The sequence below is a fragment of the Pogona vitticeps genome, chromosome 8, assembly GCF_051106095.1.
Source record: "Pogona vitticeps strain Pit_001003342236 chromosome 8, PviZW2.1, whole genome shotgun sequence".
Classification (NCBI taxonomy): domain Eukaryota; kingdom Metazoa; phylum Chordata; class Lepidosauria; order Squamata; family Agamidae; genus Pogona; species Pogona vitticeps.
In genome coordinates this window covers 5,464,334-5,749,633 of record NC_135790.1, presented here as the reverse complement: position 1 = coordinate 5,749,633, position 285,300 = coordinate 5,464,334, and the positions used below count along the sequence as shown (strand labels likewise).

At 45.0% G+C, this 285,300-nt stretch overlaps 7 protein-coding genes, 1 long non-coding RNA gene and 1 other non-coding gene across 18 annotated transcripts; 5 read left to right on the top strand and 4 right to left on the bottom strand.

Annotated features, from left to right (window-relative positions):
- The first annotated feature begins 4,563 nt into the window (after positions 1-4,563).
- On the top strand, positions 4,564-4,635 carry TRNAC-GCA (transfer RNA cysteine (anticodon GCA)). Its single transcript has one exon. It is a non-coding gene; the product is annotated as a tRNA-Cys (tRNA).
- Positions 4,636-6,560: 1,925 nt separating this feature from the next.
- Positions 6,561-21,776, top strand: ENTPD4 (ectonucleoside triphosphate diphosphohydrolase 4). 5 transcript variants are annotated; one of them, XM_072978812.2, is made up of 14 exons: positions 6,561-6,676; positions 7,670-7,778; positions 8,872-8,996; positions 10,439-10,618; positions 11,010-11,215; positions 12,469-12,619; positions 12,715-12,818; positions 14,066-14,125; positions 15,069-15,223; positions 17,143-17,309; positions 18,108-18,432; positions 18,985-19,070; positions 19,886-20,047; positions 21,178-21,776. In XM_072978812.2, the coding sequence occupies exons 5-14, from the start codon at positions 11,077-11,079 to the stop codon at positions 21,404-21,406; spliced, it is 1,578 nt and encodes a 525-aa protein (XP_072834913.2). In that variant the 5' UTR covers positions 6,561-6,676; positions 7,670-7,778; positions 8,872-8,996; positions 10,439-10,618; positions 11,010-11,076; the 3' UTR covers positions 21,407-21,776. The 5 variants fall into 5 exon arrangements, with proteins under 5 accessions (XP_072834913.2, XP_078235797.1, XP_020636004.3 ...); XM_078379671.1 differs by having other exon boundaries at positions 8,872-9,000; positions 15,072-15,199; XM_020780345.3 differs by having other exon boundaries at positions 8,872-9,000; positions 15,072-15,223.
- Positions 21,777-43,906: 22,130 nt separating this feature from the next.
- LOXL2 (lysyl oxidase like 2) lies at positions 43,907-141,058 on the top strand. Its single transcript, XM_020780342.3, has 14 exons — positions 43,907-44,042; positions 79,570-80,020; positions 81,322-81,497; positions 99,700-99,911; positions 106,025-106,244; positions 113,767-113,950; positions 116,187-116,338; positions 118,809-118,976; positions 128,855-129,017; positions 130,588-130,831; positions 136,842-136,957; positions 138,605-138,741; positions 139,981-140,092; positions 140,870-141,058. Exons 2-14 carry the CDS (start codon positions 79,669-79,671, stop codon positions 140,941-140,943), a joined length of 2,310 nt encoding a protein of 769 aa, XP_020636001.3. The 5' UTR covers positions 43,907-44,042; positions 79,570-79,668; the 3' UTR covers positions 140,944-141,058.
- Positions 141,059-144,705: 3,647 nt separating this feature from the next.
- On the bottom strand, positions 144,706-158,011 carry R3HCC1 (R3H domain and coiled-coil containing 1). Its single transcript, XM_078379669.1, has 8 exons — positions 157,798-158,011; positions 156,217-156,346; positions 154,493-154,630; positions 152,170-153,571; positions 150,168-150,340; positions 148,639-148,709; positions 147,228-147,323; positions 144,706-145,941 (listed from the first exon to the last, which is right to left on the bottom strand). Exons 1-8 carry the CDS (start codon positions 157,994-157,996, stop codon positions 145,793-145,795), a joined length of 2,358 nt encoding a protein of 785 aa, XP_078235795.1. The 5' UTR covers positions 157,997-158,011; the 3' UTR covers positions 144,706-145,792.
- A 12,062-nt stretch (positions 158,012-170,073) lies between these two features.
- On the bottom strand, positions 170,074-176,025 carry LOC110072233 (D(1) dopamine receptor-like). Its single transcript, XM_020780390.3, has one exon. It carries the CDS (start codon positions 174,525-174,527, stop codon positions 173,145-173,147), a length of 1,383 nt encoding a protein of 460 aa, XP_020636049.3. The 5' UTR covers positions 174,528-176,025; the 3' UTR covers positions 170,074-173,144.
- Positions 176,026-185,106: 9,081 nt separating this feature from the next.
- Positions 185,107-197,220, bottom strand: CHMP7 (charged multivesicular body protein 7). Its single transcript, XM_020780341.3, has 10 exons — positions 196,819-197,220; positions 194,796-194,970; positions 192,006-192,191; positions 191,322-191,455; positions 190,949-190,997; positions 189,645-189,764; positions 189,199-189,297; positions 188,777-188,837; positions 188,068-188,247; positions 185,107-186,880 (listed from the first exon to the last, which is right to left on the bottom strand). The coding sequence occupies exons 1-10, from the start codon at positions 197,106-197,108 to the stop codon at positions 186,816-186,818; spliced, it is 1,359 nt and encodes a 452-aa protein (XP_020636000.3). The 5' UTR covers positions 197,109-197,220; the 3' UTR covers positions 185,107-186,815.
- Positions 197,221-208,978: 11,758 nt separating this feature from the next.
- On the top strand, positions 208,979-238,440 carry LOC110072186 (tumor necrosis factor receptor superfamily member 10A). Of its 2 annotated transcripts, none has more exons than XM_072979074.2 (10): positions 208,979-209,253; positions 227,173-227,320; positions 228,635-228,763; positions 229,703-229,817; positions 231,458-231,552; positions 233,631-233,735; positions 234,897-234,934; positions 236,372-236,530; positions 236,942-237,011; positions 237,981-238,440. In XM_072979074.2, the coding sequence occupies exons 1-10, from the start codon at positions 209,194-209,196 to the stop codon at positions 238,268-238,270; spliced, it is 1,209 nt and encodes a 402-aa protein (XP_072835175.2). In that variant the 5' UTR covers positions 208,979-209,193; the 3' UTR covers positions 238,271-238,440. The 2 variants fall into 2 exon arrangements, with proteins under 2 accessions (XP_072835175.2, XP_078235798.1); XM_078379672.1 differs by lacking the exon at positions 208,979-209,253 and adding an exon at positions 212,475-212,590.
- A 5,223-nt stretch (positions 238,441-243,663) lies between these two features.
- RHOBTB2 (Rho related BTB domain containing 2) lies at positions 243,664-280,252 on the bottom strand. Of its 5 annotated transcripts, XM_072979070.2 has the most exons (11): positions 280,129-280,252; positions 274,589-274,664; positions 257,303-257,504; positions 256,226-256,329; positions 255,285-255,470; positions 253,327-254,336; positions 250,411-250,529; positions 248,709-248,859; positions 247,497-247,585; positions 246,095-246,200; positions 243,664-245,192 (listed from the first exon to the last, which is right to left on the bottom strand). In XM_072979070.2, exons 2-11 carry the CDS (start codon positions 274,642-274,644, stop codon positions 244,948-244,950), a joined length of 2,268 nt encoding a protein of 755 aa, XP_072835171.1. In that variant the 5' UTR covers positions 274,645-274,664; positions 280,129-280,252; the 3' UTR covers positions 243,664-244,947. The 5 variants fall into 5 exon arrangements, with proteins under 5 accessions (XP_072835171.1, XP_078235794.1, XP_072835173.2 ...); XM_078379668.1 differs by lacking the exon at positions 280,129-280,252 and having other exon boundaries at positions 274,589-274,693; XM_072979072.2 differs by lacking the exons at positions 274,589-274,664; positions 280,129-280,252 and adding an exon at positions 269,281-269,348.
- On the top strand, positions 274,686-278,858 carry LOC144584159 (uncharacterized). Its single transcript, XR_013538247.1, has 2 exons — positions 274,686-274,806; positions 278,753-278,858. It is a non-coding gene; the product is annotated as an uncharacterized LOC144584159 (long non-coding RNA).
- Positions 280,253-285,300: the final 5,048 nt, after the last annotated feature.

The following is a 285,300-nucleotide window of genomic DNA, read 5'->3' as shown; positions in this document are numbered from 1 at the left end:
GGGGGCTGCATATGGTCTGCAGAATGCCCACCCCCTGATCAAAGATGTCAAAAGAATATTTGTTGGTTTTGCTGCAGCAGTCTCCCATAACTACATGTTGCAAAACTGTTTGAAGCAGAGATTTTTCTCGTTTCATTGCACAGCAAGTACAAAACTCACTTTTGACTGCATGTTAACAATCAGCATTTTGCCTGGACAGCCAGAAAAGAACCATCCGATTTGGAATGCAGGCTACAGACATGCCACCAATCAATCAAAGACCTCCTTCCATGTGATCTGATCATCATGACTCAGCACCAGCAGTACATGCGGATATGTCAAGGTTTTCACTGCCTCCTTGCGGCAGAAAGAAGCCTGGCTTTTGGTGGCAAGGTTAAATCTGGTTAGCTCACATGTCATACGATGCAAGACACACGCAAATAGATGTGTGTGTGTTGCATTGTATGACATGTGACATTGTATGACAAACACAACACAGACACACACCCTGGATCTTGAAATATTCCCTTTTTTGCACAATCACACCCAATATTCTATAATTCTATAATATTCTGGATTCGAGCAGTTGTAGTCCGAAATAATGAACTTTTCCAAGCTCTGCTCAGTCCATTACTTTTTAAAGCAGGGATAGATTACAAATCCCAGCATCCGTCACAGCTGCTTTTGTTGCCTGGGGTTGATGGGAGATGCAGGACAACATCTGGGGCATCACACTTTGCCTGGCCTATAGTAAAATATACGGGTTACTTTCCTATATTACTAACTATGAATGGTACTGTTTTCCAGATCAACCTATCCCATAACTGAAACCAACATTAGGCAGTATGTGGCATATGATGGTGCTACCTTGATGTTCAGATTGCACTGTGCCATTTTACACACATTCCTTCTGGAGCAACTACAGCTTGGAAAACAGCTGGTACTTCACTCTCAGAAGGAGGTTTAGGAGGCATTGCCTTCAGGTGCTGCACAGGAGAGCCCCAAAATCAGAGAGGGATAACTCATCCTTTCCCAACCTGGCGTCCTCCGCCAGTTAATTGCTAAGGGCCATTTTGGTTTGGGCACTCATTGGATGCAACCAAGCTGGAGACGGATGTGCCAGCAAATCTCTGGCAGACCAAAATGTGGCACCTTGTTATTAACAGGAGTCTTTCCTGTGGTGTCTTTTTTACCCCTGGGGTCCCTTAGCCATGGCTTTCCTCAGCCTGGAACTCAATGCCCTAGCCCTCCAGTTCTGCAATTCAAAAAAAACATTATTTTTAAAAATTGCATTTCTTTAGAACAAACTAGGAAACCTCTGGCCTTGGGGCTGATCCCAGGTCCCTGGGGGCCAAATCTGCTCCTCTGGGCATGAGCACACAGTCCCTTCACCAACCAGAGGGTGTCCCTAAAAAGCGTTGTCAACATTCCTGCAGAAAAACGGAACCAATGTATAGCGACCCTAAACAGGACATGTTGGTTCTACAGATGCACTTTGGTCTCACGGGAGGTATGCAGAAAAGAGACCTTATAATCCAGTTTCTATGCCTGATCAAGACATTGCACCCTGCACTTTTTTGCAATTTAGGTAAAAAACCAATTTATTTTATTTTATTTTATTTTTTGTCCAAGCCAATTTAACAGTTTGGGTGCTTTTTAAAAAAATGTCGTGTGCCATTTTGGGGGGGTAAACTAGGATGCAGCCAAGCAGGAGTAACATACTCTGTTTGTTAGCAGGATGGCCCCATTTGGGGGAAATGGAAATTTCACTTCTTTGGGAGAACAGTGCAGTTAATTCTGGCAGGAAATACCCTAGAATACAGACAAGGCAGTTTTGATTTAATTTTTATTCCAACTTGTATTTTCTAGTTCTGAGTGTTTGGATGGAAAAGGAACATACACTGCTTGGAATGGGGCATTTTTATACTCCAGTATTCCAGTTCTCATTGGGGTAAGGGAAAATAATTCCAGAACTCAATTAAGTTAAAAAAAAACAATCTTAGTGCTTTAAAAAAATCATTGATGCTTCTACTCATCTTTTCAAACATGTGTTAGAAGAATTCTTTGCCACCAGTTCCCACACCGTGTGCATGTCATAAGTGCGTGCCCTCATAGGTATGATCCTGTCACTCAGAGGGTTCTGCTCTTCCTGTTGTGAATGCCTGCCTGGGATCTGTGTATTCAGCTGCAGTTCCCACTTTTCCCTGGACTAGCGCTTGACATGATGACCTCCCTCTTGTTTTTCCTGCCGTGCCTCTAAACACGACACGCTGGTACCGCCACCCCCTCTGAAACACTTTAGCAAATCCCTCCCGCATAGGCCGGATCATGTCAACAAGTCCATTTCCTGTTACTGAGCATATAAGAATATTATTTGGAAGCAGCTGCTATCTCCGGCAGATGCCACCTTGGTTTCTGCATTGAAGTGGGGGGGACACAACATCCAACACAATATTGTGGTGTCCCCTCACCTCTTTCCAACTACTCATCCATGCCCCTTTTAAAAAAACATCTTCCAAGCAAAGTTTTTATAGTGTGATTTCCTTGCTTCCTTCACAGAATTTTAGGTGGAGTAGGTTCCATTCCAGACATCTTTTCTAACTCTGTAACCACATGTTTTCCTATTCCTCTTCCATCACCTACACGCAGCTTAGAAAGTTAGTTTTTAAAAACACTTTGTTGTGTACATGTATTACAAAGCCTCACAGTACAAAATGGCTACTATCAGAGCTTGATGTTACTTTGTTACTTAGGGCTGAAAAATTCCACTTTAAACATCCTTTTGAAAAACAAACTTAAAACTCCAAAATGCTACATTTTACGCCCCAACCTGTAACAAAACAGCAACATTGTTCTCTGCAAATTAAACTGCTTTTAGAATCAGGCTCATCTTTTAGAATCAGGTTTTGCTGCCCGGGGCAAAGAATAAGATGCGTAAAAGCCAAATAGTCTGGCATCTGCTTAATTTCTGAGTGTTAGTAATGGAATCATGCCCTCCACAACAGCTGAAGGCAGGAGATAGCTTAGGGGGCTCAGGGCAAGACCCACAGTGCACGGATCTAACAGCCGGGTGACACTAGAGGCCACCGCCTCACTCTGCCTTACAGTAGGGCTGGCCCTATTTGAAAGGTGGCTTTCTTACATCTCTCTAGCGAGGAGTAACATATTAAAAGAAAGGTGGCCACTTAAGCATCACTCAAATCGAGGATATACATCAAGGACACTGATATGCAGAAGACTATACCTTCTGATTTATATGTACAGCCCTTACTTTGAAACTAATGATGCACTGCTATATTTTGCTTACATTGAAGCTATTTGATCTGTTGTGTATGGGGTATATATTCCCCCATCTATCTGAGGACTGCCATTTGCTGTATGTTTTAATGCCATAAAAGTGATGGATGGGTGGATGGATGGATGGATGGATGGATGCACAGCTGTAGAATTAGAAATGCTTCTTTACAATTGAAAAGAAACCCAGTGCATCTCACTTAAGTGGGAAGAACTAGGATCTTGCTGCTGAGTCCCCAGCCCAGATGGTCCATGCAGACAGGCAACTTTGTGGTCCCTGATCCTTTGATTCTTTGCTGCTACATCAGATGTGGACTGGAGAGCTCTTCAAAAGGGGGAGGGAGAGTACTATCCCCACTACCCCCCCATAGAACATCAAACACAGAACTATCCTTTCTCTATGTAGAAGACAACACAGAGCCACCCTAGTGAAAAGTACAGTACTATGTCACTTCCAAACTTTGTGTATCCTGGAGAGAGTTAGGTGGATCTACTAAGGAGAAAATAACCCACCTTCACGCCTACTAAGGTTGCTCAGTCCTCACTGGGCTGTTTTGGTGGATTTTTTGCTTTTATAAGGTGGTGGGAGAGGATTGCTTATATTTGGTACTTCTGCAAGCAACAGGGGCTTTCCTCAACATACAGCTCACTTTTCTTTCTGAGCAACCCCATTTTGGTTCAGTTTCCGTCAACACCAGAGGCTGGGAAAAGTAACTTTTCTCGGGAACTACAACTCCAAGAATCCCCAGCCCTGCCAGATGGAGGGTCTGGAAGTATAGCCCCAAAGAGTCATTTTTTCTGATCCAGGGTCAGCACTCACCACTTGAGGTTGCTGAGAAAGAAAACGATGGCTAAGAAGGCTTCCACTCTACCCGTGGGTGAAACAACAAACCAAAAGAATTTTCACTTTGAATTTTCAATGCAAACAGATCGAGACCAAGGTGGGCATCCACCTTTCCCTCTTTGATAGGAACATGCATAGCCCTGTCAAAAGGAGATAATGGGGGAAACTCTTCTCTCCAAACTCCTCCCACAGGGAGGCATCATCCAGAATTCTCTTGAGATGCAGTTAAATAATAATCTTAGACCTGCTGCTGTATCAGAGCTATTTCCCGGTCACTATAAACACAACAGTTACCTATCATTAGAGAGAATGATCATTTCTCCATGTAGTAAATGTGATCTGCACAGCAATGTATGCTCAGCGTAGCAAGCTGTTGCAAAGGAAGTGATGATGAAAGAAGGAACTGTCATGACTAGTCTTCTTAGTTCTTCCCCTTTCAGCCAGCTGGGGGTATAGCTCAGTGGTAGAGCATTTGACTGCAGATCAAGAGGTCCCTGGTTCAAATCCAGGTGCCCCCTTCTTTTATTTTTATTTTTTTTAAAGGAGAAATTCTATATCTTTAACTTGCTATCCTTAAAGGAGAGGCAAATAGATATGTCACCAAACCATTCAGGTGAACATAAACGAAATACCAAAGAGCTGTGTGTTTATTCTGAGCACATGCATTTTGATGTATCAGTCTTACTTCATTTACTCACTTTCCTGTTAACTTAAATCACAGTGACTTAAAAGCCCAGCACTTTGAATAGTACTCAGAGGATTAATGGGAGTCAAGCAGGAGTGATGTAAGATGCTTCTGGTGAACTAACCTGTTTGGACATGCCCTTATATCTGAAAAATCCTTAAGCATGCAGTCTTACGCCAGCTTATGCAGGAGTAGAAGTAGGTTAAATATAAGCAGCCTCAGACGTTCTACATCCTGCTCCCCTCTGAAGATTCATTGGTGGGCATCAAGGACATGGCTACCCAATCTCCCCGCTACTGTATAGCCATTTCATTGTAGAGATGCCTTCAATCACCTTCCCCCAAGCCAAACTGGGCATAGCATAGTAAGACTGGTCAGTTGAGGAATAAGAATGCGCTCCTGCATTTCAAACACGTAACTCTATGAAAGTGGGCACTCCAGCCAGTGTTGCTTTCAATGACCTCTTCCATGTCACTGTTCACAGTCCAGAAGTTCGGTCCTCTTTATCTAAGTGGCTGCCCTCCTGGCTGTTCTTCTGCAACATGGAGATTACATGAACAGCTTCTCTGGTTGCACACACAAACTATCAGCTTGGAAGCAGGATCCGAAAGCAGAGTGAAAAACACAGACAAGGAGAAGCACCATTAAAGTAGACCAGGAAGAGGAGCCAGTTGAAGAACAAGGCAAGATGAATTGCACGGGAGTTTAAAATGGCCAGAACTGAGCATTTCAGTAACCTTATCCTTCGGAGCTCACCCAAAACCAGCTGCTAACACTTGGACCAACATTTCTGCTCTTGGGAAAAACTGTCTTATTCCTAAGGAGGCTGACATGCTTCATGCAGGGGGCATCTCCTGTGCCTGCGCTTTGTGGCCCTCTCTTGGACTGGGAGGTTCCCCCAGGACACACACCCCCTCCGAAAAGACAGGTTCTCCAGAGGCCTCCCCCAAGGCTGATTTCAATGCCCCTGTGGCTGAATGGCTTACTCTGTCCAAGAGTTTGGGGGCTTGTGAAGCATGCAGAATTAGAAACTTCACTTGGAGGTGATATTTCTGTCCCCGAGTCAGTCGTTACACCATTTTGGACCAGTCGTCCTACCTGCACTTCTGCCGCTTAGCAGACCAATCCAAGTTCCATTTGCACATGGCACCATGCACAAATCACACCATGCACAGATGTCCCGTTTGTGCATGGTGTGATTTGTGCAAAAACCATGCACAAATCACACCCTTGGCCATACCCTACGAAACCCCGCCCCCTTCGATCAGCTGCTCTCCTTCTGGGTCCTCAGCCTAAGACAGACTCCAAGGAGGACAAGTTAAATCAAGTGGAGAGACATTTAACGCCCTCTAGAGGTGGTCAAAATTGGACTACAGCCCCCATGTTCCCCAATAATTGGCCTTGGGGGCTGGGGCTAGTGATAGGCAGGGACCCATCATCATTTGGATGGGCGCTCCAAAGGTCCCATAGCTCACCCTGATCATTGTTTTATTCGTTTAAACTATTTTTAAGCCGTCTTTCTCCTTAAAAAGGCGCCCAAGACGGCTTACGCAAACATGCACAGAAGGAACTGCGCTTGCGCACCGCCCTCGTCCTTCCTTATGTCGGATGAAGAACTCCGCCCGATCCTCCGCAAAAGAGTCTCTCCATCGTCGCGCACGTGCGCGACTCTCCCTGCGTATCTCTATGGCCCTCCTCCCGCTTTCCTTCCACGGCCCGCCCTTCAGAACGCGGCGTGTTTGTGGCGTCACTTCCGGCGCGGGCCTCCTTCCGCCTTTGCCGGCCGGGACCCGGAAGTGGCGGGTGGCTGAGGTGTCGGGATGGCCCCGCCGGCCGGCGAGCGGTCCGGGGAAGCCGCGAAGGGGAAGCGTGAGGTAACGGGAAGGGAGGCCGAGCGGGGGCCGGGAGTTCGGGGCGGGCTGCTTGCTCGGACGCCTGGGTTCCCCGGGGCGCCTTCACAGAGGAGGCGGCGGCTTCTGAGGCGACCACCCCACCTTCGGAGCTTCGGCTGCTCTCCGGCGGGGGGCGTCTTCCTTCCCACCTCCGGGAGCGATAAGGAGAGGCGGGAGGGAGGGAAGGAACGAGGGAGGCAAGGCTGCTGTTCCCTGGGCCTTCCCTGTGAGTAGGAGGAGGGAGGGAGGGAGGGAAGAAGTAACGTTTCCACAGTCCGGAAACGTTACTTTTGGGGTTGAGGGGGAACTACAGTTCTCAGAATGCCGGAGCCAAGCTTTTTGGAACACGCGGGCTTGTGGGGGTGTGTGTGTCTTGTGGAGTGAATGCAACTCCTAGAATTCCTCACCAATTCATATTTATGTGTGTGTATGTGTGTGTTTATGGGGAAGGGCCTGATGGGAGTTGTAGTCCAAAAGCATTCGGAGGCTGCCCTTGGCCTCCGCTGGGCTAGGAGCGCTTCTCCAACTGGGGGTCCCCAACTGGTATTCTTGGGCTGCCACTCCCTGAAGCTGTCACCACTCGTTTTGCTGGCCAGGATGGCTGGGAGTTGTAGTCCAAGAACCTCTGGGGAGCCCAGTTTGGGAACCGCTAGATTCTAAACGGGCCCCAAACAGTCGAGGCAGGTCTTGTCATCTTAAAATGCAGGAGCTCTTGTTTTATCCCAGCAGGCAGAAGTCACATAGGGACATGGTTGGGCTCTCATTCTGAGCTTACCACCTCCTGTCTGAACCAATGAGTCGTCTTAAGCCTGGGGTCTGCCGGTTTTATTATTATGTCCTTAAGTATAATGTAGGCTAGTAACTGGGTGTATATATACAATTTTTCTGAAAGGGTTTCAAGTTTAGCAAATGTATATTTTGATCATTGCTCTTATAAATAAAGCCTTCCCTCCCGCCCCTCTTCTTCCAATTTAGCTCCCATATAATATGGGTTCTTTAAGCTTGCTTTGCATGGAACTGTTAAGGAGTACATTGTGCATCAAGCAGCTGAAATATTCCTCCCAAAAATCATTATGTCTCCAAGGTAAGTATCCCTAACTTATTTTATATTGGGATGTTATAATCTGGGACACAAATGCCCAAAGTCGTTTAGACGGTTATTGTGGAAGTTCCAAAATCCCCAGTTCATGTAAGCTGCTTCTGTTGATTACTACCAAAACATTTGCCTCTCTGAAAATATTATGGTGGTAGCTCAGAAAGCCATACATTGAATCCATTGTAGTTTACATTGTATTATACATGGTAGTTTACATTCCATTATCTAAAGCCAGTCTGAGTAGCCAAAAGAAAAAAAGCTAGATAACCATCCAGAAATCCATCCAGATGTCATGGATGGACCAATATTTTTTTTAAACCTGCCGATTTATGAGTGTTGTCCACCCACACAACTGGTCTGTTATATCAGTGCAGTCCGTAATTAAATCAGCCAGGGTCTCAACAAACAAGGTATGCTGGCTCTCCCCCCCCCCCCGACAAACCATAGTAAAAAAATTAGGGTTTGCTGTTACAACTGATTCTTAGAAGAGGAAAAAATTAGAGTTCCTGGTGCAAAATTTAAAAAAGCATTTCAGGATGCTAGCAGGATGAGAGCAAAACACTCCCGAAGTGTTACGGATAAGAAGTGAGGTAAGATCCTGTTGTAATCTTATTCTGATTAAGTCCCTCCAGAGTACAACCAAACATTCTCATTTCTCCTGAATGGCTGCATATAAGCACACAACATACTGGTATACTGCCTTCAGTGGGACTAGCATATACTAGTGCTATCTGTTTGTGACTATAACACTATTTTTGACTGTGACAGTATACACCACTGTACTTTCTTCTGATAGGAATTTGCAGTTCATATGATTCCCTTCAAGAGGCACGATATACAGTATTATGGTGTGTTAGTTAGAGTTGTTTCTGAGTGGCCTTGAAGTCACTGCCTCAGTCTCTCTGACCTCACAGGATTGCTTTGTTGAGAAAAGATAGCACTATATTCTTTAGAAGACATGTGATGTATAAATCAGTTGTTTGCTAATAATTTTTGCTGTGTTTGTGTTATTTCTGTGCATGTTGGGTACGAGTGGGAGAATTCCTTTGTAATGTATGTAACTGCAGGATTTCTTTTTCAGTTCCTATTTGCACCATTGGTTAAGGGGAAGATACTTGTGCCTTGTGAATTTGTGGCATCTGGCTGATAGCAGAAGTTCTGGGTCTTCCTCTGTCTCCTTATCCTGATTAAACTGTCCCAAAATGGGTAGGTAAGTATCTGAATTATGTCTGGGTAAATGCAAAAGCTGTGCATCTCATGGGTATAAAGTCACCATCTGTTTGATGTTGTGTGTCTTCTGTTTGAAGTCTGATGGTTCCTTTGCTCCTTTTCTCAATGCTTGCAAAAGTAGGAAAATGAATGGCTCACTTTGCTACCCAGTTAATAGCTATGCACCGCTGCTATGTGGCTGTACAAGAATAGGTGGCAGAGAATATGTGAAAAAGGTGGTAAAATTAGACTACTGATTGTTTGAGAACAGAACAGATTGTATCACGAAGAAACGGCCCATGGTGAGGTGTAGCTGGAGTGTGGTGTGTAGTTCATTTTCTGAATTAAAATCAGCACGCAGTTCAGAAAATGGGTAAATGGAATTGGAAAATATGCCACTTATCTCTACACAGGTCACTGAATTTTAAATATTAACAAAGAGGATGCTATTTCTAATATAACATTTCCTGTCACAATTTTATATTTTTAATCATGGGCATACTTTTAGTCAATCAAAACTATTTTAATTGATTTATTCTAATTAATTGGCTAACTCTTCTATCCCTAATTACCTCAGTCATCCTTAAACAACCCTGTAAAATAGGTTACCATGATCATCCCTGAAGGTGCAGACCTGAGGCTTGAGGCTAAGAAGACCGTGACTTACATAGACCTAATGAGCTCATGTCTTGAGATTACATTTGAAATGGGAGTTTTCTGGCTCATAGCATGTCCTCTTAGGAATTACAGAGCAACAACTCTTGAACATGCCAGTGCTTTAAAAGGTAAAATTGGCAGAGCTTAAATATCAAAGCCCGGATTCATGGTTCTTTGTCATACCGCTTCTCCCACCCAAAAGTTCTTAGCCTTGCTGCTTTCATGTCCTGTCCGCCGGTTGGCAACTTCAGCTAGTGAGCTCCCTGAGTCTGTGCTGTACTTTTTTTACTGCCCCACTGAAATGTGGTGAGCAGCAGGAAGAAAAGCTGCTTGCCTGATTTAAAACAATGCCCCATTGGTCTGTTGGGCCCCCATACTTGTTGTTTTAAAGTAAAAAAAAAAAAAAAGCTTCCCACCTGCTCCTGTTCTTCATCCACTCCCTAAGCAACTTGTGCTCCTTGACTCCCAACATCTGGTTTTCTAATCAGCAATTTCTGTTCGGTGAAATATTTTAGGTAGTTAAAACAATGTAAAGTGGTGTCTACTTTGTAGGTATTTGTGGAAAAGCATATCGCAAGATAAGAGCAAATTTTAATATTTGGAATCTGAGAAGTGCAGAATCCTCCATTTGTAGAGTTTATCACCTGTCCAAATTGATGGTGAAATATTTTGTGGCTTAGAACATCTGGATTCCGGCAACAGTACCATTGGTAAAGTAATACTGTAGTGGGATCGCATTTCAGGCTATCTGATTTTTTTTCTTCCTTTTTTTTAACTTGCAGGATCAGTATCTCTTGCTTGTTTCCTGCTTCTTGGCACTTTAGCCTTTCACCCATTGGATGCCCTCGGGTATTGAACACCACATTACGGCAGATTATTGTCATTGGGCTACTGACTGCGGCATTTTTCTTGCTGTACTATTCTGTTCTGAAATATGGTTATCGGGACAAAAAACTGCACAGGTAAGAATAGCCCGAAGGGGGAAAAGAGTGCTCGTTCAAAGCTGAAAACAGTGACAAAAGTCCAATTTTACTTCCAGCTGGATTAGACCCTTTGAAATGAATGAGACGCATCAGTCCTCACTAGTGATGGGCGCAAAGCACCATTTGGTGAATTGCCGAACCAGTAGTTTGTCCCCATCTCTCATCCCCACTAATCTTAATCCCCATTGATTAGAAAATGATAATTAGCCCAACTTAAGTCATAGCTTGTTAAGTATACGCTTGAAATCTGCTTCTGCATTACTATAAATTCATTGAGCTTTGTAGTTTGATCTTATGTTTGCATATTGAATTGTCCTACTGTGTTCAGTCTAAATTGTTCCCCAGGCAATGCAACTGCTTTCTCTTCTAGATATCTTGCTCGAGTGACAGACACAGAGGCCACAGATACCAGCAACCCTAAACTGAATTACGGCATCATGGTGGACTGCGGGAGCAGTGGGTCTAGGATCTTTGTCTATTGGTGGCCAAGACATAACGGCAATCCTCATGATTTACTGGACATCAAACAAATGAGGGACAAAAACAGAAAACCGGTAGTCATGAAGATTAAACCAGGTATCAGAGAGAAGTGCTCTCTCTCACTCTCTCTCTCTCCCTCCCTCCCTCTCTCTCTCTCTCTCTCTCTCTCTCTCTCTCTCTCTCTCTCTCTCTCTCTCTCTCTCTTAAGACTTTACCACTAGGAGGCACAACAGTGATAGATTTTTAAAATGCAACATTTGTGTTAGAGGTGAGAAGCTTCTGGATTTCCAGACATTACTGGATTGCAGCTCCCATCATCTCTGACCATTGGACATGCTGGATGGTGCTGGCAGTAGTTAGAGAGATTCTTTGGTTCCCCACCTGTCTCCTGTTATTTAAAAAAAATCATATTTTGACAGATGGGCAGTGCACTTCTATTTGTAGTTTTTACTGTTTTTAACCAAGAAATTTGTTTGTTTATTAAGTGCTATCAAGTCATATCTGACCAATGGTGATCCTAATGAGATTTTCAAGATGTTTAAGAAATAGTTTTGTCAGTGCCATCTCCCAGTTAGGTCCCATGGCCAAGCAGGGATTTGAACCCAGGACTTCTGAGCTGTTATCCATCACTCTTATCCACTACACCACATTGACATCAAAGAGAAGTTTCTTACCTACTCAAAAATTATGATCACACAAGTTTTGGAAGTTATTACATACTTTAATTGAGGTAGTGTTTTGTCTTGTATTGTATTGTCATGTTGTAGAAGTGTTAAGGTCACCAGGAGACACTTTTCTCTCAGGCCCACCAGTTTCACAGGTATTTTGGTTGGTAGGTACACAGGAGAGAGGCCTTCTCTGTGGTTGTTCCTAGACTTTGGAACTCTCTCCCACAGGAGGCCAGGCTGGCCCCATCTTGGCTGTCCTTCTGCAAGCAGGCAAAGACCTTTTTCTTCAGGCAAGCTTCCCCTTAGTGACTGGCTGCCTGAGTGGGGCTTTTAAATGGATTATTGTGCCTTACTACTTTGAAAGTGTTTTTGGTGTTGCTTTTTTAAACTGTCTTTTAGTGTGGGATCGGCTTGATCCTTCTAAGTATTTGCATACTTATAGTTTTTAGTTTTAAATGTTGTCTTTTAATGACATAAGCCATCTTGGGTCCTTCTTAAGGAGAAAGCTGGGGTAAAACCATTTTAAATAATAATAATATCCACAATCATTTATCATATTGTGCTGGTTTTAACACTTTAAAATAACCAAACTCTTCCAAAAGAGAGAGAGAGAGAGAACATATGTTTAACTGACACACTTTGTGAGTTTATGTTTGCTTCTGTTTATTCCTTTCTCTCCAGGCATTTCAGAATTTGCTACCTCTCCTGAAAAAGTCAGTGATTATATTTTCCCACTTCTGAACTTTGCTGCAGAACATGTGCCCCGTGCAAAACACAAAGAAACACCTCTGTATATACTCTGTACGGCAGGAATGAGGATTTTGCCAGAGAGGTGACTTGAGTATCTTATTTCTACTGAGATTCAGTGTGAAGAATTGAATGCAAATGGTATATTTATTTACCTTTCAACTCTTTGGAATTTTGCAGCCAGCAAAAGGCAATATTGGAAGACCTGCTAACAGATATCCCGGTGCATTTCGATTTTCTCTTTTCAGACTCTCATGCGGAAGTTATTTCAGGAAAACAGGAAGGTAAGAAAACATTTGACAAGCTGAAACTATAATTGTGAGATTGATGGAGAGATTGTCCTAAATAACAGACAGATGGTACAAGGAAAGTAATACCAGACAATGTGATGGCCCCTAACCCCAAGAGGGAAGAGCATGGAAAAGGGATGCAATCCTCTCTAGGGTTCCTGCGTGGTTAGTTAATCCTCACTGTTTTGCACCCCCTACGTAGGGGACTGCAATTTGCACCTTATTTTGTTGTCAGTTATTTGAGGGAAGGGTGTGTTGCAGAGCTATATTTCCTCTGCTGCCCATTAGCTGCCTAGAGTGGTTGTATAGACCAGCTAGGCGGGATACAAATCAAATAAATAAATAAATAAAATATTATTGGATTTGTAATTTAGAGAAACTGAGCAAGGCCAGTAAGAATGAGTCTCTCCCCCCCCCCAAAAAAAAATACAGTTTATAGAAGAAGAGATAGGGTAAGGAGGGACTAATTCTGCAGGTAGTAGTGGCTAGTTAGTTAAAATCTATTTGGGACTGGAGCATGCTGAGGCTGAGATCCCTTGCCCATGCAAGATGCAAGTCGAAGCGCTCAGCATAAAGTAGCTGGAAAGAGCATATAGGGAGAGGATACTTTTAGGGGAACTGCCTAAACCTCAGATGTGTGCCATCAAATCTAGAGCTTATGTGAATGGTACAGAAAAGCTGTCAACCATCAGCTTGCATTACCTTTCTAAAATGATTCGCAACAAGTAATTAAACCGCATGAAACACACTTCTTGCAGCCAATTCATGTTCCTTCTTATAACATTATTTGATTCCTTGTTTTGCTCAGCTGCCCACTTTTAATATTCTGCATACATGCACGCATCCTTGTTTTTTGTCTTGTGCATATGTCTGTACATATGAAGGCTACCTGAGTCTTGACTACTAGTAATGCATTACACAGTAGTCTTGGCACATGCAGCTGTATGCACGATGGCATCATTCCTGCAGATGTTTATGTTGTATGAATGGATGGCAGGCGGCGGGTCTAATTGTGTGTCACTGTGTGGGAGGCTTGTAAATCCTGTCCCATTCATGCTATAATAGAATGCATGAGCTGTTTTGATTACAGAAGTATTTTCTTTCATTTTCATATTCAGAGGAAGTATTGTTTGAAATTTTTGCCGGGCAACTAGGTTGTAATATAATTGGGTTTCATTTTGCAGAATCTACCGCCCAGCAATATTAAAATACTTAGAATTATCCCATTAATTTTTATCTAGGAGTCTATGCGTGGATTGGCATCAACTTTGTCCTTGGAAGATTTGAGCATACAGAGGATGGTAAGTGCCTTAAGTTACACCTGGATAAAAAAATACTAGTAATGTTAAGTTTCAAGAAGTGTGTGTGGAACATGTAACAAGGTTTTCTTCCCCCCCCCTTTTTTTTTTCTTGTTACGACTGTAATTTAAGACCCGAGGTGTTTTTTTTTCTGGATCAGACCTAAAAATCAAGCATTTTTACTCTAATGGCATCCATCCAGGTATCTCTTGTCTGCTCAGAACAAGACATCAAAGGAGTGACTCCTCTATCCCCAAAATCTGGGTGCAGAAATACATTCCTGTTCGATATAGAGGCTCTCTTTTAGATGTCATGATTCAAAGATGTTGATATTCATACACTTTGGGGGTGGGGGCTGTTTGCTATCGCCATGTTTGCAAGCTGGTAATCTTTTAAGTGATACATACTACTTTTTTGTTGTTCTAATTCATTAGATAGTTCTCTTCTTTTGGACTGTTTGATAACACCTATAGTGGAAATGAATCATGTCTGCGTCTTGGCTGGCTTAACGTATAATGCTAAGCCGTGGTTTAGTATTTGGTACTATACTCCACGAAAGCTCATACTATAACAGTTTTGTTAATCTTTGGGGTAGGGCAGCAGTTTTATTATTAGCTAAATTTTAAATTTGGTAAACTGGGAAACACGCATTATGATGAAGGCGAGTTCAGTTTATGTATCCTGAGATGCCAATGAGATCGAAATTTCGTGACTGCTCTTGGGTAGACTAAACCACTGATCCACTGGGATTTACATAAGTTTTGATTTACCCTTCACCTTTGCCTAGTTGAGGCTAGTCATTGGTCTTGTACTTTGCTAGTATTGCAGGCCTGTCCTTGCTGCTTTGTGGCTGTCTGTGGCAACTCAGAGTTGGATGCTTCCAAGTATTCAAAAGGGTTCTCTTCTGCCTCTCAGCCATGCTGCCTTTCATTTCTTGCCTTTCAGAAGATGATGCTTTAGTGGAAGTCCATATACCTGGCAGTGAAAACAAGGAAGCCATTGTTCGCAAGCGGACTGTGGGTATACTTGACATGGGTGGTGTGTCAACTCAAATAGCGTACGAAGTCCCTAAAACTGTAAGCTTTGCCTCTTCACAGCAGGTTATTATCTGTACAACTTTTCTTCTTTTCCTTTTGTTTTTTTCCTTGTGTTTTAACCCATATCCATTGATTCTTTTTCTTTTGCGCATTATGAGTCCTGTGCTTCATTGTGTGAAACCTTCACTGCCGGGCAAGAGCGGAGGTTGAATGTGGATGTCCCACCAGCTGAGCAATCCAATATGTATATCTTTCATTTCATCAACTTGATCCAAATATTCCATGACATTTTTTTAAATTGTGGTATAGAATTTTCATTTCTCCTGATATTTAGCTTTCAGTTTGTGTTTTGCTAATTACATTGTGATCAAATTGTTCGGTGTTGCATAAATGGTCAATACTATGCAGGGTGCATATTACTTTATAATTGACTCATAAAAAGCTAGTCTTAAGTAGAGAAGTGGTTGTAATTCCTCAGTAGAAGTATGGCAAATGCAGTGTGAGCATAACATGGAATGATTCTGTGAAACATAGAACACCAAGTAATGATTGCATTTAACAGAAACCTTTCTAAGGCCCACGGAAATGAAGAGGGGGCTGATTTGGCTGTATATTGATTAATTCGATTCAACCTTTATAATGAGGCATGGGGAATATATGGCTCTCCAGATATTGAACTGTATCTCCCATGAATCTTAGACTCCGTAGCCAGTATTGAGGGGAGGAGGAGATGCACTCAAGCAACATCTGCATCACATTTTTCTGTTTTATAGGAAAATGAATTTGTGAAATAGCAAATGTTTCTTGCTCTGAATGGCCTTTTCTGAAATAATCCAGTATTTTTACAGATTTCATCAGCGGTTTCCTATGACTACATCCTTTTTTTTTTTTTTTTTTTTTTTTTTGACATTTTGTGCACCACTCTTGTCTTTAAGATCCAGCCCAAACATGGTGTTTTACCATCTGCTGGATAGCTCAATGGTTTAGGTCAGTGGTTCTTAACCTTTGTTACTCGGATGTTTTTGAACTGCAACTCCCAGAAACCCCAGCCAGCACAGTTGGTGGTGAAGGCTTCTGGGAGTTGCAGCCCAAAACTCCTGAGTAACCCAAGGTTAAGAACCAGTGGTTTAGGTATCTGGCTATGGAGCCAAAGGTTGGGAATTTGATTCCCCACTGTCCTTTCTTGAGAGGGGCTGGATGATGATCCATAGAGTCCCTTAGAGCTCTACAGTTCCAAGATTATGTTATATATCGTATATGGTAAGCACTAGGCATTATTTTCTCCCTTCAGCTGGTTTGGATTTTAGTCCCCAAAAGCCATGGTTTAGCTTTGCTGCTGGAGCATGCATGTAAGCAAACACTGGGCGGCATGCTTATTGTGCAAGTATAGACTTCTGGGTGACTAACTGAGGACAAAAGGAGATGTATAGATTAATTGGTAATAAATTAAAAGTGGGATGGTGGGCTTGTGAAAGAAAATTACTGGGATAAATATTGAGGCATGTTTAGTCGCCCCATGTCTGGCAGGTCAAAATCAGTTTTGTGAGTCATAAACTGCCTCTGCCAGGTCTGCCAGCAGGGTGTTTAGTGTTGTGGTGTTTCCTTTCACACTTCAGTATCATTCCTAAGAATTCTTCTAGAATCAGCCAGCTTGGATAGCTCAGTGAATTGGGTATCTGGCTTCAGAGCCAAGTGTTGGGAGTTTGATTGCCCGCTCTGTATCTCAGAAGGGCCAGCCTATGTAGCACTGGGCAAACAGCATATATCCAGGGTACCTTCAGAAGAAGGGACTGGTGAGCCACATGTGAATACCCTATACCTAGGAAATCCCAGAAAGGGTTACCAGAAGTCAGAATTGACCTGATGGCACTTAACTATTTATATTATAATTTGAGAGCTACAGAGCTGAATTTACTCCAGTCTTCAAACTTTTGAGATCTATAGGGAGCATTTGATTATACCTCCCGTTTGCTGACTTGTAGGAAGAGGTTGCCAAGAACCTGCTTGCTGAATTTAATTTGGGATGCGATGCTCACCAGACTGAACACGTGTACCGAGTCTACGTGGCAACTTTTCTTGGATTTGGTGGGAACGCTGCCCGACAGAGATACGTAGACAGCATATTCACCAATACAGTTTTTAGAAACAGGTAATATGCAATGACTGAATTGATTTGCTGTTCCAAATAATTGCCCTCCTTATTCAGTAATGCCTTATTAGCACTCGGGATGTGTTCCAATAAAATGGAGCACTCTGTGAATCAGTACTAAAAGGGGCAGCTTAACATTGCAGCTTATGGCAGAGTTTTTAGAGACCCAGTTGTTGTTCTGGTGGACAGGGCCCCAGATCTTCTGGAAGCCCAGTATCCTTCCTTTGGGTAGGCTGGGCCTCAGTCAAGCGCCACAAATTGGTATCATTGGAACCCTATAGAAGCAAATGGGATCATAAAATCATAGAATAATGGAGTTGAAAGGGGCCTCTGAGGCCATCAAGCCCAACCCCCTCTGCACAATGTAGGAATCTAAATTAAAGTATATCTGACAGATGATTATTTTCCCCTTCCATTGCAGTGATCATGTATCCCAGAGGTCTGGGGAAATGCTCTGTAATTAGTTTTTCAGAAGCTGTGAGGGCTTCAAGGGGAAAGAATGAAATTCCTGCAAGCCACTTTGGATGTAGGCCATGGTTACACAAATCACTATAACTCAAATTAGTTTTTGTATGGACGGTGGAGTTTGAGAAAACACACCTACTGTATATCACACATATATTTCAGAGAACTGAGGAGGTAAAATTTCTGCAGTTAAGATTGTGAGAAATTTCTGATGCAGCAAGATCTCAACCCCTGTCGTTGTGAGAGAGGAGCTCCCCATGCGACACAACCTTTAGACTGAATTTTTTAAAGTTATATTTATTTTGGAATAATATTGCTTAATCTTGCCTGCAGGCTTCTAGGCAAACAGACTGGCATGACTTCTGACAGCCCTTATCTAGACCCTTGCCTGCCTTTAGATGTTGAGGATGAGATCCAGCAGAATGGTCAGATGATGTATCTGCGAGGGACAGGGGACTTTAACTTGTGTCGTGACATTATCCAGCCTTTCATGAATAAGACAAATGAAACCCAGACCTCCCTCAATGGGGTTTATCAGCCTCCCGTGCACTTTGAGAACAGCGAGTTCTATGGCTTCTCTGAGTTCTATTACTGCACCGAGGATGTATTAAGGATGGGTGGAGATTATAATGCTACTAAATTCATCAAAGCTGCAAAGGTAATGGAGTTCTTTACTTTTGCATATCATAGTGTTAGAGTGCTAGGCTTGGGCCTAATGGTGCCCTTGTCCATGAAACTTGCCAGTAGGTTTACCCCATCTCATATAGTGGTTAAGAAGCTAAACTAGGTTGATGGCCTGGGTGGAAGAAGATCCTTGTATAGGAGTCTAGGTTCCTTGCAGAAAGAATGGGACAAAAATGTCATCAGACAAAGTTGCGTTGGTGGAGGGGAAAAAAGCAGACTCCAGTTGCTTGCTGTTAACTCAAAAAAACTCATTGGCTGGAATTCTGTTGCACCATTACTGAAAAGGCATTAACATTTGAAGGTGAGTTGCTTCAAGGTGTGAAATCTCCATAGACATTATCTGTTGCATGCTGAGTTGTTCAGCTTGGCACAACAGGATTTCAGCCACTGAATCGGCGGAATTTAGTTTGGACTTGCATTCTGCAGTTGATTAATTGGGTCTAGAAGATACTTTCTCCAGTCTGTAAAATAGGATTGTGGAAACACATGCAAACGTGCCTTTGCATTTTGTGTGCTTCTTTCTCAGGATTATTGTGCAACAAAGTGGCCTGTTCTGCGGGAACGTTTTGACCGTGGTCTTTATGCCTCTCATGCGGACCTTCATCGGTTAAAGTGAGTGGCACTCTTCTGAGATTGAATGTCCTTGGTTATCTTCAACCGAGTGAGAAGAAGCTTTACCCATGGATTTTCAGAAAACATTTGATCTTGTTGTTAGGATGCTCAGGTTTTCACAATTTGTTGAGAAAGAAATAGTAATAATCTGAAAACTGCAGAACTGGAAGGAATCCTCTGGATCTGTCCAGGAGGCACTGGAGGGGAATCAAACTTCCAACCTCCAGCTTTGCAGAGGTTCAACCAGTGAACTCTCTAGCAGTTCAAGGATGATGTAAATTTAATCATTAGACCCCTTTACCTATGGCGAACATTCTACAAATCATGTCCAAGAGTCCCAGATTATCATTGGCTGTTACTAGTTTTGGCAAAAGACACGACATTAGCAGCACAGTGTACCTGATATGTTGAAATTCTTCAATTTCTGTTTTAGTTTCATACACATACACACATGGGAAGTGCCACTTAAGAAAATGTGCAACATCTTCACCTGTCTCTCTCTCTCTGTGTCTGTGTGTCCGGTTTATTTGTTTGACATTCAGGCTCACAACCATGAGGCACTCCTTGCCATCAGAGATCTTAATAAACTCTTCCAAATAAGCACCAAATTGCTTTGGACTTAATCCAGATAATATCTGTGCAAGTCCTGGTAAAACAGTGGGAATCTGAATGTGCAATTAAGTGCTCCAGACCAGTGGAATTTAGTGTGTACTTAACTTCCTTTGAATTGCCTGTTGCGTCTTAAAGTTTTGTTGCTGTTCAAATAAAAAGCCCCATTTGGGCGACTTGTTATTTATGGTTTTTTTCCTCTGCAGGTATCAGTGCTTTAAATCAGCCTGGATGTATGAAGTATTCCATAGTGGCTTCTCTTTTCCTGTAAACTATGGCAATTTAAAAACTGCATTGCAAGTCTATGATAAAGAGGTGCAGTGGACACTCGGGGCCATCCTCTATCGCACACGATTTTTGCCTTTGAGGTACGACTTGGCTTTTCACCCCAGTAAGGATGACATTCAAAAATAGCTGGTCAGTAGCATCTACCTGCTGGTGGATAATTTCCTCCAGAAAGCTTTGCATCACTTATACTTCCTGAACTTTAAGTGGGCCTAGCAAAAGGCCCACCAAAAGATGGACATGGGGGCTGAAACTGAGTTAGCTGCAATTCCTGCCTCTTGCTTGCTTCTCTGTACCCGCATTTGTTTTTGAACCTTTGTTTCCAAACCTGTCAAGTTTGCCAATTTTTATTCTTTCACAGGGTTGTTGGGACATTATTTGTTTGTTTGTTTGTTTGTTGTTGTTGTTGTTGTTGTTGTTGTTGTTGTTGTTATTATTATTATTATTATTATTATTATTATTATTATTATTGCACTCCATGGTACTAGAGCACTCTCTGGGTGGTTTACAACATAATTATGTACTTGTGCCCCAGTAAGTTGAGTACTTATTTTACCAACGTTGGCAGGATAGAAGGCTGAACCAACCTCGACCTGGCTACCAGAATATGTCGGCATCAAACTCCGGTTATGAGCAGAGACTTGACTGCAGCACTCCAGTTTAACCACTGTACCATGGGGCGCAGTAAAGTGGAGGGAGGAGCAAGAACAAGAAGTGATACAGTGGACCCTCGACTTACAGAATTAATCTGTATTGGAACGGTGGCTGCAGGTCAAAAAGTTTGTAGGTCGAGGCTCCATTGACCTACAATGCATTGAAAACCGATTAATCTGTAACTGGCCGTTTTTGTTCCATTTTGTGTTTTTTTTTCCCCAGTGTAAGTCGATTCTCTGGCTGCAAGTCAAACCTAAATTTTGCAGACAGAGAAGTCTGTAACTCGAAAAGTCTGTAAGTGGATCCATCTGTAAGTGGAGGGTCCACTGTACCATCTTGAGCTCATTGAAGAAAAGGCAGGAACTAAATGTAGCAAATAAATAAATGGCTATCAGGAGACTAGAAAAAGAAAAAAAAATCCCAAGTAAAAAGCTTGCAGCTTCCCTGAGATAGGGAGGAGGAGAAAATGCGCGGACACACTTGCAAGCGTTGGCGAGTATAGGGCTACTCAGTTGATAACTTTGGGAGGTTCATCACCCCGTTGTTCCTCTCTTCACAGAGACATCCAGCAGGAGAACTTCCGAGGCAGCCACTCTCATTGGCGCAGCTTCTCCTTTGTTTACAATCATTATTTATTCTTTGCCTGCTTCTTCGTCGTCCTGCTCTCCATCCTCCTGTACCTGCTGCGGTTACGGCGAATCCACCGGCGAAGGCTGCACAGTGGCTCTTCCCCTTCCCTCTGGATCGAGGAGGGTCTCCCCCCACAGAAGATCCCGGGAGCCCTGTAGCGTGACCGAAGACCCACCACCGAAGACTTGCTCAAGAAAAAGCCATTGTTTTGCCTCAGGGTTCTTCTCTCGCCCCTAAGAACCGTTGCCGGAGCCTCTCTCTCTTACTGCAAGGGCCAGAATCACAAGAAAGAATACAAAAACCGCCTCTATAGAAGACTTGAGATATAATATTAAAAAAAAAGCAGGGTCAAGCTCAAGACTGGCTAGACTGGGGGACTATCAGCCAAAATTATTTTCAAACGGTTACCTTAAAAATACATGCACTTTGATGTGGGTGGAGTGGGTGTCGGGGAGGGGGGGGAAATGGGAGGGGAGCTATAGTGAAGACTTGATGCCAGTAAATGAATAAAGGGGAAAGTAGCAAACAGCTCCAGACACTTTTAGACCCAGTTCTTCTCTCGGCCTCTTTCTCAGAATTATGGTGGGTGTGAGCGTAAGCTAACAGACCATCTTGCTTCTAAGGTCCAGGGTGGCCAGCTCATGGCCCTCCAGGCATTCTTGAATTGCAACTGTCTTCAGGCCTAGCCAGCGTTGCCCATGATGAGGACAGATGGGAACTGTAGTCTCTAAACCATCCGGAGAGCCGATCATTCTTTGCTCTAGGAAAGGGGTTCCCCACCGTAGGTAACTCGGGTGTTCTTGGACTGCAGTTCCCAGAATTGCTCTCCTTCCTGCACACAAACCTGCCTCATTCATTGCAGCCCTTTTTAATGGCTAACTTTCCCCTTTTACCTCTAATGCTCAGACATCTCCCCCCCCAAACCATTCACAACTATCCCCCTCATTTGGTTCACTAGTCTTCCCGAGCTGAATCACAACTTGGTCTTCTGCATATGGAAGTTAAGAAATCTGAATAAAAGTCATCACCGAGCGTAAAACTTTTACTGGATTAAGTGCTACTGTGAGCAGAAAGCAAAAATCCCTTAAGTTCCGGAATTGCAGGTCTCAAGTCCCTAGATCCATTTAGTAGCTGCTTGGGGGTTAAATTTCCAAAATCCCCGAGACCTAATTTCTGATGACCCCCCCCCAACAAAGCGCAAAGGATGTTTTTATTATGGTTCAGTCATGCTGGTTGCAAAACACACTTTCCCTATAACAATGTAAGGTAAAGGTAAAGGTTCCCCTTGACAATTTTTTTTTTGTCCAGTCGTGTTCGACTAGGGGGCGGTGCTCATCCCCGTTTCCAAGCCATAGAGCCAGCGTTTTTGTCTGAAGACAATCTTCCATGGTCACATGGCCAGTGTGACTTAGACACGGAACGCTGTTACCTTCCCACCGAGGTGGTCCCTATTTATCTACTCGCATTTGCATGCTTTCGAACCGCTAGGTTGGCGGGAGCTGGGACAAGCGACGGGAGCTCACTCTGTCACGTGGATTCGATCTTACGACTGCTTGGTCTTCTGACCCTGCAGCAGAGGCTTCTGCGGTTTAGCCCGCAGCACCACCACGTCCCCATTAATAGATAATGCTATTGCATTTATTTAATTTCTGTCCTCCCTTTGGCCAAAACAATGGCGCTTAAGGTAGCTAATGCCAGTAAAGTTCCATTAAAATCAACACAATGAAAACCTATGGGAGTTGAAAACATTTAGAAACTAAGCAATATATTAACTCAGCAAATAAATGTTGCAAGCTTCGTGAGTCTTCCACAGAGTAAGTACACTTGACTGTAGCAGCTGCTGTGTTCTACCTTTTGCAAAGGGTGTCTACCAATATCCTGTTCAACTCCCCCCTCGCTTCCATCATGGCCTGGGTTCTCATCCAAGGTTGCCTATGTTCACAATGCGCTACCTGACCCCAACGGATTATCCAAACCTTTGTCTCTTTCGAATGCAACTTGTTATCTAGGCTTCAGAAATACAAACCAAAAGCAAATCACGTTGCGGTTTTACTAGTTATAACAACCTGACAAGCTTTTATCTGCTGTCAGGTTGACTTAGTCGTAAGCTCTTTCTAATCCAGAGCATTCTGCTGTGCAGCTCCATCTGGAGAGTGAAACATGACACTCTTGAGCAGCTTCTATATGACAGCTTCCGTCTCGATTCTTGGGCCTTGAGGATCATTTTTCTTCATCCCGAAAGGTCATGTTTATATGTTTGTATGGGCTTCTCTGCTTAACAAGCTTAGCTTTTCTTCTCTTGCCTTTCTTTTCTCCTGATGCATTAAAGAACAGCAAAGGCATGTAGGGAAGAATGCAGAGAAATGACCAAGGCGGTGGCCTCTGGCCTTGAGCAGTGACCTTGCCAGCTCAGTGAGTGACACAGGCCTCTTGCTTAGCACGGTTACTTGGACATATCCATCATCACTCCTGCTGCTGCTGCTGTGTTACAAAAACAGTATCTGCCTGATCATCGCAGAGCTATCTCTCAAACAGATCCAAGAGTGGGAGTGTTTTTAAGAGAAAAAAAGATCAAGTTGCTTCTGTTTGGTCTGGAATGTTACCCCTGTGGATGTGCAGAAAACAGTTTTTCCCGTATTTTTCTTCTCCAGCTCGGTGTCCGTTTGCTTTTAAGGTTGTTGGGACAAGAGGACTCGGTTAGTGAAGCCCTTTCAGAAAGGGCATAACAAAGAGGACAGCCATAAAGTCTTAATAAGCTTGATGACACATTTGATCTAGGGCATGTTGTCCTCGATGCTGCTTCATCTGGGCCATTGTTGCTACTTAATGATGCATGGACCTCAGCAAATGCCACGTATGCAGTAGTAATAATTCATACAGCCTCACTTTGGAGAAGTCTTTTTTGGGGGTGGATGGGGGAAGCATGCTATTCTGCAAGTTCCCAGTAGAACAAGTGGTAAATCAAAGCGGAGAAATGTCTGACCCTCCAGATGTTCTTGCATTAAAATTTGCATTACCCTGAGGCAGCATAGCTTCTGTTGGGAGATGATGGGAGTTGTGACCCAACACTAGTGAGAAGGGAACTCGTCCACCATCTCTGAGCGAAACGGAAACTGCATTTCGGCTTCCGGTATTTCTATTTTCAAAGAGTAAAACTGTGTTTTGTTGTGTGAGAGGGAATCCTTCTCTTACATAGGTTTGTCTTCTTTGGTTCATTGAATTTCCACCCAGCCTTTCTTCTGTGGAACTCAAAAGAGTGAATGCAGGATTTTTGCCTGCCTAGAAGAGGTCAGATTCAGACCCACCTCACTTCAATTAAGCTATTGCATCATGCGCTGCACAGCTGCACGGCTATCTAGGCTTATGAACTTTGCTTTTGGGTGTAAATGTGACGTAGGGTTTAGTAGAACAGAAGGAAATTGGAAACCTTCAAGTAAATCCAATGCAAGCAAACAAAGAAGTCCAAGCATTTGGTGAGTATATATATTTTAAGTGTTGTGATGAATAAAACAGCCCATGCATTTCTACTGGCAAATATATATATATATATATATTGTGGCCTGCTGAGGGACAATAAAATATCAGTGCCTACAATGATCTCAAACTGTTTCCAGCCTTCACTAAATAGTGGCCACTGGCCAATTCAGGAAACTCAGAAGCAGATGATCTGAATTTTTTTTTAGCCTCTGATGCATTTAATATTGCTGAGGAAGGCCTCAGAGCAGCCTACTGGCTGAAGCATATTGGCCATTTTTAATGAATAAAACATATCTTTTTTTACATCTTGAGATCCCATTTCTCCTTGCACACTGGCCTTCCTGAACACTGCGGCACGTGTTTTGGGTTTTGACTCCTAATAGCCTTGATAACAGGGTTGTCTGGCCCAGATGGAGGCCCCTGAGTTGTGGATGGATTACAAGAAGATACGCAAAGCACACTTGAAACGGAAAATAAAATTGGCATTTGTGATCAGTTCCATAATCAAGGAAGAGAAGTATTCTCACACCTTGGTGAGGAGTTGAAAGCTCATCCAGACTCAGCTGCTCCTTCATTACCCCTGCAGCTAGCCTGGGCAAAAACATATGATGAGGCCAACTGCAGAAATGTCTGAAGACAGGATGGTGTGACCTGGAGGGAGGATAATGGAAACCAGTCCACTGCCATGAATCCATTGCAAGGTGGGGGCTCTTCGACCCCAATGATTCATTTAGGCTCCACCTATATGTACCAATGGTATCTACCACCCAGAAGAGTGGCTTTTCCAAGCTACGTATCATGCCTGAGAGTTGAGATTGTGAAGGGGATGAAGGGCAGGCCCATGGCTTCCATGACTGTGTCCTCAAATGACTTTCTGTTTCTGACCACTCACCCCCACCCCAAAAGCACCCGTTGCTGGCCCATCTCCTGACAGACGTCTGGATGATTTCCGGGAAGCAGCATTGGAAAACCTGCGTGCCAGTGGCTTAACAAGAGCACCGACAGGAGAAAGGAAGGGAAAGTTTGGTGCAATTAGTAGTAGCTTATTGTGTGAAAGGGTTGTGGGCTGTGCTGTTGAAGGGAAGAAACTTGTAGACTTAGAATGCGCTCAGAGCCAACCTGTTTTAAGTGCATTCTTTTGCACCCAGCTCTGGCAGATGGATTTTGCTTTTTCCATTGTAAAAAAGCAAGCCAACCAACAACCAACCTCAAAAAAAAAAAAATTAACATTGCACAGGGCCTACTTTGCTTGATCCCATTTTGGTACAGGAAAAGAGAAAGGACTGGACATTGCCCTCCTTGGATGCAATCTGATCAGGGCTGATTCTCAAGACTTTTTGTCACCCGAGACCAAGAATGAGATGGCACCGTTGTGCCCGTTCCATGGGCAGACACTGACTAGGCTAGAAGCCAAGTCTGATTTGAACACCCGTGACTTTGAGTTCATGGAAGAGCACCTGGTTCTAGTTCTCCGATCGACCCCTGCACAGCTGAAATAACGTGCATAGCTCTAAAAAGAGGCCACATGGGAAAGCAGGACAGGGAAAGAAAGGTGTAACTGAAGAGGGATGTGGGTGGTGCTAAATGAACCAGAAAATTTGGAGGTAACATTCATCAAGCACCCCGGGTCATTAGAGCAGAGCAGAGTGTGCTGCTCATATACTGTCCCATAGTAATTAACACACTTTTTCGGTGGCTTATGATTTTAATTATACAAGGTACAGGACTGTGTGCCAGATTCTGTGCATCTTATACCTGCCAGGTGAAAATAGATGCACCAGGTGAAAAGTGTGAACTCCGTTCAGATTAGAGCCACTAGCACAGGGGGCTTCATTACATTTGGAGTTTGTAGTCATTTAGGTGGGAAAGGGTTTCCACCTAGCGGCCAAATGCATCTTCCAGTTAGTTATTTAGCTCTTTAGTGAGAAAGTAGAGCTTGGAATTTTTACCTTTTTTTTAAACAACAGCTGCTAGAATCCCCAGCCAACACAGTTTCTTCTCCAACTGACTAAAGGTGTTGAGCATCCAGAGGGTACGTTTCCCTGAACGTGTTTGTTCCCAAGCTCCAAATTAACACAACATTCCTGCTCTTGAACATAGGTTCTCAAACCTTCCCAAATTTAGAGAGAGAGAGAGATTGGGTGGGGGTCGTTTGATACAGTGGGGTTGTCTCAAAGCTTTGGCCCTCCAGATGTTTGCTAATTTGTTACTTATTTAAAACATTTCCACCCCGCCTTTCACCTTAAGAAGGGCCTGAGGTGGTTTACATCATTCAAAAAACTAATGACTGTACAAATAATATTGTTGGGATGGAACTCTCATTAGCCCTAGTCTCCGCAGGAGAAGCAAAGCAGGATTCTTATCACATCTGCTGGACATGGCTCTATGTAGCATTTAAGGAGAAGACCCCCCCCCATTAAATACGTGGGTGCAGCCCACTCCCTGACATCAGAGGAATGGTCACCCCTAATGTGACAGGAGGTGGTTTGCTCACCCAAAACTAGCTTCCCACCCCAGATAGGCTTCCTACGCTGTTACTCACTAGTCGCTCTCATTTATTTCAGGCAGGCTTACTTTAAAGAAATGAGTGTGGACTCGCAACCGATGAACCAAAGGATGCATCACAGATCACCTGTCGCCAGGTATAGCTCCCGACGGCTGCCCAACAATCGAGAAAGCCCATTTGCAAATCCTGTGGGGTGGGAAATGCTCCTGTTGTGCCATTCAGAGAAGTCCTTCTCCCTGTTCTGATGAGGGGTGATCAGATTATTGTAATGGGTGGCGTGGTCTCCCTGCTAGCGTTTTCTGAAAGAACTGGGCAAGGTTTCCCAGAAGATCTCTTTTTTGATCCTATTCACACAAGCCTAAATTGAGATGTCTGCTGGAGTGAATGTGGACTGAGTTTTGCCACTCCTGACTGTGCAAGATTTGAGATGGAAAAAGAGGTCGACAAAATAGGTATCTCCTAGGCTGTACATCCTCATATCTTTGTGACTGCACTCATGAAAGTGCATCATTCAATACTGGGCATAGAGTTTGCCATCCTAACTATTTCCAATGGCACTTCAAAACACCATTAAAAAAAATCTTGTCCTTATGTGAACAGAATAAATTTTAAGGTGCTCTCAAGTCCCTAGAGCCCAAGATGAGACTTGTCAGGCCTTTCCAAACTCAGAGGCAGGGCTTCAGAGCAGCGCCGAGATTTTCCTACCTCATCCATAACAACAGAACCATAACAGTAATAATAACACCAGCTTTAAGATCACAGTATGTTGTTTTCTTGGCGTAGAATCAATCAGGTTGGCACCGAATCTGGAAAACAAATGTGCATATTAGCACAAAGTGCGCAAAGCACCACCTATAACAATGTGTCGACGGAGGACAGTGTGTAAACGCAAAGGTCATTCCCTTCCTGGGTTAATTGCTTTGATGTCTCATTGTGTTGAGAATCTGAAGTCCGGCAATGTGTTGTTGCTCTTGTTTTGGCCCCTGTGTATTGTGTCTAGAAACATCCATGCTTTAACCAGTCCACACAGCTTCAGCCAAACTCAAAATCCACATCTTTCAGGTTATCTTGACAGAGAACACGGTACCCTTGCAGGTAATGCTTCAAAGCCATCCTTGCTTTCTTGCTGCGGCAAAGCCAGTCCATACCACTGTACAGAACTGCAGCGTTTAAGGCTACATCAACATCTTAAGATATATATATTTTAAACCCAACTGTCAGCCATCAGATATATCACATTACAACTTCCATTGTCCCCTAGCCACTGCAGCAGGATGAAGCAGGATAGTGGGCATTGTAGTCACAATACATTGCAGGGCAAGAGGCTGGGTGAAGCACTAAACCAACATTAATGAAGTATAGCAGCTGGTAATTAAGAATACAGAATGCACAGAATAAAGAAAGAGAATGCCTGTCAGCATATGATCGTTAAATTCTGGATAATTGGCCTCTGCAGTTGGTTGTAAAAATATGAAAGAGCTGAGAGACCCAGCAGAAATGTTTCTTTTTAAGAGAACTGGCAGACTTTTGCTTGAGTTCCCCAAATCCTCGGCTTCTTTTAAATCTGGCCATTGATTTGAGGATTTTTCAAATATATTATCTGAAAACATCCGCTCTTGGCCACCGGCAGCCAGAGGGCTACAAAATCACAGTCCTGGAAACGTTTCTCATAAAATTTCAGGAGGAATGTAGTGTTAGGAAGCAAAGGTTATGGAATTTTCTTGAACAGCCTGCACAGACACCAGAGAGGCGGTACAGACTAAGAACTGCTACCCTTTCTTTCTTTATTGTGAGAGCATCACACAGTTTAAAATGGGTGTCTATGAGAACCAGATAAAATTAAAAACAAATTAAAATTAAAACAATTAGATTATTTTTGATGAGAAGCAGGCTACTTCAATAGTGTTATCTCAGCCATTTGCTAGATCTTCTTTTGTAGACATGGAGGGGCATAAACTGCATGCGGCACAAATGCTGAATTTCTCCACAGTCACAGAAAAAATATGTCCTGTATCCAAGCAGCCCGATTTTACTTGACTGTTCTTCGATCTTCCTACTTCGCTTTAGAGGCTGTTGACTTCCAGATAGTCCAGCCGCAAGGCGTGTTGTTTTTGATCTCCATAGATTTATCTTAACCTTTTCTGGTTTAGTATTTAGAGCTAGAGATGGGTGCCGAAAACTCTTCTTCCATTTTAGCCTGTATTTTAAGTGGAAGGCCCAGATCTGTGTTTTTAAAAGGGTTCGGTTTCAGCTTGTTCCTCAAACTAAATGATCATCCAGACCTTGGCACACACATGCTTTGGCAGAATGTCTAGAGCTTTGAAAAACTGGAGGAAGGGTGGATGCTGACTATTAAAAAGAATATCTTGCTGGAGAAGGCAGTTTAATAGCAATAGAACCAGTTTTCTAGAGAGTGGTGGACCGGATGTCCTCTAGCAGAAGTTAGAGAGAGTCATTGATTTAAAAGACCTGCTGATCTGCATCTACTAGGCATCAAACAAAGGGTTTGACTAGATCAAGGGTGGGCCACATGCAACCTTCCCACGTTGCTCCTTTAATTCCCAAAACATATCAAAGAAAATAAATTATGGTGGTGGTTAGAGATGGGCACGAACCGCCAGTTCGGGGTTTCATGCCAGTTTGGATGACGACCTGCCCCACCTCCTCCTGCAGGCACCCACTTGAAAGCAGCAACCCAGCTCCCCTGCCCTGCCTCCTCCAGGCACTGCCCCCGAGTGGGCACCCGCTGGCTGCAGCATGCCACTGAACAACGGAACACTTATTCGGCAGTCTTCCAAACCAGCACAAACTGCTAAAACAGCAGGTTGTGTCCCATCTCTAGTGGTGGGAGTGGCGATGGGAGGTGGAGGAGGAGAATTTTAGCTCCCAGAATCTTAGCTGAACAGCAAATCTCCTTCCAAACAAGGTGCAGGCACTGGCTGTGCTTTATTATGCCCCAAACAGCAAAAAATTGGATTTCTGACCACTTCTATTTTCAATTATGGGGGCTTGATGTGGCTCCCAGTGAGATGGACTTGTACAAAAACTCTGGGCCATTCAAAGTTGCCCACTGCTGATTAGACTGCATTTAGTGTATTTTTGTTTGTTATATTTGCATCACACCTTTGCTCCAACGAGTTCAAAGCAGTCCACACAAGTCACTTCCTCACAACATCTGGGTGAGGCAGGTCAGGTGGAACACATGGGACTCACCCAGCGACATTCATAAAGTAAGGAAATCTGAACTCAGCTTTCATGATTTAAAGTCTAATGCTATGAATTGCTATACTACACTAGCTCTGTTTTGGAGGTTATACAACAAAGTCCCCACCACAACCTTGATTTTATGTTCCTGATATGCTTCCCCACCCCTTCCTTAGGAAGGAATGATTTTCAATAAGGAGTCATTGGGTATTCTATTTAAAATACAGAGGCCTATAATTTAACAAACCAATGGGGTGGAATGAATAGAAAGAGGGATTATGACAGGAGGCTGGGGTTCAAGTCTGCACTCAGATATGGGAATTCATTGGGGGCGTGGAACTGGTAAAGGTAAAGGTTCCCCTTGACATTTAGTCCAGTCGTGTCCAACTCTAGGGCACGGTGCTCATCCCCGTCTCCAAGCTGTACAGCCAGCGTTTGTTTGTAGACAATTTCCGTGGTCAGATGGCCAGCGCGACTAGACACGGAACACCGTTACCTTCCCACCAAGGTGGTACCTATTTATCTACTTGCATTTTTACATGCTTTCGAACCACTAGGTTGGTGGGAGTTGGACAAGCGATGAGAGCTCCCTCTGTCACGTGGATTTGATCTTACGACCGCTGGTCTTCTGACCTTGCAGCACAGAGGCTTCTGCGGTTTAACCCACAGCGCCACCACATCCTGAAACTGGCAAAACTACTCCTTAAATATCTTACTCTGAAAGTCTTATTAAGGGCACTTTGAATCAATTCTGACTTGATGGCACATAACATAATTTCAGAACAAAACTACAGGAGAGAATGTGTCAGTTGTAGCATCTTGTGTGTGTGTGTGTGTGTGTGTGTGTGTGTGTGTGTGTGTGTGTGTGTGTGTGTGTGTGTGTGTGTGTGTAAGAGGGAGAGAGAGAGGAGCTTTGACAGTGGTGTGAAAATAACTATAATATAATTTTTCCCTTAGCAACCAAGCAATTTTAATCCAGAAACAGCAGCAGGATATCTGAACCAGTGGGTTTAAATATCAAGCTCTCTATAGAGTGGCAAGCATGACTGGATACTATCAACTTTTAAAGAGACAGCAAAGTTGAATAGGGCTCCCATTGGCTTTGTCTAATTTGGCGCTCAGTCTGTTCCACTCGTCTGACACTGGGAAGGGCTACTATCAGCCTCTTGCCGACGGTGGTCCTCAGCTTTTCTAAGGGAAGCGATGACTGAGAGCAGAGGGGTGTGTGGACTGCTGATGCACCTTTGCACTAAACTCGATTTTGTTCTTCTTAGGGTATCGCCTAAAGTCATCTCTCCCGGCTGATCCATTCATGTGCTTCAATTATTGTGAAGGACTGAAATGACCCAGGTGAAGCTCAGCCCTGTGGCTCCAGGCTGTCTAGATGATTCAGATAAAGGGCAGAGGAATCTAAAACCACTCCTCCCCAATGCTCGGAGAACGCTAACAACTTTGAGAAGAAAGAATACATGACCGGTTAGCAAGGGCCAAACGAGTGGCCGATGCATTGGCTCCGCAGGCAGGGGATGTCCAACTGCTGTTCACCGTTGCCGCTTTGAATCCAGTTGAGTAGCGAGTGCTTTCATGGCATATTTGGAAATCCAGAAACTTCGCATTTTCTTTCGTTTTTCAAAAGACAAGCATGCTTTTAAACCTTGGGGGTGCAAGAGAAACATAGCAGTAGCTGCTAGTGGCTCAGAAATCAGAATCTACCGGGATCCTTTCGATTACAAGAATGTCCCATCTATCCATATAGCTGTGTAGTTCATCCAGATTCCCAAGTTCTAAGGTGTTAACTGTCCTCATTACTCATAGGCCTCCTTCAGTCTCGAGAGACTATGATAACATGCTCTGTATGGAGGACTTGGAACAGCGTCTAGTGTTTTGACGCTGTACGCGAAGCTGGAGTGTCCTCTCCAGGGCACGAAGCCTGGGTAAAATAATGTGGAGGATAGGCTGTTACCCAACCAGCAAATCCCCCCTCTCCACTTCACTGAAATAGTCCAATGGAAAAGCAAGAGCCAATACAGTACAACTGGTTTCAGCAACGTCACAGGAGTTGACAGAACGACACGAACTGCCTCCGGGACTCCGGCTCCTCATTACTAAAACGGTTTGAATGATTCTAAGCACAGAGTCTGATGAAAGGCTCCCCCTGTACCTACCACAAGTCTTGTGGTTGGCCCTGATCTTCCTAGAACTCTCATCCAGGCATCAGAACGCTTGGGCAGTATCGCTCTACAAAATTACAGCCCTCCAATATCAGTTGAATGGCCTGTAAAATCTTGAGATTTGCAGTTTGGGAAGACATTTCCAATTCTCTGCAGTAGTTCTGTGGAGTGTAAGATGTGGACAGGGCGGCTCAAAGGTTAATGGAATTGTTATAACTGTGCAGTGAAAGTTCTGGTAGTAATGACTTTGAGCTCCCCAAATTCCTCAATGGGCCATACTGGGTTGGGCGTATTTCAGGAGCTGTACTTCGGTATAGTATTACACTCAAGCCTACTTAGTGAAATGGTTGTAGAGCCAGAGGTCAGGAGTTTAATTCTGCACTGTGCCTCCCAGAAGAAAAGCCAGCCTCTGTAGCCTAGGGAAATCTGCACAGTCTCAAGGTACCCCCAGAAGAAGGGAATAGTAAACCACTTCTAAGTATTCCCTGCCTAGAAAACCCTGAAAAGGGTTTCCATAAATTTGAATCAGTTTGAATCAGTGTTTAATTATTGTGATAATTGAAACTTCTCCACTTCTAATCCAAGTTCTAGAATTTGGACACGGAAGCCCTAAACACCTGGCCACCTTGTAGAGTACTTTGCCCAGTATAGACCAGTATGATCATGCAAGGAATTGGAGAAAACCTTCAAAGTTGTACTGCCATATCCCATAATTCTCTGTGCCATTCCTCTAAACAATTTAGTTTAGAGGAATGGTACAGAGAATTGTGGGATATGGCAATCAATTATAAACTGACAGGTGATATGAAAATAAGAAGAGGCCAATTGAAAAATAATGATTTTAAGAAAACAAGGAGTGTATTTTTGGAATATGTATTTCGGAGAGGGAAGGGGTATACGCCGAGGGAAGAAACAATGAACTTTTGGAGAGAAAATGGATTGAATGCACTTTAATGCTAGTCCTGAGGGTGATGGGGGCACTTGTGAAATTGTATTTTATTGTTTTTATTATTTTTATAGTTCTTTGTGTGGTAGTAGGTTCATGTTGTATTAATTAAAGAAAATTAAAGAGTTGTACTGCATCCTGCTGAAACTACAACACAAGCCTTCTCGGCGGTGGCCCCCACTTTTTGAATGCCCTCCCATCCGTGATTTGGAAGGTGTCAAATATGGCCTCTTCAGGGTGGTTCTTGAAAAGGCTTTTCTTGACTGCCCAGATGCTTCCTCTGTTTTTGTCCTTTCATGTTTGCTTTCGGCTTGTTTTGCTTTGTTCCTGTTCTTTTCTGTTTAGTTTTAAACTGCTTTTATCTCTTGTTTTGTACTAAGATTTCCAGGTCTCAGGGCATCCGATGACATTTCAGGGATTTGCTGCGCTTCGCTTTGTCTCCAGGAAAGGAAGTCAAAATCAGGGGTGGGCAGTGCTAGAAAGGCAGAAATTGCGGGCGGGGGGGGGGAGGAGATCAAGAGTGTCTATCACCCAGCTGGTACCAAGATGCATTTGGTCACCTACCTTGCAGAAATGGCTTTTTCACCTGTCTTCACCTAGTTTAGCATATGTTGAATACCCTGTTCAGAGCATAAAGTGATGAACAGGGTACTCAACATAGGCCAAACTAGGCTTTTCCTTAGCAGGAAATCAAGTTGGCTAACAAGAAGGCCTGCCTACCTTGACTGAGGGTGCTTTCCAGCATCTCTGAAAGAAAGACCTCATCCGTCACGCTCTACCTGACCTTTTCAGCTGGATAAGTGGGGGATCAAACCTGAGACTTTCTGCTTGCAATGCAGGTGCTTTTCCATCGAGCGATGGCCCCACCCTCTCTAGATGGCACATATAAAACCAGTGCAAAATTTTTCAAGCTTTCTGGTTCCTGGACCTCTTTCTGCTTTCAGAGCAGGGTGCAAGGGAAAACGTAGGTCTTCGCTGGTAGATTTTTTGTGAGTTATCTTGCTTTGTTTTGGTTTTTTTATCCACCTGTTGGAAATGAGGAACACTAAAGAAGACGGCCTCTCCTAAATGGGCTCAGCCCAGCCCAGCCCTCCCCAACCAGGTGCTTGCCAGGTGTGATGGGCTCTGCTTCCCGTTATGCCCAGCCAGTCTGGTTGTGTCAGACTACGATTCCCAGGGTAGCGTGGTCATGCTGGCTGAGGATGATGGAAGCCAAAGCCCAACAACTCTCTAAGGTGCCAGCAAGGAGATGAGAGCCAGGCAAAGTTTGAGCTGTGTGCAGAATCTTTCCCCTGGACGTGGCACTGTTTGCATCTGCTGTGGTTGCCATGGCCATCACAAAGGTACACAGACCAAGACAGCTCACAAGTTATGGCAAGATCAACGCATTCCCCTGCAGGGCTCCAGTAAAAAAAAAAAAAGTCTATGTGAATTGCTCCTTTTGCTAGTGGAGGGCCAGGTATTCCATTGGCAGGGTGCTGGATGCCTTATCCTTACCTGACCTCTTCCAATTTGGGCCTGCTGCAAGCATTCTTGCCCTGGGCTGTCACTCACCCTTCTCTGCCCAGACTAGTGGCAAAGCCCACATTCCATTCTGTGCCCGGTCCAAGAGGCAGGCGGTTTGTGGCTTTCCAGCAGCTGATGTGCAGCTAACCCAGAAGCCATCTGATGGGTTCCTGACAGCTGAGACAGACAGCTGACCTTTTTAAGGGATGCACCACAAGATGGCGCCCTCAATGTATGGAATTTGCATATGATTACCATTGCCTTCATTTGCACAGGCTGTGATTCGCATGCAGCTGTCATGATCATCTGCACATGAAAGCATGCGGGCGGGGGGTTGCAACCAAAACGTTGCAGCGTGAAGTGCTCCTGTTCTGGATTCCAGTCAACCACATGTGCCCCCCCCCAAAAAAAAACACCAACATCATCTATTCCATTCCCTTCACCCAGGTTTCATGATTTTCATCCTCACAAAAAGAATTCTATGGGTAGAGAGCATGATGTGCCCTTATCAGGTTGTTTGATGGGCGAAGCCTTGTTTTTCTTCTTCTTTGGGTTTTTGCAGAGGTTTGGAAAGGAGGGTGCTTTGGGTTTTTTTTTAATGTGCTGTGCATGTGTGTGTTGTGTACAATCAAATCAGAACTGAATTATAGTGATTCTAATAGAACTTTCAGGGTAATTGAGATATTTAAGGAGTGGTTTTACAAGTTCCTCATTAAGTTTCCATGGCCAAGCTGGGATTCGAACACAGGTCTGTCAAATCTGAGTCCATCACTGTTTCCACTATGTCACACTGGGTATCCTTTCTTGGATTACAACACCAAAATCCACTGGCCAAAACTGTCATGCCCATGTTGGGGATTCTGGGAAATGCAGTCCAGACACACACAACACTTTCCCCAAGTGCTGAATTTGGTCCTCTGATCCTCTGTTACCTCCAGATGCACTTGTTCTTTGTTCTTTTCTACATCAAACAGAAGCTTTTGGGTGACACTCCACACCGTTACATCCAGCCCAGCTCTGAGAGGTCCTCCTTGAGGGCTAGGATCAGGGTTAGGGTGTCCAGGGATCCATCTCCACTTTCCTTCTTTACATGCTCAGAGACAGTGTATGAACAGGCAACAAGGTTGGGGGAGGAGTCAGGCCTGGAGCAGAGCAAGAAGGCTGTGGGAGTCAGCAATGGGACCACGAATGAGACCTTCTCTCAAAGTCAAACCTGCCAAGACATTTTTCATGATGAGCCTGCTTGGCAAGTTTTATTCTGAACTCACAATAACTGCATGAAGAACAATAGTGTTTTTCTAGCATATCTTCTTAATCTAATTATTCTAGATTCTTTTTTTTTTAAACCCAGTAATTAGCTTCATTGACATTTAGGTAACTGAACAACAGGATGCAGTAGTGTAGAATAAACAGATATAAAAAGGAGATGGGAACCTTCAGTAAAGTATAATGACTTGGGACAGGGAGATTCTTTGGCAATGACTTTACGCCATGCGTTATGAGCTTCATCTGTAAAATGCTGGAGACTATCCTCCTCATCATCTTAGAACTGCAGAGTTGGAAGGGACAAAATGGATCATCGAGTCCAGCTGTTATTATTGTGCATATTATATAAGCTGCCTTATGCAGGGCCAGCCCTTCTTTAAGGCAGAGCGAGGCAACTGATTCAGGTGGCAGATCCTAGGGGGTCGTAGCCCCCATATTGGTAGTCTTCTGTTAGAGGACAGAGCCATGCGCCCTGTTCCATATTTAGGGTGCACTTACACGGCTGATAAGGGACGTGGTGGCACTGCGGGTTAAACCACTGAAGCCTCTGTGCTGCAAGGTCAGAAGACCTGCAGTCATAAGAGTGCATCCACGCAACAGAGTGAGGTCCCGTCGCTTTGTCCCAACTCCTGCCAACCTAGCAGTTCGAAAGCATGCAAAATGCGAGTAGATAAATAGGTACCACCTTGGTGGGAAGGTAACAGCATTCTGTGTCTAGTCGCGCTGGCCACATGACCATGGAAGATTGTCTATGGACAAACGCTAGCTCTATGGGTTGGAAGCGGAGATGAGCATCACACCCTAGAGTCAGACACGACTAGACAAATTGTCAAGGGGAACCTTTACCTTACACTGCTGATACCGGGTACAATGGAGAGCAAAGCTTCATTTCCGGTATAGAAGCAAAATTCAATTGCCAATCTAGGTCATCCTTCTGTTTGAAATTGCAGATGAAGGACATATTTGCCTCAGGTGGCATATGTCTTCTGAGGCCTTGATTTTTATGTGCTGTGAAAACTAAGAGGTAACTAGGATGTTGGGTTTTGGTTTTTTCCCCCCCAGAAACCAAGTCCTATAAGGAATGGTTGAAAAAGCTCAGTATGTTCAGCCTGGGAAGGAGAATGATTAAGGGGAGAGACATGATGACGGTCTTGAAAATATCTGAAGGTCTATCATGCAGAAGGTGGAGCAGACGTGTTTATTTTTGCTCCAGAAGACAAGACTAGAACAAATGGGTGGGAAACACAAGGAACGAGATTTTGGCTGAACATCAGAAGCAAATTCCTATCAGCATTAGCTGATCAACCATGGAACAGATCGCCTCAGGAGGTGTTGCCCATGCTTAGCGAGTAGCTGAAAAAAGCTTAGTAAGATGGAGCACAGAAGTTTGATTTTTTTTTTCACGCTACCTAGTAGGAGAGGATCCAGCCTGTGTGGTCTTGGACAAGCTACACAGCCCTGAAGCGGCTTCCTCAGAAGGGAAAGGTAAACCGCTTCTGAGCACTCTCTACTTAGAAAACCCTAGGAAGGGTTGCCATAAGTCAGAATAGACTTGATGGCATGTAATTATTATTATTATTTATAAACAGGGGTTGAAGGTCAATCACATATGGTTGCTGTCATCACAAATTCCTGAACTGAGTTGGAGACAAGGTTAGACTTGATGACTCCCAAGCTAAAGTTGAAAAAGTTAATTTTTCAGAAACAGCTTTTCAATCTCATCAGTAAACATGGCGATGGATAGACTGGGATAGTATATGCCTCGGCTGCTCCCTCGGTGTGATTGTGGTTTCTTCTCAATACAACAACAATAATAATGTGCTGTCCAGTCAATTCCGACTTAACGGCAAATCTTCCCAGGCTTTTCAAGATATAAAATACTCAAAGGGGTTTCCCACTCTCTTCTTCTGGGGCCACCCTGGGACTGTACAGCTGGCCCAAGCACCTAAGAAACCGCTCTGCCTATTTTTATGGGGCTGAAGCCCAAACTCAGCCTTATTCTTTCTAAAGACTGGAGCTTCCATTTTGGATGGAGACTCCTGGGATTCACACTCCAAAAGAAAGTAACGTTTCCCAGCCTTGCTTCAGTGTCTTTTCCAATTTTAGAACATGATGGGCTTTGCAACCCCATCGGTAGCAAATAAAATATCGAGTTGAAATTAAGAGAAGCAGGCATGTGCCAGAAAGCAAAGCAATAAGGGAGAACTGGTTGATGGTGGGAATGGTTGATGGTAGGGGGAATGAATATACATCTTGGAATTTTTTATTTTTCCAAATTACAATTGCCAAAGAACCCAGCCAGTGCGGCCATGGAGGATTCCGGGATTTGTAATTTTAAAAAAAACTATCCCAAATTCTTTATCAGAGACGAGAAGGAATTCCAACTTGGGCCAGCCACTCTTTACATAATACAGTTAAGGAATTTAACTGATTCTGAGCATATGTGTCCCACTCATTATTGCATAACAAGAACAAAAATTAAAATGTTGTGACATTTTGAAGGCTGGATCGATTTGTTTCAGCGTGAGGTTTTATGCATCGACTGTTGATTTCCTCAGGAAATGGGGCGTAATCCAGAAAAGCTACAGTGAAACAAATCAGTCGGTCTTGAAGATGCCAAGAAGTCCTTGTTTGTATTTTTGTTCTGCTTTTGCTAAACAACTTGACACAGAATAACACATCTCTCTCTCTTTGGGAACTGTTTCTTACTGTTTCTCTCCTTCCAGCAATCAGATCGGCTCTCAGCCCGCCACCGGATTTCAGAATTTAGCATAAACTTGGATTGCAGAGAGAGAGAGAGAGAGAGAGAGAGAGAGGATGCATTTTTCCATCAGGAAAAAAAAAATACCAAATATCAGGAGATGTCCGTTTTCTTTTCCATTGGAAGGCCTGCCTGTCCTCAGCTGAAAAGCTTTTTCCACCCCTTGTTTGTTCTGTTGCTAGCAGAACTGACGGTTGCTTTAGCGTCCTTGCTGAGGAATGAGCTGGCACCTTCTGATCTGTCTGGGCTGCATCACAGTCCATCATTCAGTCTGGTCCATGTGGGCAAGCTTGTGAGTACAGGAGAGGTGCCCATGCATGCCACCAAAATTCAGGCATGTCCTTTAAGATCCTTCCAGCCACAGCAGGATTAAAGAAGAAAAAAGTTCAAACTAAGCTTCAGGATAGACAAGAGGATCCTCATTGTGAGGGCACCAAATCATGCTCAGGATCCGCTAAAATTCCTTAACTGTATTATGTCAACAGTAAGTCAGAAGCCGTTCTAGTCTATGAGAAAAGGTTTGGATTTTGTTTGTTTGTTTGTTTTGGACTACGTGTCCGCAAATCCTCCATTAACATGCTGACTGGGACTTTTGGCAATTGTAATTTAAACAAATAAACATTTCCAAGTTCTCTATTAATCCCCATTCCATTCACCCAAATTAAGTGAATAAAACTTAATTTGACATAAATCAACACTCCAGATGCAATCCCAGTAGTTTTCAGTCTCACCCCTACCTCGCATTTACTTGGATCGTACGTCCAACAGAGAATCTCACAATGGGCAAAGAGGGTTGTTAAATTCTCCCTGTAATGTTCCAGATCAGGCAGCTGTGTTACTGTATAATGCAACTTTGGGCCTGTCCACGCTGGCAGATAGATATAATAGACAGATCGCTTCTGGCACAGTTTGAATCAGGGGCAGGGGGGAAAGACCTTGTCCACAAGTGTTTCTACTGAGAATGAGCCATCCTTCCCCTTTAAGAGCTGTTGTGCATCTTTCTCGCCCAGTGGTAGGACATGCATTCTTGTTGGCATGCTCATGGCTTAGCCTGTTTAGCCGTGAGATAGCAGCCTCCTGCAGCTGCAGATTCCGAGGGAGAGTTTCAGAGAAAAAGTGGGGGGAGAACAAGGTAAGGGAAGCAGAGAGGGAGAAAACAGAATGGCACTGGTAAAGGAAGAGATGAGTAATATATACTGTATATATTTTAAAAAATCACTACTCCTGACCCCTCCACAGATGATCAGGGAAATCACTTAAGTGACAGTTGATCAGGCTTCAAGGGGTCGTTTGCTGTATGGATGGGGCGAGCATGCCAAACCGCACATCACTCTTCCCTCCCTCCGAACCTCAACAGCCCCTTTGAAGACTGATCCTCCCCACACCCAAAATGACCAGTCTGGATGAGCCCTAAGGCAACCTCTCTTTTTTTGGTCCTTTATTACTAGAAATATAGATTTAAAAGTTTGAGAAGTATTATGTCAGTGGCACTTGACACTACTATTCTAATCATCGTCGTCGTCATGTGCTATCAAGTTAATTATGACTTATGGTGATCCTTTTTCAGGCAGACAAAACTCAGAAATGGTTTCCCCTTCCCTTCTTCTGTGGAGTGTCCTGGGACTGTGCAGCTGGCCCAAGGCTACCCAGGCTGGCTCTTCTCCCTGGAGGCACAGTGGGGGGAATCAAACTCCCAACCTCTGGCTCTGCAGCCACATAACTAAACCACTGAGCTATCCAGCCAGCTTATATTACTCAAAAAAAGAGGTTAGAAATGAGAGATGCTGGATAAATGCCCAAGCTAAAGTTAATGCCGGGTGAGGCAAGATCTTAAATACTGATTGGCAAAGATTAGAAACTTTGGCAGCAGGATTGTTTTTAATATAATACATTTAAATATAGTATCCGATTACTGACTGTCAAAAGCAGAAGAGTTTGGCATGCCAGATGCAAAACTTCTGCAGGTCACATCTGGCCTGGCGATGGAGATCCCCCAACCCAGGTTAATGTAGTGAAGGTATTATGGACTACCCACACACACACATACACACACACTGCTTAAACTCACTGATGATTTTGGAATGAATCATGAACTGGTTGGAAGTCTGTCTGTGGCGGTGAGAATGGGATGGCGAAGAAATGATGTGAATCTGCAGGCTAGTCAACATGTGGAGGTTGACTGAAATGACACAGGAAATTGAGTATATTCATCTGAGAGGCAGTAGACAACGAAGAAATACAGGGAGTGGCCTCCTTTCCTTAACTTAACAAAAACTATTTCATTAACAGTTACACTGAATGAATTTTCTCATTCTTCCTCAGTATTGTGGGTATTCTTTCTTTCTCTTTCTCTCTCCCCCCTCTCCCTTCTTCCTACCCTTAAACAGGACCCATGGTTTCAGAAGGCTCTTTTCCTACTTACTTGTGTGAATAATAGGCAGACAAGGCCATGAGGCTACATTGGGTGAAGGTGGACACAGTTGGTTGCCCACCCCTCTATGGCCTACATCCAACTTGCCCAACCTGGTGCCCTCTGGATGTGTTGATCTTTACCAACCAACATGATAGCAATGGCCCATGCTGGCAAAGAGTGGGGAGAGCTTTCATAGTCTGGCACATCTGGAAGACCCCGGGGTTGAGCAAGGTGGAACAAAATGATTCCTCCATGAACATTAGAGTCCATCAAGTTTTGACACCTGCTGGTACCAACTACTGGTTTCAGCTGACTTTACTTCTGGGATGACGTGTTCTGATTGCTTCTATCTATGTCTCATTCTTCTTCTCCTCCATCCTAGTGGAGAAGAGATATACAGGTACACATAGACATAGAAATGTAGCTGGAGAGATTCTCTCTCCACTCCACTGGAACACATCTGCTAATGCGTGAATTACTTCATGGATATTTGAAAGATGGAGGTTGGTGTTAATTAATATCCCTTCTAAAGTTTGGGAGTGAGCTTTTTATCTTTGGTTTGTCCTCTTCCTGAAGTAATCATTGTCACAATTTAACAATGCCATCAAGTCAACATAGTGGCCCTGTCCACAGTTGCTTTGGTATAGGAAACGTGGTTTGCCATTCCCTTCCACTAGACTGTGCAGCTTGCCCAAGGCTATACAGACTCTTTCCCTGAGAGGCAGTCTAGAATCGAGCTCTCAACTTCTGGCTCTGTAGCCAAGGACCCAACCCATGGAGCTATCCAGCCAGCTCCTGTAATCACACCCACCACCATAAAAGCCTTGGGATGATGGCACGAGAAAGACTGGCAAGAATCTTATTCAGAATAAACACCTAATGTGATTGCCCTTCCGTGTCACATTTTCTCAACAGGATTCTGGCCTGTGTATATCCAGATGGACACAGCCAGAGCTTGAATGAAATGCTTTTGCAATTGCTTTTTTTTTGTAATTACTTTTGTAAACTATATTTCCCAGGAATCCCACAGCCTGACCAGTGTCTGAGAGGTGGCAGTTCTGGGAGCTGTGATCCAAAGCTGGGAGTTCTTTCAATTGTGGCTCATCCGTATACTAGGATCCAGGTAGACCTAATGTTGGGGGCAGAGTGGGAAATAATCTAGGTGGACAAATATTCTGGACACCTCTCCTCCTCTAAGCTTGGTGGATGTTGGCAGAGAAAGGAGACATGGTGGTGATGACAAGGGGCAGTTCAAGGCATTTTCCTGCCTGAGGCAAAGAAGAAAATGGCGCCACCTCCCATTCCATGCGCCGAAGTTGACTGGACAGGCAGTAGAATCTTTATTCAATGTTGGTGAAGGGACAACATCTTCTACTACACCTGAAGGCAGTGAATGTGCAGGTAGGCAGGCAGGCAGAACAGGCTGCATGGCACACAGCTCTTTTCATAAAATATTGCTGTTACTTCCCAGCCCCTGATGTCTAAGGGGCCTCCCTCCCTTTTCTTGATGGTAGAGCTGGACCATCAGCACCCCATTGAAGGAACGCCCTTCCCAGGGAAGTTTGTCTGTGGTTTATTTTGAGATCACTAGACAACGACCTTTCTTCCTTTCTGCAGATGATTAAAACTGATCCTTGCAGATCTCTTTATATTTTTCAGGAATGGGGGGGGGGGGACATGAGCCACGGGACTCCCCGTCAAGTTGGACTTCAGTCCTACCGGTGACTCAATTGAGTTTCCCTTTTTTTAATGACTTGGATTCGACTTCCGACTTAGAACCCTCCCACCCCTCCCTTTTTCCCTGGGGAGGAAAGCTTGTTTTTAATAGGGACTTGGGACCAAAGACTCGGACTTGAGACTCTTACCCAAAGACTTGGCCAACGTCCCTGGTGGTTTTGCGCCCTCATTTTTTGTTTGCTGGTTTGTTTTGCTCTTGCAAGCTGTCCTCATGTCGGGGCTTTAAACTGGCACCATTTCCTGCTGCCTTTCCTTTCATTCCATTCCTCTTTTCATGTTGATCTTTCGTAAGTGGGTGCAGCAAAGGGCAGTGCATACATCTTTGGAAGCGGGTGAAAATAAAGTAGCCCATTATGGTCCTCTGCACGTGTTCTCTGTTTAATTGCATCCTTCCTCCCCAATACAATAAGTAGATTCCAGTCGACGTCACCCAAGGTTAGAGGGCTCACTGTCTGTCCTGTTTTTATTATAAGCTTCCTAGAAAGCAATCAGGCCCCCCTTTTCTTCCTCTCTCTCTCTCTCCTCTCTCTCTCTCCCTATTACTTCCTAGCAGGAGTACTCCAGGAATGCCACAAGCCAGTCTCAGATTACAGGGGAAAAAACCCAGCATGATATCACCCTGCCGAGCCTCGGCTGCTGTTGGCTGAGGGTGGAGGGGGTGGGCACTGGGAGGGGTTTTTGGAAGCGAAATTTGGTGAAATGTGCTAGGACAAGAAGCCCTGTCCAAGGGCTTCAAGGATCAGTCTGGTAGAGACGCTGAGTGCACGAGGATCGTCTCCCACAGCCCATCCTGCCCAGGTCTGCTAGGTAAGGACAACCATCAGAGATGTTTGTATTGCAAGATGTGTGTTTATAGGTGAAGCTACAGAAATAGTTGCAATCCAGTAAGAAGGAATGTGGGATGGTGGTGCATTTGTCTGGTTTACGTTCTGGGTCTTCTTTTCTTTTTCCTTTTCCTGAGAATTTTGTTAGTTGACTGATGCAGAACTAGGGGGGACATTTGTCCCAGCCTACAACTTCTGGAATCCCCAATTTTTATTTTTTTAGGTTTTAGTTTCAGTTTAAAGAAAGAAACAGTCCCCAGCTTGGGGTTACTGGCATCCAGATGGGAGAGGTATGAAATAGATAAGGTGCTCCTGCCTTCCGGTGAGTTTGGGATATAGCTCGACCGAAAAGCGCATGCTTCGAGTTCAAAAGATGCCAGTTTGGATTTTCAGCCTCTCCAGGTGCAACGGAGAAGGAACTTTGCAGACCTGCCAGCAGTTCACAGTAGATCAGCTTCCCCGATCTGGTAACCTTCCACAGTTGCCAGATTACACCTCCCATCATTCCCCCTTATAGGCAGGCGTTGTAGTCCACAACAGTAGTGAGGGGCCAGGTTGGGAAAAGATGATGTAGCCAAGAAAGAGATGGGCAGAGATATGGTGGGAGGCAGCTTGCTGTCTTCCTGATTCTCCCGGCAGGACCCCTTCCCACTTCAGAAAGTAATCCCACCAGATCTTCTCTGAACTTCCTCAGTGACTGGATGCGCTTTGACCGCCACTTCAGACGGAGCGGCTTGAGATCTGAGGATGCCGTTTGGTCGTCTTCCTAACCTTTTTGTGAACTTAATGAGTCGTTCCATGTGGGGGAGCAGGGTAGGAATTAAACTAAACACGGTGGGATGATCCTGACTTAAAATCCTATTAGGGTAAAAAATAATCTATCCTGCCCCATGCTTATCAGGAGGAAACCACCTGCCCAGCCCAGTCGACGGTCTTCGAGAGGGGCTAGACAATGAATCCTGGAGAAAGTCTGTGGTCCAACACAGTGTATTTCAATGTTGCATTCCTCATTCTGGGGGGAAAGCTTATATGGTGGGTTAAAAGATGAAATGCTACATTTGCACTGATGAGAAGTGGATTCGAATCTCACATCCACCATTAAGGTCTTTGGATACTCACTCTCTTTCAACATAATCTACCTTACAAGGCTGTTGTAAGGAAAGGAAAGGAAAGGAAAGGAAAGGAAAGGAAAGGAAAGGAAAGGAAAGGAAAGGAAAGGAAAGGAAAGGAAAGGAAAGGAAAGGAACTGCTCCAATGTTGCCTTGGATTCTTTTGGAAGATGGTTGGAACATAAACTGCAAGAGAAATGCCTGAATCCAGGAGTGGAAAATCTAGGAACACCTTAAAGATGCTCCTTGTTTTACCGGGATAATGTGTCACCAAGTCAATTCTGACTTGTGGTGAGCCTTCTCAGGTTTTTTCCTCAGAAGGGGTTGACCATTCCCTTCTTCTGGGGGTGCCCTGGGACTGTGCAGCTTGCCCAAGGCTACACAGGCTGGCTCTTCTTCGTTGAACTCCCAACCTTTGAGACCTAAACCACTGAGCTATCCAGCCAGTCTGTTCATGGCAGAGGTATGTTTAGAACAAAAATAGCAACCTATAGTTTGTCAAGCAGACTTGCAGTTCCCTGAATTAACGAGGCAGAAAGAGATGGCTTGCTAATTGTTGGCAAGTTGGGGCAGTAAACATTCCAAGATGTTGCTTTTTTCCCCTTAGAAAGCCCGGGTTCAGAATCTGTCTGGCTCCTTTGATTCCATCTGCTCCAGTGCTTTTTTATATTGTGTTTAGACAGCTCTCGATGAAGGGAATCAAGTCCTGTACTGTTTCAGAATGTCTGTCTGATCCTTCAAGTCCATGATGAGACCAGTAGGAACACTTAGACTTTGCAGGGTTCTTGTGACTTCAATGTTTAGCAAATTAAAAAGGCAGGGTGGCCGAAAATGACACGTGATTGCCAAGGCTGAAACTCTCTGAATACTTCCTTGGGGTATAAGCTTCCAAGAAAAAAAAAAAACCCAGTAAGACTTACTTTGGAGCAGATACATAGAGACGACTGCATGGCATTTGCTTCAAATAAAGGGAGCTCACTGTATTGTGACATGGGTATGGAATGTCAAATACATTTTTGGAATGTCAAATAACATTTTTTTTCCTCTGGTATTTTTGGGATATATTTTTCATCAGCGGCGAGAAGTGGTTGCTCATAGTATGCTGTGGTTTTCGACATGGACACATAAGAAATGCTGGGCTGGATCAGACTCAATAGTCCAGAGGCCGGTACAGACTCTGAGGCTTCAACAGAAGGGAATTGCCCCTTCTGGTTTTTATGGTTTTGAGTTTACACCAGAGTGCCTTTCTCAGTTGCTAATTTTGTTTTTTAAATTTAGGTTGGAGTAAAACATGCTAGCTGGGGGATGGGCACTAACATTTGCAGGTTTTTATTTTTAAATAACTTTCTCAGCTTCAAACTAGCTGAGCATTCTGTTCTCAACAGCACCTCAACATATGCTGAAATGGGGAAGAAGCTCAAAACCTGAATACATCATCTGCAAACTGCTGGGTAGCTCAGTGGTTTAAGTTCGGGGGTCAAGGGTTGGGAGTTCGAATTCCCCGCTGTGCCTCCTTGACAGAGGCTGGACTCCATGCCCGGTAAGGTCCCTTCCAGCTCTGGAGTTCTAAGATTGACATCTAAGATTAATTTATCTGAAGAAAATAAGCAGTCTGTTTCAATTGGGACAGGGCAAATAGCCCTGTGACTTGGCTTGTATTTTTCTAAAACCTGAGACAGAGAGAGACCCTTAAGTCTGAAGTTGTTTTCTGGAAAGGAAAATGCACACTGCACATCTTTCTGGCAACGACTGTCTCTTTGATCTTAAAACCTTCCCCTTCATCCAGCTGTATAGGTGCTCACTGGAATTTCTCTGCAGCTTCCCAAGGACAGGACAGTTTATTCTGGCTTCACACAGTCCATAGTTACGCCCTGCTATGGAAAGCAGGTGAGCCTTGCTGCAATTCAAGTTCTCCCTAGTTTTCATGAGGGTGGCACTTGCAGTTGTTAATTGGGATTCAAATCTGGGTACAGCTTCTTCAAGAAACATGATCAGGGCACAACAAAACAAAACAAAATTAGTAAGAGAGTGAGTCACTTCAATGAAACCTGGAGAGGCAGGAGTAACAATTCACTACCATGGAAGTCACACGAAATCACAAAGTTGGAGGGTGCCGTTGAAGGCCAACTTAGTCCACTTCATTGCTAATGCAAGAAATCCAGAGCTGACCATAAGATGGCCTTTGCTTGGAGATCCTCAAAAAAGGGAAAGCTTATCACCCAATGACAATTAAATTCTGTTGCTGAATTGGTCTTAAGAAGCTTTTTTTTTTTTTTTGCGATCAGAATCTACCCTCAATAGAATCAAGGACTTGCTTTCATATTGATTCATTGCCTGGGAAAGGGACAGATGGATGAACCTTCGAGAGAGTGGGTGCTGAAGTCTTGGTGCTACAACCCAAAAGGCCCTGTTTCATGACCCCTGTTTCTAAAGCCAGCAGAAGGCTTCCCCAGCAACCTCGGTGGGTCAACTGGCTCATGGAAACGAAGGCAACTCTTTCACCTCCAGCCCCATGTGGTGTGTTCAAAGGAGGGCAAGCCAGTAGCTTTGTGATTGTTGCCAAACCCGTCAAAGAGTTTATTAGGGCCTTCTTTATAAGATAATCTATTGTGGTGATGAAAGTTTCTAAAATGATGGCTGCCATTATTTTACTCCATTAGATGTGATGGAAGGCGCATGTGAGGTTTGATGAAGACATATTTTTCATTCACCTGGGACACTGTGATACAGTTCAGGCTGAGAGTGTGCGAATGGCTTGGGGTCATCCAATACATTTCAGAGCTCAGTAGCAACTTCAGTTCTGGATTTTGTATGGCCAACCACTTTCTAACTGCAACACCACATTGCCTAGATTTCCTGAACTCCAGTAATTGGGATTCATGACTGTTCATTCACATTTATTCAATCCTTCCTTCAAGGAGCTCAAAGATGTCTTTGTGGTTCTCTTTCTTGCCCCTGACGTCTCCTTTTATTGATACAAAAATCTTGTGAGGGAGATTATTCTGAAGGATGCTGGGCAGTGACTAGCCCCGTGTCATCTACAGAATCTCACAGTGGAGTGGAATCCCAGATGTGAGTTTCGCAACCTAACCTGGGCACCTCGTTGGCACTGATGGGGTCGGTGGTAATTGGGAAAAGATTCCCCAGAAAGAGGAAGCCTGAGAACGGCTAGGTGGTCGTATGGGTCTGGTCTCAAGTGAGACGCAACAGGATCTGGGAGGGGTTTCAGATGGTGAAGGCTGTCATTCAGAAATGTGTGTGTCTTTGTGGTTTCCCCAAAGTGGTCCCAGATGTGTTGCTACCGCTTACAGCAAAACTCATTTGATGGGTTCCTTCTGGAAATGAATGCAGCTCTTATGCAAACTCTTGATTCAAGACTACAAGGAACAGGGGTGGGAAACAAGAGCCCTCCAGAAATTTTTCACACTGGAGCTCCTGTCCTTCGTTGCTATTAGCAAGGCAACCTCGAGATAATGTAAGCCCTGCAATATTTGGAGGCCCATAGTTGGCCAACCTAATAGGGGATCCTGAGATTTGTATTCCCGTAAGTGGACCTTTCCCAAACTTTGCTTGGATTTCTCCATATAGAGACACGGGCCACAATCCTACTGAAATACCTGCACCCGCAATGTTAACCATGCAAGTAGTTTGCAACATTTGGAAGGGTGGACATTGTGCAATCTCCTGGCCACACATGATTGCCAAAAAGTGCAAACCTAACATTCTACACCCTGGCCATCTTTTCTTAAAACAGTGCTATGCAAAAGTATGTCCAAATATAGGTAGTGGAACTCCCTTCCAAATACCTGCATAGGACTGCAATCTTAAAAAAAATAAAAGTCCAGGGATGAAACCTAAAATATCCTAGAGGGACCAATTTCAATGGCTCAAACAGACCCACAATGCCTTTGTAATCTGTGGTCAGGTTGTATTTCCATGCACCTGCTCTGTCAGATAAAAGCTGTTGCATTTGTTGGTGGTGTGGATGTTTGCAGAAATATTCTACCACACACAGAGTGCCCTTGTGCTTGGCAGCCACACGAGGCTGTCACGAAGCATTCCTTGAAAGTCTGAGGGCAGCTTAATGCGATTGTAGGAAACCACAGCCATGTCTGTGCTAGTGATTCTTGCCAAATGGGTACTCCCAGCTGGGCAGGCTCAAGCATGGTGCCAGCTCAAAGCGCGGGTGTGTAGGGCAACTTGGTTTGATTTTTCAATGTGCCATGAGTTAAGTTGACTGTTCAGACACAGTTTCCCTAAGCCATGGAAGTGTGTCTAGCATGCACACTGTTTGATATGTCAAGTGTTATATAACTTTCAGCATTTAATGCATAAAGGATGTCCCTGTATTTATAGCAAGCAGTATTATGAAATCTGTCCATGCGCACTAGGATGCCCACAAGACAAGAGGAAGAAAGGGCTCCTGCACTTTAAGAGTGATGTAGAAGAGGAAATTTCAACACATGTAGCTTTCATGTTGAGCTACACCTGCTGAAATTCCCCTTTTTCACTTTTTGAAGGAACAAGAACCCAGTGCTATTTCATATGCCCCATATAGCATATATGTGCCTGCACACACCCAGCCAGAGTTTGAAAGAAGTTAGGTCCTGGTTTCTGAACAGATATCTAGGTAACTTGCTGTTAATCAGCCAAGACAACTGACTCCCAGTTGCTAAAAGATAGCCAGAAAATGGTTCTTGACTGAGGGAGCCACATACAAAAGAGGACAGGGGCTCCCACCTCTTTATTAGGGCACGACAACACTAGTGACTTAAATCAGCAGCTGGTTCACATTTTTACAAATCGAGTGGTTTTTCGTGTCGGTGTGTGGGCTCACAGGGAATGTTTAGTCCAATGGCAAGCTATGTGGTACATTGGTACCTTGCCATTCCAGGTCCCCATTTTCCTGGGTTTTGCTTTATACCGGGAACTTAATTCTTCGCCCCATTGTTAAGGCAGGGCTTGCCTCCTTTGAGACAACTGACACTGGACTCAGCAGCTTTTATTCAGGAAGGCCAGCCTCAGCACCTACAACACAGTCCACAACTACTCTAACACCTTTCCCCTCTGTCCTTTAATAATAGTCATATTTGGTAAATCATGTTTTTAATATTTAATTGTTTATATTAAGTTCTGAACTGGCATAGCGCTAAATCGATGTAGTGCTAAAACAGAAGCAGATAAGGTGGGAAAAGGAAGAGTCTGGACCGCATGGTATCCAGCAATCCAAAGTCTACAGGACTCTCCAAACCCTGCAGACCCCCCAAAGGCACTATTGATTTTGGCAGAGATGATTACACATGCCAGAACAAGTGAAATAAAAATACAATGTCAGAATCAATTTAAAATAAACAAGCCCCATTTGGGCATTAAGGGAAAAAAAAACTGCTTCCCAGCTGGGGAAAAAGTGTGCTTATCTGTATGTTGTGTAGTTGGAGATTTTTTTTTTATTCTATTTCAGTTGTGCCAAACCTGGTACAAAACCAGGAGTATTTCAAACTGCAGTTCCACCCATACTGTATTTAGGTATATGATGAAAAGTAGACAGGTTAGACCTGTTGAAATTCTTGCTTCTGTTCTATGTGCAGAAGCCCTGGCTTCTTTTGCACTCGGTGACTAGATTTTGTCTGCCATCCCATGTTGATTTATGCTTGTGAAATCAGGCATGAGTTGGCAACAGGATTCAGGCCAATATTTCACTTATCAAAATAAGAATTTGTCTGCAACATCTACATTTTTATGTCAAGAAATCCCACATCAGCTGGTTACTGGAAAAAGAATTGATTCAATAAAGAAAGCCATGGCCTTTAATTTATAAGACTTGAGCAGGGCGGTTAAGGAGAGGATCTTTTGGGGATCATTAATTCCTACAGTTGCCACAAGTCAAAAGCAACTTGACAGCATTAAAGAGCAACAGCCCCATAAGATGTGATGCCGAGTGTAGATTGGAACTTGGATCTAAAGGTCCAAAGGAGATCTGACATGAAAGGCATCTTTGCGTTTGGAATATGTGCAGGATGCCTTTTTTAAAAACAAAGAAAGAAAAGAAAGAATATTGGGAGCACTATGAGAATCACAGCTTAGATTACACACACACACACACACATTTGCTCCTGACTAGAGCTGGCATGAACTGGAAAAACTGGTGGTTGATGATGGTTCGTGGTTAACCACAAACCACCACGAATCACCAGAAAAATGAACTAGTTCGCAGTTCTCTCTCTTTTTTTTTTTTTTCAGTTCATGCCTGGAAAACTGTGGGCACATGTTCAGAGGCAGTGGCTGGCTCCTGCCAGGGAAGCCAGACCTGCTCCCTCTGAGGATCACACCCACAGTGTTGGTGGAAGCAGGAGCACGTAGGCAGAAGCCATGGGAGCAGAGGGAAGGAGGCGGGCGGGCATCCCTTTTCGTTGAAGCAAATGAAGCGCCAAAGGGAGAAAAGTTCAGTGTTTCGTTTTGCTTCAGCAAAACGAGATCCCCGAACTCTGTCGTGAAACGAACCACAAACCAGTGTGGTCCATCAGGTTTTTAAGCTTTTGGTTCATTTCATGCCTATCTCTACTCTTAACAAAGAATGTTACTTTGACACTTCTGTTTGCATAGGCTGGAGATCCACCAAGAGAGCCAAGAAAAGCTTCCAATACAATAGACAAGGATCAGTAGAATGGACAGAGAACAGCCCAGCAAGAGAATAGACAGCCCGCAGGCGGTTTCCTTCCAGTGGAAAGACCATAGAATGGTTTTTCTTAAAATCTACCCCACCACCCTGCTCTAGAATCCTGATAATCATCAGACCAATGGCTTGCATTTTAGAAACATGTGCCTTAAATGCAAACATATGTAAAATAATGTACCTCAGACTGCTTAGACTCAGTCATTTCCCCTGCAATAGCCACCCAACCAAAAGAAAAAGTGTTGTTTGTACTTTAGAATTTATTTGGGGGCTGGTGGTGCCTGTATTTATATGCAAAGCAATTAGTTCTGAGAACTCTTTAGCAACTGGGTCCTGCCCTTACCCAAGTGGGGCAGTGGCTTCAGGTGGCAGATGCTGATGGGGAGGGACAACTACCTGGTTCTGCATCAGTTCTTTGGACTGGAGAGTAAGTTACACAGTCTGTTCTGGGTCTCCTTTATTGCCTTCATGTGTCAGGTGTCATGGAGGACACCTGTTGGTGAAGAAACTTTCAACCACCAGTCCAGTCAACTGATGGGATAGCTCAGTAGTTTAGATATCTGGCTTCAAAGCCAGAGGTTGAGCCTTTGATCCACCTCTCCTTGTGAGTAGAGTCAGTCTGCGCAGCCTTGGGCAAGCTGCACAGTCCCAGGATGTCCCCAGAAGAAGAGAACATTACATCACTTCCAAGTATTTTCTACCTGAATAAAGGGGTCGCCGTCAGTAGGGAAAGCGTGTCCATCTAAAGCTAAAGGGTGAGAGTGGAGAACTTGAAGAAGTTACTTTATTGGCCTGTAACTCTCAAGGTCCTCTGCAAGTCACAGCATGGCCAGTCAGGAAACTGATGGGGGGGGGGGGAAGAGCTGCCATAGGTGCCAAACTTCTTCAAGCTCCGCGTAGATGAGTCCTTTTGGTCTGGCTTCTCTTTTGCCTCAGAGTTATGGACAGCTAACAGAAAAACGAGCTCACTATCTGAAAGAGGTGGATTTTAGCGATCCTCAAGCTCCTTGACCACAGGGCGCGACGTAAGCCAGCTCTGGCTATTTCAGGCACGCAGGATAGCTAGGCGTACATTCCCACCCTATCCTGTCTCTCTAAGGTCATATCCTTTGTTGTATTCCTCTGCTTATTTTTAGTTATAAGAATTTGGCTCTAGGTCCATCCCTGTTAGAAAAGTTACATTGCAATTGTTTTTTCTGATAGTGCCTGTTATCGTTTTATCTTTGTGAGCTGCACTGGACTATTTCAGCGATGCGAAGAGGGGGGATTTGCTACTTCGGTGACAGCCTATCCTCCATATTATTTTACCCAGGCTTTGGGCTCTGGAGAGGACACTCCAGCTCCCCCATACAGAGCACATTACCATAGTCTCTCGAGACTGAAGGGTGCCTAAAGATGCTCAGCAGAAACTGTGCTATTGGGGGGCCAACATAAATACTGTAAATGAATAAACCCGTACATACAGTGATTACCTAACAAACAGGTTAGGTGATATCCTCTGAAAACTATTCCTTTTCTCTCCTTAAAAGCTGAGCTAACAGTCCTATTTCAGCTGCTGTCAAGATGATGAGGGAAAGGTAAAGGTTCCCCTTGACAATTTTTGTCCGGTCGTGTTCGACTCTAGGGGGCGGTGCTCATCCCCATTTCCAAGCCATAGAGCCAGCGTTTATCCGAAGACAATCTTCTGTGGTCACATGGCCAGTGTGACTTAGACACGGAACGCTGTTACCTTCCCACCGAGGTGGTCCCTATTTATCTACTTGCATTTGCATGCTTTCGAACTGCTAGGTTGGCAGGAGTTGGGACAAGCAACGGGCGCTCACTCTGTCGCGTGGATTCGATCTTACGACTGCTTGGTCTTCTGACCCTGCAGCACACAAAGGCTTCTGTGGTTTAGCCCGCTGCGCCACCACGTCCCTTATGATGAGGAAACTTCTAGGTATTTAGGAAATTCATCCACTGACTTCCGTTAGTTTGGCAAAGGAAGCCAGGAGTAGATCCAAGGCAGAGGACATGCTTCTCATGTAGAAAGTCCCAGGTTCAACTCCTTGCACGACCAGCTGGAAAGGTTGTCGTTCTTGTGTGTTACCTGATTGTCTCAGACTTATGGTGAATCTATGTATGAGTAACTTTCAACATGTTCGTTTCTCAACAGCCTGCTCCATTCTTGTAAACTCAAGGCCATGGTTCCTTTATGGAGTCAATCCATGTCATAATGGGTCTTCCTGTTTTCCTGCTGCCTTCAACTTTTCCTAGCATCATTGTCTTCCCCAGCACGTCTTGCCTTCTCATAGCGTTTCCCAAACCTCAGCTTCATCATGCAATGAAAGGCTGCAGCTTCGTTTATGGGAGTCAGTTCATCTCATGTTTCATCTTCCAGTATTATGTTATATTATCCAGCTGTGTCCAAGGTCAAGATCCTTTCTAGTGTTCATTAAATGTTCCCTGTTTCTACATCTTGCTCTTTAGATGGCTCCAAGTTTAAGCTGGTAGGGAAATTAATGATGGGTTTTGTCCTTGGATGACCTCTTCAAATGTCTTTTCCCATAACAGTGGATGAAGAGTTTAATTGCTCATTTCCTGGTATCCATTTTTGTTCCTCCCTTTATGCAGCACTGTTTTGCTACACAAATGAATAATAATAATAATAAGACAACAATAAGGTCATTAAAGACCTCCCTTGCATAAATGCTAGTCTTTCTGCAAGTAGGAGCTGGCTGCTATCTGAGCACACCCCGCTCCTGAGGGCTGACTTTCATTAAAGTCCGGCAAAGGGTCTACTGCATATAAAACCCTGAGCCCCCCCCCAACCAGGCTGTACAGATGATGAGCACCAGAACTATGGCATATGTTTGTACCCTATGAGCAAGAGGGGCTCTCTGTCCTGAAGAGAAATGAATGTCGGGGTAATTTAAAATGGCTGCTCAAGTCACTTGAGTAGGAAACCATAAAGCAGGCAAGTTCTGCAAATAGAGAAATTCTGAAGCCCTAGGAAAAACTCAGTTGTGCTCCAAGCACGCTGTAATCAAGTTGGTGCTGTACAGTCTGTTAAAATAATAATAATAAAATAATAATAAAATAATAATTAAAAAGAAAGAATAGCACAAACCAGGTCTAAAGATACACAGACAGAAAACACATGGGACATCGATTAACAACATTGTGTGTATTATCTTCAAAGGGTGGGTGACCAAAAGGCCGTTCCAGACAAACCTCTATGGTGGAGGGTTACCTGCATACCAGGAGTTTCATATTGTCTCCCCTGCCTTATACATAGGCGCTAGAACAGTATTTGATTCTTACTAGATTAGGATTCTTTAAAGTAATAAAACATGGGGAAGTAAACCTCTTTTTTTTCAGTCAACACCACGTTGAAAAGCTATTAAGCCTGATTAATCATCTCCAGAAATGGGGAGAGGATAACTGTTGTAATAGCTTTTCAGTATATGCTGGTTTTAATGTTCCTAGTCTTGAGATAATCCTGAGAATCCTGATTTTACTGGAGCCTGCGTCCATTTTCCTTAACGGTTTTGGCTGGGAAGGAGGCGAAAGGTAGGCTTTTTGTGGAGAAGTCTGTTTTTTTCCTGTCTCTTTGTTCTGGCTCATCACATGGTCTAGTGGGAGGGCCTAGTAGTTTGAATCCTGATTTTACTGGAGCCTGTGTCCATTTTCCTTAAGGGTTTTGGCTGGGAAGGAGGCGAAAGGTAGGCTTTTTGTGGAGAAGTCTGTTTTTTCCTGTCTCCTTGTTCTGGCTCATCACATGGTCTAGTGGGAGGGCCTAGTAGTTTGAATCCTGATTTTACTGGAGCCTGTGTCCATTTTCCTTAAGGGTTTTGGCTGGGAAGGAGGCGAAAGGTAGGCTTTTTGTGGAGAAGTCTGTTTTTTCCTGTCTCTTTGTTCTGGCTCATCACATGGTCTAGTGGGAGGGCCTAGTAGTTTGAATCCTGATTTTACTGGAGCCTGTGTCCATTTTCCTTAAGGGTTTTGGCTGGGAAGGAGGCGAAAGGTAGGCTTTTTGTGGAGAAGTCTGTTTTTTCCTGTCTCTTTGTTCTGGCTCATCACATGGTCTAGTGGGAGGGCCTAGTAGTTTGAATCCTGATTTTACTGGAGCCTGTGTCCATTTTCCTTAAGGGTTTTGGCTGGGAAGGAGGCGAAAGGTAGGCTTTTTGTGGAGAAGTCTGTTTTTTCCTGTCTCTTTGTTCTGGCTCATCACATGGTCTAGTGGGAGGGCCTAGTAGTTTGAATCCTGATTTTACTGGAGCCTGTGTCCATTTTCCTTAAGGGTTTTGGCTGGGAAGGAGGCGAAAGGTAGGCTTTTTGTGGAGAAGTCTGTTTTTTCCTGTCTCTTTGTTCTGGCTCATCACATGGTCTAGTGGGAGGGCCTAGTAGTTTGAATCCTGATTTTACTGGAGCCTGTGTCCATTTTCCTTAAGGGTTTTGGCTGGGAAGGAGGCGAAAGGTAGGCTTTTTGTGGAGAAGTCTGTTTTTTCCTGTCTCTTTGTTCTGGCTCATCACATGGTCTAGTGGGAGGGCCTAGTAGTTTGAATCCTGATTTTACTGGAGCCTGTGTCCATTTTCCTTAAGGGTTTTGGCTGGGAAGGAGGCGAAAGGTAGGCTTTTTGTGGAGAAGTCTGTTTTTTCCTGTCTCTTTGTTCTGGCTCATCACATGGTCTAGTGGGAGGGCCTAGTAGTTTGAATCCTGATTTTACTGGAGCCTGTGTCCATTTTCCTTAAGGGTTTTGGCTGGGAAGGAGGCGAAAGGTAGGCTTTTTGTGGAGAAGTCTGTTTTTTCCTGTCTCTTTGTTCTGGCTCATCACATGGTCTAGTGGGAGGGCCTAGTAGTTTGAATCCTGATTTTACTGGAGCCTGTGTCCATTTTCCTTAAGGGTTTTGGCTGGGAAGGAGGCGAAAGGTAGGCTTTTTGTGGAGAAGTCTGTTTTTTCCTGTCTCTTTGTTCTGGCTCATCACATGGTCTAGTGGGAGGGCCTAGTAGTTTGAATCCTGATTTTACTGGAGCCTGTGTCCATTTTCCTTAAGGGTTTTGGCTGGGAAGGAGGCGAAAGGTAGGCTTTTTGTGGAGAAGTCTGTTTTTTCCTGTCTCTTTGTTCTGGCTCATCACATGGTCTAGTGGGAGGGCCTAGTAGTTTGAATCCTGATTTTACTGGAGCCTGTGTCCATTTTCCTTAAGGGTTTTGGCTGGGAAGGAGGCGAAAGGTAGGCTTTTTGTGGAGAAGTCTGTTTTTTCCTGTCTCTTTGTTCTGGCTCATCACATGGTCTAGTGGGAGGGCCTAGTAGTTTGAATCCTGATTTTACTGGAGCCTGTGTCCATTTTCCTTAAGGGTTTTGGCTGGGAAGGAGGCGAAAGGTAGGCTTTTTGTGGAGAAGTCTGTTTTTTCCTGTCTCTTTGTTCTGGCTCATCACATGGTCTAGTGGGAGGGCCTAGTAGTTTGAATCCTGATTTTACTGGAGCCTGTGTCCATTTTCCTTAAGGGTTTTGGCTGGGAAGGAGGCGAAAGGTAGGCTTTTTGTGGAGAAGTCTGTTTTTTCCTGTCTCTTTGTTCTGGCTCATCACATGGTCTAGTGGGAGGGCCTAGTAGTTTGAATCCTGATTTTACTGGAGCCTGTGTCCATTTTCCTTAAGGGTTTTGGCTGGGAAGGAGGCGAAAGGTAGGCTTTTTGTGGAGAAGTCTGTTTTTTCCTGTCTCTTTGTTCTGGCTCATCACATGGTCTAGTGGGAGGGCCTAGTAGTTTGAATCCTGATTTTACTGGAGCCTGTGTCCATTTTCCTTAAGGGTTTTGGCTGGGAAGGAGGCGAAAGGTAGGCTTTTTGTGGAGAAGTCTGTTTTTTCCTGTCTCTTTGTTCTGGCTCATCACATGGTCTAGTGGGAGGGCCTAGTAGTTTGAATCCTGATTTTACTGGAGCCTGTGTCCATTTTCCTTAAGGGTTTTGGCTGGGAAGGAGGCGAAAGGTAGGCTTTTTGTGGAGAAGTCTGTTTTTTCCTGTCTCTTTGTTCTGGCTCATCACATGGTCTAGTGGGAGGGCCTAGTAGTTTGAATCCTGATTTTACTGGAGCCTGTGTCCATTTTCCTTAAGGGTTTTGGCTGGGAAGGAGGCGAAAGGTAGGCTTTTTGTGGAGAAGTCTGTTTTTTCCTGTCTCTTTGTTCTGGCTCATCACATGGTCTAGTGGGAGGGCCTAGTAGTTTGAATCCTGATTTTACTGGAGCCTGTGTCCATTTTCCTTAAGGGTTTTGGCTGGGAAGGAGGCGAAAGGTAGGCTTTTTGTGGAGAAGTCTGTTTTTTCCTGTCTCTTTGTTCTGGCTCATCACATGGTCTAGTGGGAGGGCCTAGTAGTTTGAATCCTGATTTTACTGGAGCCTGTGTCCATTTTCCTTAAGGGTTTTGGCTGGGAAGGAGGCGAAAGGTAGGCTTTTTGTGGAGAAGTCTGTTTTTTCCTGTCTCTTTGTTCTGGCTCATCACATGGTCTAGTGGGAGGGCCTAGTAGTTTGAATCCTGATTTTACTGGAGCCTGTGTCCATTTTCCTTAAGGGTTTTGGCTGGGAAGGAGGCGAAAGGTAGGCTTTTTGTGGAGAAGTCTGTTTTTTCCTGTCTCTTTGTTCTGGCTCATCACATGGTCTAGTGGGAGGGCCTAGTAGTTTGAATCCTGATTTTACTGGAGCCTGTGTCCATTTTCCTTAAGGGTTTTGGCTGGGAAGGAGGCGAAAGGTAGGCTTTTTGTGGAGAAGTCTGTTTTTTCCTGTCTCTTTGTTCTGGCTCATCACATGGTCTAGTGGGAGGGCCTAGTAGTTTGAATCCTGATTTTACTGGAGCCTGTGTCCATTTTCCTTAAGGGTTTTGGCTGGGAAGGAGGCGAAAGGTAGGCTTTTTGTGGAGAAGTCTGTTTTTTCCTGTCTCTTTGTTCTGGCTCATCACATGGTCTAGTGGGAGGGCCTAGTAGTTTGAATCCTGATTTTACTGGAGCCTGTGTCCATTTTCCTTAAGGGTTTTGGCTGGGAAGGAGGCGAAAGGTAGGCTTTTTGTGGAGAAGTCTGTTTTTTCCTGTCTCTTTGTTCTGGCTCATCACATGGTCTAGTGGGAGGGCCTAGTAGTTTGAATCCTGATTTTACTGGAGCCTGTGTCCATTTTCCTTAAGGGTTTTGGCTGGGAAGGAGGCGAAAGGTAGGCTTTTTGTGGAGAAGTCTGTTTTTTCCTGTCTCTTTGTTCTGGCTCATCACATGGTCTAGTGGGAGGGCCTAGTAGTTTGAATCCTGATTTTACTGGAGCCTGTGTCCATTTTCCTTAAGGGTTTTGGCTGGGAAGGAGGCGAAAGGTAGGCTTTTTGTGGAGAAGTCTGTTTTTTCCTGTCTCTTTGTTCTGGCTCATCACATGGTCTAGTGGGAGGGCCTAGTAGTTTGAATCCTGATTTTACTGGAGCCTGTGTCCATTTTCCTTAAGGGTTTTGGCTGGGAAGGAGGCGAAAGGTAGGCTTTTTGTGGAGAAGTCTGTTTTTTCCTGTCTCTTTGTTCTGGCTCATCACATGGTCTAGTGGGAGGGCCTAGTAGTTTGAATCCTGATTTTACTGGAGCCTGTGTCCATTTTCCTTAAGGGTTTTGGCTGGGAAGGAGGCGAAAGGTAGGCTTTTTGTGGAGAAGTCTGTTTTTTCCTGTCTCTTTGTTCTGGCTCATCACATGGTCTAGTGGGAGGGCCTAGTAGTTTGAATCCTGATTTTACTGGAGCCTGTGTCCATTTTCCTTAAGGGTTTTGGCTGGGAAGGAGGCGAAAGGTAGGCTTTTTGTGGAGAAGTCTGTTTTTTCCTGTCTCTTTGTTCTGGCTCATCACATGGTCTAGTGGGAGGGCCTAGTAGTTTGAATCCTGATTTTACTGGAGCCTGTGTCCATTTTCCTTAAGGGTTTTGGCTGGGAAGGAGGCGAAAGGTAGGCTTTTTGTGGAGAAGTCTGTTTTTTCCTGTCTCTTTGTTCTGGCTCATCACATGGTCTAGTGGGAGGGCCTAGTAGTTTGAATCCTGATTTTACTGGAGCCTGTGTCCATTTTCCTTAAGGGTTTTGGCTGGGAAGGAGGCGAAAGGTAGGCTTTTTGTGGAGAAGTCTGTTTTTTCCTGTCTCTTTGTTCTGGCTCATCACATGGTCTAGTGGGAGGGCCTAGTAGTTTGAATCCTGATTTTACTGGAGCCTGTGTCCATTTTCCTTAAGGGTTTTGGCTGGGAAGGAGGCGAAAGGTAGGCTTTTTGTGGAGAAGTCTGTTTTTTCCTGTCTCTTTGTTCTGGCTCATCACATGGTCTAGTGGGAGGGCCTAGTAGTTTGAATCCTGATTTTACTGGAGCCTGTGTCCATTTTCCTTAAGGGTTTTGGCTGGGAAGGAGGCGAAAGGTAGGCTTTTTGTGGAGAAGTCTGTTTTTTCCTGTCTCTTTGTTCTGGCTCATCACATGGTCTAGTGGGAGGGCCTAGTAGTTTGAATCCTGATTTTACTGGAGCCTGTGTCCATTTTCCTTAAGGGTTTTGGCTGGGAAGGAGGCGAAAGGTAGGCTTTTTGTGGAGAAGTCTGTTTTTTCCTGTCTCTTTGTTCTGGCTCATCACATGGTCTAGTGGGAGGGTCCTAGTAGTTTGAATCCTGATTTTACTGGAGCCTGTGTCCATTTTCCTTAAGGGTTTTGGCTGGGAAGGAGGCGAAAGGTAGGCTTTTTGTGGAGAAGTCTGTTTTTTCCTGTCTCTTTGTTCTGGCTCATCACATGGTCTAGTGGGAGGGCCTAGTAGTTTGAATCCTGATTTTACTGGAGCCTGTGTCCATTTTCCTTAAGGGTTTTGGCTGGGAAGGAGGCGAAAGGTAGGCTTTTTGTGGAGAAGTCTGTTTTTTCCTGTCTCTTTGTTCTGGCTCATCACATGGTCTAGTGGGAGGGCCTAGTAGTTTGAATCCTGATTTTACTGGAGCCTGTGTCCATTTTCCTTAAGGGTTTTGGCTGGGAAGGAGGCGAAAGGTAGGCTTTTTGTGGAGAAGTCTGTTTTTTCCTGTCTCTTTGTTCTGGCTCATCACATGGTCTAGTGGGAGGGCCTAGTAGTTTGAATCCTGATTTTACTGGAGCCTGTGTCCATTTTCCTTAAGGGTTTTGGCTGGGAAGGAGGCGAAAGGTAGGCTTTTTGTGGAGAAGTCTGTTTTTTCCTGTCTCTTTGTTCTGGCTCATCACATGGTCTAGTGGGAGGGCCTAGTAGTTTGAATCCTGATTTTACTGGAGCCTGTGTCCATTTTCCTTAAGGGTTTTGGCTGGGAAGGAGGCGAAAGGTAGGCTTTTTGTGGAGAAGTCTGTTTTTTCCTGTCTCTTTGTTCTGGCTCATCACATGGTCTAGTGGGAGGGCCTAGTAGTTTGAATCCTGATTTTACTGGAGCCTGTGTCCATTTTCCTTAAGGGTTTTGGCTGGGAAGGAGGCGAAAGGTAGGCTTTTTGTGGAGAAGTCTGTTTTTTCCTGTCTCTTTGTTCTGGCTCATCACATGGTCTAGTGGGAGGGCCTAGTAGTTTGAATCCTGATTTTACTGGAGCCTGTGTCCATTTTCCTTAAGGGTTTTGGCTGGGAAGGAGGCGAAAGGTAGGCTTTTTGTGGAGAAGTCTGTTTTTTCCTGTCTCTTTGTTCTGGCTCATCACATGGTCTAGTGGGAGGGCCTAGTAGTTTGAATCCTGATTTTACTGGAGCCTGTGTCCATTTTCCTTAAGGGTTTTGGCTGGGAAGGAGGCGAAAGGTAGGCTTTTTGTGGAGAAGTCTGTTTTTTCCTGTCTCTTTGTTCTGGCTCATCACATGGTCTAGTGGGAGGGCCTAGTAGTTTGAATCCTGATTTTACTGGAGCCTGTGTCCATTTTCCTTAAGGGTTTTGGCTGGGAAGGAGGCGAAAGGTAGGCTTTTTGTGGAGAAGTCTGTTTTTTCCTGTCTCTTTGTTCTGGCTCATCACATGGTCTAGTGGGAGGGCCTAGTAGTTTGAATCCTGATTTTACTGGAGCCTGTGTCCATTTTCCTTAAGGGTTTTGGCTGGGAAGGAGGCGAAAGGTAGGCTTTTTGTGGAGAAGTCTGTTTTTTCCTGTCTCTTTGACATGAAAGGTAGGCTTTTTGTGGAGAAGTCCATTTTTCCCTGTCTTTTGTTTGCTCCATCACACATTTAGTGAGAGGGCCTTACAGTTTGAATCCTGATTTTACTGGAGCCTGTGTCCATTTTCCTTAAGGGTTTTGGCTGGGAAGGGAGGCGAAAGGTAGGCTTTTTGTGGAGAAGTCTGTTTTTCCTTGCCCTTTGTTCTTTGGCTCATCACATGGTCTAGTGGGAGGGCCTAGTAGTTTGAATCCTGATTTTACTGGAGCCTGTGTCCATTTTCTCTTAAGGGTTTTGGCTGGGAAGGAGGCGAAAGGTAGGGCTTTTGCAGAAGTCTGTTTTTTCCTGTCTCTTTGCTCGCTCATCACATGGTCTAGTGGGAGGGCCTAGTAGTTTGAATCCTGATTTTACTGAGCCTGTGTCCATTTTCCTTAAGGGTTTTGGCTGGGAAGGAGGCGAAAGGTAGGCTTTTTGTGGAGAAGTCTGTTTTTTCCTGTCTCTTTGTTCTGGCTCATCACATGGTTCAGTGGGAGGGCCTAGTAGTTTGAATCCTGATTTCACTGGAGCCTGTGTCCATTTTCCTTAAGGGTTTTGGCTGGGAAGGAGGCGAAAGGTAGGCTTTTTGTGGAGAAGTCTGTTTTTTCCTGTCTCTTTGTTCTGGCTCATCACATGGTCTAGTGGGGAGGGCCTAGTAGTTTGAATCCTGATTTTACTGGAGCCTGTGTCCATTTTCCTTAAGGGTTTTGGCTGGGAAGGAGGCGAAAAAGGTAGGCTTTTTGTGGAGAAGTCTGTTTTTCCTGTCTCTTTGTTCTGGCTCTTTGTTCTGGCTCATCACATGGTCTAGTGGGAGGGCCTAGTAGTTTGAATCCTGATTTTACTGAGCCTGTGTCCATTTTCCTTAAGGGTTTTGGCTGGGAAGGAGGCGAAAGGTAGGCTTTTTGTGGAGAAGTCTGTTTTTTCCTGTCTCTTTGTTCTGGCTCATCACATGGTCTAGTGGGAGGGCCTAGTAGTTTGAATCCTGATTTTACTGGAGCCTGTGTCCATTTTCCTTAAGGGTTTTGGCTGGGAAGGAGGCGAAAGGTAGGCTTTTTGTGGAGAAGTCTGTTTTTTCCTGTCTCTTTGTTCTGGCTCATCACATGGTCTAGTGGGAGGGCCTAGTAGTTTGAATCCTGATTTTACTGGAGCCTGTGTCCATTTTCCTTAAGGGTTTTGGCTGGGAAGGAGGCGAAAGGTAGGCTTTTTGTGGAGAAGTCTGTTTTTTCCTGTCTCTTGTTCTGGCTCATCACATGGTCTAGTGGGAGGGCCTAGTAGTTTGAATCCTGATTTTACTGGAGCCTGTGTCCATTTTCCTTAAGGGTTTTGGCTGGGAAGGAGGCGAAAGGTAGGCTTTTGTGGAGAAGTCTGTTTTTTCCTGTCTCTTTGTTCTGGCTCATCACATGGTCTAGTGGAGGGCCTAGTAGTTTGAATCCTGATTTTACTGGAGCCTGTGTCCATTTTCCTTAAGGGTTTTGGCTGGGAAGGAGGCGAAAGGTAGGCTTTTTGTGGAGAAGTCTGTTTTTTCCTGTCTCTTTGTTCTGGCTCATCACATGGTCTAGTGGGAGGGCCTAGTAGTTTGAATCCTGATTTTACTGGAGCCTGTGTCCATTTTCCTTAAGGGTTTTGGCTGGGAAGGAGGCGAAAGGTAGGCTTTTTGTGGAGAAGTCTGTTTTTTCCTGTCTCTTTGTTCTGGCTCATCACATGGTCTAGTGGGAGGGCCTAGTAGTTTGAATCCTGATTTTACTGGAGCCTGTGTCCATTTTCCTTAAGGGTTTTGGCTGGGAAGGAGGCGAAAGGTAGGCTTTTTGTGGAGAAGTCTGTTTTTTCCTGTCTCTTTGTTCTGGCTCATCACATGGTCTAGTGGGAGGGCCTAGTAGTTTGAATCCTGATTTTACTGGAGCCTGTGTCCATTTTCCTTAAGGGTTTTGGCTGGGAAGGAGGCGAAAGGTAGGCTTTTTGTGGAGAAGTCTGTTTTTTCCTGTCTCTTTGTTCTGGCTCATCACATGGTCTAGTGGGAGGGCCTAGTAGTTTGAATCCTGATTTTACTGGAGCCTGTGTCCATTTTCCTTAAGGGTTTTGGCTGGGAAGGAGGCGAAAGGTAGGCTTTTTGTGGAGAAGTCTGTTTTTTCCTGTCTCTTTGTTCTGGCTCATCACATGGTCTAGTGGGAGGGCCTAGTAGTTTGAATCCTGATTTTACTGGAGCCTGTGTCCATTTTCCTTAAGGGTTTTGGCTGGGAAGGAGGCGAAAGGTAGGCTTTTTGTGGAGAAGTCTGTTTTTTCCTGTCTCTTTGTTCTGGCTCATCACATGGTCTAGTGGGAGGGCCTAGTAGTTTGAATCCTGATTTTACTGGAGCCTGTGTCCATTTTCCTTAAGGGTTTTGGCTGGGAAGGAGGCGAAAGGTAGGCTTTTTGTGGAGAAGTCTGTTTTTTCCTGTCTCTTTGTTCTGGCTCATCACATGGTCTAGTGGGAGGGCCTAGTAGTTTGAATCCTGATTTTACTGGAGCCTGTGTCCATTTTCCTTAAGGGTTTTGGCTGGGAAGGAGGCGAAAGGTAGGCTTTTTGTGGAGAAGTCTGTTTTTTCCTGTCTCTTTGTTCTGGCTCATCACATGGTCTAGTGGGAGGGCCTAGTAGTTTGAATCCTGATTTTACTGGAGCCTGTGTCCATTTTCCTTAAGGGTTTTGGCTGGGAAGGAGGCGAAAGGTAGGCTTTTTGTGGAGAAGTCTGTTTTTTCCTGTCTCTTTGTTCTGGCTCATCACATGGTCTAGTGGGAGGGCCTAGTAGTTTGAATCCTGATTTTACTGGAGCCTGTGTCCATTTTCCTTAAGGGTTTTGGCTGGGAAGGAGGCGAAAGGTAGGCTTTTTGTGGAGAAGTCTGTTTTTTCCTGTCTCTTTGTTCTGGCTCATCACATGGTCTAGTGGGAGGGCCTAGTAGTTTGAATCCTGATTTTACTGGAGCCTGTGTCCATTTTCCTTAAGGGTTTTGGCTGGGAAGGAGGCGAAAGGTAGGCTTTTTGTGGAGAAGTCTGTTTTTTCCTGTCTCTTTGTTCTGGCTCATCACATGGTCTAGTGGGAGGGCCTAGTAGTTTGAATCCTGATTTTACTGGAGCCTGTGTCCATTTTCCTTAAGGGTTTTGGCTGGGAAGGAGGCGAAAGGTAGGCTTTTTGTGGAGAAGTCTGTTTTTTCCTGTCTCTTTGTTCTGGCTCATCACATGGTCTAGTGGGAGGGCCTAGTAGTTTGAATCCTGATTTTACTGGAGCCTGTGTCCATTTTCCTTAAGGGTTTTGGCTGGGAAGGAGGCGAAAGGTAGGCTTTTTGTGGAGAAGTCTGTTTTTTCCTGTCTCTTTGTTCTGGCTCATCACATGGTCTAGTGGGAGGGCCTAGTAGTTTGAATCCTGATTTTACTGGAGCCTGTGTCCATTTTCCTTAAGGGTTTTGGCTGGGAAGGAGGCGAAAGGTAGGCTTTTTGTGGAGAAGTCTGTTTTTTCCTGTCTCTTTGTTCTGGCTCATCACATGGTCTAGTGGGAGGGCCTAGTAGTTTGAATCCTGATTTTACTGGAGCCTGTGTCCATTTTCCTTAAGGGTTTTGGCTGGGAAGGAGGCGAAAGGTAGGCTTTTTGTGGAGAAGTCTGTTTTTTCCTGTCTCTTTGTTCTGGCTCATCACATGGTCTAGTGGGAGGGCCTAGTAGTTTGAATCCTGATTTTACTGGAGCCTGTGTCCATTTTCCTTAAGGGTTTTGGCTGGGAAGGAGGCGAAAGGTAGGCTTTTTGTGGAGAAGTCTGTTTTTTCCTGTCTCTTTGTTCTGGCTCATCACATGGTCTAGTGGGAGGGCCTAGTAGTTTGAATCCTGATTTTACTGGAGCCTGTGTCCATTTTCCTTAAGGGTTTTGGCTGGGAAGGAGGCGAAAGGTAGGCTTTTTGTGGAGAAGTCTGTTTTTTCCTGTCTCTTTGTTCTGGCTCATCACATGGTCTAGTGGGAGGGCCTAGTAGTTTGAATCCTGATTTTACTGGAGCCTGTGTCCATTTTCCTTAAGGGTTTTGGCTGGGAAGGAGGCGAAAGGTAGGCTTTTTGTGGAGAAGTCTGTTTTTTCCTGTCTCTTTGTTCTGGCTCATCACATGGTCTAGTGGGAGGGCCTAGTAGTTTGAATCCTGATTTTACTGGAGCCTGTGTCCATTTTCCTTAAGGGTTTTGGCTGGGAAGGAGGCGAAAGGTAGGCTTTTTGTGGAGAAGTCTGTTTTTTCCTGTCTCTTTGTTCTGGCTCATCACATGGTCTAGTGGGAGGGCCTAGTAGTTTGAATCCTGATTTTACTGGAGCCTGTGTCCATTTTCCTTAAGGGTTTTGGCTGGGAAGGAGGCGAAAGGTAGGCTTTTTGTGGAGAAGTCTGTTTTTTCCTGTCTCTTTGTTCTGGCTCATCACATGGTCTAGTGGGAGGGCCTAGTAGTTTGAATCCTGATTTTACTGGAGCCTGTGTCCATTTTCCTTAAGGGTTTTGGCTGGGAAGGAGGCGAAAGGTAGGCTTTTTGTGGAGAAGTCTGTTTTTTCCTGTCTCTTTGTTCTGGCTCATCACATGGTCTAGTGGGAGGGCCTAGTAGTTTGAATCCTGATTTTACTGGAGCCTGTGTCCATTTTCCTTAAGGGTTTTGGCTGGGAAGGAGGCGAAAGGTAGGCTTTTTGTGGAGAAGTCTGTTTTTTCCTGTCTCTTTGTTCTGGCTCATCACATGGTCTAGTGGGAGGGCCTAGTAGTTTGAATCCTGATTTTACTGGAGCCTGTGTCCATTTTCCTTAAGGGTTTTGGCTGGGAAGGAGGCGAAAGGTAGGCTTTTTGTGGAGAAGTCTGTTTTTTCCTGTCTCTTTGTTCTGGCTCATCACATGGTCTAGTGGGAGGGCCTAGTAGTTTGAATCCTGATTTTACTGGAGCCTGTGTCCATTTTCCTTAAGGGTTTTGGCTGGGAAGGAGGCGAAAGGTAGGCTTTTTGTGGAGAAGTCTGTTTTTTCCTGTCTCTTTGTTCTGGCTCATCACATGGTCTAGTGGGAGGGCCTAGTAGTTTGAATCCTGATTTTACTGGAGCCTGTGTCCATTTTCCTTAAGGGTTTTGGCTGGGAAGGAGGCGAAAGGTAGGCTTTTTGTGGAGAAGTCTGTTTTTTCCTGTCTCTTTGTTCTGGCTCATCACATGGTCTAGTGGGAGGGCCTAGTAGTTTGAATCCTGATTTTACTGGAGCCTGTGTCCATTTTCCTTAAGGGTTTTGGCTGGGAAGGAGGCGAAAGGTAGGCTTTTTGTGGAGAAGTCTGTTTTTTCCTGTCTCTTTGTTCTGGCTCATCACATGGTCTAGTGGGAGGGCCTAGTAGTTTGAATCCTGATTTTACTGGAGCCTGTGTCCATTTTCCTTAAGGGTTTTGGCTGGGAAGGAGGCGAAAGGTAGGCTTTTTGTGGAGAAGTCTGTTTTTTCCTGTCTCTTTGTTCTGGCTCATCACATGGTCTAGTGGGAGGGCCTAGTAGTTTGAATCCTGATTTTACTGGAGCCTGTGTCCATTTTCCTTAAGGGTTTTGGCTGGGAAGGAGGCGAAAGGTAGGCTTTTTGTGGAGAAGTCTGTTTTTTCCTGTCTCTTTGTTCTGGCTCATCACATGGTCTAGTGGGAGGGCCTAGTAGTTTGAATCCTGATTTTACTGGAGCCTGTGTCCATTTTCCTTAAGGGTTTTGGCTGGGAAGGAGGCGAAAGGTAGGCTTTTTGTGGAGAAGTCTGTTTTTTCCTGTCTCTTTGTTCTGGCTCATCACATGGTCTAGTGGGAGGGCCTAGTAGTTTGAATCCTGATTTTACTGGAGCCTGTGTCCATTTTCCTTAAGGGTTTTGGCTGGGAAGGAGGCGAAAGGTAGGCTTTTTGTGGAGAAGTCTGTTTTTTCCTGTCTCTTTGTTCTGGCTCATCACATGGTCTAGTGGGAGGGCCTAGTAGTTTGAATCCTGATTTTACTGGAGCCTGTGTCCATTTTCCTTAAGGGTTTTGGCTGGGAAGGAGGCGAAAGGTAGGCTTTTTGTGGAGAAGTCTGTTTTTTCCTGTCTCTTTGTTCTGGCTCATCACATGGTCTAGTGGGAGGGCCTAGTAGTTTGAATCCTGATTTTACTGGAGCCTGTGTCCATTTTCCTTAAGGGTTTTGGCTGGGAAGGAGGCGAAAGGTAGGCTTTTTGTGGAGAAGTCTGTTTTTTCCTGTCTCTTTGTTCTGGCTCATCACATGGTCTAGTGGGAGGGCCTAGTAGTTTGAATCCTGATTTTACTGGAGCCTGTGTCCATTTTCCTTAAGGGTTTTGGCTGGGAAGGAGGCGAAAGGTAGGCTTTTTGTGGAGAAGTCTGTTTTTTCCTGTCTCTTTGTTCTGGCTCATCACATGGTCTAGTGGGAGGGCCTAGTAGTTTGAATCCTGATTTTACTGGAGCCTGTGTCCATTTTCCTTAAGGGTTTTGGCTGGGAAGGAGGCGAAAGGTAGGCTTTTTGTGGAGAAGTCTGTTTTTTCCTGTCTCTTTGTTCTGGCTCATCACATGGTCTAGTGGGAGGGCCTAGTAGTTTGAATCCTGATTTTACTGGAGCCTGTGTCCATTTTCCTTAAGGGTTTTGGCTGGGAAGGAGGCGAAAGGTAGGCTTTTTGTGGAGAAGTCTGTTTTTTCCTGTCTCTTTGTTCTGGCTCATCACATGGTCTAGTGGGAGGGCCTAGTAGTTTGAATCCTGATTTTACTGGAGCCTGTGTCCATTTTCCTTAAGGGTTTTGGCTGGGAAGGAGGCGAAAGGTAGGCTTTTTGTGGAGAAGTCTGTTTTTTCCTGTCTCTTTGTTCTGGCTCATCACATGGTCTAGTGGGAGGGCCTAGTAGTTTGAATCCTGATTTTACTGGAGCCTGTGTCCATTTTCCTTAAGGGTTTTGGCTGGGAAGGAGGCGAAAGGTAGGCTTTTTGTGGAGAAGTCTGTTTTTTCCTGTCTCTTTGTTCTGGCTCATCACATGGTCTAGTGGGAGGGCCTAGTAGTTTGAATCCTGATTTTACTGGAGCCTGTGTCCATTTTCCTTAAGGGTTTTGGCTGGGAAGGAGGCGAAAGGTAGGCTTTTTGTGGAGAAGTCTGTTTTTTCCTGTCTCTTTGTTCTGGCTCATCACATGGTCTAGTGGGAGGGCCTAGTAGTTTGAATCCTGATTTTACTGGAGCCTGTGTCCATTTTCCTTAAGGGTTTTGGCTGGGAAGGAGGCGAAAGGTAGGCTTTTTGTGGAGAAGTCTGTTTTTTCCTGTCTCTTTGTTCTGGCTCATCACATGGTCTAGTGGGAGGGCCTAGTAGTTTGAATCCTGATTTTACTGGAGCCTGTGTCCATTTTCCTTAAGGGTTTTGGCTGGGAAGGAGGCGAAAGGTAGGCTTTTTGTGGAGAAGTCTGTTTTTTCCTGTCTCTTTGTTCTGGCTCATCACATGGTCTAGTGGGAGGGCCTAGTAGTTTGAATCCTGATTTTACTGGAGCCTGTGTCCATTTTCCTTAAGGGTTTTGGCTGGGAAGGAGGCGAAAGGTAGGCTTTTTGTGGAGAAGTCTGTTTTTTCCTGTCTCTTTGTTCTGGCTCATCACATGGTCTAGTGGGAGGGCCTAGTAGTTTGAATCCTGATTTTACTGGAGCCTGTGTCCATTTTCCTTAAGGGTTTTGGCTGGGAAGGAGGCGAAAGGTAGGCTTTTTGTGGAGAAGTCTGTTTTTTCCTGTCTCTTTGTTCTGGCTCATCACATGGTCTAGTGGGAGGGCCTAGTAGTTTGAATCCTGATTTTACTGGAGCCTGTGTCCATTTTCCTTAAGGGTTTTGGCTGGGAAGGAGGCGAAAGGTAGGCTTTTTGTGGAGAAGTCTGTTTTTTCCTGTCTCTTTGTTCTGGCTCATCACATGGTCTAGTGGGAGGGCCTAGTAGTTTGAATCCTGATTTTACTGGAGCCTGTGTCCATTTTCCTTAAGGGTTTTGGCTGGGAAGGAGGCGAAAGGTAGGCTTTTTGTGGAGAAGTCTGTTTTTTCCTGTCTCTTTGTTCTGGCTCATCACATGGTCTAGTGGGAGGGCCTAGTAGTTTGAATCCTGATTTTACTGGAGCCTGTGTCCATTTTCCTTAAGGGTTTTGGCTGGGAAGGAGGCGAAAGGTAGGCTTTTTGTGGAGAAGTCTGTTTTTTCCTGTCTCTTTGTTCTGGCTCATCACATGGTCTAGTGGGAGGGCCTAGTAGTTTGAATCCTGATTTTACTGGAGCCTGTGTCCATTTTCCTTAAGGGTTTTGGCTGGGAAGGAGGCGAAAGGTAGGCTTTTTGTGGAGAAGTCTGTTTTTTCCTGTCTCTTTGTTCTGGCTCATCACATGGTCTAGTGGGAGGGCCTAGTAGTTTGAATCCTGATTTTACTGGAGCCTGTGTCCATTTTCCTTAAGGGTTTTGGCTGGGAAGGAGGCGAAAGGTAGGCTTTTTGTGGAGAAGTCTGTTTTTTCCTGTCTCTTTGTTCTGGCTCATCACATGGTCTAGTGGGAGGGCCTAGTAGTTTGAATCCTGATTTTACTGGAGCCTGTGTCCATTTTCCTTAAGGGTTTTGGCTGGGAAGGAGGCGAAAGGTAGGCTTTTTGTGGAGAAGTCTGTTTTTTCCTGTCTCTTTGTTCTGGCTCATCACATGGTCTAGTGGGAGGGCCTAGTAGTTTGAATCCTGATTTTACTGGAGCCTGTGTCCATTTTCCTTAAGGGTTTTGGCTGGGAAGGAGGCGAAAGGTAGGCTTTTTGTGGAGAAGTCTGTTTTTTCCTGTCTCTTTGTTCTGGCTCATCACATGGTCTAGTGGGAGGGCCTAGTAGTTTGAATCCTGATTTTACTGGAGCCTGTGTCCATTTTCCTTAAGGGTTTTGGCTGGGAAGGAGGCGAAAGGTAGGCTTTTTGTGGAGAAGTCTGTTTTTTCCTGTCTCTTTGTTCTGGCTCATCACATGGTCTAGTGGGAGGGCCTAGTAGTTTGAATCCTGATTTTACTGGAGCCTGTGTCCATTTTCCTTAAGGGTTTTGGCTGGGAAGGAGGCGAAAGGTAGGCTTTTTGTGGAGAAGTCTGTTTTTTCCTGTCTCTTTGTTCTGGCTCATCACATGGTCTAGTGGGAGGGCCTAGTAGTTTGAATCCTGATTTTACTGGAGCCTGTGTCCATTTTCCTTAAGGGTTTTGGCTGGGAAGGAGGCGAAAGGTAGGCTTTTTGTGGAGAAGTCTGTTTTTTCCTGTCTCTTTGTTCTGGCTCATCACATGGTCTAGTGGGAGGGCCTAGTAGTTTGAATCCTGATTTTACTGGAGCCTGTGTCCATTTTCCTTAAGGGTTTTGGCTGGGAAGGAGGCGAAAGGTAGGCTTTTTGTGGAGAAGTCTGTTTTTTCCTGTCTCTTTGTTCTGGCTCATCACATGGTCTAGTGGGAGGGCCTAGTAGTTTGAATCCTGATTTTACTGGAGCCTGTGTCCATTTTCCTTAAGGGTTTTGGCTGGGAAGGAGGCGAAAGGTAGGCTTTTTGTGGAGAAGTCTGTTTTTTCCTGTCTCTTTGTTCTGGCTCATCACATGGTCTAGTGGGAGGGCCTAGTAGTTTGAATCCTGATTTTACTGGAGCCTGTGTCCATTTTCCTTAAGGGTTTTGGCTGGGAAGGAGGCGAAAGGTAGGCTTTTTGTGGAGAAGTCTGTTTTTTCCTGTCTCTTTGTTCTGGCTCATCACATGGTCTAGTGGGAGGGCCTAGTAGTTTGAATCCTGATTTTACTGGAGCCTGTGTCCATTTTCCTTAAGGGTTTTGGCTGGGAAGGAGGCGAAAGGTAGGCTTTTTGTGGAGAAGTCTGTTTTTTCCTGTCTCTTTGTTCTGGCTCATCACATGGTCTAGTGGGAGGGCCTAGTAGTTTGAATCCTGATTTTACTGGAGCCTGTGTCCATTTTCCTTAAGGGTTTTGGCTGGGAAGGAGGCGAAAGGTAGGCTTTTTGTGGAGAAGTCTGTTTTTTCCTGTCTCTTTGTTCTGGCTCATCACATGGTCTAGTGGGAGGGCCTAGTAGTTTGAATCCTGATTTTACTGGAGCCTGTGTCCATTTTCCTTAAGGGTTTTGGCTGGGAAGGAGGCGAAAGGTAGGCTTTTTGTGGAGAAGTCTGTTTTTTCCTGTCTCTTTGTTCTGGCTCATCACATGGTCTAGTGGGAGGGCCTAGTAGTTTGAATCCTGATTTTACTGGACCGCGCGCCTAACGGCGCGCGAAATACTCTAAGTCTATCTCCAACCCCAATATGCTGAATATGGATGTCCTGAAGGAGGGCAGAATTTCAGCTTTAAAAAGAGAATGAGGAGGAGAGTGTGTCACATGAAATTCCCTAATCCTATCTCTTACTTAATTTGGTAAAAGAGAGCAGGCCGGGTAGGTGGGACTCGTCAGCCCTGGAAGGCAGCCCATCTAGGAGAAGGAAAACTCCAAATTTTAACCTCCACTGCCTTGTGGCTATATCCACTTATGGAAAGGGCTTCAGGAGATAACCTCGAGGCAAAATCCGGAGCCGGAGTCCCGGAGGCACTTTCTTTCACTCTGCCAACTCCTGCGACGTTGCTGGAACCAGTTGTATTGGCTCTTGCCTTTCCACTGGACCATTTCAGCGATGTGGAGAGGGGGGATTTGCTGCTTGGGTAACAGCCTATCCTCCATACTATTTTACCCAGGCTTCGTGCTCTGGAGAGGACACTCCAGCTTCGCATACAGCGTCGAAACAACACGGGAAGTAGCAGTTACCGGTTATAAGTCTCTGCTGAATTGGCGTAGAGCAGGACGCCAGGGGCTACTTCTGACGGTGGGAGAGGTCATTGCACCTCACTAAGTAGATACCGCCCGCCTTAAGCTGGGCAGCCCCCAGCCAGTAAGGTGCTACCTCGCCACGGTCTGTTAACCTCACGGGGTGCGTGGGGTTTAGGGTGAAACCCGACAAGCAGATCGACAACCGTGCACCATGCAACAATCATAAGAAAACTTCTGCCCTAAAGCTGGGCACCTGGAATGTACGGACAATGACCCCTGGCTTTCCTGACTACGGCTTTCCTAACGACCTGCAAGAAATAGACGATGTGCGCAAGACAGCTGTCATTGACATGGAACTGAGTAGACTGCAGATGGACATTGTTGCCCTGCAAGAGACAAGACTGCCAGACTCGGGATCTGTCAAAGAAAAAAACTTCTCATTCTTCTGGCAGGGAAAACCATCGAATGAGACCAGGGAATATGGTGTTGGCTTTGCAGTCAGAAACACTCTCCTGAGATGCATTGTTCCACCCACTGTGGGGAGTGAAAGAATCCTGTCTCTGCAGCTCCACTCATCAGCAGGACCAGTAACCCTCATTAGTGCATATGCACCAACACTGTCATCCACTCCAGAAGTGAAAGACAAATTCTACGACGATCTGGCAGCTACTATCAAAAAAGTCCCTGAAAGAGAGTCACTGTTCATTCTTGGAGACTTTAATGCTAGAGTTGGTGCTGATCACAATTCTTGGCCCACTTGTCTAGGCCGTTTTGGCATTGGAAAGATGAACGAAAATGGCCAACGCTTACTGGAGTTTTGCTGTTACTATGGTCTCTGTGTCAGCAACACATTCTTTAATACGAAGCTGCAACACAGAGTTTCCTGGAGACATCCAAGATCCAAGCATTGGCATCAGCTCGATTTGATCCTCACTAGACGTTCTAGCCTTCCTAGTGTTACGATCACACGCAGCTACCAGAGTGCTGATTGCGATACTGATCACTCCCTGGTGTGTAGTAGAGTAAAACTGCGAACAAAGAAATTGTATCACATGAAAAAGGAAGGAAGACCACGTATTGACATCAACAAGACTCGCGATCAAAGAAAAGTGAAGGAATTTGCCCAAGCACTCGAGGAAACCCTTCCAGGTCCAGCTAATGTAAATGCACCTGAACGATGGGAATACTTCAAGAACACTGTCTACAACACCGCCTTGTCCACCTTCGGCAAGAAGACCAGAAAGATGGCTGACTGGTTCGAAGCCCATTCGGAGGAGTTAATGCCAGCCATTGAGGATAAGAGAAGAGCTCTAGCAGCATACAAAGCCTGTCCTAGCGAGTACAACCTGCAAGCTCTTCGAGCCGCTCGTAGCCAAGTCCAACAGGCTGCCAGGAGATGCTCCAATGACTATTGGCTTCAGCTTTGCTCTCAGATACAGATAGCAGCGGACACAGGTAACATCAAAGGAATGTATGATGGTATCAAGCAGGCCTTAGGTCCATTACAGAAGAAATCTGCTCCCTTAAAGTCTACTACAGGTGTGATCATCCAGGACCGAGCACAGCAGATGGAACGCTGGGTGCAGCACTACTCCGAGCTATATTCCAGAAAGAATGTAGTAACCGAAGAAGCATTAAATAACATTGAGTGCCTGCCTGTCTTGGAAGAGCTGGACAGCGAACCAACCCTAGCAGAAATAAATGCGGCCTTGGATTCCCTCACCTCTGGCAAGGCACCTGGAAGGGACAACATCCCTGTTGAAGTGCTGAAATGCGGTAAGGAGATCATCATCACCGAACTGTATGAAATCTTTTGTCTCTGCTGGAGGGAAGGTGGAGTACCACAGGACATGAAGGACGCAAACATTGTCACGTTGTACAAGAACAAAGGTGACAGGGGTGACTGCAATAACTACCGTGGTATCTCTCTTCTTAGCGTTGTAGGGAAGCTGCTTGCCCGTGTTGTGCTGAAGAGGCTCCAGGTGCTTGCAGACAGAGTCTATCCGGAATCACAGTGTGGATTTCGAGCAAATAGATCCACCACTGACATGGTATTCTCCCTCCGACAGTTGCAGGAGAAATGCAGGGAACAACAACAGCCACTCTTAGTGGCCTTCATAGACCTTACAAAAGCATTTGACTTGGTTAGCAGGGATGGCCTTTTCAAAATACTTCCCAAGATTGGATGTCCACCTCGTCTCCTTAACATCATCAGGTCCTTCCACGATGGAATGAAAGGCACTGTAGTTTTTGACGGCTCAACATCAGATCCCTTTGACATCCGAAGCGGAGTGAAACAGGGCTGTGTCCTCGCACCAACACTTTTTGGGATCTTTTTTGCTGTCATGCTGAAGCATGCCTTTGGAACTGCAACAGAAGGTGTCTATCTCCGGACTAGATCAGATGGAAAGCTCTTTAATCTCTCTAGATTGAGAGCGAAGACCAAAGTCCAACTGAAATGCATGAGGGACTTCCTCTTTGCAGACGATGCAGCCATTGTTGCCCACTCTGCTGAAGACCTCCAACAACTCATGAACCGTTTCAGCAAGGCCTGCCAAGACTTTGGACTAACAATCAGCCTGAAGAAAACACAAGTCATGGGCCAGGGCGTGGACTCGCCTCCCTCTATTACCATCTCCACACAAGAATTGGAGGTTGTTCATGACTTTGTGTACCTTGGCTCAACCATCTCTGACACCCTCTCTCTAGATGTCGAGCTGGATAAACGCATTGGGAAAGCAGCCACCATGTTCTCTAGACTCACAAAGAGAGTATGGCTCAATAAGAAACTGACAACACATACCAAGATCCAGGTCTATAGAGCCTGTGTCCTGAGCACACTCCTGTACTGCAGCGAGTCCTGGACACTTTGTGCCCGGCAGGAGAGGAAGCTGAACACCTTCCATATGCGTTGCCTACGACGGATTTTTGGTATCACCTGGCAGGACAGAGTTCCAAATAGAGTAGTCCTAGAACGAACTGGAATTTTCAGCATGCATACATTACTGAAACAGCGACGTCTACGCTGGCTTGGGCACGTTGTGAGAATGGCTGATGGTCGGATTCCAAAGGATCTCCTATATGGAGAATTAGTGCAGGGAAATCGCCCCAGAGGGAGACCACAGCTGCGATACAAGGACATCTGCAAGCGGGATCTGAAGGCCTTAGGAATAGACCTCAACAGATGGGAAACTCTGACATCTGATCGTTCAGCCTGGAGGCAGGCAGTACATCACGGCCTCTCCCAATTTGAAGAGACCCTTGTCCAGCAGGCTGAGGCAAAGAGGAAGTCACAAAGGAAGCAAAACCAGGGAGCTGGACAGGGGACAGATTGGATTTGTCTCCAGTGTGGAAGGGATTGTCACTCTCGAATTGGCCTCCTCAGCCACACTAGACGCTGTTCCAAGTCCTCCATACAGAGCACGATACCATAGTCTTTCGAGACTGAAGGATGCCTACTACTACTAGTCTTGAGATGGAAATCAGAAGACAATCCATCGCAGGCAGCATGGAAGGTGCATGTGTAGATGGATCCCCCACTGCTGTTATGTGTCATCAGGTGTGATTTATGACAAGCCATATATAAGTGGTCTCCGAAATGTCCTGCAATCAATAGAGTCTTACAAATTCAAGGTTGTGACTTCCTTCATTGAATTTGTCAATCTCATATTTGGTCTTCCTTTCTCCCTGCTACCATCAATATTTCCTAACATTATTGTCTTTTCCAGTGAATCTTGTCTTCTCATGATGTTGCCAAAGTAACATCAAGAGAAGTTTTGACTTCAGACAAAGTTCAGGCTTGATTCAATCTAGGACCCTTTCATTTAGCCTTCTGGGAATCCAGAGTATCTGTAAAGCTTTTCTCCAACACCACATTTCTAATGGAACAATTTTTTTCCTGTCAACTTTCTTCGCTTTCCACTTAACACACCTGTACACAGTAGCTGGAAATACAACTTTACTGATGATGATCTTGACTTTGGTCTCCAGTGACACATCCTTAGGCTAAATCCCACTCTGCCCTGTTTAAATAATGCTCTCAATGCTGCAAAGTTTTGCTCCATTTTGCTTACTTTTCTTGGTATCAACCAGAAACTTCTAGCTCTTTATTTAACCCACCAATAATCTCTTACCATTGGCCCAACTGGCCTTCTGGGCATTGAAACCAATGCAACAACAGGCATACCACATGAAATTTGTTGAAGCACAAGGGATATTTATTAAATTCATTCCAGAACTGGGTAATAAGATACTAGCTTCACTGTTTTTCGTGGTCAGATTTTCTACACGGTAGTAAAAAGACCAACCTTTTTTCCTAGATGTATATCTATGAGCTAATCCTTTCCTGTGTTTGAGTGACTGCCAGGGAATAATAATCGTGGTTTGGAAAGCTCATGCCACATCTTGGTTTTGCTTCACGTGGAAACTATTCCCTACACGTGGCCCTCCCAACCACTTCACGTGCTGTAACGTGGATGACAAAAGGAGTAACTCTGCAGAAATTGGCAACCAGTGAATGTCACCGCTCAGCAAAAGGCCAAGAAGCCAGGTTTACATTTCCCGTTGCCTTAATCCCCCTCCCTATTGAATCCAAGAGGCTCCAGACACTTCAAACCGATCTGGTTGAACAACAGACCTTCACAATAAATACACTTTTTGGCTGAACTTTGGGGAGCTTTAACGATCCCCAGACAGGGAATACCAAACCACTCTCCATAAAAGTGGAAAGGGGAATCATCTGTCTGTTGAGTCTTTTGGATGTAACTTGACTATATGGTACTTAAATCCAGACATTCGCTAATGGAAATGTACATTGTGACATCACAGTAGGCCAAGTTTGAGGGAAAGAGGAAATTTCTCTGAAATGTGTAGGTTACGTTTCTGAAAGTCAAGATAAGGCATTTTGGGTTTTTTTATCTTCTGTTGATGGTGTGTCTTCTGGATAAAACAGTAACAAGCAGAGGACAACAGAAGGAGAAAGCCCAATAATATTCCCATTTAAAGGAGTTGCTTGAACAACTGCAGCCCTTTCTCATGAGTTGCTCTTTAGAACAGGGAGCAAATCACTCCAGGTTGGGAATTAATCCATTATTTCCTCTCACATTCCGGCAAGCTGACAAACTTTTTTTTCCTGGATTGGTTCTTCCAGGCCCAAATGCGTTTGGGGTGATGGGGAGGTGCTGCACACTCGTCATCTCTCCTGTTCTTTCCTGGCCCTTGAGTCAGCATTTGTGCTCTGGTTTATAGAAGATGTGGACGTGGTGGCGCTGCGGGTTAAACTGCAGAAGCCTTTGTGCTGCAAGGTCAGAAGACCAGCAGTCGTAAGATCGAATCCACCCAACGGAGGAAGCTCCCATCGCTCGTCTCAGCTCCCGCCAATCTAGCATTTCGAAAGCAGGCACAATGCAAAATGCGAGTAGATAAATAGGTACCACCACGGTGGGAAGGTAATGGCGTTCCATGTCTAGTCGCACTGACCACGTGACCACGGAAGATTGTCTTTGGACAAATGCTAGCTCTGTGGGTTGGAAATGGAGATGAGCACTGCCCCCTAGAGTTGGACATGACCGGACAAATTGCCAAGGAGGACCTTTACCTTTACCTTATAGAAGAATATGATTGTCTTTAGCTGGCTGGGTGGCTCTGTACCTGGATGCACAGCCAGAGTTTGGAAGTTCAATTTTTCTGTGTTGCATCGTGGGAGAAGAGCCAGCCTGGGTAGCCTTGGAGAGCTGTGCAGTCCAAGGGCGCCCCCAGTGGAAGGGAAAGGTAAACCACTTGAGCATTCCCCTAGCTGAAAAGGGTCACCATAAGTCAGAACTGACTCGGAATCCACAGGAAGGATATTTTGCATTTTGATTAGATTTAGTTGTAATAATGATGTGCTGCCGGTTAAGTTCTGACTTAGGGCAACCATCCCAGAGTCCAGAAGTGATTTACCAGTCCTTCCTGCTGCTGACACTGCGGCACAATGAAGCCTGCCCAAGATCACATAAACCCGTCAGCTACAAACATTCAGAGTGATCTTGGCTGAGCCCCATCCTGGAATACACCAGGTGGACTCCAAATCTCATCCCCTTGCTCTCCAGCGTCTACTCTACTCTAACACATTTACCATTTATCGATTGATTGATTGGAATTCTATACCACCATTCTTCTCTAAACAAATAGCTCACATACGTCCACCCAAAGAGCCCCCTGTTTTTGTAATTGCCCCATGACCCAATCATCTGAATTCACCCTTGGCCTCAGGCATCTTGGGCCACTTCATTCATGGTGTTTATATTTGCATATTCCTGTCACACAGATCCCCATTCGTTGCTGCAGCTCTCCAGTGAGGACGATGCACTGGTGAACCAGCCGAAAGTTAGAGGTGTAAAACCAACATATCTGCACATGCCTCAGACGACCTTCTCATTCCTACCTGTTGGAGTGTCTTTCCCCCATGTCATCTGCCCAACCCACCAGATCCTCTCAGGCCAAGCTCCTCCATGCAGCCACCCCGAGGGAGGCCCCAAAGTCATGTATTAGAGGCAGGGCCTTCTCAGGGGTGGCATCACCTCCCTGTACTCATTTAGGAGGCAATTAAAAACACAACTTTTCAGAGAGACCTTGCATGCCGACCCTGGTTGAAGACCTTGCCTTCTGCTTTGCTTCAGTCTGAGAACTAATTTGCGCCATTGGTTTTTAAATTTTTAGACTATGCTTTTGTTTTGTGTAGTAATTTTGTGCTTACTGCTCTGTTGCAGTTTGTTTTAATGACTTGTAAACCACTGAGAGTAATGGGGCAGTATATAAATCAAAGTAATAAATAAAATAAATTAATTAATATTAATTTTTTTTCTTTCTCTTCCAGCAAGCCAGCCCAGCTGTCTCCTCTCAACCTTCCTCTCCGAATTCAACAAAAATTCAATAAAAGACTTGTTTTCTAAGGGGACTGACTATTTTTCCCAAAATGGAGAGTTTCCTTGATTTTAGGCTTAACCACTGCCTAGTTATATTGTTCCTCTCGACGTACCTGAGCCCCCTGACCCTTGCTCAGGGTGGCCAGTGGCAATATAATTTCCCTCAGGACCAGCCTCAGCAGCAGGATCCAGCACCCGCCAGCACCCCCAAGATCCAGGTGCGATTGGCAGGGGAAAAGAGGAAGCACAATGAAGGGCGGGTGGAAATCTTCTACAACTCTCAGTGGGGGACAGTGTGTGATGACGACTTCTCCATCCATAATGCGCACGTAGTCTGCAAGGAGCTGGGCTACATGGAGGCAATATCCTGGCTCCCTGGTTCTAAATACGGCAAGGGAGAAGGTAAGCCTTTTCCTTTCCCTTATGGCATGGAGGGTTGGGCATATTTGGTGTTTCTGCTAACGAAGTGCACCAGGCGAGTGCACGGCTTATACCTATTGAAGAGGAGCTACTGATAGAATGAAAGGAGTCCCATGATTGTAGGGAATGATAGATGTTTCCCCCTCCTATGCCCCACCACAGCTGCCTCACACAGGGACATGGTAGGGTCGGCACTGGCAGAGTGTCCAAGAACTTTTGCATGTTCCTACTTACAGCACACTCCAGGGCATGTCTGGGTGGAAGGGGTCACCCCTAAGGTCAGTGGGATGTACTTCCAGGTAAGTGTGTGCACATGCCTTGACTTCTGAAAAGGTCATTGCAATAATATTTTTAAAGCTTCTGGGGCATTTCAAAACCCTGTGGGATCCAGATGGTAACTTGTGTGGAACTACCGTATTTTTCTGTGTACAAGACGCACCCATCTATAAGACACCCCCCACTTTTCTAATACAAAATTAAGAAATCTAAGTGGGGCTTAGCAAGTGTAGGGGGAAAGAGATAAAAGCGCTGCAGAATCGCGTTGAACCCTGCTTTCCCCTCCTCTTGTTTTTGTTCTCTCCTCAGCTTATTTCCATGTATAAGACGACCCTCAATTTTAGTCTAAAGGTTTTAGACAAAAGTATAGTCTTATACAAGGAAAAATATGGTAATATGTGAGAGGGAGTGGGGAGTTTGAAGAGCATAAGCATGGCAGCCCTGCCCAGTGCTCTCTATGCATTCAGCACATGTGAGAAATGGGATAGGTGCCTACTAGGACACTCAAAAAAGTGCTACATGGATGTGTTTTATACATGGAAGTAAGCTGAGGAGAGAACAAAAACAAGTGGAGAGGAAAGCAGGGATCAAAGCGATCCTGCAGCGCTTTGATCCCTTTACCCCTACACTTGCTAAGTCCCACTTAGATTTCTTAATTTTGGATTAGAAAAGTGGGGGTGTCTTATACATGGGGGAGTCTTATACATGGAAAAAATATGGTATTTTTGAAGCAGCTGGCTCTTGGATGGGCAACCAAGATTCATTAGCTTTACAAAATGCCTGTTCCTCTTATAGATGAAAACAGGTACTGCAGGTTTGTTGACATGGGAAAGAAACTCCACCTGCATTTCTGAACTCTCCTGGAGGGCTACGTTCTGGGGGTTGTCATGATGGACTTTAGAAAATGTCACCATGCCATTGGTTAACTCGTGGTGATTGCAATGGCTCCCCAAGGAAGACCTTCTCAGGTTCCTATTTCCATCTTTTCTGACTTCTGTGCTCTATAGGTCCCATCTGGATGGACAATGTCTACTGTACTGGCAGAGAATCTACACTGGCTGCGTGCTCCTCCAACGGTTGGGGTGTGTCAGACTGTAAGCATACCGAAGATGTGAGTGTTGTCTGCAGCGAAAAGAGAATCCCCGGCTTCAAATTTGATGATTCCTTGCTCAACCAAATAGAGGTAAGTGTAATTCAGAATCTTGATCCTTGTGCCTTGGTAGCTTGCCTCCAATTCCTTTAACAAATTCATGTTCCATTTAGAAGAAAAACTGATACATGGACAATCAAATACAGTATATGAATCAAGGTGCGATGCATCTGTAGGCCATGTCAGAGCTTGGAAAAGTTGCTTTTTGGACTATAGCTCCCTGATTTCCTTAGCCAGGATGGCCAGCAGCTGGATGGCCAAAAATAACACCACCATATTCTTTACTTCTGCAGGACTAATTTGCTCCAAGCTGGCTGGACAGCTCAGTGGTTGAGGTACCTGGCAGCAGAGCCAGAGGTTGGGAGTTTGATTCCCCACTTGTGCCTCCAGGGAAAACAGCCAGCCTGGGTAGCCTTGGGCAAGCTGCACAGTCCCAGGGATGCCCCTAGAGGAAGGGAAGGGTAATGCACTTTTGAGTACTCTCTATCCAGAAAACACTGAAAAGGGTCAACTGAAGACACATGATTATTATTATTATTATTAATTTGCTCCAACATGGCCAGGCAACTTTACTTAACAGAGCTGAGGTGGGCTACCTACCCTATCAATGCAGAGGACTAAATCCTGAAGCAAAATAGATGATTTGAACTCTGCCAATTAGTTGAAGATAGAAGTTAGCACTTACTTGACATCTGGTTCTCCCTCACCCCACACCCGCCCACATTTTAACCTCAGAACAACCCTGTGAGGTAGTCTGGCTTAAGAGAATGGCAACTGGCCCAAAGTCACCTCATGAGCTTCATGGATCAACGGGAGATATTAACCTCTGTCAGCTCCTGTCATGGCCAAATGTGAGCTTTCCTTCTGTGGTCCAAGCACTGCAAGGCAAACTCTCACTCCTTTAAGGATGTGAAGATGCTGACAGCCAGGTGCTTGCAAGAGGATTAGCCAGTCTACACTCTGTACAGATGGCTAGGGAAGAGAGGAGGCGCCCTTCTGTGATTGCCACAAGGCAATCAGCACTCTGCCCAGCCAGCTTTTCCTGGAAAGCAGAAGAAGCTCATTGCTCCCGGGTTTACCTCCTATCATTGGAAAAAGGAATTCAGTGAGTGCTGGTTGTGTGTGATTGTCACAGCAGCAATTTGGTCAGCCGACAAAGCCAGCAGGGACGGCTGAGGGGCCTTACACCGAGAGAGGCCCGGAAAGAAAGAACAAGAAACTGGGCCTTCTCGGCAGTGGCCCCTCGGCTGTGGAATAATCTACCAACGGAAATCCACCTGGCTCCCTCACTGGGTGTTTTTAAAAGCCATTTAAAAACTTGGCTCTTTAGGCAGGCCTTCCCTCCAATCAATTAACTGTTTCGTTTCTTTAATTTCCCATCTTGATAATGTATATATATCCACTAGTTAGTTACTTGTATTATTAAGTTTTAATAACTATATTATTCTATTGTATTTTATCATTTTTTGTAAGCCGCCCCGAGCAGACTTTGTCTAGAGGGGTGGGGTATAAATCTAAATAAAGTAAAGTAAAGCAGCAATTCGGTTCACTTCCCACGATTTGCTCTGGTTTGTGACCAGGAAAGAAAGCATGTTCATGGTTTGCCCCTTGGATTTCCCAGGCATGACCCTCTGCTTGAACCGCATCTCTGGAACAGTAACATTATGTCAGCTCTGAGGATGGGTTATCTCTGACTCATAATCTAGCTCTAGGTCACTGCAAAAAGCAGCACAGCTGGGCCCACTGCAAGCTCACTGCTCAAAACGAGAAACTCGTGGCTCAGCTAACTCTCTTCATTTGCCCGTATTCTTTTATGAAAGAAGAACCAAGTATGGTAAACTATCTTTTCCCCTCTTCCCTTAAGGAGTGGAAGTGTATTTTGACTCCAGTAGGGTTCCCTTGGGGATGACTCAGTGTAAGAGGGGAGGTGACCAAATATCTGGGATGGCTTTATCAGTCACTGGCTTCCCCAGAGCCACGTTTTGAATTCTCAGAGCAGAGACTGGGGGCGGTGAGGTCGGGGGGGGGGGGAATGACAGGGAACACAGTCTAGACAGAGGTCATCTCTCCCTGGGATGCTTGACATATTAATCATGCAAGCCCAGCTTCTCTGCCTCGTTTGTTCCATTTGCTAAGGACTGAAATGCCTGGAGGTTAATTAAAGGCTGTTTCTGGAGAATCAGTTTTACACTGTCCTAGGTTTTCCTAAAAAGTTGCAAAGTCCTCTCCCTTCTCTGGCCAGAGAGAGGAAATGAAGTATAAGTTCAATTATCCATGTAGGAGGAAGCAAGAGAGCAAAGAACGTAGCTTGTTCATCTGCCAGTTTCTCTGCTGGCTCTAATGATCCCTGTGCTTACCCTACCAAAAAATGGTAGGAAAATACCTCAAATTTCGCCTTCCTGAAACTGATGCTTTCGAGGTAGGACCGTCTGCCATTCCCATTATCCCTAGCCAACCATGTTGTGGGGTATTATGGGACTTGTGGCCCAACCCATTGGGAGGGTTGTGGATTGGAACAGCTACCATAGACCATGATGCACATCAGGGGTTGAAGCAAGGTCTTGATTTTTCATTATGACAATGGGAAGCAGCCATTGCTGACTGATAAAGTTCTGATTGATACAGAAGTGGGGAGAGAAACATGTTCTAGAGCTATGGAGGACACGGACACGGACCAATACGGATCAGTATTGTTGCACACAGATTCTTCAGTGGCCATAGTTTTGCCTTAAAGGTCATGCCAGAATGTGTGTTTGGGTCTCTGCTTCTCTTATCCATCCATCCATCCATCCATCCATCCATCCATCCATCCATCCATCCATCCATCCATCCATCCATCCATCCATCCATCCATCCATCCATCCATCCATCCATCCATCCATCCATCCATCCATTCATTCATTCATTTAAACCTGAAAAAAATTTTACCAGTGAAAGAGGAAGCGGGGAGCCCAGCCTCCTTCTATATGAACCAACCATCCAGTGCCCAGTTCTCCACTCCTGCTTTGGGAGAAGAATCGTGTCCTCTGTGCTGAAGGGCCTGTGATGCCCAACACCTCAGAGGCCTTTTTCCAGCACGTGGGGGCATGCAGACCGAGAGCCTGCAGTTGTCCTCCATGCATGCGGATGAGAAAGCTCCAGACTTCCCATAGCACCACAGAGTGGAAAAACGGATACAGTTAACAGGCAAAGCCTGGCTGCACAGCTGTTTGAGCTATTATCACTCACGGTACCCCTAAGGCTAAAATACAATCCAGCCTTCTACAGTGAAGTTTCTTTTGTCTCTTTAACACAAAAGCCCCTTCTCTCTTTGAAGGAATCAAGAGAAAGGCATAACAGCAGGCAGCTAAGGTCTCGGACTAGAGGTGGGGATATTCGTATTCGTAAACAAATACGAATTTCCCCATCCCAGCTGGACTTAATGAGGGTCTGGTCCCCAGGACCAGAGCGTCCATTCTCTTCCCACCAAGAGCACCAGGAGCTTTGCTGTCTCCCTGCTCTGCTGACCAGTCCAGGCAAGGGGCGGGAGGACGAGTCTCTCTGCGTGGATGCTAATTGGCCAGCTGAGCAGGGAGACAGTAGACCTCCTGGAGCCATTGGCAGGAAGAGCGGGACCTTCATGGCCCTGGGATGCATGAGTGGGACGGTCCTGTCCTGGGGGCCGGACCCTCAGTAGGTCCAGCTGGGATGGCGATATTTGTATTCATTTACAAATACAAATATTTGTATTTGTTTACGAATACAAATATTTGTATTTGTTTACGAATACAAATTCGTAATATTTGTTGACGAATACAAATATCCCCATCTGGGTCTGAGACTACAACTCGCAAATGCCCCAACCAGCATACTTGTTAGTAATGGATTGTGGGAGTTACAGTCTACAGCATCTGAAGAGTTCCAGGTTGCTTTGCCCCTCTGACCAATAAAGTCTTGCAGAATTTTGAATTTCTGGTTAAATTCCTCTAGCTGCACAGCAGAAATGCAGGGATTCCCAGAGCAGAATTAACTTCAAGTTCCTCAGAGCAGGCCACCCCCTTTTTCTTATCAGCTGGATATTTCAGTTTCAATGGTTCACTCTGAGAGATTATTAGGAGAAATAAGAAGATTCATTACTCACCATAGAACAGATCAAACAGCAAACTGACAAATATGGCTGACTGACTTCCAGCGATAGGTCTCAACAAAATCACTGCCAGCTTTCAACAGACTACTGAGAGAGATAAAGAAGCAGAGAGGCGGGCCTCTCTTTGGATCAAAGGTAGAGGTGGAACTATTGGTTAGTGCTGGATAGATTGACAGTCACCCCAGGCCAGAAAGATCCCTCCCAGCCACACCTACTAAAGGTTGCATGCAATATTGTAGAAACTCCAAAACAGTACAGTGCTTCCATCAGACCTGGGATTAACATCTTAACTTGGGGGAGCAGGGCAGAGGATTTTGAAGGGGAGAATGGTAGGGGCTTGACACTCTCCCTCCAGTGTCTGCTGACTGAGGAAACAAGTTGCTACTAGGGAGTCAATAAAGACAGCAGGTGTGACTGCAGCATTCCTTCACAGTCCACACTATCCTCACTTCTGTAAAGAAAGTTGAAGGAAAGAACAATCCATGCACGTCGATCCCTATCATCATTCCATGGTAAGGATAGGAATTGATCAGACAGACCCGGGAAGAAAAAGTTACAACTGGATCTTCAACGACTAGTTGATCAAATTCTATAGAACTGCCAAGGGAAATATTTAACTGAATCCAACTGGCAACATTTCCTTCCATTTTTTTCATGGCTGAGCAACAACTTAAATTGTGAATATTCTCTGACAGTCTGAATTTAAGACACAAAGGCCAAAATCCTGTTGCTTAGTGTAGTGAATTGCACTAGAGTAGGCCCATTGAATCAATGGGAAGGTGAGTCAACTCCTCCATAGGTTCCATTGATTCAAATGGGTCTACTTTAGTTATGACACAATGGAACTTACAGGGAGTGACTGGATCCCCATTGATTCAATGGGTCTGCTCTAGTGCAATTTACAATGCTCACCCAACAAAATTTGGGCTAATTTCATATTGCTTATGTCTCCATCCAGCATTAGCTACTCAACACTATTTAAATATGTTTATTAGCACTTTGCCATATTATTCAGCAGTTTACTGGGTGCAGAAAATCAGTCTCTTCTAGTCTTTTTTTTTGTAAAGGACACACAGCAATACAGATACACTTTTTAAAAAAAGAATTTGCCTGAGACATCCTTTCGAAAATATTTCTTGTTGACATTTGGCCCTTTCTGCTTAATTCTGGCCTTGATGCTAAATCTGGCAAGCCACTGTGCAAATCGCCCACTTTTGGGCTGCTTCCAGATTTGAGCATCAGACCAGCTGTGGACGGATGTAAACTTTGAGAGCAGGTGTCCCTGGGCATAGAAGTCAGACTCTCTCATATCCAAACACAGCTGCAAAAGTAACACACTGTCTGACAAAGTGGACGTGTCCATGGAAGTTCACATTAAAATATAATAGTTGGTCTTCAAGGTGCCACCATGTCTTGTCTTGTTTCGTTTCTTTGGATTTTGCCTGATGCCCTCTCTTCAGGAAGTCTTCTGTCCCTTTCCTTTTATTCTACTTGAAGAGAAGGAGGAAGATGGTAGGGGTTTGGTACTTTTCAGAGGGTAGGAGGAATGTATTCCATAATGAAAAGGGGTAGCACTAGCTATTTCTCCCCTTTAAGCACTCAAGGCACCATAACAAGGTTGTGTCCAGGCACGGGAGAAAAACTGCAGTTTGCATGAAGAGCTTGAGAAGATGACCTGAACTATAACTCCCAGAATCCACCATTCTGGCCGTGCCACCTGGGAATTCTGGGAGTTGTGGTCCAAAAGAGTTACTTCTGCTCTCTGCTGACCCACATGCATGAGACATTGGCAGGAACACCAGTACCCTGTGTCTCACTGTCTTCAGCAGTGCCTGAGCACCAGGTTAATAATAACCAAGGGGAATATTTTCACATAAAGATTTAGGTTCCCAACATTTTTTGGGAGCAAGCAATCAAGAAATCACATGTCTGATGATTTATACAGAGAGCTGTTCTCTGTAGGATATATGACACCCCTAGCTTCGCCAGGTTCCTAAGCTGGAAAAACATTGTTTGAAATTGAAAACTGACAATCTTTGCACACTGTTTCTGATTGTCTTGTGTTCTGGAAGATGATGGTGGTGGTGGTGGTTCACTTGAGGCAATAGAGAACTTCCAGCAACAGGCTTTCTGTTTCTGAAGCCTGACCTTGGCTGATCCATGCCATAGACTGGAACAAATATTTATTTGCAGTGGAAAAAACCTTTCTCAGGTCATATTCATCCAGACCAGTCTCATGGTGGTTTTCCAGCAATGGTATTCGAGTGGATGTATATATTTATCAACAGAATTAAGGATTCTCTCCAAAGAACCATCTGCTGTGGTTTAGCAAATTTGCTGAACTTTAAAAAGTTGGCTCTGGAGTTGCAAAAAACTCTGGAGTTGCAAAAAGCTGTGCTGCACATGAATCTTTGCATGTGATGAATAGCAGCAGAAGAGGATGAGATAAAAACTTGAGGGACAATCCAGTGGAGAGCCGCTGATTGTAAGCTAGGTGGAAACAGTGTAGGTTAAAAAAAAAAAGATCAATACCCCAGTAAATATTCACATTACATTTACATTGCTGCAGCTCAGTGTCAGAGCACATGGTTTGTATGTATCAACTCTCTGGTTCCATATGTGTTATGTGTTATTAAGTCACTTCATCCTTACAGTTACCCTAGTAGGATTTATGGGAGATTATGTGAGATGTTCAAGGAGAGATTTGCCATTGCTGCCACACACACCCCCAAGTGAGGTTCCATGGAATTGAACAGGGATTTGAACCCAGGTCTCTGATGCTATCCTCTACACTTTACTGGCTTTCTCTGACTCTATGTCTTTCAACTGAAAAGGTCTCAGAAAGAAAGAAACAAACATCAGAGCCAACAGAGAACCACATTAATAGCATATAAGCTGGACTTGGGCAACTTTGATCTTCTGCAAACCTGTTGTCGGCTGTACCATTCCTTCCCACCAAAAGTCATGGAAGTAGAAGTCTGAGTTCCATATCCTTCTCTCTCTCTCTCTCTCTCTCTCTCTCTCTCTCTCTCTCTCTCTCTCTCACACACACACACACACACACACACACACACACACACACACACACACACACACACACACACACACACACACACACACACACACACACAAATTAAGGTGCCAAAAAATTAAAGATGAAGCTTGTTTCCTGGATTGATTTTAAAGGGGGATATCCATGAAGAAGACTCGAGGGGGGGGATATATCCATGGGCAGAGGCTGCATAAAATCTTTATGCTGTGTGGATTGTATGACCACACAATTCTGGTCTAAGCAGTTATTGCACACAGTTTTGAAAAATCAAATTAGGCATATTTTTGTGTGTGTGTGTGTGTGTGTGTGTGTGTGTGTGTGTGTGTGTGTGTGTGTGTGTGTGTGTGTGTGTGTGTGTGTGTGTGTGTGTGTGTAATTTGCTCCGGATTCTAGTTTGAATTTTACAGAACGTGTCCAAAACGCTAAGCTTCTGCTACCATTAGCAGCCCCAACAGGAAAGGGAGAGTCCATAGCTCTGTGTGGTTTTCCGCGCAGAAGTTCCGGATTTGGCCTCTGGACAATCCAAAGGAAAGAATGTTAGCCAGGTTTGGAAATCTTCTACCTGAGATCCCAGACAGCCAAAGTCATCAAAGAGGGTATACTGATCAGCTGGAAGAGCAAGGGTTTGGTCTCAGTAAAAGGCAATCTCATGCGTTTATCTGGTAGGACCAACAGTCTGACTCATTCTTACAGAGGCACACATACCCCTCTCTTGCAGACAGACACCTCTTCATATTTTTTGGCTTGTACAGCCGACTATTGAGTGCGTTGGCTGCTCCCTTCTTCACACTCTTGCCTACACTCAGGTCATGCAAATTTCCTGTGTCCTCTCTACGCTTTGCAGCAATTGGAATGTTTGTCATACATTCTGTAACATCTCGCCCACCCAAATGATAGCAAGGGATGACCTCTTTCAACTGAAGCTAGAATTCTGGCAGTCAACAGTGATGTGATTTTTCAACTAGAGCAAGCCTGTGTCAGGTTCTTTTGAACTGAACTGATACCGGATGGAGCAGGGCAGACAAACCATGATTTGGGAGTGGGAGAAGTGCACTTGCTCTCTGTTCTCCTGTGAAACTTCCACTGGTCATTGTGTAACCATACTCCATAACATCATTCAGTCTATTATTCTAACTTGGCTTTGACTTCAAAAATAGGTATGAACAAAGAGATATTGGCAACAAGATGTCCAGAATGCAAAATATCCCCAACAGAACCAAAACTCCTGTCATCAGCCACTACCATGGCCACTGGCTGTGCTAACTGTGGATGATGGAAACTGTAGCCCAGTTATGTCTGAGGTACACCAAGTTAGGCAGAGCTACCAATGAACTCCTGCCAGCCTAGCAGTTCGAAAGCATGCAAATGCAAGTAGATAAATAGGTACCACCATGGTGGGAAAGTCACGGAGTTCCGTGTCTAGTTGTGCTGGCCATGTGACCATGGAAACTGTCTACGGACAAAACGCTGGCTCTAGGGCTTGGAAACGGGGATGAGCACCGCGCCGTAGAGTCAGACACGACTGGACTAAATGTCAAGGGGAATCTTTACCTACCAATAGTAATGACTTTGAATGACGTGTCAGTTTCTCCATTGCCATTGCCTTCATGTGAGTGAACCAAGTTATTAACTTCATTAGTAGATGGAATGATAACTTTGAGATTTATACAGTGCACTTCAGGATATTTCCCTGGCTCTATATGCTTGCTCTCACATCACCTAATTGGAGTTTTTTCTTTCTTTCTTGCATTTTCATTTTCCCTCCATCCATCCGATGTTTTGTTACAACTGCCTGCAGCTGAAACAACAGACTAATGAGTCAAATGAGGTGCTAATTGCTAGCAGTGCAATTTCACCATTTTTTTTTTAATATCGGGATACGTCACAAACATAATTTATCTCAGTGCCCCTCCCTGCAAATTTTGTGTATGTGAAATATGGATACAGGGCAAAAAAAAGGGAATAATATGCAACGGAAAGAGTGGGGCTGCTCTATTAGCTGCTAGTTATGCAGGGGAAGGCTTGGGTCATACTGGAGATAGTGTCTGTTGAGTCACAAGATAGGTCATCAAATGTGTTGTGAGACATTGCTGGGATTTTTTGGGGGTGGGTGGGTGGGGGAGCTTCTTGAAGGAACACCAGATGGCTGTGGCTATCCAGACCCTGGGAAACTTTAGATTAAAAAATGGGATACTCCGAGGGGAACACAAAAGCAAGGGAATTCCCGCCTGATTTGTAAGCAACTTCTTTTCCTAATAATTTAAGATGGAACATAATTGCCTTTTGACTCTTAACGGAATGAGGAACGCAACATAACTCTTGTTTTTTGTTGTTGTTCAATAGCAATGTCATGTTTGACTTATGGAGAGGCTGTGAATTAATGCCTTTGAAAACGTCTCGCCTTCAACAACCCTTACTCAGGTCTTGTAAAGTGAAGGCAGGGTCTTCCTCCTCCTTCACCATCTTTTTGACAGGGGAAGGAAAAAAGAGAAAGAAAGTGGGGCGAGAGAGAGAGAGAGCAGCAAGGGCAAAAACAGTTTTGGAGAGCGATGGGCAAACATGGAAACTGATCTTAAGAGTTAGGCAACAGAAAAAGAAAACACTTCTTAAACTAGGAGAGGGCAACTGTTTTCACACTGAAGGTTGTTCTGGGCAATTGTATGCCAGCAGTCAATGAAGAGAAGGTTAACATGTGGCTCTCCAAGACTGTTTTTGTTCATGCCTGGTTCTCTGTCTGTCTGTCTGTCTCTCTCTCTTTCCTGTCAAGAATGGCGAAGGAAGCCATTGAGTTTGCAAGACCTGAGTAGGGCTAGAAATGGCACTACCTTTTTTAAAGAGTAAACTGAAGACCTGGCTCTTCAGGCAGGCCTTCCCCCTCCTGCCACGACTTAATGTTTCCTCTGGTTTTTGGCTTGTTTTAGTCTTTTGGATGATTTTAATTTTATTGCCTTTTTTGGACTGTAAACTCCCCAGAGTAGATTCGTCTAGATGGGCGGTATAAAAGACAAACAAACAAGCGAACAAACACCTACCTACCTACCTACCTACCTACCTACCTACCTACCTACCTACCTACCTACCTACCTACCTACCTACCTACCTACCTACCTTTTGGGAGGCATTAATTCACAGGTTCTGTGTAAGTCAGATGTGATGATGTCATTGAACTCCAATAAAAAATAATCATTAGGCTGCACATAGTTAGGCTGTTGAACTGGGATTAGAATCTAAGTTTCTAACCCTCTTGAAACCAGGCTGGGCAGCAAAGTCCACTGCTAGTCCTTTGGCCAGCCCTTCTTGTCTCTAAGATCGACCTAGTCTTCAGGATTGTAGTGCAAATAAAATGAAGAGCTGGCCAGGTCTGTACACAGCCTTGACATCTTTAGAAGAAAGTTAGTTTATAAATGCCATAATGACGTGTACCAAACATTTAATGGGTGAATTTAGCGTTTTCAGCCAATTTTGAACATTTGCTTTGGGTTTAATCTGTGGACACGTGCCACTCTTAACTTTTATTAGTGGCTGTTGTTCAGAGGTGTCTTTCATCCCCTAGTATTATAATTTTGAGTTTCTACTGAAGATTTCCGTTGTTTCAGGGGGAAAGGGGGGGTTGTTTAGAGAGCAGTCAATTAGAACTGAATATTGTAGTTGATTTTGTTTAAGTTGTTCTAAAAACCTCATTTTAAAAAAGCAACACAGCCATGCTAAAGGCATTTTACTGTAGGGTGAAAAGAAACTATGGCAAAATGTATAAATATTTGGTAAAGCCAGTCCCAGGTAAACGCTTGTCAGGAGTTTCAGCAAAAAACAGCTGCAACCATCTGTGGTCCAGATGTTGGCTGGGTTGCTGGAAGGAGTCTCCAAAGTGACTCACTTTGAGGAATGAGGTAGCTCCGTGTATTGGTGAAGGCAACTGTAGAAGTTGTTGATACATCTTCGGGCAAAGTGGGAAACAGAGGATGAGAGATGATCTGGTAGGTCATGACCGGAAAGTCTTGGGCTGCTGACAGTGAGATGGAAGGTCTGTGATCCAGTTGTAACAGCACAGATCCTGAGAAAAAAGTAGCTTGGAATGTTCCAGAACATTCCAGAGCTGAGCATTTGAGGCTTAGAGACTAAAAGAGGCTTGTCTCTGGTTTGGTAGGTCTAGTGTCTGAGAGGGCTAGTGAAATATTGCTATCTATACAGCAAGATCAGGGATGAGAGAATCCTCCACACGGTCGCATCTTGTGAAGTCTTTCTCACTGTTCAGCACCAGTAAATTCAAGAGGCAATGTTTTTTCCTCTCACACTCTTGGGTTGGGTTCATATGACATCCCAAAAGCATGGCAGCACCAACTTCCTGGACATTGATGGTTGTTGCGGGTTTTTCAGGCTGTTTGTCTGTGTCATGAAGGTTTTTCTTCCTAATGGTTTGCCTGTTTCTCTGGCTGGCATCATCAGAGGACAGGAGCTAGAACTCTGTGTTCTGGTGTAGTGTGTGGGATTGTTGAGTATTTATAACTGTGGGATCAGGTTTTTGTTATTTTCACGAGACTGGGTGTTTCCTGTGATCAGGGTGTATTTTGTTATGGGTGTTTTGTTCTGATAAGGGGGGAGATGATCTGTCAATGTGATTGATGGGTGTTGTTGGCTAGTCTTTTTTGTGCAATGACCACCGGTCCTTGTGGCTGGGTAGAGTTCATTGACCTTTTTGCAGGCTGTATTTTTCACTACTGGGAGTCAGGCTTTGATGATTTTTAGACTTTCTTCTTTTTTGTTGATGCTATGCTGGTGTTTGTGGATTTCAATGGCTTCCCTGTGTAGTCTAACATAATGATTGTTGGTGTTGTCTAGTACTTCTGTGTACTGTGTACACAGCCCAAAAAACCCACAACAACCATCAGATCCTGGCCGTGAAAGCCTTTGAGAACACATTCCTGGACATTGTTATATGGTGGCCTTGTGCCATATTTTAGAGAGGATAATCTCTTACTTGAGAAAGTCCATCAATAGTTTGTACCTAGACAGTAGACAGAGCAGACACACAGTTCATGTGGCCACCCTAACAGTGGAACACCAATTTGGCGGCCACCAAGAAGAGATAGTGGTGTTTGTTTTCCATGACTGACATTAATAGAAGACCCAGTTGGAGCTGTCAACCTTCCAGCAGCTGGCTGATGGAGGCTGGTTGCTCACACTGGATGCAATCAAGTTTATCAGTGCTACCCAAAGAAATGTTGGTGCTGAAGGCAAAAGTCTTAGTGGTGACCTTCTCTGTTCCATGTATAGAAACTTACAGACCTGGAAGCTGAGTGTTACTATGTCTCTGGCAAGAGGATTCTGGCTTCCACCAAATCTGAGGGTTACTGGCTAATTTAGATGGGTGTAAAACAAGAGGGAAGTGGCCAAGGGGCTCAGGAGAAACAGTTCGGGAGTTGCCATTTTTGCTTCTCAGAATCTTCTACCTGAGGCAGGTGACTACCTCTACCTAATGGTAGGGCCGGTCTTGTGTTTATCTCAGAGACGGGCTTATAGTAACTATCTCAAATACTCAATTATTGTGCAGCTGTCTTTTCTTTTCTTTTATATCTCCAAATACTGCAGGATGGGTAAAGATTCAACAGGGAAAATGTCCCCATTGTTGCATTTCTGAGGCAAGTCACTCCTTGCCTGTTAAATTTCTGCCTGTTTTCTGCTTGCTAAAGGCATGTCAGCCCTGTTGGAAATCAGGAAGTGGACCTACCCATTCGCTCTGTGTCTGGCACGGTCACATGAAATATGGTAAAATGAGCTTGAAGAGAAACTTTTCCAGTGCTTAAGCCAAGTTTCCCTTTTATTTCCATTGACTTTATAGGACAGCTGTTACTCCCATTAGCTCCATTGTAATCATATGCAGGCTACGTTTTCTTATACAGTATGGTAAGGGGCTCTTCATTCCAGCACCTCCTAAGGAACATGAAAAATGGAAGAAAGGGATCCAAGCCCACCAAGAGCCATCAGCGATTCTTTGGATACATTTATGCAAAAATTAAATCTAACCCTATGCTAGGGAATGATCCAAATGACACATATGCTCAATGAGGATTGAGCAGGCTTACTAGTATCTGTTGGAAAATCAATCCAGGTGATACTGTGGGAGGAGGTGGGAAAGGAACACTTGGAAAACCAGCTCTCCATGCTGCAACATTCTGTTGTAGTTCCTGTTTGTACGCACTGTAAATACGGGTGTGTACACGCCAAAGCTGCCCCACCCACCCCATCCCCTTAGCACCAATTCAATGTCCAGGGATGAAGTCCAGCAAAACACTCCTTGGGCCTCTTTGACACAATCGTGTTAGCCTGGGCTGTATTACACAGATGGATATATGGGGATGTAAAACTCGTGCAGGCTGTGAATCTGTCTGAACATTAGGGGAAAAGCAGGAGACAAGAGTAGAACAAAAACTTCAGTCCTCTTGCCTGGATCATCTTAAAATGCTGTACTGCATGGTAAAACCATTATAAAGCTGAAATATCCTCTAAGGATAACATATTTCCTTTTTATGACATATTTCATAAAAAATTCGCTGTACGCGTTTGGCCGACACATTACCCAAGACAGGATGTAAATCAGAACAAAAGCAGAGTATTGTGAATGCAATGCGTGAGTCAATTTATTCCCTCCTCCTTCATTGCATCAAAATCGTTCAGGAAAAGGAATGAGACCCTGAATGCAATGGAAGCTGTGAAAAAGCCCTGAAGTCTTATCTTCATATTTCCAGTTGTTATTTAGTCATTAGTTTGTGTCCGACTCTTCTTCCTGTCAAATCACTCACAGGCAGAGCTTGGAAACATTGCTTTTTTTGGACTACAACACCCAGTATCCACTGGCCAGCATAGCCATAGATAGACCCAGGCACTCTGGGAATTGCAGTCCACAAAGCAGCGTCTCTATGCTTTGTTCTTCGGCCAAAGTAAACCTGAACCAGAGACCATGATAGTTACAGTATTTCACAAGTCTGTCCTATTTCCCTGAAAAGTGGAAAAGTGCTTAAAGCACTCTGTGGGTGGTTTAGCAATTTAATTATGCAGCCTACACAATATAAGGTTGCTTTCCACTAATCCTTTTCTCTAGAAGGACTATTCTCTGTTAATTCACATTTTACAGAATTCCAAATTCATTGTGTTCAGAGAGTGAGTTGTATTTTATTTTCCTTTTTTTTTCAGATCAGAAACATAGGGATTGGAAGGTGAGGGCCCATAAAATGTTGAATCTGCAGCACTGTTTTAGCTAGTATGGACAGACTGTGCACTATTGCGGGCTTTCAGGGCTACTGTACTTTTAATTAAAAGCTTTTGCCTGGATTCAACTCAGGCTAATTAACCTTTGTTCTCCACAGTACCAGAAATAAATAAATAATAATAATCAGGGGAAAGCAGTAAAAAATATGACTAATTAAGGGATATTTATTCAACAGTTGCTCAGCTGTGCTGAAAAAAATTAAATGGTTACAATTTGCAAAGAGGATTGTTTTAATTAATATTGCAAGTGTCATTGAAGAAGACTTAGAAGTATTTGCTGTAGTAGTTTCACCAACAATGCAGTTTGAAGGGAATCAGGTTTATTCTTTAGATTCAAGAGTCCTAAATTAGAGTCAGATTATCGCTGCTAAGTGAATTGATGCATTTTGGGATGTAGGGACCTTGCATTTTCTATCTTGCATCTCTTTGTATTTCTCACTTGGTTTTCCAAGGTCAGCTACACAAAAAATGTGCCATGGAAGAAGAAAGGAGACAAGCAAGAGTCATTTCAGAGTGGTTGCATTTTAATGCCAGTGTTTATGCCAGAATTCTCATAGAAAAACATGTGAATCTCATGACCTTAATATTTAGGAGGGCTGATGTCTTTTATTTACAGAACTCCTTGTGGGGGGAAAAAGTAGGGCAGTGTGCATCACTCTAGCGAACACATGGCACGAAATGTTAGGCAAATCTCACACGATCCCTTTGCATGGAAATAAGCTTATTGTGGGCAAAACTCCCTGTTTTCTTTAGTTTTCATTTGTTGCCTGCACGTGCCAGAAAAACTGACATGGAGAGACTGAGACACATGTTGGAAATTTCAAAGATGATCACTTGACCAGTGGAAACACCCTGTGAGAAAACGCTGGAGCAGTAAAAAAAACAACAACAGCCCATAAGTTGTTGGGAAAGGGGGCAGAATGTGCTGTGTCAAGTCCCGTTTTCCACACTGCAGTGAATATTCAAACTCTTTGAACCACCTATATGTTGCAGAGTTCTTCAGCTAGAGCAGCAGTAGAGCCCAATGGATCCAACACAGAACAATGGCCAGAAATGCTTGACTCAAAGCCCTACTTAGAGGAAGTGTTGTGCTTTTCTCCTTGTGCCATTTGCAGGATGATCAATATATTAATGAAATACACAAGAGCTTTGGTGGATGGCCAAAGGTGCTTATCATTATACAATTTATTTCTTTAAAATATTTTGACCCCCACCTTTCCCCTTAAAAGGACCCAAGTTTGGGGACCACTGGTCTAGGTGTTCACAAACATCTTCAGTAGTGAACTTCAGATGTCTTGTTCTGCAGCATTGATTTTTCCAGGCAAGTCACAAATACCGTATTTTTTGCTCCATAAGACGCACCTTTCCATAAGACGCACCAATTTTTTAGGAGAAGAAAACAGGAAAATATAATCTGTTTTCTTCCCTCCATAAGACACACAGACTTTCCACCCCCCTGTTTTGTGAGAAAAAAGTGCGTCTTATGGTGCAAAAAATACGGTACATCATGTCTTAGAATTTATGGATGCAATCATTTCCTTAGCATGCTTTCATTATTAAAGAGAGTGGGCTCCTTCTCTTCCATAATCCTATTTTATTCATCCTGCCAGTCTTTGGGGGAAGTCAGTTGTTTAAATTCCTCTTTCACAAATGAGAAGCAAAAAGAGCTAAGTTGTAACTTATTCACGGCCACCTACTGATTTTATGGTTAGCTTGGAATTTTGCTAGACTACAGACCCCTAGTATGAAAGTCATGAAATGGGAGTTGTTCTGTTATTTGCTTAATGGTTTCCAATCAGTTCTAGTTTTTTTAAAAAAACACAAAAAACACAACAGTTTGGTGTGTGTGTAATAATGAAGACTGGCAACTTCATGTTTCCATGGAAAGCCGTTCTTCTTGAGTTTCTCGCCTGGGGAATCCAGGGACCACACAAAGATTTATCTAGACCAATTGTGATCCACGGAACTTAAATTTCCTGTACTTGCTTTACAAATGTGTGGCATTCAAGCCATAAAGCAAGCAATACCATCTCACACAGCATGGGTTAAACAAATCTTGTTGGGAAGACGGATTCTGGGAACCAAAAAAAAAGGGGGGGGAAAGGATTTTGAAACCTGTCACCAGCTGTAATTCTACCTGTGAACTGTCGTTGTAGACTGTTTTCGGCTTTGGGGAAAAAAACCTGAATTCTAACAGTAGATTTTAAAAAACAATAGCTATACTATGCTTGCTACCTTTTCCCCTTTTAGTTATGTTGCATTTATGATGGGGAAAGGAATGGCTATGATGTCATGACAGAAGCTCTGTGTCCAGATTTCTTAGTACTGTAAAGGGAAACAAGGTCTTTTGAAAGTTTTATATAAATACCGAACAGCTTGTTTCTTTCCTGGCTGCCTGAGCCAGCCCCCACTCCCCCCAGGTCTGCAGCAACTTTTAGCGGCTGCAGCTTAAAAGTGATTTCTCTCAAGTCTTCTTGGGGCCTGAATCTGTTTGGGCTAATGTCCCTGAGTGTTTTTATATGGTCTCCAAAGGCAGAAGCCACTGTCCTTTTGTGACTTTGACCCCCTTTCTTTAGTTGAAGAGGCAACCCAGGCTATTCCCCTGGGAGGCATTAAGACTCTTGAGAAGTAAGAACTGAGAAGATGACTCCTGTGGGGAAACCGAGGCCCTCCCAATGTGACTGAACTTCCCAGATGCTCCAGAAAAGCTCCAGTTTGACCAGAAAAGTCAAACAGCGAAGTTCTGAGATTCATAATTTCGCCGTTTCTGGAGGGTCACAAGTTAATTCCTTCTCCACTGCATTAAATAAACCCGTATTTTCTTTTCTTCACAATCATGAGGGCAAAAACAAACTTTCAGCCAGCATCATTTTATTTATATGTTCATCTGTGTCTTCTTCTGATTTACACAGATCTAATAGGGGTTTATTATCCCGTTTAATCTTCAGTTCAGGCAAGGATTCACTCTGATAGCCGTAGGCAAATTGCAGCGGCTCAGGTTTCTTAGCTGAAATCGGTGCAGTGATGAGAATCAAAAGTGCCACATGAAGGCTAACCTAGCTCTCCTCCGCTCACTCTCGGACATTTGTCCCTACGGTCCAACTGCAGGGGCAGCATCCAGAAAAACTCAAGGGAGGGACAGAAGGGACGAAGTACATTTCACCATGGAAGAAGTTTGTCCCACAGGTTAGATTTCAGGAAGAGAAATAATGCCCTAGTTCACATTAAAGCAACCATCCTAGCACTATTTTCTCAGTGGTAAATCCAAAAGATTTAGACAGAGCTGTCTTTCAAGTAGGTAGGCCTAGAATTGCCACCATATTTTGAATTGCATGACATGCATTGGTTAATATTAAGAGTCCGTGTTCTGAAAATGACCTCAAGATTTCCACAATGGAGGCGTGGCTGTCTTGTAGGAGCAACGCCCCCTAGTGTGGCAAATGCTAAATTCTCTCTTAATCAGCTGTCTGGTGCCCTATAGAAGTGTTGGATTAGAATGCCCATAATCCCCAGCTATTGTGACCCCCCCAAGCTGGGGATAATGGGATTTAGAGTAACACATCTATGGAGAAAGGTTTCTTGAAATCTAGTAATCTTACACAGATTATTATTTGGTTCCAGGCTGATGAGTTTTGTCTTTGTTGATCATACTGATGCATTTTCTGCTCATTGGGGGGGGGGGGAGTCTACATAACAAATGCATCAAGTAATCTATCCTGCACTTGTTTCATCTCTTTGTTGCAGCCAGTGGTAAACAGCAAACTCACATCTGCTCTCCAACTCCCTCTTTCTAGAATATGAACATCCAAGTGGAAGACGTCCGACTGCGCCCCATCCTCGCTGCCTTCCGGAAGCGCATCCCCGTCACGGAGGGTTACGTGGAGGTAAAAGAAGGAGGGGTCTGGAAGCAGATCTGTGACAAGAACTGGACCGCCAAAAACTCCCGCGTCATCTGTGGCATGTTTGGGTTTCCAGGCGAAAAGAAATACAACGCCAGAGTTTACAAGTAAGGGAGCGCTTTAAAAGGATTTTGTGATGCTCTTGATTCCTTGAAGGTAGAGAGGCGGGCCAGGTTTTTCAAACATACAAACGTACATACTGCAGGGGATATAAAATGGAGGAGTGGGAAGAGAAACAATCCCATTACGTCAAGGTTGCCAATCCCATCAGGGACTACAATGATTCATGTCTTCCTTTAATTTCCACAAGAGTTTATAATACAACCAGCAACCCCCAGGCAGCTGCCGAGCAGCTTATGTTGAGAAACTGTATTGTTTTTCCTGTCCTAAGACCACGATCCGTGGAGCAACCCTTGGGAAAGGAGAGAGGCTGCTGGAGGGCCAAAGGAGCAATGTTTGTCATTTCAATCCTTGTTCTCCTGGCTCCCATAGAGCTTGTTTTTCATGATTCTTGTTGCAGAATTCCACTGGCACCGTTTCATATGGTTCGTTCACAGGAAATCGGCGGAGAAACAACAGCAACGAAAATTTGTGTATTACAATTTTTCAATGCCACTTTGCTCTGCTTTTTCCAGGCCCATAACAGATTTGGAAAAGCTACTGTTTTAACTATAACTCCCAGGATTCTCCAGCCAGCCTAACGGCTGGAGAATCTGAGGAATCTTGATTCCAAGTGGCCTGGTGTTTGGCTCTGTGCATGAGGCTGAAAGATGACATGTTTATGTTAATTATCTCCATGTTTGGGGATCTTTCAAACCCACAATCTGTTTCTCAGCTGGGTGCATTGCAAGGAAAAAGAGGGGATCATGAGAGTTTGCTCTTTGTGATGTTGACCAGACATGATTTGTATTCATTTATTTGTATCATAGCGCTGCACAATTTAAAATACTTTACACATCTGGAAGGAGTGGCTGGCTGCATGTTGTTGCAGGGGACATCTGAGTGTGCTTGCAATACTTTGTCACTGATCGGGAAGGCTCCTTCCATGCCCCCCCTCATTTAGTTGGTTTTCAGCTATGTCAACTTAGATTTGGCCACCTGCTCTTCAACTAGAAGTGTCTCTTAATATTCGCTGTACATTTTCCTTGCCATCCCTGCAACGTAAGGCTTGTCTCACTTAGTTCTAGTACTAGAAAGTGTGTATGTGACCCTTGACCAATTAACATTAGGGATGAAATGTTTGAAATTCAAAGATTCCAGTAATTTGATAGGACCCCTCCATGGCTGAATTATGTGCCTGGGAGCCCTCAAACCAACAGGAGTCAGACTGTTCCCACAGCACTTTAAACCATTTAGGATTCCCTGCAGCTTGCAAAGGTGCGTGGAGGAACATGTTCCAATGGGAGTTGCCTCCATATAGAGAGTGTAGACGCAACCTCCACCAGAACGCCTTCTTGCATGTACCTCTGTGAGTTGCAGGCAATCCTCATAAGTCCCACAAGGCCATGGGGCCCTTTTCGTGGGGGTTGAACCAACGGTATGGGAATGGCACAAGGGTGACAGGGTCTGCTCTACCTCCTCCCTGTGTGAGGCTTCCCCGTCCCATAATTTGGCACGGGGGTTCCCACCGAATTACGAGACTGGGAGTTCTTGAATTCTGAAAATCCCATTCCAAATAAGCATGGATAGCTCCGCCATCCATTAATTTGTCCATGAATTTTAAAACTGACCAAGTTAGTGGTCATCCCAAACTCTTGGAGTAGCTAATTTCACAATTGAAACACTTCCCTCAAGAAGCGTCTGCCCACCCTTACTTGTCTTCCTCTGAAGTGTACTGCCATGGAATAGTTTTGTGAAGAGATGGGGGTATTCGTATTCGTATACCAAAATCAGGGAGCTAGATGGGGTACAGATTGTATTTGTACTAAGTGTGGAAGGGATTGTCACTCTTGAATTGGCCTTCTCAGCCACACTAGACGCTGTTCCAAGACCTCCATGTAGAGCACGATAGCATAGTCTCTCGAGACTGAAGGATGCATATGATACAAATACCCCCATCTCTACTTTTGGCTATTTGCCAGCCTTTCAGTTCCTATAGCGCAACAGGAAGAGGCCCCATGTGAAACTCCATGCGTGAACAGCACATGATGCATAGTCTTCTACAATATACGATGGACTCATGGCAGTCAACCCAAGTCATATTATTGCCTAAGGTTTAGCAGCAAAATTATTGTGGCACGTGAGACAAAAATCTCCCACGAGCACCTCTTCCTTTCCCTGACAATAAATCTCCAATAATAATAGATTAAATAGTTAGCCGTTGCTGTTGTTTCATACAGTAAATCATGCCGTCTGAAGACCAACCTATGCAGAGTAGACCACCCCATCATTGGAATCTGGAAGCCCATTAATGTTTCAGAGACTCCGCTCAGGTAGACCTTCGTGACCAAGGGAGCAAACTTACCAAAGTAATCTGATTCTAGCCTCAGAGGACACAGCAAACAAACTTTCAAACTTTCAAGAGATATAAAAACTTCCTCCTCCGATAATCTTCCAGCACAAGTTGTCTGTAGTGTATATAGATTGTCCATAACATTTAGTTTGGCCCTCAGACTATGACTTCACTCTGTCTAATGGTAGGATATGCCCTTTTGCAGGGGGTTTCTTTGGCTGATGTAGAGAAGACCTTTCTGAAGGCAGAAAAGCTTGAAAACCTTTTCCCTAGGGATACAGATTTCCCTCAGGGCTGAATTAAAGCTGCTGATGCCGTTTGCAAGGCAGGCGAAAGAATTTAGACATTTCCCTGTGTTGGGTTTCCCAATCCCGAGGTCATTCGGTGTCTCCCTCTTGCCACAGGATGCTCCTTATTACAACCGCTGCTTTAGAGAGAAATGTCCTTCCCAGAAGAGTAAGCACGTGTCTCCTTAAAGGAAAAACAAAGATCCCACTGACTTTCTCCCTGGTCACTTGGATTCAGTCCTTTTTACACGTGACCTTGTAGCTCGGCTTGCGTGCTTTTCATTTCTCTGGCCTCACTTATGTTTCCAATAAATACCCCTTTCCCCAAGGGTGGGACGTTGTATTCACACTGTGGTTCCTGATTTGGATAACCATTTTCCAGATAGGGTTTCTGTTCCAATAAGCCGGCTCTGTATTCCTGCGGACAGGGGATTAATTAAAAGGAGCGCTCCCCTTCCCCACCGCCCTGGCCTCCCGTGGCCGCAGACCCAAGAGTTTTCATTCCCGAATCTAACCGCAGCTTTTACGTGCTGAGGTAAGCCATGTGAGGCTGCTGCCTCTCAAACGGTGGGAGGTGAAATGATTCACAGATGGCTCCTTCCCTAAAGAAAACAACTTCGTTCATCGTCTTTCGTGCCGCCAGACTCTCATTCCGGAATGTAATTTAGTTTCTGTGTTTGACAGTGCCGTTTTATGTTAAAGGAAAGACAAACTTGGAAAAACTCTTGCGAGCTGCCTAGCTTGCCCCATTTTTCTGGCTGAACTCAACCACGTCTTTTGCGAACTCATTCCAGGATTGTAAGAAAAGCATTGCTGAAAAGAGACTATCGCTTGGTACCAGTGTGTTATATGACCCATTAAGTTTGGCATTTTCTAACATAATTGGGCAATGTAATTAAAAGTTAACATAGCCTGGGCTTTCATCGCCTCCATTTCGATCCTGATGTATCTCTTGCATGCATGTAACCTTATCTTTTTCTATCATGAGATAAAGCATCTTTTTTTCAACTCTTTTCCCCATTTTTTCAAAGCACCAGCTTCTGCTTATATCCAACACCTTTCAGTGATAATAGTGGCTAAGAACCACTACTAGATCCACCTCCATGAATTTGTCACTGAGAATCTCTTGAGCTAGAATGCCTAGGAGATCAGCATTTTCTCCGAAATCAGATGCAAGGATTCAGGTCTGACCATCTTGCCAGATAATCCTGATTTACATGCAACATTATTCCACATTATGTATTGCTGCATTGAGCAGGGGGTTGGACCTGATGGCCTGGTAGACCCCTTCCAGCTTCACTTTTCTATGACTCTATGATAAATGACACAAGGAGATCACCCTTTTTAAATATTTCTTTATTGCAAAGGCAAGGGGAGTTTATTCACTGCCATCTAGCACAGCACTGTAAAACTCTTCGATTCTATCCATGAACTGGGTGTCATTCATACCACAGGTATTTGAGATCAGACCCTCATTTTGAATTGAGTGCAAGGCTTTTATATATCTCTAGCTACCAAAATCAACTTAGGCTGAAAATTGTATGGGAATTTTTTTAGTATGATGTCAGCTCTACTCACTTAGTCATCTGCTTTCTTTTGTAACCACTCAGTTTCATGTAGTGTGGTCGGTACTTTCCACATGTCAACTCCTGAAAGATTCAAACAACCTCAAGTAGATGTTTTGTTGCTGCAGATCGAAGATAATCCAAGAAACATATGGATAGGTGAAAGGGTCACTGTACATTTGGAAGGAATTTTTCAAGGCAGGATAAAGAAATCAGCCCAAAGTTATCTGTATTATATATGTGCTTATAAAACACATGAATTCTCTTGTTCCCTACCCTGAATGTTATATATTTTAGTGAAAAAGGAAGCTGTATATTTGTTGTTGTTTAGTCATTAAGTCGTGTCCGACGCTTCATGACCCCATGGACCAGAGCACGCCAGGCCCTCCTGTCTTCCACTGCCTCCCAAAGTTGGGTCAAATTCATGTTGGTGGCTTCGATGAACCTGTCCAGCCATCTCGTCCTCTGTCGTCCCCTTCTCCTCCTGCCTTCACCCTTTCCCAACATCAGGGTCTTTTCCAGGGAGTCTTCTCTTCTCATGAGATGGCCAAAGGATTGGAGCCTCAGCTTCAGGATCTGTCCTTCCAGTGAGCACACAGGGTCGATTTCCTTCAGAATGGTTAGGTTTCTTCTTGCAGTCCAGGGGACTCTCAAGAGCCTCCTCCAGCACCACAATTCAAAAGCATCTATTCTTCGGCGGTCATCCTTCTTTATGGTCCAGCTCTCACTTCCATACATCGCTACTGGAAAAACCATAGCTTTGACTCTGCAGAGTTTTGTTGGCAAGGCGATGTCTCTGCTTTTTAAGATGCTGTCTAGGTTTGTCATTGCTTTCCTCCCAAGAAGCAGGCGTCTTTTAAATAGCACTTTAAAAACTGATGTTAGAGGAATGCACAGAATGAGGATGCTGGAATAAATAGGGGAAAACCATGCATTTATTTTAATTTCACTCACTTGGGATCAAGGTCAAACTAATGTGGTGAGGAGTTTCCTGACATAGTTCTGTCAAAGAGGAGAATGATATTTTGTGCAAATTCTGCACAGTGTTCTCACTTCATTCAGTTGCTGGTTGCTACTTTATTTAAAAATTCAAAGTACTAGGTAGGTTGTTCACATCTTTGTTAGGAATCAAGTCCTTCTGAGCTTACTCTATGTACGTGTATGTTCATTGCTACTCAAAGGGAAAGGTAACGAAATATTTTGTATACAAATACGGAGGCTTTCGGGGGCAGAAATGTTTATTTTGCTCTCAGCTTGAAATAATAATTGTAATCTTGTCAGGACAGCTTAAAATGGATAAGAAAGGAGAATTTAGCAAGTATTTAGCAGGAGCCTCGTGGCGCAGTGGTTAAACCACTGTACTGCAGCCAAAACTGTGCTCACGACCTGGGGTTCAAATCCCAGGTAGCCAGCTCAAGGTTGACTCAGCCTTCCATCCTTCCGAGGTCGGTAAAATGAGTACTCAGCTCGCTGGGGGGGGGGGGCAATGTGTAGCCTGCATAATAAAATTGTAAACCACCCAGAGAGTGCTTGAAGTGCTATGGGGCGGTATATAAGCAGCACGCTTTGCTTTGCTTTGCTTTGCTTTTATTTTTCCATTCCTATGCTGGTCCATTGGCAAACCAAGTAGAAATAAATATGTCACCCAAGAGGCTAAACCATGATCCTGATACCAAAGGTCTGAAAAGATTTCTCCTCGACTTTCTTCATATCCCAGACAATTAATCTGGATTATTATTTGGCGGTAAGAATCCACCTGACCTGAATATCAATAGCATACAAAAAATTTGGGTCCCTCTCTGAGCAAACAGCTGCTTCAGATGAATTGGATCGATTTATATTTTTCTTTACCTAATATTTTCTTATGTTTTCTTTATCTAACGCCTCATTCCATTCCGCACCCTCCTTCTTTCTAGAATGACGGCCAGCAGAAGAAAGCAGCGGTATTGGGCGTATTCCGTGGCCTGCAGTGGGACTGAAGCACACCTTTCCAGTTGCAAACTGGGTGATCGCATCAGCACGGTGGGCAGGAACGTTACGTGTGAGAACGGGATGCCCGCAGTGGTGAGCTGTAGTCCTGGGCGCGCCTTTGCCCCTGGAAGCCATAGTGGTTTCAACAAAGCTTTCCGGGCCGAGGTGAGAGAGAGAAAACTCCTGAGTATTTTCTGCTGATGAAGCAGAGATTGAAAAAGTTCCTTTTTGCAAATTGTAGTTCCTAAACTTTTCCTTCCTTCCTTCCTTCCTTCCTTCCTTCCTTCCTTCCTTCCTTCCTTCCTTCCTTCGTTAATTTAAGATTTTTTAAAAATGCTTAAAGGGGTCTTTTCCAAGTTCTGTGTGATTTTTATGGTACTTCAAGATAGCTGTGGAAGTTGACCCTGCCTCACAATCACCTCCTAATCTGATGTGTCCTCCATCTATGATTTGTCCTCATCATCTTCTCTGATTCTCATTAGATTAGACTGGAGGCAAGGATTCAAAGTTCTGTGGGCTTCTCCTTTATTTACTATACTTAAATCAACGATCCCAGGGTGTTGGATGTAGTTCTCCAGTTACACCAGATTTTGCCCTTTACTGAGGCGGGCTTGCTAAACGATGAGACTGTAGCTTCACAGAGGCACAAATGACAGTTTTGCACAAAGTGCACCCAACATGCCAAAAACAAAACCTGGAAAAGTCTAGGATTTTTTAAAAAAATGATATTTGGTGGTATTAAGGAGTGCAAGGGCCACTGTGACCTATTTAAAGGATGACTCGTTGTTTCTGGTGCCTTCTAAGGGAACCGATTCATGATCTTTCTTGGCAAGCAAAAGGAGAGGCTGAGGAAAAACTGGTGTCTTGGGGAGCCTCATACTTATTCTTGTTACCCATACTATAAAATAGGCAGTTGTCCTTGAAAAAGTAATTAAAATTGATCTGGATGGAAATGGCAGAGGATAGCTTTGTCTACTTACTGTTTATCCCTATTTCTTTCTAAACGAACATGATGAAGAGTTTGCATGTTGCGAGTTGGATCTTGTTAAGATAAAATACCCTAGTGGGTTTTTTTAGGTGTAGCCATGATAGTCTGTGGGTATCCTAATATGACTCATTGTGACTAATCATGAGTTCCCTGTGCATAATTAGGAATAATTTCCACAGCTGTGTACATACATAGGATGGAAGGGATCCAGAGAGGGGACAAGGCGCTCAGCAGGACTACGCATCATCGTGTTCTTAGCAGTAGCCTTGGGTGGATTCTGTACCCAACTGATCTTTTCACACATGCATAATATTATATTTACCACTGAAGCAGCTCTCATTTTTATTCCTCCTGTGCAAAAATTAAATTTGCTTTTTTTTTTAAACTGCAAATCCTGACTCTGCTAGCCAACATGGGCAAAGGCCGAAGGATTCTGGGAATTGTATTCCCTCTCTCTCTCAAAAAATTGAATTTTCCAAACTCAGAACTATCTTTTCCAAGGATGTGAAACTCCTCAAGCGCCATTTTCATTGCATTCCTCAGAATCCCAAGAGCACTTGTCCGGACAGCGTTCCATCTCATGTTGCAAGATTCTGGTTTGTATTTTTTTTCCCAAGCATAGACACTCGTGCGCAGTTTGGTACATGTTTTCTAAGATCCAAAAAAAGTTACTTTCCTAAACTCTTATCATGCTCCAAGCTACAAACACACACATATGTTTACAGCAGGAGAGAGAAAGTAAGGAAAATAAAGTTAAGGGAATAGATAACTCAGTGAGTTAAGTATCTGGCTGTAGAGCCACAGGTTATAATCTTAGAACTGCAGAGTGGGAAGGGACCTTATGGATCATTGAGTCCAGCCCCTGTCAAGGAGGCACAAGTGGGGAATCAAACCCCCAATCTCTAGCTCCACAGCCAGGTATCTAAACCATTGAGCGATCCACACTGCTCCTCCCAGCAGAAGAGTCAGCTTGTGCAGCCTTGGGCATCCTGCAGAGACCCAGAGCAGCACAAGAAAAAGGGAATGGTAAACTACCTCTTGAGTGCTGTATACCTAGGGGAAAAAAACTGGAAAGGGGTCACTACAAATTGACTTGATGGCATGCAATTTTTATTCTATCTTTAATAATAAGGTAACATATCTTTCTGCTTATGTCTCCTAAGAGAATCACAAACTCTTTAAAAACCTTTGTAAAAATTGAGGGACAAGGAGTGTTGGTGAGGTTACTGGCACTGGCCAACCCAACCCAACCCAACCCAATCAGCTTTCTTCCTTGCCCTCTTGCCACATTGCATCATCCTGGCCAAAAAAAGCCCGCAACTCATGCTTTTCCAGAGTTCGTCACAGCAAAATACAAATAAGTTATGTTTGTTTGAGAGACACAACATTGTTTTTAACCCAAGACACCTATCACTCTTAAAAGGTTGCCTCTGTCTCCAACTTCCATTGCCTGGTGCAGTATGTTTACTGGACCGATGATGCTGACGTTCCTATTGTGCAGGGCCTCTTTTACAGCCTCCCTCCTATTTTGACTGAGGATGTTTTTTTGGCTAAGGACTGCACAAGCTTTAATTTATTGCTTGAAATGGCCGAGGCTCTTGGCAAAAACCTTTGCCACATTCTTGTTCTAAGTTGTTTTGTTCAAGGCCAATTGACTCCTTATCTGGCAGGCTGGGCTGAACTCACTGCTCCTTTTCTCTCAAGCCCTCTGTTATTCTCGTTATGTAAATGTTACACGGACAACCATTCATCAGGATCCCTTTGCTTTACATAACAGTTATTCTAACCGATAAATCCTCCAAAGGAACATCCAGTACAAGCAGAGAGGGCTTTGTTGTTTTTAATTGAAATGAATCTGTGATGCTGCTGATGAGCCTGGAGTCAATTTGTGAAGGGGTGATGAATGCCAGCCCTTCCTGGGGAAGGCATCTCCACACACCGTTTGAAAAGTGCCCTACGCTGTCATTTCTGACTTGTTATCTTTGGGTGCCGTCTCGCCCAGTAGCACCAGAAAGGGTCACTTTGCAGGGAGAGATCTCTGCCGGGGAATCGCTCCAACCTAGCCCTTGAAAGTGGAAGTCCTACAGCTGGACCTTTCTGGCATGGATCAGGGTCAGGCGGAAGAATGTTTCCCAACCTGTCATGTGATTTCAGGAAACAGATTGCACCAGAACCCTGGAATCTCTTCCCTCATGCGATTGCACCCCTAGTAGCAGAGATGTAAATCACAGCATGAGAACTAAACTGTTTAGGCTGCATGCAGACTTGCCTTCGTTTGTCAAATCAGCAGCAATCCGTCCTCTGAGATCCCAGGGGCAAAACAGGAGATCAAGGGGTGGGTTGACGTAACCAAGTTGAGTGTTGAGAAGGGGGGGGCGGTCAGAACTAGTGACTGGCACCTCTCACCATCCGGTGCAAGTGGAACAGCAGTGTTGAAACTCACAGGCCTTCTTGTTGACCAAGGCCTGCTAGCAACAGAGCAGAGCTTGGAAGAATTTCCACAGTGAGTCCAGTGATGGGTTTCCCTGTACCCCGGGAGCTGCACAGAGCCTTGAAAAATCTCCTGTGTGTCATGTTTTGTAACTAAGATGTGGGAATGGCAGTAAATGTTGCAGCTGCTAGATGTATTTGGCTGCCTGTCCAGCTGCCAAAAAGTGACACACACGGACATATGCACAGAGCAAGTGTGTGTTCAGAGTTGCCATGTTACCTTGCTAGTTGGGTTTTACCTTGTTGCTGAGCCCATTTGCCTGGATTCCCTTTGGATCTGTTCCTGCCACCAGCTGGTCCAGAAGAAGATTTGTCCCCCAGCCCTTCCTTGCTCAGCCCCACAATGCATATGGAACGTGTTCGGCTTCCTCTCCTGCTGTGCAAAAAGGGTTCAGGACTCACTGCAGTACAGGAGTGTGCTCAGGACACAGGCTCTATAGATCTGGATCTTGGTATATGCTGTCAGCTTCTTATTGAGCCATACTCTCTTTGTGAGTCTAGAGAACATGGTAGCTGCTTTGCCAATGCGTTTATCCAGGGAGAAATTATTGAGCCAAAATACACAAAGTCATGAACAACCTCCAATTCTTGTGTAGAGATGGCTATACAGGGAGGTGAGTCCACACCCTGGCCCATCAGAGAGATCTGCCTTTCTGATGTCACGATGTCAATAGCTACAGTAATGACATTCAGCCTGCGGAGTGCTACAGTGATGATCTGACCGACTACTCACTCACTCATTCATTCATTCATTCATTCATTCATCCATCCATCCATCCATCCATCCATCCATCCATCCATCCATCCATCCATCCATCCATCCATCCATCCATCCATCCATCCATCCATCCATCCATCCATCCATGCATGCATTTATAGCCCACCTTTCTCTTTAAAGAGGATCCAGGCAACCTACGTCATTAAGAGACCGTATTTAAAGCTAAAAACAATGAGTATAGAACTATTTTAAAAGGATCAAACCCCTTGGTAGACAGTATGGAGCCAGATGAAATGAGGGAAGGAATTGGTTGTTGGCCAGCCTCCCTATAATTGCTTGTTAGGATCAAAGCTGGATTGGGAGGAATTACAGGCATCTTTGAGTTTTTGTGTGTATACTCTGGATTTGGACGTAAAAGCGGAAGGGAAAAGAACTGGACTGTGATGGCTATAGATATGAAAAGTCTGTTGGTCTATATAGTGCACATTTATCCATTAGTAGTATAATAGCCATATGGGCAGGTCATCCACCCCTCTTTCTACTCCTTAGTGCTCCAAAGAAGAAGCACACCATGTATCTGAAGCTGATAGATGTGTGGGGTCTGTCTGCCCTAGAGCTAACCCCTGTCTTGTTTACGGAGTGTGTCTCCAGAGTTTCAACACTGTATATTCTCCCTTAAGTCTCTGGCCATTCATACTTCATGCAATGTTCATTCATCCAGCCATTGATAGGACATGCGTCATAGCTCTGGTACATGGGTCAGCAGCAACCTTTCCATGTCGCCTGCCCTCTTGCAGTTTGCATTGTCACAAGGACAGTCCTTGCAGAGGCCAGAGATCAATTGAGGCTGGCTGATGACAAAGAGGTTTGAAATTTTTTTGCCTGTTTTGCAGAGGGTGCTCCTCTGCTTGTCCTCAGTTTAAAGATCTCTCTGGTCTAAGTCAGGTTTAAAGATAACAAGAAGAAGGTGGCACAGAGGCTGGGTAGTTGCTCACCAATAGGTGACCAAGTAGACACCCATGGCAGCTGGTCACACACTATGGAGTTCTGTGTTGGGTTTTCCATTTAAATTGTAATCACTCTGTCTCTGCTTGCACCTGTGTAGAAATTAACACGTATAAATTTAATAGAAACCTGCATCTTCTTTTGTCCTCTGCTTGTTTTGTCCTATTTCTTGGCAATGCTTCAGTGATCACTCAGAGTTGGAAACAACTAGTTATAAAAAAAAGGAAAAGTTACTTCTAATTAATTCATTTTTTGCAAACGCTAGAGGATAGTAAGTCATGTGGTCAATAGCCACATCTCTAAGATAAAGGTTTCACTATATTTGACCTATGGAATCCTGTTCTGTGTGCCAGGGTGGAGTAGTGGATAGTGTATCAGGTGAGGATTTAGGAGATCTGGGTGCAAATCTCCACTGGCCATGGACAAATAAATGAACAGCTTGCATGCTTCAAAAACCACATTAGGGGTGCTGTAACTCAGAAGTAATTTGATGCCATATAACCCACATCCTATTATAGAGCAGCCTTCTGCAATCTGGTGCCCTCTAGATCTGGTGTGCCACGACTCCTATTATCCTGCTATCTCATTAGGGCTCGGGATAATGGGGATTGTAGTACAGCACCTCTGGAGGACACCAGATTGGACAAGGCATTCTTTGGCTCTGAGGGCGCTCCTTTTAATTCTGATGGTGCTTTAACATTGCCCAGTACAATTGCATGAAGCAAAAAGGGGGTTTCACAGTCCAGGTCACAGACCACTAAAGAACCCTTCTTAATATCCAGCTATTGAATATATATCACATCTACAAGACTTTCACAATGTTATGCATGTACGTATGATCAGAGACAATGCTGGTGTCATTTTGGTTCTTGAACATACTGTCAAAACTCCAGAGTTCAATAAGAACAAGTGTTGTTGTTTTTAAAATCCCTTTCTGGATTCAACCACAGACTAAACTTTTCAGGATCTCGTTCCCAGGACAGGCTGTTACCATGCAAATCATAAAGAGAGTGTATTTATCCCAGTACGGAGAATCGTTCAATCTGTAATATTTTCCTAGGCATTTTTTGCTTTCCCTAACCTTATGGGAAAGTATGTACATCATGTCCTTGGATGACAACCTGTTTTCAGTTTATTTAAAATATTTCCTATGGCCCGTGTTAAAGTTGATCTTGGTGGGATCCGGAGGCTTTTAAAGCTCATTAGGCGCAACTCCTTTTGAGTGGATACACCCCCCCATGCCCTGAGAAAGGCTACATAAGCGTGCTCAGATTGTGTAAAGTTGCCAGCTTCTGCTAGTCACACAGAGGGGTGCAGAAACCACTTTTCTTGTCCACGGAAAAGTTAGCTTAATTCCTTTAAGACAGGAGGAGACAACAGGCAGCTCAAGATCTATTATAGTAGATAATTTCTGATTCCTGGTGATTTAACACTGGGATAGGAATTCATACCCCATGGCCGAAAACAGATTTTCCCAAAACCTGTGAGAAGCATGTGTAATTCTCCCCTAAAACAAGGGGCAAGGGGAGCACTTTATTTTAACCCACCAACAATCTTAAAAATTTAAACTTGCAAGTGACCTCCATACACCCGCCCTTTGCCAAATGTTACCAGAAACTGCCTCATTCTGGACACCAGACGTGTGGATTTTGTCCTAGGTTCATATACCACTTCATTTTCTTTCTCCACCACCACCATCATCCCCAAGTCATTTCTGCATTCTACCTTTTATTTTATTTTATATTATTTCATTTCATTGTATTTTATTTTGGCCATATGGAAAAACTTCACAAAACTAACTGAGTAGATTTTAAAACCCAGTTTTCAGTAGGAACTGTCATTGCTGTGCAGATTCCTCCAGACGGGGCAAAATTGCCAGCCTAGTGAGTCATGGTTGATCAAAGACCAGGCTGGGATTGTGAAGATTTGCTTCCATATTTAAATTGGTAAACATCTCCGAAAAGGCTTCTCTTTCCAGAATCTTTGACATACGTTTGAAATTGACACTCCTCTTGCAGTTTAGTTTCCGGAGTTTTGTTTTTTCCCTTGAACCTGGTGGTGTTCTAATAAAAGCTTCCTACTGTGATGTTCTTTAGATGCATCAGGGAAGAAGAAACAAAGCAAGTTCGTATTAACAAATCCTTGCATTCTCACCTCTTTTTTTTTTTGTAGCTGTTGAAAAAACGGAGCCTCCTTCATTTTGGAATTTGTTATTGGGGGCAGAATTTAGCATTAACTTGGTCTCCCACCACAACAAAACCTGGAAGAAATTCAACAGCTGCAAAAAATCCTTTGAGAAGGCAAGGATTTGTTGCTGTTTGTATTGATGTGTGGGGAGAAATACTCTGAAACAATCAGTAACAAACCAGGTACTTTTACAGCAATAAGCGTCCCCTCTGGATTGGGCTTGGAATGTCAGTTTGTGACCTCTGATAGTCACGTTCCTGAGAATAAGGCTTTCTCTCCCATGGATCTTTCTCTTTCAGCAACCACTGGTTAGGTTAAAGGGTGGAGCTAAGACCGGAGAAGGGCGCGTCGAAGTGCTGATGAATGGAGAGTGGGGGACAATTTGCGATGACCAGTGGAACCTCGTTTCAGCCAGCGTAGTCTGCCGGGAGCTGGGCTTCGGAAGTGCCAAGGAGGCGATTGTGGGTGCCAGATTGGGGCAAGGTAAGCCTGCTTAAAATGGAACCCCAGCTGGAGTGGGTAAGAGATGGCGGCGAAGAGCTCAACAGCCAAGCGCCTGCGTACGTGGCGTGTACAATCCCTGCCATCTTTGGTTTTTAAAAAGGAGCATATTGCCTTTTGCACTAAGAGTAAAGTGAGGAGGAGGAAAAACATGTGCACCACTTGGAGCTCATTGGAAGAGAGGTGGGATATAAATTAAACAAACAAGTAACTAAATGAATGAATAAATACAGTGGTGCCTCGCTTTACAATTGCCCTGCATTACGACGAATCTGCTTAATGACAATCTCCAAACATGTAGATCAGTGGTTCCCAACCTTGGGGTCCCTGGATGCTCTTGGATTAAAACTCCCAGAAGCCTTCACCTCTAGCTGCGCTGGCTGGGATTTCTGGGAGTTGTAGTCTAAGAACACCCAGAACCCTAGGTTTTGGGAGTCACTGCTTTAGATGACCCCCAAGGTCTTTTCTGCAGGGTCCCGAGACCCTGCAGCAAGCAAAGGAAGTCTTCTGCCAAAGCCAAAACAGCGAAGTGCCACCAAACCAATGTGGTTTATGGGAAGGAATGACAACTATGAGGCACAGCTGCAACTGTCTGGAATCTTGGAAATGTGAGCTCGCCAACCAAATGACAAGCCGAGTGCTCTGATGTGTGTTTAATTGCAGTTATTCTAGCGTCAGGAGCGCCGGCATCACATGAAAAAGTTTTGACTGCAACGTGACGAGCTAGAGCGGGCTGCCACATTACACAGCCAGGATTTGGAAACTCTTTAAGTAGCTGCTTCAGTGCTTTGAGCTTCCTTTTCCGACTATATATTTAAAAAAAAAACTGAGTAAAGCGTGTCCAGCTAAGGGCAAGGTGCCCACACTTTATATTTGTCCCGGTAGTCAAAAATTACATTTAAAATGATCAGGAAATGACACCTCAAAAGATTATTTTCCTGGCTTCACTATGGGAAGAGGCTTCTTTTGGTCAATCTGGAGAGGGCCAAAGCTTGGGGAAGTTATATTTTTAAGACTACATCTCCCAGTCAGCTTAGTCATTGGCTATGCTGTCTGGGAGACTCTGGAAGTTTGCAGGGAACAGAATTCCCCCCACCCCTGGCCTCAAATTCTGGATAGAATTTCTGCATTATTCATAACAGGCTCACAGAGTGAGGGAGTGCAGGTTGCTGATGTTTTATGTGTTACCTATCATAGCTGTCTCTCAGTCTTCCTTGAAGGGACTTCCAGCAACATGCATGGAGTCATTCCCTTTTGTTCTCTCAACAATGCTTGGAAAGGGATAGAGCACAGTGGGTTTCCTTGCTGTGTGAGCATTTCCTACACCATTCCTACAACTTCTGAGGATGATGGCTCTGATAGATGGCCAAAAGTTGCCAGTGAGCCTTTCCTTCATGGAATTGTCTCCCAACTGGGGAAAACCCAACTCATCAATGCTATTGCTTATGAAGACCTGTCTCACCTTGCGAACCAGGTCTGCACATCTGTGCACACCTACTTAAACTCAGTGGGTTTTATCTCCAAGCAAACACACATTAAGTGACAGCAGAAAAATAATGTGGGCTTTAATAATTCCAACTTTTAGACCATTGTTCTTCTGTATTAAAATGGGAAACACGGCCCATTTTTCAGCTAAAATAGAATTTTAGTGCTAAAATTTGCCACAATCTTTTTCTAAGAATCACTACATCCTGGGAAATCTTTTTACATATTTGCAAAGGACAAAACAATCCTTAGCTAACCCGCCTGTATTTAAGATGGCCTAGTTGTTGTTTTTTTTACTTGAAAAAATCTTTTGCCACTGAAAAGTTGAAGTCAAATCAACTGCAGGTTCCCACTGCACCAAAATTGCCAAAAAGGGCTTGTTAATATCTGTTTTGCTTCCATGTCTTCCCTGACATTTAAAATGATGGAGATGTGGAACATTGGCTATTGTTTTATTTCTGGCATCTTCCTTTATTAGAGAAAAACAGCTACTGGAAATAATTTCCCAAGTAGTTTAAAAAAAAAAAATCAAGTTTCATAAAAAGTGCTTGCAAAAAACCTGGGTATTTTAATTCTAGATCAGACCGCCTGGTTTGAAACTTGGATTCTTTTTTTTAATTCCTGGGGTTCAACAGGTCCAGAATTGTAGTAGATGTTATGCAAAATCTCCCTTATTGTGCACAGATGAGAATGTGTGTATTTCTCTCCCTCCCCCCCCCCCACACACTTCAAGGTATGGGCCCCATTCATCTCAATGAAGTCGACTGTGCAGGTTATGAAAAGTCCATCACAGACTGCAAATTCAGCACCCAGGTGACGCGTTGCACCCACGAAGAAGATGCTTCTGTGAGATGTAACATTCCAGCCATGGGTTTTCACAACCAGGTGAGGAGGAAGTTCTTTGCCTAGAAACAAAGAGCCTTTTTTTTCAGATTTCATGGTATTGTTTTCTGTACATCCCAATCCTCCTGAACAGTGAGAGGGTTCTGCATCTCTCGGTCGTAGCACTTATTTTGGTTTAGTTCCCTGGACCACCAAGGAAACTAAGGAGTCTCATGGTTTCTATAATCAGATCTTGTAGGATTGGGATAGCACGGATGCTTCCAGACATACTTGTTGCTGTGCAATCTCTCTGCGTCATTTATGGAATTTGGTTTATCATAAGAATTGAACTGATGGTTAGCTCAGTGGTTTAGGCCAGAGTCTGTGAGTTCAAATCCGCTCAATTCCCCCTTGTGCCTCCTTGACAGGGGCTGCACTTAATGATCCACAGGGTCCCTTCCAGATCTGCAGTACAAAGATGATGATGATGATGGTTTTTGTTGTTGTTTGATATTTACCAACAATGTGAACTGGCCTACAGCAGAGCTACTGAGAAGGAAAAGCACTATGGAGATTAAGACTAGGCAAAAACAAGGACTTACTGTTTACTATACTGTCATAGGAGGTCCGTTTGTCAATAGAAAAGGATAAAATATTCCTAAACCTGTGTGTAGACATCTCTAGCTAGTATCAGCTAGGAAGAAACTATGTAAATTTACCTGTCTCTTAATTAGAAGAGCATTACCTCAGAGGAGGAAGGAGGAAGGAAAGAAGCCTAAGAGTGCCAATCTACACATAAACTAATTAGCAGGCTAGAGAAGATAAACCTCCAGCTATCTATCTGCTCCTGTCCCCATGGTACAGATCACTTGAACACCTGTACTGGGGATCTGTTTTGATTCTCTTATGTTTTCCAGCTTCTCCCGAGGATCTGAAGATCCAGACAGGCTTGTAGCAAGAAAGGTGGTCCTTTAGATAGCCAGATGCCAAGCCATTTGGAGCAGTGGTCAGAGCAAAGCTATGGCTGAAGGGTGATTCCCATCTGAGGTTCAGCAGAAAGTAGCAGATTTTTTGTTTTTGAATATGTATAGGATTTTAGTGAGGATAGGAAGAGATTTTCCTCAGCTTTCAAACTGAGGTAATTTTCCAATGCTGGCTCGGGATCTCTTTTGGCAACGTCTACTGAATTCACAAGATTTGTATCCCAGTCATTTGGCCGGACTCCACGGATTCCATTCACTTCAACAGCTGTGTTCTTTTAGACCCTAAAAATGAAACTTTCTTTGATAAACATCTTAGCCAATCTTCAACTGTTTGGTTTCATAATGACTGCTGAGCTTCTGGATGACAGTTACACGAGAACTGCATCTTAAAGGGAGTTCAGAGACGTTACAACTGTCCATACTGGCTGGGAGATATCGTGATAGTTGTACTCTACAGTTTTAAATTCTCCAAGCTCCACATACAGCTGTTGGCACCAAGTAGGGGATGGCTAGGCTGCACGAACATCATCTGTCATTTGGTCTTTTAAGAACCAGTGGTCATTGAATTATGTGAATTGTTTCCAGGCCGTTTGGAAGAACAGCACTGTTACACAATGATGTTTGTTGTAGCAAACAATGTACAAGCCAACTGGGGAACACACATCTGTAATAAGCTGACCTAAAAGGGACTGCCCTTGTTACGTGGCTCCCTTTCCCCAATGTTAAAAAAAAAAAACAGCAGTTCTGTGATCCATCAATAGGAACAAAATTCTAGCAAGAGTAATATCTTTATTACACCACTAGGAAATTAACTGTTTTACGGTAGGACCCCCTTACCTGTGGATCAGTATCTACTGACTCACTTTTCCATGGTCTGAAATATTTAAAATAGTAAAAGAAAAAAAAATCCTAGAAACACATATTTCTAAAGATGAAGGTATCAGAACTGGACACTAGAAGGAGTGAGAGGCCATGCTGTGTATAGTATTTGTTATTGTAAGAGGGTTTGTTGTAATCCACGTTTTTCAGCATCCACAGGGTAGAGGCTTGGAACTGACCTCCTGCAGATACACTGGTGCATTTCTCCAGCTTAGTGTTTCTTACCCTTCATTGCTCTTCACATGCTCGGAAAGACCTCAATGGGATTTATGTCTGAGAAACATAGAAACAATTTGCATTCTCGAAGCCTTTCATGACCAGGATCCGATGGTTGTTGTAGGTTTTTCGGGCTGTTTGGCCGTGTTCTGGAGGTTTTTCTTCCTAACATTTCACCAGTCTCTATGCCCAGCATCCTGACCTCCAGAACACGGCCAAGCAGCCCGAAAAACCTACAACAACCATAGAAACAACTGCACCAATTAGCCTTACACCATATGACTTCTGCTGTCCCACAGCTTTTTACCTTTTCCATAAACCATGCAATGGGTTTCTCAATAATGCTTCAGCTGAAATCCATCTCGCTTTTCCTGACGTATACCTGGAACAAGGGCAAACTGTCATCAACCATAGCCGTAACTTTTAACTTTCCTTTCTCTCCCTGTCCTCCGCAGATACGTTTGAGTGGTGGCCGCACGCCCTATGAAGGACGAGTGGAGGTTCTCCGGGAGTACAACGGGACCCTCAAGTGGGGGACCGTCTGTAGTAACAACTGGGGCACCATGGAAGCCATGGTGGTTTGTCGACAGCTGGGTCTTGGCTATGCCGACCATGCTTTCCAGGTATGCTGGTGCTTCAGCTTGGTCTTTCTTGGTCTTTTCTTGTTAAGCTCTGGTGATGGGGATTTATAGGGGAAACACCTAAGGCAGGACATTTCAAGCCTCTCCTGACTATGTATCGTGGTCCTGATCCAGATTAAGCCCATATGAATTTATTGTGAAATGAGGAAGAAAATTGTGTTCAGCACCCATTATTTATTTAACATAACCTGTAGGTTGGCCCCCAGGTGTATTTAGAAATGTTCAAATTAAAGTTCTTTCAGTGGGTCATAACATTCAGGCATTCATCCAGTTCTTCTTTACAGCACCTTCGACACAATGGGGGGAAAAGGAACAGCCTTTGCATAAACCAGCATGCAAGCGACAACTGTTTCTGAATGAAATTAGCAATGTGATTTGCAGTGTTTGCGGAACCTTCTTAAAAAAGCATTAAGCTAAGAAATTAAGATAGAAAATAGAGAGCGTAATCGCTTCCCAGCAGTCAGTGAAGTCCAGTGAAGAAGTGTATGGCCCCAGGAGGGTGTTTCAACCTTAAATCACTTTCCACCAAGTGTGAGAAGCAGACCACCCATATTTTAGTGAATGTAGGGTTGGGAAGAAGGTCGTTCCGAAGCCAAAGGCAAGGTAGACAAAGGCTTCTTGAGAGGCCAGGCTCGTCGTCATATAGCCTGGGGTCCCTTCCTTGCTCAGCCTCTGGCTTCAGTTTGCCTGTCATCAGCTCAGCTAAGTGATGTTGATTAATCATATTCATATCCTCACCCTTTCTCCGGGGAGTTTAGAGGAGGTATGATTGTGGAACAAATCCCCTTTACACCGTGTTCTCACCCCCACTTGCAAAGCCCAACCACCTATTTATGGGGAATAATTCTGTAGCCACTTGCTTTCCAGTATATTTTGGGATGTTATAGCAAGGGCTACTTGAAGGGCTCTGAAGACAGCCAATGTCTAATAAATTCATAGCTATTGGCCCAGAGCTCCACGAAAGTTACTTTTTTTTTTTTGGATGCCATTACTCAGCAAGGGGATTCTAGAGCTGTCGTCCACAAAGAATAGTTTTTGAGGTGTGGTTGTATCTTATCTTCCCTTGAAGAATCATTTTTGTTTCTCAAGTATCCCTTCTGAGGTCTAGTTTTAAGCAAATGAAGCGCCTTTTCAAACCATATGTCTAGGTGACCAGTAGAAAGGAAACATGTTTGTTCTTTGCTGCAACAAGGATGAATGTGTGGTCCTCCAGATGTTGTGAGAGACAAATCCTGTCCGCCCGAGCCAACATAGCCAGTTCATGAGCGATGACAACATCTGATGGGCCACCCAAGACAGTGCCTGCTGTACACGGAACCGTGCCCATGGCATCTGTGCCATCTTCTTAACATGAATGGAGCCATTAATGGTGTTGTGTTATCTGCCATCAAGTTGGGAGTGATTTATAGTGGCATCAAATAGGCTTTCAAGATAAGTGAAACATTTAAGGAGTGTTTTTTTCCAGTGGCACCATATCACCCCGGTCGGTTTCCATGGCTGAGTGGGGATTCAAACTTAGGTCTCCTCTATCTACTAAACCACACTGGGGCCCCATTAATGTTATCTAATACTAAAAGTCTGTATCGTCTGGTTCCTTTGTGGATGGTGGCAGAGGAGAGAGAGAGAGAAAGAGAAAGCGAGCAATTCCTTATTACTCTGTATCCTTTCCTTCTCTTAGAAGATATAAAATTCTCCTTTCCTTCTCTTAGAAGATATAAAATTCTTAAACATTTTAACATGTTATATAGTCATGATAGATCTAGGCCAGAGGTTCCTCAAACTTAGGCTCATTAGCTCTCTTCAGGTGGATAGCAGAATAGTTGTGAAACAGCAGGAAATATCCATACTTGATTTATTTTTGCTTGCGACTGGTTTATTTTTGTTCATTTTTGTACACGGCTGTTTTGACCAGGAACAGAGTATCAAACATCACAAGCCTCATTCATTCATTCATTCATTCATTCATTCATTCATTCATTCATTCATTCATTCATTCATTCATTCCAAGACTGTATAAACTCTTTTAAACCCACAGGAAGTGGACCTCCTCAACAGCCTCTCTTAGGACTTATGATTTCCATAAGATAGTGTGGGCTTTGCCTGTGATACTAGAGTTGGATATTTCTTTTTAAATTAAAATACCCGTTTCAGCATGTGCTTTGATCTGTAGAAAACATACACACAATTAAGTGGTCTGTAGAAACTCCTAGTAATTTGCAAGTAACCTCCTAAAGGGAAATTTGGAAAACACCGAGCTAGACAGCACTCAAACCCTCCGGTTCCTTCCATGTTGGCTTTAAATCACTGTGAGAAAGTGTTTTTATTGTCTTCCTTATGGGGTAGCTCCTCCCTCCAAAAAGAAACACCTACAGGAAGTAACAGCTGGGTCAAGAGCAGCTTGGACCCAATGAGGTTGGACCCAAGGGAACTCTGTCCTTGGGTAAGGCCAGTTACTTGCCAGATTACTCTTCCCTTAAAAATTCTACAGATACTTGGTACCACCCACCCAGTCCATAACTGGAATGGGAATTAGGGATAGATGGGCATTGCCCTCTCTGTGTAACATTCCTGGATTGTTTACTTACTCATAAGCAGATCTGTTGAGTTAAAGAGCTGCAGCCGGCCACTCATAATTTCATTTCAACGGATGGGCACCAGCTCTCCTCTCCAGCCAATGTACTCACAAATTATAATTCCATCACTTCCTTCCTAGACCCATAGACATACATAGGTAGCCTTGCTCTGGGATGTTATTATTTTGGACTTCATTCCCCAGAATTGCCCACCGGCACGGTCACTGACCATGCTAACTGGAGGATTATAGAAGCCATAGATCATGCAACTGTGATAAAGTGTTTTTATTAAACCTTTGTTTGATTTATTTGAAATGCCATTTTCTGAAGACCTTGTCCCCACACTATTAGAAGAGAAAAATCCTTATTTCTCTGTAGCAGTTGCTAATTTGTCACTACTGTTCAGTCCTCCAAGATAACAGAACCTTGTGTTATTTAAATATTTCCTTTTGTGCTGCTCAAGAGTTTCTCATAAGTTTCTAAGGGGGAAAGAAAGGGAAACCGTAGATAGAGACAGAAGCTGGTGGCTTGCTGGTGAACTGGTCTGCTGGCGGAAGAAGGGAATTAAATGGAGTCTTCTTCACCCAGTAGATTTTTCTGAAGCCCTTCGGGGCTAAAAGATCTCCACTGCTGGATAGCACTGAGAGAAATGAGTTTCTGTTCTGAGGAGGAACTTACTGTTCTGTTCTGTGTGAATACCTAGGAGTGGAGCACTACATACCCAGGGACTCCACCCTTGATGTGTTGCAAAAGATGCTGGCTACGCCTGGGACATTTCCCCAGGAAATAAGGTGGTCCAAACACATACCCTAATTGTCTAGGCTGGAGGAGATGGCAGCCTTCGGTCTTTGAATTTGTAGCTGGAAATCTGCCACTTCAGAGCGCGTGTTTATTTTCTCCTGCCGCTGCCAGTTTCTGGTTCAAAAGTTGAGGGCAATGGCGACGGGCGAACACCCTCCTTTCCAATCTCTCACCTGTGTTGACATAAGCAGGGAAAGCACTGTTTGATGTGGGGCATTTCCCCCCTCTGGCTGGGGCCACTGATAGCTGGAATAGAAAAGGCCTCTTATGTCCACTTTGGGCTGCGCCCTTGATTGGAATATACAGCAACTCTGTGTGTTGGACAGAGCTTGACCTCGATGGGAGGGGCGCATCAAGGAGGCTGTTGGTGAAAGTTTTATTGGATGGAGGCAGTGACACACAGCGTTCATTCTCCCTTCAGATCCATGCTCCTGGTGGGAGATGAACAGTCCATCCTAAGCTGACATCCCTCTTGTAAGGCATTTATTATCCCCTGGGTCCATACCCAAGTGATACATAGCATGCCTTTCTTGCAGAAGGCTTTAGGATCAGTCTCCTGTATCATCAGGGATGGCTGAGAAAGTCATTTGTCTGAGAAGCACTGCTAATCAATCACCTGGACAAAGGATGTCACTTTTAGTACAGGTTGGCTTGCTTTGTTGTCGCTACAGGACGTGATGTGGAAAACAAAGGTGAATTTGCGAAGATACATGCTGTTGGAAAGATTTGTGCCAGGAGATCCTATTTAGACTTTAGTGAAAAAAAATGTGCCCATGGGGGATCATCTTTCCCCATGTTGTCACCACATCCCTTAAATGTCATCTCTCAAGGGCTCAGAACCTCTCTAAAGAATTGCTTCAAATGACACAAAGAGCTGGAGGGCAAGAGCATCCCATAATAGGCACACGGGGCTGCATGGGGAGTGGGGAAGGACATCTCTACCTCTGAGATCCACTGTCTGCAGAAGGACCCAATAGGATTCTGGCCAAAGAGCCTCGTGGCGCAGTGGTTAAAACGCTGTACTGCAGCTGAAACTGTGCTTACGACCTGGGGTTCAAATCCCAGGTAGCCGGCTCAAGGTTGACTCAGCCTTCCATCCTTCCGAGGTCGGTAAAATGAGTACCCAGCTTGCTGGGGGGGCAATGTGTAGCCTGTATAATTAAAAATTGTAAACCGCCCGGAGAGTGCTTGTAGCGCTATGGGGCGGTATATAAGTCCAATAAATAAATAAATAAATAAATAAATAAATAAATGTAACTCGTGGTCACTTAAAAAAAGAACTTCTTATCCTAACACTGTAGAATATGACTTCATTATACTATTAGAAAAAAAAGAGGGGTAGCTTTTTACAGATGATAACATTACTTGTCACACATCAGGCAAAATCCTGTGTTGAAGATTTGCACCCAGTGTAAGCAGGATTGGGTACTGGAAATATTTTATTTAAGCTCGTGGAAGGCTTCTCATCCCCCTGTTTCAGCTTCCGATGCTCCCTAGTGCTCCAGGGAGTTTTAGGACTTATGGGGGTGTCTTTAATAGTATTTTATTTTATTTTAATGGTGCCAGATTATTGCTGGCAGTCTCAATCCCAGTGGTGGCATTTTTTTTTTACTCTTAAAGACTCCCCCCTCCCAGTCCGGAAACTCCAAAAAGCTTCCCTAGGGAGTCTCAGGGAGCCTCAGAATGTAAATCAGCGGGGAAAGGAAGCTTTCCATGGTCTTAAATTAAACGTCTCCAGCGAGTGATCTGGGTTACGCAGGGCGCAAAGTTACACAAAGGGGTTTTTGCCACTACTTTGGAAAACACCTTTATTCTGATTGACAGTAACCACAATGAGTCCTTTAGCTTTCCAGTGACTCAACACTGTAGGTATGCTAACAAGATGAATGCTGGTTCAGCTATCAGTCACAGAGTCAGAGAAAATTGAAGTTGAAAGGGGCCTACAAGGCCATCAAGTCCAACCCCCTGCTCAATGCATGGATACTGTCAAAGGATATCTGCCAGGTGATTAAGTTTTTCTTGAATGTCCTTTCTCTCACGCACGAATATAAAAATACACCACTCTTCCATAATTCAAAAGCACATATATTTTTGATATGTGCCTATGACTGGATAGCTCAGTGGTTTTGGTATCTGGCTGTGGAGCTAGAGGTTGGGAGTTCAATTCCCCCACTGTGCCCCCCAGAAAGAACCCAAACTGTGCATCCATAGGCAAGTGGCCCCCAGAAGAAGGGAGTGGTGACCTCTGAAAAGGTCAGAACTGGCTTGACGGCACATTATTATTATTTTTATTATTATAGTGTGGTAAAGTTCCCGAGATATTACAATCCCAGAAGTTAACTGCAATTGTAAGCAACCCGGGAGCTTATCTCGGTTCAGAAATATTTCCAACCAAGTGGGGTTGATTTTTTAAAAAGCGATTAAGGTGAGAAAGTAGTAGAGGTAAGTGATAGGACCAAATCAAAGTGGAAGATCAGCTAGAAAGGTTTTCAGGGACATTTAAAAAGAACTGGAGGAAAAAATATCTCTGCGATCTCAGCCGTGTGAGCCAACAGGCACTTTCCGGCTTCTTTCTGGTTCCAAAACTGAACAACACACAGAACGTCCAGAGCCGCTTTTCTCCCCCCCCCCCGCAACTAGAACACACGCTAAGAAAGGGGGAAAGGCATGTTTGTACTGAATCTATGCATCTAGCAACCTGCCACGTCTGTCTTCACCCGACATTCCAGTGTAGAGATTTTTGAATGCCTGCCTGGGCGGCACTAAGTATTCAACTCTGGAACAACTCTTTTGGCAGGCCTAGAACTAGGGTGGGGCAGCCAGGATGTGCCCTCTGGGCACCCAGGGCTGACGGGTGCAAACATTTGCTGCTGGGACAGTGCAAAGCTCTTCATTCATACTTTCTGCTGGAACCGTGCAGGACTGTCTGGCTTGTGCATGCATCCATCACCTCCAGCCGCACGCCCTAACCCTACGGGAACACGAAACAGGCAGGCTCAGCATGGAATGGGTACGGCCATGACGCTGTGATGTTCTCAGGCCCAGGCATCGCTCTGCATTCTTCCGTCCATTCCTCACATATTCCTATCTTGCATGACTCAAGCTTCACCGGGACGGCAATGAAGTCTTGGATGCTAAAAGGGTAGTTACTGCCCTGCCTTTTCTGTGACCTCTTCTCCTTTTTAGGATCTCCCCACAACTTCTGATTGGGTCTGACAGAGAGAGATTCATTTGAGCCTTTTGGCTTTGCAAAACGGAAGTCTTAATTCTCCTTCCACAATGTCGGTCCTGAAAGTGCGTTGTGGACATGCAGGGTGGGCTTTCCGATCTTTGTCCAGACACACAGAGGTTGCAAGGGAGGCCCCTGTTCTTTAGCTGGGGTCCCCAACCTTGGGCCTCCAGATGTTCTTGGACTACATTTCCCAGAAGCCTTCACCACCACCTCTGCTGGCCAGGGTTTCTGGGAGTTGAACTTCAAGAACATCTGGAGGCCCAACGTTGGGGATGCTTGCTTTAAAGGGCAGGGAGGCTATTGTGGCAGTTCTGACTCAAAACAGATCAAGCGGATTCATTAATAAATGAGCTGGGCTGGGTGGAATGGGACACACTTAAACTAGCCCAGAAGCATAAATTACCCTGTCAAGCCTGCAGATGGGAAGGAGGGAAAGCCAAGAAGCTGGCCTGATCTTGGAGACTTGCTCCTTGTATTTTTCTCCTCCATTTTCAGGGTTGAGAAACAATTGAGAATGTTTCTAATACTCACCAAAATTTGGAGGGAGAGGTTGCACAGGCAGAGTTCAAGCGAGGGGGCTTGATTTCACACGGAGAATTGAAATGCAGAGAAATAAGGGTCGCGCTTACAATTTGGGTTTTTGGAAGCAGCAGATTTTGGTTGTCATGAAAAGGCAGCGAACAATGAGCAATGTTTACAGTGTTAGCTTCGTATTTTTACCACCAAGAACGGTGCTTGCTGCCTTTTCTGATGATTTTAAATGACTTTTACAGCTGATTTTTAAGGGTCAAATGTAGACTAAAATAAATGTGGGAAATATAGGTCCTTGTCAGGCAAGTTCTAGAGATACAGGGCCATCACTGAAAAAGCCCTGTCCTTAAGGTCTGCCAAGACCGATGTCTCTGGCTGGTATGCTAGAGAACAGGATTCCCTGATGCTCATCTCACACAGGTTGCGGATAATATGGTGCCAAATCATTGCGGTTTTTGAAAGCACAAACGAACAGCAACAACTGCATCAGCTGATGCAAACAATATAGAAAAGGTGCAATATAATCTGAGCTCCAAGGCCACACCCTGGTTCCAGCTGCCATGTTCTGCACCAGTTGCAGTTTCCAAGCCATTTTCAAGGATGTGCAAGGGATTACTCCTTAGCCAGGTCCTGCGAGCGGTAGAGAGAGAAGAGTTAGTGGCACCCTGGACAGAAGGTCTCGGGATCATGAGAGGAGGCCGTGGCTTGGTACTGAATTATGTGCCTTGCATGAAAAATGGCCTAGGTTCACCTCCTATTGAATTGCAGGCAGAGTGCAACACATGTTTATGATCCCTGGTACAATAGCGCCGTTAGGGTTTCATTTCCAAAGGAAGACCACCCAGCTTGGTCTGCAAGAAGGTTGTGGGTTCAATGACCAACATCTCCCACTTAAAGTATCTGAGCTGGGAAGGAGCAGCCTCCCCCTGAAATTGTGGAGATCAGCTCTCATGAAAATGCTTCACACGAGGGTCCAGATGCATCATAGTGCTGCTTCGTACCGTCACAGAAGGTTGACTGTCAGTGCATTTTCTGAAAGAGAAGAGTTTGATAAAACTCTGTACAGGGGAGAGGAGGGGATCTGTGACTTGACAGAACTGAATAGAAGGGAGCAGACTTAAAGGCCAGGAAGCACCAAGGGCCAAATGAGATGAATTTCAAACTCCACTATAGACAGATGAGGACTCCGTAGGCCTGGGTTCAAATCCCAACTCAGCCATGGAGGCTTAGTGATAAAACCACTCCTTAAATATGACCCTAACCTTAAAAGCCCCATTAAGGGCTACTATAAGTCTATTCTGACTTGACGGCACATTGCAGCAGCAGCTGAAAATAACAGTTAAAGAAATCAACAACAAATATCCTTCTCCCTATTAACTGGGCACAGATTCTTCCTGGAGACGTTTATTTTATTTTATACAGCAGCTTTCGTGTTGTCATTTGCATGTACAATAGTGGTCAGTCCTGTATTTTAGGGCAGGGTGGCCTCGTGATGAAAAGGGCATTCACGCGATCCATTTACTGTGCTTTGCTCCTGGTGAGTTTATGGGAGGAAAACGTGATGAGCGGCTTGGCTTGCTATTTACCGAGCTAGTGCGTATTTTCCAGGACAAGGGCCAGGGCCTTGGTTACTCAGCAGTTTTTCCCCCTAAGATGACACGTTTAATATCTTCATAATTCAGTTAATTCATCTTGTATTGATGCCAGCTCAACCGAGGAAGACAAGGGGGTTCAGAATCCAGTGGCTCCCCATTAGATCTAATGGTGGCTAGTAGCTAAGAGACAGGGAGCTTAGGGAGCTGCTAGAAGACTGCAGGACTGACAGCAGCTTTCCCCTTCTCCTTCATTAGGGCTAGAATCTTAAGTTTAGTTAGCGTCTGTGTTTGAAAGGGGGAGGGAGTACCTTGCACTGCCTTAGGCAGCAAGATGTCTTCGGTTGGCCCCGACTTTCTGTATTCCCACCATAGTACAGATTTGTAGTACCTGACCTTTTGAATTCATAAATCAAATTCATCTCCCAGAGACCTGGGTCTTCTCTGACTGTGACTGTGCTCCTGCCATAATAGTTGCATATAATCCTGAGCACACGGATCTCTTATGATTTTGGACACTAAGGGGATCCAGGGCCACATGGTAGCAGAGCCTTCCCGACTCAGATCTCCAGGCAGGGCTAGGAAAGAATCCAGCACAAAACCCTCGACAGTGGCTGCCAGTCAGAGTTGACTAAACTGGAGTAGATGGACGAATGACTTGACCCAGTATAAAAATAGCGCCCTCCATTCGTATTGTCTTCTCTGTTTAGAGGAGTTTAACATTGGTATATGGAGTGGGGAGTTTGTTATGTTGCCTTACTGTTCAGAGCAGGGCTTTGCACTAAGTCAGTGGTAAAGAAATGCATGAAATAAATAAATGATTACCCTTGTATGGTGCAGTAGAGAAAGAATAGCAGACTAGGATTTCAGAGACCTTGGTTCGAAGTCCCACTTGACCATGGAGATTTGTGTGTCTGTGCTATGAGTGCTAAAACCACTCCTTAAATATCTCATGTACCTTCAAAGCCCTTCCAAGAGTCATTATAGGTGAGTTCCAACTTGACAACACAGGTTCCTAGTGTCTGCCTTGCAGTGCAGGGAAAAGGAAACACAACCTTCTGAAATGATGTTTAATTAAAGCAAAGTTATCTGTACTGAAATCTCTCTTCCTTTTTCACTTCCTCCGGACAGGAAACCTGGTATTGGTATGGAGAGGTCAGCGCTGACAACGTCATCATGAGCGGGGTGAAATGCTCGGGGACAGAAATGTCCCTGTCTCATTGTCGTCATGATACTCAGGTGCGCTGCCCCCGAGGAGGAGGACGTTACGCGGCCGGAGTGTCCTGTACAGAGAGTAAGTCATTGGCAGAGCCCCGAGTTTATTGTTGGTTGGTTGGTTTATAACCCGAGGCAACTTACCCAAAAAGCTTTCCTTCTCATGAAAACACCCTCCGGAATTCCACAACGGCCAGGTTCAGTTCTGAGAATAGTACTGCTTTTAGAAAGAGTAACCTTTCCACCACTTTCTGATCATGATGGCTTCTGCATAAGGGTAGTGCGGATGCTGCCATATTGTCTCTGCTTACTCCCACCCTGCCTTCTCCTGCCTGCCTCCTGCCCCACAGATGGGGGTTCCCTGGGTCTAGGCATGTGTCAATTCTTGCTTGCCTGTCTCTTGTGTGTGTGTGTGTGTGTGTGTGTTCACAATGAACAATTAAGCTGGCCATCACCTCATTGAAAGCAGTAGATCATCTATGTGTACAAGGGGTAGTGAATACTGTTGCAGACTTTTTAATTCAGTTAAATTTCCTCAGCTGTGTGGCAGAAATGCAGAGATTTACAGAACAGAATAAACTTTATGTTCTCAAGAGTACTCCACCCCTTTTTTTCCTCCTCAACTGGCACTTACCGTCTCAGTAACTAATTTCTGAGACATTATTGGGAGAAGAAATCAGAAGTTTCATGTCTTACAGCGAACAGGTAAAAGCAAACTAAAAGAGAGAGAGAGACTGTTTTGAGCAACAGGCCTCAACAAACTACTAAAGAGAGGGGGAAAGCAGAGCAGAAAGGCAGGGCTTTCTCTGAATCAGAAGCAGAGAAAGAACTACTGGTCAGTGCTGACAGATTGACAGACACAGCAGCCCAAAAAGGTCCCTCCCAGCCAAGCCTACCAAAGGCAGCATGCGAGGTTGCAAAAAAAAAAAAAAAAAAACTCGTGTAGCGAATACTCCCTTGTGCAAATGTATCGCCTTATGCAAACACGAAAAGATTTTGCTGCATGCAAAATGGACCATTGCAAACAAAAAGGGGATTCTGCCCTTACATTGGATATTTGGATTAATAATTCTTATGGGACATACATTGATGGTTTTGTCTGTTAATTCTTTATTGTTGCCTTAGAATTGGAAATGGCAAAGATTTATAGGACTTGAGGCTAAACAAATAAATGTGAACTGAACTGGCCTTTGCCTGAGGCTGCCTTCCCAGACTGGCCACCCTTTAACACTCCATTCTTAGCCCATTCCATTTTAATGAACCCATAATGAATTTCTGATGTGTAAAAAAATGCAGGCACACCCTGGTTTTCCCCCCCCCCTGAGCAGTAACACAAATTATGAGTTTCAGACAGCTATTGTCTTCTCCAGGCGTTATCCTTGGCAGGCCTCTAGCCCTACCAACGTTATGATCCATAATCAGAGTTTCAAGTCCCAGAATCCCCTGCTAGCAAGGGCTTTGGTCCTGCTGGCTGGAGATTCTGGCAGCTGTAGTCCAAACAGGACTTTCTAAAATGCTGTTGGGAATTGGTAGCAGCTAGGAGTTTTCCAGACTTTAGAAATTCCTGGCCCTAAGATCTGAGCATAAGCGCTTGCCTTTTGTGGTGAAGTTCTTAATCAACATATGTGGGCTTTTTGTTTCTCCTCCAGCTGCAGCTGACCTAGTCCTCAATGCCAAGCAAGTGGAGCTCACCTCGTACCTGGAGGACCGCCCGATGAACATACTGCAGTGCGCGCTGGAGGAAAATTGCTTGGCCTCCACAGCTGTCAATACCTCCATTACCTACGGCTCCAGGAGGCTCCTGCGCTTCTCCTCCCAGATCCACAACAACGGGCAGGCCGATTTCCGACCCAAAGCTGGGCGCCATGCCTGGATTTGGCACGACTGTCACAGGTCAGCCTTCCCCTCCTCCCCGTCCTCTCTGTGGTCACAGACTGAAATGAAGGCAACAGAGGCTCCCCTAGACAAAAAATCCTGTTTTCCAATTAGATCAACAGCAAGAACTGGTGGAGAGCTCAGTGGTTTGGAGCTCTGTCTGTGAAGCCAGAGGTTGGGAGTTCGATTCCCCCTTTGCGGCTCCTTGGCAGGGGCTGGACTTGATGATCCCTAGAGGTCCCTTCCAGTTCTAAGATAAGTCTTGTCACGGCTTGAAGAAAACCTTGGCATTGATGTCTGCTGAAGGTGGCAGCCACCCACAAAAGCACATGACAAACACAAAACCTGTGAACCTTTTAGTTTCCCAAGACTCATTTTTGTTCTTGGCAACAGACTGACACAGCGATCCCTCTGTTTTTTCAAAACATAGGTAGAAGTTAGAGCTTGGAAATCTTGCTCTCTTTTTTTTTGGGGGGGGGGAGAAAGAGGGATTACAATTCATAGAATATCCCACTGAGCATGGATCTGGGGAGCAGTGGATTTAAAAGCAGTTTGCCCCAGCTCTAAATCCAAATCCATGTAGGGTCGCATGGAGTGGTGCTGGTTGGGGACATAACACTTGGGTTCAAATTCTGCATCAGCCAGCAAGTGAATGCAGGCAGAGGGTTGTGCATGTGTGCAGGCAGAAAATATTTTTACCCCACCTTCCTCCTTAAAAAGGATCCAAGGGAGCTTATATCAATAGAAGACAATGTTTAAAAGCTAAAAACAGCAACTAACTATACGTCACATAAGGATTGTGCTATATGGGTCCATGGGCTGACCTGAGGCATGCCATTTTCCTCCTGCCACAGCCACCCTTAAAAACTAGGGGCTTATAAGAAAGAAGCAGGCACTGTTTCCATACTAGGGCTGATTCAAGGCATTTTGCTCCCGGAAGTAAAGGATGAGATGGCAACCTGACTATTTCATATGTGAAAGCCAGTAAACTGGCAGCTGAACCCCCCACTTTGCAGGGGTCCACAGGCGATGGGGCAGCAGGTTAGTTTAGGAGGTTCAAAACAGGTGGTGCGGGATATATGTCTCTGCCTTCGAAGAGACAGCAGTGCCCCAGGACATTAGGAACCTCCTGCCATCGACCATGTGAGGTGAATGCTCCAGTATGCCTCAGGGCAGGGCCAGCTCCAGATGCATCAAGGCAAACATCGCCTGCTCAGAGCTTCACGAACAGCAATGTCCCCTGGATTGGTGCAGCCTCGAGCAGGCTGCAAGCTCAGTGCGTAGATCAAATCCTGGTGAATGGCCCAAGACGGCAGGTCATGGGGGCTACGGCCATCTTGCTCTGTCGTGGGGTTTCTGCAGCCCTCTCGCCACTTGACCTGTACGGCTGACCAAGAAAAGATGAGTCATTTCACAGCCTGCCTCTCCTCTGGCATTTCCGAACAGCTCAAGTTAATCGAGGCGGCTGTGGCTTGTCGGTGGGTTTAGACCGGCCTCTCTGTGTACAGAGAAAGGCCATCTCAATTCCCCTTCAGTATTTCCAGTCTGTAAACACTATAATATAAACATCTATCTGAGTGAGCAGACATATTTTAGGAACCGAGTCAGACCCTGAGGTGTAAAATTCTTTTTTCTTCTTCCCTGCGTTGGAAATAGCTCGAGCATCCAAATTCAAAGTAAATATTTCAACCATCTCAAAAGGCCGCCTTCTCCCACTGGCCTCTTCCTTTTCTTAACTGTCTCTATTTCTGTTCTCTATACCTTTCTGTTCAAGATATGGCAGTGGGACCAGGGATGGACGGGGGGGGGGGGGGTAGAGAGTGAATCCTACTTAGCAAGCAGGTAAAGAGAAACAAAAAAAAACGCCTGGCAGAAACTTTGAATTAAAGTGACTCTCAGATTTTGTTGCCCTTAAGGAATAAAAAAAAAATCCACAAAATGTCAACACATTTATGTAAAATAAATGCATGGGCGTCTTAGGCGCTGGTATCAGATACTGCATATCAGATATTTTGCGTGAAGCTATGGCTTATTTTTCCAGGTGAAAAAAAGCCAGCCGGTTGCTTGGTTTTCCTTGGGCTTAAGCTGGGAGGTATCCGTCTGAGTCTAAGCATGGTTTCCAAATGAACAAGTCACCACATTCATGCTTAGCTGGTGTGAAACACTGCTCAGGCCTCATACATACTTGTAGCTTTGGATGTCAGGCACCATATGAACTAAAAGTTAAGTAAACCATGAACCAAAAGGCTATCTCCCACCCACCCCTCCAAACCTAAAAATTATAGTTCTTTGTGGGGTCAAAAGTTCCCTTTCTCCATCCTTTCCACAGTTGGTGAAAATCTCAATCTGATATAATACAAGCAGTGAATTTCCCCAGATGGGGAATGGTTTCAGGAACTATCCAGAGTGTTGATCCACTCCCACCTCCATAGATTCAGAACTTTGGAGAGCCCCTTTAAAGTTTGGAGTAAAACCCAGGGTGGATTCGCCACCCCCATTTGCATGGTCCACAGCACACTTCCTACAAAATCCTTGCTGGATGGTTCACCTGGCAAGAGCATGAGGCTAATCACAGAATCATATAATAATAGAGTTGGGAGGAACCTATAAGGCCATGGAGTCCAACCCCCCCCCTCCCTGCTCAATACAGGAATCCAAATCAAAGCAGATCTGACAGAGGGTTGTTCAATTTACTCTTGAATGCCTCCAGTGTTGGAGCACTCACCACCTCCAAAAGTCATTGGTTCCATTGTTGTACTATTCTAACAGTTAAGTTCTTCCTGACAGTCAACCTAAATCTGGCTTCCTGTAGCTTGAGCTCATTATTCCATATCTTGCACTCTGTAATGAATGAGAACCGATTCTGCCCCTCCTCTATATGACTGCCTTTTGAAAAGTGCTATCCTATCTTGCTTCAGTCTTCTTTCCTCAAGGCTAAACATACCCAGTTCTTTCCGTATTTCCTTACAGAGCTGGTTTCCAATCCCCTGGTCGTCCTCGTTGTCCTCCTCTGAACTTCCTCTAGTTTGTCAACATCCTTCTTAAAGTGTGGTGTCCAGAACTGGACACAGTACTCTAGATGAGACCGAATCTTGCATAATCAAAGAGCTGTGATAAGCTCATTATTTTTGGATCCCATGATGTCTAACCACAGCTAGTCAAAGGTTTCTTGGTTCTGCTTTCCAGAGAGGGACCATCATCCAGTGGGTAAACCAGCTGTTTTGTAATGCAAAATGGTCTGGTTTCAGACCCTGGCAACTGAAGCTAAAAAGGCTTAAGTATCAGGTCTGGGGAAAGATCCTCTGCCTGAGAGCCGCTGCTGGCCAGAGTTAGCAATATTAGATTAGACAGATGAATCATCTTCATGAAATAAGACCCCTTTCTGTTTCTAATATAATTTGAAGCCACTGTATACAGTATACCTGTATATATCTGCCTTGGTCCCCTGTTGGGTTCCTGGCTAAATTCAAGATGTTTGTTTCAACTTTAAAACCCTAAACGGCTCAGGGGCTGGCAGGTAATGACTCCCTGCCTTTCATCTTGTCCATCCGATTACCCTGTCAAAATACCCTTGAGTCCTACCATGACCCAAAAGCCAAACTTCTTCAGGAAGGATGTCTGTATGCTTACAAGCATTCCTCTGTCAATTTATCATGTCAGTTGGTGGACAGGAGGAACAGAAGGTCCACAGAAACACTCAAAATCCGAAGTTGCCCACTCGCTGGCCAAATGATTAGAGATCACTGGCTAGAAGGTGGGATGACTAGAAGGGGACACAACACACCGGAAGCAGGAAGGATCTCACTAATAGTGTATTTGCCAACTCTGATGTTTCTGTGCTGCCCCCAGTGGAAACAGAAAGGGGGAGAGAAAGAGATTGAAAATCTCCAGATGACCTCAAATGGCTGGTTTTATGCAATGTATTCTGCCACATATGCTCGGTTTTGTTATTGTCTAAAGACCGAGCAACATGACTTCCCAGATTAAATGCATGCAGATGATGTTAATTTCCTGCCTCTCCGCTAACATTACAAAAGTGGGACGTGATGAGAGAATTCCTGGCATTGGGGGACATCCTGATCTTGCCAGGAACTGAATCCTAAAAACTGTGGGTTGGTGACCAACAATAATTGAGTAATGCATGACATGACCCGCTGGGAATTACAGTCAATTTTCTCACTCTGCCTTACCAATCCTTCTGGAAAAACTACCGTTCGCTCCCCCGACTCCCCAAACAAGCTACTTGCTCTTATTCATAGCTTTTATTCGGAATTTAAAATGAAATCTCCAGCAATCCTTAGTGTTTTGGCTGCCAGGTTGCGGCTATCATTATGGGTGCTCCGATCCCACAATGATTTTATTGCCTTTTGCATCATTAATACATTATCTTGTGTTTCCTTCTTGTGGGCAGTTCTGGTATTGCAACTTGGAAATTCCAAAGAATACTTCCATTACGATGCAGCAAAGTGTCAAAAAGTAAAATAAAATAAAATAAAAGCCTCTAAATGTTCCCTTAGAAGAACCTCTGAAAGTACCTGCTTGCATTCATTACAGTGAAATAACTTGGGTATCCCTGTACTTATTATAGCTAAAAATAAGTTTGTAGTTGCTAATTACACAATTTTGCACCCAAAATGAATGAGGTATAGATAACTAGTTTACCTGTAACTAGTTACTTCTGATATCTGCTCTTATTTGTAATATTGCATATGCTATCTATTGCCTTAAAAGTATGCCTTATTTCTATCCTTGGGTAATGCAAGTATTCATGGATTCTGACTCTCTGAAACCCCAGCCAGCGCAGCTAGTGGTGAAGGCTTCTAGGAGTCCTACCGTTTATTGTATTGGGTCCTTTTGGGGAGAAAAGTGGGATAGAAATATTTTAAATAAATAAATATTATTGTACTGATATTCCTGGTGGAGGAAATTCCAGCGGCCTGCAGGATGCAACTCTGTCTTGCCTTTTCTGTAGGCTGCAAGCACGTTCTCGATATTTCTGCAAACAAAAACAAAAGTTAAAAAAAACATTTAATGGTACTAGGCTCTAGATGTTTCCAGAGAGCAGAAGTCCTGGTTATTTGATTTGCTGCTGGTGTATTTTTATTGCCAAATAAAAATGAGAGGCGAGTGATGCGTTTTCCACTTTATGTGCTGGAGTAATATGACTGGCATTGGGTACTTACAGAATTTGTCTCAGAGGAGGAGCACCACGTGTTGCTTCGCCTTATTCAGCAACCTTTCTCGTGCGTTTGCTATTGTCCCAAAATAAGAATTGCTGGGATCTTCCTCTTCAGAGGAGAATGAACTGATTTTCCCCCCAGCACAAAATCGCCCCGTCCTGCTCTGGCGGAAACCCAAGGAGAGAAGGTGAAACTAGACCTTGTTTACCTGCAAATCAGAAATCACCTTTCGGTTGCTTCCAGATTCATGGGGAGAGCCTGGTTTGGCTTCCAGAAGGTTTAGGGAGCAGAAAAATCTCCCAAATATTTCCAGATCCAGCCCACCCCTGCTGGGGCAGGAAATCCTTTAATGATGTGCTACCTAGCCGATTCTGATTTACACTGATCTTGCCAGGGTTTTCTAGGTATAAATTACTCAGAAGGATGCTACCAGTTCCTTCTTCATTTGTACTCTAGACCAGTAATTCTTAACCTTTGTTACTCAGGTGTTTCTGAACTGCAACTCCCAGAAGCCTTCACCATCACCTCTGCTGGCCAGGATTTCTGGGAGTTGAAGTCCAAGAACATCTGGAGGCCCAAGGTTGGGGACCACTGCTCTAGACAACTGACCCAGATGGCTTTTTTTCCCTGGGAGGCACTCTGTTGAAACCCTCCATGTGTTTTAACGATTGTGCTTCTTTGCCAATCGTCCTGGAAGCTGTAGTTGTGCAACAGGGTTTCGAATACAGATGTCACCCTCCTGGTGCTGAGTCTGGGGCTTGCAGAAACAAGGGGATTGGCCCTCAGGCCAAAGCTGTATCTTGAGTTACCCTTAACCGTAATGCTTGCTTCCTCTCTGGCTTATACAGGCATTACCACAGCATGGAGGTGTTCACACATTACGATCTACTGGACCTCAACGGGACCAAAGTGGCTGAAGGACACAAGGCCAGCTTTTGCTTAGAAGATAGTGACTGCTTAGAGGGTAAATCATTCTCTTCCATTTGCAGTGTGTATTCCTGTCTAAAATAAGAGTCCATTTTCCTACCCAATCCAGGTGAAAGTCAGATCGGTTTATTCGATAAATCTTATCTACTAGCACTTCAGCAATTTCTGATGCCTCACAAAGCCCAGTCAATCTTTAGCTGTTTCTCCCACAAAAGTCAGCTTGTAGATGGGCTGAGACTTACCAGAGAGAAGCTTTGATGGGGTAGAGTTCCATGCATCCAGCCTAATGTATGGTCAGTTCTCTTATATCAACCCACAGTCCACCCTCCAGGGACAGACTATAGCACCCATCATCTCCAGGCAAACCATGCTGTCTGTTGCAAAAAAACAACAACCCTATCTTGTGTGTATGGGATGCCTCAGTCATTCCAACAGACAAAATGAAGCTTCCTCCCAATGTAGTAAAGCCATAGGAGACTCTCCACAGGGAAAAATGTTTCTGAAGCCCTGTTCTCCCGTCCCTAGAAAGCCCAGAAGCTAAATCTGGGAAACTGAACCTACATGAAAAGCATCTACCAGGGAATATGCATTTTTGGCCTTCGGGACAGATTTAGCTTCCGAGGCCTCCCCATCCAGACTTGAAGCTGCTTCTGCCGTTATCTCTGATCAGTGATAGGAGATAAGAGGCTAATTTAAGCCTGGCATCCTGTTTCAAGGATCAGAACTCTGGTCTCTAGCTCAGGGGCACACCCAAGAACTCACTGCCCGTTATGATTTGCTTCCTCCGGAGGAACAAATGAAAACTTCACCCGTTGTTGTTTCAGGGCGATCAGCTTTGACAAGCTGTCAACTACAGCAAGGTCCTGCCTCTCCATACAAAGACCCGGGTTCAACAAAGGGAGAACAGTGTGAGGCTGTGAGCTTCCCAGTGCAAATGGTGATAAGTGTGGAAGTGCATCTCTGTGCAGGCTGGAGTCCTATTCAACTGGCCAGATGCATTTGATACATACTGTACTGGCCAGGATCCTATTGATTAGCTATGCTGGCGTTAAGTGCAGTAATGTGGAGAGAATGGGTGCTACTTAGTAGATTGATCCTTTTAGCCCTTGTTGTGACGCAGCTCATGCAACTGGTAAATGACACAGGCTACAAGCAGTGATTTGTTAACTTGCAGTAATTTTCCTCTGCAATTTCCATCATTGCACTTACGTGTGTATAATTAACCAACAGGATGCTGGTCAAGGCAACTGCGTCTCCCCCAGCCCCAGCAATACCTGCAGTTAGATGACTGCTGCTAAAGACGGATCAAACCCTGTATGCCTTGATTATGCAACCCTAGGCAAGGCTTATCAAAGACGAAGAGCTACGTTAGCTCAGCCTGGAGGATGCTGTAGTTAAACAATTGGAGTATCTCATCCAGAACTTGGAAAACTAACATTTTTTTAAAAAAACACACTACAACTCCCGAAACCTCCCTGCTACCAGGGTCAGGGAGGTTCTGGGAGTTATAGTGCAAAAAGTAACATTTCTAGACTAATGATCCCAGCTGCAACACATTCATGCTTTTGAACACTGCGACCAGGCTCTTGAAAGATGGACCTACTGCAGGGACCTTCTAAAGAACCTCTGAGGATCACACCAGCACTGATGCTCTTGCGTTCTGTGTCCCTTTCCCATTCATTAGGAGTCCAGAAGCAATATGAATGTGCCAATTTTGGAGAACAAGGCATCACCGTTGGGTGCCATGATGTCTATCGGCATGATATCGACTGCCAGTGGATTGACGTTACGGATCTCAAGACAGGGACCTACTATTTCCAGGTAGGCTGTTGCCCTACAAACGAACGAGACCCACACGCCTCTGGATTCAGAGGAGTAGAATTCACTTGATATGATCAGCAGAATGAAGTGGGCAATGCTCTTTCTGCATTGTATGGTTCAAGGTGCATGTTGGAATCCTCCCTTATTTATTGAATGGAAAGGGGGAAATGCTCTTGTGTGTAGAGAAAGACCACATCAAGCAGCTTCCTGCCTCTGGGAAACCTTGTTAGGAATATTGCAGCATATTAGGTCACCATTAACTTGACGACAAAACCATGTGCTGCTCAAGAATATACTTACATAAACTGTAATTATAAAGAGAAATGGAGAGAAAGGTGCAGGAGCTTCAAAAGCAGGGTGATCCGCTCTCTGCTCTCCTTTCGCCAGCAGGCAAAGACCCTTCTCTAAACCCCAACCACCTCCACAGCTGCATTTGGTGGGGACACGGGAGAATTCTTTCTCTGTTGCTGCTCCCAGAGACTCTGGAACTCCCTCCCACTGGAGGCCAAACTGGCCCCATCTTTGCCGTCCTTCCGCAAGCAGACAAAGACCTTTCTCTTCAGGCAAGCTTTCCTTGAGTGACTGGCTGCTGAGTTAGGTTTTTAAATGGATTGTTGTACCTTACTACTTTGGATATGTTTTTTAGTATGGCTTCTGTTTGATCCTTCTTAGTATCTGTATACTCTGTGTTGATAGCTTTAATATTGCCTTTTAATGATGTAAGCCACCTTGGGTCTTTTTAAAGAAGAAACACAGGCTAAAACCATTTTACATAAAATAATAAATGTTTAAGTATTACATCACTTTAAAATTATTAATCTTAGAATAATTCTAAAAAATAATTTGGTAAGTTATTTTTTCCAAGAAAAGAAAGAATATGAGCAGCCAAGATAGGAGCAATCGAGTCTAACACCTGTATAGGAAAAGTATCAAATTATTCCAGGAAAATCAACCCTGAAAATGCACACATTAATGCACACAATATTCTTGAAACAGCTGCAAAAAATGCAAACGCTGGAACCAAGCAGTGGGAAAGGAGATGTGAATTCAACACTCCGTTTTCTTGTAAAAATTGCCGAGTGTGAGAATTTGACTGCATTTGAGCTTCTGGGTCAGGCATTTTTATGTGACTCCATCCTTCACTGGTACATCGCTTTCCCCCTGGCAGGTCAGGAGATATTAAATCGCTCCTCTTCCTGGACTCAGTCAGTTCTAAGGTGCTTCTCTCTCCTTTCCCAGATCGTTGTCAACCCAACCCTTGAAGTGGCCGAGTCGGATTATACAAACAACAAAATGATCTGCACATGGAAATACGAACATCATCGTTCCTGGATGTACAACTGCCATATAGGTGAGGGCTATTTTGATGGTTTTTCGGGGTTTTGTTGTTGTTGTTTGTTGTTTTGCTGCTGCTGCTGCTGCTCTTTAAAGCTAGCTCAAAATAGAAGCTTTGTACAGCACTCACTGCTAAAAAGAATAGTTTATAAAGGTACATGGGCAGAATAATCTGCTGTTTTCATTCTTAAATTGGTTAATTACTCATTTGTTAGAATTGCATCTAGAAGTCCTTTGTTCATTTCTGCCACTCCCACACCACTGATTATTTAACTATGGTAGAGACAGCCTGTAACTCTGCCTGGTGGTTTGTTTCCAACCCGGAAGTATGAAACTTCTGGACATTACTACATACTAAAAAGTAGAGATGGGTACGAACATTTCCAGCCATTCTGACATACATTCATAGAACCAGATGTGGCAAATCTCAGACAGAGACAGGAAAGGGTCTCTGGTTTTACAGGCAGTTCTTAAAAGGCACATGCGCATGGTCTGTTCCGTGCATCACCATGCTCAGTCACTCACCTGTAGTTCAAGGACTTTGGCTGAAATGAATGTAAAAAGGAGGAGAGAAAATTGGATTCCATTTGCAACTTTTTCAAGTGAACTCCTGCCCATTAAAAAATAATGACGAAAGTGTCGTTCGTTTGATGCATTTATCCTTCACTTTTTAAACAAAACATGTGTATCTCTTTGCAACTTGGTATCCTCATAAAGGTCTGTGTTATCCAGATGGACAAAGAGATTAAAAACAAACTGCCGATGATATGTGTTTCATTTTCTCCTCTTGCAGCCGACTCTTTCAGTGAGGCCGTAGAAGAGAAGTTCAATCATGTTGACGGACTTTTGAACAACCAGCTGCCTTAACTTTGACTCCTCTGTTGAAGGAAGGTCTTTTCCCACCGTTTCCCTAACCACTTCTCGGAAGACTAGAAGTAATCAAGCTAGCAACTGTGGACCTTAAAATTAGCTTTGTAAGTTATTTTCAAGGGTGTGCTTCATGTCTACTTAGCAGCAGCAATAGGATTGACTTTCATTTCGTACCCATTCCAGCAGAAGGAAGGTTTTGCAAAACCCTTGGAGGCTTTGCTTCCCTCAATGGACGTCCTAATTTATTCCCAAAGAGTTCACTGCAAACTCCCACACTGCCTTAGTTCATCAGGACGCAGAAGCAACAGCTGGATCACCCACCTAAGGATGTCTGGCGTGACACATTTCTATAAAAATTCCTTTCATAGGGAATGACTTTCTCCATTTTCACATTTGGTCTTGGGCTAAGATTTGAAAATCTGACTGTACACACCATTGAGGTACAGTCTGCAGCATCCTCGTGACGAGTGGAAATCTTGCAAAACATCCTAATTCCCCGTTCCATTACATTCCAGAATCCCTTTCCCAGAAGTGCCTTTCATGAGAGCTGGTTTAGACAGATTTGGTACATTGCAATGGGGAAAATCTTTGTCAAGTCATTCCGTACATCTAAGATTTCAAAGCCACTAGACTGTGAATTTTTCCTGAACGCCGTGAGCTGTTCGCCCATCTTCCTTTGCCCCGATCCGTGCCTTTTTTTTTTCTCCTGCCTTCCACCCGACAACGAATAGTTAAGAACTGCACCACAGGAACTCTGCAAGGGCAATTGCATTATTGGCCTTATATGATCAAGGCCACTGGCTCAGCCACCCGTTATGTCCAACTATCCTGTAAGGTCTTTTTGAGGGTGGAAAAGAAAAAAAAATTGAATGCTCATTGGTTAAACGCATAATGGTGCTAAGTGCATGCACCTCTGTTTGTTTGAGGTCATGTTTGCTAAAAAGATCCACACTTACTTGAACTTAGAAGCCAGCACCTCTTTTTTTGTCCAGGAAAGAGAAACCAGATGAGATTTGTGTGTATCCTGTGAACAAAAGCAGGCAGTTGTCTTTTGCATGAAGAAATGGACTGGAAGAATGTTTAGATCTGCTACATCAGAGCATGTTGTGTGTTGTCCCCATTCTGAAATCATTTCAACTGAGCACTATTGCACATTCAGAAATCAAGACATAAAGAGGAAAAGGATTTATCCCCTTGTTTGTTCTATCCACCTGGCAATCAGTTACACTGCCTGCGTCCATGGAGGTTCTGTTCAGTTGGCAGGGTTGGCAACTGGGGCTTAACCAGGGTTCTAAGTGCATTTGTTTTGGCCCTATGGGTGGAGGAATTCGAAAGATCTCGAAAGCTCATGCAGAGAGTACAAAAGTGATTTGAAGCTTCTTCTTCTTCTTTAGGACTTAATTCCATGCCTACTTTGTGATATGTGAAGTAGGGGAGGGGAATGGGGGGGAGAGAAATCAGTGCTCCCTAACTGGAGGTCTAAACTACACACCCTACACAAGGTGCATTGTTCACGACTGAAGAGAATTCAGCTGGGTCAAACCTCTCCTTTATCAACAGCTGTGAATTTCTCCTCTATTCTTGTCTGCGAGAGAAGCAAGAATTGACTAGATGGGGTTTTTTTGGGCGGGGGGGTTGGAAGATGATTATAAAAGGTACATTGCAGTTAGAAACTGCTGCATGAATAAATTAAGGATTATGCTTACTGTCTAAACACGTTGCAGGCACACGTTAAGAGTGCTGGTTCTCCTTTGCATCAAGTTTAACCTACCTCGTAGGTGTGTTGTTGTGAGGCTAACGGCCAAATCACATGACAGGTTGAGCTGGCCACTTAAACATAAGCAGAGAGAGATCCGCATTTAGCAAATGGTATCCCTTGCTCTGGAGCCAAAGGTGGCCATTTGGTGCATCGGTAGAAGCCCCCGGGGGCCACCAGACACAAACCAACCACTGGCCAACTCACCTCGCTGAACTATGGACCTATGCGTGGAGGTGGGATGAGGGGGGCTTGTGCTCTGTAGCTACCCTGCACAGCTGATGCCATGGTGATGGATTTCTGTGCACAGGATCAGAATAGGATAAGAGGTCCAGAGGTTGTACAGCGGCCCTTGTTGTGAGTAAATTATAGCATCTGTGATATTCAGGCAACAACACAAAACAACATTGCTTACACACACACATCCCAAACTCAAAAGCGTGCAGGAACATTTGCTGGCTTCTGGGCTCTTGTGTCTGAATGCCAGCCTCGGCTTCCTGCTCTCTTGCCCAACTTTTGTCTTCTGGGTGCTGTTGCATTTAGACTACAACTCTTGAGCATCCCCAGCCGGTTAATGAAAGCTGGAGATGATGAGGTTGAAGTTTCCCATTATCCCTGTGAGCGTCTGGAAAAGGGCTGCCCCGTTCCTATCTAAGGAGCTGCAGCAAGTCCTATCCTTAGACCCTGGGAGATTCTCCAAGCCTCTGCTTTATTCTAGAAGAGTTGAGTTTTGCTCTAGAATTGTTTGAGCCCGAGAATTCAGTTGCCCTAGGGCAGGCGCCTCTTCTCCATGCCGTTCCAGCAATGAAGGGGTCTCCTCCTTTACAATGTTCAGATGAATGAGGCCTCTATTTCTTAAGCCAGCGTCATATTCGGTGTGCCCTGTCCCAATATATGGAGTGGCATTTCTGATAACTGAATGTAATCTGGCCTTTTTGAGGAGTGAGCAACTTATGTCCTTCCATAGACTGGCCTGCAGCTCCCCGTAGCGCTAGCCAGCCAAGCTCAGGGCGAAGGATCATGGACAAGGACGGCCAACCTCTGGAAGGCAACAAGGTGCCTCGGGGCAGGAGAGGAACCTCTCAGATGTTGCTGTAGACCAAGTCAAACGGTTCATCCATTTCATCTAGCATCGTCTTCCATGGGGCTGCATCTGGCCCCATAGACACCCTCTGGGTGATGTCTCTTGAATTCGCATCAGGGACCTACTACCTTAGTTTGGTTCCACAGTGCAAGCAAAGCTTGGGAATCCCACGTTTTGGTCATCTCCTCCCAGCAACTGGGTTGACCAGGGACCTCACTCCTTCCCTTTGACTTCAGGGGTCCCATACTACCAAGACGATGTGGGCAAGGCACCAATTAAACTTACTTTCATGAATAACAAGAAGAGCTTCAACATCTCACCGTAGGTTCAGAATGCAGGTGATGCCGTTCCTTACGTCTGAGCCAGGATTCACCAGAAATTGAGCAAATAAGTCAATGCACGAACTTAACCTCAGAATGTGCAAGAGCCAGAACGGTATGCATCTTCACCCCCACCTCCCCTCATTTCCACACCTTTGCAAGGTATGGAAAAGTTACTTTTTTGGACTGTAACTCATCTCCACAATGCCCCCCCCACCCAGTACGGTCACTGTGGGGTGAGAATTTCCAGGGAACTGTAGATCAAAAAAAAGGAACTGTTCCAAACTCTGATAACCCCATAAAACCACAGCAACACACATATACACACAACTGAGAGGGATGAAAAGGTTGCCAGGCAGGGCTGCACCGCATACCTTTATTGTTTGGACTATTATTATTTTTTTATAACAAAAATGGCGAACAGGCCAATTCCATGCCTCCACCCACTATCAGGCGGAAGGAAAAAGAGCTTCCTGTTCAAACTCTCCCACGTGAGCAAAAAACAAACAAACAGGGGTGGGGGGGAGTTGTGGGGGGTGGGAGGATAGACGGAGGGAGAAGGAAACCGAATCAGAAAAAGACCACACTTGGTGTATGTGTTTGTGTGTTTAACAGCTTTAATTCTAAAAACAAAAAAAGGAAAAAAAATTCCTTACATATTTCAAGTAAACAAGATTCTGACTCCTGCAGGTGTGTCACTGTGTGTGTGTGTGTCCTTCTGGTGTGTGCTGGTCACCTAAACTTTGTCCTGTGATGGGGACAGGTGGGCTCCGTTCTTCTGACACACTGCAAAGCAGCTGTGCCTTTGGGGGAGGTTTTGCAAAGAAGCGCGTCACTTCTTCAAATGCCAGATCCTAGAAGAGTCCACCTTAGGATCACCACCATCATAGTCACTGACCACCTGGGAGTCTTAAACAACTAACTATTCAGGGCTCTGTACACAAGCTGGAGGTTCCCTCCCTCCCTCCCTCCAGTGCAATTTCCAGTCGAGAAATGGCAAGGAGGCAAAGGGTGCTTAATTCTTCCTCCACCTGCTGCTTTCTCCTCTTGGTGCCCCCCCCCATCTCACAAAAAAGGGCCCAAGGAAAGAGACTCCGGTTTGGATTTTGCCACAAGCACAGAATGGGAGCAGGGTGAAAAGTGACAACTGGAAGAAGGGGTTCGCCTCCCTCCCTCCCGCTCACAACGTCCCTGCTGGAAACAGAAAACTAATTCAACATCCGGTCACCTGCAAACCCAGCGGTTCAATGGGTCTACTCTATTGCGCGAGCAGTTGGCTTCAGGCCTGGGATCACCCGGTTCATGGTCTCCAAACTGGAGAAGGGATACTCAGGCTGGAAAGTGGTCGAATCCAGAAAAAAACCAAACCAAAAACTAATGCAGTGGTTTCCAACCCTGGATCACCCAGATGTTCTTGGACTACAACTCCCAGAAATCCTGGCCAGCCCAGCGAGCGGAGAAGGCTTCTGGGAGTTTTAGTCCAAGAAGCTCTGGAACCACCAACATGTCAAACCACCACACCACCCATCACCTCCTCATGACTCCTTCCAAAAATTAAAAAAAATAATAAAGGACCATCTCGAAAGAAGAGAGGAAGATGGCTCCAGTTATAGTGTCTGGCAGACCGTTTAATCCCACACCTCCAACTGGTATCACACCCCAAGCTGCTCTGGACAATCTTCGTTATTATTCTGGCAGATTTGTGTTCTCTGGTTTCACCTCTCGGTGGCCCCGATTCCGATACGGTTTGCGCTGTAATCCCAGGGCTCGCGTCACCAGCCTTCGAGCTACTGCTGTGTCCGTCTGGGGCCTCTCTTTGGCCAACTGAAGGAGCTCTAAACTCAAAAGAGAGAAGATAAAAGGCAAGAGAGAGAGAGAGATGAAGGAAAGCAAAGGGAGAAGCCAACATGGCTGGACTAAAGATGCTTCAAGGATGTGGCAAACGTGCCTTTCAGCTCCGGCAAAGATTCTGGCCCCAGGCTAGCTGCCTAAATTCAGGTGAGGACACTTGAGAGCTACACTGAGATGTAGCCTTAGACCAGAAGGCTGGGGCTTGGGGAAATCTTGGTTCACGTCCCACTATGGGATTCAAACCTTGAGTAAGAATGAGCTTGTTGCTTTCTCTCTCCGTCTGACCTACCTCACACAGTTATGAGAATAATTTGGGAAGGAGAAAAGCCACATACATTGTCTTGTGTTCATGCAAGGCAACGTCAGATACAAATAATATAATATAATATAATATAATATCAAAAATTGTGTTAGAGTTAGGCATCCTTCAGTCTCGAGAGACTATGGTAACATGCTCTGTATGGAGGACACCATTTAGTGTGGCTGAGAAGGCCAATTCAGGAGTGACAATCCCTTCCACAATGAGGACAAATACAATCTGCCCCCTGTCCAGCTCCCTGATTTTGCTGCTTCTGGGACTGCCTCTTTGCCTTGGCCTGCTGGACAAGGGTCTCTTCAAATTGGGAGAGGCCGTGATGCAACGCCTGCCTCCAGGCTGAACGCTCAGATGTCAGGGTTTCCCATCTGTTGGTGCCATCAAGTCAATTCTGACTAATTGCAAACCTTTTTACAGGGTTTTCCAGGTAAAGAGTACTCAGAAATGGTTGACCCTTCCCTTCTTCTGGGGGCATCCCTGGGATGGCGCAGCTTGCCCAAGGCTACCCAGGCTGGCTCATAGCCAGAAACCTAAACCACTGAGCTATCCAGCCAGCACAAATGATAAACATGGTAACAAATAAGAATAAACTAAGCAGGGAAATCTTTGCTCTGCCAGGGGCCACATGCCAGAAGGCTGCAATGGAAGGGCTCCCCAGTCAAAAGCAGGTAAGTCTACTCTTCCCCACGACTTCCTCATAGTTTGGAGAGAAGATCACACATCCAGAGGTTTGAACAGAAAATGGGCACAGATTTATTATTATTTTTTTGAAACCAGGGAGAGGGCATCATTGGGTTGCATAGTCCTGATCCAAGGGTAGCAGGCAAGAGGGTAAAACAGAAGTCAGGGTGAGAAGTCACTAGTAAGAGGCCAAATCCATCCAAGATCCAAAGCCCTTAGAGCCTTCCACAACAAGAAATCAGCAAAGTTTGGGATTACAACGCGTTTTCTTACTTGGCCGTTGAAGAGCCTTGGTTTTTGACTGCCTCGTTGCATGGATAAGAGGTCGGATCTTCAAAGAGGCGTGACTTCGTTCCAATGCTTGAGATGCTAGAAAAGTGAAAATGCTGTTTTTAAGGCAGGCTGCAAAACACGGCGATCCCCGAGTGCCTTTCCAAGACCCATTTTTTACTGCTGTGCCTGCCTCCTAACGACATCCTGGAATCTCTGTGGCCTGGTGAGGTACATATAATTCTCTGTTGCGATTCAAGGGGCTTCACAGAGAAGTTGCAAGTTCCTCGCCGAACGAGAAATCCAAGGATTCTGCATGACAGAGCTATGATCATCCAGCAAACCACTGTGGCTGTGTTGTCCAGGTATAGGTCTTAACTCTGTTTTCCAAGAGGTCTACACGTGGGGCAAGATCTTCACAAGGTACCGCTTTCTCGTAGGGTCCACGGTGTTGCTCACACCTGGGCCGAGGCAGACTATATACAGGTATAGATTCTGAATGCTGATTCTTCCACAACAGAACCTGTCTACGTTTGCTTACCATATAAGAGGAAAGAAGGCACCTGAGCAACAGGGCAGGGAAAACTGGAGGGGAGGAAACTCACCCCGTGTTGTCTTAATGGGCAAATGCCAACCGTGGATTTCCGGTTAGTAAAGCAGGACTGTCACAGTCGCCCCCCCCCTTCCCTTTTCTGACTCCCATCCTTAACTTCCTGTTTAGCACAAACCAGGGTCTGCCAATTATGTGTATTGAGAACAGAAAAAAGGAAGCAGCTGGTGCGTATGACCCCGAGACTAAACTGTGTAACACCAAACCATGATTTGTTCCTTTGGACTGAGTCATGATGGAGCCCTCAATGACTAGCTATTGCTATCCATTTGGCGTGTCTTTTATCACTCTCCTTTACAGCTATTTTCCGCTAGCTAGGAAAATGAGTTGCCAAGGACAGAGGAAAACAATGGACGGAAAGACGATAGCCAAAGACTCCTTCCCCATGCACATTAGGTTTCTGTCTCTTTCCAGTTCCTTCTGTCTGTCAAGAAAAAAGACAAAATTCACAAGTGCCATCAGAGTTGTAGCAGGTGGCATTGTGTCCTTACACCAGGATGAATAAAAATCACTGATTTTTTTAATCAAATTGATTAAAATCACAATTCGAATGTTTACAATTGATTTTTTTGGATTTAAATTGTCCAAAATTCCATTTTTAAAAAAACAATTATTATTTATTAAGAATATTTTTACCCCAACCTTTCTCCTTAAAAGGACCCAAGGTTGCTTACATCTTTAAAAAGAACTACATTCTTGTTTGGAGTGAAAAGTGGCGGGAAAACATCAGACACGTTGGGATAGAAAGCGAGGACAGACTTTACCATTTAACTAAAGTTCATCTTTGCAGAAAGCCAGCATTACCTGCCGCCAAACTGGAGAATATCCCAAGCGCATGAGTGTCATCAACCCACTGCAGCTTAAACCCACTCTCTCTGGAAAAAAAAAAAAAACACAGACGGTGGTATTTATTACCATTTAATGCACCGAGCGCATAAAGAACCACAATCATTCAGCCCAAGGGGTTTTACGCACAGCGGCCATTCAGCCACTCAGCAGCCTAAAGAAAGCTCACAAGCAGGATGTGAGGGCAAACAAACCTTCAGCAACTGACAGAATGAGAAATACTGACTCAAGTACTGGAGAGAAGGCACATCCACCACAACCGGTAGCCACTCTTATCCTCCATGAATGTGTACAACCTCTTTCAAAACAATCCCAAGCTGGTGGCCATTGAGGTATCCTGTGGCAGTGAGTTCCACAGTTTAATTATGCTCCAGGTGAAGAAATACTTTCTTTTGGATGCCCTGAATGAGCCTTCTAATTAAGAAAGTAAGAAAAACTTCTCCCTGACCAGCTTCTCTAAACCTTGTATTATTTTACACATGCCTCAAACACATCTCCCCTTCCTTTACTTTGATCTCCTAAGCCTGAACAGATGCGTCGAAGGGAGTGGAATGCTGTCCACAAAAAGTGGCACCACTAGAATTCATTGGTCTTTCAGAAGCCAAAGGTTCGTTGTTAGTATTGCTACATTAGGAATAAATGAAATAAGAATACACAAACCCAGCAGAAGGGTTTCAAAAAGGGCTCCAAATGCAGCTCACACAAATCTAACCTCATTAGGATACAGATTGTTCCTTAATTTAGAGGGATCTTGCTCCTTTTAAAAAAATCTTGAGAATTTTTCACCCCCTTCACTTCTCCTTTATTAAACCCCATTCAACAAAGAATTCTAATTGTAATTCAATATTAAAAATAAATAGAAAACTTAGTAAGGCCCCCCACCTTTCCTTAAATTAAAATTAAGTACCTATGGGGGGTTGTGAGAAATCATAAAGTCTAGTACCAATATCTATACAGAAATGTATTTGTTTGTTTGTTTATATACCACTATTCTGGGTGGATTACAACCTAAAAATATATTAAACTCACAAATAAACAGTCAAAACTAACATCTCTCTCTCTCTCTCTCTCTCTCTCTCTCTCTCTCTCTCTCTCTCTGTGTGTGTGTGTGTGTGTGTGTGTGTGTGTGTGTGTGTGTGTGTGTGTGTGTGTGTGTGTGTGTGTGTGTGAGAGAGAGAGAGAGAGAGAGAGAGAGAGAGAGAGAGAGAGAGAGAAACAGTAACAATTAAAATCTCTCTCTCTCTCTTCCAACATCTTTCAATCTTGCACCTCACTGCCATTTTTTTAAGACATCATTGAGGGAAAATGCTTTTCCACACTCTGGATTCAGAAGTAGAATCTGCCACTTTGGGCATCAAATCTTTGAGCCCAAATCTTCGAAGGGGTGAGGCTCTCAGCTGCCTCTACATTTTTACTGTTGTGGATGACTGTGTTCTGCTTTGGCCACCAAGCTATCATTCCTGAATTGGAAAAGCTTGGCTACTTACTGAAATTCTGCGAAGGCCTCCATCAGGTGCTCCGTTTTCAGCGAGGGTGAAAAATCGTAGATCTCAAGCACGTGTCCAAAATCTCCCTCGTTGATCTGGGCTTCCCCGTAACTAGAGTAATCAAACTGGATTTTCTCTATGTTGATGTCCTTTATGGTCAAATAGTTTGTGATCTGGAAAAGAGACACAAGAAAGGATTTGCAAGAGTACGAAATGTCTGCACAAGGCTTCAGCGGAAACAGGTCTGAAGAAGGAGCAGTGCCTCCAGATCGCATCTGCCCCAGATAATGCTGCCAAACACACTGCAAAGGGCCCTTCGTTTTCTATTTTCTCATGTAGGGTTTCGCTTCTGCGACTTCAAGGGCCAGATATGTCATCCAACGAGTGAACCTGTCACTTGGAAACTGGGTCGCTGAATTATTATTATTATTATTATTATTATTATTATTATTATTATTATTATTATTATTATTATTATTATTATTATTATTATTATTATTATTATTATTAATTTACTGGCCAGGTATGTAAACCATACCCGGAATTTAATATGGCTACCGGCCATACTTAAAAACACTACACACATACACACACACCATAAACAGAAAAATTCACAAGACAATTAAGAGCAAATTTTAAAAGCAGCCAATGATCAGGGATGATAGGCACTGGAGTCCATCAACAACTGGAGGCCCGTGGCTTCCTCCTCTCCTTAAAGCAGCTTAAGTTCACGGGCCCTTTTATCTGTCCCTCTTAAGGGCCATAAGCCCCTCTTCTCTTCCATTATCTGGCAAATAATGGCTGACCTCAAGCCATCCTTCTTCAATCTGTCACCTTCCAGATGTGCCAGACTACGGTTCCCATAGTTCCCAGCCAGTGATGATCGGAGGGACAAAGGATGTTGCAAGCAAACACATCTGGAAGGCGCAAGGTTTCAGAAGGCTTGTTTGTACCAGAAAAGGAGAGAAAATTGCCAGTGAGCCGGGAAGGATTAGGTGCACAGTCCTAGGAGTCAAGGAAACAGATCTTCTCACTCTGGCACCCTCCAGATGTTGATGGACCCTTAGAGGAGAAAGCTTTCTTGGCTGCAGGAGCTTGGTTAGGGGATGCCTTCCCCCTGAAGGCCCAACTAGCCCTGAGACTGCTCTTATTTCGGCACAAGCTGAAATCAGACTGTCCACCTGAACGTGAGAAACCAGCTTAGTTTCAATTAATCACTTTGCAAGTTTTGCTTTCATTTGGGTTGCTCAATATTAAAGCATGTGAAACGTTTTAGATGGTTTGAAGGTTATTTTTACTAATTAAACTCTGCTTTCAGATCCGCTGACATGGAGCAGGTTAAAAATACATACAGTAAGGCCCCTGTATCCGTCAGGGATCCGTTCCAAGCGCCCCCTCTCCGCAGACGTAGAAAAACACGTATTATAGCATGGTCTCTGGCTTCCTCCAGGGGCCAGTTCTGGGAACTCCATCTTTAGAAATATACACCGTATTTTTCCGTTTATAAGACTACACTTTTGTCTAAAATCTTTAGAGTAAAAATTGAGGGTCGTCTTATACACGGAAGTAAGCTGAGGAGAGAACAAAAACAAGCTGAGGGGAAAGTAGGGATCAAAGCGATCCTGCAGTGCTTTGATCCCTTCCCCCTACACTTGCCAAGCCCCACTTAGATCTCTTAATTTGGGGTTAGAAAATTGGGGGGCGTCTTATACACAGAAGAATGTATTTCTAGGATTTTTCTTTTAATATTTTTAAATTTTTCAGACTGTGGATAAGTTAATCAGTGGCTACTGATCCCGCAGATAAGGGGATCCTACTGTACGTTAAATGAAATCAATTCCACCAGCATGCTTGGTGGTCCAGGAGGACTATGGTGCACGTTTTGAAATCCTGGAGGGCCCCAGGCTGGGGAACGCTGCCCTAAGGTCTTGGCCACGTAGTGCCACAGTACACACAAAACTATGGTGACCAAAGCCACCAAGATGTCCTTTTAAGCCATTACTTCTTGTAAGAGCTCAGCCCCGCAGTCGTCCTCAAACGCGCTGTCCTTCTCCTCCACTGCAGAGCTCCCCATGCTTCCATCCCCGGAAGACAGTTCTGGTCCGGACCTCCAGCTCCCTCCGAGATCAACCACCTCTCTTTCCTGGCTTCTGGGCACGCAGTCAGCTTTGCCATGATCCGATCCAAGGCTATCTAAACTGGATACAAACTGTGAATTCAACACAGGGGGATCTTGGCAACTTCCAGATACCGGAGGCGAAGATGCCCTCCCGAGCACAGAGACACAAGGGCTAGTTTGATCCCCAACATCCTTACAGGATTCAGTTTGGATATATTCCAGCTCAGAGAAACCAGGGCAGACTTTATCCTGGGGTTCTGGGGCTGACGTTCCTGAGCAGGGCTGGGATACAGCAGCATCTGCAGCACCCTCTTCCAGTGAAGAAGGGGACTCGCGACATCCCTGTTCACTGCCGAGAGCGCCGTCCCTTTCCTTCTCTTCCAAGAGGTACAGGTCGTGATTAGGTTTCAACAAAATAGCATCTGTAGCATCTCCTTCTGGCTCTTCAGGAAAGGCCAAGGCGGCTCTGGTTTCCACGATCTTGCAATCCAGGCTCCTCTTTTCCTGGCCTTGTAGAACTGATGGCTCTCTGCTTAATTCTGTACCTACAACATCTGGAAGTTTATCCTTCTGCTCTTCTAACAAGGGGAGAGGACCACTTTCTTTTGATACTGCAACGACGGGACTCTCTCCTTCCTTCGCTTCTGGAGAGCCTAAACTTTCACCACACTCGGAAATGAAAGCCTCTGTGCCCTCTTTATTCTGGCTTTCTGTTGTTGTCAGGTTGAAGCCGCTCTGCAGCATCGAGGTGGCCTGGTTAACGTTACACTGGCCATCTTGAGCTAATGGATCAACCGCACTCTTCAGAGGGCAAGGGCTCAGCAACTCGGGAACATCTGCAGCTCCCACGCCGTTTTTACTTTCCGACTCCAAGGTCTTTGCATCATTCTCTCTAGGGCTTCCAGACACCGAGTTGGGATCAGGTAAGCTGCTGGCTTCTGCAGCTCGGTCACTACCGTGGACGGTGTTGGACATACACTGACCATCTTCAAACACCTCAAAGTCAAGTAATTGACTTTCCGATTCCCCCAGAGGAGCTTCCGTTCCCAAGCCCTCGGGCTTTTTCCGCATCGCCCTGGGGACGTACAAAGCTTGGTCCGGCTTCCTCCGTGACTGCTTTCTGCCACGACCGTTTCCTCTCTGGCCTCGAGAGCCATCAGCTCGGGCGTCTATGTTCCGTGGGCCTCCTCTAAAACGGCCTCCTCTGTTTCTCGAAGGAGGTGGGTGGCTGGAGAGAGGGGTGCCACGGCAGGAACCCTCCTGATCCTCTGGTTCATCTGGCAACCTGAACCCCAAGAAGAACAAAGAAAAAGAAGCCAAAGAAAATGTGGATCAATGAGTGAATTTCATGAAAACGCTTGTTACTTTAAAAAAAATTGAGTGCAATCCTAATCAGAGCTTGGAAGGACTGGGGTAGGCGTGAGGGGCTAGAATTCCCACCATCTAACAGCCAGGATGAGTATCAGTCTTACAACCCCCACCACCACCTTTCCAAGCCTAAGATATATTTATTCCAAATTATATCCCACATACTGTAGTTCAAAAGCAGCTTTACTCCCAAGTCCATGAAGAACGCCAACCTCAAGTAAAATTTTGGTAAATCACGCAATATTGGTGCAAAGCCACCTAAAATCTGCAAATCACTGCTTTTTATTTCAAACAACTTTGGGCTATGTTTGAATGCCCCGTGCCAATAATTCTTCGAGGCAAAGCCAGGTCATGTGTGTTATTTTGTCAGAGCACAACCCCTACAAGAGGATGTCATATCTTCTTTTTTCCAGAAGAGGCAAGGCGGAAACTACCCCGTTATGAAAACAGCAGAGGTTACTATGTCAGAGAAATTTGGGAAGCAGTCCAAAATGTGGTGCAAGTCAATACCATAATGGTCAAAAGAATGGGAGGTTTCCCTCAAATCCCCTTTTGCCTAAAAACAATACAGCTTTGTCACACACTGGCTAAAATCCTGTTATAGAGTTACACAAATGATATAACTTTTAGAGGACAAGGGTTGCAAGTTAAGAAGTCGATGCAGATCACACTTGCTGGAGAGTGAGTTCCATGACTCAGCTTGAAACACAGGTCTACAGAGGAATCTTAACTTACGGCCATACCACTTCCAAAAGTAAGCTACTCGTCGGACGCAACAAATACCAAGGACGAGCAGCTTTCTGGGAAGGAAGGGGAACAGCTGCAATGGGAGACCAACCTTATGGCCGAGTGACAGACCACGGTCCTTCGCCGCCATCCTTCTCCAACAGAGAAACTGCTCAAAAGCTCAACATCATCGACCGTTCGGTGGATCAGGTACCGGAGGCGGCTGGACAAAGGGGGGAACAAGAGGACTCTGAAAGAGAAGACACAGAGCGGCCGAGTTAGCCTCCAGGAGTCAATCCATGTCCTTCATCCTGCGACTGGGGGCTGCTCAAGACTCATGGTGAAAACCCAGCACTTCCTGCCTCTCCTTCTGATCATCAGATGATAGATATCCACTGCTAACCCAGCTAGGACGGCACTCTCCCTGGCCAAGGGTCTCCGTATCATCAGGGGGTTTCCTGAGACTTGGCAAAGAGCTTTTCCAGAAGCAGCCAAGGATGCGGAAGAGGCCAGAAATGGATGATTGGGGGCAGGCCCAACGATGGGGTGGAGCCGTTAGAATCCTGAGCAATGGTGTTGGACGCTGCAACACTTTGTGGTAGGCCCCCTTGTCACGCCCTAGCAAACATCCCCACATCGTTCCAAAGGGCGAAGTGTAACAAAAAGAGAGCTAAGGGAACTCTGCAACATGCAGTCACACACACTGGCCGGGCAGTCCTAGGGACGCTGGCTCAGCGGCAAACCTCCGTGGACTTTAGTGGCCCTTCTTTTCCAGTCGGCACAGTCTTGAGCGCAACTAAACTCAAGCAAGCAGCAGAGCAAGAAATAAAGCATGGGTTCGAATTTTGCAGCGGAATCTAATCTGAGCATTATAGATTACTCTCTTTGTCCAGCTGCCCCAATATTGTCTGTCGGGTGAATGAGAACGTTCTCCAGGGACTCACAAAGGGGTTTTTTCCCATTCTTTGCTACTTGATTGTATGAAAGGGACACACCAACACCCAGTCAAAGCAAGTAGTCTAGCCCTGAACTGTATTAACTGCCATGACAAGTCTGCTGCTAGTGAACTGCCATTACACCAACTCACGTGGCCGGTGTGTGACGAAGGGACCAAGCTGCAAAGCATGAACTGGGAGCAATCAGCTGCTGGAATTTATGCCAACTGCGTACTGTATAAGTCAATGTAAAAGAACTTGGCCAAAAAAAAAGTCGACCCCATACAGGTCGCACCGCTTGACTCTTGACTCAGGCCATCTTTTACAAGAGGGGCAGAAGACAAAAACTAAAGCGGTTTTACGAATGAAAAGATCTCAGACATCTCCCACCAGAGACCTTTGAGTAGATTGGGTGGCATATAAGTTAAATAAATAAAATAAATAGGCAGGAGAGCAGAAGGAATTTCTCCAAAGAAATGTAAAGTTCCATCCTCTGAAAGATATGGCACCACGCTCCTGTAGGACTGGCTTTGTCACATCGTCTTACAAAAGCAAAAAAAAAAAAAAAAAAAAGCAGGTCGCAACATTCACAAAGTGTGTGCAGAGCAACGCTGGATATTTTGCTGCCCAAGATGAACGGCTGGAGGGTGCCTTTCCCCCTCGCTTCCACTTACAGAAGCAAGCTTGATTGGCAGCTGGGCCTGGCAAGAGGGCACCTCCTCTACAGATGCCGGCTAGCGTGAGGAGATGCAAGAGAGGTTGTGTGCCACACATACCTTTGGTCTTCCAACAGAAGGGCCTAGGCGTGGGCAGGGAACTCAAGAGAAATGGCTGGGGGGGGTCACTCTGTCTAATGGGAGGGCCGGCCCTGCTGGGAGGCGGGGGGGGGGACACCTCTTACTTCTCCAGCTGGTTTTGAAGCAGGAAGTGGTTCAACTCCTCAAGGATCTTGCTGACAAAGTCACTCTCCGTGGGGGAAAGGAAAACGCCGTCCAGGTAACGCAGCGCCAGGGTGACGGTGGGGTGGCGGCCTTTAGGGACAGAACAAACTAAGTTTAGAAACTGACCCATCAAAAAAGATTTGCTCAATGCACAGAGACCAAATATTATTGTTTCCAAACGTTATCCTTAAAAAAAAACACACAGGGAAGCCAGCAATCTAAAAGTCCAATAGTTGTGCTAATTACAAACGTCAACTAAGGTGAAAGACACAAAGTAAATTTCCAAAACTAAAATGCAAAGGTTCAAGGATGTCGTATTAGATATTTACAAAAGCAAACAATTTACTAAGCAATTTCTAAACAAGCTGTCAGTCCACAGCTACAAAACGACAGAGTCTTTCAGCATCCCGACAGCTAAATACTTAGTTATTAACTATAATTATATTATGGCACTAATAATTTTATTATGACACTTAATAATAAATGCAATAAACTGAATAGCTTTGAAGCTGCCCCAGTTTCTCCTTCTGGGTTATATATTCTGGGACAGAACAGTCAGCTTAAAGTTGCAAGGTTCTTGTGTTTTATATAAAAAAAGAAAATTTGAGAAATTAAGAGGGGAAAGTACCCACAATTGATTGGGGGCGGATACATTTCAAAGGTGGGTGCCTAAGGAAAGTAGCACCAGAATTTTTTTTCCCTCCAACAAGCAATCAGACCCTATGAACCCACCCAAAGATTTTGGGTGCCAGAAGATCGAGGGTCAAAACCGGCCACCGGTGCCAAATCTTAAGACAAAAAAATCCACCGACTGGATCGGAGGCGAATAAAGGCAAGGATGGAGATATTTTTTTTTTAAAAAAGGAAGACCCTGCCTGGATGGGACAAGGCGGATCCTATCTCGCAGGCAAACCCCTTCTCAAGGGAGGGGGGGGTCAGATCCTGCCTTGACGCGACACCCAAAGCGTCAACCGGAGCCTTTCCTCTCCCCATGCAACACCCCGCAAGGAGAGCGCGCCCCGGAGACCGCGATCCAAGCAGCCGGGATGGCAAAGGGGGCGCCCCCCCCAAAGCCCCTGGAGATGGCACGCCTTGGCCGCCGCCCCCCAACCCTCCTCCTCCGGCGCCCCTCGTCCCCCCTTCTCGGCCAGCCCCGGGCATCCCACCCAGGCCGCGCGCGCGCGCAGGGGGGGGGATCCGGAATGCAGGCGGGCGCACGCGGAGGAAGGCTCCCCATCCGGAGCGCTGCAAAAAAAAAAAAAAAGGGGGAGCCCGGGACCCACCGCGCACCGGATGCCAATCCCAGGCCAGCCAGCCCTCCCGCCTGCCCAGGCTGACGCGCACCGCCAAGGCCCGGCCTCTCCTCCGAGCGCTTCCCCGGGCGCAGCGCCGAGGCTCCTGGCCCTTTCCCGGCAGCCTTAAAGGCGCTTCTTTCTGCTGGCGGCGGGTTGCGATTGCAACCGCCCTCCTACCCTCCCTGCCGGGCTTGGCTCCTCCTCTTTGGAAGCGCTCCGCCCTCTTCCCCCCCCCCAGGAAGGCGCCTTCTTGCTCGCCCCGGATCGGGCGCAAAAGGCGCGCCGCGCTTGCACGAGCGCTCGCCTTCGCTTTCTTCCCCCGCCGCCGAAAGCGACCCGCTCTCGCGCTCGCGGTTTGGAAATGTTGCTTTGCTGGGCAGCCCTTCCCGGGCACGTAACGCTGAACAAAGTAACTTTTCCAAGTTCGGTGCTTCCCTCCCTCCATGGGGAGGGGGGGGCGGCGCAGCGGGGGCGGGATGGCGTTGCGCGGGTCGAGGTTTCGAGAAGAAGAGCCGGAGGCGTTTCCTGGCTTGCAGAATTGCAAGGTTGCAGAAATATTTCTTTTGCAGCAGGCGCTGTTTTATTGAAAGTGGGACTTTTAGTAAAAACGACAACACAACAGGAGGGCATGCCGACGAGACCTATTTTTTTCCCTTCTCCAAAGCGAACGACGACGGAATAAATTGTCCCCAATAAGTGCGCTGAAAAGGTGGAGAGGTAGCCAGCCGAGGTTTCCGCAAGGAAAATCTCAGTTGTTTATATTTTAGGAAAATAAATAATAAGCAGGTGCAATAATAATAATAATAATAATAATAATAATAATAATAATAATAATAATAATAATAATAATAATAATAATAATAATAATAATTTGTCATTGTAAGTATATACACATACAACGGAATTCACAGACACCCAGAGACCAGACACATGCACACACATAAAATTCCCCAAACACTCCCCACCCACTAAAAGTCCCACCACTAAAAATACAAACATCTACACCGCAGGCCAAGTAACACAGTCCAACTAATTATTCACTACTGGTGGTCTTTAAGCTCATTATTAATTGCAATTATAGCTCTGGGATAAAAACTATTGAGAACAATGATGTTCACATATACCGTCGTATAGATTTGCCTGGCATATTTTGCAGATTTCTGGGGGGGGGATTAGGTATGTGTGTTATTTATTTTATTTTTTTGTTTGTTTATTTGTATACTCCCATTTCTCCTGACAAAGGGAGGCCCAAGGCGGCTCACAGCATTAAAATTCACAGTTAATTGTGTTAGAAAGTCAATGTTGACTAGTAAGGATCCCTGTCTCTCCCTGCAGTCTGTGGGATTCTGACAGTAACAATTCACAGCGTTAGTTAATTATGAGATATTTGAAAACCTTTGTTTGTTTTTTGCTTTGAAACTCATGTGGCAGAGTTGAGTTTGGAGAGTGCACTAACTAAAAGATATACATCTGGAGACCCCTGGGCAAAAAATATATATATGATACTCCCCCCCTTCCTTCTCCCTCCCTCTCCTTTACGTCCTATTTAATAGGTCACATGATATAGACCAGTGGTTCTTAACGTGGGCGATAATGCCCCCCAGGGGGCGATTTCATTTTTCAGGGGGGCGGTAGAACGAAAAGGGGCAGTGTGGGGGCACTGGAGCAGAAGGGGGGCGGTAGGGGGCGCTGGAGCACGTCAAACCTGTGAAGATGGCTGCAGCCTTTTTCCAATGTGCATGAATATATATTTTCCTCCAATCTTAATTTAGTTTCAGACTTTTTGTCTGGACATTTTTAGTTCCTGCATTTGTTTTTATGCCCTTTTTATATTTCTTTTTGCATCTTAAAATTCACTTGCAACTAAATCATTAAATGTTACTTTTGGGGGGGGGGTGATTTCATTTTCTTGGAATTTAATTTTGTTTTCAGGGGTAATTGGATTTAAGTGTCTTAAATAAATAAATAAATAAATAAATAAATAAATAAATAAATAAATAAGATATCATCACCGCGGGGAGGGGGCGATGATAACTTCCTCAATGGCTCAAGGGGGCGTTTCTTTCAAAAAGGTTAAGAACCACTGATATAGACAATGTAATGCGGGGGGGGGGGGAGAGATACCCACAGGCCTGGCTCCAAGAATTACAGTAATTAATATTGGCAGGTAAGATCTCCTCTTTGGCCAAATTCCGAGAGGCCGTGGAAGACAGGAGGGCCTGGACTGCTCTGGTCCATGGGGTCACGAAGAGTCAGGCATGACTTAACTATATATAATCCTCCTCTTCATGGAGACCCCTACAGACAGTGGGACCTGGGTGAATGCCCACTTTGCCCTCTGACTAAAGTGGGCCTGACAAAAGATATACTTTTTACAAAAGATATACAGTGGTACCTTGGTTTACGAATTTAGTGCGTTCTCCGGGACATTTCTTAATGCGAAAAATTCGCAATCTGAAATGCAGTTTCCCATAGGAATGCATGCATGGGGGTAGCACTATAAACCTCCCAGGCATAATGCAAACTTGCTTCATATTGTGGAAAAAAATTCGTAAACCGAGGCATTATTTTCAATAGATTTTCGTTTGTAAACCGAAAAATACGTTAACCAAGGCATTCGTAAACCAAGGTACCACTGTACTTGCTTATGAAAATTATTTACAGACATAAGTGAATAATACACTTCTGTCATTAGAGCCAGGATATTCAATGTGGTGTTGTGAATAGAGTGACAGACTCGGGAGGCCTGGGTTCAAATCCCCACTCAACCATGGAAACTCAGTGTGGGAACTGGAACTAGTAAAACCACTCTTTAACTATCTCACTTACCTTGAAAGCCCTTTTAGGGTCTCTATACGTTGGTTCTGGTTTGACGACACATAACAACATTCTTAGAAATAGATTACGGCCTCCATTGAATCCATGGGACTTTCCCAAGCTTTGATTTATCAGAATCCCCGTAATTCAGTGGGTTTACTCTGACTGAGAATAATGATTCGATTTATCCCTAAATCAAGTCTGCTTATAAGAATTGGTAGTCCTACTTTGGAGGAGGGAATACATCGGGGGAACAAATATTGCTTTTTAGTGGTGGTTCCAAGTAGGGGTGGATACACAGGGCCCTCCATATGCTGTTCAGACTCCCATCAACCTTAGTAACTACAGCCAATCATAAGGAGTGATCGGAAATGTAGTTAAGTAAAAACTGAAAGGACACATTTCCCCCTCGCTCCAGCTGAAAGCTTAACACACACTTTTGTGGGATATTTTTAAAACAATATACAGAACATCAAACCCATTCAGTTTAACAACGAGAGAGGCTCATAAAGTACACATTTTTTTTCAACAATTCAGCTGCATTTTTACTGCTTTATTTGCCTCCTTCAGTGTTACACATACATATATTTCGTGTGTGTTCGTGATCTAACCAGAACGGGTACAGTCAAATAGAAGATGAGACACTGGATAGAACTTCAAGGTTCCTTATCCCTCCATTTGTGTTTGTGTGTGTTTGCGTGTCTGTGTGTACACGGGCACCCAAATAGAAATGGATGGATAAGGACTCTTGAAGGTCCATCCTATTTGACTGTACCTGTTCTGGTTAAATTTCGCTTCAATGTAATTAATTAATGAAAGTGCCCAGGAACAGAGTCTTATATCAATAGTTTTGTCCCGTGAAGACAGTAAAACCCTTTTGATGTATTAGTGCTAAACATGTAATTAGCCCTCATAACAGCAAACTTACTTGATCTTCAGTTGACACAGGGTAATCCTTTAAGCTGCCCGGGTTCTCTCCGGCCGGTTCTTTTAGAATCTTCTCTTATTCCAGAATGTTCCATTGTCTGTCTTAGACTGCCAGCAGAGAAGGGCTGACCCAAGACCTTTTGCCACCCGAGGCAATGCAAGAGTTAGTGCTCTTTGTATCCATGTTAATCCCAATGGATAGCAACAGTTACTCCTCAAAAATACTGGTGTTTACCTGCACAGGGAGATTAAGTCTGTACGTTATTCATCTCCAGCTCTGTGGAATGACGCCAGGTGGCACTCAAATCAGCCACATTTTCATTGCTGCTCTTTACTGGATCTTGCAGGATCAGAGAAAAGCAGGCAGGCTATTGCCGACACAGAATGTAGAAAATATGCTCAACACATGAGACGAGTTCAGGTGGAAAGGGAGGAGGGAACATATCAATTTCCCTAAAACTTGTAATAATCCATCTGATCATCATCATGTTCACTTTAAAAATCACCTCGTTTGCCAGTGTGCACTGATGCACAGTATGCACACAAAAGCTCGTGAAAAATAAAAACTAGTTAGTCTTAAATTTATTTATTTATTTATTTCATTTATACCCCGCCTATCTGGTCAAATGTGCCCGGCTTTCTCTTGTGCTCTAATGGACAAACCCAGATGTTAACCTAGATTTCTTAAAGCTGGAAGGGGGCATTTATAAGATCAATGCAAGTCACTTGAGGAGATCACAGTGTAGTGTATTGGTTGCAGCGATTATTGATGGCATATGAAATGTCATTGTCATGAATAAATATCTGTGTTTATCAGTTTTTAACAATGCCTTAGTGACATTGCGAATAGAAGCTGTACTAATGTATTACAAGTGTGTGCAAGTTAATTTGGAATAATCTGAATACTCTTGTTTTCTCCAGCTCTTTGCTCTCTCTGAAATTAAACCCCCTTAGAAGCATGCTGTAACAGTGTTCTCATCTGCCCCACTTAACAACTGATAATATTCAGCATCATTTGCTAAGCGGTGCAAATCAAATGGTAGTTAAAAGCACCTGGACTTGTGTGGAAGTCAGATTCCCCCCCCCCCCCGTACTCTCAATTTAAGTGGCAGAGAATTAACAGCAAGTACCTGGAGATGTGATTGGCCTCCTCTATTAGGGGCATTAAGGCAGCTGCTCCGGGAACTGGTCTTAAGTGTTAGTAGTCTATATTGCTATCATTACTGTATTTTTGCTGCTCGAGACAGGAAATATGTAAGGCATTTGCTTCCTGTGCCAGAATAATATACAGTGGACCCTCGACTTACAGACGGCACGACTTACAGACTTTTCGAGTTACAGACTTCTCTGGCCGCAAAATTTAGATTCAACTTGCAGCCTGAGAATCGAGCTACAGACCAGAAAAAAACCAAAATGGAACCCAAATGGAACAAAAACGGCCCGTTATGGGATTAATCGGTTTTTAATGCATTGTAGGTCAGTGGAGACTCGCCCTACAGACTTTTCAACCTGCAGCCACCGTTCCAATACAAATTAATTCCGTAAATAGAGGGTCCACTGTATCATTTTAAAAGTACTATGCCTTTTAACTATCTGCATCTCTCCTTTAAGTGGCAAAACGTCTTCGGCTAACCTTGCAGACGTAGGAAAAAACAGGGATAAAATAGTAATACTGTAATTCTAGATCTGCAGAGCTGGAAGAGACCCTATGGTTCATTAAGTTCAGCCTCTGTCACAGAAGCATAGTGGAGAACTGAACTTCCAACATCTGGATATACCTAAACGATAGATAGATAGACAGACAGACAGACAGACAGACAGACAGATAGATAGATAGATAGATAGATAGATAGATAGATAGATAGATAGATAGATAGATAGATAGATAGATAGATAGATAGATAGATAAGACCAATACACATTACTTCTCTTTGTTCTACTACTATTCTTCACCCCCTGCACAGATTCCAAAGCAAAACTGGCAGAAAAATCCACACGCTTTGCAGACATAAACAAGGTCCCCAGCCTCTCCCTGCAAAGGAAGGAGAGAATCCTGCCTGAAAACCCTGGAGAAGTGATACCATTGGAGCTCAGAATAATTGGGCTAACTTTGTTAAGACATCCGTGTCTGGGGAAACAGCCTCTTGAAGCGCGGCTCCTGAAATCTCTGAGCTAGAATAGCAGAGATATTTTATAGTCCAAAAAAAAAAAAAAAAAAAAAAAAAAAGGTTTTCCAGCTTTGGAAAGGCATCCGTGTGTAAGGCATTCACATGTGCTTCTCAACCCCACACAGGATCTTTCTCCAGAACTTGGGAGGACAGCCAACTTTTTGGTTTACAGGTCCCAAAATCCCAACTTAACATGGCTAGGGGCCACAATGACTGGGGAATTCTAGGTGTTGTGGTCCAAAAAAAGTAACTTCTCCAAGCTTGGGCTGCCACATCTCTCCTGTGGACGGGTGTGGCGAAATGCCCTGTGCATGCCAGGTTAATGTCTCCCCCCCTGTCTGGGCTGCCTGCCTCTCTTTAAAACTGATTTTGATTGCCCTGAGTTAGCATAGAGATGGAGAAACCTGGCCCTCTGATTGCACAAGAGCTTTCGTTCCAGTGGCCAAGTCCACTTGCGAAGTTGTCAAGTGCCAGCTTTCGCCTGCCTTTGGATAATACTCTGCCTTTCCTCGGCACCTGCTCCTCTCTCTTTTTCAGAGGAGAATAAGCTCTCTAATGGCTCCAATCAGGGAAGGGATCTGCAAGACAGAAAGCTGATTGTTTCTAGCTAGCCCCCTGAAATCTCTGCGCAGGTATGTCTCCTTTCCAAGCCGAAAGTCTCAAGGAAACCGGCCTTTCATCATCTCGCTTGTGGCCTTGCTTTTCTCTCGTTGTTATACATCAGGCTGCCTCCAACTCCTGGTGATCCTATGAATGAGCCATCTCCAGAATGCCCTGTCCTCAACAGCCTTGCTGAACCCTTGAAGACTCAAGCCTGTGGGTTCTTTTTGGGAGTCAGTCCATCTTATGTTGGGTCTTCCTCTTCTCCTGCTGCCTTCCACCTTCCCCAGCATGATGGTCTTTTCTAGAGAATCCTGCCTTCTCATGAGGTGTAGGACAGCTTCAGTTTCGACATTTTTGCCTCCAGAGTTAATTCAGGTTTGATTTGGTCTAGGACCCCCTTGTTAGTCTTTCTGGCTGTCCAAAATAAGCACAACACTCTCCTCCAGCACCAGATTTTAAACAAATCAATTCCCCCCCCCCCCGTTTTGCTCTGCTTTCCTACATACAACCCTCCTGGGGCTGCATCTGTCCTGAGGTTCCACATAAGGTCCTTTTTCTCAGAGTCTAGAAAAGTGACTAAGTTTTGTTGTTGTTGGTTGCTTGGCTTGTTTGGAAAACACTTCCTAGCATTATACAGCAATTTGGCAGGAAACAAGGTTATATTTCAAAAGCCACATGTAGCCTTTTCTGTCACTGATGTTTATCTCTCTTCTCTTGATTCCATCCTGTCCCATTAACTGGCTGTGCCTCGCTAGATGATGATAATCCGTTCCACTGAAATCGCTATTTAGCAAAATCATTGTCTAGCAAAAAGCATTTCCCCATTGGAATGCATTGAAACCTGTTTAATGCGTTCCAATGGGGAAGAATCGTCGTTGTCTAGCGAGGATTGGCCATAGGAAAGCTGCTTTGCGAACCGCCGTTCAGCTGTTTAAATCACTGTCTTGCAGAGCTTAGGTCCCAAAAACACCTGTTTTGCGAGCGCGGAGGGAGCTGTCAAAATCGTCGTCTAGCAAAAATTGGTTTGCTAAGCAGGGACCAAACATTGTCCAGCGAAATTCCCCCATAGGAATCACTGTTTTGCGGATCGCTATAGCGATTGCAAAAAGTCAATGTCTAGCGAAAAAACTGTCATGCGGGGTAACTGTCTAGCGAGGCACCACTGTATCTTTTTCTGCTACAAAGCATCACCTGCAATGATTTAGAAGCAGGAGCTGTATTTTTTTAAAAAAATTAAAAATACAACAGGTACATTGCAAACCGTTTCTTTAAAACCTTTTGGATTCTAACACAAATGACTTAAAACTCAAGCGACCATCCCTGCACTTTTAGATTTGCATGTTGCCCTTACACTGATTGAGCATCTTCCTTATCACAGAAGCTGGTATCTTCTCCCCACCCCACGTCTCGGTTGCACAGCTCCATGTTCTAAAAACTGAGCTGGCATTCTAAATACAGTACATGACCTAACCTAGTAGTTTATGTCTCTGGTGGTGGAGCCAACGGTTGGGAGTTTGATTCCCCAATGGGCCTCCTTGACAACAACTGGATTCAGTGATCCATAGGGTCCTGTCCAGCTCTGCAGTTCTAAGATGATGATGATGATGATGAACAAAAATAAGCAAAGATTACTTTGGCTATTTGCACCTGAGAAAGAAACTGATGGCAAAATGAATACTTAATTATGTTCTAAAGTGGAGATGCACCCTGCTTGTCTTAAGCTATTGCCTTCCTTACAACTTTTTTTTCCTTTTTAGCCCTGTCCATCCTCTGCCGGATGGTGGCGCTGTGGGTTAAACCGCAGAAGCCTCTGTGCTGCAAGGTCAGAGGACCAAGCAGTCTTAAGATCAAATCCACACGATGGAGTGAGCTCCCGTCACTCGTCCCAGCTCCTGCCGACAACATAGCAGTTCGAAAGCCTGTAAAAATGTGAGTAGATAAATAGGTACCACCTCAGTGGGAAGGTAACGGCGTTCCGTGTCTAGTCGCGCTGGCCATGTGACCACGGAAACTGTCTTTGGACAAACGCTCACTCTATGGCTTGGAAACGGGGATGAGCACCACGCCCTAGAGTCGGACAGGACTGGACTAAATGTTAAGGCTAACCTTTACCTTTACCTATCCTCAGCTTCTAAAAAACTGAGACAGCTGATTTGCAATGGAGTAAAGGGCTTCCTGGAAATGTAGGCCACTATCTTAAACCTCCTTCCTAAGACTCACTTCTGAATAGACACATATACTGTATCATCATGCTGTATTTTCAGGAGTTGTTTTAAAAACGAAAGTAATAAGCAGAACTAGGGTATAAGTTGCTTCCAAAGTCACTATATAGACACAATATTCAGAAGAATTAATTGAGGGGCAGCATCTTATGCTGTAGTAAGTAGATAGAAAGGATTTTAATATTTTAAAAATAAAAAATATAATATTAACAGGAGTATTCAGGGAAAAGGGAGGAGATATTTTTCAATATATGGCAATAAAGTTCCAAGAGACAAGAACAGACAGGTGGGTTTTTCCTTAATTTCCATTTAAATCAAGATTTTTACAGGTTTTCCTCCCCTCCAAGCCATCTGCCAGATCTTGTTTATGCCAAATAGCATCATCTACTTGAGGAGCGGGGGTGGTGGTGTGGGGGGGACTGACGGACCTGAAACACCACCAAACTTAAAGGCACCTCTTTGTGCTCCAGCAGGCTTTGTAAGATGGAACTCTTCCAAAAGTTACCTGAGACCCACTTGTCACCTGAGATGCCACTAATTCACCCAGAACTTGAATGTTGTTTAAGTAATTCATTAGAGGAGATGACTTCCATCGCCTGAATTTAGTTCGCAGACACAACCAGAGTAGATCCATTGGATTAAAATGATTTACATAAGTATCGGTCCATCCTTTAGCTAGTGATTCAATGGGGGTACAGTAGTTGAGAGTTGCTGGTGGATTTAAGCCTGTGATTATGTGATACAGCAGCGGTCCCCAACCTTTTTCGGACCACGGACTGGTCGGGGTGTGTGGACTCCGTGCGCGGGGCGTGTCGTGCTTGCAGGGTAGGTGTGTTGCACTTGCCGAGGGGCATGTCGCGCTTGTGCGGATGCCTGCAAGCGCAACATGCCCACCTGCGAGCGCAACACGGCCACCCATGAACGTGACACGCCCACCTGCGAGCGCGACATGCCCATCATGCATGCGTGCGGCGGGGGCGGAGATCCATGTCCACGGCCGAATTCAAGGAAGCCCACGGACCGGCACTGGGCCACGGACCGGGGGTTGGGAACCCCTGTGATACAGGACTGCCTCAAGGCACAAAAAATGACACTTAAGAAGCATCAATGCCCAGTCAAGAAGGGCTTCAGCATGTCATTAAGATCCTTCTTGTTCCAGGGAATTTTCCAAAATCTGCCTGAGGAAAAGTATATTATGCTCCCTTCCATTCTCAAATCCGAAAAAAAAATGGCAGTGTGTGATGGTCGGTGATTGGCCACAAACTTCCTAGAAAAACGAACCGCAAACCAGTCCAGTCCAGGGAGGGGGGGCACTACCTTCTCCTGCTCTGCTGCCACTGCCACTGGTGGGCGCATGCGCAGAGACAGTCATCTCCGCTCCTGGAAGGGAAGCCAGGCTGATATCCCTGAAGATGGCAGCGGCCAAGGAGAAAGTGTAGGTGGCAGGACTAGGCAGGGGTGGGCAGTGCGAAGGGGGGGGGCAGGCAGGCATCCGTTTTGCCCCAAGCCAAGCAGAAAAAGCTCAGTGTTTCATTTCGGCAAAACGGGTTGTACAAACCGAATCACGAACCAGCCCAGTAAGTGATTTTTCCCCCCCCTGGTTTGTATTTCAATTCGTGCCCATGTCTACACGCAGCTCTTTCCTCCCATGGGTTCCTGCTGCCTCAGTACAGCTTCTGCCAAAGGCAGCTGCTCCACTTTGCCTAAGTATAGGGCCGGCCCTGGAATACACAAGGTACCTGGGAATAGAAATTCCAGAGATCAGGGCAGGGGGTAAAAAAACAGCACCCCAGCTTCTTAAAAGGGGATGAGACAGAGCAGAGCTGTCAGCAATAAGATATCAAGAGTGTCTCCACAAGACACCGCACCAGAAAAAAAAAATATATATTTCCCTTCCACCCACCTACCGACCCCAAACTGTGCACGGCAACTTGACTGTAATTGGAGTATGTTTTAGTCATTACAGTTACTCTGTAATTATCACCTTCTGATTTTATTCTTTGTTAAAAGTTTGCCGGAAGGAGAAACTGAAAAAGGCAGTTTGACACTCTTGAGGAACGGAAGATGCCCATCACAGAAGAAGAGGTTGAGACAGACAAATAATCTGCCATTTTCTGCTTTTGCCTTAGAGCAGAAGTGCCTTGTGGGGTGTATGCCTATTTAAAGCACTGTGGGTTTGTTTTGCTTTTTTTTTCCTTTCAAAAGAAGTCATCAGTGTCACATTTTACAATGAAATGATGGCAGCTGCCTCCCCCCCCTCCCCATATCTTCTCCCTCTTCAGCTGCCACTCTAAAGCTTATCAGACAGGATGAGAATATGCAAAGATGCTAATTAAAGTGAAGGTAGGAAAAGCCAGGTAAAAAGCTATTGTTATTGAAATGAGGCAGCCCTCATGCCTGGGGCTCATTAGCACAGCAGCCCTAATGAAGCAGGCTTAGGAAAGACCTAAGACTGGAAGGTGAACTGGTAAACTCAAGAGTCAGACTAGACTAGACAGCATGTTTATGTGATTCCGCAGACTCATGTTTCCCCTGGACTCCTCTTTGCATTAATTTGCATGACAAGGTACAGTGGTGCCCCGCATGACGACGATAATGCATTCCGTTAAAATAGCTGTACAGCAAAATCGTCGTCATGTGAAAATAAAACTCCATTGGGATGCATTAAAAACTGGCTAATGCATTCCAATGGGGGAAATACCTGCTCGTGCAGCGAAGATCCTCCATAGGGCGGCCATTTTGCGATCCCTGTCTTGCAGAAATAGGTCCGGAAAACAGCAGGGAGCCATTTTGCGAACCGCCAATCAGCTGTTTTAAATCGTCGTCTTGCGAACAATCGGTTTGCGAAGCAGGGACCTAATCGTTGCTAAATGAAAAAAAAACCCATAGGAAACATCATTTTGCGATCACTATATCGATAGCAAAAAAGGCATCGTCAAGCGATTTCGTCGTTTAACGGGGTAAGCATCTAGCGGGGCACCACTGTATTAGCAAATCCACTGAGGATAAGGTGCCGGCATAGGTGTTTAGTTGAAATTAAGGGCCAGTCAAGTACAGTTCCCTAGGTAGAACAACACTATATAGGGACAGGGTTACAACCTGTAGTTCCATTGTGGCTGAGATGTCCATAGTTTTAAAAAAAGATTTAAAATTTGTGTTTCATTTATACATTCATAGTCCTATCTTCTATCACCCTGGCCTGTTTTAAGCACACTCCTTTAACTTGGCATGAATACTGGGTCTGAGTGTTCTAGGCAGATTTTGAGCATCACAGATACACAAGCGCAGTGGCACAGCTTGAACAAGAGCATGGTGGTTATTGATTTTACTGCCACTCCAAAAATGCTCCAGACAACATGGCCAGAAAACGGAGAATTTCCTAGGAGAAGAGTTCAGAGTGTGGTGGCCCAGGAAAACAATTTTTTCCCCAAGCTCCATCTTCATGACAGAGTCCTTACTGAAGTTAAACAAAAATGCAGAGCACCTGGGGGAAGTCCTCTGTTTGAGACCTTAGAGCAACGATTCTCAACCTTGGGTCACGCAGGTGTTCTTGGACTACAGTTCCCAGAAGCCTTCACCACCAGCTGTGCTGGCCAGAGTTTCTGGGAGCTGTGGGACTGTGCAGCTTGCCCAAGGCCGCCCAGGCTGGCTCTTCTTGCAGGAGGCACAGCAGTGGGAAATTAAATTCTCAACCTTTTGCTCTCCAGCCAGAACAAATACCTATACACATGTGTATATACAGCTACAGATGTATACAGAAACAACCATGCACACACATCCACATGTCGTGTTTCAATCCCTTTATTTGATGGTGGCAAATCTATGTACAGAGTTCCGCCTTTTCTTTCTGCTACGCTAGTGTAGTGGTACAAAAACCCAGTCCATTGCTTCTCTTTGTTAAGGAAAGGAGACTTGAAAGGGTTTCTCTCCAAAAGAAATTTCATTTGTAGATTATTCAGTTGACGGTTCATCTTTCAGAAATTGCACCTCATTTATGCGCTATTCAGGTCTGAAATCTTTGGGTCTTTCATATCCTTTTGATTCATACTTTATTCAGGTTTATTCAATAACATTTGTAAAACATTTGTTCTTTTTATCTCTCCCCATTTTTCTTTCACCGCTGCTCTGTCTTCTCCCAAAGTGCTGAAATCCTTTAGTAAGAGCCTAAACCAGAACTTAGAAAAATCCCATACAGCACATAACATGAAAGCTTCTCCAGTTTGAGGCCAGAGGGGTAAAATAATCCACATAATTCAAAAGTATACACTTGATCTCTGCTTAGTATTCTAAGTGTGTCAAATCACTGCAATCTACGTGTGTAGGAAACAGGAGTAATTGGCTTCAACTTGGCTCAAAAGAGCATGGGGGTTGAGAGGAGAGAGGAGAAAACCTCAGATACACGACTCCTTCAAACAGAGATTCTTTTCCAGAATCCTAGTAAGCACCATTACGATACTAGGTAGAAAAAAAAAAAGGAAGAGACCATTGGATGCTCAATGCAACTTCAAAACAACCATTATATGTGAAGCAACCGGCACTATTCCCTGCAACCCTTCTCAGGTTTAACCATGAATTTCGTGTCTCTCTGCACATCCTATATACATATATATGCAAACCATATTTAAACCTTTGCTCTTGGGCAAACTAACTAAAGCAACAACAGTTTTTAAAAATGCAATTCACAATACAGTGGTGCCTCACAAGATGAATGTAATTCGTTCTGTGAGTAGCGCTGTCTTGCGAAATTTTCATCTTGCGAAAAGCGGTTTCCCATAGGAATGCATTGCAATGCATTCCTATGGGAACCTCGCAAGATGAAAATAATTCATTCGTCTTGCGAGGCATCAGTCTTGCGAAAAACATTCGTCTTGCAAAGCACAGCCACAGAAGAAGCCGTCTTGCGAGGCACCACAGCGATTGAAAAAACCATTTGTCTTGCGGGTTTTTTGTCCCGCGTGGCATTCGTCTTGCACGGCACCACTGTATAAAGAGCAATAAAATGGTTTTCCCCTAAGCACTGCATACCTCTGCTTCTTCCATGTAATGGGTAGATTGCATCCTATTAAGCCCAGCAATGCCAGTGAACATGATATTGTTAGGAAGTGGATTGTGATAGACAGTTTAAAAACAGCAGCCCTTCCAAATAAAACTTCTATGTTGAAGCTTACCGTTCTCTCACCTCTCTCGATGATCAATTCTGTATCCACTTAGGAAATTAAATTTTTTAATCTCCTGGACTACAAATCCCATAACCCTCCATTATGTGGCACACTTGGAAGGAAGTCCGCAACTGGAAGGGTTTTGACGCTAACCTGGGTCTAGCTATCTGTTCAAAAAGAAAGCTCCCCGCTTGCACCAGGAGAGGACTGGGATGCTAGGGTGGAGCTGTGCCCCATGTAGATGTCTCTCTGTCAGGTAGCATTCCCAGAATGGAGAATGATGTGATTTGTAATCCAGGAAATCAAACTGTTCCATACATTGTATCCAAGCAGCACAGGAAGCTTCTACTCAAGTCGGAAGCAACTGTTGATGTAGTTCAGAAGTGTCCCCTTCCAGATGATGTTGGACCAACTCCCACAGTTCCTCACCATTGGCTATGCAGGCTAAAACTGGTAGGATTTGTGGTTCAACACCTTCTATAGGGCCACCATGGCCAGTCTCCGATTGATGCTTAAGAGAAACCCAGACAAATCTTTTTTTAACCCTCTGACAACCACAGAGCTTGAAACCTCCTGTATGCAAAGCATCTTTTCCTTCTGCAAAAGGTTTCTCACTTTCAAATTCAAGCAACATTAACACAGAAAAGACAGGGGCAGTTAGAATCAAAAGGCAGGTGTCAGCATGCTGGGGAGTGGGTTTCAAAAATAAGACAGATTTCTTTTAAAAACCATGTCTGGTTCTTAACTGGACCGTTTTCTGCTTCCCAGCCAAGAACTTTATAGCATGTTACCAGAAATCTATGAGTTTTAGGGGGAAAGTAAATATACATTATGTGATAAATTGAAAAGATTATATATCAGTCCCTCCAATAAGACTTGAAGCAGTGGTAAGTGCTTGTCATTTCTTCCACTGCTAAAACAGGTAGGATCCAGGCAGGTGGGGTGCACTTTACTCCTTTTCAAGTGATCTAGCAGAGCCCCACCAATATATTTTCCCTGACAAGTGTGAAGAGGCATGGGGGAAAAAAATAAGAGGAAGGGACCTTTGTACCTAAAACCAAACGATTAAGATAGAAATTCAAAGTTGAAAGAGACCTAGAATACCTCTGCCCAGATCAGCCTTGCCACCATATGAAAGTAACTTTCTTTATTTGGTGTGAAGTGGACTTTACATTTAATCAAACTGCCCAGAGTAGACCTTTGGTCTAGGTGGGTGGGATAGAAATTCAGTAAATAAAATAAAAAAAATTAAATCATGCAATGAAACCGGCACACACTACTAGCAGTGTGCACCAGATTTGAAGCCATACACTAGAGAAGAAAACACATAAGCTACATCCACTTGTTTATCGCAGTGTCATTAGACCCCGCCACCACCAACTGAATGGGATATGCATTAGTTTTGCCTTACCCGGTACCTTTCTTTCCACAGGTCTGTTCTAGCTGGAACTAACAACTTAATTTAGCTATCTGTGTCCTCCCCTCCTACATCCACACAGACTCAGAAGACTGTCTGCAAACTTATCAATCAGATGCATACAAACGCTTTTCCAGGCAGAGGCTGATCATTTCTTACAAAAACTTTTATTCTCTGCCCACCCGTCTCCTTTGCACACATTTCGCAGAGTTTTGACTAGATGCAAACGAGGAAATGCACCCCCGTTCTCTCCCTACCAAAACCACCACCAGTCTTTCATTTACTCCTTAGGGGCAAAGGGACTGGTCTTCTCCAGCGAGAGCTCCATCTCATCCTCCACATTCACAATAGCTGACAAAGCAGCAGCATCGTCGTCACGAGAGGACTGGGAGTCTTTGTCAAACACAAGAGTGTTGTCTTCCCCTTGGAAGGCAGCGGCATGGGGGAGAAGGTGCGGGTAGCTCAGAGTCACCAGCTCCTTCTGGCAAGTGGTGTCGTGATGGTACGACACCAGCTCGTTGCTGAAATTCACCGTCTCCACGGCATTGCTAGGGCAGAAGCGTCCACAGCCCACGATGGAGGCAAAGGCCTTCCGGAAGTCAGCATTGAAGGCATAGATGATGGGGTTGAGGGAGGAGTTGGCCCAGCCAAACCAAACGAAGACGTCAAAGACAGTGTCGCTGACACAGGGAAGTCCTCCAAGCATCTGCAGACCGTGGTCACAGAAAGGCACCATGCAGTTGAGCACGAAGAAAGGGAGCCAGCAGAAGACGAAGACACCCATGATGACGGAAAGCGTCTTGAGGACCTTGGTTTCTTTCTTGAAGGAGTTCTTCAAGGAGATGTCATGGGGACACTCCTCGCTCTGGCAGCTCTGGGCATGCTCCACGGCCCTCTCCAGAGAGGAGATCCTCCGTATCTGCCGCTGAGCAATGCGGAAGATCCTGGTGTATGTCACAATCATGATAGCAACAGGAATGTAGAAGCTGATGAGAGAGGAGGAAATCGCGTACGTCCTATTGAGGCTGGAATCACAGCTTTCCTCCGGAATCCAGGTGGCATTGGACTCTCCCTCACGGGCAGGAACCGCCTCGCTAGCTTTATGCCACCGCAGCTGGACAGGAATGAACGAGATCAAGACAGAGAGCATCCAAGCCACCCCAATCATCACAAAAGCCATCTGCTGGGTCATCTTCCGCTCATAGATGAAGGGGCTGGAGATGGCCCAGTAGCGGTCCATGCTGATGAGGCAGAGGTTCAGGATAGAAGCCGTGGAGCACATGATATCGAACGCCACCCAAACGTCACAGAAGTGGCCAAAGGGCCAGAAGCCAACCACTTCGGCGGCTGCTTTCCAAGGCATCACAAGCACGGCCACAAAGAGGTCAGAGATGGCGAGAGAGATGACGAAGGAGTTGGTGACCTTCAAGCGCAGGTGCCTGAACTTGATCACCGCTGCACACACGAGGGTGTTGCCCAGCAAGGTGGAGAGAATGAGGAGCAGCAACAGAGAGGCCATCGCCACTCGCAGGAGGAGCCCTGAAGTGTCCTCCTCCGTTTGGTTTTCTCCCGGGAGGGTATCATTAGCCAGGGCCGATTCACCACCTTCTCCTTCTTCTTGTCCACCTCCTCCTCCTCCTCCTCGCAGGTAGAGCTCATCCATGTCTTCCTGCTTTCTTCAAGTCCCCCAGGAGCTTCCGTTCCACTACATCTCCACCAGCCCACAAACGACCGTGCTCCTCTCCTCTCCGAAGCACGTGCGGCTGCCTCCTGAAGCTCAAAGATCTCAGCCGGCTCTCCAGCTCATAGCAGCAACCCTCAAGCCTTTCGTTCCCTTCCAAAATCCCTATCAGCCGTCTGACATTTCCTCCACCATCACCGCCCACTTCCAACACTTGGTTTCTCAGGCTGCCACTCAGTTACATCTCACCAGTCCTCACCTTCTCCACTTTTCTTCTTCTTTACGCTGAGAGGATTCTTTACAGAAGCCCTCCTTTCCTCCCTTCTCTTCTCCAGGAGCTTGGCAGCGATTGTGTCTCGCTGCAGAATCCTAGTCCTTTTTTGTGGTGTAGGACGGGGTGGGTTGCTATGGAGTGAGCAGAGGATCTGGGTTTTCTCCTCCACCGTTGCTGCTGGATGATCTTTCTGCATTTCAGCTCACTTCTGCTATTCTGTGCTCCCTGCCGGTTTGCCAAATCGCCAAGACTTGTGCTCAGGTGAGAGTCCTTTGTTATCTCTTGTGTGTTTCTTTGCTGGGGTCAGAACCTCCTTCAGGAGGTCTCGTGAGGAAAAACAGAGCAAAGAGCAAGAGAAGGAGCAGTTGGTGGCATTTAAGACCATTCAGAATTTCATTTCTTAGGAAGCAGGATGGAAACCATTTATTGCAGTAAATTGAAAGCAAATTCAACATGATCGTAAGCTCTGGATTCTGTTTAGTTCACTGCTTAATCTACCGGGAGGCAAACTACCCTAGAAACACGGCTTGTTTACACTGAGTCAGGTCTGTCTTGCCAAGGATTAGTTGACACTGACTAAGAGCAGCTGGCCGGGTCTTCAGCTCAGATTTTTTCCTAGCCCTACTTGGAGATACTAAGAATTGAATTTGGGACCTTCCACATGCTCAGCATGTGCTGCACCTACCAGTGAGCTATGGCTCTCTGTTTCCTGGCATGCTTCTTTCTTTTCAGAGCTAAGAGGAAGGAGACTGGGTGAGTCCCCCTACTTTTCTCTGCTCTGCCACTCTTATGCTGAGCAATAGTTTGCATTTTCAGTGTTCTGCATGGGGTCCATTCACTTAGGCATATTCCTTTAGACACTTTACATATAAAAGAGACAGAAGGCAATGACATTGGAGGCGGGGCATGCCAAGCTTCAAAAAAGCACAGCGTTTTACTTTTAGGACTGTGCAAAAAAACAGATAAAGGATGGAAGTGAGAGCTGCAGAAACATGTTACAGTGGTGTTTGTGTGCTTGTCCTTAAAAATATCTGCCAGACATGCCTGCCCACCCCCAGTCATCCATTCCATTCTTTCTTCCACTGTACTTTCTGCCCATCTTCTAGTCATAATATTCAAGCTAACATTCCAGAGCTACTGAACACATTTAGATCTCTTAGAGCTAATCTGGGTATTTCTTCCCCTTGGTCTTGGTGAACCCCTCCCCCTGATTTTTTATTATTATTATTATTTCTGCAAACATCAGGGCTCCATCAATCCTGCACATACCTCCCTTTTTTGTCAGGGGTGGTACGGCTGCTTTGGGTTCATACATATTTGCATTTACACCAGAGCAGAACTCGAAGGAGTAAGGGTCTGATGCTCTGTACGCAGATACACCCACTACACCACGTTTGTGAATGGACTGCCCTTCAGGAACACCACAAATGGAATTCCTGTCTCTTCTACCTCAATCCAAACAAAATGCTTCTGGGTCTGGTCAGTTCACATCTTGGGCATCTGAGCATGAATTATCTTGAAAAATAAAAACACAACAATTCCCACATGTGAATGAGCCTTTTAAATCCATTCTCCATTTTACAACTGTTCCCAAAGGTTAAGTGCTGGCAATTTGCTGAGACCACACCGATAAATGTCAAACTGTAGATGGTGTGGGGTTCTGAACTTTTTTGACCTTTCCCGGACAACTTTCTTCCTAGTTCAGAAGCAGCTTTGGTTGTTTCTGTTGAGTAGGAGACACCACCGCAAAGGCCGTCCCCCAATACCACCCCACTCCACTGCCGTCGCTTGTCTCCCCAGCTGCATTTTGCTTCTCTGCCAAGCTTGAAATGTTACTTGTTTGAAATGCCACAACTAGACCCAGTGAGACACTGTGGGAGTAGTAGGGGAAAAAGAGGTTGTGACTTTGTGTGGACCAGCATCAGGAAGGGAAAGGGTCCAGCAATGCCCTCCCAACTCCCCAAATGGGGAGGGAAACATCTGGCCCTCCAGATGTTTGGGGATTACAACTCCTAGATGGCACAGTTAATGGTGATCATCAGCGCTGCTGTTGATCACTAGCAAGAAGGAAAAGGGTTGTGTTGTCGCCCCCAAACTGCAGCTGTTTTTATGTGTGTGGAGGTTTTCTAGTCTATCAAGAGAAAGAAGCCACACACTGTTATACTAATTTCACATGGTAGAGAATCTGATTCTGAACTTTGCAGGTGCTCAACCCCCAACACTGTGGATAGATCTGGTGAAGTTCAGAAAAGAAGCAAGAGTGAATTTACACCATACATTACCCCCTGAAATGTTTTTATATTTGATTGCTTTAACCTTTATGTATGTTTAATTATTTTTAAAATGTGATGTTTATATAGTGTTTCTAAAGTTCTTATTTTATCTGTCGTGATCATAAACAGGTAAAATGGGAAGAAAGGTGGCACACAATTTAAATAAATAAATCAGAGTCGCTCTGCAAGTGCACACAGCATGCAACTTGGCCCCAGGTTTGTGGGCAACCAGGCATTTTTGCAAAATTCTTCAGGAGGCTGCACCAAGACCTGCATGAGGAGGTGGGGGTTCAAATCAAGAGAATTTTAAAAAAATTAATATGGGCTAATCCCATGTAGCAGAATTTGAGGTCGCTTACAGCAGAATTTTTGAAAGACCTCCAGTGATCAGCAGGCACCAGAAATTGGTCCAGTGTATTCATTCAAGCAACTATAGGACCAGTATCCTTATACCAGATTGTAAAACTCTGCTAGTGCATACAGTCCTGATGTTTCATACAGAACCGTTTAACTCTTAGCTACTAAGGGACGTGGTGGCACTGTGGGCTAAACTGCAGAAGCCTGTGCTGCAGGGGTTAGAAGACCAGCAGTCGTAAGATCGAATCCACGCGACAGAGTGAGCGCCCGTCGCTTGTCCCAGCTCCTCCTAGCGGTTCGAATGCATGCAAATGCAAGTAGATCAATAGGGACCACCTTGGTGGGAAGGTAACAGCGTTCCGTGTCTAAGTCGCACTGGCCATGTGACCACGGAAGATTGTCTTCGGACAAAAACGCTGGCTCTATGGCTTGGAAACGGGGATAAGCAGCGCCCCCTAGAGTCGAACACGACTGGACAAAAATTGTCAAGGGGAACCTTTACCTTTACCTTTACTAAGTCTCTAGGGTTTTTTTAAAGCTATCCTCACTAGGAACTCTATGGATCCCCTAATTCTGCACAAACTTGATATACGTATGGGGCAAAATGCACAGCTGACTAGCGGAGGGCCCGTTTTGCAAGGAGACAGCCCAAAGCTGACTCTCTGGCCTGCTTAAGAACCATCAGGTACTCAGTGGCAGGAAAGGCTGATCCTTGAAATGCTGCCAACCGAGAGTAAATTATTAGGTGGCTAAATAAACCCATAAAGCCAGATTCTAAAGTTGCCCAGTCTTTTCATAAAGTGTGTGGCCAGCCTATGTCATAGCGTTAAAATTCCAAGAATTGAGTAATTCAATTCCAGGAATGACTTGCGTTTCACAGCTTGCATGCTTGTTCTTGCAACCCTTCACAAAATCATGGGCTTTTTCTACTAATGCTGCTTATACAGTACTTTGCAAATAAAGGGCATAAACATCATGCAGTCATTAACCTCTTGGAGGGCAACAGCTAGGCCTTATTGTGGCTGCTCGACAGGATGCATCTCTGACCGTTTGAGGAAACCACTTTGCAGAGGTTGGGTTGGCAACTTCCCCAAGACACAAGCAGCAAAGCCGCTCAAAGCCAAACCTCTGCCCTGGAAACCAGCCGCACATAATACACTTCAGCACTATCCTTGCTTAATGGCCCTGGCCTTTGCTGTGACAACCCCGCCGTGCCCTTAATCTGTGCTTGTAACGTGTGCCCTCTTTCAAAGGGAAAAAAAGCAGCCTTTCTATTGATATTCCAAAGGGCTCCTCCAATGAATGCTCTTCCCCAGGGATCCAGTCTCTGCATCCGCCCTGGCAGCCAGACCTCGCTTTCATTACAAGTGCCACATGCCTCCCTCTAATTGAATCCAACGGAGCAACTGAATATCTCAGTGTAAGGATGAGGGGCTTCGGTTCCAACGTGCACAGACAGGATTTCTTTCCAGTTTATTTTGGTCAGCAATCCCCCAAATTTGCAAACATTCGTCCATGTTCAGGATGGAAACAACTAGAGATGTTTCCTTTTTTAAAAATACTGAATGTTGGAGAAATGAAAACTGGGAGTCATACATCCACACCCAAGGGTCTGAGTGAGAAATTAGGTCCCCCTGATGACTCATTGATTAACTCGTGGTCTATTAAGACCCTTGGATCCTTTTCATCCATCCTGCTGCCAAGACAGGCATTGCCCATGCTGTATTTGACCAGATGACCCTTGCATGCCCTTTCACTTCCATGGTTTCACGCTCCCTATGATGGAAGACAAGATAAATTCGGAGAACTGTATAAAGCAGTTTGTACGGTTCCCGTCTTACAGTGTGAGGAGCATGCACCTCTCTCCTAAGAAGCAACAAGCTATGAAAGCTTTACAGTTTTGCCTAGTCTTAAAAACAAAACAAGCAGCTTACATCTTTTTTCTACTGATGTCTTTCTTTAATATGTACAGATTATGATTACTGCCTCCACATCAGAGGCAATAACGTGACCCTTGTCATGATAGCAGGGACCCTTGTTTTGTCTCCAGCCTCTGCTTTGCTTTCTCGTCTAAGAAACAAGTGTTTCAAAACAGGTTGTTCTCGAACACATGGGAGGCAGCTGCTATCCAGCTTTATATTTCAATCAAATTCAATTATGGTACTGACCATTCTGAAAAAAAACATGTTTATCAGCATCAGACAATCTCTCTGCTCCCCTTCCTAAATTATAAGCAACCTGAAGTCCTGCCACTACATTTGGAAAAAAACCTTCTCTAGGCCAGAAGGGTCCAGCTGAATTTAGTGCGGAATTTGGATCTGTGGAATCAGTTTCTGGACTAAGATTATTTATTATTATTTATTTTATTTATATCCCGCCTATCTAGTAGGTTAAAACCACTCCAGGCGGCTTACAACATAAAAATACACAATAGGAGTATATATAAAACAATTTTTACATAATAGAAGACATTTCAACAAGATGGGGACAAGCAATGGGGGGGAGGAGGAAAAGGGGAGATCAGGAATTAGCTGAGGGGAAGGCCTGCCGAAACATCCATGTTTTTAGTTGATTTTTAAAGATACCCAGCGAGGGAGCCGCGCGAATCTCAGGGGGTAGATTGTTCCAGAGGCGAGGAGCCACCGCCAAGAAGGCCCGATTTCTTGTCTTTTCCTTCCGGGCCTCCCTCGGCGTTAGGCTCCTCAGCCTCACCTCCTGGCTCGCATGAGTGGCACGAGTAGATCTTGGTGGGAGAAGGCGTTCCGCCAAGTATCGAGGCCCTAAACCATTTAGGGCTTTGTATGCGAGCATCAACACTTTGAAGTCGATGCGGAACCGGATGGGCAGCCAATGCAATGCGGCCAGGGTGGGTGAGATGTGGTGGTATTTTTTCACTCCACTGAGAAGTCTGGCCGCTGCATTCTGCACCACCTGGAGTTTCCGCAACAGCCTCAAAGGCAACCCCATGTAGAGCGCATTACTAAGATAGAACAGAGGAAGCTACTGTGGTGCAATGGATGAAGTACAGGGCCAGAAGAGCTGGGTTCAAATTCTTAGCAAGGGAGTCCCTCAAGCTGCTAGGCCTCAAGATTGTAAAGGTTTGAAAGGCCATGTCTGCTAGAGGCCCATCAGTGCACCTCATTTATAGTCCACATTCCACCATCATACATTTTCTTACTTACAACAGTTTTAAAACACCAAATTCACATGGGCGCTTGGAAAATCTGCTTTCATGTATCTGGACCTTGAAAGTAGAATTCTTTTGGTGAAGGATTTGGAAATGGAGAGAAAAAAGCAGAAAGTATGCAATAATGAACACACCGTTCCAATTCCTGCATAGCTGTGAAGCTAAGTCAAGTGTGATACGAGCTTGCATTCTGTTTCATCCAGTATTTTGCCGCCACCCAGACATTACTTAAACGGGTGATTATTCTTTAATCCCTCTTTCTCACTTTTTGTGCAATCGCATTTGCTATAAATTGCTCTCTTTTAGCAATTGAGACTTTCTATTTCCCCTTTTCATGATTTGTCTTGATTGCATTTCCACTTAATGCCAGAGCATGAAAATTACAGACCACTTCAGAAAAGGCACAAGAAGTTCAGCATTAGCCGTTGAATGACCCCAGCCCTCCAGGGCAGCAAATACTGTAGGGGCATGTACAATAAGAACTTTGCTTCTTGTCTCTGGCACAGACGGTCAGAAGGAAGGCGAGGGCACTGATCTGAAAATATTATATCCAGGATTTAGACCTAAAGAAAATAATCTTGCATCAAACCTTTATTGGACTAATGAGATGCTTAGAACAATTTCTAACACACACAGAATAAATCCTTCTGAGTTAGCATATGCAGTTAGATCTGGAAATAATTGGACAGGGATACAATTTTCATAATTCTGGCTCTGTACACCACCACAATATATCTTAAATGAAAGTGCAGAGTTTCATATTTAATTAGAGGGGTTGAACAAAAATATCATATGAAACATTTAGGAATTCCAACCATTTTCAAACCCAGTCCCCTTATTTCAGAGGCTCAAATGTAATTGGACAAATTAAAACCACCATTAAAAAAATGTTGAGAATCCTTTGCAAGCAATGAGTGCTTAAAGTCTGGAATGTGTGGACGTCACCAAACACTGGGTTTTCCTTCTTTGTGATGCTTTGTCAGGCCTTCACTGCAGCTGTCTTCAGTTGTTGTTTGTTCCTGGGTCTTTCCACTTCTTTGCCTTAAAATTTCCCTTGGGTGGCTTTTGCAGTATTGTTTTGGGTCACTTTCCATCTGTAAAGTGAAGCACCCTCCAATCAACTTCTCTGAATTTGGCTGAATCTGAGCAGACAACATATCCCTATATACTTCAGAATTCATCCAGCTGCTTCTGTCACATCATCAATCAACACTAATGACCCAGTGCCACTGGAAGCCACACACGCCCATACCCTCACATTGTCTCCACCATGTTTTACAGAAGATGTGGTATGTTTCGGATCATGAGCCGTTCCAAGCCTTCTCCATACTTTCTCCTTCCCACCATTTTCGTACAAGGTGATCTTAGTTTCATCTGTACAAAGAATCTGTTCCAGAACTCGGCTGGCTTTTAAAGACTTTGGCAAAGTCGAATCTGGCCTTTCTATTCTTGAGGTTTATGAATGGTTTGCACTTTGTGCCGAATCCTCTGTATTTGCTCTCGTGACGTCTTCTCTTTACGGAAGACTCGGATAATGATAGGCCTGCCTTCTGGAGAGCGTTCTTCACTTGGCCAGGTATGATCATCTACCACTGTTGTCTTCTGTGGATGTCCAGAGCTCACCAGTGTCTTTTTTTCTCGCAATGTACCAAACTGTTGATTTGGCCGCTCCTGTTACTGCTCTGTCTCTGCTGTTTGTTTGTCTTTCTTTCTGTTGCCCTGGCATTGAGAGCTCCTTTGAACATATGTTGGGTGGGTTCACAGCAATAGCTTCCAAATGTGAATGCCACACTTTGAATCAACTCCAGACCTTTTACCTGCTAAATGAATGATGAAATAATGAAGGAATATCCCACACTTCTCCATGAAACAGCTTTTGAGTCAACTGTCCAATTATGTTTGGTCCCTTGGAAAAAAGAGTGGGCTACATATTGAAGAGCTGTAATTCCTAAACCCTTCTTCTAATCTGGATGTGAATAACCTCAAGATAAAGCTGAGAGACTGCACTTTAAGCCCATGTTCATTATTTAACTGTAACTTGAATTTATTTTGGTAAACAGCCAAAATAACAAAATTTGTGTCGGAGTCCAATTCAGATCTAACTGTATAGGCAGAGGGACCATAGGGTATACAATACAGTTCAGCTGCCTTTAAATCTCTGCTTTTAAGGAAACTTTTCTAGGTTGTAAGGCTAAAAAGACTTGCTGCCTGTTTCGCTTAATTGTAAGCTTACTACTCTAGGATCAATCCCTGAACCGAAGATGCTATGCGGAACTAAAAGATTTGTCCTGGCGCTTCCCCATTAATATTTGGTATCTCTTGTATTATATTTTCCAAGCAGAAGATGGACTGTTGGGGAACTTTTAAAGTGAAGCTACTCCCCCCCCCCCCACATGGTCTGCTTCTTCCTGTTATCTTCACACAATTGGGAGTGTTCCACCCTAACAAAATACAGTGGGGTCTTGACTTGAGAACTTAATCCGTATTGGAAGGTGGTTCTCAAGTCAAAAAGTTCTCAGGTCAAATCTGCATTTCCCATAGGAATGCATTGAAAACCATTTGATTCGTATCTGCTCTTTTCCGTCCATAGAAACTAATGGGAAGCTGCTATTCCGCCGTCGACTACTAGAGGGGGATATTTTGTTTCTTTTTTCTTAGGTCAAGAAAGGTTCAGGGAAGGCAGGGAGAATACAGTCCAGGCAGTACCAGGCAGTCTGAAGACTCCCAATCCACTCTCTAATCGCTGGGAGGAGTGAGGAAGCAGACAGGCACCCTTTTCACTGGCCAACAGTTAACTGAAAGTTCAAATTTTGCACTTTCCCTGCCTCCCACGTGGGTTTTTTTTCAGTTCTTAACTCAAATCTAAGTATGTAAGTCAAGTCAATATTTTCCTATGAGAGTGGTTCTTAAGTCAAAATGTTCTTAACTTGAGCCGTTCTTAAGTCAAGACCCCACTGTACGCACAACTCTCTTTTAGTAGGAAGATAAGTATCAGCCATCAAAACTCATCTTTTTCCTAGCTTCACTGTCACCTGATGTTTCCTGACAACTTTGTTGAGGAAGAGGACCTCTTATCATACAATGCTCCTGCCTAGAGTTTGAAGCTATTTATAGCCCAGGTGACGATTTGCAAACAAAGCAAAAGATGGGTTGGAAAATACATGTGCTTTAAAAATTAGGAATGAAAATGCATCCATTTTGAAAAATCCATACAAAAATATGTATGAAATTATGTGGGCAGTGGGGAAAGGCTCACAACCTGATAAAAGAATCAACTTGGGTGTCGTAAGAATTGAGGACCTCTACAAGATGAAGGATTTGTACATCCATTCTGGGAAGCACAGATGTCACAGAATATTGAAACATTACTCAAGTAGACAGAACAGACGTTAGACACCACGCTGTCAGCTTTCTAACCAGCAAAGCACCTAAACCAAGACATTCCTATGATGCACAGCAAGGACTGAAATTTCTATAAGGTTACTTGAATGTCCGATTTTAGGCTTTATTTGTGAATGAGAGGCACAAATTAACTTTGTACAAAAAAAGGGAAAGTTACTTCCACTTACTAATTCCATTGGAAGGAAAGACACTATGAAATTATTACAAAGGAGAAAGGAAGAAAACACATGTTCTGGAATAGCTGTACTGAATAGGGAGGTGGTGCCTACCCAGTACATAGTGACTGCTGGCTGGGATCTTGGAAGTAAGCTACAAGAGGAGAATCTAAATGAAACACTGGGTTCTTTTTATCAATGATGCACAGGGTGAGGACTGGGGCCCTCTGGTGCTGGTAGTGGGGATTAAACAGCTTGGGGACTGACCAGTGCCGTACCCAATCAAGACAAAATACAAATAACAACTGTTAAAGGCAAGATAAAACAAGTCAACAGGAATGGGAAAGAAGAGGGTTGCAGGCATCACATGGTATTCAATTAATATACTGATTTTTCATCCAAACTGCTTCATCCAGATATTGCTCATAATCTCAATAGAAAGGCAGCTTCAGAAATGTAAAATGATGAAGGGAAAACAATATACCAAGTAAAGGCCTTCTTGTGGTGGTTGTTCTTATGGGATGTCAAGTGGCCTCCGACTTATGACAATCCCATGAATAAGCCATATTCAAATTGTCCTGTCTTCCATGGCCCTGTTTATCTTTCGCAAACTCAAGCCTTTAGGGAGTTAATGCATCTCATATTCAGTCTTCTTTTCCTGCTTCTTTCCACTTTTTCCAGCATTATCATCTTTCCAGATAATATTGCCTTCTCATGATGCGCCCAAAATAGGACAGCCACAGTTTCAATATTTTTTGCCTCCAGAGATAGTTCAGGCTTGTTTTGATCTAGGACCCACTTACTCATCTTCCTGGTAGTCCAGGGTATCCACAAAGCTGTCTTCCAGCACCACATTTCAAACAAAACAGTTCCCCCCCCCCCCGATAGGCAATGGCAAAGAACACCAAAAGGCTGAAATCTTTTCTCCCCTTTATTAAGTCATTTTTTAAAAAAAGGAGTAGTTACTTCTGTTTCTTCTCCCACTGGCTGCCTAAACAAATGAATTACAATGCGATTAAAATAATTTAACACACCTTTTGTCATATGCTTTAACCACAAGGCCATATGAAAAGGAAAAAAAAAAAAAAAGAAACACACCCAAGAAGAATCTTGTGGGGAAACCAGCAAAATGTCATTTTGGACGCAACACATGGAAGATACGCATTTCGCTCTTGTCAGCTGTTTGTCCTCTCCTCAGTTCTGACAATTTCGTCCCCATATACAAACATTTCCCACCGTATTGCCTGCATCAAGGATCATTCAGTCCAAGGCAGCAGATGGCCCTAAGCCCCTTAACACTTATGACGACACACTCCGTCTCAGAACAGGCAACAAGCTTGCAGACAGTCACAAGTCACCACAGCTTCTTGTGAGATCCAGTTCCCACCCTCCATGTACTTTGCAGAGGGCCATACGATATACACTGGCACGCCGGGAAAGTGTACGCTCTCCTGGATGCGCAGAAAACATCTGCCACCCAGAAAGAATGCAAGCCTAGTCTGTTGTGTGGACACACATAGCTTTGTAAAAAGGTGATCTGCATCAGGAAGGGGCAAATGCACTTTTCCTCCCAAATAGGTAAAAGCCTTCCAAATGCGTTAATCAGCATCGTATCTTACAGCATCTCCACCACGTAATATTTCCTGTACCGAGAGAGAACACACCTCTCCCCTTGCAAGTCAAATGTCAGAGGGGCACTGTTATTAGTTCAAAGCCTGGGCATTTCTAAAGGGTTTTAATAAAAAAATTAAAAAGCAACTAAAGGACCTCTCCGTGGGCTACAAACCCATCGATACGTTTCCAAATGTTCACCATTAACCTCTTGGGAGTATTAAATGAAATGTTCCACCAGTGCAGAAGGTGATGTCATTTACTCTATCTGCAGCACTTTTCCAACATCAAAAGATTGTACTATCATCAAGCAGCAACAAAAAAAAACTCTTTGCAGGTCCCTTTAAGGCTGTACTAGTATTGAGGAAAGGGGGACTGAGTTGCCTTTTGTGCTGGTGGATGCTACCCACCCCACCCCCATAGGGGAAGAGCAACATAAAGTCTCCTACAATAAAACTGTCACACATCTAAGCTGCCGTGCAAAACACCAATAAGGAAGAACAGAAGGACCATCAATGTGTGTCTATGGCCACTGCCAACATCTGGTTATTGGAGTCAATATCTTATGTGTGCCTAATGTGTTGTGCATCCACTCAAAACAGCTCAATGCCAGGGGAAGTGGGATCCTACTGCATTTCTGATTCTTTTTCATCACCATCATGACTAGGTTCGGTTCCGCTAAGTATCAGCAGGCCCCTCACGCTGGGATGGCGAGTGAGAATTGCAGCAGGGGAGTCAAATGGCCAGCAAAAAGGATAAAACCGTAACTGGCCACATGGGTGAACACGTCAACCAGAGATATGGTAGTTTGGCACTAAAAACAATGGCAACCACAGCTGCGGGCTGTTTGACAGAAGGTGGATTGTCGTGGCAGTAGATCCTGTCTCTTTAAAAAGTGCTGTCTAGTAAGAGGGGGGCAGAAGCCCACATTCCACATACTTTTGCCATTAGGGTCACCAAAGTCAAGACTTCTTCATTGCAGAAAAAAAAAAACACCCCAGGACAAGGTCTTTAAAGAGGCAGTTCCAGCACTCTTTTGGGCTGGGAGGTGTTCGGGTCAGTCTCTTGTGCCAATCCTGCAAGTAACAAGAGAGAAAAGAGAGGGGAGGGGCAGGAAAAGGACAGAGGTCAGAGCCAGGATGGAGGCAGACTTCAATACATGTCCATCTGACATGCATTCCTGGCGGTGAACGCATCCCCTCTGTTGCTCCACTGAAGACTGGACAGCAAACGCTTTGGGGCAGGATCCTAATTTTCCATGGTGTCCTTCTGTACAGCAGGAGTGGGCAACCTTTTTTCTGAAAAGACCCACCTGTCTTGGGGGAGAGAGACATCTGACCAGAGATACCGGCTGGTGGTGGGCAGAGGAAAGGACGGCAGCCCAAATTAAGTACAGTATGCGGCTTTATCTTCTCTCCTAAACTTTGCTCTCTATCTCTTGCCTCACACCTAATAAACTGCTGAGAACAGGGCAGATTGTCCCTGCAAAGACCCAAACTGGTAACTTGGCAGAAGGCTTTACAAACCAGGTTGAGGGCCACAGACAGCCCAGCCCTCCTACGAAGCACGGCAGGCCAATCTTACTGCCATGTAAACAGCAAAGCATTAATATGCATGTCTCTTGATTTTTACCTGGATTATTCATCCTTGGTGGAAGGGAATTTTCCAAAGTTCAAGGGAAAGTCCATTTTTATTGTTCTCTAAGTAGCAGATCCAAGTCACTTATCCAAAATCCTGCTGCTCAGCATAATAAATAGCACTAGAAAAGCCCCAATGAAGCCATGAGGATCTCTAGTGAGCCCCCCTCCATAGGTTTCATAAATTCAAATCAGTCTACTCTAATGTATCAGTAGATCAAAGATAGAGTAGGCCTATCTGAATCAGTGGAACTTACAGAGGAGCTGACTCACCAAATTCCCACTGATTCAATAAGCCTTTTCTAGTGCAACTTCCTACTCTATGCAACAGGATTCAATGACTCACAATTGTCTATGGGCAGACATTTTGCATACTTCCTATGTATTTGCATCCACATTCTGCTTAAATGCTAAACATGTTCATGGAGAGACAGCAGTTAGTTTTTGCTCAGAAGATGAGCATCCACAACACAAAACTGCTGGAAAGGCTTTGTAAAGCCAGAAACATTCGGGCAGAGTCCATTTTAAGAAGCAGAACAACACTGGGGGGAGCCTGATGAGAGGAGCTCTTTACATTACCTTAAGAGGTAAACATGAGACTGGGTAAAATGGCTAGAGAAAGATACCTCCATCTGAAAGAATATGCTTCTCCAGCTCAGCTTCAAGTTCTGCATCTGAAATGCTAGGAAGCACCACGGATGCAGGAAAAAGTGGCTTCTGTGGAACAGAAGGCAGGTCCAGATGATCTTTTGAGGAGTCTAAGAGGAGATTGTGTAATTCCTTCTCCAGTTCCTCAGTATCAACTTCTGAAATTTAAGGAAAAACGAATTATTGTCAAATATGTAGCTCAATTCTAAGTGACCTTACTCAGATTTAAGATTTATTGGCAGGGATTCATTACTTAGTGAAGTCTTTCAGCAGGTTCAGTGTGTTACAACTGAGAACAAGACCCATTCACACTTCTCTTTTACAGACAACAGGGCAGCCACTGTGTAATCCTGTTTCCACTTAAAAAAATGTAAGGAATCGATGCAGCCAAACAGACGTTTTAAAGACCTGAAATGGGCAGCTATGAACTTTCAAATGTTGCTGAATGACAGCTCCTCAGCTACTGGTTATGGCCATGCTGTTGCTGTAAATTATTCTTGACATGTGCCAGCTAGGAATGCTATGAAGTTGGAATCTTAGAACTTCCAGAGGGCCACAGTTCCCTGCTCCTGTTGCTAAGGCATTCACCACTTGAGAAAGACACCCCCCTCCAAACATCTGGATATGAAGTTACAAGGAAGAAAAATCGAACGAGCAGGGCTCAAAACTCCAATATTTTGGACATACCTGAGCCATTGATTCCCACTCCTGCTAGGGTCTGAGCTACTTCATCTTGGGTATCACAAAGCTGGGGGGGGGGAAGTAGAAGTTTATTGCAGTTTTATTCCTCCTGCTCTTTAAAAAGTTCAAGGAACTTTGCATCGTGACCTTCCTGTTTCAAATTCAATCAGTTTGATTGAAAGACAGTTTAACTGGTCAATAGTAAAGATACAACATACACACCCATGTTAAAACTGGATAAGCCAGTTAAAAAAGGTTAAGATGAAAGGTTTAGAAGCCACCTCGCAGAAAGCAAGGAAGCAGGCTACTGTACCATTGTGAATGTTTTTGCTAAATGCTTTTATCTAAAAGGTTCCACAACCCAAAACAACTGATTCATGTGCCCAGAATGGGTCCATTCTCTTTCAGCAGTATCTTCTTGACCATACCTCTTGAATTTGATCCACCAGGTTCTCTGCCTTTTCTACAGTGACATCTTTCATGGACAGCTTCAGAGCTCCTACTCCAGCCTGGTAGGCATTGAATACCTTCGAGGAAAGAAAACAGAATTTTAAAGACATCTTAGTCTGTTGCCCTTCTTCCATAATTGTCCAGTGTCAGCAGTTACAAAGGCCCACAGAGCTAGCAAAAGGGCAACAACAAAGAACCCCAGGGCCTACAGTAGATGCCAAATGTGGACACGTCCATGCGCTCAACATGAGGACGAGCGATTGGAGATGGAAAAGGAAAAGTGGGATTAGCTGCTGATGGCAAAAGCAGTGAGAGCAAGGCCAGAAGTATTCATTCATTCAACACTGAAGTGAAAAGTAAGTATGGTACAAAACACATCCCCAAGCGGAAGAGGTCAATGAAATACAGCAAAAAGAAATAATACCATCTGATCTGTCTGAGAGGCATATATCCGGTCCAGGATGCCTTGCACCACATCCAGCTTGGAGTGAAGTTCTGCAATGCGTCTTTCTGTTCTTTGTTTGGATTTCAAACATCTAAGTGCCTAAGAAGATAGACAGCATTTTAATCAAATATCAAAAAAAAAAAAAAAAGGTTGGGGGGGGGGAACCAGGTACCTTCAATGCAGGAGTGGATGAAAAAGAGATGGATTTTGCTTCCCGTTAGCCTCAAGCTAGACTTTGAACCTAGATTTTGAAACTGGCCAACCAGATGCTGTTGGACCTGCAATTCCCACATGTCAAATCCATCCTGGTCAACAGTTACAGATGAAAAGTACTGCAATTATCAACCTCTGGAAAGCCACAGGTGCTTAGCACCCTAAGTAACAGCCCTGAGCAACGTTCCCTTTAAAGCTGTGTGCATGTGTAGCACCGAATCAGGGCCGTGCAGCCAAGCCAGTGCTGCCACCCATTTGCCCCACCCAGCACTCCAGAAAATTTAGAGAGAACGTTGGAGCTGAGAGATCACTGAATGCCCACCGCAAGTGGCTCACTTGTAGAACCAACTTGCTTCTGGAAGAGAGACAGAAAAAAACTGCACTTGTAGTTTCTCTCTTCAAGACAAAATGCTGATTCCAATGCTAGAGAAAAGGAACATACAGCTTCCAAAATGTTAAAGAACAAGGTCCTGAAATGGCAAGCTGGGGGGAGGGGGAGGGGGGAAGCACTTTGTTGTTCAATTTAACTTTTGATTTGAAATGTGGCCACATGGTGGAATTGTACAGTAGAGTCTCAGCGCTAAGGAATGCTACCCATGTGGGCTAGAAACGGCTGTTCCTGCATTATCAAAATGGTCATAATCACCATTCATGTCACTAGAACGCCCGACAGGTCAGACGGTAGTTTTGTTGGGAGAGGAGACTATACAGGGTTCTGACTGAGGGAAGAAAAAAACCCACAACTATAATGTGAGAGCAGCAGCCCCTTAACAGAAAGCATGTACATGTCATGCCACAAAATAAGTTAACATTTGTGCATGAAGACACAGCGACAGGAATGTGTCCTTGTGCAATGTTAAGATTACATACACACTCGGTTCATTCTCAACGAAAGGCTTGGTGGCCTCAACATCGCTAGAACAGAAATGCCTTGGAAATCACAGAAATAGGGACGTTTTGGACACCCTCTGACCACTTCAGAGGCATTGGCTCCCAACAGGATTCAGCTGATGACAGCAATTATGTTGAGTTTCAAGCCCAGTTGTATCATGGAGAAAGGCTGTACTTACCAGCTGCTTTTTCCCGGCTTTACATGCACTCCGAGCCTCCTCTTTACATCTACATAAACATAATACAAGCAGCTCAGTTTCTTAAACTGGGATGGGTCACAATCTCATTCTCTCTCTACCCACCAGTCACTTCAGTATTACTACTGAGACTGTTGTCAATTTGTTTCTCTCAGGGCTTTTTTTTTAATCCACTGATCAAGAAAGAGCTTTCTTAAATAGGCTTTATGAATTATCAAGGGGGATCTCCACCATCGTAACTTTGCCCTAAAGGAGTTCAAGAACAGAAATGCTCTTGGCACTAAGGAGCGCAGCTTCACAAGGTCTGAACCTGTGATATCATCTAAAGAGATAAATGACACACACCCCATATTACCTCTCTGCTTCTTGGGCCAAGGACTCCACTTTCTGCGTCAGTAGCTGCTCGCTTTGCATCAGCTGATAAACTCCAATGTCCACATCGTTCACTGGGGATACTTTGGCATGAAGTCCTCGGGCAAATTTCATAATCTGAAAAACAATTTGTTGTTTGATATGAAATGGCCATGCCATGGGGTGGCTGCATCTTGTGTAGGTGGGTACGGGATGCACACAAATGCATATACATAACCATGACAGCAGCAAGCTTTTTCCCCCTTCTGGTAGACTTTTGACAACTCATTGGTTGTTAAGGAATAGTTCAGTGGTTTAAGTATCAGGCTGTGAAGCCAGATGTTGAGAGCTCGATTTCCCACTGTGCCTCCTGTGAGTACAGCCAACCTGCACGATCTTGGGTGAGGTGCACAGTACCACGGCACCCCCAGAAGAAGGGAATAGTAAACGGCTTCTGAGTATTCTCTAATCTGAGCTGAAAGCAACAGCCTCATTTCATGGCTTGGGTTTTTCTGACCCACATGCTTTGAGATCCTGATGGCTACTTCAGATTTTCATTTTAGAAGCGAAGTACTTTTGCTGAATAACTGCAGGGCAAATGTCTCAAGGAAGAGTAGCTGGATTTGGCCCAACTGAATTCCACCCAGGGATGGGATTATGTCCAGAAACAGTGACTTTCACTGGGTACCTTATTGCCGTTCTGCTCCAGGACTGTGACCCTCTTCTCCTTCTGCAGCTGGAGTAGCACCAGACAAAACGTCCGTTCATCGGGGCAGATGCTGGTGCACAAGGAACGCAGCTCTGCCAGACCCACAACAGGATGTGAGGAAAGTGTGGAGTTCTGATAGAAACGATATACTTCTTCCGCCTTCTCCTGAAAAAAAAAATAGCCACCAGAGTTGAAGATCATTTTCTGCCGCTATAGCTAACACCAAGCACAGATAATTACTTCGTATCACAATGGATAAACCTCAGGCCCTTTGGGTTAAATACAGGTGGTTGGGGCTTTCCCAGATGGCGATATTTTATTCTCCAGGACAACATCCCGATTCTAAAATGTTGCAATGCCTCTTCCAATGTTCACACACAGGCAGTAACAGCTTTAAGCTCCAACATTCTGTTATTTTTAATCCCAACTTTTCACATATGGAAGGAAACTGAATTTGGATTCAAATGAAAAAGGTCTCCCACTCTTTCTATAGACCCTGACATAGATCAAATAAGCCAAGATATTACTACAGGAGACATCTGCAAGTTTAAGACCATCACAAAACTTGTAATGGCACAAATTACAATATGATCTTGATTAGCAGTTTGTCTTCACTAAGACAGAGTAAGTGTGCCTTGGATTGCCTAGTGGTCGTCACTAGGTTTCCATAAACCACATGTCACCAAAAACCCACTTGCAGCAAATAAATGTTAACACAATTGGAACAAACACACCTTTGAGATGCAGAACGTCCCAGCCGCAAAAAAGAAGACTGTGACTTGTGTCTCGAAGGGATAAAATACACATGTTTTTCAAACTGAAAGCACTATAATCCTTACTCATTGCACTACTAATTTCTTTGAAACTTGTTTTCATTTATGTACCACATTTATCAGACCACAACAGAGGAAGATGGGTGAAGTGGGACTTCCCCCCACGGACTCTGCTAAAAGGCGATCTTTGTGTTTCCTTTCAACTGACCACATCTTAAGAAGTTTTAAAAAAACAAGTGCTTTCTTTTCTTCCCCTCTTTCTTTCATACCCCTTCCTCCCATGAGTTGATTTTTTTCAGACTGTAAGTTGTGAACAGTGGGTAGAAATGCTTTAGAGGACACAATGTAGGTGTGCCTATGGGACACATTAATTCAGGGATCAATGGATAACGTGGCTTGTCATGAACAAGCAACTTGGCACTCACGAAATGGCACATGTGTAGCCACGGAGCACTGTTCCCTGTTCATTTGCCATGCCACTAAGCAGATTCCCTTCTTTCGTTTGTTCCTTTCCCACAAACCTCTCTGTGGGTGGGTGTGGGTATGCATGCCATAAAGCCGAACCAACTTATAACAACCCTAATAGAGCTTTCAAGGTAAGTGAGGTATTTAAGGAGTAGTTTGGCAACAGTTAGTGTAAATTCTCAAACAGCACCATAAACAGTTAAAGCTGTGGTGCATGCCAGTCTGTAATTATAGCTGGGAAACATGTTCTCTTCCCACACGTCCCTATTTATAGAAGCATCAAGTGAAGAAGTAACACTGTATGACATATTCACATATGTCCCATAAAGCGAAAACTGTGTGTTATGTTCAGTGCTTAAACTTCCTTGCTGAAGCCACAGGCTTTGAGTCAAATTTCTAAGTAATGTCATTAAGACTAATCAAAATACCGCCGGAAATGAGCACCGCCGCCTAGAGCCGGACACGACTGGACAAATTGTCAAGGGTTTACCTTAAATAGACAGGTTCTATACACTGCAATGTCACTTATTATTTCACCCCCATAGACTGATCATGTGCTGCTCAAAATTTCACTCCCATCCCCATAAAACACATTCCCGGATCGGAGGCTGTCCACCAAGGTGGGCTAAAAAATTGTAACTGTCACCATTTCATCGCTACTCTTTATTATCACTTGAGTTAAAGACACAAGTACAGAATGCAGCATCAATGAATAACAGGGAACACAGTTTTCAAAAAGGAAAGAAAAAACACCCATCATTCATTCATTGAACAAATAACATGGAAAGCCCTACTCTGTCACAAATATAGCTGACTAGGGCTTCCATGTAATTTAAGCTTCAGAAAATATAACAAGAACCATTTTCAAAAGTAACAATTCGATATACAATTTATTTATTTATTTATTTATTTATTTATTTATTAAATTTATGCCCCGCCCCTCTAGACCATGTCTACTCGGGGCGGCTTACAACATAAAAATCAATATAAAATATATATAATAATTAAAAATACAGTTACTATATTAATTAAGACCATTAATTTAAGAAAAAAAATTACCAAGATGGGGTAAGATAAGGAAGGAAGAAATAAAAAGACTTAGCTGACTGGAGGGAAGGCCTGCCTAAATAGGCAAGTTTTTAATTGTCTTTTAAAAACACCCAGCGAGGGTGCCAGCCGAATTTCTGTTGGGAGGGCGTTCCACAGCCGAGGGGCCACCGCCGAGAAGGCCCGGTTTCTAGTTTTTTCCTTCCGAGCCTCTCTCGGCGTCAGGCCCCTCAGCCGTCCCTGCTGGCTATGGCGGGTGATGAGGGTAGATCTGGGTGGGAGAAGACAATCTGCCAAATATTGAGGTCCCAAACCATTTAGGGCTTTATAAGTGATCATGTGTGCCATGATCTGAACATACATCAACCACTGGTCTCTTTGCTTCCCACAAATAAAAATACTTCTTTTGTCACTGCATAAGCGGAATAATCAAGTACATGTCACTTCCTTACAATGTGTGAGCCTCAGGCACTGAAACACATACCTGAAGCAGCCCCACATAAATCAGAATTTCCTCCTCCTCTGGCACTTTGCTGTCACCCAGCACACTGGACAAGGTCCACTTGAGGGGCTTCAGAATGAAGACTCCGACACCCCAGGAGATCCAGCTACTGTCAACACTGGCCATGAAGTCAGACTCTCTCTGTAACTTGCCACGTCTGTTAAGAAAAGACATACAAACATGATGAATTTCAGAAAAAACAGTGAAAATGCTTACATTCACACAAAAGGGATCCTTGTATGCCATGCTGGAACTTTCTCCAATTGGGGACGAAACAGTATGAGAATATACAGAGAATAACACCAAAGGGTTGATGAATGGAGACTTGGAGAATTAAATATATTTCATAATCGCATATGGCTGGCAGAGTCCAAGAAGACCTTTAGATTACTACAGGCCTTGAAATACAGCAAAGCATGGCAAACAAGAATCTTTTGAATTTTATATTGAAAAGCAACCAATATTTCTTTTTGGGAAGGCACTATCACAAAGATTCTGATTTTTTTAATCACAGAAAGAACACCCATATATTTACAGATGATCGACACTTCTACAACCAGCCCTGCAGGCCTCCCCTTTATACACTATTACCTATTTTTCAGTGATAATCCCACATGTGTGGAACTGCCTCCTGGAAAACTATATTGAATTCTTTTGGGGGCCTTTAAGCAATCCCAATTTTCTTTTTCATTCCCGAAGCTTTTTACTGATCTTGTACTTGAGTCCCTCCATTGTTTCTACAACTGAAAATGTTTCTATTCTGTTTGTTCAGCTGATCTGTTTCTACATATTGTGAACTGCCTTACAACAACTTACTGTGCGATAAACATAGATCTTTAATAAATATAGTAAATAAACAAAATCATAATTCTGGGGCGTCTTAACTGGACATAGTGGAGTATTGCCATCAGGTGCATGAACTCTCATGGCTCAGCAGAAGAAAGCCATAGAAGTAGAGAGGGAACATTTTGAAGGATGAGCCTACAAGGCCACCCAAAACAAAAACGGCAGTCTACAACATTTCTAGCATGTACAGTATATAGGATATAAACACATCAGCCATTCACAACTGCAACTTCCAGCGGGAGCCACATTCATGTAGTGAAATGAAAACAAAACAGTTTGCAGAAGCTTTCAAGTCTAAGGTGCCAGAGGAAACTGGGTTGTTTTTACTCACAACAGTAACTACAGACAAATCAAGGTGTTGTTTTTTTTTTAGTCTAGATAAAAGGCATTACTAAGGGAGGATGTAAACATGAACTTTGTTTGAATCATGCTGCAACAAATGATAAAAGTTGGGATATAAACATAAAATAACAAATAAAAACTTAGAACTAAGCGCACACACACACACACACACACACACACACACACACACACACACACACACAAAAGAGAATAAAAAATAGGGTGGGAGGGAGCATACAGCTATAAAACCACTAAAACATTACTTTTGTTTATTTATTTAAAATATCCCCCCCCCCCAGCCTTTCTCCTTAAAAAGAACCACCACGGCAGGTTTAGAGCATTAAGAAAAGACTGTATTTAAAAGCTGAAAGCAGGCACTATGCAAATACTTTTTTTAAAAAAGAGAGAGAATCAAACAAGCATTATATTAAAAACAGTAAATTCAACATTTAAAAGCAACAGAGCAAAGGTTTCTTTGAAAACTGGCAAAGCTTTCAGCTCCAAAAGAACCCTTTTAGCACAGTCCCACAAAAGCGGTACCCATCCTTGAGGATGATGATAATGATGATGATAATAGCAACTAAGAAAAACCTCCCACCAGGTCGCCCCCTTTTCTCCCTCCCCCGACCGCTGGTCAGCACCGAAGCCACGCCGGAATCTGGCCCCCCCTCACCCGGGGCAGCTCCTCGCCCGCACTCTGCACGCCCTCAGAGGCGCTCTGGTCCCCGGAAGCCCGACTCGAGGGAGACCCCCCCAAAAAAAGACCCCCAGCAACACCACCACGAAAGGCCCGAGAAGAGGTTCAAGGCGGCCTCACCGGAGGAGCTCCCGGAGGACGGTGCCCAGGCCGAGCGGGAGGCTGCCGCGGCGCTCGAAGGCCTGCTGGAGCTGCCGGAGGCAAGTGCGGACCCTTCCCCGGCGGCGGCCCCACTTCAGGACCAGCTCGCTCCAGAAGCTCATCTTGCTGTCCCACTCGGTGGCGTTGACCTCCCGGCTCTGCTTGAAGGCCGAGAAGAGGAAAGCCATCCGCTCTTCATCCGCCTCCCACTCCGGGGGAAGGTCCTCCTCCGGGACCGGCCCGACCCGCGCCTCTTCCGGCGAAGACATCTAGGCGAGTCCCCGGCTTCAACCGCGGCCTAGATTCCCTTCGCCTCTCCCCGGCCAGGCGTTTCCTCGGCCACGGGAGCGCGCATGCGTCCCCTTCCTGTTTCGCAGGCGCACAAAGGCAAAGGCATAGCCGAGGAAAAATGGTAGACGTGTAATACTCCGGTGTGGAGGCGCAACTTCCTGGTTCCTTTGCAGGCTATTTTTCTCCCCCGTGGATGGGGCCCATAGAAAGGAATGGGATTTTCGCGTGTTTTTTTCTTCTCCTCTGAAACAAAAGAAAGCAAGTCCTCGAGTCTTCGGATAGAGAATTTTTAAGTGTCAAAGGCTGCTGTGCTGTTACATCCTGTTGTCTTCATTTGGGGGGAAACGGGTGTTTCAGCCATAACAATAGGTTATAACACCCCTGCAGTGTAGACCGCTCTTCATAGGTTAGGTTAGTAAAGCCAGAGAGGGGATCCCAACCTGATAGTAAAGCCAGAGAGGGGATCCCAGCCTGAAATCCCCATGCAAAGACAGCAGCCAGGTGGCAAGATGTGCTTAAAATAACCGGCTTCAGGTGTTTCCTGCCCAAATCTATTGCTTTCCTTCTTGCTACTGCCTTAAATATTACTCCCGCGTCCCAAGTTTTGAATGTGTAAAATTGCCAAAGAAAGGCCTGTTTTTCTCAGGAAAAAGTCCTGATCCAGAGAAACCGGTGTTGCGGCTCTGGCGCGGCGGCGCTAAAATTCTGCATGTGTCTTGAGATTTTTCTATGGGCATCTTTCACTGGCGCACCAGAAGACAAACATGGCATGCACAATGAAACTGGGAGTTGATCACAGTACTTGATTTCTCATTGATCACAGTTCTGTGATGGAAAGCTGCTCAGGGTTGGATCCCCAGATGTTCTTGGACTACAACTCCCAGAAGTCCTGGCCAGCCCAGCTAGTGATGACAGCTTCTGGGAGTTTTAGTCTCTACTGACTGTCCATCATGATGTGTCCCATTCCATGCAATCACCTGTGCAATTGGGGATCCCGGCTTTACCTCGCCGGAAGAGTAGCAGTCACCCCAAGCAACGGCAGAAATTCTGTAGAGCATAATCCCATCTCAACATATTCTGTGATATGTCGGTCACATGCATGAAAGTACTCACGTGGATGGCGAAAAGTTTTTTTAAACAACACAAGAACTGATGTTTGTGGCATTAATATACAAACAAAGTATGCAGGTGACATGGATTTCCCGGGAGTGGGTTTAAGTATGGAACTTATGCATTAGATCCACTCACTGCAAATCTTTTGCGAGTTTCTTTTGTAGCACTGCAAGAAAGCCAGGACTGAAATTCGATTGATTGATTAACTGGAGACCTTATAACATTGTTACGGTGACATTACAAAACAACAACAACTCTGTTCCTTGTGGAAATGAAAACAGAACTTATTTGTTGACACATCTTTCTACTTCTCTTGGCTTTCCTTGGGGCCTCTGAATTCCACTGCAAACAAAGGAGCCTTAGACTCTATAGCTGGTGACAAAAGAACGACACCCATATCAATTTGTCTCTCAAAAGTTCCTCGTGGTTCCTGTGTAGGCATGCATAAACTTCTATGTACACACACACAATTATTTTTTCCTCTCTCCGTTTTAGACACCAAGGTATTAAAAGACAGACAAAAACCGTTTGGAAGACTGCCCAGTTGGGATGGCTTCCCCCCCCTTGCTCTCCAGATGAAGAAAGAAGAGTGGCAGGATGATTGTAAGTAGGGAGCTTTCAGGAAATGGGCTAAACAAACACTCCTGGCCTTTGACTCAAGAGTCCAGCCTGGAGAACTTGCTGTTATGGCAAGTAGAATCGGGAGAGATGCCAATAGTCTCAGCCTTGAACTTCTCTTCAGACTTCGTTGATGGCTGGCCAAAGACCTACAGAGTACATACGGCTTCTATTGTAAATTATGGAAACTGTTAGAAACTGGATCTGGAACAGAGTTTCCTTCTTCGCCCCAGGAGATTTATAAACTGGAAGGGAAAGTGAGGCAACTGCCTCAGATTGAAGACTGAGATGTTATGAAAGGAAAGGAAATGGTCAGTAATTCAAGATATTATTAGCTGTTTATTGTTGAGGGTGGTGAGAACTGGGGAATTTTCTGCTGCCCTCTGCAAATCCATCTGGTTGGCTTTGAGTACTATTTGCTACAGAGTTTTGAATGTTTGGTTAAATTCCTTTGCCTCTGCAGCAGAAGTGCAGGGATTCGCAGAGCCGAATATCTTCAAGTTCCCCACAGTATATTTCCCATTTCTTGTTAACTGGCAGTTAACCCTTATTAGGGTTAATGGATAGATTATCAAGGTCACAGAAATCCTGAAATTTAAGTAAAGTGTGGATGAAGACCTGATCTAGTATGAGACATCAGCACTGTATCATCAGCGTACAGGAGTATAGATAAGGGAACAATGTTAAGGGCCGGAGCCGACTGATTGCAAGGGGAAAGAAAAGAGGGAAGATCGGCTAAAAATAAATAATATAGGGGCCCAAATGCAACTTTGGCGGACACCTTTGAAAATTGGATTTTTTTCGGTAAGTGTGTTGGAATCAGGTAAACGAGTCTGATGTACATAGCACTGAGCAGATCAAACAGCAAACTGACAAACACGACTGCTTTCAGCAGCAAACTTCAACAGACTAAAGAGAAGGAAAGAAAACTGAGCAAAGAGGCAGGGCTCTCATTGAATTCAGAGGTAAGAAAGGAACAATTGGATCGACTGATAGTCAGTCATCCCAGCCCAATGTACTAAAAGTAGCACTATACATCTTGATGAGGGGCAAGCAGTTTTTACAGTTCCTCTTCAGACAGCAAACATCTTGGCCCACCCTGCTTGATTAAGTCCCTGGTGTTTGCATGAACTTGTGCAAGTTAAAACTGCACAGCAATACAGAACTCGGAGAAGCTAGTTGGGGGGATTTCTCTTGTGGCGTTGTCATTCGCAAACATAAGACTTTTGATCAGTAGAAAATGTTTTTATTCAGATTTGTCTCAACGTAGTTAGAAGTCTGTATACACAACTGGGAACTTTGCCTTCCCCCAAAATGTATAGAGTTTAAATATTCTCCTGCATATCCCCCAGTACATGTAAACCTGTCTCCCCACCCCCTTGAGTGGCCTTTTTCTGCTTCCAGACTGATAAGCCACCACACACATTAACTATCAGAGAGGAAAAACAGATACTGGCCACCTTGTTTTGTTATTACAATATATTGTAATTGCAGCATTCAAAATGTATCTTTAATTTTCCATTCTCTCTCTCTCTCTCTCTCTCTCTCTCTCTCTCTCTCTCTCTCTCTCTCTCTCTCTCTCTCTCACACACACACACACACACACACACACACACACACACACACACACAAATCTATAGTCCGTGCTGGTTTCAGATGCTAAACTAGCAAAGAAACCTGCCTATTAGGTACAGTACATTCAATATTAATTTGTAATAACTAGGGTACAAAGACCTAGCCTCAGAAGTAAAAGGACAAACTGTGTTGAACAATGCAGTGTCCATTTTAAGGACTTTATTCTTTTTACACAAAGGTAAGCTTGCATGATCCAGATGGGGCCAAGTAAAGGGGTGGAGAATGTCAAAGAGGTCTAATCTGAACGGTGTTCCAAAGTGGTTTATCAAGTGCAATGTCGAGCTGATAGGAAAGAAAGAGAATAGAATTGCTGGTTGGGGCCAATGGGTCTTGTAGTACAGCCCATCTGGAAAGCTCCAGGCTGAGGAAGGCTGGTGCTGTAGCAGGTCATCTGGCCGTGTGAAAGTCTTCTATCTTCATGCCCATTCTTATTCATTGCTTTAAGACCTCCTTCCAGTTGTCTAATGGTGCTGGCTACTACAGTACAGTATGTGAAACTATAAAGGAGAGAAGTGAGCACTCTGCAAGTTGAATTGTGAGACCTCTCTTAATGCAGATTCCGTTAAGATAAGTTTGTTAAGCACCTTCTGAATGTTCTCCCTCCTGCTAACTAGAAATGACCTTGGTGTTTAATACAACAATCATATGATGCTACTTAGAAAGTATGGAAAGTACAGCTGAGTCATGCGGAAATGCACTTCCTTCTCCTGGCCTTTCTTTTGTCAGCAGGTGAAGATCTTTTTTATGTGCTGTTTTTTCTTTTCTTCCTTAAAGACAAACTAGTACGGACTGCTTAATAAAATGATTTTAAAGTGTTTTAATCTGAATTGCATTTTAATCACAGAATGAATTCAAATTTATTTTAGTGTTTGTAATGGAACTGCATTTTGCTTTCCTATTGAACTGTTTTGGAAGCCAGAATGTGGGGAAAAAGCAGCATGTAAAATACATATATACATAAAATACATAGAACCATACATGACTGGAGAGTGGTAATTAGTTTTCTCCTCCTTATTAGAAGAATATTTCCTAATAAGGAGTTTACTGGAGATAAGTGAGATCAGAGAGCACTGAAATTCAGAAAGTAAAGAGAACAGCTTTCTGGTGCTTTACAGTGACCACAGCAGAGCTTGTAAGGTGATGTTTCATATTGACAACTGTCCATAAGTTTCCAGAGCCTAGCAGAGATCTTCTGAGTTCTAGTCTGTCACTCTGCCCACTACACCAGACTGCTCTCTTGCTGCTTGTAGCTTCAGCAATCCTAGAGCTGAGACAAACGGAGGACTCACATTTACAGCTAGTACTGTATGGTCTGTGTCTTGATAGCTTCTCCATGGAAGTAATTTGCAAGTATTTAGATCCTCCCCAGGGTTCGAATCCCCGCTTGGTCATAGAAATTCACAGGGAGTAAAACCACACCTTTAAAATATCTCTTAATCTTGACAATGCTCTTACAGTTGCTATAAATTGGATACAACCTGATGGGACATAATAACAACAACATTCACTACTTATTCTACAATATATATATATATATATATATATATATATATATATATACAAAAATAGCAAATGATCACTGACTCCAGTGGTGATTTTATTGCTCTGCGAACAACAAAAATGCTATATGCCCTGAAGAAATTCAGGATTAATTGGAAATAAGGGAGCAGCTTCCATTTACATAACACTTGGTATATTTAGACCTTCTTTAAGCAGGTTCAAAGCTAGGATTTCAGACTCAAGGGAGGAGAAGACGCTCTGAATGGAGCATTCTGAAATGTGTAGAACCAATTCGATGCCACAAATTGTGTAGAACCAATTCGATGCCACAGTTCAGAGTGTTGAACTAAAACCTTGATTCAGATCTGTGCTCGGTGAATTTGGGAAGTAACGGTCTCTCACCCTCGCCTACCTCACAGAATAAAGTAGAGAGGAAGAAACTCACCATACACTGCACTGAGTTTAGTGGAACAAAGACAAGATCCGAATGGGACAAATACAGAAAAATAAACAGATGACTTTTCCAAGCTTTGCCTACATCTGTTATTAACACCCCTCTACCACCTCCACCAAACGGCAGCCCGGACATTCTGTTTGTTTGCATACCCTTCGAAAGTGAGCCGCCTTCCCTCTCGGGTGGGGGTCTGGGATACCTCCAACCCCTTGATATGTCCCATTTAATAGTTTAACCAAGTATCACAGGATGCTTCTCAAGGGCACAACTTCACGCAATTCTACTTGCCTTCCCTTCCTTTCATCCTTAGACCTTCACTCCTAGTCAACCTCTGGAAACTATTTTTGCTGATGTATATATATAAAAAGGAACATTCTATCATCTCTCAGTCATAGATATCGAAATGAAAAAGATGGATTGTTGCATCTGATCATTCAGAGTAAAACAAAAGGGAAGAGAAGTCCACAAGAAGTTCTAGTGTGAAGAACCTGGGAAACGGATGCCGTCGCTACATGTCAGTACTACAGTACAGTACAAGGGACTAGCATTCATCAAACTCATGATGTCGTTGTTTACAACGGTTGCACCCAAAGTCCAAAGTTAACCATCTTGACTTTGATGAAACCAGTCGGAGAAGAGGCAGCAACCACTAATCTTTATATAAAAGCACTCCCACAAACTAAAAAAAGATGTTACCAGCTTATGGTCTGGAGGGGGGGGGACTTTCCCCTGTTTTCAGGCAACTGCTTTCTGAGTACCTGCTGCTGCAGAATTTCAGACCGTGGCTGTGTGGTGTTTTCTTTATTTCAAATTCTCTTTCTGTCACTTCAGGAAGGGAAGCAGCAGCACCGGAGAACAGCCCTTGAACTCACCAAAGGGTTTGCTCCTGGGAGCGACACTCGAGCACAGCAAACTATGTTCAGAGGAACATCCTTTCCATGCCACAGATCTCTGGAGACCGGTTTGCCCAGGATTCTTGCCCACTTAAAACCCCTTGCATCGTTTCAGATAGGCCTGGCATGAAGAGCGCAACAAGCTGTGTGAGAGAGATAAAGTTTGGGTGACCGTTTGGGTGGGAAATGTTCTGTTTTTTTTTTTTTTTCAAGGATGGAAAAGCATCTGTTTTCAAGGAGGTTGTCTTATAGGGTCAAAAGGCCTCAGGCAAAGTTGAGAGCAGCCATATATCATGACCATATAGTGTAGGCATACCTGATCAAAAGACAAGGCTTTTTCAGATCAACAACAACATAACCCTGTATGTGGCCTAGAGCAGGGGTCCCCAACCTTGGGCCTCCAGATGTTCTTGGACTTCAACTCCCAGAAATCCTGGCCAGAAGAGGTGGTGGTGAAGGCTTCTGGGAGTTGTAGTCCAAGAACATCTGGGGGCCCAAGGTTGAGGATCACTGGCCTAGAGAACCAGAGTTGCTCCCACTGGTTCTGTGGTTCTCAGGAAGAAAAGGTGTTCAGTTCACGGGGCAAAAGACACTCAGGCCATTTTCTTAAATGCCAAAGAGATGGAGGGACTGAGACAGAGAGAGAAGGACACAGAACAGAATAACAATACAGTTGAGATAAAATAGGATAGGCAGAATTAATACAACAGATATAAATCAGTAGTTCTAAACACATCAATTCTGAGAGGGAGTTAAAAAAATTCCTTTTCTCTAATGCTAATTTAGCAATCCTTAAAAAGGTAAAGGTTCCCCTTGACAATTTTTGTCCAGTCGTGTTCGACTCTAGGGGGCGGTGCTCATCCCCGTTTCCAAGCCATCGAGCCAGCGTTTGTCCAAAGACAAATCTTCCGTGGTCACATGGCCAGTGCGACTTAGACACAGAACGCTGTTACCTTCCCACCAAGGTGGTCCCTATTAATCTACTCGCATCTGCATGCTTTCGAACCGCTAGGTTGGCGGGAGCTGGGACAAGCGACGGGAGCTCACTCCGTCGCGTGGATTCGATCTTACGACTGCTTGGTCTTCTGACCCTGCAGCACAGGCTTCTGCGGTTTAGCCCGCAGCGCCACCACGTCCCCCATATAACCAGGTAAGTATAATAATCCATTATTGACTGAAGTGATCATTTATATGAAGTTCATTGTAGCAGGCTTGATATGGTGACATTATTAAGGCCACCGGCTGACTTTCCATTCTCCGTGAACAGGGCGGCTCCTTTTAGGAAGAAGAATGAAGCAGTTGCCTCAGACAGCAGATTCCCCACCCCCAAGAACAACAAATAGTTAATTGCTTTAAGTCTTTCATTATTAAATTGTGAGGCAGACAGCTTTACAAGCCTCTCTCTTTCCCCTCTCTCTCTGTCCTCCTGACCATAAAGAGAGGGGTTTGAAACTGTCTGCCTGGCTTACATGTATTTTGCATCTCTCCACTAAAATAATTATCTAGGTGGCTAATGGCAAAATGCAAATAACATAACAACATCCGGCCATTAAAATATATCAGTATAAAAGGACAGTACAAATAATGGCATACACAAAATCAAAACCTACTTTAGAAGCAAAAGTAGCCAAAGCAAACACCCACATGTCCCAATAAATAAATAAACTTTTAAAAACATATGCTGAAGGAGGCCTGTCAGAGGTGGAACGAGTCTAGCATTCCCTTTTCAAGTTCTGGGACTATGGCAGCCACTTGAAAGGAAAGACATGGTTTCTGTATCGTTAATGACTCACCGGAGGGCCCCTGGAACATCAGAAGGAGGCCACAGGCTGGAACCCATTCTTCACACACCACCTTCTAAGGATCCTTATCTGACTTATACAATCCCAGTATTTCTTTCACATTGTGTTTGTAAAGGAAAAGGTTCCCCTCGATAATTTGTCCAGTCGTGTCCGACTCTAGGCGGCAGTGCTCATCTCCGTTTCCAACCCATAGGGCTAGCGTTTGTCCACAGACAATCCTCCGTGGTCACGTGGCCAGTGTGACTAGATACAGAATGCCGCTTACCTTCCCATGGAGGTGGTACCAATTTATCTACTCGCATTTTTGCATTTTGCATGCTTTCGAACTGCTAGGTTGGCGGGAGCTGGGACAAGCAACGGGCGCTGACTCCGTCACGTGGATTCGATCTTACGACTGCAGGTCTTCTGACCTTGCAGCACAGAGGCTTCTGCGGTTTGCGCTACCACATCCCTATTGTGTTTGTGGCCATGGTTTTTAAAAAAAAGTTTGAGAATGGCTGGGCTAGAGGACATTTTAGCAAGCTGTAGTTTGCACAACCATGAACTCTCACACAACTATTAAAGGTGCAGCATCCTTCTTCTCCTTTTTATGCGGCCATCTTAGTTGACAGCAGTGACTAAGAAATATGTCTCTCATTGAATAATAATAATCCTATGCCGTCAAGTCAGTTCTGACTTCTGTTCACCCTTTTTCAGGATTTTGCAGCTAGAGAATACTCAGAGGTGCTTTACCACTTCCTTCCACTGGAGGCGCCCTGGGACTGTGCGGCTTGCCCAAGGACACCCAGGCTGGCTCTCCTCCCAAGTAGCTGAATCAAATTCCCAACCTTCGGCTCCACAGCCAGGTACCCAGACCACTGAGCTATTCAGCCAACTTCCATAGGGCACTAGATGAGCTGGGTTTTTTTTTTTTAAGTGTGCGTCATCTCTGATGACTCACATTGATATGACTTTGTGTTTTTCTCAACCTATGTGAGCACAGGTTGAAGCATTTTTGCAAGACTTGTGGGATAAAAAATGAGTAATTTTGAGGAAGTTTATGTGTATAACATTATGTACACAATATATGAATCAGCTCTTTTGCATAACATGAATGGAGAAAAACAAAATACCGTAGAATCCTCCTCCCTCTGCAGTTATTTATTTTGCAGTTCATTCCTTTCCAAACTATAGATGGTCTGTACAAAACATATATGCATAATAGCTGCCTGGCCAACTTGTATACTTGGAAGCCAGCTGTAGAGACTCCCTTAAAAAAGTTCAATGGTCTTTTCTTCCAGCACTAGTCCTAACTGGGTTTCCTATGACACAAACAAGGGAAAGCTATTTTCACCTATTTCCAGAATGCTTACTCTTTCCACTAGCTGCAAGCCCAGCACGAAGCTTCTGCATGCTGCCAATAGATAGCAAAATATGTATTCTCAAAGAGATAGCAAAATACCATATTTTTCTGTGTATAAGACTATACTTTTGTCTAAAATCTTTAGACTAAAAATTGAGGGTCATCTGATACACGGAAGTAAGCTGAGGAGAGAACAAAAACAAGTGGAGGGGAAAGCAGGGATCAAAGTGATCCTGCAGGGCTTTGATCCCTGCTTTCCCCTCCACTTGCTAAGCCTTAGCAAAAGGAAAGCAGGGATCAAAGTGCATCACGGCCTCTCCCAATTTGAAGAGGCCCTTGTCCAGCAGGCCGAGGCAAAGAGGCAGTCCTAAAACCAGCAAAATCAGGGAGCTGGACAGGGGACAGATTGTATCTGTCTTCAGTGTGGAAGGGATGGTCACTCTCGAATTGGCCTTCACATCCACACTACAGGCTGTTCCAAGACCTCTGTTCAGAGTCTCTTGAGACTGAAGGATGCCTACACACATTTTACCCTGTGCTTCCTGCACTTTGAGAAAAAAAACAGCTGGCCAGGTTTTTCAACCTGTAATTTCACCTTTCATTCTAGTCTGATTAGGAGAGAATTATAAGTGATGTGTTTTAATAGACCCTTGTCATTATCAGGTCAACTGCTAATTGCTGCAGAGCAAACAAATGCCTCTTTAAATGTCTTTGTTAAAACAAAGGACCTTAACTGGGAAGATTTAGGGCTCAGTCTCACTCAGCAGTTAATTTGTTGGGATTTGTTTTCAAGACACTTCTAATGATGACAGCCCTGTTGGTCTGTTCCAGCAACAGGAGCAACTTTTATTTCCTAGAAAGTATGTCTAGGATGGCTTATTAGAAATCTGCATCATTTTTTAATTTTTCAAGTAAGGTTATTTGGGGGGGGGGGGGAATGTTTCCAAATGGCATCCTGTGGCTTTTTGGGTAGAGTGTCTGACTGGGATTCATGAGACCCGGGTTCAAATCCCTGCTTGTCCATGGAAACTCAGGGGTGGTGGTGGTGGAATGTGTGTGTGGCAGTGGTAAACCACTCTTGAATATTTCATACACTTCAGAAACTGACCCTGCTTTGGAAGCAACATGATAAACACCTAATAATAAGCACCAACAAACTGTAGTAGGTTGTCAATTTAAGGATATTTTGGGCCAAAATAAATGTGGTCAGGGAATAGGTTTTGTTTTGTTTGTTTTGTTTTTAAGGGAGGGTGCTTATTGTGTAAGTACTCCTAGTCAAGTTGTCAGGGAAAACTCCAGAAATCTATAGGCCCGAGTTGGTCTGTGGGTATCTTTGATGGCCTCACATCTGCACACAGGCCAGCATCCACCTGTCAGCTGGGAATGATGGCAGAAGCCGTGGCAACAGTAACTGCCTGCCACAGCCTTCATGCTTCAATTCTAGGCTGCACATGACTTTGCCTCATAGCCTAAGAGCCAGGCACACACCCCTTTATTGGGAGGGATGTCTCGCAAAATAAAAAATAAATGGCAACTTGTAGTTCAAAGCACACACCTACCTGCAGCTTTAAGGAGCAGAGAAAGCAACAAAAAATTATATACTGTATATATAAAAGCACTATATGTGATTCCTCAATTAATGTTTAAATGGGTGCAGAATATATATGCCCGGAGGCCCCCTGCAGTTGACAACAACAGTAACCGAGATTGATGCAATCATGTAAACAACACTGAGCGAATTAACAAGACCGACGTTTGGGTGGCAGGATGAATTTATGGGGGGGGGGAAGGATTTTCGGAGGCCACGCGTTCGTCGCGGGCCCCTTTTCCTTTTCCTTTAATAGTTCTAGGCGAGCAAGGAGAATCAAAATCTTTTGCCGCTTCTTCAACGTCACCCTTTGTTACCTTTGGCAAGGTTTGAGAAATTACTTCTCAACCCTTTTAACTCCCAAAATCCCAGCGGCTGTGCGTGTTGGGTGGCGAATCTTGTTTTGAAAAGTTAAGTTCCCCAAACTCCGCCTGGGGGAAATGAGGGATGCAGGACGAAGCGACGTGAAGGTTTATTTTTCAGACCTCACTGCAAGCGAAGTGCCAACAGTCGCTTCTTTATGTTACAGTTCTATGGAATTGTTCATACATTAATGACAAGCCTCTCCTCCCGGCCCTGCTCCCAAAGTTTTGAGAAAGTTTTTTTTTTTTTTTTGTGACCCAACCGGGGTCTCGGTTTTTTTAAATGTTTAAATGTTGCCACAGGTGGGGTGGCCAAGGCTCTCTCTTTACGCGCGGAAAAGACGTCCCTAGCGCACAGACCCCTTTTTCCCAACAGGCTGCAACTGGGCGAGCACTGCGTCCCCGCTCCGCCGCTCCGGTCCGTCTCTTCCAGCGCCCGCCGGGGGAAATTCCAGCCCGTCCGGGGCCGGAGCGCTCACCTGCGCAGGTTCCGCCCAGGCGGAGGCGGAGCCCCGGGGATCCCCGGCCCGGCTCTCTTAAACGCAGCCTCTGGCGCCGCGCTTCCAACCTGGATTCCGCGGGTGGGGTGCGGAGGAAGGAGGACGCGTCTTGCTACCCGGACGGACGATCTTGCGCTCTCGGTGACACGGGGAGAACAGACAGCGCCTGCGGAGGGGAAAACTTTGACTTTCTTGGGAGGGAGGAGAGAAACCAGGCTCCGGGACGGATCCGGTTGTTTGCTTGCTCGCCGCCAAGATGAACACCAAGTGGATGCTTGTCTTCCTGGCCGCCTGGATCTCTTTTGGCGTCCCAAAAGTAAGTGTGAAAAGGTTTCCTCCTCCGGTTTCTCCGTCTCGCCTTGAGGGGGGGGTCTCCTTCTCCCCCCCCCCCAAATCCTTCCTGCCGCTGCTGGTCCAGGGCGAGGCGAGCGCAGTCGGGAGCGCTGCGGCCCCGTTGGAAGCGCGTGCTTTAAAAACGCCGTGCGCCCCCCCCCCCCCGGTTTCCTTTTCCCTTTCGCCAGCCCGCCTCTCCCACCCTCTGCGGAGGTTCTCGGGTGCGTGGCGGGAGGGGGAGAGGGTGGAGGGGGGGGCTCCCTCCCAGCGCACCCCGCGCACTGGCTTCCCAAGGGCCGGGGAGAAGAGAGAGGGCGGGTCGGGAAGGGGGGAAGAGAAGGCAGCCAAAGCGGGGGGGGAAAGAGCCGGCCTTTGGGAAAGGGGGGCTGAAGGAGCCGAGGTGGAGGGGTTCGGGGGTCGTGAGGAAAGAAGGGCGCACTCGTGTTTTTGGAGGTCTTTCGTCCCCCTTGCCCACCCACCCCTCGTGCCTCGCTTTCCTGCCCCCTCTTCCCGGTCGCAGATGCGGGAACATGCCCGGGCAAAGAGCGTCTGGCCGCCCTCTCCATTCGGGGAGAAAATGCCGGCCGAAAAGAAACGGGAAAGATGAAGTCGAAGCGGCACCGGCTTTCAAGGGTCAAACCCATTCACACGGACTGTAACAGAACGCGTGCCGGGAAGCGGCGCGGACGCGTGTCGAGGGGGAAGCGGCGCTGCGTTCCGCGGGGCGCGTCTTGGCGAGGTCGGGTCTCGGGGGGCGCCGGCGGCGGTGCGAGATGCGGTCCTCGCCTGCTGTGACGCTTGGGCGGGGCGGGGGACTCCCGACTGGATCGGAGGGGCCTTGCTCCCGAGGAGGCCTGGTTAGGATCGGGGCGAGCTTTGGCTTCGTGGGGAGGCCTGCGCCTAGATCCGCAGGGCAGCCGCTTCGGTGTTTCGCAGATTCTGACGTTGCGTTCTCATCCACGTGTTCTAAGTCCTGTTTTCAAATAAAGGAGGGAAGAAAGCTTAGGAAACAACGTGAGGCCGTATTGGAAACTCCCATCAGGAGGGGGCCGAAGTCCGGAGGCGGTGTCACGGCTCCCTTTTCGCTCCAGCCTCGTTTTCCCGTTCCCTTTTCCCGCCCCTCATGATGCAACAATTGAGGATGACAGCTTTACACCCTTTCAACTAAAACTTAACCCAAGAACAGCCTTGCTGGATCAGGCCAAGGGCCCAGGTAGTCCAGCTTCCTGGATCTCCCAGTGGCCCCAGCAGATGCCTCCGGGAGCACAGGAGACAAGGAGAGATCTTCCCTGTGTCTGGTGTTTTGAGGTCCCTTCTAAGCCTGGAGATGATACATCCCCATCATGGCTTCTAACCTGCAATGGATTTTTTCCTCCAGGAAGCTGTCCAATCCCCTTTGAAAGGCATCTAGGCCAGGTGCCATCACCACATCCGGTGGCAAGGAGTTCCACAGGCTAACAGCACGATGGGTCAAGAAATATTTTCTTTTGTCTGTTCTTGCTCTCCCAACACTTGTTCTCCCTGGTTGTAGTATTGTGTGAGAGGGCAATACTTTTATCCATCCCCTGCATCATTTTTATATGTTTCAATCATGTTTCCCCTCAGGCGCCTTTTCTCTAGACTAAAGAGCCCCAAATGCTATAGCCTTTCCTCATAAGGGAGGTAATCAATTCCAGTCATCATCTGAGTCTCTCCTGCACTTTTCCCAGTCCCACAATGTCATTGTTGAGTTGTGGCGACCAGAACTGTGTGCAGTACTCTAGATGTGGCCTTACCAGCGTTTTGTACAGTAGTAACTTGTGTTACTAAAATATCTCCCATCTTCTTCTCTTCCCTTTTCTGTGCCCTGCTTTAAACCCATCTTTATAACTCTAAAACTCCAGTTCTAAATACACTTCAGTAGATGTGGTTTTAAAGAGAGAAAGAGAAATTTTCACGCTCTGCAGCTTATCAGTTTGGAATGAGTTCTGTTTGAAAACCTGTTTACATGTTTATCCTTTTTAGGTACCATAAGATCCTGTTACTTTATGCACCTGTAGTAGAGACACAGGGTATTCTCTCGAATAAATGGCTTATGACTGAATGGTGTCCCTAATAGGGGTTTTGAGATACTGTATATTGTTGGAGATACCCAGTCTAGTAGTAGGTAGAGTGATGGGCTACGACTCTGAAGGCTTGGGTTTGAATCCGTGCTTAGCCATGAAAATTCATTCAGGGAACGGAACTGATAAAATCACCCTTCATTGATCTCTCTTACCTTGAAAGCCATAGTAGTGTCACAATTTGGTTCTGACTTGACCTCGCATAACAGCAACAGCAGCAATCATCTGCTTGACTTATCATTGTCCTGGGATTGTTCATGGCATTCTGTTCACTCTGTCATTGTGGTGGCTAAAATAACACCGTTTGTCTTCTGGTGATTTCTATCATTGCATGTTATTTCAATATTTATTATTGGTTGTATGAAGCTGGTAGGCATTGTGTGGCTAACTTAAAAAAATAAATTTGTGGGTCAAATTAGTGTCTGGTTGGAATTAAAGAGAGGGACAAAACAAAGGGCATGTTATATTTAATTTTTAGTTGCATTTTTTTACTGAGATTTAGTAAAATTGCTCCTAATTTTACTGTGCTTTAATATTGTGACTGGCTTAATTGCTCCATTGTCTATCACTAACTGTGGTTTTAAGTTTACTCATTTCTCTTTCAGCTTTATTCATTTATCTGTCTCTTTCACATAGAAGTGTTAACCTGAGTGTTAGCTGAGTTATTTACTTATTTTTTATTTTCTTTAAAATATTTACCCCACTTTTCTCTTTAAGGGACCCGAGTCAGCTCACAACAATTAAAAAGACAGTCTTTAAAAACTAAGAAGGTAAATATACAAATATTTAAAAGGAATTAAAGAAGTGATATTAAAAACAGTTAATAAAATCAATCTTTTAAAAAAATTATGATTTGCAATGATCTTAACAAAGCAAACTTGTGAAAGTCTAGTGAGGCTGGTTTCTGACAACAACAGATTGTTGTCCTGTAACTGCAGTAATCATCTGTTGAAAATCAGCATAACCTTTGGCCCTAGCAATTGGCTGCTAGTTAAACTGCTTGGGCCTTACTTCAGATCTAAAAGCCCTGTGGCTATAGGAACAGTGTGATAAACTGAGGAGATCCAGCACTGAGACGAAATGCCATCTAGCTCGGGCGCGGGACCTCAAGCATGCTGCTTCTCCTCTGGTTTGTTTGGCTGATTGAGACAATAAAAATCTTGTGTTCCGGAAGCCACTGTGCTACAATCACAGATGTTGCTGGAAGTACTTGGAAAGGTCATGTCTGTCTTGGTGCTAGTATTTTAAAAGTAAGCTTAGCAAACAGGGCGGGATTTACTTCTGAGCTAACATGCAAAGATTGCACTCTTAATCAATTCTAGACCCAGTCGGAGCAAAGTGCTTCTTTGAACTTCCAAGTGAAGGCCAGGTGTATCTAAATAATTCCTGGATTTCTTCTGATATTTAGAGAGAAAGATTGAAAGGCTTGCTTGGTGGGCGGGGGGGGGGGGGAGAGGGGAGGAAATAATTCCCTCCTCCTCTTGTTGTTCCTCTCCCACAGCGGGCTTGATGTCATCATGGCCACCCCCCACTTAGCTGTGCTAGCTCTAAACAATGGCGTTTGGCTCCACCCAGTTAGTTTTCCAGAGTTTTAACTGAAACAGTGTTCCTTTCTTAACGTTTTTCCCTGTTTATTTATCTTGAAACATCAGCTTTAACAGGTTGGACTTTTAATTTCTCATTGTCTGATCTGATTATGCTCACGTTCTGCATTTTATGGGTTTAATAATTTCTTTGTCTTTATTCATTTGCTTTAGTATTTCTTTGTTGGTTACCATCCCAGTCCATGAAATTCTTACCATCTTGTGATAAATCAACACTTACGGTTCTGCCTTTTAAAAAAATAGTAGCCTATGTTTAAGTTAGTGATTCCATTTTCTCCTCTTATCTTCGTATCTATTCAGTTTATTCAAAGGGAACAGAGTCAAGAATCTCCCAGCAATATGGCTCCGAATAAATGAAGCCCCATATCTATAAACTATGGCATAATTCAAAACATGTAAATGTCTGAACTTGGCTCACAGAAATCTTCAAACCCATGTCTGGCATAATCCCTTAGGTAGCAAAAAATAACTGGGGTGTTCCTGATAGACCTCAAAATGGTTTTTATCTATGCTACATAGTTTGTTTTTAACTCAGATTATCCCAAACATACCCTCTGAATTCGGTAAAAATCCATCCAGTTGCTTTTTGCATGTTGCACAATGAAGAGACAGGCAGAAAAGTTACTTTTATTTATATTGATTGCTTTTCATTTTAAAAATCCCAAAGCTGTTTACAATGAAAATGGATACAGTGAAACCGATAGCTAAAAAGAAGAAAATACCGTAATAAAACCAGTAAGGTCTACTAGAAACAATTCACTACAAAAAGCGAGCAAAACCCAACAACGCCAGCATGATTTACAACCTCATTAGACTGTTTTCATGACTGTTAATTGTGGGTCCCTGAGTTATCCTAACTGGAAAAATTATGCTTTGGCTTTTTCCCATTGCTCCTGAGAGATTCAGCTGTTTGTATTAAGGTTATTGGCTGTTCTGCATGGGTTTATCGTACCCTTTTCACTTGCTTCGGTATAGGCTCACAACCTGATCTCACTTGCTTTGCCTCCAGGGTGTTTGATAAAAAGTGCTTAGATAAGGAGAGGATGATGTCATGCTTTATTCTTAGCAGCTGGGAGGGGGGAAGAGATGTGTTTCTAGTGTTGCATCAGACTGTTGCACTATCAAAACATGCTATTTTACCCTTGTTTTTTTTTCACTTTAACAAAATACGGTACCACCAATAGGCACCAGATTTTGAGATAACTGGGGGCAGAATATGAAACTCCTGTCTGTGATGCTGTGTCAGCTTCACGTGGCATCTGCCCAGCAGCTTTGCGGGATGCCTTTGGTCCCATCAGAGGGCTGTAGTGATTCAAGAACTGATGGTGGTACCAAAATGCAGCTTTATCATCATTCACAAGAACAGCTTGTATGCTCCTAATTCTCTAGTCTTGTAATGGCTACTCAAGCTAATGGCCCATCTCTGAGCCTAATTGGAAGCGCTGGCCAGAACGTGTGAAGATGGGCAACTTGTGGCCTTCCAGATGTGATCCATGGTATCTTTGAGACTTCACTGCCAAATGGCCACCATTTATTTTCCTTTCAGATACAAAGGAAAAGCACCTTGTGTTCAGCCAGGAGTCTTACTGTACTTTATCTATTATAGTGAGCTCTTGTTTCATAACCAGTGAAAGCTGGAAGATGGATTGGTTCTTCTGCCAACCCTATGTACTTTCTTTGCTTCATGATGCCTCTTAATTGCAATTATTTGTTTACTTGTACTTTTGCATGGTTTGAGTTTTATAGATTTCCATAAGTTCCCGTGAGGGGTTTCAGTGGGAAAATATAAATCCATGCACCAAGGGCTGGTGTTTGGGGCTGCAGAAGTATACGGTTAAAAAGTTGTGTGAACTCTGAAGTCTGTGTTTGGGGACTTACTTAGCTCTGTTATCCTGTTCGATCTGCTATGTGCCGAATTGCAATTGCACAATCAGTTTTATTTCCTGTTCTTTATATTCTGGGGCATCCGTCCACTCCTTGTGTGCTTGGTCACACTGGTGGTTCTGCAGCCTGGCGCATGGCAGCCATACAAGAAAACGGAGAAAGCTGCTTATGCCGTTTCCGTTGTGGCACATGGCGAATCGAACAGCATACGAGCCAGTTATCTTTCACCTAAGCCTGCGGGGGGGAGGAAAGCAAATTTACTGCTCTGTGAACACCCTAAATATCTGAAGCTATGAGTTTTGTGACAATGAGGAAACACTTTTTTGATGTCTTTAAAGCTTTTGTTCTTTCCGTCTGCTTCTTGGATTGACACTCCCTCCACCACGCTCATTTATTGAGAGGAGAAGTCTGGTATCAGATAGTGTCTTTTTTGTAGGTGCTGAGTCATCAGGACTGGTTGCTGGGCTGCCTGATAGAAGAGGCAGCTTAATCAGTTCCAGCCAGTTGGCTGCTCCAACCCTTCTCTTCCACCCCCCCCATCCCCTCCTCTGCAGTTGAAGAGCGCTGTGGGTGAGGTGATGGCTGCAAACCACAGCGAGCACACACACACGGGAAGAGTTTGTATTTACCCTGCCTGATAATTTTCCTGTTCTTCCCCTCATCCCCACCCTGCCAGCAGCTTCATGACTCATTCTGGAAATATTCCCAAGGTCCCTGCTGGGCTGATAGGAGCATGGTGAGGGCAAGTGCATTGGGGAAGTGTAGTGGGGGGAAGGGAAGGGAAAGGGAGTTGCAATGATAGGAAAGGCGGTTTTTGTTTTGTTTTAAAGAAACTTAGCCGTATGGCGTGCAAGTAAAATCAAAAGAGAGAATCAGATAATATATCAAGCCACCAAAATATCCAAAAACATTTTTTTTTACAAAAAAAGGGGGGGGTTAATTGAAAATGCAACCGAATTGTGCTTTTTAATTGCAACACAGTCCTTGCTGGTATACTGCAGATCTACAAAGTTTAGCAGACTGTCACTTACAGATTGTCCCAGTTTGCATGAAAAAAAGAAACAGGCTGCAAATTAACGACAGCCATTCAAATATATATCAAGCTGAATGCTTTGTGGGTGTGCGCATGCATGTGTCCATGCGCATGGGCTGGAAAGATAACAGAGCCAAAAGGTAGGGAACACAGATATCAGTATAGGTGGGGAGACCCTGAGGTTTCTAACTGGGGGAGTCTGTTGGAAAAGAAAGGGGTGGGAGGTGGGGATTGTGCATCTCCCCCCCTTTGCTCTGGACAACCTATGCAGCAGTATATTTAGGAGCACCCCAGCATGGTCCAATCTGCATGTAGTGCAACATTTCCCTACAAGCCCTACTCATGCATGTAGAGTGAAGTGAGAACCTTTTTTCTCCTCCAAAAGCAAAATTGCTTCAATAGAGAAGTTAACAGGTTACTACTGGTGCCTTAGGAATGCACAAGCTATGTTTAGCATAAAGTCTTGTGGACTTCAGCCCACTCACATCTGTGCCAGATAAAATTTATTAGTCATTATGGTGGCGCAAGACTCTCCACTATTTTCGCTTCTTTTGATGGTGATGAGGAAATGGATTATATCCATGTGAAGTTCACTGTACCTTTGGCAAAGATTGTACCCGTGGAATTTTGCGGTGGAATGAATTTGTTAGGCTTAAAGGTGTGGCACGAAGCTTCTGCATTTGTTTCTGTTGCGGCTGAAATGGGCTAACAGGACTAACTCTCTGGAACAAATGAACTTGGGGGTGCAAAAGTCAAATGTGCCATCCAAAACAAAGACACGCCACTGGAAATGCCACTTTTTGTCTTAAGGGTTCTGTTTCCTGGGACTGTGGTACCTTGTCAGGTGGCAGCTTTTGCATTTGAGATCAACAACTGATAACAAATCTAAACTTATGTTAATCAGAGAGCCAAGTAGGGAGAGCAAATCTGTAAATTAATGCTCAGACGGATTGCTGGTTACAGGAGGTTTAAGGGAGGGGAGCTCTGAGATGTTCTAGAACACACACTGGCACACATTCCCCACCCTCTGCGCATGAACAGTTTTTAAAAGCAAAGGTAATTTCGTTGGTCTGATCAGGAGATAAGCCAAAATTGCAGTCAGACAAAACTTTGATGAGGCCAAGTCATCATCTTGAGTTGAGTTAGTCTGTTGGAGCAACTCAACACACAGAATCTTGTAACATATTAAAGACTTATGCACCTCATTTTATTTTTTTCATCTGTCATTTTTCTGGACCCCACCTTGCAGTGTGAAAGCTTGTGCTGATAAAAAAAAGTGACGTTTAATGTCCCCCCCCCAAGATTCTTTATTTTTGCTCAGAGAAAAGTGCTCAACTCACGGGGTGGGGTGGGGGGCAATGTGTAGCGTGCATAATTAACTTGTGAACTGCCCAGGGAGTGCTTGAAGTGCTATGGGGCGGTATATAAGCAGCACGCTTTGTATGGGGAGGAGAACAGAGAGAGCTAGCTACTTGTTGTGGCCACAGAATTTGCATTTTGTCATTGCCATAAGAGACTGGGGGAAAAGCAATGTCAAGCTTCAGTGGGCCGAGTCTCTTTTAAGCAGAAAGTAGGTTTTACGCCAAAAATTGCTGACATAAAACATACGCGTACGTCTCTGCTTTCACAAACTGAATATCCAACAGTTACTCAGACCTGTCACTAGTAGACAAATATAAAAATGAATCATGATAGTCAACAAATATTGATGATACATTAAATATTCGTTGCTTCGTATTCTTGAGGTCCAGAGACCTTCTGGCAATCCTTAAGACTGGCCTCTTGGTCCATCGGGTGTCACAGTAGTGCATGGTTACCTCTAGAAAGTTCTGGAAAACTACCACTGGGATCAGGGGCTTTTTGGTGGTGATTGCAATGCTACAGAACGTGTTACCTGAGGATACCCATCAGACTCCTTCATTTCTGCCCTTTAAAAATGGGCGAAAACTATTTTGTCTGGAGAGACCTTTGGAAACGTCTTACCCCTTTCACATCCTTGTGGAGCCATTAATTGGATCTTGTTGATCTGTTAAATCTAGGTTTATTTTATATTTTGACAGCAGGTGAACTGGTTGACCTTCTGTGGGCCTCCTGCACACCTCCTGTCAGCTGTGTAGGTAGCCACAGCCCACTTCCTTTCTCCTTGCCCATTCCTGTGGCCACTGGTAGCTGCCCTGTGGTCTTCCTGCACTTCCTCTTTTGTTGTTGTTTAGTTGTTAAGTCGTGTCTGACTCTTTGTGACCCCATGGGCCAGTGCACGCAGGCCCTCCTGTCTTCCACTGCCTCCCACTGGAGTTGGGTCAAATTCATGCTGGTAGCTTCGATGACACTGTCCAACTATCTCATCCTCTGTGTTCCCCTTCTCCTGCCTTAACACTTTCCCAACATTAGGGGCTTTTCCAGGGAGTCCCCTCTTCTCATGAGATGGCCAAAGTATTGGAGCCTCAGCTTCAGGATCTGTCCTTCCAGTGAGCACTCAGAGTTGATTTCCTTCAGAACGGATAGGTTTGATCTTCTTGCAGTCCAGGGGACTCTCAAGAGTCTCCTCCAGCTCCACAATTCAAAGGCATCAATTCTCCAGTGGTCAGCCCTCTTTATGGTTCAGCTCTCCCTTCCATACATCGCTACTGGAAAAAACTATGCAGACCTTTGTTGGCAAGGTGATGTCTCTGCTTTTTAAAATGCTGTCTAGGTTTGTCATCGCTTTCCTCCCAAGAAGCAGGCGTCTTTTGATTTCGGGGCTGCTGTCACCATCTGCAGTGATCATGGAGCCCAAGAAAGTAAAATCTGTCACTACCTCCATATCTTCCCCTTCTATTTGCAAGGAAGTGATTGGACTAGTGGCCGTGATCTTAGGTTTTTTTGATGTTGAACGTCCTCCTTACTGAACTGTAATAAGCAAGACAGACTCAGATAGATACAGAAGATGCCTTTATTGAACCATTTAACCACCATAAAAATTGCAAGCTTTCTTGAGTAAATCCCACTTCTTCAGGCTGGTCACCACTCCTTCATAGATGGTGCAGAAAAACTTTAGGGTAGAGTCTTAAAAATTCATGGCAGATATCCATGTTGAGTCTGCTGGTTTAAAGTTAATTCCGAGTTAGGTTGGAAAGTCAGCTGCGAGATGTGGTTTCCAGCATCCTCTCTTGTAAGCATGGTTGGAATTTTCCATCCCAAACTCCAAAACGAAGCATTCGCTCCTGTTGTCCTCATGGCATGTGAAGGATCTCTGATGTGACCCAGTCTTGGGAGACGGGGTCTAAGAAATGTGGAATATCCACTTTCATCCTCTTAGGGCAGGCAGAACACCGCCACCAGACTTGTTGCGATCCACATTTATCCCCTGGAAGCTTTTTCATTAAGAGGGATGATGACATCATCCTCAGGCTTCCCACTGAGTCTGGCTGTAAGCTCAGAATGCATTTTCCTAGCATTGGTGTGAAACTAGGAGCTGTCCTTCCCCAGCTATAATGCAAAATATTTGAGGGTGGCTGGCAGGTCTGAAAAGGACAGTGAAGACCCATTAGCTTTAGGAAGACCTGCTTGGGGTGGAGAAGACACATTTGAAATGCCAGAACAGGTTTCTTAGTGCAGATCAACAGAATGGTGTGCTTTCTGGGGTTCTGTTTGGGAAAATGGCAACGATGGCTTTCGTTAGGAGCATCTGTAATCCCAGGGTTTATCACTGCGTTGCTGATTAAAAGTCATCTGAAAGTTAGCAGGTGGACACAAACTTTTTAACACAGTTAAAAATCCAGTGGTGTGCGTGTGCTGGTAAATGCTTGGCCTGCGAAGATTTACATATGTGGGTTTTCTTAAAGTCCATCTGTGCTTGACAGACGTTTCTCCAAACAAATTTCAGATGGATTAATGATTGAAATGACACATTTTCTAGGGTTTTGTCTGATCAGGCTGTCCTTTTACAAATGCAACTTTGCTGCATCCTGGGCTGGATTTATACATGGCCCCTTCGAGGAAGCATTTAGGTTGCAAATGGTATTTCTCCCTGCTCAATCTCTGAGACTTAGTATTACATCTCGCCAGTGATTTGCTTACAACTGTGTGTATAGGAATGTGTATAATATCCTGTGCTATTCCTCTATAAATATAGAATTTCAATTAAACATCTCTTTCACACACCCCAATTAGCCAAAAAACTGCATACTGAGAAAGAATACATTACAGAAGCCACAAAGTGTTCAGAGTCTATTTGAATTTGTGCAGAGGTGTGAATTCTCTTGGTTCAGGGTGGACCATATTAACATTCCAGATGTTTTTGGACTATGATTCCTATTAGCTTTAGCCACCATTGGCAATATAAGCCTTCCCTTCCCCCCCCCTTCCATTTCTTCATTTCCTGTGTCTTATCATCTTGGACCTTTCTATGTTGTGTGATATTGTTTGTTTTACATTTTGTTTGGAAGCTGCCCAGAGCAGATTCATTGAATCTAGATGAGTGGGGTAAAAGTTGGAAAATAAATAAAAATAAAGGCCAGTGAGAGTTGCCATCCTGGAGCACCTGCCAGAATACTTACCCATGACTGCTCAAAGGTAAAGGTTCCCCTTGACATTTAGTCCAGTCGTGTCTGACTCTAGGGGGCGGTGCTCATCCCCGTTTCCAAGCCGTAGAGCCAGTGTTTCTCCGTAGACACTTTCCCTGGTCATGTGGCCAGTGCGATTAGACACAGAGCACCATTACCTTCCCACCGAGGTGGTACCTGTGACAAACCCAGACCTACTGGGATATGTCACACAGTTACACTAAGCTGCCACCAACCATTCCCTGTAAGAAGTCACACAGACCAGGGATGGATTTTTAAACAATAAAAAGAATAAGGTTTATTTTACATACAACACACAGGGATAATAAACAATCAGGTGAATAAGGTAAAGTAACGTGGCTTATTCTCACTCATACAAGCATACAGTTTGGTTCACACAGAACCCTTAACTTGAAGCACAGACCCTGAACCTATCAGTTCTGGCTAACCCACAGACACCTGAACCTATCAGGTTGGTACTCTGACACACAGTAGTACCCTGTCTGACACCCAGACTCCCACAACAGCTTCTTCTTCCCAGCTGCTGCTTCGTCACATCCCAGTGTCTCTCAGCATCTCCCACACACGCTCCACATATATATACAGTACAGCCCCTCCTCCTGATGTCCCGCCTTCCACTCCCCATAGGATGGAACTTTCCCTCCAAACCCATGACAGACAGGTAACATCAGTGCTGTATGTAACACCTCCCCTCTTTGTAAGTTGTTTTGTAGGGGGAAAGCTAACGTGCTTTTCACCAAAAAACAACCTGAATAAAATACACAACAACAGTTATACATACCATATTATACTTACTCATACTTACATTCTAAGTTAACCATAGCAATTAGGCATTTAAACATTTACCATATACATTACATCAATTTACCTTTATTTATACAAACCAAGTTCAAAACCAGGTACATTTTACTTTTTGTCATCATTATATACACATAGTCCATATTCTTTCGCCGTCTTCATTCTTCAGGTCTTCTTGATAAGGCGTCAGCAACACAGTTCACTGACCCTCTGACCACCTTCACTTCAAAGTCATAGTCCTGTAGGTTTAAAGCCCACCTCATAAGTTTGCTATTGTGGGTTTTCATTGTCTTTAACCATTGCAATGGTGAATGGTCAGTACACAGAATAAAATGTCTTCCCCAGATGTAAGGCTTGGCCTTCTGGATCGCGTAGACTATGGCCAAACACTCCTTCTCCACGGTTGCCAAATGTCTCTCACCTTTTTGAAGTTTCCTACTCAGGTAGGATACTGGATGCTGGTCACCATTCTCATCCTCCTGGCACAGAACTGCTCCTACCCCGCTGTTAGACGCGTCGGTGTAGATGATGAACTCCCGGTCGAAGTCTGGAGCCCGCAGCACAGGATAGTTGATTAACGCCTCCTTCAACCTCTGGAACGCCGCCTCACAGTCGCTGGTCCACGGGATGCGGTCATCAGCCGTCTTCCTCGTCAGATCGGTCAGCGGAGCCGCAATCTCGCTAAACCTCGGGATGAACTTTCTGTAGTAGCCCACCAACCCAAGAAATGATTTGACTTTTTTCTTGGTGTTGGGTCTAGGCCAATCACGAACAGCTTCTATTTTGGCCTCCAGGGGTTTTATCATTCCTCCCCCTACCATGTGACCCAAGTATTTTATTTCTGGGCTACCCAGCTGACACTTGCTGGCCTTTACTGTTAGCCCTGCTGCACTTAACCTCTGCAGCACTAACTCCAGGTGTATCAGGTGATCTTCCCAGGTATTACTGAAGATCCCTATGTCGTCAATGTAGGCCACTGTAAAGTCACTGAGCCCTGCCAAGGTCTGGTCCATCAGCCTTTGGAATGTGGCTGGTGCATTTCTGAGACCAAAGCTCAGGACTCGAAACTCATAGAGACCAAAAGGGCTGCAAAAGGCAGTCTTTTCTTGATCCCTGGGATCAATTCTTAATTGCCAATATCCCTTTACCAGGTCCAATGATGAGATGAACCGACAACCCCCTATGGTTTCAATCAGGTTGTCTAGCCTGGGCATTGGGTAGGCATCAGGAGTGGTTACACGGTTTAATTTCCTGTAATCAACACAAAACCTAATGCTCCCATCAGGCTTGTCCACAAGGACTATCGGAGAGGACCAAGGACTAGAAGAGGGGACGATTATGTTCTCCCTCAGCATCTCGTCCAGCTCCTTCCGCACCTTGTCCCTATAGGGTCCCGTTACTCGGTATGGGGATACTGCCTGCGGGGGTGCATCCCCTGTGTGGATCCGATGCATCACTCCCTTCACTATCCCCGGCTTGTTGGAAAACACCTGTTGATATTTACTAAGCAGCATTTTTAGTTCTTGCTGCTGGTCTTGGGTGAGTGCAGGACTGATCTTTACCTCCTCTGGGTTGTATTTTACTTCCCCTCTACCCTCCCAGAAGGGTAATTCCGCTTCCTCACTCTCAGCTGCTTTTATCGCGAACAAAACCCTCTGTTCCCCTCTGTAGTAGGGTTTTAGGGCATTCACATGAACCACCCTCCTTGCTTGGTTCTCCTCCTGCTCTATTAGGTAGTTCAGGTCTGACATCTTGGAAATGACCCTATATGGTCCTGCCCATTTGAGCTGCAGTTTATTCTCTCTGCAGGGCCTAAGCCAAAGCACTTCCTCCCCTGGGTCAAAGTGCCTCTCTCTAGCTTTGTGGTCATACCATGTTTTCTGTCTGACCTTCTGAGCTTGCAGGTTTTCTGCTGCCAGCTCTAGATTTCTCCTTAGGTCATTCATCAAGGTGTCTATGTATGTCACAACGTCTTGTGGGTCATCCTGGGTGATCTGCTCCCAATTTTGTTTGATCAAATCAAGGGGCCCTTTCACCCTTCTCCCAAATAAAAGTTCAAATGGACTGAACCCGGTACTGGCTTGTGGCACTGATCGATAAGCAAACAAAAGGGATTGCAGCTTCTGGTCCCAATTGTTTGGATTCTCTGCCAAGTAAGCCCTAATCATGCGCATTAGAGTCCCATTGAACTTCTCAGTTAACCCATTACTTTCAGGATGATAAGCAGTGGTTTCCTTGTGCTTAATTCCCCAGATTTGCCATAAGCGTTTCATGAGCTTTGATGTGAACGATGCGCCCAAATCTGTGATTATCTCTGAGGCAAATCCCATCCTGGACATATACCCCACCAAAGCATCGGCCACTGTGTTAGTTTCAATGTTAGTCAAGGGTATGGCTTCAGGATACCTTGTGGCATGGTCCACAATGGTTAGAATGAACCTGTTCCCCCTCTTTGTGGCCTTGGGCAAAGGTCCCACAATATCCACCCCTATGCATTTGAACGGAGTGTCAATCACAGGCAAAGGGCACAACTTTGCTTTGGTCCTGTCGCGGTTATTCCCCTGCCTTTGACACACATCACATTGTTTACAGAACTCCCTGATCTGCTTCCCTATGTCAGGCCAGTAGAAATTCTGTGTGATTCTCTGCTGTGTTTTGTTCACCCCTAAGTGTGCAGCAAACATGTCAGAGTGCCCCCTTTGTAAGATCATGGGGCGATACTTTTCAGGTACCACCAGCTGACTTCTGATCCCATCTCCCCCTTTTGAGATATTCCTCAGGGTTTCTCTATATAAAATCCCCTTTTTCTCCAGAAATCTCACTGGGGTTTCAGGTGTTAGCTGGGCGTCAGTCACCTGTTCAAAACACTTTTGGAGAGTGGCGTCTGCCTTTTGCTCCTGTCCAAATTTGCTGTCTGTGGTTAAGGTTTCCACCACAGCTTCTGAACTCCCCTCTGCTTCCGTCTCTGGCTCATCATTACCCCCCTGAACTGTCCCTGTGGTGACTTGTGAACGTGTAATCACTAGCACCCGTTTCACATGTTCAGCCAGGTCATTTCCCACGAGCACGGCTGCTGGCAGAGTCGATGAAATCGCTAGCCGCCAATCTCCCCTCCAGCCTTGAAAGTTGACAGGTACCTCTGCTACTGGCAGAGAGATTACCTGCCCCTCAATCCCTGCCACCTTTATGCTCTCATTTGGGATTATAAACTCCCTAGGAATAATATCTGGATGGCACAGGGTTACCTGGGAACAAGTGTCCCGCAGCCCCCTATACTGACGGTCAAGTATTCCTACGTCCACCCCTGCTGTCTCAAACAACTGAGAATCTGTTTTCACCAGCAAGCAGCGTTTTACCTCCACAAGAGGCCCATTTTCCTCAGCCTGATCAGCAGAGGTAGCTGTTCCAGACTGAGTAGTCATGGCAACCGGCTCCCTCAGTGACAATGAGCCTTGCTCTCTCTGGACACAGAACACAGCTTTTGGTTTGGTTCCACTAGACTCCTGAGGCACCATTCCTTTTAGCTGCTTCAATTTCTCACACTCTGAGATTAGATGACCCTTTCCCTGACAGAAATAACATTTTCTGGTGTATTTTGATTCTCTCTCATCTTGTTTTGGTTTTCCCTCCAAAATCTGAGGTCTTGGTTTCATGTCTGAGGGCTTCCCTTCACCATGGGCCCCTCCCCCTTGCTGGCTTTTCCCTGGTCCCTGAGAGTACTTGCTGTAGGTTTCTTTGGGTTTACCCACAGATTTCCCCTCACCCAAGGGCTTTCTTATTTGGGAAATAAAATCTGCGATCTCTGCGGCTGCTGCCACAGATTTCGGTTTCCTTTCCCTCACCTGGAATTTCAATTCCCCATGCAGGACTGAATAGAACTGTTCCAGTGCTATCAAATCTTTAAGCTGCTCATAGGTCTCTGTTCCCTCCTGCGATAGCCATTTCTCAAGCAGCCTCACCAATTGGGCCCCCACTTGGGTAAAAGTCTGTTCTGGTTTTTTGGTGAGGGACCTGAATCTTTGTCTCAGCTGCTCTGCATTTATCCCATGTCTGGCAAACACCAGTTTTTTAAACTCTGCGAAATCTTTCATCAGTTCCTCAGGCATCTCGGCATAAACCTCAGCCAGGCTACCACTGATTAAAGATCGCATGATGGTCATCTTCTCAGTTTCCCTCACTGAGAAGTCCACAAACGCTCTTTCCACTAAGGAAAAGAACACCTCAGGACAATCTCCCTTGTGGTACACAGGGAATTTCTTCAGGTCAGCTTTAGACAATTGGCCTCCCTCAGAATCCCTATTATTATTATTGTTCTGGTTCATCAGTTCCAGTTTTCTTAATTCAAACGCCATTTTCTCTCTCTCCATTCTTTCTTCTCTCTCCATTCTCTCTCTCTCTCTCTCTAATTCAAATGCCATTTTCTCTCTCTCTAATCTTTCCTCCATTTCCCTCACCCTCAGTTCATGCTGTTGGGCTAGGATCAATTTTCTGAGTTCTGGGTTCTGCTCTCCTGTGCTGTCACCTTGCACTGAGCCAAATTCATCCTCAGAACCTTGGTCAATCTGGGGGTCTTTCACTTCACTCATGTCTGCTACCTGGCTTCGAGTCAAGGGCATAATCCCCCCCTCAGAACAGGCTGCTTTAAAAAGTCAAGCCTCAAAATAAAACGACCACTTTTTTCCTTCTTGCCTCAGAACCAGCTCTCCCTAGAGATTGCTGCTGTTCTTCAGCACTAACTTGCAACAGTATCGAGTCAGAGCCTACCCCCCTCTGCTGGGCCTCTCAGCTGGCAAGCTAGCTCACTGTTACTACGCAGTTTTGCCTCAGCTTTTTCCCGCCAAAACTAGGCTGCCTCAGAGCACCTTAATCTAAGTCTCCCCAGTTGGCACGTTCTTCTACTAGCGCACCTCCCCGTGAGGTACACCTAGAAGATTACCTACGCGCCTCAGACCGTCCCTGACTAGACCCCCCTTGCTCTGGGCACACTTGCCAAGGCTTTGCTGGACCACTGGACAACTGGACCAGTCGTATCCCACACGCTGGACACCAATCAATGTGACAAACCCAGACCTACTGGGATATGTCACACAGTTACACTAAGCTGCCACCAACCATTCCCTGTAAGAAGTCACACAGACCAGGGATGGATTTTTAAACAATAAAAAGAATAAGGTTTATTTTACATACAACACACAGGGATAATAAACAATCAGGTGAATAAGGTAAAGTAACGTGGCTTATTCTCACTCATACAAGCATACAGTTTGGTTCACACAGAACCCTTAACTTGAAGCACAGACCCTGAACCTATCAGTTCTGGCTAACCCACAGACACCTGAACCTATCAGGTTGGTACTCTGACACACAGTAGTACCCTGTCTGACACCCAGACTCCCACAACAGCTTCTTCTTCCCAGCTGCTGCTTCGTCACATCCCAGTGTCTCTCAGCATCTCCCACACACGCTCCACATATATATACAGTACAGCCCCTCCTCCTGATGTCCCGCCTTCCACTCCCCATAGGATGGAACTTTCCCTCCAAACCCATGACAGACAGGTAACATCAGTGCTGTATGTAACAGTACCTATTTATCTAGTTGCATTTTTACATGCTTTCGAACGGCTAGGTTGGCAGGAGCTGGGACAAGCGACAGGGGGGTCACTCCGTCACGTGGATTCGATCTTCCGACAGCTGGTCTTCCGACCTTGCAGCACAGAGGCTTCAGCGGTTTAACCCGCACTGCGTTCCTCCTACTGCTCTAAGGACTCGCTAACAGACTTGCAGCTGGGACAGAAAAGCTGGAGCATGGGAACAATTGTGGGAGGCTAGTATTAGCTGCCAGGTTCTTGCCATGCAGCCTTTTGACGTAGGCACAATCTGTAATGACTCCCTGCCCTTTTGTTTTTCTTATCAGCACGAAGCCAAGGCTGTGAGCCTCTTGCAAATGCAGAATCCAACAGAACCCAGTCGTGAGGCCTTGGAAATTTGCAACAAGGGGAGCGAGCTCTCCGGGAAGAAACTGTATCCCCACAATGGGCAGTGTTGTGAGCAATGCCCACCAGGTACCATGTTCTCAGACCAATATGAGTTTTAGCTGGCATTTCCAGCTGCTTAGGCTAAGCATTTTAAGGTGAGATAAGATGAATTGGGCTGCCTTAGTGATCCTGAGGGAACTTACCCAAAGTAACTTTGTAAAAGTATTTTACAAGCATTTGCCAGAAACGTTTTCATATGTTGCTGTAATTTTGTTTCAGTTACTTCTTTGAAAAGTGCACATTGCATACAATAGGATCAGAGAATAGTTTGCAAACCATGCCATCTACAATTTGGGGAATGTTTCATTCTTGCACTACAATTCTCAGGGTTTCCCTGGTGGCTTCTTGCTTACCCCTGCCCAGGAAAGCAAACCCATGTAGATATTTTGGCCACATGTAGACACGAGGACTTGGAAATAGGAGCGTTCAGCTTATGGTGAAGCTGAAATAGTTCAGGACAACTAGCTCCTCTTGCAGGTGTGAAAATATTATTATTTTGGTTCTGCTTCTCGCGAGCAGCCAACACAGGAACACATACATTCCTCCTTCATAAGAGTGCTACGGAATTGAAAACAGAGCCCATATCTAAGTGAAGAAACTGACCTTGACTCTATTCACTATCTCTTCCTGGTGCCCTGTGAAATGGACTGAAGGCAGATGTTTTGCTGGAGTTAAGCTGGGGTGGACCTGGATGAGAAATTACGTAGAATGCAAACACTTTGTGAAACCACACAGAGTTGTGCCATGGAATCTAAAAGGAAAAGTTCTTGTTGGAAATGCAGAAGCAGGCTGTGCTTGGAGACCTGAGTTTCGTTTGATTGTGATGGTGCCTCTTTAGACCAGCTCATGCTCCGGAAATGTTGGATTATGACTCATAACCAGCTCCTGCCCTACAGTCTCTCTCTCTCTCTCTCTCTCTCACACACACACACACTCACTCACTCACTCACACACTCACACTCACTCTCTCTCTCTCTCTCTCTCTCTCTCTCTCTCTCTCTCTCTCTCTCTCTCTCACACACACACACACACACACACACACACACACACAGAGAGAGAGAGAGAGAGAGAGCAAGCTGGGTCTTCATTTTACCACCTTGGAAGGATAGAAGGCTGAGTCAACCTCAAGCCGGCTACCTGGGATTGAACCCCAGGTCGTGAGCACTGTTTGGGCAGCAATATATCAGTTTGACCACTGTGCCTACACCCACACACCCGCACACACACACACACCCCTCTCTTTATGTGCATCCATTGCATGCGGAGATGCTGAGCTGTTTATATGTGGACAGACACTGACCTTTGACACATGTTCACGCTTTGTTTTCCTCCTCTTTTTAGGCTTTCAAGTTGACAAACACTGCACACCAACCACTCCGACAACGTGCGAGCCCTGTCATAAGGATACCTATATCAAATACCACAACACCCAGCAGCATTGCTTTCCTTGTGAAGAGTGCAGGCAGTTGGGTATGGAGGTGGGGACCTGGATTTGGGGGAGGGGGCTCTAGCTTCTAATAGGGGAGCGAGTGTCTCCTTTTGTGTAAAAATCTCTACACGTCTAGGCCAAGTGACGGTGAGCTGAGTATCATGATGCAGAACTGCTTTTTGCTCATAGCGTATCCTGTTATATTACATGATTCTGAGTTTGCTCTCGGGAGAGTAGAGGGGAGAAGCACAGAGGCAGAATGGGTACTAAGATGGGGCACATCAGCCACCACCATTTTGATGCTGCTGGAGGCAGCTGGCTCCCCCAAAGACTTTGCCGCTTGGCTAGATGTGAAAGACTTGCCCTAAACCACACAGTATGGCTAGCCCTTTGTGAGATCCACAAGTCTTTGTCTACACACTTTCTGGACTAGCTTGACAGCCGTAAAGGCGAGAGGCCGGTTACTTGCCCCTGCTTTCTTCGCTTATGTCACAACTGAAAACTGTGGCTCTTCCAATTGCTTTTGGATGTTGCTTCTCATAATTTAACCTCACAATTTAGGACCTTTATCTAGGGCTGACTTGCCACTTCTGACTTAGCTGAAATTCCAGATCGGACTTAGTTTAGCTTATGTCCTAGTGATTAGGACTGTGGTATCTGCAGGCGGGCAGGGAGGCGCGGTTGGTTCCAACCCCCCCCCCCTGATTATGCTGAAAAGCGCAGAAGGATCAAGCGCTTTATTTATTGCATGGTTTCTGGTGGCCTGTTCTAGTAAATATGCCCTGGAAATACCTATTTGGGCAGAGGGGTGTTGTAATTTAATATTTTAGGCAGTGGATTAAGTGAATCAGCGGATCATGGTCCTGTGGATAGATGGGGTCCCTACTGTAGGTATTAGTTGATGAGTTCTTGGGGTGGGGGCAGGAAACAACGGTTTGTGAAGGTGAGAAAAATCTGATTGTTTTCTGTTGGCTTTTCAGACCAAGTGGAGATACAGTCATGTTCGCCAACCAACAACACACAGTGTTCCTGTAAGAATGGCACCTTCTGCTCCCCGGACCTTCCGTGTGAAACGTGCCATAAATGTAGACTCAGGTTAGTTTCAAATTATTTCATATAGAAATGGTATAAGCTTGGCATTTGTGGTAGAATATGCCAGATGGGCGGGATATAAATCGAACAAATAAAATAAAATAAAAATAAAGTTGCTGTTTTGGCACCAAAAAAGTTCATTTGGAAATTGTAACATCATATGGTTTTAGTGTTAAAAGGTTCAGTCTCACTGCCAATACAAACCTGAGTTAGCTTGAGCAGACACTCTGTCAGTGTCGTCTTCCTACGACTGTTGCTGTCTGGTAGTTCTCTTTCCAGAATTTCTCCACTCCTGTCATCACTGGAACCATTAATTAGCAACGGCTAATTTCTCTCTGGGATGGCTGGATCTTAGTCTTGTGTCTCAGCGTTGACCCTTCCGCCTGGGTAACCCTGCCAGGAAACCAGATTTGTAACAAGAGTCCAGCCTCCCGAGAACATTGCTTTTGAGTTCTCTGACGCACTCTTAACATTCTTGTCACATGAAGGTTTGCATCCAGAGGGCAGGGAGTATCATGAGAAGAGATGGCTCATTGGGAATGATAATCGTGCTAGGAAGAATGAAGGTAACAGGAAAAGAGGAAAGCGAGACATGAGATGGATTCGCTCAAAAACGGAAACCATGGCCTTTAGTTTGCAAGACCTGAGCAAGGTTGCTCATGATGGGACCTTCTGGAGATCATTGATTCAGAGGTTTCCACAAAGTGGAAATAGCTTGATAGTACCTAATATGATGCCCAAAGTGTGGAAGGGGTTGCAGTATTTGAATATATCTTTCCCTGCTTTTTGTTTTGATTGAACAGCAATGGTGGAAGGATGCTTAGGGCTTGAGTCTATGCAAAAGGAGACCGCTGTCTTCCACATATTGGTGGATTCTCCCGCCTATCATCTGTGACACTGGCCATGCTGGCTGGGGGTATGGGAGTTGTAATGTAGCAAGATCTGGAGGTCTACAGGTTCCTTACCTGTGACTGATATGATATACACCAAGAGAGGGTTATGTTTAGGGTCAGATGGGGGTCAGAGGCCATAAGAGGAGGCAGAGAAATTGAACACAGGCTTGCTAACTACAGCCGTCATCTGTGATTTGCATTAGTTTTTAAAGCTTTTAACAGCACCAGAAAGTGTGTTTACAAAATATTTCTCTTATCCATCAACGTTAGGCCAGGGAACTTTATACGCTGGAGACAATTCCAAACATGCTAGGTGTCACGTCTATGTTTTGGAATTGCATAGCTACTTCAAAGCTATAGTTGAGCTTAAATCCGGGGTGGAGGGAGGAGCTGAGCACAGCTTCCTAAAACACAGCGTATACACACTGTTGATCTTGTGGTACCTTTTGTCGAGGGATACGGTGTCAAGAATTAGCTGAATGAAACACTGTTGTTCGATCCCAAGAAGCAATTCCAGTGGCTGGTATGAGACATTGTGGCGTGATATAGTCCAGTACAGTGGTTTGAATGCCAGACCTCCCCAACTCTGCTACTTGATGTTCGTTCCGTGTATGTCTTTCCATCCCTAAGGTGCCTCCTCTGGAGGAGGGTGAGACACTGGGAGTTGCAGTTGCTTCTGGCATCGCCTGGTGAAGGTGTGCGAGGGGGAATCTATCTCAGTGCACATTGTTTTTTCACTTTTCTTCCCAGGTGTCCTGATGGGGAAGAGATGGTGCAGGCTTGCACTCCGACAAGTGATATACAGTGTCAGCCCTATACAACCCCGCCAACTCCTGCTGAAACAGGTAAAAGCACATGGGTGGGACGGTGTCTGGTTGCAGGGTAGAGTGCTTCGCTTCAGATTTTGAGCCAACCAGCCAGCCATGCTTTTAGCAGGGTCTTCTCCTCCGCTCCCCATCTTCCTTCCTATTTCACACTGACAGTCAGCCGGCATTTCATGCCCTCTGAATGAGTTCAGGGTTCATTAGACTTTTCTTTGAGTTTCTTTAAGATCTTTTCTTTTCTCTTCTGTTGTACCTTAAGTTACCAACAAGCTTGAAGAAACTCCCTTCATGTAAATGTCTGGTACTTTTTTTTTTTTTTTTTTTTTTTTTTTTGCCACTGAAGGGTCTGCCTTTGCAGAATGAGTCCTGAAGAATTAGCCTGGTTTAGTTCTTGAGCAAGGACAGGAGTGCTGGGATATAGAATTCAATGACATGGATTTCCTAAACTCTGCTCCTCATAGAATTGTCGTAGGGTTGGAAGGGACCTTGGAGGTCTTCTAGTCCAACCCCCTGCCCAAGGCAGGAGACCTCATGCCATCCTGGATAGATGGCCGTCCAATCTTTTCTTGAAAACCTCCAGTGATGGGGGCACCCACAACGTTGAGAGGCAAGCTCTTCCACTGCTTAATGGGTCTCACTGTCAGGAAATTCCTCCTTATTTCCAGGTTGGACCTCGCTCTGATGAGTTTCCACCCATTGGTTCTTATCCTACCTTCAGGCACAGTGGAGAATAGACTGATGCCCTCTTCCCTATGGCAGCCCTTCAGATCTTGGAAGACTGCTATCATTTCTCCCCTCAGTCTTCTCTTCGTTAAGCTAAACACACCTAGGTTTTTTTAGTCATTCTTCATAGGATTTAGCCTCCAGTCCCCATATCATCTTTGTTGCTCTTCTCTGCACCTCTTCCAGGGCTTCAGCGTCTTTTTTGTATTTTGGTGACCAGAACTGGACATAGCACTCCAAATGTGACCTCACCAGCGTGGTATAGAGGGGTGCTATCACTTCCCGTGATCTTGATGCTGTCCCCCTGTTGATGGAACCTAGGACTGTGTTGACTTTCTTGGCAGCTGCATCACACTGCTGCCACTCACCCTTAGGTGGTGATCCACCAGGACAACTAAATCCCTCTCATAGTTACTATTGTAGGTACCACCTATCCTGTACCTGTGCATCTGGTTTCTCCTGCCTAAGTGCAGGACCTTACTTTTCTCACCATTGAACTGCATCTTATTGGATAGGGCCCAATGTTCAAGTCTGTCTAAAGCCTTCTGAATGTTGAGTCTGTCTTCCAAAGTACAGTGGTGCCTCGCATAGCGAGGTTAATCCGTTCCAGATTAACCTTCGCTATAGCGAAACATCGCTGAACGGGACAGGGAAAGCCATTGGAACGCATTAAACATCGTTTAATGCGTTCCAAAAGGCTCCTTTACCCACCATTCAGCGAAGTTTCCTATGGCCGGCAGCCATATTTGCGCCCTCGGTAAGCGAGGGGAGGGCGCGAAAACGCTGCGCGCGGCCATTTTGGGGCTTCCGGCGGCCATTTTGTCCGCCGAACAGCTGATCATCGGGGCTTCGTTTTGCGAAGATCGGTAAGCAAAACGCTTACCGATCTTCGCAAAGCGAGTTTCGCCCTATCTAAAAGTCGTTGAGCGATCGCATTAGCGATCCCAAAAAAGGGATCGCTATGCAATTTCATCGTTGTACGGTGCACTCGTTAAGGGAGGCACCACTGTATTAGCAATTTTATTTATTGATTGATTTATTTTTCTTATTATTTATTCCCCCCACCTTTGTGTCATCAGCAAATTTGATGAGTGCTCCTTCAATCCCCTCATCCAGGTCATTTGTGAAGATGTTGAAGAGCGCTGGGCCCAAGACCGAACCTTGAGGGACCCCACTGCACACCTCCCTCCATGTAGATATGGTTCCATTGAGAACCACACATTGAGTGCGGTTGGTCAGCCAGCTGCAAATCCATCTGTTATTTTTCCTGTCTGTCCCACTTATGCTCATAAACCCAGCAAGGATGCAGTGATGGTAGAAGAACATGATTCAGTTGGATGCATAATGCCTAATTCTTATTTTTCCCCTCTTTTCAGGTTCCAAAGTCTTGTTCATTGCTTTCATGGTGGTGTTGGGGTTGTTGCTGGTGATCCTGATCCTGGCATTCACATTTAGGAGACATTGTCGTTGCTGGCATAAAGGTAAGAATGGCACTCTTGATCACTATGGGGGACACTGGATACAGCTTGGGGTAAAGGCTCCAGTGCCCATGATTCATTACCCTTCACCTTGCGGACCTTGGCTTCTGGGATTTGAAGTGTAAAATATTGGAGGGGTGGGGTGGGTCTCCATTTTTGGCAGAAAGTCCAAGTCCATCACTGACGTCATGCATCTCTTTAACAACTTTGCTGGAAAAAGGATGTTTATTGTTGTTTTGTCTTGTCTTCTCATCATTGTCTGGTGCTTAGCTTGTGTTTCCTGCTACACAATGCATGTTGCTTCAGTGTGTGTTTGGAGAGGGAGAATCACAATTGGACTATTCTCCAAGCATCAATGCCAAACCTTTAATTAGGTTACTTGACTCCCCTAGGAGACCGATAGAGTTTTATAGACATCCTAGGCAAGGAACAGAAACCAGCGCTTCATCATTGCTGATATTCTCCCAGTAAAGGTTTAATACCAAGATGAAATCAGACCATCATTGACAAGCATTTCAATTTTTTTCTGGGTATCTAAGCATCTTTTATTTCTACTTGGTTTCTAGGTTGCATAACATAGATGGGATTTTGAGATACAAGACCTGGGGCTCTTTAGGAAGAGACAACCTCTTCTAACCCTTTTCTGGGCACATTCACACAATACCATAAGTCGGGCATCCATTGGGACCCTGGCTTTCCAACAGTGAACCGTAAGCTGGTCCATCTGGCTTGGTCTGCCCGATTTGAACAGGAGCGACTAGAGAATCCACAGAGTTTTGCTCCATGATTTGTTTATTGTGCCATGTCACTGTGTAGGTGTTACCCTGCTTTGCTTCTTGGCTAGTGGATTCAATCTCTGGTTTATTGAGGGAACCCAGTCAAGAGCAGCTGTGCCTGGATCTGCATTGCATGGCAAACCAACCACAGAGTTGGAACTCCATGCAAGCAGGAGTGACTGGGCAGAATTCACCAGCACAAGGTTGCCAACCTGAAGCTTAGAGTTCCTGTGCTCTGCAGCATTTTCTGTCTTGCAAAGTGGGCTCCCTTTATAGCATACATACAAGAACAGGGGAGAGGAACATCTGGAAAAGCTAAATCTTGATCAAGGACTTTTGGAGGAAAGCTTGCTAACGGCCTCGTTTCCATATGTCTTTGGTCTTGCAGTTGGAGAAAGAGACTCCACGGTGACGTTGAACTGCAAGGTAAGATTGGCTTCCTTCTTTGCAGGCGACAGAAATTATGAGGACTGGCAGGTTCTCTGGCTCAAGATTCTTTTGTCCAGGAAGACATTGTAGAGGGAGCTGTCAGTTACTGACCCACAACATGGTTCCATTTAACGCCATGCAGCACACCACGTGGCAGGGGCTGTTCAGCATTTCAGGCAGAGATTGTTCCCCAGCAGTCCAAAGGAAGGAACTTGGGATCTTTGGCTTGTAGAGAAAACCACGCTGTTGCTGAGAGTTACGGCACTTTCTCTGATTAATCTATGGCAGAGGTTCCCAAGCTTTGCTAACCCAGGCATTCTTGGACTGGAACTCTCAGAACGAGCATAGAGATGAAGTGGTGAAGGCTTCTGGGAAGCCTTTAGTCCAAGAACACTTGAGTTACCCAAGGTTGAGAACCACTGATCTGTGGGGTTGCACAGTCATTGACGTTGTTGACCACATGTAGGCGTGACACTTTTGCTGCTGATTTTGGTGCCTCCTCTCCACTGTCTGTCCCTCTTCTATCTTCCCATTTAGTCTGACTGCCTGTCATCCTGGAAAGTTTTGAAAGCATGTTGTCCCACTTCTAGGAGGACATTCCCAGCCCTGCATTGGGAGGGGAGAAGCCACATGGGGTTCAGCAAAGGCAGCTACCGGGCTGTCGCCTGGACTCAAGACTAGAGATGGGGGTATTCATATACGAATATCCCCCAACAGGTGGAAATAACAAGGGTTATTGTTATTAATAACTGTTCTCACCATTCCACCGCTGACGTGAGCTTGACGGAGCCTTCTAATCACGTTGTTGTCCACAATGGCTTAGCCAGTCTGCGAACTGGAGAGAGTCATCCCGTCTTCCACCAGGACTGGCTAATCTATTGCGGACAATGGCACAATAGGAAGGCTCCGTCAGCAGCGGAATGATGAGTGGACAGTCCGCCCCATGGGGTCAGACTCTCGTTATTTCCACCTGTGGGGGGGGGGAATATTCGTATACGAATACCTGCATCTCTAATCAAGTCCTTGCTCTAGGAGCTGCTTTTGGGGGGAGGGGGTTCTTTGATTCTTCCCCCTCCGAATGTCAATGCTTCTGGTGGCAAGAAATAGATAAGCACTTTTTTTTCCAAAAGTAAGTGGGGAAAATATGACAGGTTAAAAATGCTTAAGACAAAATGCTGGCTCTACGGCTTGGAGATGGAGATGTGCACCGCCCCCTAGAGGCTGACACGACTGGACTAAATGTCAAGGGGAACCTTTACTCAGCTGTCACCTGACACAAAATATGGCTGGAAAAGTTGTCCACTCTGGTATACCAAATTGGAGACAAAGGACCTTCCTTGTTCACCAAGCCATGCTTTGGGGAACTTGTAGCCGTTTGAAGCTGGTAGGACTGTGTTTATTTATTTGTTGTTGTTTTTTTAAAAAACGGCCCAGAGTTTCCTAGGGAACTGTCAAGGACAGCACGGAGAGAGAGACAACGAGAGAAATGAAAGTGCCGAGGTGGAACCTCTCACAAATAATTCTCCAAATTATATTCCTTCCAACATGGGAACGACGCCTTGTTGTGCCTCCGCCCCAACAGAGGGAACCAAGGTAAAACAAAACAAACACACACACCCAACAACCCAGCACTTGGCTCTAAAAAGAAAAATAAATCCCAACAAAACCTGATTTGGGCTCAATCGAAAGCCGTGGCATTTTCTTCGTTTGTGGACAAGTCTCTCCCTCTCCCCCCCCCCCCAACATACCTTCCCTAAGGCTTAGTTACTGGTAGGAAGACCCATCTTTTTGTCTTTTGCCTCCCTGCACCCCTGGATTTCCTCTGAAACTGAATTTGGACCCTGGGTTTTGTCCACCCGCCGTTGGAGAATGTACAGTTTTAGCCAATGTCGACCTTGTTTTAGCTTTCTATTCTGGGCTGCTGTGTGAAGCTGATTCTTTCTTAGAATTAGGGAATCTCTGTGTCCGGGATGCCAATGTCATTTCTGTTTTCACTCCTTTCAGGAAGGCTGTGAATTTCCAGCAAAAAGAGAGAAGACTCTGATCCCTGCTAATGGGAGGAACCCAACAGTAGGTAAGGGGGCCATACATTCTTACATGTCTGCTTTAAACCTTCTGGCTAACTTGCTCTTATAAGATGTGTGGGTTCTTGATGAGGACAGGCGAGACCTGCAATGAAATGTTGCAGTGTATTCTGTTGTTTGCCAGTTGAGAGGTAGAAACAAGAAGCTATACAGAGTGCTGTAAAAACTCTGCCTCCAGCCACTGGCAAATTTGCTTAACGCTGTTGGTTTGATTTCTGAAATTCACCAGAAATTCACCATATACAATGAGGCACACAACTGATGTACCATACAGAATATGGTTTTAGATTCCTTAGGAGCTTGGCCTATCATGGCATTCTTTCCCTAAAGATCTATATTACTGACAACATCTCAGCATCCACGTACCTTTTGTTGATCTCCTTTCCTTAAAAGCTTGCTCCCAAATTGTTGTTTTGTATTGTAACGCTATGGGCAACCCTATGGATTAAAATCCTAAATAGCAACGGATGACTTCCTTAGTCCTCCAGGACTTTTTGGTCAGACTGGGCATTTCAGAGCTTGGAAGCGGGGGTAAGAACATAAAAATCCAAAATTAATTTAAGTGGTGAGGTCTCTACTCTTGAGTGGATTGCAATAACATAAAATAAAACTAAAGTAACGGACTGATGGAACATCACACAAAAACCAAATCTTGAAGAATAAAATAACTGATGCAAAAAGTGTTTGTGTACATATACATACAAACACATACACAAACTCTCTGTGTGTAATTACAATACAAAGATACAATAGATGATGGGAAAATAATGACAGTTATTCCGAAAACCATGGATTACAGGTGATCAATGAGCCAAATTAGTCTGGGGTAAGGCTCTGAAAAACCAAAGTTACATTTTGGGTGGTTTTCTGAAGCCAAGGAGCGAAGTTTTGATTTTTTTGGATTGTGTGCATGGACCACACCGTGGCAATGTGTTGTGGTTTTTTTGTTTGCCTTTCAGCTTTGCGCCAGTCTTTCGAGACCTTCATCAGGCACGTGCCTTTGAAGGAATGGCGGCGATACATGCGGGCCCTTGACCTGACCGACAACGAGATCACCCGAAGTGAAAGAAGTGAAGACGATCTATACGAGCAGCAGTTCCAGATGCTACAGACCTGGCTGGACAAAGGGGGCAAGGAGGCCGATCTGAACGCGCTGCTGGCGAAGCTGCGCTCCACGAACCTCCGAGGCGTGGAGAGGGAAATAAGAGAGGCCCTGATCTCTCAGGGTCTATACACTTACGAAGAATGAATTCCTCTATCGGGAAGTTTTACAGACTTTGCTTAAAAATGTCATTGTTTACACCTTGGCCTTCTTTGAGGCAAGTGTTATGCAGGAGTTTCTTCTCGTGCAAAGCTCCAGGTGCTTTATAAAATGACATTGAGAAGGTGGCCTTCCCGACCACCAGCAGCCAAAACAGCTATTGATGACAAAAATGAGTTCATGAGCTGCAAGGAAGGGAGGCGCATAGGGCTGGTGAGCTGTTCACGTTGGCTTTGATGTTTCTTGGCTGTTTGAGCCCCCACTGTTTGTGGAGAAAAAGTGTTTTTTTTTTTAACTCATTATAAATTTTGTATTGCATGGTTTTGAAAAGGTTATCTAGGTGGGTGGTGGGTAGTGTTTTTCCCCCCCTCTGGCTTGAGGAAAGAAGGTATTTGATGTTTACAATGAAACTGTAGCTCACTGCCCCTTGAGAATAACAACGGGAGGGAAGTTTCAGGCATTTGTGTTGCAAGGACAAATGGAAGCGGGTTGCGTTTGATTGGAGGGTTTCTCAACATTGCAAGGAAGTTTATTGGTGCCTTAGGAGCCATGCCCAGGAATCGCAGAACATGCTTTTTTTTGATGCAGGAGAAGGTGTGGTAGCCCTGCCCCAACTGTTCCTATTGGCCTCTGAGATTAGGTAAGGGGCGGGGCAAGCACAAACCACTCCCTTCTCTGTTGATGCTACACATTTTAATAGTGGCTGAAGCGGGGCTGAATATGGATCCGTTGGTGCACCAGGACTTCAGCGTTAAACATGTGAATGAATTGGAATGGAGCTCAATAAGGGAATTGCCTAATTCAGCGATCCCCAACCTTTTACGGTCCATGGACCAGCTGGGGAAGTCGCCCCCCCTGCGCTTGTGCACATGTGTGAACAAGGGTGCACGCTCTCTCACATGAGCATGTGCCCCTGTCTGCATGTGCAGATGGCAGCGCAATGCTAGCACAGTTGTGCTGGAGCACATGCGTGCAGACGCAAAAGGGCTGGCACTGGGCTGCGGACCAGGGGTTGGGGACCTCTGGCCTAATTAGCTAGATAGGAATTGGAACTACATTGGTGCCTCGCAAGACAGTTGCCTCGCTGGATGAAAAATTCACTAGACAAAAGGGTCCGGCAAGGTTTTCGGTGCCTCACAAGACGATTCTTCCTATGGCCGTTTTTTGCATGACGAATGCACTTGCAGAGGCTTGTCCAGCACCGTTTTAAAAGATAATGCCCTTTCCCCCTGCCTTCAGTAAGGCTCTGAATGGAAAAAGGGGGGGGGAAGCCTTTTTCCATTCGGAGCCTTACCAAAGGCAGGGAGAAAGGGCCCGCTTTTCAAAAATGGTGCTGGACAAGCCTCTGCAAGCGTCGCTCAGAGGGGCCCGATGCTTCCCTTGCACCATCGGAAGACTGGCGAGGGGGATCCCTCTGGGTGAGCGGCGCTTTCATAGGCTTGTCCAGCAGCATTTTTGAAGAGCGTGCCCTTTCTCCTTGCCTTCGGTAAGGCTCCAAATGGAAAATGGCTTTCTTTTTTTCCCTTTTTCCATTCAGAGCCTTACTGAAGGCAGGGGGAAAGGGTGCACCTTCAAAAATGGTGCTGGACAAGCCTCTGCCGCTCGGAGGGACCCCCACCAGTCTTCTGATGGTGAAAGGGAAGCCCTGGGGGACCTCCTAAGGCGGCAATCCAGGAGAGAAGACCCCACCAGTCCTCTGATGGTGCTTCCCCAGCTCCCTAACTGGTAAGTGACTTTAAAAAAAAAAAATTCCCATAGGAATGCATTAATTAAATTTCAATGCATTCCTATGGGAAACCACAGCTTGCAAGACGAAAATATCACAAGACAACATTAACCCCAGAACAGATTAATTTCGTCTTACGAGGCACCACTGTATAGCCTCCTAGTTATTCTCAAAGGCAGTTAGAATTTGGTTCATTAATACCTCTCAAAAGAGGTGCATGTATTTATAAGGTTCTATTTAATTTTTAATATTAAAGTTTATTTAAAGAATGTTGAGTAAACCTTTTATTTCTGAGACTGTTGTTTGTGCTGTTCTGAGCATCAAAAAAAAAAAAGAGTTCAAGTTAGAAAAAAAGATTACACTGCCTTCTTGGGCTTAGAAATTTTGGTTCTCCTGGAACTTTGCATTCCTGGAGGAGCTAAGCAAAGAAAAATCCCATAACCCGAATCCTGTTTTCATCAGTTAACCAGCTATCACAGAAATACAAAGCAATTGTCATGGCTTATTTCATCCCCCCCCCCCCAAGCTTAACTGTGTGAATAGGAATGCAGACCAATTCCTTTCAAACAAACAAACAAACAAAAATAACTTTAAAGCTGTTTGCACAAACTTCCCCAGATTTGGCACAGTGTCAGACAACATTGTCTAGTAACAGCCTGCCAAATTTATTTCTGAGCCAAAGTCCAGTTGGTAAGTTACAACTTTCTGTTTGGACCGCCTCTCTTTTATTAATGGCCGAGAGAACTCTTGACTTTGCTGCACAATATCATTTATATGTCTGGGCTAAGGAGAAGAGGATGTATCTTGTACGGAAAGCTAAGCAAGACTTTATAATCTTTTAGTACAACATGTGATTTAGGCAAGATGTCCCTCATGAGACTTCACTTCTGGCTAAGTGTCTGTAGTGTCGGATTCTGAGAATGCCCATTCTTCTAACTATCCTTTCACATTACCTTAAAAATATCTCAGGGATGTGGGTGTTATCCACCCAGAAGCTGCACTGGGAGGGTCTGAGAGAGAGCAACAGGTCCATGATTTAATTCCTAGGTTTCGTAAGGTGGCTAGAGATGGGCACAAACCTTGGTTCAGAGATTCGTGTCAGCTTGTACGCGCAGCACCATAGGTGTGGCACATTCTCTTCCCCCATGTTCCTGGGCTAATGATCCACTCACCAGTCAGAGCACGCTCCTCTCCACTTCCAGCTGTTCAGCCAGCCCCTGGCAGGAGCATAGGCTTGCCTATCCTGCCTCTTTCTCTGAGTGGGCGATCAGCCAAGGAGATGCCCTCCGTACAAACTGGCATGAACCCCTGAACCGAGGTCCGTGCCCATCTCTTCAGGTGGTACTTGGGCATCATTGTCTCTGGTCCAAAGGCAATTCTGTGCTGCTGTCTTCTAAAAGAGCCCAACAGAATGTGCTCGATTGTTCTGCCAACTGCGACTGTGATCATTATTTCATGTTGAAGTTGTTTTGCACTATATCTGTGTTCTAGGATACAGATGCTTCTCTTCTGTATGTTACATTTCCTCTAACTGAATTGTATTTTTGGTACTGCATATTAAAAATGCGTTTTCCAAAATATAAAAAGGATTTGTCAAAATCTAGTTCCTATATATTTTGAATTGCATATATTGATTTTTGTTTTGTCTTTCAGCTTTAGTAAGGGTAACAATGAGAATGAATATAAGCTGTTTAAAGGTTGTAACATTTTACTTAAAGCTATGTAAAATAATGTGTGTATTGTTCCAGGAGTGTGTATGAGTAATAAGTTTAAGAATCGATGAATGCACAGGTTCTTCTCAAGGTACCTTAACATACGCAGTTCTACTGTTAAGCGGACTTGTAAAGGGAAACTGCTCACATATGTCCAAGTTAGTCCCAAATTCCTCTTAAGGTACAGTGGGGTCTTGACTTGAGAACTTAATCCGTATTGGAAGGCGGTTCTCAAGTCAAAAAGTCTGTAAGTCAAGTCTCCATTGACCTACAGTGCATTGAAAACCGATTAATCCCGTAACAGTCCGTTTTTGTTCCATTTTGGTTTTTTTCTGGTCTGTTAGTCAAATCTCAGTCTGCAAGTCAAACCTAAATTTTGCGACCAGAGAAGTCTGTAACTCAAAAAGTCTGTAAGTCAAGCCGTCTGTAAGTCAAGGGTCCACTGTATAGCTTTTTGTTATCAGGGATCAATGGAATCGCCATTGGAGTCAGTGATCATTTGCTATTTATCTTTTTGTAAAATAAGTAGTGAACGTTGTTGTTATGCGTCTTCAAGTTGCAACTGGCTTATAGCAACCCTAATAGGGTTCTCAAGGTGAGTGAAATGCAGTATTTGAGGAGTGGTTTTACCCTGGCCTCCTGAATCCGAGTCCATCGCTGTCCACCGTACCACACTGAATGTAACCTGTATATAATATTTCACTTCCACCAATTTCTGTGTGTATCCGTAATCTAGCTTTCACTGCAATCTTTGAGGTAGAAAAATGCCTGATCCTGTGCTAGAATCTGGCCGCTGGTCTTTTCCTGTATTTAGAGTGGCAAGTGCATTGGAGAAGAGTCAGCAATACACGAGGCTGTCTTAGAACGAGTGAGAATTCTGTGCTATCAAGTTTATTCTGACTTAACGGCTGATCCTTTCCAGGGCTTTCTAGCTATAGCATATTCAGAAGTGGTTGGCCATTCTTTTCCTCAGGTGGTGTTCTGGCACCAGTGTGGCTTTTGCCAAAGACCATGCAGTCTTTTCTGGTTTACAACACTGCCAAGATTCAAAGGGACAATAGTGAGGAGTGCTGCCGCCTTCACTGCCTGCTACCTGGGGCGGTTACCTTGTTCTGCTTATTGATAGGGCTGACCCAGTGTTATTGTTACATAGGCTCAAACTCAAGCGTTGGCCTCACTTGTGGTTTGTGCAACATTGCCCATAGTCTTACAGCCCAGTCTCATCAGATGGGCTGGGAATCTTCCCTTGAATGTCCAGGACTATGGTCCAAGTTGACTCATCTCAAAGCCTGCAACAAAGCATCCATGGCAGCGGCTCTTAGAGTCCTAGGGTCTGCCCCGAAGGAAGTGCAACACAACTGGACATGACCTGGAAGGCCAATGGTCAGTCCCATCATGGAACAAAAATAAAATCTGAATGGCACCATGCATTGTCACCCATAAAGTCTTCTTCCCCCTTGGAGAGAGTCATGTTGGCATGCTAATTGCAGTTTTGTCCTACATCTGCCAGCATTAATTGTAAAATTCCTTAAGACTTTTGTGGGGGGAAAAATACCAAGAAATGATGCTGCCAGCAGCAGTTAGACCTGGTTTTGCAAATATAAAGGTAGACGCTTTAGCCTAAGAAAGACTTGGTGGTGGGAAGGATTACATGAAAAGGCCAAATCATTCATCTCTGAAGCTTTTGGGGACATTTTTGGTGCTCTATGTATATTTTAAGGCTTGGATGACTGCTCCAGGTTCCAGTGTGTATGTATATAACTTTGCTCACTCCTAAATCCCATGGCTGATTGTGTTACAGGGTTGAATCTAAAGCTAAATACTCATAGGCTGAACTGACAGAGGCAAAACTGCGGTAGCTCTCTTTTCGTATTTCTCTTTCACTGAGCTGTTGCACGCTCTGCTCTCTGCCAAGCCCCCAAATTAAAGACAGACCACGAATCTCTTTTCAAAATACCATTTATTACAACAGAACTTTCCACACTAAAATACAAGTTGATGGTGTATTGGTTTGTTTCATTAAAAACAAAAAGTGTCAACTTGTCGGGGGTTTCCGTCCTTCCGGAAAGCAGTCCATTCCACAATTTGGAAAAGATGTTCACTTTCTCTCTTTTTTTGGACTATAATTCCCAGAATTCTCCATCCTGGCTGGGCTGTGGCCATGCTAATTGGGGGGAGCATGGGAGTTGCAGTCCAAAGAGTATCATTTCCATGTTCTGCTCTACTCCCAAACGTGTTGGCTAGAACCGTTCGAACGGGAGAGAAATAGGTTCCCTTCTCCCATCTCTCTTAACTTTGGTCTGGTCATTCTGAGCGACTGCTTTACAAGCTACTAACTTTTTTTTTTTTTTAAAAAAAGGGACAGCACAGGGAAACAGGATTATCCCCAGCCTTGATAAGTGGCTTTCTCCCTTCTAGGACTCTTTCCCACGGCAGCTGAGTCCCCATGCAGAATCTGAGCCCCTGGGCTTCTGTCTCTTCCACGGGGGGGGGGGCTGCCTTTTATGTGAGGGAGGATGATCCATGGCTGTTTCCTTGCAGCCAGGATCCGTGCCCTGACAAAATCCTAGAGATAAGAGCCAAGTGGTAAGTGCAACAAAAAAACTGGGGCTGCCCTGCCCTCTAGCAGCCCAGAAAGAAAATACAGAGATATATACATATATATCCTGTGACATAGCATCTAGAGCAGCTTGAAATGTTATGGTGCAGAGAATGGACAATGTGAGACACTCAATTTCTCTCTCTTTTTTTGCTTTTTGGAAAGGAAAAGAAAATCATTAAAAACAACGCACAGCTGCTACATTTCCTTGCAGCATTTTTTTTTCCTTTGTAATAGTAAAAAACACAAAAACCTCTTGCATTCCTGTAAACATGAGGTTTGTCCTGCGAAATGAGTTGAGCCCTGTGATAAAGAGAAATGGTTTCCGCCTGCCCATTCTTGTCTGGGCGCTCGGCACCAACGCTGGCTGAGGCCGGCACCGTGACTGTGAAGAGCTGTCTGGATGGGATGTACGGATGCTATGGCCTCCCGAGCATCAACTGGACAAAGTTTCCTCAACCTCTCAGGGGGGGGCGTTCATGCTTGGGTTTCTCCACTGAAGGTTTCTGCTGGCGCGATCCTTCTTTTTTCTCTTCCTCCAAACCTGTCGAACCAGATGTTGGCTCCGGGCGGTGGCTGGCGCTCTTCCTTCCAAGACCAGATGAAAACATGAGCGGCGTCTTCTCTCTCAAACCACAGCGGAAGAGGAGGAGGAGGAGGAGGAAGAAGAAGAAGCAGCCGCTGTGGCCGCAGATGAGGAAGGGGACTGGGCGGGGGAGGACGTGTTCCAAAAAAGCCACCTCCTTTTGGGCTGCCGTTTCTGGTGGAGATAATCTTCCTTCTCACGCTCTTTCCTGGCTCTCTGGAAGTGGTCCTCTTCCTTCAGGTACCAGACTGGGGGCCACCGATGCTTCTCAAAATAGTCTTGGTTCTCTGCAGTGGGGAAATTCAAACGTGGACATTCAAACTCTGGCCACTAGGTTTCTGCTATTAAAGGCTACAGAGAATATATTTGGGGCATGCGCTTATCCCTTTGAAGTGGAAGGTGGTCTAGCAACATAAAAGCATGCTCTGGGGGCTAAAAGAGGAGGGCCAAAAGGCATCAATCCAGATAGTGGGTTGCAACGACCAGCATTCTCCCCAGGGGCTGAGCTGCCTGGGGCTGAAAGGGGTTGTCGTTCAACAATTATGTGGTGGTTTGCATTTTGTCCACTCCTGGGTTAAATCCAGGGTTAGTCCCAAATGGACTGTTCAATAGCTATATGCGCAGAACCTCCCAACGGCAGCAGCTGTCTTAGTTGGGGGGCGCAGTCCCTAGTGGGAGCTCATTATTAGATGGCTTCTGCAGCTGTAGGAGAGTGAGTATTAAACTGGATGCAGACCTCTGCAATCAACAGAATGTATGTCACTGTTGGTGGTGGTGGGGTTCTCTTCTAGTTGGGACATCTGTGGAGTGTCGGGCACAGTTTATTTGCAGACAAGGTGAACAAGAAAAGCCTCTTTGTGGAAGGAGTTTCTATTTAGATTAACAATATGAGCAAGGGAAGGTTCCATTTTATTTACAGTAGGACCCCCTTATCCATAGGATCAATGTTCACTGATTCACTCATCCACTGCCTGAAATACTAAATAAAACCCGGCAGAAGAACATATTCCCAGGGTGTGTTATCAGAACTGGCCACTAGAGGGAGGAAGAGACCACGCAAGGTATAACATTCAATGCTTCCACATTTTGGAACCGATCCCCCATGGATACTGCGGTCCTATTATATCTCTGAAAGGGGCTTGTTGCTTTTTCTCCCAAAGAAACACCCAAGGCCCTGGCCTGTACTGACCTGCTGACATGGCTTTCATCTCACGGGGGTACTTGCGGCAGATGTTGTTGTAGTTGGTGCAGATGTGATGGAGGCACCAATCGGCAAGCTGATAGGCACCGTGGAACTGGAGGCAGAAAGGAAGACAGGCATGAGGGATGGTGTAATGCCCTAGGCCAAGGCAAAGAGCATTGCAGGTCAACTATAAAGCAGAACAGGGGCCCATGGACTCAACTCCCACTTCAGTCCTAGCCAGCATATTGAGTGCTGAGGGATGACGGGAGCTGAAGCTCAAGAACATGTGGAGAGCCATGCATTCACCAACCCTACAATGGCTAGTAAATCCAGTGGGGGAGGGAAGCAAACCCTTTAGCAAAGACAGAATTCCATACCACTGTATAGGTATGGAGACGAGGACCATGAATGGCTATAGGCCAGGGCAGCTATATATCGGCTCTGCATCTCAGTTGCTGGACAATGAAACAAGAGGCAACAGTTGCACTCTTCTCCTGCTGGCAGGCTTCACATGGACAACTGGCTGGCCAGTGTGCAAAAGGAATACGGTGGTGCCTCGCTTTATGATTGCCCGCATTACAACAAATCCACGATCACAAAATGATGGTCTAAATGGGGGAATTTTGCTTTGCGATGATCAGTTCCCTGCTTTGGGAATTGATTCTTCGCAAAACGACATTTTTCTAACAGCTGATCAGCGGTTTCAAAATGGCCGCCGGATGATTAAAATGGCTCCCCTCTGTGTTTAGGGACAGATTCCTCGCTATACAGGCAGCGAAAATGGCCACCGTATGGAGGATCTTCGCTGGACAGTGAGTTTTTACCCCATTGGAATGCACTGAATGGGCTTCAATGCATTTCAATGGGTTTTTTAATTTTGCTTTACATATTTTAGCTTAACGGCGATTTTCCTGGAAAGGATTATCGTCGTAAAGTGAGGAACCACTGTACTGGACTGGAAAGAGCTTTGACGTGGTCCAGCCTACCCCTTCTTTCATTCTTACACTCAACCAGTTTATCCCAGCATGCTACCTCCATCAGCCAAATACCCTTGGAAAACTTCCCAGTAGATACCCTCAAAAGAAAGAAAAGTCTGGTGGGAGATGACCTTAAGACACAGAAAACCTCAGGTTTGGTTCCCTCTCTCTCCAGTTAAGACAGCGCTGGGGAACATGTGGCCTCCAGATGTGGTTGGACTGCAGCTCCCATCTGCTCTAATCAGGATAGCCAAAGGGGAGGGATAACAGAGCGGCAACCAAAAAACATCTGGGCAGTTTGCCATCCCAGGGCCACAAGGACCAGCTGCAATCTTTCCTTTTGAAGTGGGAAAAAAGTATCGCGCCACTTTCTAAAACAGGCAAATAAATGGGAACAGGTTTAGGATTCACTGGGACCAAGGAGATCCTACCTGTGCCAGCTCCAGGAACACGAGGACGTCACCGTCAATGTCCGCTAACATTGATGTCGCTTCCATTAGTCCCGACACTGTAAACTGCTCTGTAAACAAAAAGCACAAGTTGGTTAAGTCCTGTCGGCATGACAAAGATAAATAGCACTGCTTCTTAAGCAACAAGGGAATTAAGTATCTAAATTTTTTAAAAAAATAGTCCAGGCATAGTGTCCCTTTTAAAAATTAAACCTGAAATCAATACAAAGACAATGTAAAGATGATGCACTGTGGAAACAATTGTTAATCTTTTAGAACGCTGAGTTGGAATATAAAAAGTTGCTCTTCTGTTGGGAGTGGTGCCAAGCAATATTAGGCAGTCATGCATAAACAGAAGGTTGAGGAAGTAGGACTGAGAGATTTCAGGGCCAGGAGAGTGAGGTCCACTATTTGTAAAAGTCTTGATGTTAAAAAAAAGAGCAAGCAAAGCAACACCAATAGCCCAAACATATCAAAGAGTAGACTTCTAGCTAAGTCACACCTTTTTTATTTTTGTAGAAATGGTTTTCCTTGTGTGGAATATTTTTGGGTTTTGCAGCATGTGTTCACTAGGTCTGAGGAAGGGCAGGAGAGTAGTGCAGAGTGCCACCTGCTGATCCACTCAACCATGACAATAACAAGTCAACCAGGAACTTGCCATCTCCTCTTTCATGGGGAGACACCTTCTAAACAATCCTAAGTTTTGAACATCATCTAATAATAATTGTGTGCTGTCAGGTCAATTCTGACTTAACAGAGATCCTTTTCAGGTTTTCTAGATATAGAATACACAAAGGTGACTTAGCATCCCCTTCTGGGGGCATCTTGAGACTATGCAGCTTGCCCAAGGCCACGTAGGCTGGCTCTTCTGGGATGCACAGTATGGGGAATTGAACTCCCAGCCTCAGACTCTGCAGCCAAATACCCACTGAGTTATCCAGCCAGAGAACATGGCCAAATTTTGCATTGAATTTGATCATTCTGGCCTTTAAAGAAGACCAGGCTCTCCAGCTCATACGCTTCCACTCAAGTCATCCTCTTTTCCCTTTGTCCTGCATTACAACACACCATGTTCATTCCAAAACTGTGCCTTCTGGGCTGAGGAAGTTGGGAAACTATGGGGAAGATGTCCTGACAAGCTACGCTTCACTTTGAACTACTAAACCAAGCTGGTGCCTGTGGCTCTCAACTTACCCGTTAGTGCAACCAGGTGTGGCAGACACAAGCGGTTAGCTAGGATGATGAGCTTCATGTAATCAAGATCTGGTGTGGAACAAAACTGTCCGGTGTACAGGTACTCCAGCACTGCCCGCATGCAGCTTTTGTTGGTGTAGGGTAACACGACCTATAAGAGGTAAACATAGCAGGGTTTCAATCTGTTGCATATGCACATGCAGAAAATTCAGAGGTTGCAAACTTCTTTGGAGGGGGTCACCAGAATCTCCCCCCCCCCCCCAGAATAACTGCAGGGAATTCAGATCTTGGAAATACTAACTTTCATGACCGTCTCCAGCATTCCCTCAGACTAGTCCATGCAGGCTGGGGGATTGTGGGAGTGGATGCCTCCCCAACCCTTCAGAAAAAAAAATAACTCCAGCAGCTCTGGTGATGCCCACTTCACCTACAGAACAACAGCCCAGGTATTCTGTTTCAAAGCTGCCTCCTGCACCATCTGGCAGAACTCAATTATGCAGCCGATCTTGAACCTAGAGCTTAAAAACTGTCAGGAAGTGGAACAGACTGGGTCTTAGGGGGGTGTGCATTTTCTTTCTTTCTTTCTTTCTTTCTTTCTTTCTTTTGAATTCCAATTTTCAGAATTCTCCAGGAATTTCCCAGGCAGAATTATACGAGTCACCGCCGAAAACACACATCTACAGACACTTAGATTTCACTCATTTGGAGAAGGCCCCCCTCTCAAGGCTGCATGGCCTTCTCCAGCCTTACTTCCTGTTGTTAATGTGGGGAGCGAGGAGAGAAGAAGAAGCCACAGTAGTGTTTCCTGGGAAACATAGTCTCCCTGCCCATTAGGCTTTATAGAGGGTGCCGCCTCCCAAAGAACTATAACTTTCAGGAAACATTGCAGCGGCTTCATTTGTTGTAGTGGTTTAACCATCTCAGATGCTCTTAAAACCTATTGTGTGAGGCAATTGAGTTTGAATATGATACATCTACTCTCCTCCCTTCAGTGCTACAATTTTTGGAGAAGGAATGTTGTAGCTGAGGGTGGTCAGAAAAAAATCATGTGCTCCATTTCCTCCATTGTTAACCTCCCATGCCCCAACCCAGAATTGAAAGGCTACAAGTCAAGGATCGTTTTTAATTGTAGCACTGTTGATTTCAACTCAAGTTGCTCACAGAGTACGTGCATTATTTACTGGCTTCCGCCATTATTTATTCAGGTGTTGCACTTGAATCTCGCCTTCCTTCCAGCAATTTCAAGAAGGCATATGTGACTCCCCTCCACTGTATCCTCACAATAACCTTGTGAAGCAGGCTAGACTTGAGGGCCACCCACTGAGTCCCTTGGCTTAACAAGGATTGAGCCAAGGTCTCCTGAATGGTCACTGGGGTGTTCAAGTCTTCCCCACCACCTCCTCTTCCCTCCCCTTGAGATCTGGCTAGTAAGAGAAAAGCCAAAGCAGGCTGTTGGCTCCCTGCCTGCAGCTCCACCTCAGAAGCCCTTCAGGATCTCAGCTCAGCAACTGAAAGGCGCTCAAAGCTTGTTCATCAGAGCAGCTGGCCAAGTGCAGGGTGCACCAAAAAAAAAAAACACCCTCCTACGTGCTAGCAACCTGTGCACTAGCAACCAGGGTGCAGTCTTGGTTAGTTACAGTTTAAGACGAAATCCAGAAGAAGGAAAAATGACTCTTTAGGGCTGTGTTTCTCATTTCCTCACCTCTCGAGTTGAGCTCTCAACAAATGGACCTCCAAACATGGCTGCCATCCAGTCACAGCTGGAGATTAGCAAGGGTTTGTGGGCACTGATAGCACCGTCGTCCAGCATAAAGGTGACATCTGTCAGAGAAGAGGCAAAAGGTGGGTTAGTGCATGTTGAGGTCTTCATGGAGCGAGCTTTACTATCAAGAGGGAGCTCCCTTTTTTACCAAGTCATCACAGACACCAAGCTCAGACTACCTACACCAGCTGTCCTGTCAACCCGTCCCCCTTGAAGTGTTTGAGACAGTAGCCACCATTATGCTGGCCAGCGCGTCAAATGATACGAGATTGTGGGAAGCTGCAGTCCAAATTACTTGGAGGGCACAAGGATGAACTTGGACACGCCATTTGAACCACAGTTCCCAGAATTCCCCACTCAGGGCCAGTAGCCAGTAGCCACGCTGGCTGGGACCCTCCTGGAAGTTTTAGTTCAAAAACGTAACTCTTCGAACCCCCATTTCTGGAATAAATGAATGATTAAGGGCTCTAATCTGCAAAAGAGTTCACTTTTCATGTGACTATTTTCCTATACTGAAAGGGGAAGCATCTAAAAAGTACAATACGGTGATTTTAGTACCTCAAATGTGGGGTTTTTCTTTTTGTGTATGTGTAAATCCATCACCAAGTGTGCATTACTGGATTTCTGTAGCCCTACAGCTGGCAAAAGGCTTCCTCTCGGAAACTGATCTGATAAAGCACAGCTGGGCAAAACAGAGCCCTCCAGATGCTGTTAGACCACAGCTCCCATCAGCCTTACACAGCCTACCCATGGTTAGAAATGTCAGGAGTCACAGTCCAGCCACATTTGATGAGCCACACTCTGACGACCCGTCTTATAAGGGCTTTACAAAAACTGAAGCAAGCCTAGTCAAGTGGATCGTAGGCTGCAAATTACCACGGCATACACTGATATAATATTTAATGCAACAATAATCTGCAATGCATGAGGCCAGCATTTTGAGCTAAAGCAAAACCGGACCTCTAAAGCTTGCAGTCCTAAACCCACTTGTTGGAGACAGTAAGCCCCATCCAATAAAAAGGACTTATTCCTATAGGGCTGTGCTGTAAATGTACCTACAAGCGCCTGCCATTTTAAAAGCAACGGAGTCACCTGGGAGCACTCCAGTAATTTGGAACCAGACAGAGCACAAGGCCAGAAAGAAGTAGCCAAAAAAATTCGGAACAGTTTAAGACAAGTGGAAACAAGGCAGCTTCAGTTACATTTTTCTTAAATCCGGCATCTACTGCCTCTAATTGTTGTTGTTTAGTCGTGTCTTTGTGACCCCATGGACTGCTTCTAGTAGCAGCAGCAATAAATGCCACTCAGGGTTTTAAAAAACAATTGCTGTAGAAGATCCCTGCTCCTTAAAGGGCAGAGCAGGAACAAGAAATGCAGCAACAGATTTTTCTGGACTTCTGAGATTGGCGAAGAGCAATTTAGCACTAAAACTTAAACTGGCTGCTGCACAAGAATCGTCAAGATGCCTTGAGTAATGGAACAGACAAGCCATCTGGTGGCAAAGGCAGTCCCCCAAGCTCCTTCAGAAGAGGGCTATGCAGTATAAAGTATAGGCGACAAAGATCTGAGTAGCAAAACCCTTCTTGCACTGTGCTACCTCTGGCTCTGTATGTGTGTGAGAGAGTGTGTGTCTGCTTGAATGCTTCTCAATTAAAAACAACCACCACCCAATGCATATTACCAAACAGCCTTGAGCATGTTTTAGTTGCTGTCTTTTTTGTGCCTTTCTTTTTTGGACTAATAAAGGTAGCGAAAACAGAAGGCAAAAATAGCGATTATAGAAGAATTACATAACTTCAGTGTTGAGAATGAAGAAAGTGTTAATAATCTTCTATTCTTTGTTTCTATTATGAATCCCAAATGGAGAATGCAAGCAATAAATCAAGAAGACTGAGACACAGAAGGTCTGCTGTGAAAGAATTAGAAAAGATCCTTAATTGTAAGGATGTTTCGCTGGGGGCCAAGGCCAAGTTCGTCCAAAGCACAATGTTCTCAATTACTATGTATGGATATGAAAGCTGGATAATGAAAAACGGGACTGGAAGAGGAGAAATCCATTCCTCTGAAATGATGTGTTGGAGAAAAACTTCAGTGATTCTGTGCACCCCCAGAAGTGGGCTTTAGATCAAATGAAGCTTCAACTCATACTAGAAGCTAAACTGACTAAACAGAGGCTTTCATGCCTTGGACATATCATGATAAGAGAAGAGTCACTGGAAAAGACAATAGTGCTAGGAAAAGCAGAAAGCAACAGGAAAAGAGGAAGACACAACATGACATGGAATTGACTCAGTCAACAAAACCACAGCCTCTAGTTTGCAAGACATGAGCAAGGCTGTCAATGGTGGGACCTTTCAGAGGTCATTAATTCAAATGGTTGTCATATGCTGGGAGTGGCTTCATGGCACATAACAACTATAAAGGTAGCAGCTAGGTACAGATTTTAGCTGCCTTGACTACCTCTGCTGATAATGTACATAGCATTGTATTGTATTATGTCATAATAATTATATACCATTGCATATATAATTACAGGCACACCTGTTTATGTAATACCATATTGTATCAGATAAAAAGGTTCAGTATAGCCATTTCCCTGCTATTTTGAAATATATATTTAGATTTAAAATTCTGGTGAGAAGTCTTACAGAAGACTAGCAGATTTTGGGAGTGCGATTTAGTGCAGTCTTCTTTCCGAAACGCTGCTCAACACAAAGAGGTCATTTGTTTGAGTTAGAAAGCATTAAAATGCCAGGTCCATGTCAGCTTCTACTAAGTCATTCCACCTGCCTTGGGCTATAGAACTCCCCCTCTCCCTGGCCCCACTGACTTCCTAGAAAACAAATGACAACATACCGGAAAATGTTCCCTTGGCTAGACACTCCTTAACTCGGTTGGTTCTCCTGACGTGGAAGGCTTTGGTGATCTCCTGGTTCATGAAAGCCTCATTGTTCAGGATGTTGGCCACCATCATCCTGAGATCGAAGACTTCCAGTAGCTCAGCAATATGGGCAATATGCATGAGGTCCCTCTCATTCTCATCCAGTTCCCCTGTGTACAGATATTTGAGCACAGCCCGAAAGGGCCCCAGCTGGATGGAAGGATCCATCTTCACCACCACCATCGGTCGGGGTTTGTAGGTCACAGGATCATCCGCCATCTCCTCCTGGATGCTGACAAAGGCACGGCTCCAAGAGGAGAGCATCTTCCCCCTCTTTAGCCCGCGTTCCCTGTAGTTGTTGCCCCGCAATATCCCATCGCTGGTGGAGGCTCTAAGGCACGGTTTTTGCTGGGCCGAGCCAGCTTCCTCGGCACTCTCGCAGATATCAAAGCTCGCGGCTCTCAAGAGGAATTCCCGTCCATGGTGGTGCCGTTCCTGGTAGAGGGTTCGCTCCGGCACACTGGCTCCGATGCCACTTTCGGTTGTCTCCTGCTGGTCTTCCTTGCTCAGGTCCATCAAAAACAAGTCGTAGAACTTGGAGGAGGAAGTGGAGAGGTAGACCTTGTGTGCATAGATTTTGACTCTCTCTTGCAGCACCAGGATGACATCTGCACACAAGGGGTCCTCCAGCAGATGAGCTGGGTGTTCTTCGTTGTTGGACGGAGGGTCAGGAACAAGGATGATGGGAGGAGGTGGCTTGGGGGGCAGGAAAGGGGCCTGGAGCAGTGGTCTCTGGACGTTCCGTAGGTGGGACTTCCAGAACTGGAGATGCCGGCGGGAAATGAGGGCAGCTCGGATGGCGTTGTCGAAGACGTCCTTGATCCCAAACTGAGCAACGACGCTGGTCTCATAATAGGGGATCCCCAGCTCCTTGGCCACCTCTCGGCCCTTTTCTGGGGGCAGAATTTCATTGGATTTGATTGGTCTGGAAGGGGGACAAAAAGGAGGGGGGAAATAAAACTTGACTTTGTCTCAGTGATTGATATCCAAAAGGAGAGATGAAGGTAGGTTGGCCTAAATGGCTAAAACAACAGCAATTCATAATGACAAAGATGACGTTGGCCTCTGGGCATATTGCATTCCATTAAGGGGCTCTACCTATGCCTGCCTGTGTTTCTGTCACCTCTTTCTCTCCTTCTGTTCTTTGTTTTTTTTTCCCCTCCTCTCTTTATTCTTAGTTACACAGCTTAGAACAGTTAGGAAGCTTTCTGCTGGGCACTAGAATCAAACTAGAAGTATATGAAATATTACTTTTTCCAAAATCAGGTACAGCGTTGTGTGGCACAATTTGGTAAGTGATACGACTCTTCTGACTGTGCGGGTCAAGGGGTGGTGGGAGAGCAAAAGGCAGATCTACGTTTACGGAGAGAACTGTGAGAAAGCTGTTGCAGTCTGCAATTTGTCAACAATACGTTACACACACTCAGTCAGTCAAAAGGGAAATCGCTAATCGCTGCAGATGTTAGGGTCCGAGGAAAGGCAGAGGTTCTGCACCTTGCCTTCTTCCAGCCCATATTGGCTGTCACCTGCGTGCATGAGAGGTGCACTCCAATCTACCTTGTTTTGCTTGACTAACTGCAACCAGCCTCTCTCCCACATGTGCCACACGTCAATCCATACCAAAGTCCATACCTCCCAACCTTTCTTTTTTATCTCTCTCATCTATAGAGCCAGGAAACGAAGCCGGCAAGCAGTGCGGTATGGAGGTAGGCAGGAAAGCAAATCTAATCCTGTGCATCGCCAAAGCACAGGACTCCACCAATTCTGCTCAGAAAAGGTCACCTGTTTGTCATGTGACGCCTTCAACACGTCCTGGCCATCCACAATCTAGCTTCTCCCGCTTGCCCAAGCCCTCCGTGCACTCTCTTCTTACCTCGCTAAGGGTCGCCTTGCTCGATTTACCGCCTCCAGGTCAGCATAGCGAAGGTCAAGCTGGCAGCCGACGAGGATGACGGGTGCTCGGGGGCAGAAGTGCTTGATCTCAGGGTACCACATGGTCTTCACATGGTGTAGGGAGTTGGGGTTAGCAATGGAGAAGCATAATACTACAACGTCAGATCTGGGGAGAGAAGGGAGGCAGGATTTAGTCGCAATGTCGGCACTTAGCACATCCTCTTTTTATAGGAATCGGCAACCAAGAGAGAAAGGATGCAGCCTGTTTGATGACACGTGGGCCCTCCAAATGCAATCCCCCCCTCCCCCAATCTTTGCCAAAGTGTTGGAGCAAATCTAGCAGTGCCTTTGCACATATTTGTCCCCCTCCGTCCTAGTGTTAGGTTAGCATTCCTACAATGATTACCAAAATGACTTTTGTTATACAATACATACTTTTCAGTCCAGTCTACTGGGATGTAAGCAAATTTCTGCCCCTTTCCATCCCATTGCTTCCCAAGTAGAGGACTTTGCTTGTTTCCATGTGAAAGGAGGGCGTTAGTTTACATGGAAACAAATAAAAAAGCAAAGAGGGATAAACACGGGGGAGGGAAATATTGGAATAAGGTTAAAACTGCCTGTTAGCAGGACATGAACACAGTAGCAACTTTCTGCTCGTGTTCCCCAACATGTTGCCTCTGGGCCTGGAGGAAACAGGTAGCCATGGAGGTGACACCTAGCCTTTGTGATTAGTGGCCATTGATAGCTTTATCCTCCATGAATTTATCTAGTATCCTTTAAAAGCTGTCCCAGTTGGCAGCCATCGTTACCTTTGGTGGTAGTGAATTCCACAACTTAGCTATGCGAAGTACTTTTATCAGTTCATGCTAGGTACACCTGAAGGCCAGGTAAATGATGCTGCACCTGGCAATCAGTACTCACCTTCCATAAGCAAAGCGCCGGTCTTTGTGATGGTCCCCAAATGTATCCCAGAGTCGCAAGGAAACACTAACATCATCTACTACATCTCGGGAGCGCTCCAATACCTGAGACAAAGGAAAAATTAAATATCAGGTCTGCTTCCTACATAAAAGGGAAGTTAGGTGGAGAAAGCTCATGCTATGTATTTCCAGAAGCTTTTCATCTCTGATAGTCAGTGATGCTAGTTTTCCATCCAGTGCCTTCTTCCTGATTTCTTTCCCCCTAGAAAAGTTTCCAACCAACTAAACTGACTGTGTCTAGCATCTCAAAAAGCATTTTCTGAGATCCAGAACTATTTGAACTAAAATGTATGATTAGGGAGAAATATGTGGAATGAGTCACAATAAAGCTGCAGCCCTATCCTTGCTTACCTGGCAATAAGCCAGTTGTATGTACGTCCCTTACATTGTTTTTAGGAGATGTATGTGTGAAGAAACAAGCACCCCTGCAGACTGCTGGCATACTAAATTTAACATGCAAGAAAGAGCTTTTGCATTTCCACGTATTATATATGCATGCATGCTTCTCAGGCGTAGTCTTCTGAACAAAAATGTACAATTTTGCAAGTCTCCAATCGAACTGACGTTATATCCGCTAGGTTACTAATTCTTTTTTAGAAACAACATTAACTCTCTCTGTGTGTGTATGTTGTGTATGTGTTTAAACAACAGACAATACCGCAACACCTAAAGACTAGCAATCTTTTTCTGTATTTTTTTCTGCAGCCCATTTTTTGGCCATCTAAAACATTGCAATGCGATCGCTTTTGCGATTGCAGAAACCTCATCGCTATGCAGATTCATCATTAAATGGGGCGCTCATTAAGTGAGGCACCACTGTATTGCTCTCTTCCCACCCACCCCTGCCCAAAACATCGCAACGATGCAGATCTGCCCCGGATCTGCGAATTTGATTCTCTGTAATTTCAGAAATTGATCTGGGATCACCTGAAGCCAATCCACTCCAAAGGAAGAGATTCCTTCCCCCCCCCCCAACCTGAAGGCATTTGGTGGGTTCCTGATGAAAGACACCACTTACCTCCTGGCAAACACGGTACTGATCGATGGCCCAGACCGTGGGCACGTGGGTGGCCAGAAGCTGGTACTGGGTCAGCGTGGCATTGCATGCGCGGGCACAAATGAGCCTGGTTTTGCCCACCGCGTTGTCCCCAACCACGACGCACTTGATAGTTTCTACGTTTGGCCTTTCATAATCCATGTCAGAATCCATTAATTGGGACCTAAAGTGAGAAAGAAGGGTAGAAATGGAGAAAAAGAGTGTCAGGCATGGGTATACTCTGCTGGTTTGTCTGAGGTTCCTTCCCGGGCTGGTTGTCCCGTGGTCTCGTTCAAGGAGAACCTTGAAGTTGGGCGCCAGGGAAGACTATCTCCCAAGAACAGCACACAACGGGAGGCATCTCCATCACACAGTGAACACTGCACAGAAGTAGTCCCAACGGCTTGGGGGTTTCACGTCCTGTCACAAGGGGTTCGCTGTAACTCTGCCTTCTGCCTGCTTTGGAATAAACTGGCCGCTCCTAGAAATCAACTTTTCCACACCCCTAACAACGACGGAGTGGCCGTGGGTGCCCTGGAACGCGGCAAAGTCCAACCAGCCGAGAGCCACTGGTTTCCAGAGAGGGAAAGGGGAGGAACTGAGGCTGCAGGCGACACGATCCCACCCACGGCCTGAGATGCAAGCCCTCCAAGGGGTTCTCCTCCAATTGTACTTGCAGCAGGATCCAAGTCCTGATGCCCCCAAAGCCAGGAGGGCCCCAAAGAAGCAAACACCCATTCTGGCAATTTTGCAGAGAAGGGATGATGACCAAGTGCCTGATACAGAGAGGAAGGAAGCCTCTGGCCTGACCCGTCCTCTCTGTCCCTCCCAGACTCACCTTTCGAGAGCCTGATTCAGTGGCATTCCCTTCCCACACGGTCCACGTCCAGGCTGCTCCGCTGTGGACACTTTTCACTTGAATAGATCTACCTGCCTTCGAAACACACCCAGAATAATATTTCTCTCTCTCTCTCTTTCTCTCTCTCTACACACAAACACACACACAGCCTCTTGCTAGAAACGTTGCCTCAAGTTCCTCCCTAGGATAACTCCTGGACTCGTCCCATTTCAAAGAAAAAGAAAAAAGGACCCCTGGCTTGCGGACCTCCTCGTCCGCAGCCCGCTCGGGCAGCAGCCGTCCTCCACGCGGGTCCCGGCCATGCTGCTGAAGGCACCGAAGAATGAAAACAAGAGCCCTGGCGAGGGGCTGGGCACCCTGCCAGCTCCCCACCCCTGCCCGGCACACATGCCAGGCAGCATCCCTTTAAAATTTAATAAGCTCTTCCAGCGCGTGCACCAGCACGGCTTCTGATAAGAGACTCGCCCTGCCGATTCCGTTCTAGCCTCCTCCCCCCTTTTTTGTCTCTCATGCTTGTTCATGTGAGATCCTCACCACCACCACTTTCCCATTCCTCCCTTTCCAGCCTTGGCTATAGAAGCTTCCAGATCCACTTGACTGATTATGGACTTTGTCCCCTCCCTGCCTCCCTCTTTACCACCTCCACCCCCACTATCCTCCCCCTGACTCCTTCCTTCCTCCTTCTTCCACAGCCCAGCTTGCTTCCCTCCCCCTTTCCCACACCCTCCTTCATACTCATGCCACAGATGCAGGAATGCACGCAGGAATCCACGCGCGCACCCATGGAACACACAGACTTCACAGAAGCATCCATTGGAGCAAAAGGAAGGTAACTGGGGAGCAGTTCCCATTGGAACTAGAAGAGCTGGCATTTTGGGTATCTCAGCCCCTCGTGCTTCCAGATAACCTAAAATGCTGCATGAAGGCAACAGAGTGCAAGACAGACTCTCTCTCGCAGGATTTGTTAAACGGTACAAACAAGCCCCCCTTAAGCTGGTAGCTTATACAGCTGCCTTGGAGTGGAGACTCGGGCCAGCACAGTGACACAGGATCACACCTCATGCACAATCATGGCCATAGAGCAAGTGGAGGGTGGATTTTTCTTCATCCAGATCAGACCCACGTCCCGTGGCATCACTTAGGCAAGGGGTGTGATCCTGTGTTGCTGTGACGGTTCGACTTTGCACACATCAGAAGCTTGACCAAGCGCTGGCCCTTGTTTCCTTTGGTGAGAAAGACGACAGCAGAGGGTGTCCCAACTGGGCACAAAAACACGGAGATCCATTCATACGGCAACTTAAAGACTCAATAACTGTTGCAAGGAGGGCCACCAGCCAGATATTGAACGTTCTTATTGAGATGGAAACCCCAACACAGAAATAGGGATTAGAAGTGTCCCTGTTCATAGCACAGCTTGGAAAAGCTAATTTTTGAGACTAGAGTGGCCAAGCTGGCAGAGGATTCTGGGACCTGTAGTCCAGAAAGTTTGGCCTTCTAGGCTTTGGCTTACGGTCACTAGAGAGGGAGACCCTGGCAGAACATGATGCCAGGCATACACTCCAGAGGTTTAAAAGCACTAAGGAGAGCAGAGAAGAGAGAACTGGTGTCTGTAATGTAGTATGTCAGTCTGGTGGCAGAAAAATAAGCTGCATATGGGTTAATTAGTATTAATGCCAACAAACAAAAATAAAACTAAATTAAAATCATGGTCGTATTTTAAAAACTCTTTAGGGAAAGGTTAAACCAAGAAAGATTCAGGTGTCTTAGTCCAGGTATGGCTTTGCAACTTCCACAGGCTTTAGGCAGCACCAGTCCGAAGAATGGAAGCAGCACTAAAACAACATCTAAGCAGGACACAAAACTCCCCTCCTGCACAGAGAGCACACCCAGAGCATTCCTCAGTTTCCGTTTTCACCCGAGGCATTTTAAAAGCACCTAACGTGGCAGGCTTCTGGAGGGCTCAGATTATTCAGCCCTTGTAAATCAGAGGAGCTACCTTAGGTTTTACTGCAGTGCCATCCAGTAGCTTTTCCTGAGAACCAGATCCTGCAAAGGGATCCTTGGAAGTCTTCACGAATGTGCCTCATAACTAAAAGCACTTGGAAAGACTTTGACTTGATAGTGCCGTGGTAGTGTGTCTATGCCAGATGTTGCATCCACCTCATAAGAAGCAAAGTGGGGAAGGCTTTTCCATTCAGGCCATAAAAATGTGTCTCCGTGACACCTTTTCTTTAAGGAGAAGCTCCTGATCAAGGAATTGCAATGGTTATCTTTCTATATACAGTACCACAGAGATGTGTACAGAGAAGAAATAGGCTGCCGTTCACCTCTCTCTGCTTTTTATATATACATCGGTTACACAAACGATACACTGCAGGCCAGGAAAACTTCAAGGCCTTGGAATACTCTTGTGAGAGGAAACCACCAGCAGAACTAACGCCACCTTGATCATAGAAAAAGCCCAATAAGTACAGTTCAGTTTGCAAAAGAGTTTTTTTTCCTGCTTTAAGCTTGGACTCTGACTAAGGTGGGGAAAGGGTGTGGTAAGCGGGCAGCTCTTTGATCTCCTCAAGTTTTGTGCAGATAGGCACAGTGAGTTTAAACCAGGGGAAATAATAATAATATAGCTGTTATCTACACTCTAGTGTCAGGCACACACTCGATTTAATGGTCCTATAAAGGGCAATGCTGGATGATGTGATTTAGGGAGTTGGGGAGGTATGTTTAAGGGCTCTCTGTCCAAAGTGTGGAGTCTTTCTCTGCCTCTCCAACTTCTGGAGCAGATCAAGATGAGGGTCTTCTTGTCACTTCTGTTCAATAATGCCACAAGCTGGGGTCAATAAGTGCCTTTGCTACTCACAGAACTGGATCTCAGATCGCAACCTGAACCACAGTGTGTAGGCTACTTGGAGAAAGTATCACACTGTTCCCATAAAAAAAATAATGTGATTTGAGTGTTGGGAAAACGGGATCTCTCTAAAAGAGAATAAATTACGCCTGGCAAAGAAGGTGCCTTCTGATGAAGCTATCATTACTGATGACTACTGCAGCAAATTGCAAACAGGATAAGAAAGGCAGCTAAATAGCATTGCAATCAATTTCTCAGCCCATGAGGTATTAAAAGCTAAGAGGAACATAGAAAACCATTCATCTGCCCAAGAAAGAGATCTAGATGCCAGCTGAAGCAGCAGCAAAATTGTACTTGTAATATAAATGTGGACGTTTGAGACAGGCTTGGCAGGAAAAACAGAGACACTGTGAGCATGTGGAGAGTCTTTCTCCTCCTGGAGTTCCTAATATGCTGCATTGCCAAAAGGAAAAGAGGGAAAGAAAGAAGAAGGGCAGGCAAGAGGGCCAGTTTATCCCCAAACAACCATGGAGGAATGACTACTGATTTTTAGGTATGAGTCCTGAGAGTTTTCAGTGACAGATATAGTACCAAAATGGATCACAGTTGAGACTTCAGGGAGAGCACTAGGACAGATCGTGTGTTGCACACCTGAGCAGCTTGCGAACATTATGGAATGGGGAAATGGTTCGTTTTGCCATATGCTTAACCTTTCCCTTGAAGCATTTTGGCTCCACAGCTTCTTTCTTAGCACAGATATTGTTCCCAAACCTGAAACGCCTTTTGCCCAAGCAAAAAGATTGAATTCTTCCTTTAAGAAATGGGAGCGTCCTGTGCAAGGGTTTTTAAAACAACAACAACAAACAGCCTCACTCCCACTGGGAGCAAGTCTCAGCGCTGGAGGAAAGGAATGCACAAGGCACGTGGAGAGGTGGAGAGGAATGAAAGCAAAGGGAAGGCATGTGCCATGTGAAACTCCAGCGGCAGCTGTGGAGGCCGTCAGCGAACCAGCATCCATGTGACATTTCACAAGGGTGCAATCGAATCCTTGCACCAGCGATTGCCAACCCGGCTTCTCCCCTCGCTTCCCGCTTGCGTCTCTGTCCAACTGTCCATTGCACAGCCTTTCCTTGCAATTTGTTTCAATCTCCCGAGCCTGACATGCATACAAAAACACTCTTCTGAGATCCTACCATCAGTAAAGAAGGATAACCAGACTCGTAATTCTTCCAGCCCATTGCTCTTCGGTATCTATTTCTGTGTCTCTTTTGTCCGAGTGCCCGCAATTCGTGATGTGACATGTTATTTAGGACCTGCTCTTCGGCTCTGCAATCACCACAGGCAGATGGTCCAGCCCCTCCTGCACCCTCCCTGGCCTTATCTCTTTCTCTCTTTTTGCCAGCCCTCTCTTATCTGGCTGCAGTCTTTGGACTGCTCCTGATTATTCTTCCTCTCCCAGTTCTGTCATATGCCTCTCTCTGTCCATTTCTCCTCCCTTACTATACCAGAGGAGAGTGTGGTAGAGTGGATAGAATGGAACTCAAGAGACCTGGGTTCAAATCCTTGCTCCGACAGAGCAGCCCACCGAAATGGGGTGGGGATGGGGTGCTAGCAGCAGCAAAAGCAGCGCTAAATCATTCCTTGAATTTGTATTCGCGAAGGCTTTCACGGCAGGGATCTAATGGTTGTTGTGGGTTTTTCAGAACATGGCCAAGAAGCCTGAAAAACCCACAACAACCATTCCTTGAATTTATTGACTGATTTATTGAAACCCCTATTTCTTAAAAAGGACCCAAGGCAGCTTACAAAAACTAAAAGACCGCATTTAAGCTAGTAACCGTGAATATACCATACTCTAAGGCTCCACGAATACAGTACCCAATGCCGTAAGCCTTGAAAACCTTATAATGTCTCGGTATGAACTGAAAGCACATCACAATCCAGTCCCACGGACAACATATCCTCAGTTCCTGCTCCGTTTCCAGGCACCGAATCTGCTCTCCTGTCTCTTCAGAGAGACGAAAGAAACGTGTTCCTTCGCAAGCTACAGCTGCCGTCTCCAGTTGCCAAGGTAACTGGAGAATCTCCTGGGGAGCCTACTCTGTTTCCTAGCAACAGAGAGGCTAAATGCCCCCCCCTTTTCCACCAGTCAATCTCACGTTACAGAAACAAAATAGAGGCGATCCCAAAATAGAAAGAATGCAACAACAATCAAGAAACGGCAACGGTGTATTTTACTGGGAGAAGGATGTTCTTTCTCACATCTCATGCAGGAGGCCAGGAAAAGGGGGCATGTTCAAAGCACCCTCCGGATTTAGGCCAAAACCCTCTTTGCAAAATGATTACAGTAAATGACGCCAATCGGAAAGGCAAAGCCCAACAGCAGCAGGCGCAGCTGCTGGTCCAGGAGAAGGCAGGGCGAGGGCGCACCGCCGAGGGGCGCGCAGCCACACACGGGTCGGGCGGTCGGTCGCCCGCCCGCCTCTCTTTCCAAAGGAGCGCCCGAGGTCTCGGGAGCCGACGCGCCCCTCCAGCTGCAGAGGACGGCACCGTCTCGGAGCAGAAGCACAACTGCAGAAGGTTTATGCAACCAGGCCGAGGAATGCGCGCGGAAGACAGCCCCTGCTCGCTCGCTTCTCCCAGCCGAGCGGCGCAAACCTCCCGGGGGGCACCGTTAACTACTTTAGTTCGTTTGCATTTTGGCAGGGGCGACCAGATAAGATGCCCGCGGAGGCAAAAGATAAAACACACTCGGGGATACAGGAAAGCTGTTCTACGTGCGTGCTTCCGTCTCTCTCTCTCTTTCTCTGTATGTGTGTATGTGAGAGAGAGAGAGAGAGGAAAGGGAGAGAGACAGAAGGGGTGGGGGTGGCATTTCTTTTTCCCTAGGAGGGAGATGTTTCCGTTCCAGCACTACGGGATGCTGGAGAGAAGGAAGGCAACAGAGAAGGGAGGGGAGGGGAGAGGGGGAGAGAAAGGGACTAGCGATCTCCCAGCGCCTGCACGGGCGCGCTCACTTACGAAAGCCTCGATCTTTTCCCTTCCCCAAACAATCTGCATTATTTCTCTGAACAGGGTTGCCACCACCAGCCTGGATCTCTTTTCTTAACCCCAGTTCCTGGACCAGACGGAGGCCGAATGTATTTTTTTTTGGGGGGGGGAATGGGGGAGGGAGAAGAGAGAGGGAGAGATGATGGGTTTCTACTTACACCAACACATCTGAAGGGGCAACTGGCCGGGGAAAGAAGCGAGCGCTGCCCGGGAGACATGGTGAGGGCGATCCCGGGCACCCGGATCGGGACCGACTCTGGCGCCGCCTCGGCCGCTGCTCGGATACTGCTATTGCGCCCTAGGAGTCCGTGCCGGCCCCAGCGGGGATTCGTCGCGGGACTCGGCTCGCCATGCTCTCCTCCTCACCGGCATCTTCCTCGCCGGAGCCCCGTTCACCTCGCTCCCTGCACGCGGCGGTAGGGAAACCAACGCCAGGAAGACTCCGCGCGCTCTCCGCGGTCCTCCTCCTCCTCCTCCTTCGCTCCTAACCCCACAATTCTGGCCCCTCGCCCAGTTCTCAGCCACGGATGATGATGCTTTTTCCTCTCTCTCCCCCCCCCCCGCTCCACCACCACCACAAGCCCTCCACTCGCGGTGCTGCTGCTGCTGCGCGGGGCGGGCGAGACCTGCAGACGGCGACCAACCGGACGCGCCCCACCGCCTATTTTCATTCACAAAAAAAGAAAACGGAGGGGGGGGAGAGAAGAAAAGCCCACCCAGGAGCCCAGCAACGACAAGCTCCTCCTCTCCTACCCCCCCCAGTCGCAGTTTATTGGCCAAGGAGGCCAGGAGGACTGCCCCGCCTCCTTCCTCCGTCGGAGACCGGGGGGGGGGAAATGATGATGGGCGCGGCGGTGATGTTGCAATCTCTCCTACTACGAGCTCCCTTCTCTGTGCTTCACACTCTCCAGCAACGTCCACAACCCCTAGGCACCCGCCTCGCCTCCCAAGGTGTTCCGCTCCTCTCCCTTGGCATCTTTTCCATCGCCACTTGGGCACCCCGAGGACCCTCTCCCTCCACCTGTCTCCCTCTCCCCCCATCCCCTTTAACCCCACTCTCGATATTATAGGCAGAGGAGTCAGATGCCCCCAGGTTGGGACTCTGGGGCACCAAACCGGGGTCTCTCGCTCAACCGAGGGCCCGCGAAACGCTGCACGGAGGGTTCACTCTGGGGGTGTTGGAGATAAGGGAAGCCATTCACTCCCCCATCTCAGAAGCGCCCACCCGCTGCAGCAGAAGGCGCCTAAGTCCAGAGCCTAAGATGATCTAACGACTTGTCTGCCCTCAGGGAGGAATAGGGGCAAAACCAAATACCGGCAAACTCTCTTTACAAGTGCACACAGTTACATAATCCACACTAGCATTCTATTAAAGAAGAAGAAGAAAAAACAGATTATATTTTAGAGAGCTCTGTTATGTAAGATGGGAATTTGTGGAGGATTTGAGCATCTGTTCCATGAGGGCTCGTGGTGCTTTGAGGTGTCTAGTAAAGAAGGGGGGGGGGAGAAAGGATTTTTAAAATAAAATTTATAATTTTACATTTGTCATCCAGGTACTTGCTGGAAAGCTTAGGGTTGCTTAAAGCATCTTCTAGATGCTGTTACTTTGGTTGGCCCCACAATAATCCTCAGGCACTATTAGACATGGCTGCAAATAAATCAAACTGAAGATGATAAAGTATTGCAAGGACAGGACAGCTCCAAAGTTGGGTTCAAAGCAGAAGAAGGAGTTAGTGGAGTGCACTGCCTTGTATAACCACCACAAATCTCTTGCTCCTGAAAATATATTAATTAATTAATTAATTAGCTACTTTCCTCTGTCTCCATTTCTTTTCTTTTTTTTACTTCCTTATGTTTAAACCGCCAAATTTCCCTGTGTCTGTCTTTCTTCTTCTTATGACTGCCACCCACGTTAAGGGTTTTTATTCCATAGCTTGACAGCTCAAGATAAAAAACCCATCTTGGGCTGCCCTGTATTGAAGGGCAGGAGCGAGGGTGGGGAACATCTGGCTTTCTAGCTGTTGTGGGATTGCAGCTCCCCGTTGTCTTAGCCAGCACAGCCCACATTGGGACATGATAACAGCTGTCATTCAACCAACTCTCAAGAGCCATAGATCCCCCATTGCTGCTGTAATGCTTCTTGCATCCTTTTTAACTGGTTGTTGTTGTTGTTGTTTAGTTGTTAACTCATGTCTGACTCTTTGTGACCCCATGGACCAGAGCACGCCAGGCCCTTCTGTCTTCCACTGCCTTTGGGTCAAAGTCATGTTGGTAGCTTCAGAGACACTGTCCAACCATCTCATCCTCTGTTGTCCCCTTCTCCTCTTGCCTTCACAATTTCCCAACATCAGGGTCTTTTCCAGGGAGTCTTCTCTTCTCATGAGATGGCTAAAGTATTCGACCCTCGGCTTCAGGATTTGTCCTTCCAGTGAGCACTCAGGGTTGATTTCCTTCAGAATGGATAGGTTTGTTCTCCCTGCAGTCCAGGGGACTCTCAAGAGCCTCCTCCAGCACCACAATTCAAAAGCATCAATTCTTCGGGGATCAGCCTTCTTTATGGTCCAGCTCTCACTTCCATACATCGCTACTGGAAAAACCATAGCTTTGACGATGCGGACCTTTGTCGGCAAGGTGATGTCTCTGCTTTTGAAGATGCTGTCAAGGTTTGTCATCGCTTTCCTCCCAAGAAGCAGGCGTCTTTTATAATTTCGTGGCTGCTGTCACCATCTGCAGTGATCATGGAGCCCAAGAAAGTAAAATCTTTCACTGCCTCCATATCTTTCCCTTCTATTTGCCAGGAGGGGATGGGACCCGTGGCCATGATCTTAGTTTTTTTGATGTTGAGCTTCAGGCCGTTTTTTGCGCTCTCCTCTTTCACCCTCTTTAAGAGGTTCTTTAGTTCCTCCTCACTTTCTGCCATCAGCGTGGTATCATCTGCACACCACTTTTAACTGGCACCTATTTGTAACTAGCCCACTCCTGATACCCCACCATTCAATAGTTAGCTAGTTTATTATTTGTTTTATTTATAGGCTGCCTTTCTTGTCTTCCAATGTATGGACATCCCACAGAGTTCTCAGGGAACCATTATTCATCTCACTGGCAGAGCCATAACTAGAAATGGTGGCATCCTTTCCTACCTATTGAGCCCTGAGATGGGGGCATGAACCTCCACCTCCCAAAAAGGAGGAACAGAATGTGATGCTTGCCAAAAGAAAAGGGAAGGGAAAAAGAAGGGAAAAGAAAAGAAAGGGAAGGGAAGGGAAAAAAGGGGAAAAAAAGAAATCTGGGACAGGGGGCATCGCTGCTGATTTTCCTGCGGTCTCAAGATTTCCATCTTTTCAGAGGTAAATGTTCTCTGTCTGCCCTTTTTTACCTATGGCTCCACTGGGCACTGACAAAAGGTAGCTGCTATATTGCCTTTTTAAAATTTATTTATTTATTTATTTATTTATTTGTTTGTTTGATTGTTTGCAAAAGTTTTGGGCACAATGAGTGTCAAGAGAGGTTGCCAGGATAAAATCCTTTTGCCAGGAGAAAGTTCTGTTTTTCTATCTCCATCAATCACTATAGTTCAACACGTCAGATTTGAAACGACAACGGATAGCTACCTTTTTCAGAACTCCAGTGCACAGATGATTCTTCCGGGGGGGGGGGATTATTTTTGCCAGCAAGGCACCTTGACCAGACAGCTGTGCCCTGCTGCTTACACACCTTTTAAAGGCTGCCTTTTAAAATGCTGGCCTGTTTGAGCGGCACTGTCAGCTTTCACCGGCAGTAGCACTTAATGGTCTCAACCCACCGTTTCCTTTTTAACTGGAGGTGGAAGGCGTTGAACCAGGAACCTTCTGAAAAAGGGGAAGCCAGCGCTTGTAGGTACTACTGCGGTATGGCTTAGCCTGTTGAAAGGCTAAAGGCTAAAAAAGGCTTGAATAAGTATTCCTATCACCACTGACAGCTGTCAACATCTGGAGAAGGAACAGAGAAAGTATGGCCCTCCAGAGGCGGTCAGACTGCGTCTCACCTGTTTGGGTCAGCACACTCACATGGGCAAGGGATGATGGGAGCTGCACCCCAAGGACAACGGGGAGTCCACCGATCCCCACCAACTGCTCTATTCCATTTAACCCCGCAACAAGAGAAATGTTGGCCCTCCAGATCCGTTTTGGCCTCCATCTTAACCAACCCAAGCTAGCATGACTGATGGTGAAGGATGATGGGAACTTGAATCCCAGAAATCTGGACGTTCCAAGCAAGCCAGCACTAGCTGCATGCACTTTCCTCAGAAACACAGCCCTCCCCCTGCTTGGTTTCTTTTGCCCCTGAAATCCAGGGGGGGGGGCTTGGCATCTTTGGTCCTCCAGATCTTTGGGACTCCAGCTGTCATAAGCCATCACTCTTGCAGTGTCAGCTGTGGCGTCTGGGAGCAGAAGCCCCTAAACCTCTGGAGGGTACTTTGACATCAAGATATCCAGACAACTCCACCCGCATCTCGCTCCAGACATGCTTCCCGACGCCCCTTTCCAACGTTTCCATTCCGGCCCGCCTTGATGCCGACCCCTCCTTCGTTGCAGCCTGAGGACAGGCCGGGAGAGAGGGAGATCTCAAGCCCGGTGGATGAGGGTGGGGAAGGCGGATCCCCACGGCCCCAGTTCCCTGGCAGCGGAGGCCGGCGGCTGTGGTCCCGCATCTCGCCATCATGTGATCGCACCCCCCCCCGACACTGACCTTACTCTCAACTCATCTCCCCCTCCCTCTCCCCTTTTCCCCTCCCTCCTCTCTCTCCACCCTGCCAGGCAGAACCAAAAGCAAGACGCTCCTGCTTCTCTTCCTGCTCGGATCAAGCCCGGCCGCGGCCCTTCTGAACCGCTTCCAGGGCCGCCTCTGATGTAATGCAGCGTCAATCCGCGTCAGCAGCGCTCCCGGCGCGGCACTTTGGCTCCCACCTTGGCAAGGCCGGTTGCACACACACACACGCACACACACACACGGACGTGCATCCTCCATCTCTCTCCCCCCCCAAAAAACCCATAACCCCCTACCCTTTACCGGTTCCTTCCATCTTTCCGCCACCACTCCTCTCCCCCTCCCCATGCTCCCCCTCCGTATGCCAGCTACACTCTGCAGGGACCCGATCCGCATCCAACCTCTTGCCCTCCCTCGCCCCCCCCAAACGCCCCCCCTCGCCATCCTCCTTCTCACCTAACCCGAAAGACGGGGATCTCTCTCTCCATAGCAGAAGAGCCCTTGGTGTACTTGACTTGGGGGGGGCAAATTCTGGAAGGGCGCTTTGTGGAAGGGAAGGGGCTGTCTCTTCTGGGGCCACCCCCACGCCCCCGGGACCTTAGGAGCAAGGACGGGGCCCCGATCCGCTTCATGAGCCCCCCCCCCCCCCGGGCCGGCTTGATTTCTGCCTCTCTTGGGGCTGGAATGAAACCCGCAGGCAGGCGGAGACCGCAGATCTCGGTGTTGCCTTCCTTGTTCGCGCGGGTCACGGGGGGGGGGGGAAGGGACGCAGGAAAGCTGGGCTTGCCAGCCGCATGATTTGGCTTATTCTGCTCTTGTCGGAGCAGGTGCTTAATTGTGGCATGGAAAAAAAACAACAAGGGGGAGGGAGGGAAACCACACACAAACACACACACACACACAAAATTCCTGGCAGCTTGAAATGTCCCTCTTGTTCCTGAATGACCCCCTGCCTCAGGCAACCCGAAAGCGCTGTTGTGACTCCGGCTTCGTATCGAGGGACCCCAGAAGGCAACTCTAACCGGGGGGGGGGGTGGACAGGCGGGTAAAAGAGGGGCATTTTGGCCACGCCAGGAGTTGCTTTGCTCCCCCCCCCCCGGGACGTGATGCGGAGCAACAACAAGGGAAGGAAAAACAAGGGGGGGGGGAGAGAGGACAGGGTGGAATTCTGACCCTCAAAGAAGGCGAGCTTCCTCTCTCCAGCTCAAGGGATTCAGCTGCCTGAAGCAGAAGGGCAGGAGAGGAGCGCCCCCTCCCGAGGGCGGAAGAGTTTGCATCCTGCAACAAACCCCACGGCCCAGAATAGGAGGTTTTGGGGCCGGATGTTCCGCCCCTGGAGTGAAGAGGGGCCGCCACCCCTCCCTCTAAATACTAAACAGGAAAGAAGAAAAACCACCGCCCAGCGAAACCCCGAGCAATCCTCGAGCCCATCTGGCCTGCTTGGGCGGGGGTGTGTGTCCTGTGACAGGAGCGTGGAAGTGCCCGGGCCAGGAGTTTAAGCTTCCTCCAGGACCCAGATAAATCCGCCCCATCTGCTAATGTCTGCCCATCAGGAAGCCGAGGTTCCCAATGGGGCCAGAAGGGATTAGGAGAGAAGTTAGCATCCCTTGATAAGCTGGTTTTGGTCTTCCAGTCCTTGCAGAGGTCTTTAACTTTCCAATCAGTAACATGTGAAGGGACTCTTGGGGGGTCCCTTCACATGTTACACAGAGCATGCAAGTGAACCTGAAGGCGCACAACTGCCACAAACGGTTGGCCACTCGGACAAGGCCAGAAACGTGAATTGGACTTTCTTTTTTCTCTGGCTGATGCAACGCTGACTAGAGTATTTGCATGTGGGAGATGCACGTGCTCCATCCCTGGGGAATTAGTTTGTACCTCTTTCTGCTGTACCAATCCTTTGGCAAACACCACACCAAACACACACACAAAACAAGAAGTGATCTGCCCTTCCTGTTTCCTCACTATCTGAACTCAAAATGAAAACAAGAACTGGGGCTGGAGTGGACCCCACGCAGAGGGGAATTGCATTATTTTGGCTAAAACACATCATTCAGGCTGCAGAATAATCATGCACCAGGATTCCTGGGCAGAGGCCAGTGTTCAGAAATGTAGAGGGACTCCACAGAGAAAACAATTTAAATCTTGAAAGGCACCAGGGAAATGGAGAAGGAACATGTTAGAGAAGGAACTGGATTTCGCAGGAAATCAGGAAAGGAATATGTTTCAAAAGATCTTGCTTTGTTGCTATTGGTCTCTCCACATGGCCTCAAGATTCTCCCAGAATCTCTCCAGAGCTGGAAGATCCCTTGGGATCCTAAGCTTGCTAGGTGCTCTCATTCTGGCCATTCATAAAAGACCCATATGCCTTAGATTTTGCACAAATCTGTCCAAAATCAAATGGAAGCCTTCAGTCAGCTTTCTTGCAGCCAGTCAGTGTAAGAATTGCATCACCTCTTACAATGTAAAAATTACAGTATACATATCAGAAATGCATGCTGTGAGTGGCCGAGAGCTCAGAAAAGTTACTTTACTGGATTACAGCTTTCAGCCTCCTCCAACCAGCATGTAGTTCAAAGGTGTCAATTTTCAAACTCTACTGCAGCACTTACGTAGAGTGCTCCATGCATGCCCTCTTCTCTAATTTCTTGCAAACCACAAAATGGTTTCTAGATGGTGCATCACTTGGGTTTGCAATGTGTAGCTAGTGAAACCATCAAGTGTGAGGCAATCTTTAGAAAATGTGTTGCAGTCCTTTGGTGATATTACCATGGAGACAGATCTGTTACCAAATGGAAAGGGATAGAAAAGGTAGAAGAGACAGAGAAGTATATATAGTAACGAGATAGACATAGGTAAAGGACAGAGAACTGGAGGCCTGCCAAGGTGCTCCGATCTTGCATCCATTTCCCCATGACTGGAGTGGCTATTGCTTTGCCCCCCCCCCCGCAGTCCCCAAAAAAGGAAAGAAAAAAGAAGTCCTCCTTCCAAAAGGCAACAGGGCACCGATTTGTATGCTAATATACATGCAAATTTAGAATATTGCTATTATTTACATGGAAATATAACAAATATGAGCAGAGTGTGGAAGACAGTGTGACGAGATGCACTTTGGGATGTTCAAGGTTCCACAAGCTACCTCTGTCAAGGACTTGTCATGCCACTAATAATAATTAAGTGCCCTCAAGTGGATTCCAATTGACGTTGAGACCCTCTCAGAGTTTTCGAGGTAAAAAGTACTAGAAGAGGTCAATGTTCTCCTTCTGGTAGTGCTTTGGGACCATGCAGCTTGCCGAAGGGGACACAGGTTGGTTCGTTTAAATTTATCTCTATGGAAAATACAATCCCTTTCCACAATCCATTAATACTTGCAATCTAATGAGTTTAAAATATAGGACACTAGTGCACCTGCTGACGCTTCAGAATATCATCTTCCCCATTTAAATCCAGACCAGAAACCAACAAAAGGTACCAGATCTTAATGAACTTCTCTTCTTTTATTTCTCTTGTAAGCAGTCTAAAGCAAGTCATCTGTCTCTCCATCAGTGCTACTGCCCATATTCTATCCAAATATCTGCCCTGGCTTTGGAATATTCGCTGCACCTAAGATTGGATATTGCTTTCTCTAATGTCGAGAAGGGGACAACAGAAAAGGGACAACAGAGAAGGGACAACAGAGGACAAGATGGATGGACAGTGTCATTGAAGCCATCAGCATGAATTTGACCCAGCTACGGGAGGCAGTGGAAGACAGGAGGACCTCAGGGATCCTACTAAATCCTTCCACCTTGACCTTGTTCATTATATTTCCCCAAACCGTCAAACGTCTGTCCAGAATCCTATGTGTCAGCACCAACTATGCTGCCTTATTACATTTCTCTAACTTATGTACCCTTAACCAGATTTCTTTGCAGCTTTTTCTGAACTCCAGCAAAATATGTGTTATAATAATATAACAATCATCTTAGAACTGTAAAGCTGGAAGGGTATACCCCTCCCCAAACAATGTTATACATCCTTATTTAAGATTCCCCTATATATTAAGCATAGGGACCTGTGGCCAGATGGGTGGTTGTGGAGTGCCAGCCTCCAAACCCCAGCCTCACTCTGTTATCTGTCCCATTTTCTCTCTGGTGCCTTTTCCAGTTTTAACATCATGCTTCCTTCTGCATAGAAAAACATCCTTTTGCAAAACCGAATTGGCAGATAACAAGCACCCTCCCTCCCATGTCATTGATCTACTGCCTTGCCCTATATCTCCGACCGACTCATCCCAGTTCTGCTATTTTGACTTTATTGCTCCAGGGTGTAATCCAGAAGCTCTTGTTGGTATGTATGGCTTTTATTTATTGCCAATAAATGCCCTGAAGTTCTAGAAGGCTCCTCCAGTAGTCTTGGGCTGGGGGATTTGTAGAGAATCTTATAAAACCCTTGCGTGGTTAAGCAGTTCTCTGGAGAGGCTGGTGTGAGCTGTCAGATGCTTGTTAGAAGGCAACAGGCAACTCTGAGTCAGCTTGATGGAAATGATACTTGAGCATCATTCCCCTGGGGACAAAGTTCACATCTGTTTGTTAAGGGCAAAGAACTGTCTTGGACTATGCCCTAATTCACTCTCCTTTTACCACATTGTAAAATTAACTCAGTCAACAAGTTTGCTTTGCACTTCAGAAAGCTCTCCAGATAATCACCCTGCAGCTGAACAGTTCATTTCATTTAGCAGGAGAACAGGATTTTTCTAATACAGGTACTGAGAAGGCAGAAGCAAACTTGGAAAGCAGGATATAGATGCTGAAGCATAAACATGCAATATTTGTATAGGAATCAAAGCAAATGGCTGTAGTTTTCTTCCCCCTGAAGTTCCGCAAATTTCAGTCTGGCTAAGTGGGAGTTCTCCATTGTTAGAAAGACTTTGGGCAGTTCTTTGTGAATATGACAGGCTTTTTTTTAAAAAAAAATGGTGTATTCAAACTGTAATAGCCAGCATATCGAAGCACTCACATCATATTGCTGTTTCTTTTTTCAGAGGAGTGCATCTTTAGGGAGCAAAGCCCTTTACCCAGTAGCATCCACAGGAACTGCTCAATTAGGGAAGTTGAGGTGGAAAGAGTTGGCAGATGATAGAAAGTTTGAAAACTCGCCATAATGGTTGGATAATGGTTGGAGTTACAATGCAAAAGAGTAATCTTAGAACTGCTGAGCTGGAAGGGACCCTATAGATCAGTGGTTCTTAACCTTTGTTACTCGGATGCTTTTGAACTGCAACTCCCAGAAACCCCAGTCAGGACAGCTGGTGGTGAAGGCTTCTGGGAGTTGCAGTCCAAAACTCCTGAGTAACCCAAGGTTAAGAACCAGTGCTATAGATCATGAAGTCCAGCCCTTGTCAAGGATGCACAGTCGGGAATCAAACTGCCAGCCTTTGGCTCCGCAGCCAGGGATTTAAACCACTAAGCTATCTGAAGTAATTTCTTCAGTCTCTGATTTCAGATCCTGTTTCTCAGAAATACATGTAAATTTTGATTCAATCATTGCATATTTTGTCATCTTCTGGGAAATTTTGGTCCCTTAGCGGCAACACAAGAAAGAAAAATGTTCCTGAGGAAACCTACCAAGGGTGTTGGCCTAAACTTTGGCTGGTCATATAACCATCCAGAGTGGCCTTGGCTGCCAGATGGGTGGTATATAAACAAACAAACAAACACATATGAACACATTTACCAGACAGAAAAAAAGAAACAAAAAAAATTAATTTGTGTACTGTACTTACAAGGCACTGTTCATTTTGCTTTTCAGCTTGAGGTGGGCTTTGCTGCTGAATTCCATTTCCTCCTTTTCTCAACTGGCTGAAAGCAGAAAGGGATACATGGATGAGAAGCTATTCTGCTTTGAAGCTGCTCGTCAGATAGATTCCACTCTCCCCCCCCCCCCCCGCATTTGAGAGATGCCATTTCCTTCTCTATGAAATTGAACACTCTCTAAGCAAGCGTAAGTAACCTGCACCAACTTCTGGTTTAGTTAGTATGATGGAAGACTCGCAGCTTCCTTTTAAATTGAGCTTACGGTATTTGAGCTGTTTCTTTGGTGGTCTGAAAAAAAGGAAGCAGACAAACATCTGTAAACCATGGTTTGTGTGTAAACAAACCTAAACATTTAAGTCGTTTCTTGGGTTCTAAGCCCACTTTCTGTAATCTAGTGCCTTCCAGATCTTTTGAATTGGAGTTCCCTTCAATCCCAGCTAATATAACCAATGATGAGGATCATGAAAGTATAGGTCCAAAATATCTAGAGACTCTGGACTGGAGAACCCTGTTCTAAACTGTGGTTTGTGCAAACCATAGTTTGGTGTGATATCTTGAACATAGCTTCTATTGACATACTCAGACTCTCCATTGGCAGAAGCATGTGAAGTAGTCCATTTTCGTATTTATATGTATAAAAAGCTTTCCTTCTGTATGCTCTAGTAAAGTAGCACAAGTTGTTGTTTTGTTCACCCCTCCCTTTCTATTTAGTTGCCACAGCAACAGTTTCTAAGCTGTTTAGCACTAGGACAAGCAGCCAGGACTTCTGATATTTGATACATACAGGCAGCTGTTGGCACCATCCAAGTTTCCCCACTATGGTGATTTAAAAATATATATTTGGCCAAGATCTGAGCAACCCGAAGAGATTAGTTTTAAAGGTGGCTGGTGCCTCCTTTAAACATGTATTCCCACCTTTTTCTGAGACCCCAGGAGACACTTAACTAGCACATTGGCAGAAGGATTGCAAACCTATCCTTGTGGAATTTCCAAGGTGAGAATAACATGAGGGCTGGGATGTTGTAGCTTGATGTGGGAGGTCCTGTCTGTTAGGGAGTCTGCTGTATGTCCCTGAGCAACTCTCTCTCTCTCTCTCTCTCTCATTGCCTAGTCTAGCCAATAGGGTCATCATGAACCCAAAATTGCTCTCTCCGATTTCTTTAGATATGATGATTATAGGTGTACTACTCACACATTACACTATAATGTATAACTGCACCTAAATGAACACACATTTATGTGACGGGATGATAGGATCAAAATAATTTGGAAAGACAGCTAGATACACCACCCCTGACGATTCATTCGGTAGATCTAACGAGAAGTATTGTTAGAATCTTGTGCTCATGTTTTTGCCAGGGATGTAAGCTGAGTTATAGTCTTTGGCAGGTGATTGGATATAATATGAAGCCTTCAGCTCACGACGTCATGGGTCTCTGAATTTGAGTGTGACCCATCGTTTTCAAGTGTATACGCCAAACACACCTTAAATTCCTTCTAGCTTCTCTCAGACAAACTGTGCCTGAAAAACAGATTATGTAAGCAAGAAGCCCAGCTGTCAGGGTGTAACTCTGGGTCTCTTTTGTTTTATGAACATCACAAGCTCAATTGCCTGCTTGTTTTGAAGAAGCAGGATTATTTTTTTATTGTATGAGTGGATCCCTTAAGAGTTCATCAACACTGCTCCTTCTCTGGTATTTAAATGGCCATTTGGGCTTAGCATTTGAAACCAAGGTTATCTATAAACAGCATTTTGAGTCCAGAGTTTGCTTTTGTCTTAGATCTGTACCTTCAGAGGGAGAAAGAAAAAGAGGAACGTCATGGCTATTTTGATTTTAGTACTAATGCTAGGGATTCTTTTTAAAAAACACACTGATCTCGCCTGATTGCAGAAACTAAGCAGGATCTGGCCTTCTTGTATTTGAATGAGAAGCTACTAGAGAACGTAGAAGAGCTTCAGGTATAAAAAGGTAAAGGTAAAGGTTCCCCTTGACAATTTTTGTCCAGTCGTGTCCGACTCTAGGGGGCGGCGCTCATCCCGCTCTTCAAGCCATAGAGCCAGCGTTTGTCCGAAGACAATCTTTCCGTGGTCACATGGCCAGTGTGATTTAGACATGGAACGCTGTTTACCTTCCCACCAAGATGGTACCTATTTATCTACTTGCATTTGCATGCTTTCGAACCGCTAGGTTGGCGGGAGCTGGGACAAGCGACGGGCGCTCACTCCGTCGCGTGGATTCGATCTTACGACTGCTTGGTCTTCTGACCCTGCAGCACAGGCTTCTGCGGTTTAGCCCACAGCGCCACCACGTCCCACGTCAGGTATAGCTAAGGGAAAATACTGCTTAAACCTCTGGAGAGGTTGGAGGTCATGATAATCAGTCAGCCACCTCACAAAAAGCCACCTGCTAGTTTTCCTAAAAGATGCTGCTCTCTCTTCCCTTCCAAGTCTTCAACCATGGAAATGGATGAATGACAGCATTTTATCAAACAGGGGCAAACCTGCTTTTCACTTACAAGATAGGGTTCATAGAAAATAATGCCAATGATGGTGCGGTACACCAGCATCTACAGCATGCGTGTCCCATTTCTGAACACGTACACAAGCAAATGCGGAGTCCAGGGAGAGTGCTGCAGCTGTTGGCATGAAACATTTAGAGGCCTGGCTCCCCATTGAACGGCAGCTTCATACAGTATTCACAGCCTCATACAGTATTAAGAGATGATGTTGCCGTATGAAAGGCTGTAGAAAAAAATGTTCTTTTTGGACATGGTTTTGCATTTAATAGCACATCCCCATCGTTTCTCTCCAACCTCCTGCTGCTTCCTCCTTCTGTTTCTTTATTGCCAAGAGAAGTTGCATAAAAATAGGGTAATATTATCAGTAATACTTCACACTTTTCATTTCCAAGTGCCTTGCAATGCATTAATTTTCACTGTGCATTCATAAGACAGCTAAGTGTTATCAACAACCTAGTTTTTTCTCCCCTTCTCCTTTTCCTGACCCCCCTTTCCTTTTTTTACAGTGGAGAAAATGATAGCGTAAAGCAGAAGGGTTGCTTTCAAAAAACCTCTAACAAGTCAGAGCAGGAGGCAGGTTTTTAGACTGTCTAAACTCAGATTGCTAGTCCCAAAACCTGAGATCCAGGACTGGGATCTGTATTCTGCTTCTCAGGCCTTGAACCCAACATCTCAGGGAATGGGGTGCTGCCAATCTGGCAAAGCAGAGTTAATTCTTGTTGCTTCAAGACAGGCAGCTTTGTCTTTTAATTATGTTGCATAATTATGTTGCATATTCCAATACACAAATGTTATTCTTTCCAGCTGCCATAGAGTCTCTACTTTATTTGTTTGTCAGGCACAAACCATTTTGAAGGATCTGCCCCATATAATAATGTCCTGGGATGCTGCTGACCTGGCAAGGCTAATGTCAACTTTTTGCTTGATGTAGGACATTCAGCATTCCTAAACAATGGTTGCACCTGGCCTCTGTTTGAAGACTTTCAGCTGAGAGACAGCCCATCTAATGCCAGGTAACTAGATCCGTTGTCCCCCTGCTTTCACAATTAAGAAACATCTCCAGTTGTTTAATCCGAATCGACCTTCCTGTAACGTAAACCCATTAGATGCAGTGCAACCCTTTCAGGTGGCTGGGACAAGCTGACTTGCTTTTCTCTGTGTGGCAGAACACACTTCTGGTCTTTATGAGCATTTATATCTCAGTGGACTGAGGACCTGGCTGCGAGTTCAAATCTCCACTGTGCCACCCAGGAAAGAGCCTAGCCATGATCAGTGGGGGAGTGTGTGGCTGAGGAGGTCACATGCCCTGCCACCTGTGCCGCCTTGGACAAGCTGTACAGTCTGAGCACTCACCCGAACAAGGAACTAGTAAACCGCTTCTGAGTAGTTTATACACAGAAAACCTTGGGAGGGTCACTGTGACTCACAATCAACTTAGCGGCACAGCGTTTAGTTAAACATAAGCAAGGGCTCTATATATTTAAATGGAAGCAGCTCTCCTCCACTTTGATTTAAAAAAAAATAAGGGCCAGCAGTCACAGGTGCAACTCCTGGGAATGATCTTAAATGTATTATTTATTTTTCTTATTTATATGCTGCTTTTCTCCCTACAGAGACTCAAGGTGGCTCACAACTGCTTAAAACCATACAACAAATGTCACAGAGATACCATATTAAAAAGCAGCTCAACAGATATCAAGGTTAAAATCAGGAATAAAAGCAAATTTAAAACATTTCTTAAAAACATTAAAAGATCTCTAAGTTTAATTTCTAAAAAAAATAGCGTTTCTGAGACACTTGTTGCTGAACAGCTTGCCTGAAAAGAAAGACCTTTTTGCCTTGAGATGGAAGGATGTTATCAGGCAAATATTTTGGCTTCTGTGGGTATAGCAAAGTGAGGTTCCTATCCTTAGCCAGAGAGCTATGAAAGAAGCTACAAAGGGTCCATGATGCTGGGGGGTTGCCATGTCTGGTTCTTTGTCATCTGGCATTTTCTGGCACCTGCATAGTCACCTACCATCAATGTCTGTGTGCAGAAACATCCACGGACTTCTTTGCTATTACCTGTCCATCCATGGGAGGGCAGGATAACCTGAACTTCAGAGGCTCTTGCTTTACCTATTTTCTGCTCCTCTCCAAGGTCTTTAATGGGACGGAGGATCTTGTTTTACCAGGGCATTTTACTGCCTGATGGAAAGGCCAACATGGTGCCCCCCCTTCTGTTCTCTATATAAAACCTGACTTGGCTTGCAGCTGAATCTGACTTCAACCATGATGGCAAGATAGTGTCTACCAATACATTGGGGAGTAGCAAGCTACCTTAGGGGGCACGTAGGAGGTCATACGGCACACCAAATTCTTATTGTTGTTGTCTATGCCTGGGCAACTCTTGCTGGGGTGACTACTCTGCTCTGCTTTGGTTCGATCCCGGTGATCACACCCGCCGGAACCAAACCAAAATGGAGTGAGCCTACCCATACCAATAAAACAGTAGCTCCTGACAGGGACTCTAGAAAGATGCAAGTAGGCATAAATAAGAGGCAGGCTGGATTGTGATTGCTCATACCTCATTTGGTCTCTAGAAAAAGGAGAGAACCAGTCCATCTCCAATGTGGACCGAATGGCAGGACAAAGACCCGTCTGATTGCATCCTAAGTATCCCAGCCCTCTGAGACACTATTTAGAAGGTACTTCAGACTTCTGGAGAAAGGGTGTGTGTGGCTTCTTCTGGAGTAAGCAGCTGGATTCAGTGGAAGACCATCACACGATCCTTGCTATAGCACTGAAGTATCCCCATTCCCCAAGACAGAGTTTAGCTGGAGATTGCTTCATTGTGTTCTGTAGCTCTTACATTTTCCTTAAAGAAAGACATGCCTCGGGTTGTCAAAATAGAATTCCCACTCCCTTTAACACAGCAATTGCTGGCATCATCAGAGAAAGGGAAAACCCCAGGAGATGGGAGATGAGCTGTGACAGCCCCAGATGTTACCTGCACACCAGTTCTGCAGGCGATGGACTTGTTGCCTTAACACACAAGGCAGTCTGTTTTCTTTTGTCTGCTTCTTGATCTGTCTTATGGCATCTGGAGAGCAAGTATCTGGACTGCCCTCTTCCTTGAAATGCTACCTGGTCCGAGCAGGTAAGCTGCATTTATAGATGCCTCCCATGTGATCTACGCAAATGCCTCGCGGGTTCCCCCCCCTCCAGTAGACCAGAAGGAGAAAAAAAAAGATGCTGGGAACTAAAACCTGTTGAACCACAGTTGAGGCTTAGGCTCAACAGAAAGGAATTTTCCACTAACAGGAATACATGTCTGTGTTTACAATCTGCTCTGCCCTCTGAACAAGACAGCACAGCCGGGGCTTGCTCGTGAATGGATAAAAGGAACAAGAAAGAGTCAAAATTGGGATGGCTTTTGTAATGGGCATTTTAAACAAAGAACCGCCACTGCTGAATCCACTGCAACAGAACCAGGTTGGCTAATGATTACAGTTGTTGTAGAATCTTTTAGTCCTGGTTTTGCCCTGAATTGTTTCCTATAATTACTGACAGATTGTTTGTAGTTTTGTGGATGCTATGGGGGCACGCAAGGCCATATCAGGCCCAGAATCCCACTTGCTAGAAAATCTCATCTTCATTAAAAAAAAAAAAGAAAAATTAAACTTCTCATACTCATTGAACTGAAGAAACACTTGAGAGCAATGCCTGTGAGAACCTTAAAGGGTTCATGAAGGAGGATGAAAAATTTATCAATTAAATAGAGGTACTTCACTGTAGCATGCACGGTTCCTTCGCCCCCTTGATGATTAGTGAAGCAGAATAAATTACAAGTGATTATGAATACTGATTATATAACACAGTCCCTTCTTGTAACTGTTTCAGCTGTTTTCCCAGACCTTTTCTCATTTCACTTCATCTACTTCAGGTATCTGTTTGTTTAACCTGTAGGTCCATGGTAAGGGACGTGCTACATTTTATGTAGTACTGCACAGGGCTAAAATGGCCAGATGCAAAGCAGAACAGGGGCTCAGGAACAGATGTGTAGAAAAAAGGTTTTTAGCAGGTGTACACAGTTACTACAGGTGCAGGAGTTCCCTTTTGCATCTGGCCACTGTATTAAAGCCCTTGCTTTTACATGCTTAAAAATATTGTTATTCTAATAGGGATAATTCATACATGGCAGGGAAACCAACTTTTTCTTCTCAGTGCAAAAATGTTCATCTCTTTAGCATGAAGTTCAGACAGTCTTAGCTATTTCACAGCTGCTAAAAAATTGGGAGCAGCAGAAACAAACAGGGGCAGCATGCCAAACTGTTGAGATATTGGGGGTGGGCAACTAAGTTGCAGGGTCTTCCACCACTGATTGAGACATTTATTTGCACCTTCAGTTAAAATAAAATGACAAAAATAATGACAAAAAAAAAAACAAGCCTCAAAGAGAATAGTCCAAGTTGACCGCAAGAACAGCAACCCCAAAAGGCCTCCCTGCCCACTTCTTCCAAATGAAGACGACCCCAGAGAAGAAGCAATTGCATAGCCTCAAGCAGAGCTTAGAAGAGTTTATTTCTGGCCAATACCTCCCAGAATCCTCCCAGGCATCATAGCCATGTCAGCCACTGGTCCCTGTCACCCAGAACACAAGCTGTTTCTGTGGTAGTGGGATCAGACAGGCACTTTGAGCCAGCGGCTGCAGACCTTGGAAGAAGCCATGGTTTGGTGGCAGTGTGCATGGTTTCCATGCAAAAAGTTCCAAGTCCAATCTCAGCATCTCCATGTCAAGTTGGGAAAGAGCCTTGAAGGGCCACTGTAAATTGATGTCAAAGGCATTGCTGAGTTAGATGGATCAGTGGTTTCAATCAGCGTAATAAGGCGGATAAGTTGCCACCTCCAAAGGGCTATCAAACATTTCTTAAGAAATCTCACTGACCTATGAACAGTTCACCCTTAGTAACATATCCACTCCCAAATTCAGTAGCAAAAATAGACCGGACGCTCTGAATCAATAAGCAGCTCATATCGTTCCTAGCACCGCACAGGAAGACTAAGAAGATGGAACCATCCGGTAAGGCTTTGTATTGCTTCTCTTCCTTTGGCTGTCTCACTGCATTAACTAGAAAATATCCAGCTTCTTAAAATGCATTGTTTGGCAGAGGTGAAGAGGGTAAAGCACAACAATTTCCCCGGTGAACTCATGTTGGAGCCTGACATGAGAAAGACAGTGAGCGGAGGAAATATAAAGAACATTGCTGGAAATGATCTCTTGTGATACTACAGAAAGAAAAAAAAGAGATATACAGTACTTACACAACAGTGGCTACCAGGAAGTCTGAAGTCTCTCTCTCTCTCTTTAATCTGAAAGGCTTAGGTTTCTTCTCCTCTCAATTCCACACAAGTCACAGAAGTCCAAATGCTTCTAACACCTCCTATTTTATACCAGTGCAAACATGTGCTTAAGACAAAGAAGGATGCAATTAAGTTCTGCGAAGGAGGTGGCCAGTGGCAAAGGATCAGTGGCTGTGAGTCAATGGGAACCAGAAGATGAGCATCCAGCCAGGTCTGGATAAGTGACTGGGAACACTGAGAGGATTACGGTGGTTTAGTGGGAACCCAAAGAGGTAGAATCAGCACGGCCTAAGCAGCCAGCTAGCAAATGACCAGGTTACAGACAGAGGTGATGAATCACCGCAGATGGCTGAGCCTTAATGACTGACTGGTATGTTGCTACTCAGTGGGAAACAATTCCCTGGGAAATCTCTATTGAAAGGTTTGGAGACACACTGTATGGAAAGCTTAAGTGTACTTGGCAAAGGAGATCAAGCAGGAATGTCTTGTTCCAGGCTTGCATGTTGTTTTCTGTAGGTTCAGTTCTTAACCAAGTCTTCCATTTTTAGACACTGCTGACCCCTTGGGGTCTCCTTGCAGTTTTATTGATCTTTAGCCAGCTAGGAGTATAGGAAGCATATCTTTTTGTGCAGATCCAGGTGGCAATGTTATCGAAGCTTAGGTTTGAAACTGCACGTACAAGTATTGCCCCAGGAAATGTGTATACCTGCAGTACTCAAGCGTGAGAAAGATGAGGAACAGTCAAGTAATTTGCACAGGGTAGGCGATCAGGAGCAATTTCTCCTTATACAATGATATTTTCTTGGGTTACAGTCAGTTTCAGAAAAAGCTAGTGCCCAAGCACCAGACCCCCCCCACTGCATGTACATTCTTGGGCCTATTGCCCTGTTCATTTGCACCCCAAACAGCCTGCCTCATCTCGGCTCTCATGCTGCAACCCTTTTATTGTACAGATCATTTGGGTCTGGCTGCAGATGCCAAAGCTGCCTGCTTTGTGAATCTCTGCTGCATGTTGATTTGTTATCTTTTCATTCAATCCTGGCACTGCAGAGTTCATCTATGATTAGAGGTTCAGCAAAGTACGTTGAAAAAATGTTTATGGTGGGAAAGGTGCTGTTGGTCTAAATGGGAAAACTGCAAATAGCCTTGCATGTATGTGCAATGCCATCCTGTGCATGGATTTTGAAGATGGTATTGCTATGTTCAGTGGGGAATGATAGGATGAAATTGTTATGGATTTGGACCAGCTACTTTTAGCCTCCTGTCAAAACAGATCTGGAGATGCACTGAATGCTACAGGTAGAGAGAAGCATAGGTTGTTTTACTTTCCAAAATATAAATGCTATCCACGTGTACTTTCGAAGGAGAGCAACTATTGTTCCTTTCGGCTAGTAGTTTCCCTTCGTTCATTCATTCGTTCATTCCTTCCTTCCTTCTTTCATTGAAGCTTGCCGAATGAATATGATGAATTGAGAGACCCATCTACAACAGAGCAGTGATCACCTGATACTCTGGATCCCACAGCATCATCCTGCAGCTACTCATTTATAGAGGGTCGTTATTGATATCATTATATTCCATCTTCTTGAAAGCACTTACCAAAGTTCAGACCTAATTAAAATAAAACTGCCTGTCATGTCTCAGTTTTAAGACCATTGTCTTAAAAGATTTTCTATTTAGACCAAGAAAGATGTCCCTTTCCCCCCACCTTCCCGTCTTCCTTCATCCTTTCCTGATGAAAGGTTTCATAAATGCCAAATCTTGCTCAGTTATTTGTGACTTTTCTGTGCTTTCCCGCCATAAAGATAAATATTCTCCTTTCCCTCCCAAAGGTTGATCTTGTGATGTTTTTCTGCAGTGTCCCTTTCTCTTTCCAGTTGTTTACATAGTTAATCTCTTCACCTCCTGTTTCTTCTACTGTAATTGATACTCTAGGTCCTTTCCTTTGAGCTATGCTTCTGCAGAAACAGGCAACAATGCTGAATTTACTCAGTTTTAAACACTGTAAATATCCCAATTCCTTAAAAGGTTACAATTTGTGTCGCTTGTAGGAATTTAGTGACATACACAGAACGTGCTATAAGTCACAAACCGGCGAGTTAATACAGTGGGAGAATTCTGTTTCAAAATGTAATGTGGGAGTGGACAGACCAGTTTATTATGGATAGGAGGTGTCTTCCAGTCTTCTGAGGTGCATGCCTGTCCTCCCTGAAACTTTTCTTAGTTGCACAAACAACTTTACTGCCTTCTGAGTGCTTGTGTAAGTTGTTATTGATACCTAAAGGCACATATTGTAACTAGCACATGGCTTATACTCATGTGGTAAAGATAAAAGTTCCCCTTGACATTTAGTCCAGTCATGTCCGACTCTAGGGGGCGCTGCTCATCCCCGTCTCCAAGCCGTAGAGCCAGCGTTTGTCCGAAGACACTCTTCCATGGTCATGTGGCCAGCGCGACTAGACACGGAATGCCATGTTACCTTCCCACTGAGGTGGTATCTATCTACTCTCATTTTTACATGCTTTTGAACTGCTAGGTTGGCAAGATCTGGGACAAGCAAAGGGAGCTTACTCCATCGCTTGGATCTGATCTTACGACGGCTGGTCTTCTGACCCTGCAGCACAGAGGCATATGCAGTTTAACCCACAGCGCTACTTAAACTATGGTAGGGGCAGCCAAATCAGAAATAATAGTGGTGGCTAGTCTTAAATGTTCAAGAGTTTTTTAAAATTGATCCAGAAAATCCTGAAATTTCTTGATGTGTTGATATTGCTTGATGCATCTGTGCATTGCAGAATTATCAAAGTACACTGAAACT

What these genes read in the sequence shown, in the direction of transcription:
- ENTPD4 (XM_020780344.3), top strand. An exon ending in CGGGACAAAAAACTGCACAG is followed by an intron (nt 10,619 to 11,009) that starts GTAAGAATAGCC and finishes TTTCTCTTCTAG; the next exon opens with ATATCTTGCTCGAGTGACAG. An exon ending in AATACAGTTTTTAGAAACAG is followed by an intron (nt 17,310 to 18,107) that starts GTAATATGCAAT and finishes TCTTGCCTGCAG; the next exon opens with GCTTCTAGGCAAACAGACTG.
- LOXL2 (XM_020780342.3), top strand. Translation starts at nt 79,669, where the DNA reads ATGGAGAGTTTCCTTGATTTTAGGCTTAACCACTGCCTAGTTATATTG. An exon ending in TACAACGCCAGAGTTTACAA is followed by an intron (nt 99,912 to 106,024) that starts GTAAGGGAGCGC and finishes CCTTCTTTCTAG; the next exon opens with AATGACGGCCAGCAGAAGAA. An exon ending in CAGGGACCTACTATTTCCAG is followed by an intron (nt 138,742 to 139,980) that starts GTAGGCTGTTGC and finishes CTCCTTTCCCAG; the next exon opens with ATCGTTGTCAACCCAACCCT.
- R3HCC1 (XM_078379669.1), bottom strand. Translation starts at nt 157,996, where the DNA reads ATGGAGGGAGGGAAGCACCGAACTTGGAAAAGTTACTTTGTTCAGCGT. An exon ending in GTCTGTCACTCGGCCATAAG is followed by an intron (nt 153,572 to 154,492) that starts GTTGGTCTCCCA and finishes CTTGGGGTTCAG; the next exon opens with GTTGCCAGATGAACCAGAGG. An exon ending in GAGGCCTTCGCAGAATTTCA is followed by an intron (nt 148,710 to 150,167) that starts GTAAGTAGCCAA and finishes TTTTTTTTCCAG; the next exon opens with AGAGAGTGGGTTTAAGCTGC.
- LOC110072233 (XM_020780390.3), bottom strand. Translation starts at nt 174,527, where the DNA reads ATGGATGAGCTCTACCTGCGAGGAGGAGGAGGAGGAGGTGGACAAGAA.
- CHMP7 (XM_020780341.3), bottom strand. Translation starts at nt 197,108, where the DNA reads ATGTCTTCGCCGGAAGAGGCGCGGGTCGGGCCGGTCCCGGAGGAGGAC. An exon ending in AGTGGGAATCAATGGCTCAG is followed by an intron (nt 188,248 to 188,776) that starts GTATGTCCAAAA and finishes CTTAAATTTCAG; the next exon opens with AAGTTGATACTGAGGAACTG. An exon ending in GCATATTCTTTCAGATGGAG is followed by an intron (nt 186,881 to 188,067) that starts GTATCTTTCTCT and finishes TGTTACTTGCAG; the next exon opens with GATTGGCACAAGAGACTGAC.
- LOC110072186 (XM_072979074.2), top strand. Translation starts at nt 209,194, where the DNA reads ATGAACACCAAGTGGATGCTTGTCTTCCTGGCCGCCTGGATCTCTTTT. An exon ending in TTGTGAGCAATGCCCACCAG is followed by an intron (nt 227,321 to 228,634) that starts GTACCATGTTCT and finishes TCCTCTTTTTAG; the next exon opens with GCTTTCAAGTTGACAAACAC. An exon ending in TTGTCGTTGCTGGCATAAAG is followed by an intron (nt 233,736 to 234,896) that starts GTAAGAATGGCA and finishes TTGGTCTTGCAG; the next exon opens with TTGGAGAAAGAGACTCCACG.
- RHOBTB2 (XM_072979070.2), bottom strand. Translation starts at nt 274,644, where the DNA reads ATGGAATTCAGCAGCAAAGCCCACCTCAAGCTGAAAAGCAAAATGAAC. An exon ending in CGGCGCTTTGCTTATGGAAG is followed by an intron (nt 255,471 to 256,225) that starts GTGAGTACTGAT and finishes TTCTCTCCCCAG; the next exon opens with ATCTGACGTTGTAGTATTAT. An exon ending in TTGAGAGCTCAACTCGAGAG is followed by an intron (nt 248,860 to 250,410) that starts GTGAGGAAATGA and finishes TACCTCTTATAG; the next exon opens with GTCGTGTTACCCTACACCAA.